This window comes from Acomys minous (genome assembly GCF_964271855.1).
Source record: "Acomys minous genome assembly, chromosome: 13".
NCBI classification, from domain to species: Eukaryota; Metazoa; Chordata; class Mammalia; order Rodentia; family Muridae; genus Acomys; species Acomys minous.
Genome location: NC_140495.1, coordinates 32,056,903 through 32,264,353, shown reverse-complemented (window position 1 = coordinate 32,264,353; position 207,451 = coordinate 32,056,903). Strand labels below are relative to the sequence as shown.

Genomic DNA, 207,451 nt, shown 5'->3' with positions numbered 1-207,451 from the left:
GGGAGGACCTTGCCCTAGCAAGGAATGCAAAATGTCTATGGGGCCCTGGCTCTTTCAGACCCCAATAAATAACAAATATAAGCATGGCATTTCAAAACTTCGTAATTTCTCGTGTTGGGGGTGGGGGCTCCTCAGGTAAGTGGTGAGAAGGCAGAGAGGGCCAGAGCCCATTGTAGATAAACGGTTCTGCTGCAGGTGTGGTCCCGTGTAGTTGTGCAGGGAGTAGGGCCAGGAGATCTGCCCGTCTACAGGCCTTGGAGCAAAGAGGAGGTGTGGACTTCTGCATGAGTGAGTTGCCAAGCCCAGTGACACATCAGGGCAGGGTGTGGGCCAGGGAGTGTCGGGGTCAGATCCCATCACCAGGAAATGAGAAAGCAAAACAGGGCAGTCGTGGCTGTCAGAAACTGCTCATTCAGCAGGAAAGCCAGCCCAGAAGCTGGGGCGAGAACACCAGGCAACTCTTTGGGAGCATCCTCACGACGTCTGAGTGGACATGCCAGTAGCTCCAGCAGTTGGGCATGACATTTCAGGAGGTGCCGTGTGTCCCCCATCAGTACCGTGAATGCCATATATGCCAGCTGCAAATCACAATAAAAGGCCTAGCGTAGTCAGTGGTTTCTGGGGGAGGAATAGACTTCATCGTCTCCAGGAATGTAGCATTGGTGAGGCGCATATTTCCCTGTAATAACACCCTTCTAGCTAGGTCCCTGTAAGCAACCCTAACAAAACTCCAAGGTTCATTTAAAAAAAAAAAAAAGACATAAAAGTGAAGCAATGGGGCCTATTTGGAGTAAGGGAAAGGATTAGCCTGAAAGAGAAGGAGACAAGAAAGGGTAATGGAGGTGAATGTGAATAAAATACATGATATATATATATATATATATATATATATATATATATATATATATACATATATATATATAGGTATGTATATATCATAATGAAACTCATTATCATGCCTAAATAATATGTGCTTTAAAAAAACTACATAGTGAAATTTAGAGGAAATTGTGCCACACACACATATATATACATACATATAAATGTACATATATACATACATACATGCATGCACAAATCCACACACATATGCAAATACATACATACACATACATATTCACATAAAAATACACTGAATACACAAATACATATATATATGCATACAGACATGCATACACACATGCACAAATACACATAGATATAGGCATACACATATTCAAATCTACACACATATGCACACACACACATATACTCACATGGACATACACAAAGACAGCCCAGCCATGCACACATGTTCAGATATGTGACAAGTCACTCTCTAGCTCCAGGCCTTAATTTCTACAAGTGCATGGTGATAACGGTCGTACTTCTCAGAGTAATCGTGTGAATGGAGTGAGCTAGCCCTGGTGAAATACTTAGCCTCCCTCTGTGACCTTACTCTCCTCCACATGCTTTGTAAAAAGGCCCAGAACCAGTCACCTATTGGGTGACAGTGTGAAGCTGACTGAAGGCTGAAACTATCTCATCATCCATTGCTGTGTCGTGTCTGCCAGTTGTCAGTGGCTATCTTTGCAGGTCTCAGGACAGGAAAACCAGAAACGCTCTCAGCAGGCTTTGCAGGTTTGCAGAGTTGAGCCCATGTGTCCCGCTTGTCAGCCCTGAACTAGGGCACCTGGCTTTTCATTTTTCTTTGGCTTTCTAAACATGTCTCAGCATCAGTGACCAAGAGGGTGCATTTGCCCAGTGTGAGCATTCTGAGTGTACCAGGGCTTCTAATGAGCTCAGAGTGTCAGGCCACCTCAAGAAAAGCAGACAGAACACCAGAACCTTATCTCCTACAAATGCTGATCTGTGCAACAGCTCCCTAAAGTTCAGGGGATTTTGCAGAGCTCTAGATACCAGGTTTAAGGCTGACGGTGCCCATCCCCCAGTAGCACAGTTATGTAAGCCTAACAGGCTTCCTGCAGGACCCTGAACAAAATCACACGGTAGTTAGCCAAGGGAACACTTCCCACCATGACTCTTTAGGATTCCTAGTGCTCCACCTGGTTTGAGAACATGAGGATCAAGAAAAGATGTCAGGCTTAATTAGAGACCTGCGTGGAAAAAAAAAAAGAAAGAAGGAAGGAAGGGAGGAAGGAAGGAAGAAAGAAAGAAAGAAAGAAAGACAGAAAGACAGACAGAAGAAAGAAAGAAAGACAGACAGACAGACAGACAGAAGAAAGAAAGAAAGAACGAAAGAAAGAAAGGAAGAAAGAAAGAAAGAAAGAAAGAAAGAAAGAAAGAAAGAAAGAAAGAAAGAAAGAAAGAAAAGACACCAACCTACAGAGACAACTCCTCAGACGTCCAGACCTTTTCTCACCACAAGGGGGCGCCCGTGTCATGCGTTAGTTTAGAACGAGATTGAGGGTGTTAAGACCTTGGATAGCTGTGATCTCAGATGCAGATAGGGAAACTGAGGCCAAGAGAAAGCAAAGGGTTCCTGATTCATCCTGGGTAATTTTCTTCTCTGTGCTCTCCTCTTCCATGTAAGGCATTGGATTAGAGTCATGGAGTTCAACAAGAGGCCCGTTGTGCTTATAATTCCTCCCAGAATAGGATAAAGAAATGGTGCTCGCAGACTGCCCCACAGGAGTGAGCATCTGTGAGCGTCTGGGGCCCTAATCCTGTGCTACAAGGTGCCTTTGACATACAGGGCCTCTGTACAAAAGTTCCCTTTTAAGGAGTCTGGCTAGGAAAGGGTTTGGAAACTGCTAGTCTAGGTGGTCTCGGAAGATGCCCGTAGCCCAGAACTTCCACAATTCTATTCCAGAAATGTATGCAGCTTCCAACACCTAGAAGGTACATAGCCCTGATAACCATGAGAAATTCTGCAGGCAACAAGGCAAAGCCAGGGTTAAAATCACGACACCACCACCGAACTTCAGACCTGTACTGTCACAAGGCCAACACCATCACCAGTGGAGCGACTCTGTGATTTAATCTACCTTTCGCAATGTCCTTCGCCCTTTACGGGTACGGAAGATGCGTGTAGCGATTAGTTCTGATTGTCAACTTGGCACAACCTAGAACGGCCTAGGAGGGAGGTCTATGAGGGGGGCTTCATAGCTGGCTTAATTGAACTGGGGAGACCATATAGAAGGCATTTGGCACCATTTATGGGCTGGGCCCAGGAGTGAGTGAGGAGAGCGAGCTAAGCACTGTCGTGCATGTAATTGTCATTTTTCAGTTTCTGTCTAAAGGCCGTAATGGGACAAGCCCTTTGAAGCTGCTGGTGTGTAACCTTCAACTATGAGTCACAATACGTCCTTTCTCTCCTACGTTGTTTTGGTCAGTTACCTTGTCCCAGCAACAAGAAGTAAAACTGACACAGTGAGGTTCACATTGTTTAAGAGAGAACAGCCAGATGTTCTCAGGGATACAGGATACAATTACTTTAGGTTCCCCAGTTTCTCTAGGGGAAAACTCTCAAATAAAAAGCAGGAAGCTGTGGGTACCTGCAGATCACCCGCCCCAGGGGCCCTTCCTGGGGCTCAGTGACTGCCCCTCCCTTTGGCACATGACCCCGTTCCCTCCACCTATGTCCAGTTCTTCCTCTTTACCACCAGGCACTCCCTAGCCATTCTCAGATCTGCTCCCTTGACTTAGACAAACCTCTCAGAGACTGCCCAGGCTAGCCTGGGGTCTGCTTTGGGCAGAAGGCTGCCCAGGACCTGTGTGCCCCCCCCTGCCCCTAATCCCTGAGAAGGTACACAGTTTCTTCTAAATTAGATATTTGGATCCCAGAGTGAACAGGTAGCCAATCTTTTCTAGACAGCAAGGAGAGAAGACGAAAGCGCCTGGAGGGCTATGTACCGTGCAGATGCTCTGGGCTCTAGAGGGCAGTGACCATTTATTCCTGGCTCCTGCACACTCAGACTTCCATTTTAAGTGTCTGAATACAGCCATGGAAACCAAAAACATGTAGTTCTTTCCTTCAAAGAAGTCAGAAAACCAATCACTGCACCATCATGTTATGGCACTACTGGCACTCCCAGAGCAGAGAGCACTGTCTCCTGCTGTAGATTGAGACGGCATCCCATAGAGGATGCATTATTCTGAAATCAAGAAAGATGTACTGAATCTGTTCCACTTTCGTGGGTATAGGGGTGTAGATATGTGTACATGCACATGCACACCTGTGTGTCTATGTGTATATGTATGTGTGTACGAATGTATGTGTGTATATATGAATGTCTCTGTGTGTATCTGTGTACAGGCTTTCTGTCAAGAAATGGTGGAAGTCTATTTTAACAAAAGGTTAGAAAACCAAAATCAAGCTCAAAATCTAAGACTGATTTTAAATGAGATAAGGAACCACAGAATATAATTTTTTAAAAGATAGGAAATATTAGGGACTTTACAAAAGTTAAAAAAAAAAAGGAACATTGTTCTCACCAGTGTGCCCGACTTGTTCATTTAATCACTGGTAATCTCTTCAGAAGACAAGAACTCTGTAATGTCATCTTTTCTTGTCAGAAAATTGTAGAAGTCAAACCTTCCCCCAGCCTAGTAAAAAAAAAATTCCCTGAGAGGAAAAAAATTATAGTTGGTAATTTCAGTTAAATAAATGGGTAAAAAATGAATATCCATTACTGTCCCATTGCTGTGACAGTGTAAAGGGAGAGAGGGTTACTTGGTCTCACAGCTTCAGAGGCACAGCCAAGGCATCACAACTGGACATCACAACTGGAACATCAACGGGTCAGGAAGCAGCAAGTTAGACCAAATCTAGAGGCAAACCACACCCCTCAAAGGCTCGCCTCTGTGACCCCTCCTCTGCAAGGTAGGCTACTGACATCCCAAAGCTTCTACAAACCTCAAAAAAATGGTACCACCAGCCCAGGATCAGGTTCCAATCCCATGGGCCTCTGGGAGGACACTTTATGTTCCAACCGTTTAGCTGTTGGCTGGAGAAAATGTCTACCGATGATCTTTTATGTACGAACTTATCCACGCAGTTCGGGATCTCTTTTGCAAAGATGTATCTTCAGTTCTTTTGAACTTGAGAGCACTTGTCAGCCAGTTTGTTGATAACAGCTCTGTGTTAACATCCTATTATAGCTTTCAAGTTACCTTTGTCAATGTCAGTGCTTATTCCAAATAGGAAAGAAAAAAAGTTAAATCCCTTTCAAAGATGTTCTTATGATTGACTTCTTGTCATTAAATTACCAGCCAAGCCATCCGTGAACAAATCCATTACCTGTATTCAAAATGTCTCTCCTCCTCTTAGTGAATTGCATATATTATAATTCACTCATCTTTAATTAGTGTGTGTGTGTGTGTGTGTGTGTGTGTGTGTGTGTGTGTGTGTGTGTTATGTGCATGAACACATAGCACATGCATGTGAATACATGTGTGGAGGCCAGAACTCAATGGGCTTCTCTCTTGCTCTCCACTGTATATTTTGAAACCAGGTCTCTCATTGAACCTGTATATGACATCAGCAAGCCCCGGGGATCCTCCTGTCTCTGCCTCCCCAGCACTACTAACGAGGTACCCCACTACAGCCAGCTGCTTATAAGGTGGGTGCTTGGGATTTGAACTCAGGTCCTCAGGCTTGCACAGTAAACATTTTTCCAGTTGAGCCATCTCTGTGGCCTCATCATTCACTTTTCAGCAGCAGAATGACTTCTGTTAATTTTGTTTGTTTCTATAGATTTTTACCATTGATTTTAATTGAATATTCTCTTGTATCTTTGATTAATGAATTGAAGGACATCAAAAGGATATAGCCAAGCTGGGAATCTGATTTAACTTGTCTTAGGAAAGCATTCCAAAATCTTAGCATTCCAAAAGCATTCCAAAATTTTAATAAGATTCTATTAAAGTGGTGTAATTGAGCTTTATTAACTTTTTGAAAAGAACTTTTTGTATCTTGCATTGGTATTTGAATTTTTCTTCTAAGTCTTAAAAATATGCTTAGATCCTTTCAAATGCCTTGGGCTTGCACTGCAAGGCTGAGGAGACTTAGATGGTGTGTTTTTAGTCTAGGCCAAGAAGAATCAAGAGGACTTTCAGTGGGTGTGGGTGAAGCTCACTGCCATTTTATAAGGGTTAATGACTGAGCTCTCTCCGAGTAGAATGTGCTTTCAGGAATATCCCCAAATTTCCCTGTGCTAGCTCACCTGGTGCCATGTTCCTGAATTGCAGGCCACTGATAACACCACACACTGTGGCTGTGTCATGTGACCTCTCCATCGTCACAGACACAAGAGCAAGTGTGACCAGAGGTGATGACAAAACTCAAGGCACAAAAGTGTCAGCCAACGACAAGTAAAATCTTTTTACTTTTGAGCAAGTTTTAAGCCTCGATATCAAATGAGCCTTGGGAGAGGTTGTGTGCTAAAGTTTCCTTCGTCTCCTATGACTGTCTGAAAATAAGGACTGGATTACAGAGAAAGAGAAATTAGGTGACAGAGACATGTAGGACAAAGAAACGGCAGTCACTTATTCAATATATATAACCAAAAATAAGCCTAGTGTAGCTAAAAAGGCAGGAGGCTGGAGAGACATGGAAGGCTGACGACAAGAGGCCGGCAGTTCCAGCGGAGGAGGGCAGAGCTGGATCCACAACCAGCCAACGTCCTTACAATTATCTACACCACGTTTCTACCCCCTCCATCTTCTGGGGGTCTCTCATGTGTTCTCTTTGCCAGTAAAGACCTTTTAAAAGCTCTCATCAACGGTCTGTAGAGAGACGTACAGAAGGATTTGAGGAACACTGGGTAGCAGCATTTTATAAGTATGCAGTTGAACTTCTCCCTCTTTTTTAGGCTTTGTGCGCATGCCCCAGGAGAAGGCTGACTCGGCAAATATGAAGCAGAAGCTGGTCTTGGCTGCCACATTGCAGGTCTCTCTGCAAGGGGTACCTCACAGTCCGTGGGACATGAACGCCGCCTTTGGTGTGATTTGATTTAGAACTTACCATCCTTATGAGTCGGCCTGGCAGTTACTAGTACTCCTGTTTTACAGTCGAGGGAACTGGGCCTGTGAGGACCCAGATGACTCACGTAGTAAACAGGTTAACAAGGGCCCGTGTGAGTCATTCTCGCTGCCAAGGACAGCCAGGCCTGTGTCGTCCTATCAGTTGTCATAGGACAACCTGCCTTGGGAGATGTGTCAGAGGTGATCTGCTCCTGCCCATCCACATGGAACGATGGGGCCACTGTCCTTCCCACCCACGTGCCTTTCTTCCTTCTGTTCCCTCCAGGGTTCTCAGACCTTCAGGCCACAGGACTAAACGTTGCATTATTGTCCGGTATGTGAAAAATACCCCTGCCTGTAACTATTGTCCAAACTGGAAGGACCTCCTCTATCGGAACCGCTATGGATACTAGGTACAAAACAGTCAAAAATTGTCTGCATTGAGACTGCCCAGCCCACACAGACAGAACATCCTGAAGCCTGGGGTCAGTGCAACCGTTTGTACCCAGAGCTGACTGCCTTAGGGCATCTCCAAGCTAGCTAGCTGCTTCTCTCCTGAGTGCTGGGCAGGAGAGGCCAGCAGGCCTTGTGAAAAGTCTGTTACTTATCCAATACCTATGTCTTGCACAGGCTCAGCTGTCTATGGACCTCAGCAGTCTGGAAGCTTCGAGCCCTCCCCCATGAGGAGGACTGAGAAAAGAGTAATTGACTATCCATCTCTTAATTGTCATTCAGAATCACTGTAGCCTTAAAGTCCATCTCCAACATTGGGGTCAGAGGTGGGGAACTGGCTGTGGCAGGTCCCAGGACTGGTGGGGCCCGGGATAGCCTTGAATAAGGCTGTCTGATAGAAGGTCCCACATGTGGAAATTCAGGACCATAGAGTTTGGGCTCCCCTGATCTCAGCTCATCTGATCAAGAAAGCACAGAATTTCCCCAAAGCTGAGGCCTTCTTAGGGTATTTGCCTCCCCTTTGTCCCTCTATGGTGTGTACACAGTCCACTAGGCATCTTCTCAAAACAAGGTCTGACTCAGGCAAAAGGAACCACAAGAGGTTCTGCTATCTAACAAGCTCGTTGGTGGCATTGAGGCTGTTCTGGGATGCTGGAGCCGACTGTACTCAGCTTTCTATGGTTCTGAATCCTCCAGCTTTCTTCCAAAGCTGCAAGAGTGGAAAAGATGTGCTAGGGCAGGACAGTCAGGTGACATGTGCAGCTCCAGTCTCAGGGACAGGAGGACATGAGCCACTTCTCTGTAAGGATAAATTAAAGGTAGCCTGTGGGATCCCTGAAATAGTTTGATCTTCATGGCATCCCAGGTGTCTATCCAGGTGACCAGGAGGAACATGGGCAACTCTCAAAAGCAGCCACAACACCCTGTGTGGATGTGTCCACCCAGTGACTGTGGCACCTCGGTTAGTGGGGATCTTGATGCCTGATTCCTGAAATGGTTAGGGAGATCTGTGAAAGGTAAAACAAAGCAACGACTAAAAAAAAAATCTGTGTCCAATTCTTCATCAGTGAAACAGGGATGATAGAAGAACGGAAAAAAAGTACAGAGTATAAAATCCTCACTGCAGATCTAGAGCTATAAAGTACCCAATAAGTGTTAATAATCATACAAGTATAGGCTGTTATTCTTTAGAGCCAGAGGCTATGTGATAATGCAACCAGTTTTGTGGCTACTGGAAGCTACTTTGGACCCACTGAGTCCACGGAAACCTCAAACCCCGCTTCCCTCTCAGGTGAGTCACCAGCTGGGAGAGGCTGAAAGGCAGACTTTAAGAGAGAGACACCCGAGGCCTCCTATTTCCAATCTTCCTTTTGTCACCCAAACAATAAACCTCAGGGAACTTGACAAGCAAGGCTGGGGTTCAATATTTGTGTCAGAGTGCATCCACTTGGCATTTAAACACAGGGGACTGCCCGTGTCCTTGGGCTGCCAGAACAAAACACCACGCACTGGGTGACTCAAAGCACCAGACTCTCATTGTCTCCCGTGGTTCTAAAGGACAAAAGTCTGAAACCAAGTTGTCAGGGGGTCATGATCCCTCTGTAAGAGCTGATGACAAATCCTCCTTCCCTCCCTCCTCCCCCTTTCCTTCCTTATCAGGCTCTTCCCTCCTCTCCCCGTTCTTTCCATTTTCTTTTTCTCTCCTTCCATCTCTCTACTTTCTTCTTCCCCCTTCTTCCTTCTTCCTCCCTCTTCCCCCTTCCTTTTCTTCTCTCCCTCTATCCCTTTTTCCTTCCTCTTTCCTCTCTCTTCCTTCCATCCTTCTTTCCTTCCTTCTTGCTTTGGGACACTCCGTGCTCCCCCTGGTCTGTTTCTGTCTGCGTGTAGATTTCATCTCCATCTGTCTTCTTCTGCCCTCTCCTCTTCTTGCACAGATACCGTTGCATCTGCACCTTAAATCTACAGTGGTACCTCAAGATCACCATTTCACTGGCAGAAAAGATTTGTCCCAGGCAGATCATGTTCTAAAGTTCCAGGTAGACATGACTTTTTGGAGGACACTATTTAACTAGGGATTTTTTTTTTTAAGCTGATAGCATCATTCTCCCACTTGATCACAAAACGTGTCCTAGTTGACCCAGGTGCTGGAATACAGTGCAGGGAACACCCTCTGAGCCTGTACTGGAGGGTGCAGGATAGAGGGGCGCCTGGGAGTAGAAAGCACGCCTTCCTCCTTGTCCTTCTTTGTGGGCATAAAGCCAGGACCAGAAGAAGATTGCCTAGAATATGATGACTCTGGAAAGAATTACTTCCAAACAACATGAGACATTGGGAACATCAGCCTGGAGGATGAAGCCATGGATATTGGACAGTAAATATGTACATATACTGTCTTTGATGCCTGCAGACATACAGTGGACAAGACATTACAGACACTATGGAAATAGAGGCTATAGGGAGACAGTGCTCCATTGTCCACGTGTCCCCTGGAGTGTGGCCATGCCCTGAGGATGCACCCCCATCCCCAGTTCTTACACAGCTCCCTCCACAGGAGTCTAAGATACCCACTGGCTGGCCTGGATTCAGGTGGGGTTCATGAGCAGGACAGGTGGCTAGTTCCTCGTCTCTGCCCACTTTTCTTTCCCCAGGCATGACATCCATCATTCCCCACGTGCTGTGCTCTCCACCAGTGCCTTGCAGGAGCACTAGCCTCCGCCCCTTTGGCTTTTGCTCATTGCCTTGCTGCTCTCCCCACATGGGCTCATGTGTCTTCTTCCCTTACTTCCCATATGCCCACAGGAAAGAATTCCCAATTCTAGCACTCTAACACTGTGCTTTAAGTCATTCTGTGTGGCGGGAGTCATCCCTGTGTACCGTGGGATCTTCGCCAGCATCTATTTCTCTTCGGCCTTTATCCATGGAGTACCAATGGCACCTCCCCACTTCCCTCTGTGATCATCTAAAAAGTCTCCAGGATTTGGAAGATAATATAGTTGGCATGTTTAAGTTGCATCATAGGTCAGGTCTGTTTTCTGGCGCTTTCTCTATGGAATGGATATCAACCCAGGAGATCTTATACCGCCCTCCAACCCGAGACATTTGGTCATATTCACTTTCTAATTTTTTTTTTCTCATTGAACCTGAGACTTGCCCATTTGGCTAGCTGGATAGTCAAAAAGCTCCAGGGAGCTTACCGTCTGTTTTCACCTCCCCAGGGCTAAGAGTGCATGTGTGTATAGCCTCACCAGGGTTTTCTGTGGATGTGGAAAAATAAGATTCAGTCCTCATGCTCACCCAGCAAACACTTTACACTGTGTCATCTCCCCAGCCCCAAACTGGGAAGTGTTTTAAAGTCCTCACACCAAGCCAGTCAAACCTCCAGAGGTGTCATCCCACAGCCACATTTTTAAGGGCCTCAGGTGATGACACTATGTGTTTAAAACTTACAAGTAGCATACTAAACCCTGACTGTCTCCTGCATAGCACTCACCTTTTGAAGTCCCCAGCACATGAAAACACACTACATGCCAACACCCCTTAATACACACACACACACACACACACACACACACACACACACACACACACATATACACACACATACACACACACTCACACGCAAAGAGAGAGAGAGAGAGAGAGAGAGAGAGAGAGAGAGAGAGAGAGAGAGAGAGGGGAGGGAGGTGGGAGGGAGGGAAAGGAGGGAGCAAGCAGCATCTGTTCAACCCCAAAGAACTCAGTCATAAAGTCATGTCCATCTTTGTCATTGCAACTCCATCACTCCCTCCATACGCTCATTCATACTCTGGTCCCCCCACCTCATCCAGAATGCTGTTCTCTACCCTATTTGGAATGACACCCAAATTTGGGGACTAGAGACTTGGGTGGTGGTACCATTAAGCAATTTAAAGTCTTGGGAAAGGGAGCACATTTGAACAGGGTACAGATATGCTGAGTCCTAGAGAAGGCCAAGTGGAGACTGAGCCTGGGCCTGCCCATCAGCACAGATAGCCACCACCACCTCTATCAGGATGTGCTGAAATGCCAGCGTGATGAATGACTGGGCTTAACTAGACCAGACTCCCTCTCCCACACTGGTTATTTCCACATGGTCACCAAGCTCTACTCTTTTAAAAGTCAACGCCAAGGCTCAGACATGTGGTCTGGGTCCCTGTCACTAGAATCTAAGCTGAGTCTCATCTTAGGTAAAATAGGGATGATGGTAACACGGTTCTTAGGATTAGGAGAAGGATTGGAGAAGCACACACAGGTGAATGGGCCTTGACACATCATGAGCTTTCAATGGACGCTATTGCTGTTGGAAACATCAGGTTCCGAGCCATGCATCTTAAACAGCTAATGGTGAGGTGCCTACAGGTTTCATGGCAAGAACTGCAACGACCCGGATGCTGCCGGTGATTTGCACTTTATTACGTAAGTCCTGGCAGTGGCGGTGGTGGTGATGATGATGATGATACGGATGCTATTATTGTCGTTCCTGTTTTCAGACAAATGGGTTACGGCCCAGAGTGGTTGATGATTGACCCCTCCAACCCAGATAGTGACAGTCTCAGAGGCCGAGTTGTCCCCTCTTCATACATAATAGAACATTAACTCTCAGGAAGATCCGTGAGTTGGATGCTAGCCTTTGTATTTCACGTATGGGGAAATGGGCTCAGAGAAATATGCAAAGCTGCACAGCCAAGAAGCAGGAGAGGAACAGCTTCAGAAGCAAGACTCACTCCCTGCTTTCTACCAAGATATGAACCAACTCCTGCAAGCTATTTACAAAGAGTTGGAGCCTTTTGGAGCTCAGCCTACAAACAGAAATGTTTTTGCCTTCCGCCTGTTGCCATGGTCTCTGTATGCATTTAGCAATTAATTACCACTATTAATTTCAACTATTAGCCAGCTCATTGTGGTTCTTTTCTCATGCCTATTGCTGGCCCTGGGACCAGGCTGTTGTTCTGAGAAGGAGCAGCTGACTACCACAAAGGTAGGTCCCAATACAGTTGGCCTGCCAGCAGCCAGCCCAGCCTTGCTTCAGAGGAAATAGCCCGTGGCGAAGGCAGGCCCTGGGACTGCTTGATTAGATTGAAGGTCTACCACAGCCCTTTCTGGAATGTACTGGATGAAGAAGTAACAGCTAGAGCCAACCATGGCGATTTAGGATGGTGGCTATTTAGGAACATTCCAGACTCGGATGTGGGAGAGTCCCAGGCACCTTGAACCAGCCTGACTGTTGCTCCTGTTGGGTTCTTCCCCTCCATGGCCACAGACAGCTGCTGCATCTTCGCCTAGCCCAGACTGCCCAACCTTGGCTGCAAGGGGTAAAGGAACCATTTGTACTTCTCACTGGGTTCAGCATACTCTCAAACGTGAGTTCTTTGTTCAAGTTTCAAAGCAGGATAGGCACGGCTTCCAGGCCTGCCGTTACTATCTGGCTCAACAGCGCCTCTAAGCTGTTTCAGACCCCTAGCGGAAGACATTCTCCAGTGTACTCATGACTCTTAAGGCGGCCAGGGTGACTGGATGCTACAGAGGCATTTAGGCAGAAGTACAACCCTGAGATTAGACCTGGGCCTGGCAAGTGTTTCCCAAATTCTGAGTAAGTGGCACGCCTGAGGGTCAGGAGTAACCCTGGTCCCAAGGACAGCTTCTAGGGAAAATGAGGAAGCTCCATGATCTTCTTCTTTATCCAGTGCAGGCCTGTGGGTGAGGAGTCAGGGTCTGCCTTATAGGAAAGGTACAGAAGGCACATGGCAATGCAGAGCCAGGACTCTGCATGGAATGTGGGAGCAGAGGGGAGTCACCCCACCCCATGGTCATCCTGAGAGAGGTAGGCCACCTACCAGCCCTACACAGTGTCAAGAGAATACAATCTCTCCCGCAAATCAGAATCCCTCGGTCATAGACCTAGGGGAGGGGAATAGGGTGAAAGCGGGAGGGAGGGAGGAATGGGAGGATACAACAATTGAGTTGTAATCTGAATAAATTAATAAAAGAAAAGAAAAGAAGAGATGCCTAGGTCAGTAGCCCAGGATGATGGCCAAAGGGGGTAGGGTACCCCACAGCTCAGAATAGATAGATAACATAAGAGGCAGTGTCTTCCTGGAAGACGCACCCAAAGGCAATGCAAAGCATGTCAGGCCTATGGCTGGGTACACATGTGGGATGGTCTGGGATCTAAGGCCAACGTGATGCTAGGAAAACCTGATGCCTGAGCAGCCAGGAAGTCCTACAGGGCCTGGAGACAAAAGCCAGAAATGCAGCCAGTGGGAACGCACAGGGCCTCTTCAACAAACTGGGAGAGGTAAGGCAGTTCGCAGCCTTTAGGCTTCTGGTGGTAAACCTGCACCTCGCAGCAAGAAGAGTATGGCAAAGAAAAGCTGCTCTCTTCACAGTAGCATAGAAGAGAATGACTGAGATGCTTAGAACTCCTTCAGGGTTCTGTTCCCAATGATCATAGATTTCCACTAAGTGCCACCTCTTAAAGGCTCCACCAGAAGCTGAAGGCCAAGCCTATGACACAGCGGCCTTAGAAGAATGTGTCTCTAAGCCAAAGTAGTGACTTACTTAAGCTCACACAGTTCGCTGGTGATGCAGACAGGATTCACACTCACTTGCCTTTGTCTAAAAGGACAAGCGCTGACTTAAATCCCTGGAAACCCAGATGGGAAGAGGTGAGTGAGGGGCCCCTACTCTCCAGCATCCCTGGGATGCATGGGTACTGGCTAGATCTCCCTCCGTGAGCATCACAGTGAACTACTCTTCCCAGGTGGGAAGCAGAGCCTCTCATGGTAATTACACGTTCTCTGGAGTAGTTTGGAGTTGACACGCCTGGGGTTCTTCACCACAGAGTATCTTTCCCCAAAGCCCATAGCCTATGGCATTGTTTTAGGCTTCATAGAGTCTATACTCAGCTTGCACAGATGGGTCAACACAGAGGCATATCACCAACCTATGTCCCTTTGTGTGCATGCAGGGACAACCAAGGGAAGTTACTTCATACACACTGAACATACATGAACAAGATCATTCATGGGAAGTGTCACGACAGGGCCTGCCTAGACCCATCTGCGATACGAGAAGAACACAGAGAAGCGATGGCCCTTGGGAGGAGGGTGAAAACACAGACTAATCACTAAGTACAAGTGTCCAGAGCAGAGCAGATCACTTTCATCACAAGCCAGGAGGGTAGAGTCTCCTCAAATGGAATTTAAGAGCCATCTTTACAAATTTGAAAACTTCATCTCCGACTGCAAAATAATTCATTCTGTTTACTTCATTATTGGTCTGTGTGTGTGTGTGTGTGTGTGTGTGTGTGTGTGTGTTATGTATGAGTGTGTGCTGTGGACATGCATGCCCTTACATAGAAATGGAGGCCAGAGGACACTGGGTGTCCCGATCTATCACTCTCTGCCTTACTCCCTTGAAACAGAGTCTATCACTACAGCAGACGACCAGCAAGCCCTGACGATCCCCCTGTCTCTGCCTCCCTATAACACTGGGGTTTCAAGCACATTCATATGGCCATAATGAGCTTTTTATATGCTAGTGGCTCAAATTCAGGTCTGAACTGAACCGGCCCCCATGTTTGTTTTTAAAAATATAATTGTATTGATTCTTTGGGAAGTTCATACAGTGTGTTACTATCATACATATTCTCTTTCCTCCCTTAACTCCTCTAAGATAACCCTGTACTATCGATATTTTCATGTGTATGGGGCTATCTGCCAGAAAGTGGTTGGCCTAGCCAGCAGCCACACTATTAAGGAAAACCGGCTCTCCCTTCCCCCGAAGCCATCAACTCTCAATAGCTCCTCAGTTATAGAAATAGCCTCAGTGTTGACTAGATTGATCTTGTACAGACAATCACAGCTGCTATGGATTTATGAGTGCACGGGTCCTGTTGTGTCCAGAAGACACTGTTTCCCTCCAGTCTTCTCTTCTTAGACATCTGCTTCTTAGCGTCTTTCCAACTCCACTTCTGAGTTCATTCTCGTTGGGGGCAGTGATGCAGTTGTCATATGTTTGGCTAAGTGCTCCAAAGACAATTATACACTATACTTTGACCAGCCCTGAGTTTCTCTGTTAACCATCACTAATTTGCACCAAGAAACTTCTCTGATGAGGTTGAGGAAGGACACTAATCTGTGAGTTATAAGGATGCAAATTTAGAGAGCAGTTTGCTAGTGTGCCCGTTTAGCAGAATAACAAGCTCAACATAAAATACACAAAACACCACTCACTCAAATCAAAATTAAGTGAGTTGGGCTAATTCTGACCACTTAGTTCATTCTGTAAAAAGGTATTTCTCCACCCATCTCCCTAACTTCTTCCTCAAGAAATAACAACTGTTAGTTTCTAGCTCCAAATAAACCCATGCTGGCATGTTCAATAGGTAACAACGGTCAAAGGCATTAGAACTATTTAGGTGTCTTCTTCATGTCAGAAAGAATAAACCTGTGACCTGTGCCTGTGACCTGAGAGGCTGAGGTAGGAGACTCTCAAGGACAAGCTGGGATAAAAAGGGGATCCTTTGTCACCAACAAGCAAAACTAAACAGATAGAGCAATATTCACCAAATAACACACACACACACACACACACACACACACCCAAAAAAAAAAAAAAGAGGGGGGGGAGGGGGGGAGAGGGAGAAAGAGAGAGAACATTCTAAAATACCAATGTAATGAGAGGATGCCATATTGACCAAGTGTTCTTCTGAACTGGCTGCCATCTCATGGCCCAGGCCAGGGGTAGCCAGGATTGTAAGGAGTCACTGTGACTCAGTGTGAGAGCTGACCTGGCACAAAGCAGGAAATGCCAAGAGCCCATCAGGGGATGGGTGCTCATCAGTGTGGCATTGGCACCTGCCCCTGGGAAGCTCCCAGACATGCTCTTGAATCAGCTGATACCTCTAACCACATCTGACCAGCCTGGCAGGCCAGCCATGGCCTGCTGGAAGCCACGCCCAGGTCAGCGGAACTCTGCACCTTCGCTGGCATTTGTGATTAATACAGATTGCCAATAACAACTCAACAGGGGCATATGCAAGTGGGCAGCATTCCATTGAATCCCCGGGGAGTTATTACTGGCCCCATTTCCAGGAGGCACAACTGAGGCTCAAGGAAGGGAAGTCACCTGCCCACTTTCTGTCACACTCCCTGGTAGTCAAAAGGTATCATGTGCTCTTTCAGAGCGTCCACGGAGAAGTAACTTTCTCTCTATTTTCCAGATAGAGAAACTGAAACCCAAAGAGGTGGGAATCTGCATCTGCTGGCCCTGAGCAGTCTTACTCCTCCTCCCTAGGGCTGAGCGTGTGGAGGGGGGAGGGGGGACGGGGGTGCTGCTGCTGCGGAAATTCAGAGAAGGGCAGGTTGCATAACATGGCTGTTCTCCTCCAAAAGCTGCAAACACCCACTTTCCTCATTCACGAATCTGGGCAATGAGGGGTGGGAGTCATGGAAAGATTAAAAAAAAAAAAAACTTGTCTTCAGTCAGGGAATTTCACAGGATAATTATATAGCGAGGACACCAAATTAGCAGAATGAGGGACTGCAGCCGTGGCACAGCACCACTGTCATCCCCAGATTCACAAGCACTCCTGGGTAGGCTGGGAAACTCTCCTCCTTCTAGATTCTAAATACACCCTCCCGATGCTAGGAAGGCTCTTCTGGATGAGTTAGTTCTCTGTAGCCATCGACAGCGCCTCCCCCTCTCCCAACCCCCACATTTCACACTTGGAAAATAAAGTCCCCAGAGGACTAGACAGCCAAGTGTAGCCCCACCGGGGCACTCTGGAGTCAAGTGGGAAATACAACCCCTTCCTTGGACTTCTAGAGTCCAAAATAAATGCATGCACAGCTCTTTGCTTCGTTACCATGGTTATAGATAACAAGGGCCGTGGCAAAGCACAGCAAATTAGTTAATGATGAGAGAGAAACTTCCAACAGTGACACATTCCACATGAGCGCACGGCTTTCCTTACTCGGTTGCAAGCCGTTCTGTGGTGCCAGGGAAAGCTCTGGGAGCGAGAAGAGATAATAATGCCTCCGGGAGCGGGCAGAGCACAGTAGCCACAGAGCCTGATTCTCTCCTCTCTCGTGGTTTCTGCCTCCAAAAGGCAGAGTGTGGGCCACGCAAAGGTCTCGCGATCCTTTGCGACCTTGTTTCCTGGGGCAGCAGAGGACGCCCACGGGGAGACAGTCCCTAGCCACTGGCCAGGTTGTGTGGTCCTGCCTGAGCAGTTAGAGGAAGAATTGGGTAAGACCAAACACTGCCGTGTCCCATGGGGGGGCCCTCGCCTGGTCGCTCAGCATCTTGCCTCTACGTCCTCAAGTCCCAAGGCACCTAGTTTCAGTCTGATTATGGTGATTATTTCAAAAAGGGAGCTGCGACTGCTCCTCTTTCTGTAAGCCATCCTCTTTTATACCGTGTCTACGGCTCCTCCATCAAGAAAGTCCGTTTGCCTCCATTTGAACCAGCATCCCTGGGCCTTCTGAGTTGTGTTGACCAATGGAATGTGGCGCTGACTAAGCCACAAGTACCAGAGTCCTAACCCACTCCGAGAAACATTCAGCAAGCTGACCATTAGCCTGTAAATCAAGTGAAACTGAATGTGGGGGGGGGGGGGCAGGAATCTCTTCAAAACCCCTCTGCAGCTGTACTACGAGGAGAGTGTGTTTGTAAAGAGCCCTGGGGATAAAGCAGTGGCTGGGGTTGCAGTGGGGGCAGTGATGCTGTGCTGACCCTAAAGAGTGACTGGGAGATGGAGATAACCCTGAGTGCTGTAAGGTCTAGGGTCCCTACAAACCCCTCAGGGAGTCCCTGAGCTACAGGGAGCTAACAAGGGATGTCAGCCTTTTGGAAGAAGCAGCCTGTAAGGGGAAGGGCTTCATGCAAAGGCAGCAGTGGGAGATAGTACACAGCTCCTGTGCTGGGAGAGAAGCTGCAAAATGCTTCGCTCAGTCAAGCCACAAATGTCCCCCTCAGTCTGACCCTCCTTGGTCAACAACCTGCCATAGGAGGGTGAGTCCCCTCCTACCCATCACTCTGCCACTCCTCTCTGCTCTGTGAATTTCTCATAGATTTTATTTATGTTTTTTTTTTTTACGTGTGCTAGTGCTTGCCTGCATCTATGTCTGTATATGTTTATTACATACATACAGTGCCCACAAAGGCCAGAAGATGTCATTGGATGATGTGGGATTAGAGTTACATGTAGTTAGTTGTGAGCTACCGTGTGAGAGCTGGGAATCGAACCAAGGGCCTCTGGAAGAACAGCACAAGAGTGCTCTTAACCTCTGAGATATCTCTCCAGCCGCTTCTGCTCTGTGCACTTCCATTGTGCTTTCACTCGCTGGTTTTATTTTTCTAAATTTCTTTATCTCTTACCACCACAAGGTAGGCTCCCTGGTAACAAAAATATATGTCTGTTTTGCTCATTACAATATCCCTAGCATATTAAATGGTAATCTGACACTCAAACACTACTGTGTAGTGGAGAGCATTACAAAAAACAAAACAAAACAAACAAACAAACAAACAAACCTATAGCCATCAAAGTGCAAAGAACGACTCATTGTTCCCAGCCCCGACTCATACATCTGCAACACAATTCCTGCACCTAAGGTTCAGGGATCATAAAGGAAGAGGAGTGGAAAGATTGTAAGAGTCAGAAAAACAGAAGTTTGCTGTGAGATTGTCTCTTAGAAATATCAGAGATGCTACACCCATGAAGTCTCATCAACGTAACTGTCTAAACAACACCTGAGCAAGGATGACATCAACAGACATTCCAACATGCAAGGGGAGAAATGTCACTGACCCTCCACCCTAGACAAAAGACAAAATACAAACAAACAAACAAACAAAAGCTGTGTGCAACTAAGGACTGCTGAGAACAGGAAAAATAATCTTTCTCGGTGAAGAGACCCCAGGTTAGCTGTCCAATACTAAGTGGTTAGCCCTGGAATTGGAAACATAAGGGTAATGTTATATAGACTGAGCAGGTTATATTTATATATTTGAGAACACACACATACAACACATACACACACACATCAACAGTCAAAGAAATAGAGGCTATGAATTTGAGAGACAACAAAGTGGGTGGTATAAAAAATTGTTGAAGGAAGAAAAGGGAAGGAGAAATTTACATAACTATATTTTAATTTCAAAAACTAAAAAAAAATAACCACCCAAATACTATGGAATGAGATTGTCAGACATTATGGCATTACACCTGCAATCTCAGCATTCAGGAGGCTAACACAGGAAGACCATGGGTTCAAGCTTGGTCTGGGCTACACAGTGAGATTGTTTCAAAAATAAATAAATAAAAATAAAAATGCCTAAGGAATGAGTGAGTGAGTGAGTGAGTGAATGAATGAATGAATGAAATAAGAAACATGTCTTTGTAGGTCCTGATGGACCACTTTCAAATTTCTTAAGCTCTGTGTTATAAATTAAATATCCATCAAGGACTCATATGTTGAAGCTTTACCATATGATAGTGTGGGAAATAACTAGGGTTAGTTAAGGTGACAAAGGTGGGTGGAGTCTTCAATGTTGAATTAAAGCCCACATAAAGAAGCTTGATATTGTCCCAAACGCATTTAGAAGAAAGCCCATCTGAGTGCAAGGAGAGGGGTAGCTATTGACAAGCCAGGAGAGTCCTAAGAAACTCTATGGATCAGCATCTTCCTTTGACTTTCCAGCCTCTAGAATAAGGAGAAAACACCTGGCTATTGTTTAAGCTGCTCACCTGTGGTATGCTTTCCATCATAGCAGTTGGAAAAATGGAAGGAATTCCAAGGCCACTGTTAGCTCACACAGAGAAACTCCACATGTTCTCAGAGTCCCCCTCCCCAGGAAATAATAACCTGTGATAGCAGCTGTCATTCCCCCACAACTCCAACAGCCACAAAATGTGCAGCCCCCTTTCTGATGACTGTTACTAACTGACAAGGAAACAGGAAACTGCGTATTTTGGCTGGTGGTACCAAGTATATATAAGAAAGGAAGGGGTTGATATAGTTTAGCAAACCTCTGATTTCCTGTCCATTTAAAGTTACTGTTTTGGAAGAACACAGACATTCTCAGGCAGTGGGGCCTGGAAGACATGATAGAAAAGTGGGCTGGCCCTGGGGGCTAATAAGACCAGAGCTTTGGGGCTGCTTTCCCTACTTTGTTGCTGTAGCAACAGACCCAGCTGCAGGTGCCCACCTGTCACCAGTACCAAGGCCAGACTCTGATTGCAACTGAACAGGCCTGTCAGTTTGGGAACAGAGGAAGCAAACGCAGAAAGGTCTTGTGTGGCTTGAGGAATCGTAGGTCACAGCCACTAAGCAAGTCCATGATGTGGGTCACTTGAGATTCCTACTGGATGCCTCTACCTCTGCGTATATGCACAAAGCCCCAAGGCCACCCTCTTTGAGCAACAGAACAGCCATTGATGGCAAAAGGGACCACAATACCACCCACTGTGCAAGGAAGCAATGGTGGGTATGGGATCAAGAGAAACCCTTCCTGTGCCCCTATCCCTACCAATTTCCACAATCCCCACTTCTGGCAGAAACACGGGACTTTAGACAGCCTATCTCCAGATCTGATACTTAATCTCATTGGTCACCCCTGTCTGCTGTCCCATATGACTCCCTATCCTACACCCATGACCTACGCTTTTTCTAGCAGTGGTGGCGTGCAGGCTGCAGGCCCTGTGGATATTGTTACCTCTATGGCTTTCACAAAGTTCGCCTCTGATCACTCCTCCAGCTGGGGAGAACTGTCTAGCCACCCTTCCCAATCCAGGGTCACTCTCCAGCGTCAGCCCACTTTTCTCCTCCATGTTTGGATTATTCCAGAAGTCACATTCACTACCCCCGCTGCCATCTTGTCTACATGCTAGGTAGGCGCTGAGTCATTTGCATTTGAGGGCCTATCATAGCTTAGATCTAGAATGTCCCCCCAAAAGGCTTATGTCTTGAAGGCTTGTCCCCTAAGCAGAGTGTTTGGATGCAGGGTTTTGGGGAAGTGATTGGGTCTTGAGGGTTCTGACTTGACCAGTGGGTTAGTAGATTCCCTGATGGGCTCCTTATTTGATGAACTACTGTGTTGTAGTGTAACGCGAAGCAGGCAGAACCTAGCTGGAATGAGATTGCCTATTGGGGGCTGTCTCAGTTAGGCTTTCTAGTGCTACAATGAAACACCATGACCAAAAAGCACTTTGGGGAGAAAAGGGTTTATTTGGCTTACATTTCCATATTGCTGCTCTTTATTGAAGGGAAGTCCGGACAGGAACTCAAACAGGGCAGGAACCTTGAGGCAAGAGCTGATGCAGAAGCTGTGAATGAAGTGTTGCTTACTGGCTTGCTTCCCATGACTTGCTCTGCCTGTTTTCTTATAGAACCCAGGACTACCAGACCAAGGATGGCACCACCCACAACGGGCTGGGCCTTGCCCCATTATTGATCATTAATTGAGAAAATGCCTTACAGCTGGAGCTGGTAGATGCATTACCTCAATTAAGAGAGGCTCCTTCCTCCCTAATGACTCAAGCTTGTGTCAACTTGACACAAAACCAACCAACACAGAAGATGTATCTTGCCTGTGGCCACTTCCCCTCTGCTCTCTCTGCTTTCTGTGTGCCTTGGGGCGAGCACTTGACTCCACCACATGCTCTTTTCGTGAAGCATTGTCTTCTCACAATCCCAGAAGCAAAAGGACCATAGACTTGAAGTTTTCTTCCTCTAAGTTGATTTCCTTGAGTATGTTGGCACAGTAATAGAAAGTTGACTAACATGGGCACTTGTCACATCTTTCATGACTTTGACTGTCTCCCAATCCAACTCAAAGCATTTTCCTTCCAGAAGACTCACATGGAGGTGGTAGGAGACAAGACAGCAACCTTATTTCACCATCTCTGCCAGATTCCCAAACCTTCCCTCCTCCCAAACATAATAGCCTCGAAAAATCTACCCTTGATAAACAAGATGGCCCAGGGGCTTGACAGAGCCATGCATCAGCTTCACCCCAGCCAGGGCACCCTGTGTTATAGCTATTTCCTTCAGATTGAAAAGTTTCTCCACTGGAGGGGAGGCAGAAGTCTCTGGATACACAAACGAAGGGTACAAGATTCTCCTGGCTCCTCTCTGGGTTTATAAAAGCAGTAACTACTTGTTGGGGAAGAAGAGACTCTCTAGTGGATCTGCCTGCAAGTTGTGAGGGGAGCTCCAACGATGTAGCTGTCCTGAGACATCATCCACACTGAGGCAGGCTTTTCCACAGTGTTGCTGCCTTTGAATCACCACCGTTCCTATAAGTAAATCAAATAAACTCATTGGTTCATCAAGCTAGACTTGGGAAGAGCTTCTTTGCTCTCTAATCACTGCTCTGTCTAGAAAGAATAGATGTTTGTTCATGTCTTCCCAGGGAAGAGCAGATAGCACCCATCGTGTCCAAAGATAGCCTATTTGTTAGCGGTGACACTGCTTATGTCTCCACATAGCAGAAACACAATGCATTTATGTACCACACATAAACGCAAAGGTGAGGCAACAGTTCAATGGGCAGTCGTTGAACATTAGATGACATTGCCCTGTTTCCTTCCTGCCGTTATCAGCTGAAGGAGCTCAAGTACCCATCACAGCCCCCAGTGTCATATGCAGATGAGCAAACATGCAGCAATAAAAAATCATTTCTTACCTGTCCCCTTTTCAGAGCAAGACACTGGTCCCCAGAATTCCACTGACTTCCTCTTGCATCTCATTGGCTGAAACTGTATGCCATGCCCATCCTTAAACCAAGAAACATAGAATTCTGTGAGTGGCTTAAGCCATAGAGTCACATCTGCTTGGCCTAGAAAAAAAAATCCTTATTCACCTGATTCCAAATAAACTAGTGTTCTAGCCCAGGATAAATGATAGTTCTGGGTTGTCAGGAAATCAGTCAGTTCCAAGCAGGTGTGGCCAGACCATCTCCTAAGTCCGGCCAGCAGCAGCTAGCTGCCGAGGACGTGATTGAAAGAGTCTGAACAGAAAGAGAGCAATGGCAGGATAGTAACATGAGAATAAGGAAAACAGACACAAGAAGCAGCCCAGCATGCTGGCCAGTGAGCCTGGGAGCTGCTTGTCTGTACAGGATGTGCGGAATGGTTGTGAGGAGGACTTGAGGCTTTCCAACTGGCGTGGATTCCATTGTTCTTAACTGAATGAGACACAGTCATGCTGGGCAACCCAGGGGAGCCATAGGCAAGCGTGCCGGACACGGAGGGTAGGATGGGAGGTCCCCAGGCATTTCTCTGTGTGGATGTGTCATTTGATCCTCAGAGAGACTCTGCAAAGCAGGCAAGGTGAGGTGCGTGGAGGTGCTCCCATTTTACAGGTGAGGAGACCGCGGATTGGTCCCATGGGCTTCATGCCCTCTGTGTGACAGGACAAAAAAACTGGGACACAATCTGGACAGTTGAGCTGGGGTCAGGCTGACCTGAGCTAGAAGAATCTTCTTGACCTTTTCTTAGTCTCCGCCCAGAAGAACGGCAGATTCATGTTCTGACTTCAAAGTTGAAATTTCTCCTTTCTCTGCGGCTCATAGGAAAGGCTCTTTTGTTAGTCGGTCTCAAAGGGACCAATTTCCTTGCACTATATTTAACTGATATTTTTGAAGTGTAATAATTGGACATTTTTATTATTTTTCTCAGAGTAGAGAAGGACTTTCTAAGTATGACTCAAATCCAGCAGAAGCAGCGGCAGAGAATGGAAAGAGAGGGAAGGAGAGGGAAGAGAAAAGTGGCAAGTTTGACTCTGAAGGATTAAACATTGCAAAGACTCTCATAAACAAAATCTAAATGCAATAGAGGAAAATACAGAATTTGCAATTCAAATCACAAACAAAAAGCTAATTATCCTAATAGATACAGCGCTCTACACATCAATCTGGCAAAATAAATTAAAAGACCCACAAGCAATTATGAAAATGGGCAAAGAATATGAGCCAAATTTAGTGAAAAAATATACATGTTCCTTAATCCATAGAAGTATTTTCAGCATCCAACTAAGGGCACCAATAAAACATTTTCCACCTGATAGTGTGTTGAGGGGCAAAAATACAGCGATTGTTTGGTCAGAATTAGAGAAACAGACTCTTATGCTGCTATAGGAGTGCTGTTATGAATTTATGGAGGAAAAACAGTAACAATATTTTATAAAGGTATCTGCCTTAGCAGTCCGAAATTCCATTTCTCCTTCTGAACAGGCATGCATCCTATCACAAAGGCTCACGTTCCAATATTGTTTGTAAAAACAAAAGATCAGGTACCACTTGACAATCCACCAGTTGGAGGCTGGCCACCAAATTACAATCCATCCATTATCTTAAAGAAAGAAAGAGAGAAAGAAAGAGAAGAAAAAGAAAGGAAAGGAAAGAAAAAAAAGACAGAAATGGCAAAGGGACTTCTAAGCCTGAATAACAAGGGCAGATCAGTCTACAGAGGAATGTTCTGGCAATGCCAGAGAGAGCTACATATGGAGTGGAATTTGCACACAGATGGGAGAACTTTCTGGGAAGATAAATAAGAAACTGGTGGCAAGTATTGCCCTAGGGAGAGAAACTGAGTAACTGGGAACAAGGCTCAAGGGAAGACATTGCCCTATGAATCCTTCATGAATTCTCAAATGCTGGCGCTGCATAAAGGTATTATATATGTTAATACGTTAGGTAGAATACAGAGGGAAATGAAACAGTGGAATGAAAGGATAAAAGCTACACTTAATGTTGGAAATGAATGTTATTAGTTTTCTGTGCTACATAGTAGATTATCACAATTTAGCAGTTTGAAAAGCAAACATTTACCATCTCACCCTTTCCGTGGGGCAAGAGTCCAGGCACAGCTGAGCTGGGTTCTGTGTTCTGGGTCTTGCCAGGATGTAATGTCGGTGCTGGCGGCAGGGCTGCATTCTTATCTGGAGCTTGCCTGGGGAAGAGTCCAACTCGAAGTTCACTCAGGTTATTAGCACAATTCATTTCCATGTGGCTATATGGCAGAGGACCCTAGCTTTTTGCTGGGTGTTGGCTGGAGGCCACTCAAATTCTGGAAGCTTTCTTTGCTTCCCTGGCATGTGGGAGTCTCCAACAATCTGGTACTTTCAGAAAGCCCAAAGGAGAGAGTCTGCTTAGCTCTGCTAAGACGCAATCTTACGTAACACTCGCTCATCAGAGCCCCAACAGGATGCCTTTCCCACATACATCTCAGGGTGGGAAGCAGACCCAGGCTTCTCACTCAAAGGATGAGAATGACAAAGTCATGAGCACCAGGAAGTGGGGATCACTGTGATCTCCCCTCTAGCCCTCAGTAGCTGGAGTTGTTCACAACGGATGTGGCAAACACCCAACGCCTACTGAGAGTAGGGAAAAATGGAATCCACACACACCTCGAGTTCTTTTTAAAGTTTTATTACATGTATTTTCATGTGTGTGTAAGGGACATGTGGATTTCAGGGACTAAACTTGGGCAGTAATGCCTGATAGCAAGCGCTTTTACTTATGAACAATCTCACCATTCTCCTACCAAGGTCTTTTTGTGTCCAAACTTCCTCCTTGTCATGAGGACCTCTTCACTTATGAAACTAGCCCTTGCACCCCCAGGAAATCATTGGAACCTCTTCAACAGACATCCTAAGGATCTTCCAGACCTAGACAACAGGGCTGACTCGGTCCCTTTCCGCATTTCTCTGGCCACATCCCTTACATGGATGCTCACCGTGGGGCCCTTCTAGAAGACTTTGCAATTCAAGCCCTGATGGAAGTTTCTTGAGTGGGTCAAAGGTAATGCATTTTTGTCCTAACTAATAAAAAACAATACGTACTTTCAAGTGTCCCCATCATCACCACCACCTCCTCCTCCTCCTCCTCCTCATCATCATCATCATCACAACTACTAGCTATCGATTTCTTCACATGCCTTCCTGTTTCTACACCCCACAGTAATCCTACTGGACCATCCTGCACTTGGAACCCATGTATCTCAGACCCAGAAGTTTCATAGTTGTCTGAAGTTACCTGCCCGGCAGTGGAGAAGCAGTATTCATGAGGGTTAAAACCCCTGTCTTTCCTCCATGTGGCCACCCTTTGCTCAGGAATGCCAGGTCAGGTGTCAGCTTGGCAGGGATCTGTAAAGTCTCTGCCTCCCTACATAGGACAGCTTGCCTCTATGGGAAGACAGCATTGCATTCTCCTCCTACTGGTGCTCTGGAGGGATGCTTGGGCTCAAACCATATAACTCCTCTCTCTAATCCAGACCTTTTCCTCAAGCTTCAATGTAGAAAGAAAAGAGATATTCCTAGGACATCTCTCAAAATGGCCCTCTCACCATGTATCTGTAACAAATGGGACTGGGAGGAGGGGTAGGAGAGAATACAGCTGGGATGTAAAGTGAATAAATAAATTAATTAAATTAAAAAATCCTTAGTCCTCCATCTCATTGATCGCTAGTGCTATATCAGTTTCTACTTGCTAATTTCAAGAGATGATGAGCTTACTACTAGACAAGGGCAGCTCAATCAAGCCCAAGCTTCTCCCTTATTGGGCTAAATCTAATGACTCAGCCAATTGAGGACTTCTCATTAGGTCAAGATAGAGAGATGAACCTCCAAATAGAGAATTTTTTACAGGTTAACCTTGGAGAAAAGCATCACATAAGTTAAGCCCAAGGAAATCTGATCAGATCCTTCCCCACTGGGCCCTTATTTACTCAGTTTATATTCCCTGCTCTATAGCACATAGCTAAGGATGCTTGGCTTAAAAACAACAGAAATATAACACGTCTAGTTCTAGAAGCAGGAAAGTCAGAAGTCAAGATATTGGCCTGAAGTCTGATGAGTACCTTCTCGCTCCATGTTCACATGATAGAAGACAGAATGCAAGTAAGCAAATGCTACCTGATGCCTCTTTATAGGAGCCTTAGTGCCCCCCCCCCACTTACCCCACCATTCATGAGAAAAGAACCATCATGATCTAATCATTTTTTAGATGCCCTGCCTCTCAATCAATCCCATTAACCAGTAAGTTCAATTCTGGAATTTTGGAAGGGACATTGGTGGGTAGCTATTTCCTCTAGTGACATAGTTTGAGTGGTAAATGTCCTCCATAGTCTGAGGTGTTTGAACACTTAATCCCCAGTTGGTGGCACTGTTTAGGGAGGCCTTTTACAGCCTTGCTGGAGGAAGTGAGAGCTCACAGCTTCATTCCACTTCCAGTTCCCTCTCTCTGATCTCTGCACGTGGATGAGAGCTCTCAGATTTCTGCTCCTGCCACCATCTCTCCCACTTACCACCACACATCTTATCTCTCTGGAAGTGTAAACTAAAATAAACTCTTACTTCTATGCATTGCTTTTTGTCACGCTATTTCATGACAGCAACAGAAAATAACTAATGCATCCTGGTTGGGTCAATACCATCTTTCATTGGATCATCACCCACATGAAACCCTCACAAGATTGGGACCTATTGATGCTCATCAGAGAAGGATGGAGAGACTCACAAGGCACCTCCTTCCACTCAATATATAATAGAATAAACAACTGTGGGGGGGGGCAGCAGAGACTCTTCTGTGATATAACTGCCCGTAAATTATATGGGGCGGGGCAGAGGGGGAATTCTAGTGACAATGCTTTTGTGAGTTGTCATCCACACTGAGATGGGACTGCATTTTAAGGGTGAGAGTCACTCATGCTTTTGTAAGTAACCCCAATAAACTCATTGATTCATGAGGATGGACTTGTATGGAATCTCTTCTTTAGTTAGTGTCCTTTTTGGAGTAAATAGACTTTCTGTGTGTCACCACCAGAAAATTAAGGCAACACACGTATTAACTCACAGACATGTTTGTGAGTGCAGGGTAACACTCAGTTCCCAAATCATCATCTTTCAACCTTCACCGTCAAAAGACCCCACCATCAGGAGCCATATCCATCTCCTGTCACATCCCTACCTCTACTTACTCCTCTGGGTACCAGCCCAATGCTGAAGCTCCCTTAAATGACCCCATGGTATGCCTCATCTTTCCTTCACATGTCTCTTTACACACTGTGGTTCTATTTAGCTACCAACTCTTCTGAAATTTTTCTTCTGGATCCCAAGCAAGCCTCATTCTCCTCTGCAGCTCTCTTGGTGCTCCTTGTGAGGTAGCTTCCAGGTTCTGAGCACCTATTACCCATGCTTAGCCCTGGGCAAGTACCAGCTTTAGCTTTTATTAACAGCCTGTAGAGAGAAAAAAAATACAGCCCATTTTAAAGGAGAGCTACCACATGGGCCAGGGCCACCCAGTAGCTGAGAGATCCAGGATTCAAAGCCAGGCTTTTCTTTGTGTGGGGTAGAGATGGAAGGTGCTCTTGTATATGTGCTCACACGTGTACATACATGCAAGTGGAGGCCAGGAGTCAATGTCCAATGTATTCTTCTATCATTCCCCACCTTATGTTTTGACACAGGGTCTCTCACTGAACCTGGAACTCACCGATTCAGCAAACCTTGCAGGTGACCAGCAACAATGAGCCATCCTCCTGCCTCCACCTCCCCACCATTAGGGTTGTAGGTATGTATGCCACACTCAGCTTTCTATACTGATCTTGAGGATCTGAACTCAGGTCCTCATGCTTGTAGGACAAGCACATAGTCTAAGGCATTCTACTATGATAAAGCCTCTCTGGGCCAGTGTTTGACATCCCTCTAGACTTTGGCCCTTAATGACAAAGGCATTGTATATCACCACCTAGTGCTCACCTCCACAAATGAGTTTTCAAAACTCAACCAGTTTTTTTCTTCCCTAGCACTCTTTTGGTTTTTTGTTTTGTTTTGTTTTGTTTTGTTTTAGTTTTTTGTTTGTTTTTTAAATTTTATTTCATTCCCTTAAATGCTGGTTGTGAACCATTAAATCTGTGGCATGAGCTGATTGATAGGATATTCCAGTTGCTTGGTTCGGCAGCTCCTACTCTCAGACACAGGTATACCCTGTGGGTCCCCATTCCTGACTTTCACTGAGCCAGTGCTCTGCCATGGTCTTGTGACATAATGGCTTCCCTGGGTCAGCAGATAAGAGCTCTGGGGTTCAGAAGTCCCCGTGATCAATCCGTTCCTCCTGGTGCTAAATTCAAAAGGCACAGAAGCTTCCAGATGGCATGCCCTAAACTGACCCCGACTTGAGAGGGCCTTGGTGGTCAGTAGGTCCGAGGCAGCTTGTTGCCATGGCAAAGTAAAAGAGTTGCCACGGTCACTGTGTAGCCCAGTCCTAGGTACAGACTGTGACCCATCAACTTCCTAGACGTGTGTGCCTCTCCTCGCCCCCTAATTGCATGAGCCGTAGCATCGGACAACCAGACAGTGATAAGCAGCTGTAAATTTCATCAGCCCTGGATTTCACCTTTGACTAAACAAAGGCTGAGCTCACTAAGAAGCTAGATTCTAAATTTAGCACCAAACCCTGGGAAACTGGTGCATTTGCCCCCCAGCGCCTGCGGCAAAGCTGGCTGTGAGGAGGTTGCTCTACTTCGACTCACGGTCTATCCTGATGCACAGGAGCCCTGCTGACTCACCCAGGGCTGCAGGCTGGCAGGCGGGTGCACGAAGGAACCCTCCTCTGCTGTGCTACTGGGAAAAGGGGGGTGGGGTGTTGAAAATATCTCAGGGAGCTTATTTCCCAAAGTCTGATAGCACCCCCCTACTCAGCTCTATAATCACCTGGCACTGCAACGGTGGATTCCATCCCACTTCATCTTGGCCTGAGGGGGGGGTACTCCCAGAATTGGGGTGCAAATGCCTTTCCATCATCCACTCATGAACGTGTCTCTGGTACACATGAATCCTGGACTTCTGCACACTCTTGAATCGCTCACTGGATTCTGGAGTCCTTGGATCAACTCCCTTAGCCTTCACAGACGCCTTGTGAAATGGACACACTCATGAGCCCATCTCACGCTGGAGCCAAACAATTTGCCATGTGCCTACAATACCGGCCCACTCCACATACCTAGGTACATGCTGAGGACTCTCGCCTGAGCCCTGGCTCCTATATCTGGAAATTGGAAGCACTCCCCACCCCACCCACCCACCCCCACACACACTGCCTCCCCATCTGTTAACAGCACTGGCCTCCTGTACCCTGTGAGACATAGCCTGGTTGGGACAGAGCCCCAGATCCAAAAGTTCTTACTAGCTGTGTGGACCAGGGTGAGCCACTTTGCTTGCTTCTCTGAGGTTCAGTTTTCCACAGAAAGGAAAGGGGTTTTTTTTGTTGTTGTTGTTTTGGTTTGGTTTGGTTTGGCTTTTCAAGACAGGGTCTCTCTGTGTAGCCTTAGCTGTCCTGGACTCGCTTTGTAGACCAGGCTGGCCTTGAACTTACAGCGATCCACCTGCCTCTGCCTCTCGAGTTCTGGGATTAAAGGCGTGTGCCGTCACTGCCCGGCTAGGAAAGGGAAGAGTCTTACAAACTTGCCTGAGCAGCCCTCCCTTTCCAAGCCCCACCTCTCACACTCCCCGCTCACCCATCCATGCCTTTCCTGTACAGGCAGAAGTGAAGCTGGCAGCTATGATGTGGCTGGTACAAACTGACATTTAACTCTTCAGGGTGGAGCCTGCAGTTATTCTCCCTCCGCCAGGTCCCTCTGTAGCTTCCTCATTTTCTGGGCCATGTCCATTACTCAGCTCCACTTCTAAGCCCTGTCTATTATTTAGTTCCACAACAGGGCATCAGCTTCTTCTGCTGGAAACCATACTGTCAAGGTTAGCAAGGATGGTGTTCAGCCATCTCTCTGACTTCCAGCTAGCGTCACCATAACATCCTGGAATCCCCCCAATTTTAAAACTGTAAGTCTTGGATCTCAGATACGCTCTCATCTCTGAGAAAACAGGCATGGAGTTAGTTGATCACTTTGTTCCATGTTGTGTTTACTGATTCTGGGTGATTTCTCCTCTCTATTTTCCATGTAATTTCCTTCTTAACTGCCTGCTCAGTGGAATTCCAAGACCCAAGATCAGATGCAAAGAAGTAACAGGGACGGCTCAGCCAACCCTGCATTGTGACGTCAATTCTCTGCAAGGAGCCTCAAGTAGGTAGGAAGTTAGTGCTAGGATAGATGTATGAATCAATGATTAATAGATGATAGATGGATGGATAGATAGATGATAGATAGACAGACAGATAGATAGATAGATAGATAGATAGATGATAATTATAATTGATAAACGGATGGATGGATGCTTTGTAGAGCTGTGGGCATCAAATGAGCACAGTGCCTGGCACAGAAGAAAGAGCCAACACATATTAGATGCTACTGCTATTATGACAAACGTTTCAAACTTCATGTGTATAAGACAGTGGTGGTAGCAGCTGATCCTTGAGCCTCGGGGCCATGTGTTACGGGCACTTAATCTGCCTATAGGTGACAGCAATAGCTACGGAGGTGTGTTTTTAGGGAGGTGGCCTGCTGAAGTGCCGGTAACATTTATGCCTTGTTGTCAGTTCTGGCTGCGTGGGTGTTCACATACGTGACACTCCATTGGACTGTACATGGAAGTGTGCACATTTTACTGCAGAACAGTTCAACAGAATATGACATTTCAAAGGATATTATAGTGAAAACCCTCAGAGGGAAAACTTACTATCTAAAAATATGCAATTCTTCTCTGCCACTTTCATGCCATATGACCTCATATCACTTCTTTAGACCGTAATGTCACATCCATAAAAAGAGCAGGCCTTGCTGGAGATCAGGCAACTGATCCCGCTGACTCCCTTGTCCCCACATTTTCACAGTGATGCGATGCTCAAAACCTCCCTTAGGGAGAAAGCAAGTGACAGATCCCCCACAATAATAGAAAATGGTGTTTTTTTAGTGCCAGGTGCCTTGTAGATGATAGACCTGTGTGCTGGGCCTGGTGCTGTGTGAGTCACTGACAATAGAATAGACCCACTAAGTGAGGAAGTTGGCCCTGAGTGCCTCAATGGCAGTAGACCTACTATGTGCTGGGCTCTGGGCCAGGTGCTTTACTGCGTCATCTCATTTCCCTTTTGTGGAGCAATGTGCAGTCATTAAAAGGGCCACTCAGGCCTGAGCTTCAGATTAGGAATTTCTACTCAATTTTATTTTTAATATTTTTTTACTGTATTTCTACAGAAAAATAAACTCCAGAAATTAAGATTTGAAAACACACAATTGTCAAAGAAGCTATTTTTTTCTCCCTGTGGGAAGGGAGGACTGTGTGGAATTTGGGAATCAATTGAGCATAATTCCAAATAGTTCTACATTAATGCAAAGTTAGGCAATTACTGCACCTGCCATATCATCCAGGGACTGTGATTGTCCCAATTGCCATGTGTCTGATTTCAGCTTTGATTAACCAAAAGCAGGCTTGGTTGGAGGCGGGGAGATAGTCAGGAGGCTATTGCAATGGGAAATGGTAAAAGCGCTCCTGGACTCTGTTGCTATAGCAACTACACAGCAAAGCTATTTAGTTGTTAACTCCTGGGAGAAAAGGCAGGACAAAAATTAGTGTAAAGTTATAGTACAATTTGGACTGTGGATATTTAACCTCTGTCTCCCCAGTACTCCCCTGTATGCACTCAGCAGGTTGCCAGTGAGCTGTGACTGTGCCCTGGCCAGAAACTGTACCTGACTGTGGGAGAGTGAGGTTATTCAAGGATGACCCCTAGAATCAAGCTTTCAAACCTCACCATGCAGGAACCCCCCGGGGATCTGTTGGGACTCCAGCTTGTCTGGGTGGAACCTGCGATAATGCTCTGGACCATCCTAAAGCTGCTGGTCCATAAACCACACTCAGGGAAGTAGCATGGCCCTGAAAGCATCTCAGAGCATCGTGATGAAGGCAATAGATGGTCATGTCTTGCTCCCTGTCATATCCTATGGAGCTGGGCAGCGTGGAGCTGTGGAAGGAAGAAGGACATCCACAAGCATACACAGGAAGGGAATTAATGAGTGCGAGAGCCAGTGAGATGACTTCCCCAGAAATGTTCATTAGTAACTGGCGCCTGGGCTAACACTGAGATAGCATGTTTCCTTTCTTCCTGGCCTTCTGGTCACATTGCACCAGGTTTTGCATTTGTTTTATTTTATACTTCCAGATATCATTAGTAAAATATATACATCTTTATTGGGATAAATGGTAGTATATCCAGCCCTGTGGTTTTGTTTCTCCTGATATTTATATATTGGAGGTTGTTAGGATTTGAATACTTGTGAGCCTCAAAATGTATATATGTAGTGCCCTAATTCCTAAGACAAATGAGGCCTGCAGGGATAGTTTAACATATGGAAATCCATCAGTGCAATCCACCACATAAACAAACTGAAAGAGAAAAACCACATGATCATCTCCTTAGATGCAGAAAAAGCATTTGACAAAGTCCAACACCCATTCATGTTTAAAGTTCTGGAGAGATTGGGGATACAAGGTGCATACCTAAACATAATAAAGGCTATATACAGCAAGCCAATAGCCAACATCAAATTAAATGGAGAGATACTCAAGGAAATTCCTCTAAAATCAGGAACCAGACAAGGCTGCCCACTTTCTCCATATCTCTTCAATATAGTTCTTGAAGTTCTAGCCCGAGCAATAAGACATCAAAAGGAGATCAAGGGGATCCAAATGGGAAAGGAGGAAATCAAATTATCCCTATTTGCAGATGATATGATAGTGTATATAAGTGACCCCCAAAATTCCACCAGAGAACTCCTACAGCTGATAAACACCTTCAGCAAATTGGTTGGATACAAAATTAACTCAAAAAAAAAAAACATCAGTAGCTTTCCTATATGCAAATGACAAACATGCAGAGAAAGAAATTCAGAAAACTACACCTTTCACGACAGCCACGAGCAATATAAAATATCTAGGCGTAACTCTAACCAAGCAGGTGAAGGACTTTTTTGAAAAAAAAATTGTTTTAAACCAATGGAGACTATCATATCATGAGTGATGTGCTCACATGTTTGGAATTGGAAATCTGGGAGAGTTACCAAAGGAAAAGTGCACACAAAAGGAGCCATCTCTGAAGAATGGGCTGGCGCCTCACCAAATTGTGTCGACTCTTCTGGTCCCTTGATCTTGGACTTCTCAGTCTCCAGAATTATGAACATTAAGTTCTGCCATTTAAAAAACAAAAAAAACAAAAACAAAACCAAGTCTCATGAAAGTATAAGGACTGAGTGGTGAGAAACAGTCTGGCAGAGAGGTGGAGGAGGAGAGACAAGGTGGTTGTGGGGGTGGGAGGCTTAAAATACAATATGCCTTCTCACCCATGTGGACCCACATATATGATACATAACTCTCTATATACATGACACAAGAGCATATGGAAGGCGTATATGGGTGGAGGAGTGCCAATGAGAAGGGCAAGGAAAAGAGAGGCGTGACTATGAGCAACGTGTGCAAAAATAATGGCGTGAGACCCACTATTTTGTACGCTAACTGTAAATAGTGAAGAATAGCTATAATAATAATAACAACAACAACAACAACATTTGCAAGGTAAAATAAAAGTAAAAATAAATCACCCAGCCTCAAGTGTGCTGCTAGAGCATAGTAGGAGCCGACTAAGGTATTTGTTTCTGTATCTGCACAAACGGTTTACCCCATCTGTTTAACCAGCCACACGGTGCTCTATTCTAAGCATACGTGATTGTTCTCCATTTCTTTCCTATTACTGTCAATTCACACATAAACATCACATACGTAGATCTTACCTACCCCACATCACCCTCTCCCATCCCGTAGACCCTCCCACCGGTCCTCTTCCTCCTCCCAAAATGTCAGCTTTGTCCTGAGTCTAGGTGCTACACATGAGGGAAGCCTGTGGTATTTGTCTTTCTGGGTTTGGTTTCTTTCGCCTAACACGTTGGACTCTGGTTCCATCTGTTTTCCTGCAAATGGAATGACTTTAGTCTTCAGGACCGAATAGCGCTCTGTTGTGTATGAGCGCTAAGTTCTCTTCATCCATTTTGTTTGTTGATGGAAACACCGGCTGGTTCGGTACAGTGGCTCTTAGGGAGAGCACAGCAGTAAGCACCGGTGTGCAGCTACCTCTGCTGCGTGCTGAGTGCTGTTCCTTCCGATTTACAGCTGGAAGAGGCACAGCCTGACACTTGGTAGCTGTGCTTTCAGCTTGGTGAAGACACAAGTCATTTACTGTTTCCAATCCTGCCGTATAAACGCCCTTTTATACTTGGCTCTGTGCATACGTAAATTACCTGTTGCGCAGATATGCAAAAGCCCATAAAAGGAGCATGTGGTTTTTTTTATCTTGCTAAATAATATTTAATTGGTTATCAAATAAGCTGCACCAATTCTATATCCTCACTAACACTTTATAAGAACATCCATTTCCTTGCACTTTAATTTTAGTTACTGTCAATTTTTAGCCTTACCAATCTGATAAGTGAGACCAAACTCTTGTGTTGCTTTGATTTCATTAGCTGTAAATGAGATTGAGCTTTTTTTTTCTCCCCCTCTCACATTCCAATACTGTTACATGAACTAGCCAAGTGTTCTTTCACTTAGAAAGTTATTGATTTTCGCCTATTGATTTGGGAACCAGCGGCTTCCATGAATGCTCTCACTATTGCTAACAGCTTTTTCAATTGATTCCTGGAGCCTCCCGGTTACAAAAGCACAGCACTTGAAATGATAATTTTGTCTTTTGTGATGGTTAGTGTTTTGTCAAAGAAACTCAAGCTAGGGTTTCCTAAGAAAAGGGAACCTCGGTTGAGAAACTGACTTCATCAGACTGGGCAGTAGGCATGTCTGTTGGGCATTTTCTTGATTAATGGCGGATGTGGAAGGACCCAGTCTACTGTGGGTAGTGCCTTTCATGGCAGGTGGTCCTGGGTTGTATAAGAAAGCAGGCTGAGCAAGTACTGAAGAATAAGCCAATAAACAGTATTCCTGTGATTCTTGATTAAGTTCCTGCCTTGACTTCCCTCTGTGACAGCTCGAGTAAACCCTTTCTGCCGCCCCACGCTGCCTTTTGATGACAGAATTTTATCACAGCAATAGAGAGCAAACTAAGACATCTTTACCACTTTTGTGCTCTTTCTTTTTGTGTGTGTGTGTGTTTGTTTGTTTGTAATAGATGTATTTTTATAATAGATGTATTTTTGGGAACCAGCAAAAATTGTTGAAAGCAAACACATTTACATTTCATTTCTGTCAAAGATCATTAACAAATATATTCATATTTTGTGCATGCCTAAATCACCTGGATAAATACTACACAGCACAATAATTATTCCTACTGGGGGAGGGGCTCAAAAGAGTCATGTTGAAACATCTGTCTCAGACGACAGAGGATCAGACAGTGTTGTATATTTTTTTCCCCTGAGAGTGGGTGCTTGAAACTGCAAGCTATAGAAGTCTTACAAATAGATACTCTTTCTTAAATTTATGACGGACAGAAAAAACAAAATCAGATTTCTCTTCCCAGACTGTGAATGTGCTACTTCACACTGTGAACTGGAGACAGGATGTTACCTGTTTAGAAAGTCAATCCTTGTGTGCAGTGGCTCTTCTAACAGGGCCTTGAATGACTGACATGTTGTGACCATTGAACAGCAACTCCTCATCTGCCCCTCCCCCAAGCCACTGGCAACTGCCTGTCTGCTTGACCGACCACGTTAGATGCCTCATCCAAGTGGAATTATGCAGTGTTTGTTTCTTTGACTGCCTTTCTTCCCTCAGCATGATGCTCTCTGGGTTGATATATTTTTGTCAAATATAACAGGATTTTCTTCTTTTTAAAGGCTGACTAGTATTCCTTTTGTATTGTGTACATCCTCACTTTAACCATCCATTAGTCTATGGACATTCAGAATGCTTCCACATCTTGACTAACAATTAATACACCTCCATCTATTTCTTTCATTGGTTAATACTCTAGAAAAACTCAAATAGTGGTGACGGTGGACACACATGCCTTCTCCCTTATTTTAACGATGTTAATGAGTTTTTAATCATAAAGAATAATTCAGGCTTTTTGATGGAGATGTGTTTTGTTTCATTGGTGTAAATGTTCTATTAGGATTTTCCTCAAACCTAATTTGATAAAACATTTGAAATTAGGATTGATGATGAATGGAACATAAGGAAGCCATTTGCTAATATTGAAGGCTCTCTAACTTCTGGAATGAGCCTACCAGACAATGGTCCTGCATATCTTGCAGAGCGCTACCCTTTCTTCCCTTTGCCATATCTCGGTTAGAATTCCATGTTGTTTTGATTCCCAGGAGTGAAGTTCATCTCTGTGACTGTCTCATATGCATCACCAGATCTATATCATGCTGCCTTATAACAAAATATGGTGTTTCCTCATGGTCTTCTAGAACAATTTGAGGAGCTGCACAATTCTTTCTCTCTTTTTTTTTTTTTCCAAATTGATAATGTTCTATTTGTGTGTGGAAAAAAATTTAATGACTTGTAAGATCCATCAGTGGCAAAAAAAAAAGAAAGAAAGAAAGAAAGAAAGAAAAGAAAATGATTAAATATAACTGAAAGTAGGGCCAACAAAAATAGTTTGGGGTAAAAGTTTTTGTTGTACATACCTGACAACCTGGATTAGATACCTAAACCCCACAGTAGGAGAGATTATCTTCTGACCTCCTATCAACCCACACTCAGACACACACATCACATGCATGTTAGAACAATACATAAAATAAAACTTAAAGTAATAGAAATTGGAATATAATATTATACATCTGATCAATTGTTTAGACTAGAAAGGGGCTCTTTGATTTTTTTTTCTCTTTTGCTTATTCCATGATAAATAGAATAGAAGGGAATTCTATGTACCCAAAATAGTTTTTCACCATAACACAAGTATAACACACATAACCTCCACAATAGAAGACAACCCCAAAGTAACAGCTAATTACTGTTTCTAGCTCTAAGCCCAGGATCTCCAAGTACTGTATATTTATGGCAGTCATTTCTGATGTGGTTTCTGCTGGTAATGTAGCTGATTAAATGATAATACAACCACTTCCAAACACATACTATAGAGTGGTAGAGGGATACACATACACACACACACACACACACACACACACACACGTACACATTAGTACTGTGAACCATATCTTGCTACATCAATGTAATAAAGATTCTGTTCTTTGACCCTGGGGTGATTTTCTTGGTAATTATGAATGCCCCCATGTTTGTACTCTGCTTGGTCTCTATGGGAGACCATATATTGCAAAGAGCTGAGGGAGGAATTCTCTATCTCGAAGAGTCACTGCCCTAGCAGCTTATTTAACCATCCCAGTGGCCACTTCAACTGGCCACCACAGAAACCACTATGACTAGACATCACAGTGAACACTACAACTGACCACGACAGTGACCACGACTGCTACTGGTGACCACATAAATGACCACCAGAGTGACTATTGTAGCTGACTATCAGTGGACACTACAACTGACCACCACAACGACTACAGCAATCACCACTACAGGTGACCACATCAGTAACCACCAGACGTTCCACTGTGGCTGACTATCCAGGTAGACACTACAACTGACCACCACAGTGACCATGCCAGTGGACACTATAACTGACCACTATAATGGTGATCACTACAACTAAGGGCATCAGTGACCACTGTGACTAACCATCACTAAGTGTTACTGTTGTTAGGAAGGTGAAGTGCTTCGGGCTTGAATTTTCTGGCTTCATAGACTCCTTTAGAATTATGGTCTTAGATCAAATATCTGCTTTCAGGTGTTTCCCTCTCAGCTGGACTTTATAAGATGTAAATTCTGCCAAGTTACATCTTTGAATTTTCTCCTAAAATCCTTAAAGAACAATCTGATTTAAGAACACTTGGAAATAACACAATAGAAATGTTTTCACTCAGGTACCCGACCTTAAATCCTCCATGATCTCATGTAGGCAGAAAAGGTCGCCCACTCCCCAGAAGTTCAATACAGAACAAGGACAAAACAAACAAACAAACAAACAAACACCTACATTTTGACATACACACATACACATGAGTAAAATATTTAAAAGTGGTGTTAGATTGTATCAAATGCTTCTGCTTATGTATCTCTGAAAGTAATTACTACTCTTTTTACTAAGTTAATATGTAATAATTTCCCACAATTTAAAATTTAGCTTTTGATATTCTTTCTTTGTTCTGTACACTTAGTGTTTTGATTATTATGTGGTGGGAGGATTTTCTTTTCTGGTACAATCTATTTGGAATTCTATATGTCTCTTGTATATTTGTGGGTATTTCTTTCTTTAGGTTGGGGAAGTTTTCTTCCATGATTTTGTTGAAAATATTTTCTACAAGGTTGCCAAATAAAAGTAGCCAAAATGCCATGAATGTAACATTCATATTTTTTTAAAAAACATACATTTTGAACAATATGAGATAACTGGTGCACAATCATAATTACACTGTCAAATGTTTCTGCCATTATAAGTCAGATTCACAGCTAGCTAGTTCCCCAAAAGAAATATGAAATTTCACTGAAACCCAACGTTGGCATGGAGTCATTCTGTCGAGTGCATGTTCCCAATGGGAAGAGTAGTCCAGCAATTCCTCTGGTCATCATCACACAACATGGTGATGTCAGGATTCCTAGCTGCAAGCAGTGGGGACTGAGTCTGAAGCAGCAAGGGAATTCATTAAAGGACTTCAGAGTGCATCCCTCTGAACTCCGGGGAAAGGTGAGGCGTTAGACTAAGAGTTCTAGGTGATCAAGTTCAAAGCCACACTGTGGGACTCCCCTCTTCATGGACCCTGATAGTCCCCTTGGTTCTATCCTGCCCCTGGCAGCCAGACCCTTCAGAAGCACCCATATCAGCAACAGACATCCCGCTCACAGACTTCTCTTCTTGTCACTCATTTCTAAAATCCCAAGTAGGTGCCTCTGATTGGCTGGGATGTGGTCATGTTCCTACATCCTCAAACCAAAAAAAAAAACCTAGAGAAAAATGTTTCCAAAGGCTTTACTTCTCGGGTTCTTGTGGGACTGAGTGTTCTTCAGAGATAGCAATGACTCAAAAAGCCTCTATAAACCCCCAGAAAGCACGGCCAGGATTCGCTTTGCATCTCCATCTTGACTTTTTGGCTCTGAAATTCACATTTAGGCATTTGAATGGACACCTGTCAAAATTCTATTTCTTCACCAATTATAGAGACCAACTCCCAGAAGCCCCCAGTCTATAACATGGAAAACACAATTGGGATAAAGAAACTCTATCCACCTTCTCCGGATTCTTTAGTTGATTTTGAAGATGCCATCATTAATGTGAAGCCCATGATGAGCAACTTTGACATCAACGGACTCTATGTTCTCTGCAATGTGATAGGCTCTAGCTCCTCCGGTTAAAGGCACGTGAGATCTTTGCTGCCCTGCCTCACTACAGGGTCTCCTGTGTCTAGCTGGTGTACCTGGTCAGTAATTCATCTGACTTAGAATCTGCCTCTTCTAGTTAAATAAAGTCTCATCAGGAGTGTGTGTGTGTGTGTGTGTGTGTGTGTGTGTGTGTGTGTGTGTGTTGCTCATGTATGTTCATGTATTCACACATGGGTGTGGGGTGTATGTGAAGGTCTGACATCAACTTTGGGGATTATCTTTAGGCATCATTCATCTTGTTTCTTTAGACACTCTCACTGGGACTTGGAGCTCTCAGGTAAACTGGCTGGCCAGTGAGCCCCAGAAAGCCACCTGTCTCTGCCTGTCCAGTGCTGCGATTACAGTTGCACACTGCCCCGTGAGGCATTTCCATGGATGCTGAGATCAGTTTCATCTCCCCAGCCTCTATACAGGTCTCTGCAGCTTCCTTCTTTCGTTCTTCCTCCGATTACCAAGAGCCTCGGTCTAGCATCATTCTTGCTTCTCAGGCTTGATTCAACGAATCATTTTTTTGTTCCCCCCTTTGGCATCTGAACTAATCTTATAGAACATTTACAGGATGATGACAGGCGAGTTAACAAGTCTTCCCAGAGTCCCTTCTTGAAAGCTGGGACCACCATCAAGGCTTCTTTAAGAGGGAACATTGTCTTCTGTCCCGTTCTACCCTGCCAACACCCTCCCCCTAAAAGTGCACTAAGTTGTGGTTGATAATAGAGAACATTTGTCAATCCTCCTACAGAAGTAAGATTCAATATAAGAGAAGGGTGTTATTTGAAAAAGAGTGGGTCCTCATTTGCATGCCATGATCCGTGGAGGTTCTTCCGGTGCCTTCTGAGCCGTATTCGACATGTAGGTTGCAAAAGAACAGAGCTGATTCTGACTGCCGGCTCCTCTGCCTCAGTGCCACAAACACAAGACCAGGATAAGTGAGGCAGATACAATCATATGCCCTGGTGGCCTGGGACACACAATGCAGTTTCTTAAGTATGCAGTTTACAGAACTCGTAGTTTCCTGTCTTCCCTGGTCCCACCCCCATATACTTGGCTAATAGGTCACCTGCCTGCCTACCACAAAATGTCAGGACACTGACACCGTTCCTCAACTCACTAATTTATTGCAAGGCTGACTTTCTGTTGCTGGATGAGACTGTCACTGGTCAACTTGTCCCCTTCTCTCCAACCCCTCCCCCCACCACAGACACACAAAGCCAATACAGTTATAGTGCTACCTTTGTATATACAAGCAACAAACTAACAAGGCATGTCTACTTCCCACTCCAAGAGGAGAGGCTCAGTGGCCCCTATTTCCCAGGCACAGTGGCTCCAGATCCCATCGGCTTCTCCTTCCTTCTCTGGCATTTCAACTTCTAATGGCCATGTATTTTCCTTTGCATTTTTTATCTTCTCTCTTTTGAGACAGAGTCTTACCATGGTAACCCAGGCTGACCTCAGACTTTTGGCAATCCTCCTGCTTCAGCTGAGATTAGAGGCATGTCTACCCTGGTTTCCTTTGCATTAAAAAAAAAAAGTCATTGGGGCTAGAGAAATGACTCAGCAGTTTAAAGCACTGTCTGTTCTTCCTGAGGTCCTGAGTTCCATTCCCAGCAACCACATGGTGGCTCACAACCATCTATACTGGGATCTGATGCCCTCTTCTGGCCTGCAGGTGTACATGCAGATAGAGCAGTCATATATATATATATATATATATATATATATTTTTAATCATTATATTTTTTAATGGAGAAGGAGTTTTCTGTGCTCTGGAGAGTGCGGTGAAGTGACAGCAGAATCCAGAAGAATACATCAGGTCCCCTGTAGCTGGAATTGCACAGTTACAGAGTATGGAACACCCAGTGCATATGGGTGCTGGGAACCAGCCGGGTTCTCGTGACAAGCAAAACATGCTCTTAACCGCTAAGCCATCTCTCTGGTCCCTACCTCTACAATCTTAACATGATGGAAGTCATATTCTGCTCTGCCACAAGCATTAAATTGTCTTTGCTTTGTCTATAGGGAGGAAGTAAATGTCAAGTGCAGTAAGTGGTATTTTCATTGCTATGACCCCTGGGAGGAGCTGAGCCAAGCAGGGTAGGGTTGGGACTCACCTTTTCTTACACAGTTATTTTCTTTCCTGAAGGTTATGGTTCTGTTCTGTTTCTATAACCAGTGTCTCAGTTTCCATCTCATATCCCAAAATATCACTGCTCAATAACGATCATCTTTCCCTACACCTATTTATCCAGCTCTCCCCTGGCACACAGATGTGCTGCCTTTCCCTGCACTGATTTGGCGTGGATTTCCGGGCTCTCTAGTCTGGGCCTCTTTTGTTGTTGGTTCGCGGTTTTGTTTTGTTGTAACATTCTGAAAGCAGCATTGCTAGGATGCTGATGCAGAAGCACAGTGTTTCACCCACTCGACTCCCACCCTCACCCCCCATCCCCCCACCCCCCTACCCCCGCGAGCATGCTTGAAACTATTCCTGTCCTTTACTTGCAGTTTGGCTGAGTATAGAATTATTTGGGTTTGTTTGTTTGTTTGTTTGCTTACTTGCTTGTTTTAAGAAGTATCTCATTAGATGTAGTCCTGGGTGGCCTGGCACTCTCCATGTAGACCAGGCTGGCCTCAAACTCATAAAGCTCTGTCCACCTCCAGAGTGCTGGGATAAATGTGTGCACCACCAGACCCTGGTGTGTGTTGCATTTCTTTAGGTTTCCTTTGTTTTCACAATTTATCTATTTTTAACTTTTTATGTTCTTAGATATATTTGAATCTCTTTTCTGTGATCGAGGATTTTCCAAAGTCTTTAGAGTGTGTGTTATGGGGGCACTGGGTCCGAGCTCAAGGCTTGGTGCGTGGTAGGCAAGTGCTTCACCACTGATCCACATTCCTAGCTCTTGGCTCCTTGAGACAGTGTCTTTGGAGGTACTGCTCACTGTACACAGGCTGACCCTTAAACTCCCAATCCTCCTGCCTCGGTCTCTTGAGTCCTGAGCTTACAGGTGTGCACCATAATGCCTAGCCGTGCACAGTGTTTCTCGGTTTCTCTTTTCATACAAAGGTGCAGCATGGAAGTTGAGACAGTTCTGCATACAGGTGGTTTCCTTAGCCCAGGGTGACACTCTGGAAACCAGTTGATGAACTAAAAGGGTAATTCGTAACTACCTGGCTTGAGGGGCCCTGCCATTCTGCCTCAGTATTTTTGCTCATCCCAGTCCACCTGCAGCTAAAGCCAGTGGATCCTGCAGGGAGGAAGTGGGAGGCAGGAGCGAGACTTCAGGCCAGAAGTGAGAGTGCAAAATGAATGTAACATTTATATAATTCCTGATTGTTTCATGGTTCTTCTTGCTATAGGTAGTTTATTGTATTTATATGTAATAATATAAATGTATATATAAAAAAATTAAAATTAAAAAGAAACAAGAAACGGACTTCTTGGGAGACAGCTTCAGTGAGACAGCTCATTTAGTTGGGGGGTAACAAATGCTGTGTGACCTTTGGAGAGTTGGTAGAGGCTTTGGGAGTGAGTGTACATCACTGGCTGGGGCCGAGGTCCTGGGAATGCCTTATTTGCATGAAGAGAAATCCCAGGTGCTTGCTGGATATGACTTTATAAGGAGAGAGGAAGTTTAACCTGTCACCTGGCTGCCAGGCTGTGACCACCTCAAGAATGGCAGAGGTGGGGACTGTAAGGCTGTGTGCACTGGGACATACAGGCCCAGGGCAGGGAGAGACTGGTCCTATTCCTGCCAGTCTCAAGACAAGATTTTCAGGGTTTAGACATGCTGAGATCTCACTCCTGTTCCAGGCTGGCTCCCCAGCCCCACGGTGCCCCAGGAGCAAGACCGTCCAATCCTCCAGCAAAAGCTGGCTAGTGTATTTCTTTCTCCCCTGAAGGCCAACTTCTCAGGCAGGCGTGTGGTTCCCATCTGGAAGCTGGAGCGCATACTCTATCACCAGAGATAGCTGCTCCCCTCTTGCAGCCCAGCCCCTGCCCCCACGACCTCTTTCCTTCCCCTGACCCCTCTGAGTGTGGCATTTGCACCCACCTCCGGTTCGTGCCAGGAAGTGGCATTCTGACATACAGCCATGCCCCCCCCCTGCAGACCATTTCCACCTTAAAAACCAGTAGGCTTCCAGCGGCTTCTGTTGACAGCATAATGGCTTTTATTAAAAGCGAAAGCAGGTTCCAGTCTACTCCCCCCCCCCCCCCCGCCACCCGGTGCACCCCCCCCCCCGTGCATTATTTTCTTCTCCTTCCCCAGCTACTCCTCCTCCGCACCCTCCTCTTCGTTCCTTCTTTCTTCTCCAAGCTGCATTCCGGCCAAAACCGCCCGATGGCATTTGCTTCATTCTTTCTGGAGCCTTCAAAGATTGTTAAAAATAATAAACTCCAGGCTGCTGCCGACTGTTGCTCCTGCCCATTTGCTGTCATTCAGGTGACATCACTTGCCACCACAGTGGCTTTGTCATAATCGCTGTGTTACACTTGGAGTGTGCTCGCTTTCGTGCCATAGGGTCTTAAAAGAGAAGTAATCTCACCCAAGAAAGGATTGTTTAGGGGATGCAAATATTCAAATACATTTTATTTTGTTTTGTTTTTGCTTCCCACTGTGAGCACTGACAAGTCACTTGTGCTAGCAGGTGATTTTGGACTGGGAGCCAACATGCTCCGAATGTGGCCACCCCGAACTCTACCTCAGCTTCTGAGTAGTCCCAGAACATGGGGTCCAGACAGCTTTGCCCTTAATCTGCATGGCCTGGAGTTCTGCCAACAGACCTTTGGTAATGAGTCTGTCTTAAAATGCCTGTGGTCCTGGCAAGAGCTGATTTCAAATTGCTTTCTCTCTCATTTAACGCCATTTCAATTCCATCAAGGAAGATTTGAACCCATACTTATGGAAGGAATCTCTCATACACCCCTCTATATCTTTTTGTTTTGTTTCTGGGCAGTTTTTATTTTGTTGTTGTTGATATTGACTTTGCTTTAAGATGGGTTTTCATGTATCCCAGGATGGCCTCTACCTTGCTATGTGGTTGAGACTGTCCTTAAACTCCTGATCCTCCTGCCTCCACGTCCCCAGTGCTGGGATTGCAAGCATGCTACACCACACAGATTCCTCTCTGCCTTTTGTCTGAGGTGAGAGAGGCAGCGCTGCTCCAAATGTATCCTTCCGACAAAGGCCTCCAGCTGCAGATACAGGCCCCATGTGAGACAGCTCCCTTGGGGAATTGGTCCAGTGTCACACAATGTCATGGCCTGCCGCCTAAACACAGAGAAAAGAGACCTCCATCAAGAGATGGGGAAAACTGAAATGTGATACCCTAGGAGATGAGTGGGGTCCGCCCCCCCCCAAAGAAAGAAAATCCTGGTGGAGGGAAAGCCGGTGTGAACAGGCTGCATCAGAACCCTCTGAGAACCAGGAGGAGGCAGGAAGCTGATTTGCAAGGGTACAATTCTCAGATATCCTTCAAAGCCTTGAGAGGTTGCTAAACACAACCTCTCAAAGGAGAGGAAAGGAAAGAAACAAGGAAGCAGATCAGCCTCCCTTGTTGAGGGACAACTGTGTGCAAGCACCTGTTCATGCTGAGGGATCAGAAGGAAAGCCAGGCATAGTTTCCCCTCATGTCTTCTACAGTATGGTTGGGGGATATTGACAGAGGACAGAGGGAGAGAGGTGGAAAGGAAAGGAGGGAGGGAGATGAGTAGAGAGGGAGGGAATAAATGAGCAAGGACGGGAGTGAAGGGAGAAGGAAATCAAGAAAGAGGGAAGAAAAGAAAGGGATAGAGAAAAATTAACTTGTGATAAACTCTACAAAATTAAGCAGCTGTCCGTACAGTAAGCATGAGTGGCCTGATTTATTTTTCCTGTTCAGGGAGGGTCACCCTGAGGAGGTAAAATTTGAGTGACAAAGAAGAAAAAGTCATACAATGTCTGTGTTGTCCAGCCATCTATAGCTTCCAGACACGAATCTGGGATCTCCTTTGAGTAACATCTGTTTGTCCTTTGATGTGTGGGCTGGCACCATCTTGCAGGATAAGGGGGATGGAGGCACAGAAAATAGAAAACACGTTCCCCTGTGTCACCCAGTGCTGTCGCTTAGATCTATAATCCACACCTTAAAGTTTCCTCCCCATCCCCCCCACCCCCCACCCCACCACCGTGTTAAAAGGCAGGGGCACCCTGTTGCACTTAATTTACCAGTATGGTCTAATAATGTTTATTATTAGGCCTATAATTATTATAACAGTATTTTCTAACCCTCTAGCAATCAATCAAGACACAGACACCCATTATATTTTAAAATAGCCTTAGTTAACCTGGGGCAGGGCAGATATTAATCCCCTAAACTACTTCTCATAGTGGGGCAGGTATGAGATACCTGTCCTAATTCCATGCCATCTGGTTCTAATAATTTCTGTCAAGCTACTTCCCATCCATAATCCCAAACACGTGCTAATTATCATCATCTGGGCCAAGTCTCCATCCACACAGGTCATGTGCTTCTCCTCCTCCTCCTAAGCCATGATGGTGCAGCCTCCTTCTCTCCTCTCCTCGGGTCTCTCTCCTTCCAAGATTCTCCCTCTCTCCCCAGCCCTGGAGCCTTAGCCACGCCTATCCCATTTGCCCTGCCCAGGTGTGATAGCCTTTTATTGGCCAAATAGGTTAGGCTCTTAGGCAAGGTACAGGTGGGGTAGAGACAGCAAGCAGTAATTAGCATCAAAATACATCAGACCAACCTCTAACAGCACCCGGTGGATATAAGCAACTTAACGTTCAGGGAGAGACAATTAGAGCCATGGCATACAGCTGCATAGGCACAACACAGGGGCTGAAACACAGACATCAGTGTCTTCCAGACTGAGACAGATCCCTGGGCACCCCTAACCTGTGTTGATATATGCAGCATTAGTCCCAGCTATGGGTTGTGTGTAAAACACGGGATTTTCTGTTCCTTGGAAAGGTGAAGAAAAAGATCCTGCAACACAAGCTAGTTCAGAATGCCAGGATCTCCTCCAAGCTGAGGGTGGAGCATCCCAGCCTGATTCTGAGTGAAGGCCCACCTCTTAAGTGCATGGGGGGGGGGGGGAGGAAGTGGATGTATATCCCTCACCCGCTGATTCCCCAACACTCCCCCCTCCAAAACTTTTCACAGACGCTCATTACGAGAGCATTTAGCAGTGCTGTTTTAAAATGTTTGGTTCTGGTGGGTGGTGGGTGAATACAATTAAGACAAAAATCTCCTAGTCCAGAAACCTCTCCCTAAAGGTAGAAGAAGAGAGAGAAAAGAATGTTTACTCCTGAGCAAGCTGGACTGTGGTACTGTCTAAGTCATGAGAAAGGCCAGAGGAAGTCTTACCATTTCCCGTAGGAAAGTAGGCTCAGTCCACTACACTCATGTCTTCAAGTTCAACAGAATCCAGTGGAGAGGGTCCAACAGCAGGGTTTGTCAATATTTATCTTACATCCACTTAACAGCGTTCAATAACTGGCTCTACCCAAGGAGACAATAAACCGTTGTATGTGTGTGTGTGTATGTGTGTGTGTGTGTGTGTGTGTGTGTGTGTGTGTGTTGTCTGTATGTTGTTTATATGGGTGTGCCTGCATGCCTCTGTGTACACACACACATGACTGTGAACACACCTGTTGTGCTCAGAAGCAACCTTGGATGCCTACTATCTTCCACCTTGTTTGAGACAGGGTCTCTTTTTCCCACTAGTACTCCAGACTAGCACACTGGCAATTTCCAGAGATGCTCCTGTCTCTATTTCCCATTGCATCTCTGTAGTGAGGGCACTGGGATTACAGACCTCAGTACACACTTTATGTGGGTTCTGCAAACTTGAACTTGGGCCTTCAAGCTTATAAGGCAAGGTGGGAGTTTGGGGAGTTGGCGGCTCCCCTAGGACACTGTTTTCTTTGATAATTACATTTCAAAGTGATTTATCCCCAATCCTTCATGGGAAAGCTTCCTGGGTCTTTGGGTTACAGATGACTAAAGGATATTTTAATTTTTGAAAGATGTGTGTGCATTTCAACAAAACAGATGAGAACCTAAAAGTCTGTGTTTTCTCAAACAACTGCTCTGAAAGAGGACACCAGGAGCCCCTTATTTTAACTGAAAGAATTAAGTTTCTCATTTTTAATTTATATTTGCTCCTGCATGAACATAAGGAAACTATTTTTGTGAACTTTATTTTTAAATAATCTCTTGAAAATAGAAATTATGAAACGTTTCTCAGGGAGAAAAGAGGTAAATTTTCTTGAGGAGAAGTCTTGAGGGGGAAATGGAAACCAGTGCGCTCGGTGATGTAAAGCCACTTTATGCAAAACGGTTTGCACATTTTTAAGTAGCTTCAAAAGTCAGCAGTTGCGCAACCAACAGCAGTTGCCATGGTAGCAAAAGTTGGTGTTATTCTAATCCACTTGGTGATAATTTGGCTGGGACTGCAATTGGATGTGGGAAGGCATGCTCTTCATGTGGAGTGTGTGTGTGTGTGTGTGTGTGTGTGTGTGTGTGTATGTGTGCGTGTGCATGTGTGTGTATATTCATGTTGGGCTGCACATGCACATGTGTGTATATATACTTGTGTGTAAACTACATGATAGCTTTAAGTGTTGTTCTTCAGGTGCAATCATTGTTTTTTACTATAGGGTCTCTCACTGGCCTGGAATTCCTCTAACAGGCTAAGCTGGCTGGCCAGATGGACAGTGAACCCCAAGATTCTGCCAGCCTCAGCCTCCCCACTATTGGGATTACAAATGTGTGCCGCCACACATGGCTTTCTTTGCGTGGGTTGTAGGGGTCAAATTCGGATTCCTACATGGTAACCGAGCACTTTACCAACTGAGGTGTCATTTTTTCATAGTTCTTGGGTTTTTTGTTTTGTTTTGTTTTGTTTTGTTTTTTGTTTGTTTTGCTTTGTTTTGTTTGGTTTGGTTTGGTTTTTTGTTTGTTTGGTTTTCTATCATGGTATAGGCAAAAAACTACACAGCATACTGTGCAGAAATCGGGGTGCAACACATGGCGTGTGCACATGAGGCCCCAGCAGTCATGAATAAGAATGCAGAGGGACCTGGAAATGTAGCCTGGCCTATTTCTTCACAACTGCCCTCACTAAGGACTAGGGGAGGGGAGGGAGAGATGATGGCAAAGGGCAGGCACTGTGAGAAGCAGGAAAACTCGAGGACTACACTCCTCACCATCATCTTGAGCAGCCCCCTGCCAGTCACTCACACCACCCCCAGTTTGCAGGTGAGGAAGCAAAGGCAACAGCTCTAAGATCATGGAGTTGGTGGCAGAGTTGGGACCAGGACCCACGGTCCCTACCTCAATGCTTGGGAACTGGCAGTGTTGGCTAGAAGTGGAAAAAAACAGAGGAGAAATCACCTTCAAACATAAGGCAAGTTAAGTGTTATTGGAGAATTGAGGGTTGGGTTATCCAGACTGACTCAGAGTCAGTATAAACACCAAGGCACTGTAGCATCTTCCCTCTGTCACTCTCACTTCAAGGGGGCCAAATATTAGTGACCATGGGCCCAGGAACACAGATTCAGGTTACCCAAAAGCGAATGTTTCAACATGGCAGCCATTCCATGAAGATTTTAGATGATTTTTATTACATTTATGTATTGTGCATACATGTAGGGGCTCCCTGCTATGCTATGACACCCATATGGAGGGCAGAGCATTATCTCTTTTCATCATGTGTGTCCCAGTGATGGAACTCAGATCACCAGTCTCAGCAGCGAGTGTCTTTACTCTCTGAGCCATCTCAATGCCTTGTGATATGTTTAGAACAAAAAAAAAATTGTCATAAATCAATCCACTTTTCAAATACATGGGTGAGGACACCAGACAGGTGGGTTAAAGTACAGCAGGGAAATCTCCACATGCTGTAGTCTGAAAGGTTTCACCTGTTAGTCACAAAAATATTAGGTCGGACATGGAGGTAAGCAAGGAATAGCTATTAAGGATGCTAAAGATAGCCCAAGGTAAGTCCTAACTAGCCTGGGTGCTGTAACACTCCAACCTCTTCACACGATTATGTTCTGACTAGTTAGTCAGCCTTACTGACCATCCCATATTAGGTGTTGGGTTTTTTCCCCAGAACTTCCATCCACAGTTTGCCCTATTGACCAAGCACCACACTGTGTGCACGGGGGAGCCCAATATGAATTTTATTTTCATTGCTGGGAATTTCATTCATAGTCTAATGCACATGAGGCTGAGAACTAGGCAGAAAAGCAGTCCAGGAGATGGAAAGCTAGGAACACCATTAAGGAGCAAACTCTTATGACATGGGCCGAAAGGCTGATGGAGTGCAGGCGGTGGTGCTGCTGTGTTTGTACTGCAGACCATCACCGTGACAGCCACTTTGCCTGGACCTTCCTCCAGCCTCCAGGGAATATGTAGCTCACATTAAGTACAGGAGGGGTCCACACAGATGAACCCCTTCGGAAATCCATGTCCCAGCTTTCCGCCTTCCACCAGGCAGCTCTAAAGCTCAACCCAACTCTCCCTGTGGGCTCCAATAAGACAGTACCCTAGTTTCCCATCATAGCCATCTGTCGGTTACTACCTTTCCTTGCACACGCTGAGGACCACCTTCTAAATATCTCCTTCCCTCCCTCTCCCGCTTCATCTCTCTCAGACCCCAAGAGAATCCCTCTCCTATGCTAGTGCAGTGACTGTGACCATCGGGTGTGAGGAGTCAGTGGAACACTGAATCCGGGGGTGCCTGCCCTTGCATCCCCTGGAGGACGATGCATGCAGGACTCCAAGTCAAACAGAATCCAAGCATCCAGGACAAACAAGCTGCCTTTCTCTTTCTTAAATGTCACCAGGAGCCAAGTGAGAGAAGTAAAGCACTTGTCCTGTGCCCTGCTGCTGAACGACAATTAGTGTCTAGAGGGCTTCTCTCCACCCCCCCCACCCCCCACCTCAGTTCCCAAATAATAGAGAGAGACACCTCTTGGATTCATAAAAGATTTAAAGCACAGTAACTGGGCAGGTACCAACCCTCTAAGCTATTTTGCTATCGCCCAGCTACACACCCCGTGTTATTCGCCATATTTCCTGTCTGGGCTGCTTCTGTTCCATCAGGCCAGCCCTAATGGCCACGTGCTCATGGACCATGCTGCCCCATGGCTACTTCCTTCTCTCTACCTTCCTCTCCTCCTCCCGTGTCTTCTGCTTCCTCTCTTGCTTCCTTCTGTCTCTTGGTCCCTCTGAGATCCCAAGCCCAGGGACCTAAGCCCCGCCTACTTCGCTTCTGCCCAGTCACAGGCTTCAGCAACCTTATTAACCAATCAACTTTAAACTACAACAAAGAGCAGTGTACGTGGAGGCGGACCGTACTCATCTAGGCAGCAACGGAGAGATTTTTGCAGGCCAGTAATTAGCATTAAAATGCATAGCACCAAGCCAGGCATAATCCCAGCACACAAGCAGGCAGAGGCTGGTGGATCTCTCTGAGCTAGAGGCCAGCCTGTTCTACAAAGCGAGTCCAGGACAGCCAAGGCTACTCATAGACTCATAGAAAACCTGTCTTGAAAAACCAGAAAAACAAAAACATAGCACCAGACCAACCCCCAACAGAGCCCTGCTTCTCAGACCTAAGCAAGCTGTAGCTACCGGCCACGCCAGTTACTCATTGCTTCAAGCCCGTGTGACCCTCCCTGCCCGTATTAGTCAGGGCTTTTTAGAGAAACAGAGCCGATAAAATGACTCTATACAAAAATGGGATTTATTTGAATGTTTCACACGTTATAGTCTGACTACTTCAACAATGGCTGTCTTCAGATAGAAAAATCCAAGAGTCCAGTAGAAGTTCAGTCCATCAGGCTGGATGGCTCAGCTAGCTTTCAGTATTTTCCAGAATCCCAAAGAAGTAGGCTCCAATACCAGCGAGGGATGACCTTGCCTGTGAGGGTGAGGGCAAGCAGGTAAAGAACAAGCACTTCTTGCTTCTGTGCCCTTTATAGAGGCTGCCGCCAGAAGGTGTGACCCGGATTTAAGGTAGATCTTACCACCTCAAAAGATCCAGATTTAAGGTGGGTCTTCTCATTTCAAATAAATCAATAAAGAAAGAAAGGTCCCTCACAGGTATAGCCAGCAACTTGGCTTGGGTTGTAGTTAATTCTAGATGTGGTCAAGTTGATAACCAAGGATAGCCATCACACTGTCCGTGGTGGATGGGATAGGGATGGCCCATATAGACTCACGCATTTGACTCAAGACTTGGACCATAGAGGGTGGCACCATTAGGAGGTGTGGCCTTGCTGGAGGAAGTGTGTCACTGTGGAGGTGAGCTTTAAAGTCTCAGATGCTCAGGCTAGGCCTAGGGGAGCACTCAATGCTACAGCTTTCGGGTCATGACGTAAAACTCTCAGCTCTTTCTCCAGCACCGTCTGCCTGCACGCTGCCCTGCTTCCCACCATGACTATAACGGACTAAACCTCTGAACTGTAAGCCACCACCCACCCACCCACCCCCAATTAAATGTTTTCCTTTGTAAGAGTTGCCATGATCACGGTGGCTCTTCACAGAAGCAAGACACAAACTAAGACACTGTGCCAGGGCATAGGTCCCTCCTGGTGAGGTCATGTCATTCACAGCACGACACCAGCCTGTGAATCCACAGGTAGGAACGTCAGCAAAGTATCTGTACCTGAAGTGCTTATAGATCTAACACAGCAAAGAGGTGACGCTGTAGGAGTTGGAGTCAAGCCAGCAACAGGTGGCTGGCACCCTTCTCCTGAGAACAATGCCTCTTCTAGCATTGTTAGCCTCACCTTTGGGGGAGGGGTGTTTATGTATGCTCAGGTGCCTGTGAGTGTTTGCAGACATGCATGTGGAGGCCAGAGGCCACACCTAAGGAGCGGGCCACCTTGTGTTTCTGAGATAGGGTCTCTCACTGGGACCCAGGCTTGGTTAATTAGGTTGAATTAGCTGGCCAATGAGATCCAGAGACCTCCCCTTCCCCAGTGCATAGCATCATGCCAGGCTTTTGTACATGGGGGCTGAAGTTCAAAGTCAGGTCCCCCATGCTTGCATAACAAGCACTTTACCCACTACCCTGAGCCATCTCCCTGGCCCAGTCTCACTTTTACCACCATTGATCTGTGGAAAAGTCTTAAGAACCAACACTTTTAATAACTTGCCATATCTACTATAAATATTTTCCCAGTTTTATTTTACCTTTAAGTTTTTTGTATGATGAGTTTATAGATACAAAGTGCCTGATTCTCAATTTAATTTGTTTTTTAATTGACAATAATTATGCATATTTATGGACTACAATATAATGTTTTTTATCAATTGTAAAAAGATTCAAACAAGATAATTAGCACATCAACTAGCTTACCAACTCATCCTTTTCTGTGGTGAGAATGTTAAAAAAAAAAGAAAAGAAAGAAAGAAACTAGTCATCTTTCAGCAATTTTGAAATACACAACACATCGCGTTAATTGCATTCACCAGGCACTTACTCCTCTCTTCATATTGAAAATTTGTTCCCTTTGATCATCTTTTTCTTCTTACCCATCCTTCCTCCTCCCACACACCCTTGATACTTTCTACTATATTGTTTCAATTAAGCTCCTTTTTAAAGATTGCCCCATATATAACATCACACAGTGTTTGCATCGTGCCTCCCTGTATGTTTAAGCCTTTTTTTTTTTTATCCATCTGACCACTGTTAGCTACTTACGCCGTTTTCTTACCTTAGCTGTGATGAATAATGCTCAGGAATGCAGCTATCTCTTCAGCAAAGCCAGTTCAGTTCCTGGTAGCACAGTCAGAAGCTGGACGTCTGAGTCCTGTGTCAATTCTACCTTTAGTCTTTTAAGAACCTTTCACTCTACTTCCCAAAATGGCTGTCCTAATTTACCTTCTTACCATCCCCGGTGAGGATCTGTGCCTCCTCCCAAACCTAGCCAACACTCGCTACCACTCCTTTTCTAGAGGATAGCTTTTCTAACTGGTGTTGTATGATTTCTCAGGATGCCTTTCCCTGCTATTCCCTGCCAATCAGAGATGTAGAGCAGTTTTCTCGTGTACCTGTTGCCCATTCCTATCTTTTCTGAAAGCATCTATTTGGATCCTTTGCCTGATTTCCAGTCAGGTTGTCCATCAGGCATGAGCTTTCCTTATTTTCTAAGATACGCTGGGTACTGGTCCTTTATAGAAACTTACGATGTAAATATTTATTAACCATATACTTTGTAAATGTTTCCTCCCAACGCCTGGGCGCATCTTCTCATTAGTAATTGCTTCCTTTGTTATTCAGAAACATAATCCAGCCCATTTGTTCGCTTTTGCTTTTGCCTTTGTCTGTGAGTTTTAGAATCCAAGCAAAGAAAGGGTCACATAGACCATTATTGTAGGCCTTTCTTATATTTTATTCCAGCTGCTTTATAGTTCCGGGTTACATTAAACCTTTCATCTATTTTGCGTCTATTTTTGTACACAGCGTGAAATACGAAGTCCAATTTCATATCAAATTAATAAGCCCCAGGGTTGGAGGGCGTTTGTTACTTTTCCAAATGACCTAGGTTCAATTTCCAGCACCCACATGGCAACTCACAACCATTTGTAGCTACAGTTGCAGGGGATGCAGCACACCCTCTTCTGACCTACAGGAGCACCAGCATTCATGTGCCATCCATCCATCCATCCATACATACATACATACATACATACATGCAAGCAAAACACTATACACATAAAATGAATCAACTATAAATACACGTGACCCTCAGGCTTTCTATCCTGGTCCACCGGTCACTAACTCTCCTATTATGCCTGGTCTAAGTTGTTTTCATTACACATTTTGAGATCAGGAAAGGTGATGTATTTAAACATGTTCTTTCTGCTCAAAATTGCTTCAACTTCTCAGAGACTTCCTGGTTCCATATGAATTTTAGAGTTGTCTTTTATATTTCTGTGGAGAGTTTCACAGGTATTTTGATAGGAACCATGCCAGTACAATAGATGCCCTGTGTAGTATGTATATTCTGACAGTGGTAACTCTTGTAACCTGTGAGCACAAGCTACATGCCCCTTCATCCTGTCTTCCTCAGGGTCTCCCATCAGGTTTTAGAGATCTCAGAGGACTGATCATTCACTTCTTTGGTTAAGTTTACTCCTAAGTATGTTCTTTCTTTTTTTTATGTTATTGATAGAATCGTTTCCCTAATTCCTTTATCAGGCAGGCTATTGTTGATTAGAAATGCTATTGAAGGTGTGTACTCAAGGGTGCACCCATGCATGCATGTGTACAAGTGTGATTACCAGTGGGGGAGGTGTGAAAGCCAGAGGTTGACACTGGAGTCACTCCCTCAGTCGCTTCTCTGCCTTAGTTATTGGATTTGACAGGCTCACATGTATATACGGTGAATCTGGACATTTTTGTCCTCTGTTACTCTTTCTTTCTCTTGTCCTTCTTTCTCTCACACTAAACCCAGAGATCCTTGTTTCGGGATGAGCACATGGGCTGGATGCCCAGGAAGTACCAAGAAGCTGCCACCTGATCCCTGACCCCAGCTTTCACATAGGTCCTTATGCTTACACATCAAAGCACCCGGCCAACTGAGCCATCAGCCCAGCCCCCAATCTTGATGATTTCTTTTCTGCTATCGTAGCCTGCAACTTAACTGAATTTATTTATCAGTCCTAAGAGGGTTTTGCTGGAGTCTTGAAAGTTTTCTGTATACAAAAATCACCCGTGAGTAATCAGACAACATCACACCTTCTTCTCCCATGCAGATGCCTTTTCTTTCCTTTTTCTTGCCTAGTTGCTCTGGCTATGATGTCTAGGACACTGTTCACTTGAAGCAGCAGCAGTGGACATCTTTGTCTTGTTCCTGATCCTAAAGAAAACATTTTCAATTTTTTTTTTAAATCGCTGACTAAAGTTAGCTTAGAAACTGGCCCACTGCCACACTGTGTGGACAGTCAAACAGCATTCAGAGGCCCAACACCGTGCAGCTTGGGCTGGCATCGCTACGGTGAGCAAGTATGTAGTGGAGAGCTGGGAAAGAAGGAAAAGTGGAATGGTTTGTGCACTCTGCAGAGGGGCAGAACTGGAGATGCGAAGGTGGTGAGGACCAGCCTGATGTGAGTAGCCTGCCCTGCTACCTGAGGACATGGTGACATTCCAGCCCGTGCTGCCACTGAGGGCATGTCTGGGTCTGTGGCCCTGCAGCAGCAGGGGTCTGTGTCAATGTCTGTGGCCCATGTTACCATCAAACACCATGTGGACATCTCTGGGCTCAGCTGGAGGTGGAGTCGGGGAGGGACATATTGATGTCCAAGAGCTTCGTAGAGCTGGCCCTGCCCTGCCCCCTCACTGGTTGTGGTACTCTAGAGAGCCTGGACAGCTCACTAGAACTGGGCTTGGTGGCCTGGACACAGAAGAGCCAGCCCCAAAGGCATGAGTGAGGGACAGCTGACCCCAGGCATCATGGAGGTAGTGCTGGAAATCCAGTCCTGCCCCTTCCTGGCTGCCACAGGCAAGAGCGCTGTCCCTGCCCCTCACCTAGGCAAAGCAGGACAGCTGGTAGCGTGAGTTCAGCAGAGCTGATGGGCTGGGGAACCACTCAGCTATCTCCCAAGCCCAGATCTAGCACTTTGAGTTGGCCTACCCCATCTATGAACTGCTGCAGCCTGTAAAAGGGACCAGTACTGCAGACTCTCCATGACACGGGGCAACAGCAGAATGTCTGAGAGAAGTCCCAGTAAGAATTCAGTATTGATAGCGCAGCAGAAGCCAGAGTCCTCAAACCAGACCAATGAACATTTGCAACTAAAGCTATTCAGGCGAAAGAGTATACTGTGTGACACACCACAGCTTCCACAGCAAGATGTTTGTTTTGTTTGTTTGATTAAATTTTGTTTTCTTTGGGAAGGGGGGGGGTTGCAAGGGCAGAGAGGGCAGATATGAAGAGATAGGGCGATGAATGGGATTGGGGTGCATGATATGTGAAATTCACAAAGAGCCAATAAAGAGTATTTAAAGTTAGCTTATGGCTTTATCACATATGGCTTTCTAGACATTTGATGCTGATGCTGATGCTGATAGGATTTAAAGACACTCAGAAACTTGACCTCATTATGTTGGCATACTTGGTATCACAGGCATATGATACCATGCCTGGTCCAGGCACTGCTAGGGGTGGAACTCCAGACTCTGTACATGCTAAGCAAGCACTCTCCCAATCGAGCCACCTCCTTTGCCTATGTGTATGATCTGTTTTGTTGAGATATTTTATCACAAACCAATATCGATTTTTGTCAAAATCCTTTTGTGCAGCTATTGACATAACAATATGAATTTTGTTCCTTCTCTCTCCCCCCCCCCTTTTTTTTTCTATTATCATGTGCCACATTTATGTACTCGTGTGTGCTGCATACTCTTCCTACCCCGGAGATAAATCCCACTTGATCATGATGAATGAATGTTTTTTAAACAGGGAGTTGAGTTCACTTTGCTAGTGTTTTGTGGAGAGTGTGGTGTTCTTCCTTGTCCTTACTTGTTATTGGTCTGTTCAACTTTTCTATTTTCTCCTGACTTGGTCTTGGTCATGACTCTAAGGACTCATCCATTTCTCGGAGATGGTCTATAATTGTTCACAGTGGTCTCATGATTCTTTACATCTCTGTAACATCCGTTGCGATGTCTCTACTTCTGGCTATTATTTGAGTACGTTCTATTTCTATCTCTGCTAAAGATTTGCTTTGTTTTGTTTTGTGTCAGCCAGGATGGTTTCAAACTCACAATCCTCCTGTCTGTTTCTGGCATGCTAGGATTGCAAGTGTGTGCCACCACATCTGGACTCAGACATTTTCAAGGTTTATTTTTTTCAATTTCCTCTTTGGCTTATCAGTTGTTCAGAAACATGATGGTTAATTTTATCAGTTTTCAATTTTTTTTTCTGTTATTGACATCTATTTCATGTCATGTGATTTGAAAAGATACTTGATATGATTTCAGCTTTCCTGCACTTATTAAGACTTGCTTTGTGGTCTAATATATGATCCACAGTGGACAATATTCTATACACAGTTGAGGAGAATGTGTACTGTGCTGCTATTGGATGACGTGTTCTACAAATACCTGCTCGATCCATTGAGTTTAAAATGCAGTTCATCTTATTCCTTATTAGTTTTCTACCTAAATGATATCTACAGTGTTGAAAGTGAGTAGTAAATAAACTAGCTGTGCAAACCATGGGAAGGTTTACCATGTGAGTGCAAGTCATTTTGAATGAATACAATGGATTTGATTGTGCTTAATTAATTGGGGAACAATTGATTTCTACAATGACTCCATTTGTTTTCAAAGCTATCATTTTAGCAGTTTGATCTTCGTAGCCATTTCCATTATGGAAATGGAGAGAGGTGATAGAAAAATCTAAATTCAGCTTTATAGACCCATGCACATACTGAATTTTTCTCCCAATAAAGGCACATGATTCTACACATGGCTGTGAATAAAAGGTATGGACATTTGTTGAATTGGGTCTGTAAGGGACCAGGAAGATGGACGTTCAATACAATGCTGCTGAATGCTGACAGGGTTCTCAGGCCAACTGCTTGGACTAAGCAAGGGAACGTGTGCATGCAAGGCCTCCTGCCAAGGGGTAGTGACCAGATTTCATGTCAGAGGCAGTACCCTCTTTCCCATCTCCCCACACACATGGAGAATGAGCTTTCCATGGGGGGGGCTAGGTACTCTGCATGCATTGTCCTTGGTTGGTGCATCCGTTTGTGCAGGCCCCCGTGGGTCCAGATCCACTGGCCTTGGTGGTCTCCCTGTGGAGCGCCTGACCCCTCCAGATCCATCCAACCCATCCCTCACTCTTCCATATAACTCTCAGTGCTCTGCCCAGGGTCCAGCTGCAAGTCCCAGTATCTGTTAAGAACCCCAAGTGGGTGGAGTCTTTCAGAGGACCTCTATATTGGGCTAATATCCACTTATAAGTGAGTATATACTGTGCGTGTCTTTCTGGGTCTGGGTTACCTCACTCAGGATGATGTTTTATAGTTCCATCCATTTGCCTGCACATTTCCTTGTTTTTGATAGCTGAATAGTATTCCACTGTATAAATGTACCACAGTTTCTTTATCCATTCATCAGTTGAGGGACATCTAGGTTGCTTCCAGATTCTGGCTTTTACGAATAAAGCTGCTGTGAACATAGTTGAGGCAATGCCCTTGTTGTATGGTGGAGCATCTTTCGGTAATATCTAAGGAGTGATATAGCTGGGTCCTGAGATAGAGCTATTCCCAATTTTCTGAGAAAGCACCAGATTGATTTCCACAGTGGCTGTACAAGTTTGCATTCCCACCAGCAGTGGAGGAATGTTCCCCTTTCTCCACATCCTTGCCTGCATGTGCTGTCACTTGAGTTTTTTTATCTTAGCCATTCTGAGGAAGGGGATGCAGGCTACCCTGATGAGACCTGATAGACTGTGATCAGAAAGTGGGGGAGAAGCCCCTCCCCCTCCAGAGGTCTAGGAGAGGGAAATAGGGCTGAAGAAGGGGGGGGCGGGGAGGGTGGGAACTGGAAGATAGGAGCAAAGGGATAACAGTCACGATGCAATGTGAATAAATTATAATAAATAAATATATTTTTAAAAAAACAAAGAAAGGGAATGTGGTGGGCAGGCTCTGTGGAATGCACTGCGACAGTTAGGATCGATACAGCAGACATTTGATAAAGGGATGTAGACAGAGCTTAGGAGCACAACGCTGCAGGGAGAGAAGCGAGAGGCAATAGGATTACAGTGTAGCACTGTAAGGCTTCCGTACACCCACAGACCAACAGCACAAAAACGACAAACAAACAAAGCAGCACTTATTACACTCACCAGGGTGGTGTCCTCTGGGGTCAGGGGGATGAAAGGAAGGAGAGGTCTAAAAGGGAATTAGTAAGACAAGGTACCATAATACTTTTCAATTCCTTTTTCTGTTATGTGTACTTCGTAATGAAATTTTAATTTTTTAACCTTCTAAATCAAGAGAAATTCTCCTACTCACAATAGTTTTTTTGGGGGGGGGGCAGGAGGTGGATATTTTGAAATTGACATTTATGATTCAAACGGAAAAGGTGTGGAAACAAATAGTGTAACTAGAAAAATTAATCCGTAAAATTGGAAGACAAATTGAACTTTATTAATGAAATTCAAATCAGGAACATTCACTAGCTTGGGGTGTTTATCTACCTAGCAATCTTGATTTAAGTAGGGAGAATTTTTTAGTGACTTCACTTCTTTTATGGAGATTAAGTTCTGTTTTCTGTGTAGTTTTATTACATACAGAGCGTCTGGCACAAAACCCAAGGCCTAGGGGTGACACTGCCATTCACTAATGACTTTTGCCCACACACAATAAAAGAACTTATGGTGGGACCTCCCAAATGGTTTCTCTCTAAGACTGTCCTCCTCCTCACCTCCCTCTACTCTTCCTCCCCCTCCTCCCCTTCCTCCTCCCCCTCCTCCTCTTCTCCCTACTCTTCCTTCCCTCCTTCTCTTCCTCCTACACCTCCCCCTACTCTTCTTCTTTTCCTCCTCCCCTCCTCCTCTTCTTCCTCCCCCCTTCCCCCTCTCCATTCTGCTGCTGTTGCTGCATGGCATCCCTGTCTTTCAAAACTTATTCTAGGCAAGATCATTAGCAGCATGCCCGGATGAGGTAGATCCAGCTCACGCTACTTACAGAGAGCCCTCGAGCTGTCCTGCTCCTGGGGGATTCTTGTAAACTTTCCATATACATATATATGGAAATATATATGGAAATATATGGAAATATATATATATAATTTTTTATCACATTGGGATGGCCTTGACTTTCTGATAATGTGGTATTTGGAGGGGGGCAGGGGGCTACAAGAGAAAGAAGACACTTGCAAGCACTCATTGAGCCTCTGCCTGCCCAGGTTTGCTAGCGGCTCCTGTACATGAGCTATTGTGGAGCCATTCTCTAGTCAGTACTTGAGAAACTTATACATAGACTGAAGACTAGGCCATATGGTTTTGGGTTTTTTGTTTTTTGTTTTTTTTCTTGCAACTACCAAAGTAATGCTCTACCACAAATGGGGGTGGAAGGATGTGTGCATGTATATACACATGCGAAGGGTGAATGTTGTTTTTTTGAGACCAGCTCTTGCTCCGTAGCCCAGGCTAGAATGGAACTTGTGGTCCTCTTGCCTTCATCTCCCAAGTACTGGGATGACTATCACAAGTTTTAACCATAGCACTGTGCAGCCAGAAACACTATTGGGTGGGAAAGTGAGGGACAGCCAACGGTCCAAGTAATGAGAAGAATTACCTCGCCAGTAAGCTGCATGTACTCAGGCTAGTCTCAGGCTTCTCGGGAGACCCATGGTAAGATTTAGAAGGCTTCATAACACTCTGATCTTAAAGGAAGAACCCAAATTGAAAATGTGGACTCGGCATTACATGGGCTGTGTCCTGTACCCCAACTCTGCAGCTTCCCAGTTCTGTGGAGCCTTTGTTTCCAAATATAGTCACCACCAACTGTAGTAGTTACTTTCTGTTGCTGAGATAAAACTATGACCAAAAGTACCTTACAGAAAAAAGAGATTATTTGGGGTTATGGTTCCAGTAGGGGAGTCTATAATGGCAGGGCAGGCGTGGCAGCCAGCAGCCAGAGCAGGAAGCTGGGAGTGGAACGAGGTTATAAACTCTCAAAGCCCACCCTCAGTGATGCACTTCCTCCAGCAAGACCCCACACCCTAAATGTCTCAAAGCTCCCCGAACAATGCCACCTACTGGGGACCTAGTGGCAGGTGCCTCCTTTCCTTTATTCTGAACCGGCCTTGAACTTACCCGATCATGAGTTTTGCCTGGACCTTAAAAACCCAAGTACTCTTCTAGGTTTTCAGAGGCCAGGCTTTTAAAGCTGATGGTTTCCACCCTTGGAATCCAGCCCAGTGCCCCCTCGAGAGAAACTGAATACTGGAGGGCCACCCAAAGCAGCCAATCAGGATCCAGCTGTCCTGGCCACCTGGGAGAGCAGTGGGTACAGAGAGCTTTGAAGAGGTCTGGGTAGAGATGGCAAGAGGCAGGTGAGCCTCAGATAATCCCCTGCACCTCCAGGAATAAGACCAGGGCCTTGCCTTACTGCTTGTGCACAGGCTACGCAGTGCCACCGTCTGAGGAGTACACACCGCAAGTGGCAAGGCTGAGTGAGCGTGTACAAGTGTGTGTGCCTGGTGCTGGGTGCTGTGTGGGCTGAGTGTTAGAAACAGGCTGTGCAGGCTCCAGAATCCTCACAGCCTCCCTCCCACAGAGCAGACCTCACTGCCACCTGCCCCTCTGGGGCTTGGGCCAGACTGTGCAGCCGTCAAGCCCATCTTTTTTGCCTAAGGCCAGAGGCAGCTCCTGGTGGGATGGTTGGTGCATGCTGAGAAGCCTCTCTCACAGACCTCTACCACCATCCCTCGTGTACGGTCCTCCCCTCTACTCCTATCCCGTCAGTCTCCCCAGCCTGAACCATCTTACACCTTCACAGCTTCCCTCACTGGCCTGCAATAGCAAGCCGCTCAGTTCCCAGCCCCTGCAAACAGGCTCCTTCCCTCCCCTTCCTTTCCCTTCCTTTCCCTTCCTTTCCCTTCCCTTCCTTTCCCTTCCTTTCCCTTCCTTTCCCTTCCCTTCCCTTCCCTTCCCTTCCCTTCCCTTCCCTCCCCTTCTCTCCCCTCCCCTCCCCTTCCCTTCCCTTCCCTTCCCTCCCCTCCCCTCCCCTCCCCTTCCCTGCCCTTCCCTTCCCTTCTCTCCCCTCCCCTCCCCTTCCCTGCCCTTCCCTTCCCTCCCCTCCCCTCCCCTCCCCTTCCCTCCCCTCCCCTCCCCTCCCCTTCCCTCCCCTCCCCTCCCCTCCCCTCCCCTCCCCTTCCCTCCCCTCCCCTCCCCTCCCCTTCCCTTCCCTTCCCTTCCCTTCCCTTCCCTTCCCTTCTCCTTAGGCTGACAGTCCTGTACCCTGGGGGTCTCTGCTTATCCTCACACATGCCCTCCCACACACACACACACACCGTCCATAGGTCTCGAAGTAGAACCATGGAACTCTATATATCCCAAGATCCTCTCCTCTGCCCTACATCCTAAATGAGGCCAAAAGGACTAAGTCACACTCTAGGTGTCTGACCTGCTAGCTGGCACACCAGTCACCTGATGGGTGTAGCTCCTTATCCCCTGCAGCCTAGGTCCACAGAGGGTCCCGCTGGCATCGCCGTGGCTGAGAGCAGTGCTGATGAGCTATAGGAAGGCCTCCTATGGAGAGAAGGTTTGTCCTAGTTTGGTTTCTATTGCTGTGATAAAACAATGGTGACCAAAAGCAACTTAGGTGGGGGGAAGGCTTACTTGGCGCGCACTTGCAGGGCACAGCCTGCCTGCCACCAAGGGAAGGGCCTCAAGCAGCACCCGAGGCAGGAACATGAGTAAGGCCGTGGAGAAATGCTGTTTACTGGCTTGTGCCCCCACGACTTCCTTATATATAAGCCAGATCCACCCACCCAGAGGTGGTACTGCTCATGGTAAGGTGGACCCTCCCATGCCAATCACTAACAAGAAAATTCCTTCCCAGGCCAAACTGATAAAGGCCTTTCCTCAACAGATTCCATCATCCCAGACAACCGAAGCTTGAATCAAGTCAACAAAAACTAAGCGGCACAGGGTACAGTTAGCAAAACAGGGGGAAAGGTCCACTCAGGGCCGCCACGTACCGTGGTCAGGGTTGTTTACCACACGGACATTCAGCCAGAAGGACAGGAAGGAACTGAAACCCAGGCGGTTCTCCACTTGCCAAGCTGTTTGTCCATGCACAGTCCTGCACATACCAAAGGCACTTTTTTTTTTTTTTTTGCAAGTCACACAGAAGTCCCTTATAGGTCGCCTGCAGCCCCTGCCCACTCAGGGCGGAATCCCACCTTCCATGACACTTTCCCAGCAGGCCCAAGCCCCATGGCAACCGGGACCTAAATCCCAGCCCTGATAAGAAGCAAATGCTGCTCGTCACAGCCAAGTTGACTGGCTTAGATTGTTCTGTCTCACAGGAAATATAGAGATTGTATGTCTGACCTGCAGAGTGTGTCCCACGCGTGTAACACGAGGGAGAACCTGTGTGTGTGGGCTCACGTGGCCCCCACATACACATGTGTGCACGGGCTCACATGTGTGCACATATCACACACATCCACAGCATGTAGGTGTGATAGCTAATTTTGGTTGCCACTTCACTGCATCAGGAGTCAACTAAAACACAATCTGCTGGGCACTCTTGTGAGGGATTTCTATGCTCAGATTCTCTGAAGCACGAAGATCCATCCTAAACATGGTAGCACCTTCCAGTGGCAGCCCAGGCAAAAGGACATGGAAGAAAGAAACCTTGCTTTTTGCCTGCTTGGCCTCACTCTCACTGCCAAACCCATCTATGCCATGGCTGCAGCGTTCCTTCACCGAGGTTAGAGCCTACTTCTTCAGGATTCCAACAGACTGAAGACCAGCAGACCTCCAGGCCTTCAGCACCACATTGTGCTGTTGAGACATCTCGCCTCGCGGACTGAAGAACTGTGGCTTCTCGGCCTCTCTAGTGTAAGGCAGCCATTGTTGGACTACTCCGATAGCATCCTGGAAGCCAATATAATAGATTCCATACATGTATGTGTTCTATCAGTTCTGTTCCCTCAGAAACCCTGACTAACATAAGAAAGTAATAAAATTAATTCAAATTCTAATATGTGTTTTTTTTAAAAAGCAATAAATATGGCAAAGAATAAGGGAGGTAGGCAGATAGGTCTATTAAAAGAGTGATAGAAGACAACCCCACATAGGCCAAAGCCTACAGGACACAAAGAAATTAGTTATGTGAGGAGACGAAGGAATCGATGACATGGATCAAGCAAAGGCTCTTGGCCAAGGTCCTGTGGCAAGGGATGAGTAAGGCTAAAGCAGCTATTTGCTCTAAAACACCCCTTGCTGTCTGTAGAGTCTGCTTCTCACACTCTAAAGTATCTTGCCTTCAGAAGATATTCAACGAAAGCCGTATTAGACTACTTAACGCAGCCCTCGGCAGATGCAGCCAAGTTATAGCGCAGCATCCAGACCAATTCAGGTCTGTGACAGCGGCGTATCTGCCAGCCTCCATTTCTCGAGCCATCGTTCCAAGTCAATGTCCAGTCTTTGACCTCCGGGATCCTAAGCATATCCCATCACCACAGGCCCAGAGCCCCAAAGTTCTCATCACTAAGATCATAGAATACACAATACGTAGTACAGCCTGCCGTTCCCCTGCGTTCTTGGGCCAGTAGCCCCCGCACCAGGCATGCAGAAACGCTAGTAGGAACGGAGAACTCGGAACAGAGCCACCTGTACTTTCCCTCAGTCCTTGCTGACACCAACCGAGAACACCGCAGGATTTTCTCCCCCACGCGGTCATCTTCGTGAGAGAAATGCAAGGAAGTGACTTTCTGAGAAGGTTAGCAAGGGGGCTGAGCTCATCAAGGGTGGGCAGAGTCTCCGACGGCCTTTAGATCTCCACACGACAAATGAAAATTATAACAAGTGAAAACCGAAGAAGATGGGGGAAGGCCGGGCCAGGTTAAGTGTGCTACATAGTCCCCGTGGTAGGCTCGGACTCAGGAGGTTCTCTAGTGCATGGCCTGGCTTATGAGGCCCAAGCCTGGGCCTTCATCAGCACCACCTGGTAACTGTGCTGGTGCCTTGTCTGAGACTAGGCTTCTCTCCCTGTGGAGCAGAGGCAGCATTTCCCCATGGTCTTAGAAAAACACAGCGGGATGCTCCCTAAAGACTACAGTGCATGCATCCCTAGCTTATCCCTCCCACCCACCCCTGTCATCCTGACAGCTCAGATTCCTTGCTTGTCATCATCAGCCTTTCTGAGACTTGCCGTGCTACAGTACCAATGGCTACTCCATGGCTACGCAGATTCGCCCTGCAGGATTTTTAAAATTAATTTTATTGAGGTGGTGTGTGTGTGTGTGTGTGTGTGTGTGTGTGTGTGTGTGTGTGTGTGTGCACGCACCCCTCAAAAAGGTAAGAGAATCCTGCCTAAGCTCAGAGTCCTGTCCTTTTTGTCCAATTTGACAGCATGTTGCAAGCATCTGTTTGACATTGTCGGTAACTGAAATAGCAATCCAGCTCCAGCAGCCTGGACTGGGCTCGTCACTGTCTTGGTAAGACAGCTTGGTGACGAGTGCCCTGCGGAGTCTTCCTAGTCAAGCAAGGAGCCTCAGAAGCTGAATGTCAGGGGCCTTCGTCCAGATGTGTGGCAGAAGGTGGCATTTTAAGCCCCCTGAGGAGTAGGTAGGGTGTACCCATCACCACGCTGTGAAGCATCTCTCTGTGTGTGGTACTGCGCCCAGCCTCTTTCGCTCAGCACACTAGAAGCTCCTGTTTTATTCCATTCTTATTTTATTTTGTTTGAGATGTTATCTTTACTATCTAGCCCAGCCCGGCTTCCAATTGGGAATCCTCCTGCCTCTGCCTCTGGAGTGCTTACATTATAGTCTGTCTCACCATGCTCAGCTGCTATTGTTCACTAAAGTCTAAAACCCAAAACCATTATTGCTCAGAGCTGTTCTGCAAAGCAGAGCGTTCTCTCTCTCTCTCTCTCTCTCTCTCTCTCTCTCTCTCTCTCTCTCTCTCTCTCTCTCTCTCGTGTGTGTGTGTGTGTGTGTGTGTGTGTGTGTGTGTGTGTGTGTCATCTGGGAATGAGAACTCATGTGGGTTTGTGCATGTACGTGGAGCCAGAGGCGATCCCAGGTGTGTGTCCGCAGAGACATCGCTGTTTCGTTTGTTGTATTGTTGTTTCAGTCAGCCTGTAGTTCACTGAGTAGGTACAGCACTGACTAGTGAGCCCCAGGACTCCACTTGACTATGTCTCCTGGCTCTTGTGCCTGAGTCCTAGGCACTGAACTCAGGTCCTCCTGCTTGCAAAGCGAGCACTTTACTGAATAAGCCAGTAAAGTCCCCGGTCGCAAAGCAAAGGCTTCTGTGTATACCTCAGGGATGAGAGCACAGAGATTTCAGGGAGGGGGCTCACAATCAGGTTAGCCACCTGTGGTCAGTGTCTGGGAGAACTTGCAGAAAATAATACTAGAAAAATGTTGCCTTCTGGGCTTGTGCCCACACAAGTTTTCCCTGCTAGAAAACTTGCCCCTCCCTCACTAGGACCCAGCACCGTGCCAGGAACAATGTGATCAGTTTCAGACCCACTTGCCTCTTAAGCTCAGCACTCTTATGCAATAAAATAGCTGAGCAACTGTACATAGTGGCCCGGCATGTGTAACACTCTAATTGCTTAAGGGTCTGTTGCTTCTAGAAAATGTAGAACTTTTTGAAAGTAATGACCCTGCTCCCTTAACATTAATATCTGCCCCATCCCTAGCAAAGAGTATAGCAGAAGGGCTTATGGGTTCCCAGTAGAGTAAAAATGTGTAATGATTTTCTCTGCAAGTTCACTGCTGCCCTTTGTATAGCTTCACTCAGGCCACTGTTAACCTGGCTTCCACCTACTTTCCTTGACCTTGGCAGGGTGTGGGTATTCCCGTGATAGAAATGAGGGCACAGTGTGAATCTGGACCCTCAGTGTAGCCTGTGTGACAGAATACCAGCCTGGTTGCTTTCCTCCCCGCAAGGGCTCTGAGCAAGGGGTTGGGAGCCTCCCTGTGTGCTCAGCTCCTCAGTGCGAGGTACACACTGTTATGGGGGGGGGATGTCTCTGGACGAGCTCCCCACCACTCTCCATAAATGCACGCTTCTGAGCCGCTGTCTCCCCAGCTCTGCTTGGCTGACTGGCTGGAGCTATTCTGGGCATTTCTTCAAGTGTCATGGGGAACTTAAAACTCACCAGTGACAAGCTGGCAGATTCACTTACAGCGCACAGCTCCTGAAAGCTACTAATGATGCCGTGAGGAGACGAGAGACAAAAAAAAAAAAAAAAAAAAAACAGCAGTATTTGGTTTTCAGTTTCAGGCATAAATATCTGAAAATGAGAAATCCCTCGGAGCCAGCTGCCCCACAGAGCATCTAGCGCTCTGTTACATAAAGAGCTGCAGCAGCCAAGAGGTCAGGGCATCACTGCAGCAAGGCTGCCTATGGGGCCTATGCCCGAGCCTGGGTAGCTCCTGAAGAGTATATTCCTTCTTTATGTGCAAGGCCACTGCTAATTTGGCCTGGCTCACCAGGAATGGTAAAGGCCAGGAGTCTGCCTGTCCCTCTGAACAACAGTGTGCAGTGCAGGCACTGCAGGGACAAATTTGAATGTGGCTTTATTATACCTCAGGCCTCTGAAAGGAACTGCTGAAGAAAGCCAAAAGATCCTTACCTTTCCTCCCTGAGGAGATCCAGGAGGGCACTACACCCAGTGTTGTTATTGTTATTGTTTTGAGGTAGGGGTCTCTTATAGCCTAGGCTGACTTCAAACTCACTGGGTAGCTAAGACTAGCCTCTAACTTCTGACCCTCCTGCCTCCAAGTACTAACTAGGAATACAGGCTACAGGTATATGGCACCACACCCAGCACCAGGCTGTTACTGGCTAAAGTGAAGGAACTGGGCACTGGGCTGGCTTGCCCTAGATGCCCAGGAGCTTTGCAATAGGCTGGAGGAAGCTTAAACTCAAAGGAAACACAGCATTCTATAATGGAATCATGCCAAATTTAGCCTTTGGAGACTGGTTTCTATCGCACAGTGTAGCATCTCCAAGGTTTCACATGGTTGGCTGTGTGGTTTTGGTTTTTTGTTGTTGTTTGTTTGTTTGTTTTGTTTTGTTTTTTGTTTTGTTTTGTTTTTAAGGTGTGCAGATATACCACACAGAGTCTGGCCACTCACCTACTGAAAGATATTTCAAATTCTTTGCAACTTTTGACTACTGTGAAAAGCTGTTATTGGAATTTCTGTACAAGTTTGTATGGACATAAATTTTCATTTCTCTGGGAAAGTGCCCAGAAGTGTGATTTAGGGGGTCTCAGAGTAAGTACACGCTCAGCTGTGGGAAAAAAAAATGCCAAAGTCTCCCAGAGCAGCTGTGCGATTTTACATGCCTACCAGGGATGGGTAAGAGCTTCAGCTGCCCGCATCCTCACCAGAATTAGCACTGTCTCTCTGTTTCCCCTCTCTCCTGTAGGTACGAAGTGATGGCTTCTCATGGCCTTCGTTTTCGTTTTTTTTTTTAACAGCTAGTGACTTTGAACAACCTTTTCTTATGCTCATTTGCCATCCATACATCCTGGGTTTCTCTAGTTTCTAACTGGGTAGTTTTCCTGCTGGGTCTGTATTGAGTAACATACACACATACATAGAAATATATATATATATATATGTGTATATATATATATATTTCAAAATACAGATCCAAGAAATGTGGCTTACAAATATTTTTTCCCAATATGTAACTATCCTTTGTCTTCTTGACAAGGTCATTTTTAATCTCACCTAGGTCTAATGCACTGATACTTTTCTTTAGCAGATGATCTTATCTTTCTATTATCACACACGCTTGCTCTTCGGGCCCATGTCCCAACGATTGGATTCTCTGTTTTATAGTTTTCCGCACTGCATTTGTATCTGGGATCCCATTCTGTGTTGATTTCTGCATGCAGGAGGTTTAACCAGAGATTTATATAATTGCTCGTGGAGATCTGATCGCGCCAGTTCCTTCACTGAAAGAACTGCCATCCTATTAAATTGTTCTTTCATCTGTTTGGATCTGTTCCCAGGGCATTTCTTGGGCCACTGTATGGATCCCTCTGCCAAGGCTACACCTAAGTAACACCTGGAAAGACTCCTGATCCCTTTATCCCTTCGGTTATTTTAATTCCCCCAGCTATTCTAGGTATAGATCTTATTCTCTTATCTATGCTACAAAAAAAAAAAAATGCCGCTGCAACTTTAATGAGAATTTCTTTGAAACTGTACGAAGAACTGATAACTTAAGTCAGCTGAAATTTTAAAGCCAAGAAAGAAAATAAGTCTTCATTTATTTAGCTATTTTATTTCCTCGGTCAGGTTCTATACTTAGAGGCGTTTGGACCTTTCATGTATTTTGTTGTAGTTATACCTAAGAATTTCTTTTTTTTTTTGAGCAATTATAAATAATGTAGAACTGGTAAATGTGTGCACTTGTGTGTGTGTGTGTGTGTGCTCAAGTGCACACACTCAAGTGTGTTTGGAGGCCAGGCATTGATGGGGAGTGTCAAATCTTTATTTTTTGAGACAGGGTCTCTCACTAAACCTAGGGCTCACCAATTTGGCTAGACTGGCTGGCAAGCAAGCCCCAGGGATCTGTCTGTCTCTATTTCATCAACACTGGAATTACAAGAGTGCACTGTCACACTGGCTTTTACATGGGTGCTGGGAATAGAAGCCAGGCTCTTTTTTTTTTTAATTAATTTATTCAGATTACATCTCAATTGTTATCCCCTCACTTGTATCCTCCTGTTCCTCCCTTCCTCCCACTCTCTTTCACCCTTTTCCCCTCCCCTAGGACTGTGACAGAAGGGGACCTCCTTCCCTACCATATGGTCACAGGCTATCAAGTCTCATCTTGGTAGCCTGCTTGTCCTTTCTCTGAGGGCCACCAGGCCTCCCCACCAAGGGGAAGTGGTCAAATATGGGACACCGGAGTTCATGTCGGTCAGTCCCCGCTCTCCACACAGCTGTGGAGAATGTCCTGTCCATTAAGAAGCCAGGCTCTTACACTTGCATGGCAAGCACTTTAACAAATGGGCTGCCTCCCCAAATTCTTGTATTTTTAATTTTGGTTTCTGTATTGATACTATAATTGATACTGTGCGCACGCTTTGGCTTGCCTCCTTGAAGACTTTATTGTCTTGGTATTTTTTATGTTCCTTTGTAGACTCCTTGCAATGTTTCTACATAGATTGTCATGTGACCTGAAGTAGGTACAACTTATTTTCTCCTTCCTGGTTTGTATCTCCTTTATTTTTCCTTCCTTCCTTATGAGCTAGTAGGGCTCCCAATGTCATGTTAATTGTTTAAATAAAATTTAACATTTGTTTTACAAAATTTATTCTAGAAAACAGATTAAGAAACACTCCCCCATCCATTTCCTGATACCAACATTAGCTGGACAGAAAATTCAGACAAATGGTGTTCAAAAGAATAAAAGCTATAAAAAAAATATGGTTAATGAGAACAGATTTTAAAATCCTCAGTAAAATATCAATTTCAAATATCAAATTCAGCAATATATACATACCAGTACTAAATGAAGTTTCTTGGGCTTTTTCTTTTTAGTATGTGCCCCCATTCTTTTATTTCTGTCCTCCATAATACTTTTCTTCATTATAATATTATCAGTAAATAATTTATACAATTATTCAAAACAGGAAAGTCCTTTCAGTAACACAAAGCTTCACCCTAACACAGCCACATCTCCAAAGGGAGTATAACCAGATTGGAAAAAGCATTCAGTAGACAAAGAAGCCTAGATCTCCAAACTGCTATGGGTACAACTATTTTGCTTTTGTTTTTGCTTTCTTGGGATATAGGATTTATTCAATATCATGTCTTTATCCCATCCACATTTATTGGTAAAATTGTTCACAATAAGAATCTACCAATTAATGAAACTTAACTGCTTCCTTCATTCATTTACTAAATGGAGTTTCTTAAGATTTTTTTCTTTGCAAATGTTTGATGTTGCCTCAGTATCGAAAGTTTACCAGCCATATTAATGATGTGGCATATTTATAATCTACCATATTAGTAAGGTAGAAAATTAAAACATTAATTTTAATAACAACATATAGAAAAGGCATTTGATAAAATTCACCACTTGTCATTTTGAAAAAAAAGGGTCTTCCTGGAAACTAAAAATTCAGAGGTATATCCTCAGCTTGATAAACAGCATCGAGTTTAAATCATACCTAAAAAGACACAGGTCTAGTGCTAGAGAGATAGCTTAGTGCTTGAGAGCACATACTGCTCTAACAAAGGACCCAAGTTGGCCTTCCAGGACCCATATGGCAGCTCAAACATGCCCGCCCCGCAACTCAAGGTCCTGGAAATCTGATGTCTAAAGCCTCCGCAGACATCCTCATATATGTGTGAGAGCGCGCGCGCGCGCGCGCGCGCGCACACACACACACACACACAAACACAAAAGAATTGGTTGTTCACTAAGATCTCTTTTTTTTTAAAGATTTATTTATTTTATGTATATGAGTACTCTGTCAGCATGTACACTGGCAGGCCAGAAGAGGGCATCAGATGGCATTATAGATGGTTGTGAGCCACCATGTGGTTGCTGGGAATTGAACTCAGGACCTCTGGAAGAGCAGTCAGTGCTCTTAACCGGTGAGCCATCTCTCCAGCCACAAGATATCTTAATAAGACTAGAAGAGTTATCCAAAAGATATGCAAAACAGGAACACAACATAGCAAAACAAATCACCAGAATCCCTCCAAAAGACCATAACTCCTTGACTACTGAGAGACTGAAATAGGTCAAATGGTAGATAAGAACTAAAATGTTTACTTATAAAACTAATCAATGATTCCAGATGAATCAACAAACACAAAGAAGCCAATTCAGGACCTAGATAAGAAAGCCAACAACATAGATGAGAAAGTCAGTGATTTGCATTTTTGTTTTTGTTTTTTAAGTGGGTAAAAATAAGTCAACAACGTGAATAAGAAAACAAGAGAGGAAACATGTTTTTTAAAAATTAGGGCTGGAGACAGGGTTCCACAGTTAAAAGCACTGACTGCTCTTCCAGAGGTCCTGGGTTCAATTTCCAGCACCTCCTTTCCCTGCTCACAACTGTCTGTAACTCCAATATCTGACACCCTTGCACAAACATACATGCAGGCAAAACACCAGGGCACATAAAATAAATAAGATTTTTTTTTAAGTTGCAATATTGGAAATAATGAATCAAATTAAAAGTACGGTAGAAACTAGAGAAGATGACCACGTGGAAACAGAAGTATCCGGGAGGGAGAAAATGAAACTTTAAAAGGGAAAAAGAGACCGACAATCCAAGGTTAGAAACTGCTGAGATGAAGAGTAGCATAGAAAACTCTAGTCAATACAACAATAACAAATTTCCCCAAATCTTGAGAAACAAAAGAGCATCCAAATACAAGAGGTCCTGAGAGCACCACCAGCCTCCAGAGAGAAGGGCTCCTCCTGAGGCGGTACAGCGGAGATGCCGCAGTACAAACCACCGAAACCACTGAGCCACTGTTGTCCGAAAGCAAAGTGGCAACACACAGACGAGAAACGCCATCCAAAGAGAGATGAAATGGGCTGCAGGTGAATGAAGGTAGCTGCCCGGTGAGAGGGAGCACTCACCACGCACAAACACTCAGAGGCCTGACTCTGCCTGGGCCTGAGCGAGCTCACAGGGCTCAGCACCGAATCCAACCGAAGGGGCAGAACCGGAAGTGGATGAGCTCAGAATAGTGTCCAGGTGACTTTTCGTTTCACTCCAAGAGTAGCTTCAGGGCCTATAATCAGAAGCTATTGTTCTTACCTCTGGAGAAAGGCCAGACCCACATCATTGGGGAAGGAGGCATGGGCGAAGACAGTTTGGACTTAAGAGCTATGTGTAAGTGGGGAGGAGGAAGGGGGACGCGTGTGTGGAGGTCAGAGGGCAACGAAGGGAGTCAGTTCTCTCCTTCCGCCATGCAAGCTCCTGGCATCAAATGCGGGTTGTCTGCTCAGCAGCAAGCCCCAGCTGAGCCATCTCACCAGCCCTCTGAGAGTTTTTGACTGAAATTTTTCCTCAAAGATCTTTGCATGTCCCTGTTTTATTATTTCCTTTTTTTACTAGTCACTTTTTAATTTTAAAAAAAAGTAAAAAATACAGATAAGAAAGAAGGGCTGTTGAGCCTAAATGAGAAACAGTGCACATATGCCTACCTCCCTCCCACTCTCCTAAAATGATTCAAAAGATCAGATTAGTTAGCTGGGCCTGATTCCAATGAAGGGGGTGGCAAATCTTGGAATTATTTTTCATATTATTCGGTGCTTATAAATCAGCCCTAGTGCTGTGTATGGAACAGAATTTCATCCAAAAGTGTGAACAACGGAGAGACAAGAATGGCAGATTGAAACCCCAAGGTCTTAGGTGAAGTTACAGCTAGCCACAACTTTCTAAGGCCTTGAGTGTCTCGATCAAATGGTAAAAAGTTAATCTGAATTATCCATGAATTTCCTACCAGCTCTGTAGAGTTAACATCCAGCAAGAAACAAAGGACCGGAACTGGGTAGTTTAAGAGAGTATATACAGTCAAGAGATGGTGGTGAATGCCTTTAATCCCAGCACTTGGGAGGCAGAGGCAGGGGGATCTCTGAGTTCAAGGCCAGTCTGGTCTACAGAGTGAGTTCCAGGGCAGCCAGAACTACAGAGAGAACCCTGTCTGAAGAAACAACAAACAATCGAACGACAAACAAAATCAAAGCAGAAGGAGCGGAAGAGAAGATTTTTTTAAAGGTTTGAGCTAGAAGGAGGAAGCCAGGAAAACCATCTCACTGGCCTGGGGTAAGTACAGGCCTCCTCCAGAGCCAGAGGGCGGAGTACAAGGCTTGGAGCCTAGGGACAGTGCAGGGAGACAGCACTAAGCAAGAAGGTGGAACGCCAAGCTATGTCCTACTTCGTCCGGGACAACGCTTCATTTTAGCCAAAGCCAACATGGAGCCCTTGGTCTAGGGAAGACCAGAGACTGAGACCAGACACCAGGGCCACAGAGCTGGGTGGCGAAGAGCTCAGGCCAAGCCTGGAGCAGCAAGCAGGAGCACCTGGCACGAGCTTGCTGCAGCCGGTGAATGCACCACCACCTGCCCTCTGTGGGATGTTTTCGCTTACTGTGAGCTACAGAGTCGGCTCAGTCAGCCATAATTATTTTGCTCTGGGTTTTAGTTGGACTGGGCGGTCTTATCACCCAGTCACTGGAAGGCACTGGGCAGTGTGGATATAAAGGGAATAAATTAGTCCACTCTTGGACTATGCTATGCCAGAATGTCTCAGAGTGGATAGCTTAGAAGCAGAATTTTGACTCCTAGTTCTAGAGACTAAGAAAGGCAAACCATGGTGTCAGAGTCTAGCAAAGGCCGTTTGTGTTGGTCATATCGAGGTGAGAAACAAGAAAATGCGTATGAGGCAGATAAACATAGAGCAAACCCATCTGTTTTCCCCAGAGCCCGTGCCTGTGATAATTAACCCATTAACCCCCTGATAACAGCATTAACCTGCTTATAGGAGCAGAGCCTCCAGTGGCACTACACCTCTTAAAGGGCCCGCATCTTAATCCCACTGCAACTATGATTAAATTGAGAGAGGACATGTAAACTACAGATGGTACGGAGCCAAAACTTTGGCAGCTTGGTGGGATCAGAGCTTGGGAACATGTGAGCGAGGCCGTGCTTTTTTTTTTTTGTCACTCTCCACGTTTGCTTCTTGCCCTGTGCCTGAGCTCAGGATCCTAGCACTGTCAGGCAAAAGCAAGCTTCCCTCAGAGTTCCCATGCGCATCTGTAGCTTCCTCTCACAGCTGCCAGCTAGCTGCACTGACCACAGGTCGCAGTTAGAGCTCTGTCCTCGAGCGTTGTAACTTGCTGAACTGTGCTACTAGATTTGTGTCACACATCACACCCCATTGCGTGTCTTTCCCAGAATCCCCGGAATGGTCACAAACTGACCAGCTAGCTGCAGAACATAACAAAAACAGCCATCAGTTTCAATATGTGTAAAATAATGCAGTGCATATTCCCTGAGCTGGATGCAAAGAGCCAGAGATAAGCAAAGCAAGCAAAAAACAAACAAACAAACAAACAAACAAACAGCTTGGAAATTCAAAAGGCATTTGATTACAACTTGACAGCTAGGCCTGATGGCTTAAGCCCAGCACTAGGGATTAAGGCAGAGGCTGGCAGAGCTCTGTAAGTACAAGGCTAGCCTAGTCTATGAAGCAAAGTCTAGGCTAGTCAGGCCCATGCAGTGAGGCCCTGTCTCAAAAAAAAAAAAAAAAAAAAGAGGTGAGGAGGGGAGGCATTTACATAGTAACTACTCACCTAAAGGAAAAAAAATTCATTCCTGACTCATTTATTATAGTGAAAACTGAAGATTTATATAGCGATCCCATTAGATCTCTTTTATGTAGCAATTCTATAGGAGCTGGTTTATCTAGCAATCCTAAGGGAAGAAGAGGAATCAGTTCTCACAAGGGAAAAAAAAGAACAGTCTTTAACACTATTGCCTCTTAAACAAGAAAGCATGAAATAAAATGAACCATACATTCAAGAGGTAGAAGGGGAAAAAAAGCAATAAAAATTTTTAAAGGAAAAATAGTATAATAAATACAGGTGTTGATGAGTTAGGAAAGAGTAAAATCAATAAATAGTTGGATGTCTTAATAATATAAATCAAATGTTTGTAAGAAAAGACCAATTCTTATGAAGACAAAGTAAGCTCGTTAAAAGAGGAAAAGGCACATATGGAAAAAATTAGAATGCTATGGTATTTAATAATAAATGTAATAAATTCAAAAGTATGGATAAATGATCTTGAAAACTACATCATCAAAACTGATTCAAGAAAGACAAGCTAAATAAATTAATAATAATATAAAAAGTCTTCCACCTTTAAGTGGGGTTTATCTGAAAGATACTATCATTCCTAGGTGTTAGAATATTCACTGATATATTCCACTCATTTTACTAGGAAACTCAGAGGAAATAAAGTTTTTAAAAATCAGAAAAATGCAATTCATAGTAGTGGCTCAAAATTAATGCATAAATAATAATAGCTTTTTTTCTTTACCAACAGTGTTCACTTTTAGGAAAACAAGTGTGATGGGATGTGCCTGTTATCTCAACTACTGAGAAAGCAGAGGCAGAAGAACCCTCAAGGTTTGGCCCAGCCTGCGCAATGCAGCAAGCTGGCTGCACACTCACAACTTACTCACAAAAGGTAAGTTCAAAACATAAAAGTAACATGTTTCCAATAGTGCCCACTAAGTACAAAACATCTGGAAATAAAATGTGTAAGGCATATATGAAGGGAAGTATAGCATTCTATATACTATACAATAGTATAATATGATATGTTATGTACTATACAATAGTAGTATAATATTCTACCAAGACATTAAGGATAAAGAACTTGAGGGATGAACTTTTGCATAAGAAGACAAAACACATTATAAGAGAATTAATCTTAAGATATTTTCAATATAGTTCCATCCAAAATTCTCCTGGAGCTTGATAAAATGAAAATATTTAAGAACATTGTAAAAGCCAGGTATAGTGGTGCTCACCCTTAATCCCAGCACTTGGGAAGCAGAGGCCATTGGATCCTTGTAGCAGGACAGCCAGAACTTTGCAAAGAGATCCTCTCTAAGAGGAGAAGGGGAGTGTTTTAAAAGTATATGTTGTGTTATTTGCAGCATGCATGGAAGTCACTGGCTATACACTTATGAAATACTGATAAATCTACAAGAAAATCCTCAAATTTTAAAAATTTCAATACAAGCAAAAAAATTCAAAGGAGAAGAAATATCATGAGTGTATGTAATTAAAACTCAACAAAATAATTAAATAAATGAAAATACAATGTGAGATGCTACTTTTGGCCCTCTTAATGGGCAGATATTTAAGAAATTGGACAACATCTATATCTTGACAACAGGATAAAGAAACAGGCGTTCTCATCCTCTGTCGGTGGCTTAATGCAAAAATCAAGAACTGGAAATGAAGCAATACATACCAGTGTTCAAATGTATATCCTCAGCCAGGCATGGTGGTGCACGCCTATAATCCCCGCACTTGGAAGGCAGAGGCAGGCGGATTGCTGTGAGTTCAAGGCCAGCCTAGTCTACAAAGCTAGTCCAGAACAGCCAAGGCTACACAGAGAAACCCTGGCTTTAAAAAATAAATAAATAAAAATAAAATAAAATAAAAGTATGTCCTGTCACTCAGAAGGCTCACCTTGAGGAACTTAGCCAAGACTGAAGGTGCGCGCAACAGTAACCACTGCACATCAATGTCAAAAATCTATGAACTACATCCAACTTAAGTGTCCATAAGAAGAAGAAAGTTAAATTTGTTAATGGTAGGAAGAAATATTTTCACATACCGGGAAGGAAATAGAGAAAGAGGCTGAGCCTATCAAATATCAGATATTATATCTGGGGAAAAAAAAACAAAAGGATTTTATAGGAAGAAAAGTTAAGAAGAATCTTTGATGGTGTTATCTCTTTATTCCCTGTGTGATCTTATTGTTTATATTTATTTTAAAGAACTTTCATCAACCTTAAAACAGACAGAGCAACATCACTAATACAAACTAAAAGTGTGGGTCTCTTGTTCCTTACTAGCTGTCTGTCTGATCAAAGTGATCAATGGAGCCTAAAATGAGAGTTGGAATTCCCACGGACAAAGCATGCATGTCCAAAAATTCTCTGACTCCATAAACTTAATACCTCTTTTTCAAGGCTGTATGGAAACCACCCTTTCCTTTTTAATATGTTTCCAAAAGAGCATGTGAGTGTACACACGCAGTGGACCCTCGGTTTCTCCACCTGGGAAATGGGGTTGTTAACTGCTATTCAAAATTCTTACTGGGAAGATGGAGTGAATCAAGTTGAGGCCCAAGTGCATTGTGGTCACTCGGCCTCCTACCCTTCCCTGAAGGAGAGGTTAAGCTCTTGCATCTGTAGGTAGACAGTATGTTTAACAGGTGTGCCCATTTCCACCAGCTATGTCAAGGTGCTGTGTTGTGTGATTTTGGTGGGACAGGTGGGCGGGTAGGGATATAAATTAACATTTATTTACTACAGCTAGGGCAGCAATGATAAACCAAAGAATTTCACCAAACTCAAGCTTGATGAACCAATGAGATTATTGGGGTTACTTACAGGGCATGGGTAACTCAAAGGCCCCAGCATCATTAACCCAACCCCCACCTTCAAGGATGGGTGCATCCCTGGAACTTGCTGGCAGCTCTCCTGAAGGTTTTCTCCTCCAGTACCACCATCTGCTCCAGCAACTGGAACTGCACATGTAAGCCTGGGGAGGAGTCCTGTGAGTCTAATAAGGTCCAAGCTTCCGGAGCTGTGATGGTTTGAGTGAGAACTGCCCCCTGTAGGATTGATACTTAGTCGTCAGTTGGTAGACTGGGAAAGCTTAGAAACTATGACCCTGTTGGCGTAGCATAGGCTTTCAAAAAAAAAAAAAAGCACATACTAGACCCAGTCTCAGTCTCTCTCTCTCTCTCTCTCTCTCTCTCTCTCTCTCTCTCTCTCTCTCTCTCTCTCCCTCTCTCTCTGTCTCTCTCTCTCTCTCATTCTCTCCCCCCCCCCCCCCCCCGCAACCCCCAGCATCAATAAATCATTAGGTGGCTTCTAAGAGCATTGAGACTGCCAAAGTTTAGACTCAGGTTTCTTCCTGTGGTCACTGAAGAAAAAAACAAAATACTTACACAGCTTACATAAGAATAATCAAAATGGCAGTCAGGACTGCAGCCATGTTCTTCTCTCTAGCACAGCAGCTTAGAGTCACAGCCAGCCTTCCAGCATGGTCTGGTTTACCTAGAAATCCCAGAACTCCAGGATTAGAAAAAAAAAGTGTGGCCCAGCTGACTGGGCAGGAGTGGGCGGTGCAGGCATCTTCTTGGCCCAGGCTTTAGTGGCTCTTAGTCCTGACTCCACACTGGGATCTCTGAGGACCTTCTAAGTAGGGTAGGGCATTTTCAGCCTCAGTGATTCTGATGTCAGTGGCCTGGAGTAAAGTCTGAATACAGACTTTAAACCTCTAAAGTACACCAGAGTTCAGAGCCTCGGAAGTGAGCTCATTTCTTCTTCCAACTGACTCCTTCGGTTAGCATGTCTTCCTCAGGCCCCAAGAGGAAGTGGGTTTTCCTCTGGCTATACTAGGAGTCACACAGCAAAGGAGTTCCTAGGCTAGCCCAAGCTCCAGAAATCAGGGACTAAGTTTTTCTTATCATTGTGTCTCAGGGCCTGGCCAACAGAATAACATGTGTGAGTGAAGGAACAAATGGGTGAGTCCCATATTTTCCCACCCCGAGGGCCCAGAATCTAATGGGGGAACTGCAAAGCAGAGAAGCTGCATTGCCGGCAGATCTGTCAGAAATACAGCTTCTGGAACCTGCCTAGCTCCACTAAGTGAGATTGTACACTCTGACAGAAAACGTAGGCGATTCATGTGCCCGCAGCGGTATCATTGGTTCTGCCATATAGTGAGGAGTCTCCAAGCTCTTGTGGTAAAAGCTGCTTGTGAACATGCATTACCCACCCTTAAATCTGCAGCCCAGGTTCTGTCTGTCTGCCCTACAAGCCTCAATGCAGGCCAAACCTTGACACTAGTCCATATAGAAATACCCTTTCTCCCTGGCTATCCTGCTCCTTAGTGGGATAGACCCCAGCCTTGATGTAACTCTAAATCCTGCTCTGCCTCAGCCTTAATCTGGTTCAAATCCCACCTCTGTCACTCTCCATTAGAGCAGCCCTAAGCTTGTGAACACAAGCCCTAAACTGCACGGAAGACTATAAGGGAGATGTAATGGCTGAACTGAGGCAAAGTGCCCCTCACCAGGGATTTCCTTGGCCTTTTCTGTAACAGGCTTCCTAATGGGAATTTACATTTAACAACAACAACATTCTGGAAAGTCTGCTTCCACAGTAAAGTTTAGGAAGGTGATGAGGTGAGAGTGTCAGCAATTCAAGCCAACCTGGGCTACAAAGCAAGATCACGTCTGAAAAGGGGAGAGGGGCTAGCTGGGCAAAAAGAAGAGTGGGGCAGGAGAAAGAAGTTAGCAAACAAGTAGAAAATGATCGCGATCATTTTCATGGGCTCTCTCTCGAGCAAATCAAGGCTCCCGAAGGGGCTTAGCCATCTGCTCTTTTTCTTTTGATTACCTGAGGAAGGAAAATTAACATCACAGAAGACTAGGCCAGTAAGTCCTGAACTGGGAGAGCTTCTTTCCGTGTGTGTGCGCGCGCGCACGAGCGCGAGCGCGTGCGTGTGTGTGTGTGTGTCTGTGTGTGTGTGTCTGTGCGCGCGATCGCGCCTGTGTTCTAAAGGGGGAAGGCTTTCACGGTACTGTGAGGAAAAATGGTGTTCTTTCTCCAGAGGCTTGCGCGGACACCCGTCCGGCTGCAAACTGTCAGCGCCCAGCGCTGCTCCCGGTCTCTGCGAGGCCGCTGCCCTCTGCGGCAGACGGCGGTGCGCGCTCCCTGCTCCAGCTCTCGGCTGGCCCGGCAGCCCGCGCGCTCTGCCGGTGCAGCATGCGGGCGCTGTGACGTTCTCGGATAAATGCCGTGTAACTGTGTAGGCGAATGAGAGCTAAAAATAAGAACGGAAAATCTATCATTAAGGTATCATTGCGCCAGCGCAGCTATTTGAAGGCTCCCATGGTCCCCGGCGCCTGCGTTTGAAGCCCGCCTTCGGGCTTCAGGGGTATTTGCTAAAAACTCCCAGCAGCAGCTTGCCAGCCAGACCTTAAGGTTCACGGGGTGACGCCGGTAATTATGGCAACGCTCAAAATGAAATAAAAATAAACGGTCACCTCTTCCCTCCCAACCTGTATTCTCAGGTCACCAGCGTTGCCGCGGGGAAATAGAGCTGAAAACTGAAAGGAATTAGACCCGAACGGTTATGCAAAAACTAGTACATACCCCATCCCTTACGCTATCCACTTTGCTCATCTACATTGGATTAGAAAAATAAAGTATGAGAAGAAGGCGAGGGACGGCTTTAGGAGAAAAAAAAATGACAAATTGGGCTTACCCTAGGTCTACAGTGCGCCGCGGTGGGGCGCAAAGAGCGCAAACTCCGGGGATGGTGAGTCTCCGGGTTTCCGTTCGGCTGAACGAAAATTGATCTAATTTGGTTTAGAACACCCAAAGTGGGGGAGGACAAGGAGGGAGGACGAGGAGTGTGTGTGTGTGTGTGTGTGTGTGTGTGTGTGTGTGTGTGTGTGTGTGTGTGTGTGTGTGTGTGTGTGTGTGTGTGTGTCTCCAGGGAGAGGGAGGAGGTGCCAAGGTGCAGCCTGCGTGCGGCTCTGCGCCTCGGCGGGGCTGCGTGCGTGTGTCCCTGTCCGCGCTGCTGAAACGGGCTCTTCGAGGGATCGGCGTCACATGACTCCGCCTGCCCCTAGCCAGCGCACAGACCGCCCTTCCCTCAGTTTGCCGGGGGAGGGTCGGGCGACATCCCCCGGGGCCCCGGGGCTCTGCGGAGAGAAGAGGCTCCAACAAGGAATGGTCCATCTAGGTTCAAGAAACCCCAGCTCCGCGCCAGATCCCAGAGTGTAGATCTTGAGGCGGGTGGGGTGGGAGAGCAAGAGGGAGTGATCCAGCGAGCGCCAGAGAGAGGCAGCGCAGCGCGCACCGACGAGGGGCTGCCGGGTGCCGCGCGGGGAAGATGTAAGCGCGTGGGGTCTCGCTGGCCTCCGAGCACCATGCAGAAAGGGATCCGGCTGAACGATGGCCACGTCGCGTCCCTGGGACTGCTGGCACGCAAGGACGGCACGCGCAAAGGCTACCTGAGCAAGCGGAGTTCGGACAACACAAAATGGCAAACCAAGTGGTTCGCGCTACTGCAGAATCTGCTCTTCTACTTCGAAAGCGACTCAAGCTCTCGGCCCTCGGGGCTCTATCTGCTGGAGGGCTGTGTCTGCGACCGCGCGCCCTCCCCCAAGCCGGCGGTCTCCGCCAAGGAGCCAGCGGAGAAACAGGTGAGGGAGCGCCGCGTCCTGACCTCCCGCGCCCCTGCTGAGGCCCTTGCGGCTTCAGGGCCTTCCATCCTGCTTCGGTGGCCGAACTTTGACCCTTCTACTCTAAAAATTCAGGGCGTCTCAGCATCTTCCGCTGAACCAAACCTGGAGGGTGACCCTAGGGCGGGCAGACGAGGCAGGGACTGCGGTCAGGGCGCCTCTAAGAGCTGCGGCGGCCCTTGGCTGGGTAAGCCCCGTAGGGGGCGGGGACAGGGCGTCTGAAACTTAGAGATACCGATGGAGACGGGGTCCAAAGGACCGACAGAGGCAAGGAATCTGATCAGCGTCCGACCCAAAATGGTGCCCCTACCCCCATCCCCACCCCCATTCCAGCCCTGATAGTCGCGCTCTTCTGCCTGAAACGTGGAATTCCTTACACTTAGGCTTGAAAGGGGTGATACAGGCGTCGGAGCGTCGCGGTCCCCTGTCTCCCGCAGCTAGGGGCGAAGTATAACCTGCGCTAGCCTGGCCGAGTTGGGGATTGCGGAGCCTGAGGAGTCGTTTTTTGTGCGATTGAGTGATGGTGTGCTCTCAGCTGGGTCTGGCCTGACTAACAAACCCCAGGGTTCCAAAGATCGCTCTGATGCGCCGGGGTCAAGGCCAGGGCTGCAGCGGAGTAGTGGAACAAGTGGGCTCTTCTTTCCTTCCCCCCTCCCCCCCCAACCCCCTCCGCCTGCGCCGCCGCGACAGCCGCGACCGCCGCAGTAGCCACTGTAGCCCTGCGCTCCTTCACTCGCTTGCTGGCGTTGCCCAAACGGCAGGGCTAAAGGGCCAGGCCGCGATCTGCCGCGGGCCTGGACCTGATGATTTGGCATTGAAAGAGGATGGGGCACCGCAGCGCAGCGGCCCGATGGGAACACTCAAGCAGAGAGAGCTACCTTTAAGCTTGATATCTGTCCCAAGGTATCTGGTCTCCCGGCCTCTGGGAGGGAAGAAAAAAGTGCAGGAATAGTGTATCCTAAAATGTCATCACTAAGAAAGCCTGACAGCCACCTGGCTATTTGCCTAGATGGGGACCAACCGTGAGGTGGGGGCGGGGTGGCGGGGGTGGGGGGGAGTGTCTTTTGCCCGATGTCATAGCAGCAGTCAAAGCCACCTGAAGACAACCAACTGAGATCTCAAAAGCATGCATGCTGGTGGCAATTGAACTGATGGGGATGGGTGACAGCCTCCCTTGAAGTCCCCTCCATAATCAGGACAGAGATCTACACTCTGTCCCTTGGCAGTCCCTTTATACCTTGCCTCCAACTCCTTTAGTGTTAGGTGACGATTTCTGGGGGCTGGGAAGTGTGGCCAGGAATTTGGGGGAAGACTCTGAGAATGACCAATCAGGAGACAAGGCAGAGGCTCCCAGATAGCAAGGAACAGCAGTTTCTCTTGCTTGTAGCCAAATGCAGCCTTCCTGGCCTCAGCTGGAACAGCCAGGCCCAGGCTGTCAGCCCTCTTGCTTGCCTGTTGTCTGCAGCCACAGCACACCTGTAACTACCAGTACCTTGCACCCCAAGCCTCAGCCAGAGCCCCCTTGCCCTCCCCCACAGCTCCCGACATCACAGTAGGAGCTGAGCTCCTAGGTAGGAAGGAAGGCGGGGAGCAGGGAAGCTAAGTTGGTAGGAGGCTCAAAGCATCTGTTCTCGGGTCCCTGAATGAGAAGACTGCCAAGCTGCAGACTCAATCTCAGCTGAATGGCTTCTTGGCTGTGTGGCTTCAGTCCTCTGAGCCTGTTTTGTGTCCAGAGGGGGAAATGACAGTGACCTTCCCTGGGGCCTTGAGAACACAAAGCCAAACTCTGTGTATGAAAAGATGCTCGCAGTACAATTTAGTGGAATCCTCACTGGGTTAGAATTCTATCCGTCTGTGCATATTAGGTTGTTCCATCCTTCCCATCCTTCAGGCTGAGAAACTGAGGGCCATAGAAAAGACGGGAATTGCCCAACATCAAAAGAAGTCACTCAGAATACAACCTAGAATTGACCCGGTGTCTAAAAAAAACTCCTGAAAATAGGATCCCACGTTGACTCCAAGTCAGCCAGTCCCCGTCTTGGGTACTGATGATGGGACAGATGGGAAAGTAGGCCAGTCAGTGGCATGCACATGTGTTCTGAGCCATTTCCCCCAGACGCTCAGTCACTAAGAGAAGAGGGCAAGTGGGGAGCAAGCAGGTGATGGCCCTGCTGTGGCCCAGCTTGGCAGGTCCTTGTTGAAGACACCTGCTTCATCTCACACACTTATTTCAGTTCTAGAGTAAGTTTAGCCCCTGTCGCGCCATAGGTCTCACCTCCCCTCATCCATTCCTGTGTACAAAAAAATTTCACGATCACCGCCAGGTCTTTGAGGAAAATCTGTGGCCCTTGCAGCTGCTTCTGTGTTTCTCTTGGGCACGGACACCCCCCATGAAATAAACCTGAGAGACGGGGGTGTGAGAAGCCCCCAGGACAGTCTTTCCACCAAGTTTAGACCTAAAACAAGTCTTGACTTCATACTCCCTAGGCATGTGGCCAAGTGTCCAAATTAATGAGCCTAGAAAAATGCAATCAGTTTGACAAGATTAACCGGTATCTGGTGGCACTCAGTGTTAAGAGGGCTTCATTTTTCCTCTAGTCTAAACCCATGGGAATAGAGAGAACGTGTGAGCTGGGAGCCTCCACCCAAGGGGCGGGGGCAAAGTTGAGGACCTAGGATATAGCAGATGCACAGGAACTGCTTCTTGACCTAGACATGTTTGGGGTATCATGTGCTGCTTCCATATTTCATGTCCTGAGGACTGACTGGGTGCTGGACACTAAGCCTAAGAAGCTGGTGATCACAAATGTTGGGACTCTGGGAAGGTGAGCAGGGAGATCCACCACACCCTGTGAAGACCTTGGACTATTGGATTGCAGGGCATTTCAAAGAGCGCCGGCTGATCTGACACTATCTCACCTAGCTGTACAGGATTCATGTATGTTTAAAGCAAAAGCAATACCCAGGATTTTGTCCCACACTGGCTCCAGCCTGGGACCCCAGGGTCTCCTGAAATGAAACACCGGCATCTTGTCCCCGACTCTCATTAGCTGCTGTATACCTCCATGGCCTTGGACTCTGCTTACTCAGACCTGACATCCCTAGCACTGAACCATGATATGAACTCAGAGCCTGGGTCCAACATGCCTAGAGATGGCCTTGGGGACCCCACACTCTGCTTCTGAATAGAATCATCTATGGTGGCTTTTCCAAACTACCTGAAATAAAACTTCTAGTGCCGGCTTCTCAGGAAGAGGTCTTGCCCAACCAACCTCAGTACAGCCTGCATTCCATCCAACCAGGAGGGGCCAAATGTGGAAGGAGGGTGCTTTGTGATTCCCTTGAGAGAGAGAGAAAGGATCCAGGCAGATGACAATGCCACTAGCTCGGAGCCTGCTATAGGCTTAGGCTCGGTGAACTGCAAACCTCTCAGGACCTTTCCTCCACCAGGCCAATGTTATTTCCTAAAGGAAGCATTACTTGGGGTTCTTATTTATGGGGAGCATTCCCATTTGGCCTGGTGGATTGATTCTCCACCACAGCCTGGAGACTTGGAGTGCTCTGGTTTTATAGGCGAGGAAACAGATTTCTCAGTGGCCACCCAGGATAGCAGCAAAGGTGAGACTCTGCCCTCTGGCCTCCCCTCTCTGCAGCTATGCCAGTCTCACCACCCTCCAGAGTTGGATCATATTCAATTCCTCTACCAGCTGGGAAAATGCAAGCCAGAATATGGGAAAATCTGGCTGCTCTCATGACAATACCCTTCATACACAGCTTGTGATCCAAGCAAATCAGGGATGAAGCGCAGCTCCAACTTGAGGATTTGTACCTGCAGGAAGTTGGTGGGGCTGAGCATGACCCACCTTACCTCTCATGAAAATAAAAACTTAGGTTGAGGATGCCTCTCATGGGAATCGGACAAAGAAGGCTTTGATCCCTGTCACATGCCTGTTGGCAGTAGGGTGAGGGTCAGGAACACGTTGTGTATCTGAAACCCCAAGCTTGAAATCTCACTGTTGTTGTTTGCCCAGGGTACAGCTTGGCTCTCCACACTGAGCCAGGGTCTGAGAGGAGAGAACTTTACACTCCCCACACTCACAGTACCTGCCAAAGGCAAGAAACCTTCTTGCCCTCCCAGAGAGCCCTAGAGGACTCTCTCACCAGCCCCTCCTTGGTTAGGAACCCTCCCTCATCTCGTCCCTACCTTCTTCTATTCCAGTTCCCACTGCAGTGAACAAGCAGTCTCAGTGTTCTCTTGTTTTTGTATTTATGTAACTTTTAACCTTTTTGATTGACACACAGCACATGCCGTCCGTACATATTTATAAGGTACAGTTTTAATGTTCTGCTCTCATCTACCTTAAGTGTTGATCAACATAGAATAACTGCTGTATACATTACCTGAACTTTTCCATTTCTTACCCAGAGTGCATTCAAATTCCTCCTTCTATCAGCCATTGTCTAAATGATCCCTTGAGATCAAGCCTGCTGATCGCTTTAATCCAGCTCCCCCACCTCTTCTTCTTCTTCTTCTTCTTCTTCTTCTTCTTCTTCTTCTTCTTCTTCTTCTTCTTCTGCTTCTCCTTCTTCTTCTTCTTCTTCTTCTTCTTCTTCTTCTTCTGCTTCTTCTTCTTCTTCTTCTCCTTCTTCTTCTTCTTCTTCTTCTTCTCCTTCTTCTTCTTCTTCTTCTTCTTCTTCTTCTTCTTCTTCTGCTTCTTCTTCTTCTGCTGCTTCTTCTTCTGCTTCTTCTTCTTCTTCTTCTTCTTCTTCTTCTTCTTCTTCTTCTTCTTCTTCTTGCCCTTATCACAACTCCCCATCCTAAACATCCCTTCTTCCCACTCTCAAGGCCCTGAAAATATCTCTTCTTTCAGATGTGGTGAGCTTCATCCCTGGGCATACCTGTGGGATACGGCCTCTGGTCCTCTCGAAGGTCTTAGCCTAAAAAATGACCTCTCAGAAGTCTCCTCTCCCTCCCCGAGCACCAGGATCCAGTGCAAGCCGCCCTCACCCTGACACTCCAGCCATGGTGGTGTTCCTAGCCTCTTCTTGGCTCACATCTGCTGCCACAGTCCACAGTTACTTTCCGTACTCAGCTGGTAGTTTAGAGATGGTCATTTCCCCCACTAAAGCCAGATACCAGGACAGTGCCAGGCAACTGGGACAGGAATTACACAACAAAGTGCCCACATCACAGATATGGAAAGAAAGAATGAGTGTCTCTGATAGGCTTTATCAAGAGACCCTAATTGGGGACTGGCCGGAACTGCCATTCCACTGGATGAGACGGAGAGGTGGAGATGAAATCTGAAGTCCACATTCTGTTTGAGGACACTGGGCACGAGCACACAGCCAACTGAGACGGGGGTTCAGAAGCATGACAGTGAGAAATGGTGTTGTCTTAGGAGGTCAAGTGGGAGATGCTGGAGGCAGAGAAGGGTTTTGGTCACAGTTGCAAAGAGGAGACAGTGACCCTCGCCCCCAGTGGACAAAAGCAGGCATATGTCCAGAAAGGGACTCAACCAATAAAGGGCCATGGTTGAAGGCTTGGCAGGTGGCTTCCCTGTTACCTGGAGCCCAGGTAATGAGCTGATGTACTGTACAGGCCACAGCAAGAGAAGACAGAGGGCAGTGCCCGCTGGGTAGACCCTGTATGGTCCCTTTGAATCAGCCTGCCACTAGATTCTTTCACAACCTGGCATGGCTTGTTAGCCTATCCTTTGTGTGCCCTGAGAGCAGCCAGCTGTGGTCCGCTGAGATCAGAGAGTTCACACTGCCAGCCAGGTGCTGGCTCCACAGATAAGGATGGGAAGGCCGGTGGACTTGCCAACGCTGCATGACAAAGCAGAGCCTAATTTTCTCCTCCACCCCCCACCCCCCCACCCCCGTTGATCGATCACTTAGCTCCTTGACTGTGGTTCTCCTCCTCCTGAGGAGCCCTGGGGGCCGTACCCCCACATCAGTCAGATCAGTCTGCTTTTAACTGTTTTATATATTAATTGGGCTTCCACATGAAAACTCATTTATATTAATGCTTTAAAACATTTGACCTTCACTACGAGTTAACACCAAATGCCCTTCAGCTCAACTCCGGCACATTCTAAATGCAGATTAAAATGTCTATAGTTTTTCTTTCTCTTTATTTTCTGTAGTGGGAATTGAACTGAGGTCTTTGTGCATGCTAGGCAAGTGCTCTAACACTGAACCACACATCTAACCTGTTTCGTTGTTTTTTTTAAAAATCTCAGTTGTGTTTAGTTACCCAGGCTGGTCTCAAACTTTGAATGTCCTGCCTCAGGCTACCAAGTAACAATGATTACAGACATGGCCCACTATACCCAGTTTACAATGTATGTAATTTTGTAGCATGGCGTTTTAAAATATACATTGAATACGAACAATGAATACCAATCACTGAGGCCCAGAGTATAACTATATACTTCTCTTAATGATCTCAGAAGCTCTATAAGGTCGGTCACTGCTAACGCATTTTCAAGATGGAAAAACGGAGGCTCTAGGACAGAAATCAACTTCTCGTGTACAAAGTGACAGAGCAAGTAGATGCTGGCACCCAGATCTGCCTAACTCTCAAACTGAAGCTCTCCAGACACAAACAGAATACAAAGATTCTGCCTGGGTACCTTCTTACTATCTTCTCCATGTCAGGAAAGAGAGTAAGGATAAGAAATAATTAACAGGAGTGCTGGGGGTGTGGCTTAGTCAACCTAGCAAGTACTAAGACTTGGGCTGATCTTTATGGCAGGCATAAAGTACATAGCTGTCATCCCAACAGTCAGGATGCAGAGTCTGGGGCCAGGATATCTGCAAGTCTGGTACCAGCCAACGATATTGGAGAGAGAGAGAGAGAGAGAAAGAGAGAGAGAGAGAGAGAGAGAGAGAGAGAGAGAGAGAGAGAGAGAGACCTTGTCTGAAGAGGGAAAAAAATTAACAGCAAGTAAAATACGTCATGGCCGCTTCAGTGACTTTTGTGAAGGAGGCTTTGCTTTCCGCTTGGGTGGGAACCTTGCAACTCTGCCATGATCGAGGGAAAACACAAGGCAGGCATCCACACCCCACAGTCCTGACTCACTGGAATCTGTAGGAGCCTGGAGCTGCTGTAGTGTACACACAGCTAAGAACACAACTCAGCCCCCTGATGGATGTGCAGAAACCCCAGTGACTTGTGAACGTGACAGAGGCCCAGAATACTGCCAATGCTCAAATGCTCCCATGAGGGCTACTGTCGTGCAGAGAACATCAGGGCAGCCCTGACACCCCCACCCCCACCCCCACTTCTTGTCCCCAGAGGGGAATGCACAGACGCTCAAACACGAAGCCTTAATTTCCCGCCTCCAGCCTTGAACATGGAGGAGGAGTTCCCAGCCTCTCAGGAGAGGCAGCATTAGGGACTCTCAGCCTAGCTGTGGATGCAACTTCTGTCACCCCTCAGCTTAGGGTGGGTTTCAAGCTTCCTGAGCCTCATTGTGTCACCATCACTGTGTTAAGCTGGCTAGAGTGTAGAAAGCGAAGGCACGACCTGGCAGGTGTAGCCAGTGCATTGCAGCAGCCACAGCTTCCACTTACGCTAAAAAACAAAAACAACAACAACTTTTCTTCCTTTTCCTCAGAAGCAGTAAAACCCAGATCACCAGGGGCACAGTGAGGTAAAGCAAGTCAACATGGGGCTGTAACCCCTGGGAGCTCCTGGAAACTCTTAATAAGCTGCCCTCTGAAAAGGGGGAGCCGTTTGCTGCAGGCTGCTACTTGGTCCCTGCCGCTACGCTATCAGAAGTGAACATTGGTAAAGGCTAGAATTTGGGGAGCACTAAGTCTCCCCATCATTTGACACACTGCTGAAAGCTATATCTCAGTGCGGTGCCAACAAACACCTGTGGAATCTGTGCTGTGCTGGCTCAGTTCTCAACGCCAAATGCCAAGGTCAGAACTTGAACAAGACCGCTTAGATTGATAGGGCCAATGGGCATCTGGTCCCGTTGCTAAATTTGGCGATTTCTGCTTTAGAGAACAGGTTCTGCTAACCTCTTGGGCTACAGCCACTTCTTTTCCTCCACAAAACGAGATAATCATTTTCTAGAAGACATCTCCCAGTTGATCTTTGACTTTCTTCACATTGGGAAAATCCAACTCATATCGTAAAATAAAAACCTTTTCAAACCTACTTTTAGGAAAGTGAATGGATGGATTTGTACCACCAGTCTTCACTGGGATTCCAAAATCCCTTGTAGAAATGCAGAGAAACCTACTCAGAGATTTTTAACTGCAGGCGTAACATGTAATCAACTTGTCTAAATGCCACCTGGGCTCTTAGGCCAACTCCAGACAGTGATGAAAAGGTTTGGAAGAAGCTGGTCACAGGTAGTGTCCCTCTTGTCCCAAAGCTGCCCTCCCAAGATCTTCATTGCCCTCTGGCCATTCTGTTCTCCACCCAACTCTCTTTTCCTCTGGCCATATCTGTGGAAGACTAGAAGTGGAAAGGGGGTAAAGTTCCTTCTGAGCCTTACTGTGTGGCCATGGGTGAGGAGGGTGAATAACTGTAGTACAGAGCTTCCCTGTAGCCTGGGCAAAGAGGGAAGCAGACTGAGTTTGAGACCCTCAACTGCCTCATGAGCTGAAAGGAGCAAAAGTATGAGTGGCTTGCACGTAACATCAGCAGGGCTGTAAAGCCGACCTTGCCGTCTAAGTCACTGTCCCAGGCAGAAGCTTCCCCTGGCCCTCAGTGAAGACCACACTCAGGAGACAGGTGACGGAGGCTGATCGCCAGGATCTTGATTGTGGGCAATGCTGCATGAGTCGGATCCATCAGTCAGAGATGCTGACAATCAGCCACTGCCTTGTTTGTTCTAAATTAGTCAGTTGGTAGTATAATCCCACAGCTGAACATCTGAGAGGGAAACTGGTCTGACCCTCGAGACTTGTTTCTATGCATTCTCTCAGATAGCATACGTATAAGATATACGCCTGTGCACATAACTGCTAGCCAGTTGTAATATGCCAGCCAATGTTCACACCTTGTTTTTCTCACTACATAGTGATTGTTCTTTATGCAAATTTTTGAACAGCTGAGGACTATACCATTGTATGGATATGCTAAAGGCTTTTTAAGACAGCTCCCCCCCCCTTTTTTTTTTGAATAGTTGGGTCACTTTAAAGCCCTTGGTGTTATTATAATCATAGCTGCAACTAATAAATACCCACGGCAAAGATCATTTCCCATCAGGCCTTTGACAGACACTGAGGAGCAGATGCTTTCACATGGAAAGCACTGGATGGGGCCCATTCAGTGAACATCTAGAAAAAAGATCAGTGGGAAGGTGAAGGGGAGGCTGGTTAACGGGCAGTGATAGACTGAAAGATGTTGGTGTGATAGTTACCGTCCACTCTGCGTCCCTGGATCCCAGGGCCTAGAGTATATAAACAGACCGTTCAACAGGCAGAAGCTTGGCTCCTGGCTGATGCTGACAGGGACAGGCTGCCACAGGGCTCTAGAGATCTGACACACCCAACTGACAGAGCAGGGAGGGTCAGTGATCAAGGGGGAAGTTATGTAGGAGGTCAGACCTATCGGCAAGGGCATGGCCAGACAGACACATAGCTTAGGCCCTGTAAGAGACCAGCAATCTAAAGACTTTGTGGGGGAGGGGGCATGGGATTAGCTTGGGAGCTATATTGGTTACTTGTTTCTTTCCTATGACAAAAGCAACTTTAGGAAGGACAGATGTGTTACCGCTCATGGTTGAGGGTACTCGACCATCGTGGAGAAGGCACGGCGGCAGAAGCCTGAGGTGGCTGGTCACATTGTGATGGCAGTCAGGAAGCAGCAAGAGGTGTATGTGGGTGTCCAGCTTGCTTTCTTCTTTTTATCCAGTACAAGGCCCGAGCACATAACATGGTGCTTCCCCTCATTTATGATGAATCTTCCCACCTGAATTAACACAACCTAGAAGCAGACATGCCTAGAGATTTATCTCCTAGACAATCACAGATCCCCTCAAGTTGTCAATCAGTATTAACCATCGCAGGGCAAAGCAGCGGTCCTGGTCTAATAAGCAAGGCCCCAAAGACTCTGATTTGAGAATTCATGGAGGGAAGTTGGGCAGAAAGAAGTCACTAGGCTCTAATAAAAAGTGTCTATATGGAGCACATGCTTTTAATGCCAGCATTTGGGAGGCAGACGCAGGCAGATCTCTAAGTTCAAGGCCAGCCTGGTCTAGAAAGTGAATCCAGGACAGACAGGGCTACACGGAGAAACCCTGTCTTGAAAAACAAAATAGAGTGTCTATATGAAGCCACATGGGATGAGATAGGGCAGAAGTGGGCAGGACAGGCAGTCTGTCCTTCCTGGCGTGAGATCATCAGGAAACCCAAGGGGGCCTGTGCCTGTACCCAGCAGTCTTTTATAAAATGTCAGTAGCTGGTGAGGTTCCCACTGTGCTTCTGGGTGAGGGTGGTGTAGCCACAGCTAAGAGAAAGTGCAGTCAATGAGCATGCTTTATAGAAACTGGGGCAAAATGTCAGGAGACAGTCTTAAACTGGCCTGCTATAGCCAGAAGGAGCTTAGTTTTGGGGACTTTGGGTGGGACACAAAAAGGGAGCCAGAGGATATAAGCAGAAGGTTCCTGGATAGTTACCCCAACAACTGGGGAGGGAAGATGTACTTTCTGATGACTTGCTTCTTGCAGATCAATCCAATCAGGTGGCCCTGTGAGCAGTTCCAGTGATTTAAAGAACATCACTGAGCCCATGATGAGCCGGCTCGACCACAGCATTAATTACCCCCATGGTGTAGGCATTATGAAAGACAGAACTGCTCACAGAAGCCGCAAGCTATTTTGAAGACCCCATAAGGAAATAATGCATTTGAACTCCAAATCCTGGGACCTGCCACAACCCCAGATTGACGCCCTAAAATTCTCGATTTCCAGGACATTAATAGACCTCTCCCCTAAAATGAAATGATGATCATGTTCCACATATCCCAACACCCTGGGGGTTGTAGGAAGAAGATCTCGTGTTTGAGGCTATCCTGGGCTACATAGCGAGATGCTAGCTCAAAAAAATGAATAAATAAGTAAGTCAACAAGTCAAAAAGGTTCTATGTTGAATATGTTTCAGAAATAAGTCTTTTTGGCTGCAGAACTTCCCAGTGCTATCCTGCTGTCCCTGCAGTGTCAAAGTCTTTTTTCACAAACCTCTTGTCCCCACTCATCAGTCTTGACAGCTCCCTTGCCCACTCCTGGGGGGGGAAAATTCAGCACCACCTGCTTTGAGGCTTTTGCTATTAACCAATTAACTAATGAAGTGGTCTAATGAGTTTGGTCACCCACTCAGCAAACAGAGACAGCCCCATGCCTAGCACAAGGCACAGTGCCAGGCTGCGGGGCTGTTTCTTAGTCAGAAATGACTTCTCTGAAAGGACAGGAGCCCACTCAATACAGCGTAGGCAAAGGAGAAGACACGGACAATCATGACGGTGGTAATTAGTAGAACTCCACAGAAAATCAATGTCTCCAAGGCTGGGTGAGGAAGCACTTCTGCATCTGCCTTGTGTATCCCTTTCCTATTGGCTGGGAAGGACTGGAAGCCAGGAAAGGGCTGAGCAGGTGGGACCCCCAAGCCCCACCTCGTCCCCAGCTTCCCAGGGCTCAAGATCTCCTTACCTGACTTCAGATAAGGAGGAATCCTGACCAGCTGAGAATGAAAAGATCTAGATGAGGGTGGGAGAGGCAGGGGTGGGGCGGGATGGGCATGGGAAGAACAGAAAGAAGATGTGGCTCTTTGCAGAGCGTAGGCTCATCTGAGCCAGGAGCTTTGCTCACTGTACGGGACACAGTGGCAGGAGAGACAGCCTTACCCTGAGTCGTGAGAGCCACTACTGAAGGCAGAGCTGCTATGGCAATCACCTCCTCTCTACCTTCCTCTTGTCTCCTTGTAAATACAGTGTGAGCCAACCTGAGGTTGCGGGCCCCCCTCCAGGGGGTGGGGACCAGCAAAAGATATGATGGTTTGTGTCCCGTGGGGAAGGCTCAGAATGAGTTTTCAATATGCTCCTGTGCTGTCAGTGGTCACCCATGAGATGGGCACGTCAGACCCTCAGTAGCTCTGTACATTCAATGCTGTCCCAAACTTTGCCCCAAATTTCTAGCCTGGATCAAGGCCTTAAAGATAGCAATATTTTTATCCCACACCTGCAGCAGAGCGTACCACCCAAGCAATGCCGTCCCTGATTTAGGCTCAGCTGTTTTGTCCAACAAGACTGCTGGGGGTGGTGGGGTGTTAAAAAAATCGGAAGAAGAGCAAAAGAGCAGCAAACAGGCACTGGGGACATATTTGTGGCACCAGCATTCTCTCAATTGGACCCTTATGAGAGCTGAGAAAAGGGAAAGAGAGCCCCGTTGTGCCCACTGCATAGATGAAGAAACAGGGATAAAATCCTCTGAGTAGTGCTCAAGGTTATGTATCTAGCAAGACATGCCGGGCATAGCATTTATCAAAACAAACAAACAAACAAAACAAAAAACAAAAACAAACAAAAAAAAGCCCCCCCCCCCCCCGCCCGGACTTTTCATTGCTGTCCTCCAATTACAGCCATTTCTTCATCTCAAAATAAAATAAAGAGGCTAGGAAGATGGGTCAGTGAGTGACGTGTTTGCCGCGCAGGCATGAGAAGCTGAGTTTGGATTCCCCAGGGCCCATGAAAAAGCTGGGTTTGGTGGCCCGGGAGTAACCTCAGTGCCGGAGACAGGAAGATGGGAAGAAGGTTCAGTAAGAGACCCTGTCTCAGAAATTAAGGTGGAAAGCAGACAGTCAGCCTCCAGTCTCCACACAAATTGCACACAAGTATACACACTCACACTCACACACACACACACACACACACACACACACACACACACACACACACATAAACACGTATACACGAAATACAAAAGGGAAGAAGTCAGCCTTCCAAATGCAGGCTTCCGCTTCCTTTTGACCTCACACACACACACAAAAAAAAAACGGAGGCTGGAAGAAATATTCCCTTCCTTTTGTCATGCTTTGTCCCAGGTAGGGCTGCTCCTTATGCAGGGCACAGGAGGACACCCTCTTTGACCCAAACTGGACTGCAGAGCCACATCATTGCAACCCTGACTCTTACTTGTTCTCATTTTCCCAAGCCCCAGATCAAGGGGACACCTGAGCCTGTCACAGACTAGCCCTCACACCTGTATGAGGTAGGAAATGGTTAAACCAGAACCACATGCCTTCTGCACTTAGCACCAGATGTTTCCCAAGTCCAAACAACGTGCCTATAACATTCTTACCAGTTGAGGACTTTGAAGAGCCATTCTGTGGTGTGGGAAGGTGTTTCCACCACCCTTGGGCATCTGTGCCAAACTGTGGGGAGGAATCTTCCATCTGGATTAACGACTCACCAGGAGCCACTCATGAAGGCCAAGGGTGTCCTCTGGGGCTGCAGAGTACAACAGGAGCCCAGATGGTAGCTTATGTCGGCTTTACTATAAAACTCCACCAATGTTTGCAAACGCCTGAGCTTCACAATATGACACTGGAAGGAGAAAGGGGAGCAGCAGCGGCCAAGGCTTTCTTAGCTCACTGACCTCAAGGTCCCAGTAAGCTGTCCTCTAAATCCTTCCCTTCCCTCATTTTCAGACCCAGGGGCATCCATAATCTTGGCTGTTCTCACACCCCCACAAAACAAAACAAAACAAAACAAAACAACCTCTCCTTCCTCTTACTTTAACAACAGAACCTGCTTCCTCAGAAATTTCCCTAATCTCCATCCTGGAACACAGAGAAAATTCTATCATCCTCAGTGCCCATCCCTGAGCTCTGCATTATTTGGGGGAGCCCGTCTTGGTGATAATAAAAAGAAAACATCAGATCCAGACTCCGGCTAACCAACAGCAATACACTTACGTTCTTGCCCTCTTCATGGGGGCTTTGCTAGATTCAACATTGTGGCAGGCACGGGGCATGCGCAGAGGAAGAATTGTGTCGGGTCGTTATTAATGTGAGCCAAGAAAGAGCCACAGCATGTCTCGTGCCTTACAGAGACCTCAGAGACAGGGTAGGGTGGAGCGCTCATCATCTTCCCGTGCCCTCCTTCATCCATTTATTGTTCACCCAGAACCAGCACAGGGTAGGGCTGAGAATCCTCCAGACCACTGGGGCCCAGGCCCTGGCCTTGAGAAATCTAAGGTCCACGCATGACTCAATGCATCTCTGAGGCTCCAACATTGGAGAGGAAAAAATAAGGAAAACGAAATGTGTACCCACAGATCTGCATCCCAGCGGCAAAGGCCAGGCCCCGAGGAGTAGGAGGTGAGGCAACTGGCTCCTTTGCTCTCCACTTACATGGCTTCTCTAAGTGTCTGGGGTGTCAGCTGGAAAGTAGCTCATGCCTGTAGCACTTTGTGGATATGGGACAAAAATAACATCATACAAGATGTACATTTATAGGCTCCTTTCCTGAGATGAGGAAGGAGCTAAGTGGCCACCTGCAGCTCCTCTCTCAACCTGCTTCCTTCCCACAGGGCCGTTGCCCACTGGAGCTTTCCTTCAGTTGTTCGAGGCTGGAGCTGACATTTCATGTTACAGACCCAGTAATCTGTTTCCTAGGAAACAAGGAATAGAACTAACTCTGCAACAAGTCTTCCCCCTACCCCCTAACACACACACACACACACACACACACACACACACACAGACACACACACACACACACACACACACACACACGAGACTAGAATGGCATTTAAAAATACAGTACCAGTCGGACACTAAAATTAGTTTACACATCTCACCTTGTGCTGCTGCCTCCTGCCACCTGGACACCAAGGGACCAAAGCACAGGCTTCCTGTATGGCACACCCCCCAGAGGTCAGGCCCAAGGCCCCCCCTCTTTATATCCTACTCTGCTTCTTTCCAAGAGACAAAATAGGTAGCCCCCAACTTGGAATTCTCCCTCCTTCTGAATGACTTCAGCTTTTCTCCTGACCTCAAGGCTATCTCTGAAAACTCACACTGTCTACGCCCATCCCCCCCCCACTCATCCTGGTCCCCAATCCACCCATAGACCCCTGTCTGTGGCACTTTGGGTACTCAAACCAGAAACTAGGACATTACCCTGGTTCCCCTCACCTTGTGTTATGTATCCCTGAGTTCCTATCTATGAGGAGCCCCCTCTGCCTTTGATCCATCCACACTGTGCATATTTTCTCCTCTCATGGGCCATGGGCTCCAGGTACCCGTGTTGTCACCCACGGTCTTCCAGGCAACTTGAAAAAGAACCAGGACCCAGGGCACATCCTCTGAGAAGCTCCTCTTTGTCTCCCAGGGTGGAATCTGTGGCAGGCTTCCTCTGTGCTCCACAGTCCCTTTCACCTCTGGCATGCCTTGATCATATGGCATCAATTACTGCACACGCCAGGTGTTGTTTAGAGATCTTTATGGGCATGTGACTCCTATAACAACCCTAGCTGTGTGTCTCTTATCTGGCTCCTCAGATGCCCGGAGACATCAGGGAGCCTGGCCCCACCGTTGACTCAGCTTTAAGTCAGACACCTGTGCCCGGCGTAGAAGTGGCTTACAATGAGATTTCCTGCGAACTGTACCATTGATTCACTTCTGTCGCCCCAGCATCTAGATGAGTGCTTAGTCAGTTTCCATGGAGTAATTAAAGGCATGCTGCACTGAATTGGTACCCAGTACCCCATGGAGATGTTCTCTTGGTGTGTTTCCCCTGCTGTCCTTCCAGAGTGCCTGATGGTTTCAAACTGACTTTTTTTTTCTTTTCTTTCCCCCCCCTCCTTTGGAATTGATTGGCAAAGAGGCTTTGTGGGGTTTGCCTCCTTATCATAGCATAGGTTTTTGTTACATCACACAAAAGCCTTTTTGATTGAGCACTTGACACTACTGAATAGAATGATCCAGTGATCACAAAGAATACATCTGGGCCCAGCTGCTGCTGCAGCAGGAACTCCGCTTGGCAGCTGGGAATGCTATGGGGCTTGTAGACATCCTGGTAACTAGAGGTGTCTGTGTCTCCTCCTTGGTGCAGCATTACTTCACAGTGAACTTCACCCATGAGAACCAGAAGGCCTTGGAACTGCGGACTGAAGATGCAAAGGACTGTGACGAGTGGGTGGCAGCAATTGCTCATGCCAGGTATGTCTCACCTTGCCAAACTGTCTAGGCAGACGGGACCAAAGCAAGCAAACTTCTACAAGTCCAAGCCTCAGGACAAGGATGTAGGAAAGGAGGAGAGGAGTGTGTAGATGCTGGAAAAGCATCTTTTGATGAGATCCTGTCTTGGCCACCCTAGAGAATGAGAACGCTGAGGGCTCACACCCTGTTCCAACCCTAAGCCCCATCTCTAATGTGTGCAGCCACGAACTTGATATGTGACCATGAACCAGACCACTCTTCTTTCTGAACCAAAACTAACCACACCCTGGCAGAGCCAAAACACTATCAAGGGTAGCACCACACAGCTGACCGTCTAGACAGATGATTGGTCTTGTTGACCTAGCAAATAATAAGAGCATTATTGTGTCTACCGTTCCAAACAAAAAAACTACTTGGGACTCTGCATTCTTTTTTTTTTTTTTTTTTTTTTTTTTGGTTTTTTTTTTTTGGTTTTTTGAGACAGGGTTTCTCTATGTAGCTTTGGCTGTCCTGGACTCGCTTTGTAGACCAGGCTGGCCTCGAACTCACAGTGATCCGCCTGCCTCTGCCTCCCGAGTGCTGGGATTAAAGGCATGCGCCACCGCGCCCGGCAAGGGACTCTGCATTCTTAATGGCTGATAAAAGTGGAGAAAAGGTGTCCATCAACTGTGAGTTGGAAGAATGCAGAGAATGGAAGGATGGAGGGTTGGACATAAGGCTGGAGGCTGAAAGTTGGTGATTAATGTAAAATTAGTGATGGGTGAGTGAAGGAAGATAGAAGTGTATGTGGAGGATAGAAGAATGGGTGGATAGATGGATGCTTGACAACTATATGGTGACTCTAGCAATGGCTTAGCCCTAAGGTCACGCCATCTCCACTTCTGTCCACAAAGAGCAGCCAACCTTAGCTAAAGAAGCCAAATTCTACTAGAAAAACCAATAGACACAGGTCCAGTGCAAAGTGCTAAGTAGCTGGAGCTGGCTCTCTCACAAGTATTCCCCCAGAAGTGAGAGACATCCATCTGCAGGGAAAAACAGGTAGAGGTAGAGTTCCATGGGGCTTGAGTAAAGGGTGAGAAAGAAGATTTAGTGGGTTTAAATATGAGCAGCTCAACAATAACACCTCACTCAAAAAAAAATTTTTTTTAATTTAAAATTCTGATACAAGCTGGGTGGTGGTGGCATACGCCTTTAATCCCAGCACTCAGGAAGCAGAGGCAAGTGGATCTTGGTGAGTTCAGGGCCATCCCGGTCTACAAAGTGAGTCCAAAACAGCCAAGGCTACACAGAGGGACCCTGTCTCAAAAAAAAAAACCAAAAAAATAAAAAATAAAACACTAATACATGGAAGATAATTTCAAGACTAATAAGGAGATAACGCTTGGATGTTAAAATGCAGATGAGGGCCTGTGAGATGGATCAGCAGATGACAGTGCATCACACCAGGCCTGAGGACTTGAGTTCAGTCACTGGGACCCACTTGGTGAAAGGAGAGAGAGAATGTTGGCTTTTATGGGTGGTCATATTCTGTCTCTGTCTCTCTGTCTCTGTCTGTCTGTCTGTCTGTCTGTCTGTCTGTCTGTCTGTCTCTCTCTCTCTCTCTCTCTCTCTCTCTCTCTCTCTCTCTCTCTCTCATACACACACACACACACACACACACACACACACACACAATAACATGTAATATAAAAAATTTTCAAAGCATATAAGGTCTACAACTGGCTGTCATAAGATCATAAATGACCTCAAATCCCCTGACCTTTCCTCTGTAAACCATGGGAGCCACTGGAGGGCTTACAGCAGGAGGGTAGCATGACCAGAGCCATGACTTAGAGTAGGAATCACCGGGGTTGTTCAAGACAAAATAAATGAAGAAGAACCGAGATTCGGGGAGAGCAATCAGACCTACACAAACAAACAGGGTTTGCTTCTCAGGTCAAACATTCCATATGAAGAACAAATGAAATCATTTACATGGAAGGACTTTGTAAGCACTTTAGCATTAGAGGGGCTTTCTTTTGCATTTGTTTGTTTATCTTGTGGGGGCCATACATGTGGAGGTCGGAGGACAGCTTGCAGGGAGTTGGCTTTCTCTTCCACCGTGTGGCATCCAGAGATCAAACTCGAGTGATGGGGCATGAGGTGAACAGCTGCTGAGCTCTCCTATGGACACTGCATTAGAATTTCAATTCATTATTTATCAATGCAGAATCAATACAAACAATTTTTAGCGACAGTGCAATAATAGTTGGTGGCTAAAGTGATGAAAGCTGGCAACACTAAATGCTAGAACACTAAATGTGTAAGTACCACAGCCCTCAGGTAGTACCAGAGTATGTAAACAGTACAACCAACCTGGGGCATGGATAGGCAGCTGCTTACCATATGCTCTGTTATCTAGTCGTCCACTCCTAAGTACCTATCTAAGAGGAATTAGAAATGACCTCAAGAGTCTCCTATGTAAATGTTCGTAATGGCTTTATGCACAGCCATCAGCCATGCTGTCTATAACCAAGCTAATATATAAACAAACCTCTGGTGAATCCACAAAATGGAATATTGCTGGGAAATAAACATGAATCAACTACAGTTATACGCAACAAGATGGATGGATTTCAAAATCAATATGCTGAGTAGATGTAGCAAAAAAAAAAAAATATGTGCTATATGATTCCAGTTATATGAAATTCTAGATTAGACAGAACTAACCAGCGTGACAGAAGCCAGAATAGCAGTCACTTCTAGGGTGGAAGGAGCTTCCTGGGGGGCTAGAAAGTATCTTTGTCTTGATTAAAGTTTATGATTTTTATCACAATTTGCTCAAACTGTTAATGGTGTTTGGGACCTGGGCCAGGTTTGTCCAAGTTCTTGGTCTCTTATTCAAAGAAGTAAGATAAATACACAAAGTGGGAAAAGGGTCAAAGCAATGGGCTCCGTCAGACACTCTGTCGAGAGTGACAACAGGCCCCAAGAGTAAAACCAAGACCCAGTTACTGTTTGGCACTTCTTTTTATGGGTTAAAATAAAGGATGCATGTTTGTTGATTAAGGGTATGAGTCAGGGGTTTTTTTGTCTTGGTTGATATATTAAGTTACAGAACCTCTTTTCTACTACATGTGTCCTTTCCCAGAATTTATCTGATCTTAATTATATGTGTGCCCAATTATGTATAGTCATAAGGTGGCAAATATGGGATTATCCCTTTTAAAAATCACTTTAAGAGCACAATTCGCAGAGCCAGACATGGTGGTGCATGCCTGTAATCCCAGCACTCAGGGAAGCAGAAGCAGGTGGATCTCTGTGAGTTCGAGACCAGTCTGGTCTACAAAGTGAGTCCAGGACAACCAAGGCTACACAGAGAAGCCCTGTCTCAGGAGAAAAAAAAAAAACAGTTTGCCTTATTGCAAATGCACCCAAAACTAGTTCAGGCCAGATTGACCTTCCTACTCCATAGAACATAATTAGAGTATGAGTGAATAGAATCTTAGTTTGGTGGTGGTTAAGGAAAGGAGGAACAGCACTGCATTTTTTAAAAGAGGGATGTACATACAAACCAGTGAAGATAGGGGTCCTAGGTTGCTAACACGTTGCCAGGTGAGTTCCCTAGAAAGGTGTGTGTGTGTGTGTGTGTGTGTGTGTGTGTGTGTGTGTGTGTGTGTGTGTTACATTGTGCCTGTTGCTGCATAACAAATCACCACAGACTTGTCAGCATGCAATATCCTTTCATTAGTTTGCATCTCTGTGGATCAGAAGTCCAGGCTCATCTGAGATTTCTGCCTGAAGCCTTGTGAGGCTGAAATCAGGGTTAGGTCATTGAACTATGAGAGAGAGAGAGAGAGAGAGAGAGAGAGAGAGAGAGAGAGAGAGAGAGACAGAGACAGAGACAGAGACAGAGACAGAGACAGAGACAGAGACAGAGACAGACAGACAGAGACAGACAGACAGACAGGCAGAGACAGACAGACAGAGAGAGGCAGAGAGAGACAGAGAGAGGCAGAGAGAGAATGTACAAGCATGTATATGTGTGGATGTGCATGTGTTGCAAGGATTCCTTCCCTGGGACGAAGTAAATAACGTCCACCCTGTCTTTGTAAAATCCCAAACAAAAAACCAAGGAACAGTTCTACATGGCTCACCCTGAGAAGCTAGTGAATTTATTGGGCTCAGTTACAGAGTGGTGAGGGATTGCTGGCAGCACTGTCAAGCACCCACACTGGAAAGTCTTCATTCAGCATAGATCATGACAGCCCCATCTCCACACAGAAGCCCCCTTCTCTTAACTTTCCCCAGATGATATCTATACTCTAACACCAAGGACACATGCAAAAATGACTAGGAGGACGCGCTGCAATCTCAGGTGAGGATCCAGTGCCCCTTCCCACCCCTTTCTTTTATGAGAGACTATCAACTTGGAAGACCACATTCTACAAGTATATGTGTGTGAGTGTGTGTGTGTGTGTGTGTGTGTGTGTGTGTGTGTGTGTGTAGGTGTATATGCAGCAGCAGCAGCAACTGGCTTTCTGCCACAGCCATATTGACTGTGAAGTATTTTTACATATTCCCAATATAGTGTTTATTTACATATACTTAATAGAAACATTCCGTGTACAAAAATAAGCACTGCGGTGTATTAATACCATGCGGAGACACAATGTTCTCTCACGTCGTACGTATCATAGTCTAGTATTATGGGATGCCTCTGTAGTGTGTGAATATAGTTGTTTATAAGATAAAGCAGCTGGTGTGTTTCATATCCAACATTTTAGTGAGTGCTAGATGCCAGGCCAGGGGTCTGAGGGGATGAAATGCACTCTCAGGCCCTATGGCCGATTCCACCTCCAGCTTTGACACTGACCAACTGTTGTTCTGAGCAAATTGCTTCTCCCCCTAGACCTCAGTGTCAGCATTGAGTAAGTCATACGTCAACCTTTCATGAGCCCTGAATTTCTGTCTACCTCTCAAAGTCTATGAGTTCATAAAAACAGTGTACACACCAGCTGTGGCTCAGTCAGTTTCCTCTTGAAGGATTCTCAAAGAGGAAGGAGCAGGGAAAGAGAAAGAAAGGAATAGGGCAGGTAGAAAAGGAAGGGAGGGAGGAAAGGGGGTGTTGGGTTTTTTCTTTTTTTCAACGTTGTTACCAAATAGCTGAAATAATCAGCTTAAAGCAACAAAAGACTTACTCATGGTTTGAGGCTGCAATTGGCTGGCTCCGTGAAGTTTAGGCCCATATTAGGATAGAAACATCTTTTTTGTTTTTCTTTTTCTTTTTGTTTCTGTTTCGTTCTGGGGTTTTTTTGTTTGTGTTGTTTTGGTTTGGTTTGGTTTGGTTTTTTGGTTTTTTGAGACAGGGTTTCTCTGTGTAGCCTTGGCTGTCCTAGACTAACTTTGTAGACCAAGCTGGCCTCGAACTCACAGCAATCTGCCTGCCTCTGCTTCCCGAGTGCTGGGATTAAAGGCGCGTGTCACCACCGCCGGGCTAGGATAGAAACACCTTATCAAAAGGGTTACAGTGGAGGGGAACTGCTCCTCTCATGGCACCAAGAAGCAGAGAAAAAGAAGCAAGAGCTGAGGGCAAGCTGTATGCCCTTCATAGACACAGTCTCCAGCTGCCCACTTCCTCCGATTAGAGCTAACCATCCACAGCTTCTCCTGCCTCCCCATGGTCCAGTCAATGATACATTCGCCAAGGCTCAGTCCACTGATTGGGTCAGAGCCCTCGTGATTGCTCCCAGAGGCCCATCTGCTGGCCACCAAGCCTTGAAACATCAGCTCCTGAGGAACATTCCGACTAAAGTATAATATTCTTCCCTGGCCCCCAAAGGCCCATGACCGTCTCACAGTGTGAAGTGTATTTCCTCTGTCCCCCAAAGATCCCTTGTCTTAATAGTCCCAGAATTTCTCAGAGGTCTAAGTCCAAACTCTTGAATGACTCAAGGCACCTATAACACAAAAAAGGAAGTCATGCACTTCTAACACGGGGTGATGGGACCTCCTCCTTTCCAACTAGGACAGGAGCCATAGAAAGGAAGACCAAGGCCAACACCCAGCCAGACAATATTAGGCCATGTAGCTCCACGTCTGGGTGGCCAGGGCCTGTTATGAGTATGTCCAGGATCCAGGCCACGGGATGAGCTCCAGAGGGCTTGGAAAGTCCCGCCCCCATAGTTTTTTCTGTCTTATGGTAGCTCTTATTGATACCATCTAGGGGACTTGATTGGGTTCATTTCCTTTGTCAGGTAAAGAATTAAAAGGTGGCGTGGGTGGGGGTGGGGGGGGATTCTACAGCACACCTGGTACCAGCGGGGAGTTTCCCAAATAGGTTCTGACCTAATGAGTGGACTGAGCCTTGGTGAAGTCATCACTGAATAGACTGTTGGAAGGTAGGAGATGCTGTGGTTTGGTCCAATCGGAGGAAGTGTGCAGTCAGGGAGTGAAAGGTGTATATATTTCAAGCAGTCGAGAAGGGCTTTTGTGAGAGGGGAGGAAATGCGCACACAGGGCAAGCACACAGAGAAAGGACCCTCTGCCAAGCAGAATGAGGACCAGGGAAGCTGCAGCAGAGGCTCTGCTTGAGGTGTGGGGCATTTTTGAAGTCAGTGAAGGGTCTCCCTTCCCTAGCATCGGGCTGCTCAGTTTGAAGAAAGAACGGATGACTGTTGGGCCCACAGTTGTTATGTAGGCATGCCCTTTGTACAGCCTTGGGTTCCTTGAGTCAGTCCATCAGCAGGGAGGCCCTACTGACAGGAGAAAAAAAATACACAAAGCCTTTGTTTTAAGCTGTCAGGTGTTTGTCTCAGGTCAAGGGAGTGAAGAAGAAGCCTGCCATCTTGGAAGTTCAGCATCTTTTTACCTAGCCCTGCTCCCTCTTCCTCTCTGCATGCCTAAGGCTGTCTGTCAACTGCTAGTTCCTCAGTGCAGCCTCTCAGAAGCCCCTGTTGACTTCCACACACTCTCATCAGATGTCCCACATTCTTGGCATCTCCGAGTTTCTGAGGGCTCCAAAACTTCATCTTTAACTCTTACAACTCCACCCTCTCCAGTGCTATCCAACAGGGAGGGACTCTGACCTTCCCGTGTTTCCTAGCTTCCCAGGACTTCTTTTGACATCTGGGTGGAAACCTCTGTGGCCCACACTCTTACATTCTAAGTAGCTCCAGAACCAGTATCCTGTGGCTAACACCAAACACTACCACGGGCTTCCCACAAGCGTGAGGGACTTAGTTCAATCTCTAAGCCAAATTGATTGCGTGTGCTTGGAATCCCAGCACTGGGGAGGCAGAGATAGGCAGAGATAGGCAGATCTAGCCTAGCCTACTCAGTGACCTCCCATCCTGTGAGAGACCTGGACAGACAGACAGACACAGACAGACAGACAGACATGCGCCATGTCACCAGCCCAGTGGCCTCTTTTTAATGCTAATGATCTCTGCAGCAACCTTGCTGCTCTTGGCCCCAACTTTATCTGTGCTTGTTTCCTGACACATTCAAAGCGTAATGGGGGAGGAGGAGAAAGGGAAAAGGACAGAGGAGAGGTGGAGGGGAGGAGAAAAGAGAGGTAGAAGGATGCGGAGAATAGGGAAGGGAAGAGGAAAGAGGGAATCAAAGGAAGAGATGGAAAAGGGGGAAGGTGAGAAAGGGGGATGGGAGAGAAAAAGAGAAAAGAAAGAAGATGGTGGTGGGGAAAGGCAAGGAATGGGGGAGAAGCAAGGCAGGCAGATCACCTGCCAATGAGACTCCTGCGCGAAGCACTGGGGTGTCTGCCATTAGTAAGACTAGACTAATGAAGAAGCTGTGTTTTGCACCCCTGAGCAGAGAGGCAGGATGGTGTGAAAACAGACTCCTTGCTCTCAATTGAATTTTGCTTGCAAGTGAAGACAATTAAGTGTCGTAGGAAGTTGGAAAGACCTTCCTGTCTGCGTTCATTTTCACAAGAGAAGCACCCAGACCGCCATTTTAATCTAATAGTGTTATAATAGAACCGCTTCTCTCAAGGCATGTTACTTAAGAAAGGGCGGCGCTAAGGACAGGGGTCAGTTCCCTGGATCGGGGGTTCTTCCCCAGACCCCTGGACCCCTTCCTTGCCACAGCTGTCCTGAGCCTCACGGAGCAAGCCTTTCCTGCTGCTGTCAGCCTCTTCCCAAGAATGCGTCTTACAGCACCGTCAGAGAACAAGGCCCTCTGTAGCTGCCCCGTCCACGTCAGCACCTTGGCACAGCCCTTCATTGCTGCAGGATGGAGAGTCTCACCTAAAGCCTTGAGAGTCACGGAGACATTGTGAGCCTGTTAGCGGGCTCCTGGGGCTGAGGCAAAGACCCTCCCTCCACAGCTTGACCCCCACTGACCAGCTATGTGCGGGACTTCACAGTTATGCAAAGAAGCTTCCAGAATAAAAAAGTGTCCATTGATGTCACGAGCAGGAGATAGCGGGTGAACCCAGAGCAGGGAGCAGTTGCTATGGGTGCTAAGAGCTGATGCTGTACTGCTGGGATGTAGAGAGCACTAGGAGACCCTGGGTGAGCTATCCTTTCAGTTAAAGCATGCCGAGCAAGCCGGGCGTGGTGGCGCACGCCTTTAATCCCAGCACTCGGGAGGCAGATCGCTGTGAGTTCGAGGCCAGCCTGGTCTACAAAGTGAGTCCAGGATAGCCAAGGCTAACACAGAGATACCCTGTCTCAAAAAACAAAAAAAAAAAAAAAGCATGCCAAGCAAGTGGGAAAGAAGGCGACACACGCCTAAGAGGACAACCCCAGGTAGGAAAGTTTTATTTTGGTCATGGTTTCTACAGCTTCGGTCCTCCATCTCTTGGCTCTGTTGTTTCTGGGGCTGCAGTAGGATAGACCATCAGAGCGTGAGCTTGTGGCCGAATGGAGCTGCTCGTTCGTTCCATGGCAACCAGAAGACAGACAGAGAGAATGTCCTAGCTGATAAGATCCCTCCTTTTTCCCCTTTGGTTCCTGCTGGACCTCCTCCCAACTGTGAATGGGATGGCACCATCCACAGCTAAAGCAAGTCCCCACCCCACCTCCCAGCCCTTCACTAATCATCTCTAGAAATACCTTCACAGACACACTGAGATGTGTGTTCTCTACCTAATATCAAGCCCCCTACCCAGGGCTGCCCTGCAGTGGGTAGGTACCCAAGGAAGCCTCAGCTCCAATTTGGCATTGTATTCTCTGGAAGTCTCCCCTGATCACAAGTCCCTGCTATTGGCTCCCTCCTTGGTGTCATACACTAAGAGCCTGTGACTCAACGTTTGACACTACTGTGTCCCATGCAATGTTTTCAGGCATCACCCAAACAATGAGATGCGCGGGCCTACTTGTCCTCTGAATATCCCACAAAGCCTGACGCATGCATCTGTAGTCACCCTTACATGCAGCAAGTGTCCACTACGTACTTTTTAGGTGCACGGTATATACACCCTCCATCACCATGGTACTAGAAGCTCGGGTGCTGAAAGGGATCCCCGGAGTTCACCAAGGTTTCCTGGAGGTGATGTTTCAGCTGACTCCCAGTAGCCTAAGAAGGAGGGTAGAGTTAGGGAAGGGTGTTGGGGAAACATTTCAAAATGCAAATCTATCTAGACAAAGTCCCAGGAGTGTGTGTGTGTGTGTGTGTGAGAGAGAGAGAGAGAGAGAGAGAGAGAGAGAGAGAGAGAGAGAGAGAGAGACAGAGACAGAGAGACAGAGACAGAGACAGAGAGACAGAGAGACAGAGACAGATAAAGTGTGTAACAAAGAGAAAGGCTAATAGAGCAACCAAAAGTTGCTATGCAATGGGGTGTATAGAGCCCAGAGACAGAGGGCAGCATCTCACCCGCCATGCACCTCTGTCCCCAGCTACAGGACACTGGCCACGGAGCACGAGGCGCTCATGCAGAAGTACCTACACCTGCTGCAGATAGTAGAGACAGAGAAGACGGTGGCCAAGCAGCTGCGACAGCAGATTGAGGATGGCGAGATCGAGATCGAGCGACTGAAGGCGGAGGTGACTGCAAGCTGGGGTCCCCAGACCACATCCATCCCGATTTCTAGAGGACACAGGGGGCACAGGGTGGACAAGCTCAGTCTCTGACCTCAAGCTTAGGATGTGGGGGTGGGAGCAGAGAGGGGTGGTGATCCAGCACTCGGACCTGGTTTGGATGCCACCTCTGGGTTTACCAAGTGCCACCTGGAGCGTGTCCCCACTTCTATGCTCCTGAGTTGTTTCACACAATGCAGGGTCTTAGCTATGACCTGGCTAAGTGACAAGGCAGAGTGTGACAGCTTATAGACAAGTCATTAGATGGTTCAAGAACACATGAACTGTCACCAACTGTCAGCCTTCATCTTGGGAGGTGCCATATCACCTGTGGTAATTATTGTGGGTTCTCTCTGTGCCTACACCGATACACAAGTGCCAAATGGCAAATCGCAGGCTCCCATCCTTCGGTTAGTCTTTCTACTCTATACAGAGCCTCTGACAGTCTTCCAGAGGCTAGCCCAAAATTGTCCTCTTTCTAACTTTCCTGGCTCTTTCTGGGCTCCATCCTACTCTAGAGAGAAGCTCTGAAGACTCTGTTAGACCAACACAGAACACGCACACACAGAGAGAGAGAGAGAGAGAGAGAGAGAGAGAGAGAGAGAGAGAGAGAGAAAAGGAGGGACTGAGGGAAGGAGGGAGAGAGAGAGAAAGGGAGAGAGAGAGAGAGAGCAGGGAAGGACTGTGGCCCATCACCCAATTACTAACTCCCTGGCCAAGAGCTGCGTGTGGGGTGACAGTCAGTCATTCACTCATGAAACATCTATGCTCACTCAGCGCAGACCTCACCCTCTTGCCCACCACCCAGCATCCCAGAGCACTGAACTGCCCTACCCACCTGGCATTTGCATGGTATCCCCCTTCTTTAGCATACCTTTCTCATGGCCACGTTTTCCACCTGGCCAAATCCTACCAAGGACAGCCACCTCACCGTGGGGCTTCTGACCAGCGTGTGAGCAGCCTCTGTGCTTGCTCACAAGGATTTCTCAAGCACAACACAGTTTGCAACAGACACACCAGCTCCCTTGTCTGTGTGACTTCAGCAGCCTGGTCAGAACCGCGTAAGTGGTAGAGCTGCGTCTTCTACCACTGAGTCTCTCTTGCTGGCACGGAAGCTTGTGAGCACTCAGTGGGTGAGTGATCACAGACTCTGAAGGGTAATTGGAGTGAGGAGATGTCTTCCTTGCTAGTCTGCTGTGTAAAAGTGTGAACAGGGGCATGACGGGGCTCTGTGAGCTCCACTCCTGACAAGGTGCTTGAACGCCAGAAAGTATAATAAATTCTGGCCATACTTGGCCTTAAAATCTTTCATTGGTTTGTGTGTCAGGTGCAGAGGGCAGAGCCCCAACAAATCCCATCACTACCACCCTCTGTGCAAATAGCAAAACTGGCAAAGAAAGTAGGCTGGAGTGATGGTAAAGACCATTAGGCCAGGAGGAAGGTGTTGACCAAGCCGTAGAAGCCTCTGAGCTTACCCAGGGTTCGGGAGCGTGTGCGCACATGCGCATGTGTGTGCGTACACCACAGCCTTTTTGAGTGCTGGCCAAAAGAATCATCCTTTTATTTCAACATGTAAATATGTAAATGTTCTAAGATTTAGGGTTGAGGAGAAAATAAAAGGAAGTGGTAGAGCGAGAAAGGGGGGAGGGGCAGAAAGAGAGCGGGCAAGCAGGTCCTCTGCCACTGAACATTCCAGTTAGATGCTTTCAGACACTCTCCAGGCGAAGGCCAGCCAGGGTAATTTTAGCCGCCTAAGAGTGGAGAGCCGACAACTGCTCACTCCACTTTCAAAGGCTTCGATGGTTCATTTTTGAGAGCCATTCATCCTGAGGTTCAGCAAGTGGCCTTGAGGGCACACAGCTTCGTGTTCTGAGAAGGGAGCAGCCTGCCGGCAGCAGCCGTGGCCACAGAATCCCCTGAGTGTCTGCCTTCAGATGTGCTGGGCTCAGGGACTGCTGTAGCTTTCTGTGATTTGAGGCTTTTGCAGCCACTGTGACTCTCACCGGCTTTTAATTCACTTAATTTTGTAGTTTGCAAGGGCAGTGTTGCATGCTGGGTCCTGTGCTAGCCACCAGGCGCTGTAATGAATGAGACCACTCTCCAGGGAACTCTGGCCAAAGCAGGGGGAGGGACCGGGTAGCTTTTCTTCATGAGAAAGTTCTTTCTTCTCACTATGTGAGTGTGAGCCCTGGTGAGATGTTCACCGACTTGTGCACTGAGACAGTCTCAGATAGACTTACAGTGTACTGCTCCTGGGTGCCAGCCCTTGGTCTTGATTCTCTATGATCCCCAAAAAAGACAAATGGAGGCTGTTTTCTGGGTCATGTCAGGGGCTACATTAGCTTTCTGGACAAGTAGCTAAGCTCCAAAGAGAACTTTGATCCCAAGAAGTGCTCCAGGGTAACCCGGAGAGGAGAGAGAGCAGCCAGCAGAGCCGCACTCTAAGCCGCTAGCTCTGATCTGATCTCTTCCCCCATGTGCTTTGTCAGAAAGATAAAGGACAGCCCAACAGGTGAGTGTCGCCTACCACAGAGACGCTTGTTCATACACGTCCACTGCTGCTATACTCACAATAGCTGGGGCGTGGAGGCAGCACATAGATGCACAAAGAAAGCGTAGCACGTAATACAATGTGGAACTTTATGCAGCCATAAAGCATAATGAAATAATGATGTTTGCAAGAAAATGAATAGGTCTGGGGAATCTCCGCATTAAGTCAAACAAGACAGAAATGGGCAAATACTGCACGTTTTCCCACATGTTGGAAATTAGATTTAAGATTACACATGTGTGTGTGTTCTATATGTGTGTTGTGTCTGTCATGAAACTCAAAGGGGGATCATTAGAGGGAACGATAAGATCTTAAGGAGTGGAAGGGAAAGAAGGGGATGGATACATATAGTTAAAAAGCAGAGAGGGGGCCTATCTGGGAAAAGGAAGAAAACCAGCCTGACAGGGCCAGGGGTAGCACAGAAGGACAGCAGGGAGTACATGGGAACAAAGGATAACGAAAGTGCGTGTAAAGGAAATTCTGACACAGGCTGCGAAACAGACAAACACCAAGAGTGCAATGCTAAGCAAATACCAAGTGACTGCCCATGAGTTTCCTAGTGTAAAAATTGACAGATGTGGAAATTCACAGAGTCTGTCGGCCACTGGAGGAGGCGGGACTTACTGGATAGTGGGCACAGAGTTTCCATCTGAAGAGGAGCACAGAGAAGGGTGGTGATGCTGGCTGCACGTTACAAATAGGCAGGACGCCTCTGAACAGTGGTTCACTGGGGGAGGGCAGCGAGATGGCTCAGCAGGTAAAGGCACTTCTTGCCTCCAAGCCTGACAATGTGTGTTCAATCCTGGACCCCCAAATAGTGGAAGGAGAGAACTGACTCCAGAAAGTTCTCTTCTGGCCCCCACAAACACACACAGACAGGCACACACACGCAAACAAATATATAAACAACCCTTTGTTTTTTGTTTTTTGTTTTTTTTAAATGGTTGATGGGTCCTAAGGAGTTGGGTCCATCAGGAAAGTCCCTGACGTGCAAGCACAAGGACCTGAGTTCAGATCCCCAGAAGCCAAGTTAGGCATGGTGGTACATGTCTGAACTGATGAGCTTCAGGGCTAATGTGACCTGGTCTCAAAAAATACAGGTAAAGAGCGAGTAAGGAAAGACCTCAGGCCTCCATATGCAGGAACACACCAGTGCACATTCTCCTGAGCACACACGTGCATACACCACACATGCACACGACACTACCCACGGCTGGGGAAGATTCACATGGTATGCTATATCTTACCACAGTAAAATAAAAAGGGACTTGTAGTTTGCAGGACCTGGAAGAGAATTGTAGATGGGGTTATAGCCAGTCCTCATACATAGAAGGGCCTGTCCACACTCTGATGGCCCCAAGGTACCCAAGGTACGCCTGTTCCAATGCAGCATGCACTACCGTATAGTCATCTGGGACCTGTGCGGTTCACTGACGTGATACTAGGCTCAGGAGATTCCGCTCATAGTGCTGTTGGCTCTCGTGGCAGAGGAGGCAAGCCTTCCAGGGTGCTTCTGCCTCCTGCTGGCCAGTGTCTCCTGCCCGCTACTGACCTATGATTCTGTTGCAGATTGCATCCCTGCTCAAGGACAACGAACGCATCCAGTCCACCCAGACTGTCACCCCCAATGACGAGGACAGTGACATCAAGAAGATTAAGAAGGTCTGTATCACCCCTGGCTGGCAGTGTCCACCTACCCTCACACATGTCCTCGTGGTGTGCCACTCACCCAGTCACCTCAGTTCTAGAAATGGAACCAGTAGCAGTGTGTCTCTTTTGACACCTGTCGCACCACCCTTTCTGGTTGTCTCTGATAGTGAGGGTGATCTAGCCCCATTTTATAGAGACAAGGGAGAGGAAGGAGGGGGTGGGGTCAGGACCAAGGTCTAGGATGTCTCCTTTAAGAGTTTTTCTCCAAGTGCTATGCAGTTCATCTGACCCCTCAGGCACCTTTCCGACATCACTTACTTGCTTGTTACACACACACACACACACACACACACACACACACACACACACACACCCCTGCCCACTCTTCACCAGGATTCAGCAGGGAGCTGGCTTTCATAAGACCCCAAAGTCAGCCACTGCTTGGGCCCTGTCAGAGTTCCCAAGGGAAAAGCTGTCTCCCAAAGTTTCAGGGACCTGCCCAATAGCCAGGGTAATAACAATACTGTGGGAAGGAGCCTGGCTATGTTTTCACCTTGCTACACTTGAGACGAGGGAGATGGCTCGCCCTAAGATCAGCCGATGACCCAAGTGGCTCTTTTTTGTCTAGTTTGCAGTAAGGACCCCATGCCACACAGACCAGAAACTTCCAACGGGGGAGGGGGGGTGGGGGGAGCCAAGCCCGGCCCCTCCCCCTGTATATATGGCTTTCAGCCCATGTATATTTCTTCATTTATATTTGTTGTTAGTGCTTTAAGAGCTAAACACTTCACCCAGAAATCTGGATATCTCGTTTCTCAAAAATAGAAATTTGCAGCATTCATTAGCCACTTTCTATGTGCCAGATGCTATTCTGGGAGCTTGGTGCAGATTAAGTGGATCCTCTTGTAAAAAGCCTCTGAGATTAGATCATCAAATCTGAGGACTCAGAGACACAGAGAGGCCAGGTGACTTGTCGAAGCTGACACAGCTAAATCTCTGCAGGGAGATATTCAAACCCAGGCACCGGTACCTGAGCCCCTGCCCTTAGCTGCACAAACATGTGACCCCCTGGGGGAGCAGATCCAACAGCCTGGGCCACCTCTTATACACGGGCAGCAGTGTCAGCCCCAGGCAGGAGACGCTGCTATCTCCCATTCCCAAGCCTGCCACCTGCCACGTGCATATGTAGAAGCTTTCAGGTTCACACAGGCAAACATGGGGAGTTGGCACCAGGTCCCACCAAGGAAAGGACAGCTGGCTCCGCTGAACTTCTCAGCCCACCCCTCCACGTAGGGCAGCTCTTTCTGCTTGCAGCATTTGACAAAGGCTGCCTGACATGCAACCCCATATCTGTTTCTTGGGGATTTAAAGCCCTCCCTTTTCCACAAAGGCCTCCCTGTGCTTAGAGACAAAGATCTATTGCTGGCTGGCTTGCTGTCCATGGCCAGTGCCCTTCAGTAAAGAGTCTTGTATGCTGGTGTCCAGTTTCTTTGTCCCTCCCTGTGTAGATCACGAGCTTGTGAATAGCTGAGTAGCCCCAACAGTGCAGGAGGTAGGTGACCCTGGATTAAAACCCTGTGCAGCTGATAACAACTCTGTGTGTGTGTGTGTACTTGTGTCTTTATGTTTGTGTGTGTGTACCTGTGTCTTTGTATCTTTGTCCATTGTCTTAATTAGCGTTTCTATTGCTATGATGAAACACCACGACCAAAACAACTCAGGGAGGAAAAAGTTTATTTGCCTTGCATATCATAATCCATTAAGGGACACCAAGCCAAGAACTTAAACAGGGAAGGAACCTAGAGGCAGGAGCTGATGCAAAGGCCATGAAAGGATGCTGCCTACTAGCCTGCTCCTCCCGGTTGCTCAGCCTGCTTTCTTATAGCAGCCAGGACCACTTACAGTGAGCTGGCCCCTTCCCCATCAATCACTAACTAAGAAAGTGTCCTACGGGCTTGTGTTCAACCTGATCTTATGGAAACATTTTCTCATTTGAGACCTTCCTATCTTATCACTCATAGCTTGTGTCAAGATCATATAAAACTAGCCAGCACAGGTATGTATGTCAATTTGTATCTATGTCTTTATGTGTGTGTTTGTATGAGTATGTCTGTATATGTCTGTGTGTCCTTATATTTTATGTGTTTATGTCACGTGTATATATATGTTTCTCTGTGTGTGGTGTGGCTGCATGTATGTGTCTATGTATGTGTGTATGTATGTATATATCTGCATGTGTCTTTATGCATTTTTCTGTTCCTGTGCGTATGTGTGTTGTATGTGTAGTGTGTATTTTTTTTGTGTCTGTATGTCTCCGTATGTGTTTCTGTGTGTGTAGCTATGTGTGTCCGTGCACATTCATGAGTGAAGACCCTTTTCCAAGTTCCTGTCACTTATTAGAAACCACTTCTCCCAGCCAACTCCAAAGCCACTGAGCAAGTGCCCAGCTAGTTTCCTCACTGAGCTGGGAGAGGGTCCGACCTGGTGCTGGGCCTCAGAGGCCCTGAAGAGCTGGGGACAAGCAGATTTGCCATGTTCTGTTCAATTTAATAATTACCCTCTCCAGACAAGCTTTAATTGAAACCTCTGGCCCCTCAAAAGTGTCATTAGACAGGATGCAACCATGCTAGGCACAGCCTAGCAACCTTTTCCTCAGGTGTGCCCTGTGTGGAGACTTGCAGCCCACTTTTTTTTTTTTAATGCATTTCCAAAGCAATCAGGGAACTTGTTAAATGCAGCAGGCCGGAGCAGGCCCTGGACCTCACACTCTAACAAGCTGTCAGTCTATACTGTGATGCTCCCCTGTCCTTATTTCACAGACAATTGTCTCAGGGGTTCCAAAGAACATGCTCAGCATCACACAGGCAGCAGGGCCACACCTGCTCTGCATCTCAGCCCTTCTCCCCATACTCCCAGCAGCAGCGATGGCCAGGTCCCGGTTCCCGTCCCTGAGATGCTCACAGATTACAAGATTGAGAGTAACTGATACTCTAGCATAGACCTCACTCACTCCTCTTAACCAGGTACAGAGCTTCCTTCGGGGCTGGCTGTGCCGGCGGAAGTGGAAGACCATCATCCAGGACTACATCCGGTCTCCCCACGCCGACAGCATGCGCAAAAGGAACCAGGTGGTGTTCAGCATGCTGGAGGCCGAGGCTGAGTACGTACAGCAGCTGCACATCCTTGTCAACAATTTTCTGCGCCCACTGCGCATGGCAGCCAGCTCCAAGAAGCCTCCCATAACACACGATGATGTCAGCAGCATCTTCCTGAACAGGTAAGCAGGACGGACAGCAAAGGTGGGACAGAGGCCAGGAAGTATTGGTCACCAGATGTTGAGCGGAATCCAGACACAAGCCCATGTCTGTTTCCCACCAAATGTAGTTGAGGATACTGAAGTCCAGAGAGGAAGGAAATAGTTCAAGGTCATATGGCTAAACAGTTTCAGGGCCTGAGATGGGAGTTTGAACTTAAAGCATTTTGACCAAGGTAAGACAGTTAACAATGACGGCTTTGACTGCACAATTTAGAGGAGGTTGTTACTGACATGTGATGGGCAAAGACTGTGGATGCATCCAAACATTCTAAAATGCACCAGAGCTATTCCACCCGAAGTCCCAATACCACCACTGTCGAGACATTACATTTTCAATATTTAACAGTTATAAATTGTCTTCATCTATTTCATTGCTATAACAAAATACCTGAAGCTGAGTGCTTCACTTTTTAAAGTGGTTGGAAATACAGCTCAGATGGAGAACGTTTGCCTGGCTTACGGGAGACCCTCAGTTATATTCACAGAGCCAAAAATAAAAAGAAGAAAAAAGAAAAGAAAGGAAAAAGAAAGAAAGAAAAAGAAGGAAAGAAAGAAAGGAAGAAAGGAAAGGAAAGGAAAGACAACTCATTTGCACTTGTGTTTTGGAAATTGAAGAGCTTAACAGCAGCCTTAACTTCTGGAAGACTCTTGTGGTAAGAGCCTCAGTAGACAGAGCATAAAAAAAGAGACATCACATGATGAACAAGGAAGCAAAAGTGTGGAATGATTATTAATGTGGTATAAATCATAATTTAGTATGGTGTCACTATCTTTAGCCAGCTATTTACTCAAGTAACGACACACGGGGACTAGGACTTATTTAATTAGCCTAGAGCGCAATACTGAGCAATAATTACTCTATCCTGAACCTCCAAGCTAATCTGGCTTCCTCCCAACTAAATTCCCCATCATACTTGCGTTTCAATCATCTCCTAGCACTGGTGCATTGTCCTGATGCATTCTGGTCCTCTCCTCATGGCTCAAGCCCACTTCCTCTTTCTCTTCCCCTCGATGGACCCAGACATCCCACCCTATTGTCTCTATCAATCAGCATTGGCTGATCAGCATCTTATTAGCAGAACAGACAACAAATGGTGGGCGTGGTTACACAAACTTGACTTAGAGCAAACGTGACAAATCCATGTCCGGATCGAAACCAGATAGTGGGGTAGAGAAATTAGCACTTGAATAAACAAGGGTAAATTTACACAGTGCACAATAACATTATGCCAACACAAGAGAGCAAGGAGGGACCAGTTTCACTTTTACAACAATCCATTCTTTCTAGAACCAACCCACTCCCTGAGGCCAAGCCCACAGTGTGAATCTACCACCCATGCCTTTCTGAGAATGCTCCTAGCCCAGTTAGCTCCCACTAGGCTACACCACTCCCAGGTCCCACCACTTGCCAGGATCACCAGATCGGAGACCAGGGTTCCACGGGAATCTTGCCAAGAAAAACCTGTAGCTCAAAAAAGGCCACCAGAGTTAGATGAAGCTTGCTCTTTATCTTGTGGCCAGTAACCTGGTGGCCAGGTTCAGATGTCAGCTCTCAGCTTGCCAGCCACCCCTCGCCTAATGGAAACAGTCTGCAGCCTTTCAGTTGCTGCTCTTCTTCATCGTCAGCCTCTTTCTAGAAAGACTTTCCTTAGGAGACAACAATTCGAGTACACTTTCTGGTGGGTGACAAAATTACATAAACTAGAAAAAAACACAACAGAAAAGAAGGTAGAGAAATAGAATGCTGTTCCCAGATAGTCCTCACAAGGAGTAAGTTGGCTCACTTGTGCCCCTGCCTGTTCATGTAACTGTGTTTCTCTTTAAAATCTTCACTCTGTTATTTTAGTAACAAATTTGCCCCTTATCTGGGTCCTCTACTTGGATACTTGGGACATGGGCCATTTTCTCTGTACCTGACTCTTCTGCCAAGAGACTGTGGCAAGTTTTAAAGGCCTGTGGGACGCCATGCAGTGATGGGAGAGGCAGCAGAAGTCAGCGTGTGGAGCAGGGCTGGCACCATGGATGTGGATGGGGGCATTAGAATGGCAGCAGTCAGGGCAGAAACACAGAGACACAGGGGACAGAAAGAGCTTCTGGCCTCCTGACCATTGAGAAGCTGAGTCACTGAGACCTTGTTGGGAACAAGCAGGCAACAGTCACAGTTCTGTGACGTTTGTATTTTCCTGACAGGTTAGGCTGTGATTGCAAGCTTTGGGACTGTTTAACACTATCACTAAGACATAATTTTGCCTTTTCGCTTTTTTATTTATTTATTTATTTATTTTTGAGTCAGGACCTCACTATGTAGCCATTTGAATTCACAGAAATCAGGCTGCTGGCTGCCTCTGCCTCAAGTGCTTGGATTAAAGGTGTCAGTCAATTTTTGAGCTTCATTTGGACTCCTTTAACCTGATATTTTTTGCTTGGATGTTTATGCTATAGGCTAGATGTGGTGGCACACACCCTCAGCCCAAACATTCTAAATTCGTAGGGCTACATCATACATAGTGAGACCATGTCCGAGAAAGACAAGGACAATGTTTACAAATGTGTTAAACATTTAGCCAAGCATGTCTCAAGTGTGCATTATAATATAGTCTGAAAAAAATCAGCTTCAAATTTGCGTTGGAAACACTCCCATTATAAAGCCAGCTTTACTTTTATATGAAACTCAAGGAATGACATCGTGAGAAAAGAAAACCATAGACCAGCACCTCTCATGAGTGTGGATACAAAATATCACATTGAGCCCAGGATGTAGAAGAGGAATAATACAAAAAACAGGATTTATTTCAAGGCTGCAAGGTTGGTTTGATATTGAAAATTAACCGGCATAACTGACTGTATTGTCTTGCTGTAACTGTCCCTCAGTAATCGTGAGAGACTGGTTCCCGGACCCCTGCAGATGGCAAAACCTGCAGATATTCACCTCCTTGTGCAAAACAGCCTAGAATTTGAATATAACCCTCACCTCATCCCATAGACTTTAAGTCATCTCTAGATGACTAATAATAACAAATACGATGTGAGCATTATTCAAGTAGTTAGGACAAGAAAGTCCGTCAATATTCTCTATAGACACAATTTTTATATATTTATTTACTTTTATGTGTGTGATGGGTTCTCCTACCTGCCTGCATGTATATCACGTATGTGCGGTACCAAGGAGGTCAGAAGAGACTGTCAGATCCTCCAGAACTGGAGTCACAGATGGTTATGAGCCACTGTATAGTTGCTGAAAACTGAATCCGGATTCTCTGCAAGAGCAGCATGTGCTTTGAAGCATCTTTCCAGCCCCCACAGACACAGTTTCTTCAAGCAATTTTTGACTCGCATGTGGTTGAATCTGTGGGTTTGGAACCAAGGGGGCTCAGAGAGCCAAGTGTGTATTAAGGAGAAAAAGCCACAGCCATGTTGGTGTGCACAAATCTGATGCGCTTGGCTTCTTACACCCCCACACACACCGACTTCTTTCTCAAACATGTCCACCCTCCTAGGTCCATGGCTTATGAGGACAGCACTGTCCTCTCTGCCCTCAGCTTGAAGCTTGTTGGTTCTTGTGAGCATGAGGCTAGTTGGATTGGCTGGGCAGTGGTGGCACACGCCTTTAATCCCAGCACTCGGGACGCAGAGGGAGGTAGATGGATCTCTGCAAGTTAGGACCAGCCTGGTCTACATAATGAGTTCCAGGACAGCCTGAGCTACCTAGTAATACCATGTCTTGAAAATAACAACAAACAAAAATAACAGCTGGAATTCTTTTTTAGTCCCCTAGCATAACCCAACCTAGTGCTCTGCACAGTGCTGGGCACATGGCCATCCTAAGGTAGTGCTCTTTGGGGCCTGCCTGAGTTAGGCTCCTTGTACCAGAGATAGCCCAGGAGGTCAGAATTAGGATTCAAAGCAGTGTTAGAAAGTGTTCAGAGGCACACAGCCAGGGACATGGGCTGGAATTTTAACTTAGGTCTGTTTTATGTTAAGGCTTGTGCTTTCCCAGGCCACCTCACATTTGCTCTCTTCTCCCTGGGGAGTATAGATCCCAGCATAGGCATCTGTCTGAAGTGTGTCCCACTCTATGTAAGCCACACCCTCCCCTCCTACTGTAAGTGCCTTGGAGACAGGTTCCGGAACCTGATCCTTCCTGCCTTCCACCTCAACCATGAGGCAGAGGTCTGGGTACCACACATAAAGAGTGGGGGCTTCCTGCTTGTTTACTGAAGGGCATTTCTGTACACAGCTCTGCCCCCACTACCTAGCTTGTGAGAGGAAGTAGACAACCCCATTAGAAATCTTATGTCAGTTTGGTGATCTGATTTAATTTAACGGTGTTCGTTAAAAGGGTTCTGAAGAAAGAAGAGACCTCTCTGTGGGAAGACAGTGTCACAGAGGGTGTTAATTGCATGCTTGTCATACCTCTGAAAGACCCTTCCCACAAGCAGTGGCAGCAGGCACTGAGTGGCCAGCACGGCCTGCTGACAGACTTGAGCAATTTCCTTCTAATACAATCCATGCCCGGCACTGAGTTCTGGAAACCACAAACTGTGCTAAGGGGTTCCTCTGTCCGGTGGGCAGGGGTATCTTTATTCCGAGGCTCATTCTGACGGTTGACAGTGAGTGACTGCCTGAAGCCGTGGGTTTGGGCCAGTGAGGAACTCCATGGAAGAGAAGGCCACAATCCATTTCTCATACCTGAGTGATCTGGGTGTGGAGAAGGGCAGGCCCCCAAATCACCATAACTTGCAGAGTGGACAGGCAGGTGTGCTTCTGCCCGGCTCTGGCCCCACTCTTTCCACTTTAAACTGGCCTTGGTCATGCCTCCTTCCTGATCACTGAAGGAGGAGGCAGGTAAGCAGGCCTCACTGCTGCCCTCTCTTCATTGGTTTCTTTGAATGGCTGGGTGCCCTCACTGGCGCCCAGATCTCTTGTTACCTTTTGGACAATATTCCCCTTCCTTGCATACACTCCTAGCACGCCTCTGCTGCAGCAGCCCTCACTACATTTAACCAGGGGTTTTCTTTTGTGCATGTATGAGTGTCTGCATGTGTGTGCATGTAGAGGCCAAAAGTCAACACTGGGTGTCTCCTTCAATTTCTCTCCATGTTATTTTTTTCCCTTGTCTTTGGAAACGAGATGTCTCTCCCTGCACCTGGATCTCACCAATCTGGCCATACTCATTGGCCGGCAAGCGCCAAGGGTCCTCTCGCCTGCTTTCCCTGATCTGGGGCTGCAGTCTTACGCCACCATGCTCACTTTTCCACATTGGCGCTGGAGATCCAAATGCAGCTCCTCGTACCTGTAAAGCAAGCGCTTGACCCACCGAGCCACCTCGCAAACGCAAACAATGATTTCTTCACGGTCTAGATCCCCACAGAGGGTGAAGGACGGCAGGACCACAGCTACGCAGTGCACAATTCCTCAGATACTGTTCATAAAAGGGGCCAGCAAAACTCCTCTGCAAAAGGGCCAGATATGAGTATTTTTATTTCCTAGTGGGAGATGGGAGAAGGAACAGAAGGGTACTGGAGAGGCAAATCTGAACAAAGTACGATAACACATAAAATGTCATTGCCTTATTCACTAAAAACTTAATTAATAAAAAAAAATAAGTATTTTAGAGTCTGTGGGTCCTATGTTCTCCATGGCAACTAAGAAATAATAGAGACACAAACACATGGATGGGGTGGCTCTGTTCCAATTAGTTTTATTTATACATACTACAATGTGAACTTCTTATAATTTTCACTTATCACAAAATATCTTTTTGAGGGTTCTTCCCCAACCATTTAAAATATATATTTTTAAAAATCCGGATGTGGTGGCACATACCTATAATATTACGACTGAGGAGAAAAAAGCAGGAGAATTCAGAGTTCAAGGCCAGTCTGAGGTACACAGCAGGCTCCTAGTCATTCTTAAATATATAGTAAGATTCTTCCTTTAAAAACACAATTACCTCAAAAGAGTGAAAATCATCCATCCAAGATGGGGTGTGCCATGTGTGGCCCACAGGCCACAGCTGCTAACCTCAGACACAGAATGGGGTGAGACGGGTCCCCACCGGAACTGGGTACCTGGCAGCTTAGTCTGTCTTTATCATTGCTAGGGTTGGATGTGGAGTGACCAGCATCAGATCTGCTGCCTGGCCTTGTGTTGGCAGAGCTCTGCACACAGCTCAAAGCTTTCCACCTTCAACAGAGTGCACACACTTAGAAAAATCTATGCTGTGCTCTCTCTTTACAGAGTAACTGCAAACAGCATTTTAAAAGAATCAATCATTGTTACTTAAACTGACAGAACTGAATAAAATCAATCATTTTTATCTAAACTGACAGGACTGAATAAAATGGAAAGCTTTCCAATTATTCTTATCAAACTTTGATTTTTTTTTTTTTTTAAGCATACTTAGGGCTGAAGAGATGGCTCGGTTGTTAAGGGCACTCTCTTGCTCTCGCAGAATTGCTCTTGCCACATTGAATTCCAGCACCCACATGTTGGCTCACAACCGTAGCTCCAGTCCCAGGGATCCAGTGCCCTCTGTGACCTCTGTAGGCACCAGGCATGCCTGTAGTGCACAGACATACATGCAAGCAAAACATTCATATACCTAAAGTAAAATAAATACATCTAAAAGATTTTTTTTTTTTTTTTGGTTTTTAGAAACAAGGTTTCTCTATGTAGCCTGGGCTGTCCTAGACTCACTTTGTAGACCAGGCTGGCCTCGAACTCACAGAGATCCACCAGCCTCTGCCTCCTGCAGTGTTAAGATTGCAGGCGTGCACCACCATGTCTAGCTCTAAAGGAATTTTCAAGTATACTTGCATGTATATAATACTGCAATTCTCTCACTTCCCATTCTCTCTTCTCTCCTCCTCTCCTTCTCCCAACAACAAAAACCAAAAAACCAAAAAATAACAATAACACCACCAACAACAACAACAAAAAAACCTCAGTACATACCAAGAGAACAGCCTAGGCAAAAATTTTGAGGCAAGAAAAACTTGAGTACAGTAGACAGAAATAAAGGCAAGAGGCAGCAGCAAAGTGAGAAAGAGGGAACTATCCATAAGACAGACTTGGGACGGATGCAGGCCAAGCTAAGGCCACTCCAGATAATCAGCTCAGATATTCAAGATATGATTGCTGTGTCAAGAGAGCAGGGTGAGCTGGGGCCGGGAATGGAAGCAGGGGGACCTGTGAGAAAGCCACCAACAATACTCTGGCCAGAGGTGATGGAGAAGCAGCTGCTGCTGAGAGCAGAGCACAGAATCCACAATGTGGAGTGGAGTGGCTGAGAAGCTGGCCAGCCAGAGCCGTCATTCAGTGAGAAGAGAAGCAGATGGTGGAGGAGTAGCTGTGCTGGCGAGGTCACAGGTCACAGTCCACAGGAACATGGAAGTGAGTCCAAAATCAAGGTAGTTTTTTATCCAGACAGGGATAGCTTTTCCCATTGTCTACAGAGTAGCTTAAAAATACAAGGGAAAAAAATGATCCTGCTCATGATAGAACCAACAACACGATTATATATAAATGAACTGAGGACCCAAATGATGATGGTATAAAGAAAGGACTCAGAAAACACACAAGCAGGGCTTTGGGAGATGGCTCAGTGGGTACTAGGATCCCAGTTCCATCCCCACAACCCATGTGGAAAAAAAATGAGGGTGGCAGAGACAGGTGGAGCCCTGGGCCTCAATGACCAGCCGACCGAGCTTCCTTGATGAACTTCAGGCCAGTGAGACCCTGTCTCAACATAAGGTTAATAGTGTTCCTGAGGAATGCACCAAAGGTTGCCCTGTTCTCACATGGATACGCACCTGCAAACACATGTGCTTACACACACACACACACACACACACACACACACACACACACATACATAGGGGGGGCAGGTTGGGGGGGGTGCCAGTGTCCAGATTAGAAATATTCCATGTCAAAAATGTCCTTTCATCAAAAATATTCCCCAAATTTAATACAAGTCTACTCAACGTGCAGCCTAGCAAAATGATTTTAGAGTTCACTTGAGCAATGAAGGACACATCCCCCACCTGCATTAAAATGTTATTAAAGAGCATGAGAAGATGGCCAGAAGGGGAGATCAGGTGCTTCACAAATACGAGAGCTGGGGTTCAAAGCCCCAGCACCACACACATGCCGGGTGGGTGCAGTGGTCTGCCTGTAGTCCCCCCAAACAAGCTGGCTAGCTAGACAAAGGAACCAACAAGCTCTGGGTTCAGTGAGAGACTCTGCCACAAACCATGCTGTGGAGAGCAACTAAGGAAGACATCTGACATCAACTTCTTGTCGTCACACCCATGGAAGCACACATGCACACTTGCACATGCCACATACACACAAAAGTGGGTGAAGTGGTGTGGGGTAGGGTAGATGGATGCATAGACAGACAGACAGACAGACAGACAGACAGACAGATTATAGGTAGATGGATAGATAGATGAAGAGAGAGAAAGGGAGAGAGGGAGGGAGGGAGGAGAAAGGTGCATCATAACTTGATGGAAACACCCAGGACCAGAACCAGCCAGCAGGTCACCAGATCAAAAAACAAATCCAGACTCAGGTTAAAAAATGTGTGGGAATTTAGTAAAATCCACTGACATTCTGACTTTAACTGGACAACCCGCATGCCAAACAAAGCGAAAGGTCACCTTCATAGCCTTCTCACATTGCACCAAAGCAAGCTTTGCTTGACTATTTTCACATAAAACAAAATACAGGTGAATACGGATGCCGCAGAGGAGCTGGGAAAGGCCTAGTGTCCAAGGTTGAAGCCGAAAGAAAACAGAGAACCTCCCAGAGCAAAACGGACAATCCCATCACCACCCTTGATAAATCGGAAGTGAATGATGGGACTCACACGTGCCAGACCTGTGTTTGAGAAAACTGTCTCAAGTTCCTGAGAGAAAAGAGTAACTGGGCATCAGTAGGCAGTTCCCAAAATAGAGACCAATGGCCAATATGCATGGAAAATGTTCCACCATCTCACTAAGTGTGTGTGTCTGTGTGTGTGTGTGTGTGTGTGTGTGTGTGTGTGTGTGTGTGTGTGTATGGGCACATGTATGTGCAGGTCAGAGGGAAAGCTTGTGGGTCTGTGTGTCCTCGCCTTCCACCTTGCTTGACACAGGGACTCTATACCTGTCTCTACTCCCCATCTCCCCACAAGAGCGCTGCATTACAGGCGTGTGCTCCTACATCCAGCTTCTTTGTGTTCTAAAAATCCAAACTCAGCTCACCATACTTATTCAGAGGGTACTTTATCCACGGAGCCATCTCCTGAGACTTTTTTTTTTTTAACAACTCAAGTCAAGATGGAACCATTGGTTTTTTGTTTGTTTGGCTTTTCTTACAGGGTGGAAAACAGTGGTGATTTCTGGCTTTCAGGCTATGGTGAAGTTCTTTCTCAGAGTCCACACTTTTAGGAGGCATGCTTTGCTTTCTGTAGCACATTCCTTTCACCATGCTGGACAGATGTGACCACCCTCCACAGAGCATACCGTTTATGTCCCTGCCACAGTTTGGTAATTCCTATGGAATTTCAAATTTTACTGTTATGATGGTCTGTGACCAGTGACTTTGATGTTATGACTTAATTGTTTGGATGTCATGTATCTTAAGATGATCCATTTGAGGTCAATCGTGGTGGCGCACACCTTTAATCCCAGTGCTCGGGAGGCAGAGGCTGGTGGATCTCTGTGGGTTCGAGGCCAGCCTGGTCTAAAGATCAAGATGGTCAGCCTGGGGTGTTACACAGAGAAACCCTGTATAAAACAAACAAAACAAAACAAAAAGAGGATCCGTTTGATGTGATAAATGCCACACACGTTCTGGCTGCTCTACCAGCTGGCCGCTGCTGTATCTCACTTGCTGTCCTCTGGCCTCCCTGTCCCCAGAGATGATGCTGAAATTGGAGCAGTAACTCTACAGTGGCCCCTGGGTGTGTGAGTAAAGCTCAGTCTCAATACTCTTTTTCAAATCAAAAGCAAAAACATCGAGCAGTGAAAACAGCATGCTGAGAACTGAATGGCCTGAGAGCCAAGCTTCTTGCAACAAACAGCCAAGTTTCCAAGACAAAGAAAAGGACCTTGAAGGGAATAAAACATATATTAATAAAAAAAAAAAAAGAGCCACTCCAAGGCTGGAGAGGGGGCTTTGTGGCTAAGTACTCCTTCCGCTTTTGCAAAGGACCCGAGTTATCTTCCCAGCACCTATGTTAGGTGGCTCACAACTGCCTGTAACTCTTCTAGCTCCATGGACCCCCCATGCCTCTGGCATCCTCACATGCCTGCACTGATGGGCACATACCTACACTCAGACACATAATTAAAAATAATAAATGTAACTCTTTGTATTAAGAAAAGAAGGTGCTGGTCCAGGAAACATACCAGTGCTAAGGAAGCTGGCAGTCATGTTACTGTTAGAGAGAGGTTCTCAATGGTCCAGGTGGGAAGCTTAAATAAACAGTGGCATTGCCTGAGGGAGGGACGTAATCCATAGTGATGCACTAACTCTCTTGAGGTGAGGAAGCCTAGAAGCTGGCAGACGTTCATGGAGAGAAACCATTCCTCCAACGTGCAGTGCAAGGTGACGCATTACGCGCTGGTGAGGAAAGTGGAGTAAGTTGTCCAGAAGATGCATTAGAGAAACTCACGAAGGCGGCTGCACTCCACACCCGGTTTTCCATGTGGACCAGAGAGCCTCCCGTGGAAGACTGTCACAGCTACAAAGACGTCGGTCTCTGGCTTCAGAGCTTCAAAGAATCAACTGTCTTGTTAAGGACCTAGACGTAGCGTCGAAGCCAGTGGTCATTTAAAATTCTGAATGAGCAAGATCCAGAATCTCCCTCACCTGTGCTCTATCTAGAGGGACCAGGCACAGCTATAAATACATAGACTGTTGAGACCTAATGCTAAGGAAAAACAAAGGTCCCTTCCAAAACAGTACCAGTCATTGACAGTGCACCTGGCCACCCCAGAGCTACGATGGAGACGTACAAAGCAAATGTTTATTTCATGCCCGCTAACATGACATCTGCCCTGCAGCTGGTGCCACCATCTGATTATATAAGTAACATATTTTTGTAATTAGGGATTCTTCTGAATGATCCAGTCCAAGTTAAGTCAAGAGTTTCTGGAAAACACTCCCCACTCCCCATTATAAATGCCAGAAAGAGCATCCGTGGCTCATGGAAAAGGACAAGATACTAACGTTAACAGGAGTTTGGAAGAAGATGATTACGAGTCTCACAAGTGACATGCAGGCATCCAAGACTTCCACAGAGAGGGGGGTCATCTCAGGTGTGATGGGAATAGGATCAGAAGCGCAATCCGAAGATGAGACTTGCTAAGGTCTCAGGCAGCCATTAGCATCTTTCAGCAAGGAAATGTCTCTGGGTTAGGCTATGTGGATTTTTAAGGCACCAGGCTCGGGCTGGGGAGGTGGATTAAGTGGGCAAGAGCAACTTGCTACATAAGCATGAGGACCTGAGTTCAAATCCCCAGAACCCATGTAAAAAAAACTGACACGGCTGCATATGCCTTTAACCCCGATGCTGTGGGGTGCAGAGTCATAAGGATGGCTGAGGCTTGCTGGCTGCCAGCCCAGCTCCAGGTTCAGTGAGAGACCTTGCCTCAAAAGATAGAGCAGGACACTTGACACTATCCTTTGGCCTCCACACTCATGCAATGGGCTCTTGCTCTGATACACACAGGTGTGCATATACCAAATATAAACCAGAGAGAGAGGGAGGGGGGAGGAAGGGAGGGAAAGAGAGCGCGCACTACTGTATATGTAGACTAAAGTACAGTGGAAGATGGGCATGGTGGCACACATCTGTAATCCCAGCACTCAGGGAGGCAGAGGCAAGTGGACCTCTGTGAGTTCAAGGCCAGCCTGGTCTACAAAGCAAGTCCAGGACAGGCAAAGTTACACAGGGAAACCCTGTTTCAAAAACAAACAAACAAAACTAGTGAAAATATAACCTTTAACAAACATTGGGGGGGTGGAATCCTGTGACTTCCGTTAACTAGCTTGTTCGCTTTCTGTTTGGTCTGGAGCCACCTCTTGCAATGCCTTCAAGCAGATGTTCCTTGGTGTGTTGCTACACTGGCCTGTGCAGTGTTGGGATCTAAAGAGCTACCTTTCCTGGCTGGTTCATGGCCCAGTGTCTGTTGCATACCTTCTGGCTGCCTGGAGAGGCTTCCTGTGCATAGGCTCTGCTCTCTGCTCAGATGTTCTCCCTCCCAACAACTTGTGATCTGGGTGGGGGGAGGGAGGGGAGTCTTACTATATCAGCACTCACTGAGCAGGGGGAAGCGGAGAGGGACCAGTGAATAGCAGAGAAGGTAGAGCAGGGTCCATGGACAAAAGCACTGAGAAGGTCTGAAATGTCCTGTGCAGGGCAGAGGAGGGAGGGTGAGAAGAAAGAAGGAGAAAGAGAGACAGGGCAAGGCGTGAGAGAAAGAGAACAAACTAGGCATTAAAAGGACAGTGGGGATATAGGCTCTGCTAGGCACCTACTGTATACGAGGCATCCAAGCAGCCCTATCATTGCGGGAGATCCTTCATTTCAGCTTATTTCACATAAAAGGATCTGAACTTTAGAGATGTTAGGTGTCTTACCGGAGGACACACAGCTAGGCAAGCGCCTAAGTCAGATAAGAGCTTCACTCTGTGTGGCTCCAAGCCTCACCCTTTCCCACCCACAGTGGCTGGAGTTCTGTATTCTCCAGATTGTCTCAATACCTTAAGGCAGGGGAAGGAAAGGGAGAGACAGTGAGGAAGGCTCCTCGTGAGCAGTGGCAGTTCTTCTCTGCCATCTTTGTGGGCTGGCATCCTTGTCCCTTCCCCCCTACCTCCAGCACAGAGGGTCTTGTGTGGAGGTCCTATCACTTAATCCTGAGGTGATCAGAGTATCCAGGGAGGGCCCCGCGTTTGGGGTGGCACTGGTGTGTTCAGCAGGGTCCTCCCCAGGGAGGTAGGAAGCCCAAGGCTGGAGCTCACCAGTGCTTTTTTTTTTTTTTCTTTCAGTGAGACCATTATGTTCCTGCATCAGATCTTCTACCAAGGCTTGAAGGCCCGCATCTCCAGCTGGCCCACCCTGGTGCTGGGTAAGTAGCCAGCCCCATGGCACCCCCACATAGTCCTTTTCCCCCCCAGGGCAGGAGACAGCTCTGTCCCTGAGAGGAGAAAGACAACCACCTCAGTCGCTGTTGTGTGTCCCCTTCCACATTTCCCTACATGGAAGCTCTGAGAGTCTAAGACTTTTCTTTTCCCATTTCACATGACTGAAAACATAGTGAAGCTTGGGCCTTTAATCCCAGCACTTAGGAGGCAGAGGCAAGGCGGATCGCTGTGAGTTCGAGGCCAGCCTGGTCTACAAAGCGAGTCTAGGACAGCCAAGGCTACACAGAGAAACCCTGTCTCAAAAAAAAGAAAAAAAAGAGTCTGAAGCTTGTTTTTAAAAGATATTTCATGCATTTGCTTACATAAGATTATTAATTATGCTGCTTATTGTTGTTATTGTTGTTGTTGTTGTTGTTGTTGTTATTATTATTATTATTATTATTATTATTATTAATTATTAATTATTATTTTGAGACAGGGTCTCTATTGTAGCCCTAGCTGTCCTACAGCTTACTTTGTAGAGCAGACTGGCCTTGAACTGGTAGTGAGTGATCTGCCTGCCTTTGCCTTTTTCTCATGACCAGTTTTCCCATACTGAGGTTTTCTGATGACCTATGATGCACCAGTGTCCCTACCTATACATACCATGACCTAAGCTGCCAGCTCGCTCTTCTTATTGGTTCCAAGCTGTCGGCAAATCTTTAGGGAACATTTCCGTGGGATAGGTTTCCAGACGTTGAAAGAATTACCAGAAACAAAAGGCTCTGGGTTCGTCTCCGCTGCCGAGAGGCCTGTGCTGTAGGGTCCCAGAAACAAGGCACAGCTGCACCCTTCCCTTGTACCAGCTGTACCCTTACCCTGCACCACACCTGTGCCAGGCCTGAGCCTTTGCTGTAGTTGTTGCTTTCTCACGGTCTCGCTTCGGTAGGTAAGGTGGACACCAGTGTTCCCTTCACTGCCCAGGGGAAGGGCCCGCTGAGGCTGCGAAGTCACAGAGCTAGGCCAGAGGTAACCCGCCAAGGCCCGTCCACTCTTTGGATGTTTCTCTTGTCAAAGACCCTGCTTTATGGGGCTAGAGAGAGAGAGAGCTTAGTCAGTAAAGTGCTTGCCTCAAAGGAATGATGCCCTGGGAATAACCGTCCCCCGCCCCACACACCGCCCCACCCACCCAAGCCACAGAGAAAGCTAAAGCCAGGGCCTCATGGGATCATGCTTACTGCTCTTGCAGAGGGCTTTGATATGATATGTTAATGATATGTTAATAGGCGCCTCCGTTAGCCCTCTGTTCTGGGCTCATGTGAGACCTAACAAAACAAACAAACAAACAAACAAAACACATGAACTAAAAATAAACAAACTTTTTAAAAAATGGGCTCAACGGCCTGCACTTATATTCCCAGTCAGTGGTGAGGAGGCAGAGACACGTGTATCCCTGGGGCTTTCTGGCCACTCTAGCCTAATCAGCAAGCCCCAGGGACCAGTAAAAGGCCTTATCTCAGAAAGCAAGGCCGATGGCTCCTGAGGAAGGACACCAAAGGCTGAACTCTGGCTTCCACATACAAACACACAGAGGTGCACCACATATGCCCACACACATACCCACACACATGATCACACACATACACACACACACACACACACATCCTCCCTCTTACAAAGACACTTTGGGTGGAGGCAGGGGCTGGCCACACTCCACATGGATTGATCATGAGATAAGCTATAACCTACACCAAAGCTGCTTTCTGGAGATGGTTCCCAGGGCAGGACCCCTGGGAGCCACAAGCATCAAGCCTCCAAGGGACTGTGCTCCATCCCTCCCAGCCTCTCCAGTCAGTCAGTCACAGCTGCCACAAGACAGCCCACACCTCTACACCTTAGTCCTGACCCCCACCTCTGGATAAGGCTGGTATCTATCACGGTAACCATGAAGACAGGTTCTCTCCGGAATTGGGATTTGAACCTGGCACACAGCCTCTCTGGGTGGGACCGATGGGCCAAAGGCCTGGGGACATCTAGCCCCAGGCTCCCTCTGGTCCGCTGACCCCACCTGCCCTGCAGCCGACCTGTTCGACATCCTGCTGCCCATGCTCAACATCTACCAGGAGTTCGTCCGCAACCACCAGTACAGCCTCCAGATCCTAGCTCACTGCAAGCAGAACCGGGACTTTGACAAGCTTCTCAAGCAGTACGAAGCCAAGCCCGATTGCGAGGAGCGCACACTGGAGACCTTCCTCACCTACCCCATGTTCCAGGTGGCTGCCGTGACCTTCAAGGGAGCAGGCCGGGGGGGGGGGGGGCAGGCGGGGGGGGCAGGGCAGAGAGCACTGAGGGCACAGCTGGTGGGACACAATCCCCAACAACCCTGGCAGGTGGAGAGCAAGCTGAGCACCCATGCACCTGTCCAGCAATGAGGAAGGTGAGGGGCCGTTTCTGGAGGCAGTCACATGGGGGGGGGGGTCGGGGGTCTCCATTGTCCTGGCTCTCCAGGCAGATCAGAAATGCAGCCTGCTTTCCTCCTCAGCCTGCTGAGTTCAAAGAACTGTTCCTTGCCTCCCCATCTTGCCTTCTGCTCCTTTCCCTCATTGCCCTGCGTCTCTTGTCTGTCGTCACTGTTCCCCCTCCCCCCTCGGCTCTCTGTGCCTTTCTTTCTTTCCACCCATCCCTCATCTCTCTGGCTCTGTCCCTCCATGTCCCCTGCCACTGACAGATCCCGAGGTACATCCTGACACTCCATGAGCTGCTGGCCCACACACCTCATGAGCACGTGGAACGCAACAGCCTGGACTATGCCAAATCCAAACTAGAGGAACTGTCCAGGTGAGTGCCCGGCCACGGTGCAGAGGGTTGGCAGGGAAGGGCTGAGAATCTCCTCAGAAAAATCGTAGCCCACCTCGCTTCAAAGCTGGGTCCCCCACCCACCCAACCCCCGACTGACCTGTGCAGCTTGCACACAGGCCTAGGTGAAGCCGCACAGGCTGGGTGCTGTTCCTGGCACAGATGGAGCCTGCAGAATCCTGGCGTTCAAGTGGACCCATCACCCAGGAGAGGGAACCTCCAGTAACTTTCAACACCTGTTTCCCCTTCTTTTTCGATTTCAAATTGTCAGACCCTATAGTGAGCCAGGTGTAGAATCCTAAGGGGAGGCAGGAAGGTCAAAAGTTCAAAGCCAGCCTCTACTTACTACATGCAAGTTGGAAGCCAACCTAAGCTACATAAGACTGTTGCGGGGTGGGGTGGAAAAGGAGGGAGGAAGAAGGAGAGGATGTGTGTGTGTGTGTGTGTGTGTGTGTGTGTGTGTGTGTGTGTGTGTGTGATTAAACAAAACAAGGTGGGAACATCGCTTATTTGATAGAGTGCTTGCCCAGCATGCATGAAGCTTTGCAATCGGTGTCCAGTACTACATGAAACCAGGTAGGGTGGTACCTAAAAAATAAGAAAAAAATTGTAGTAATAAGAGCCCGCCCCCCAAGGATGAGTATCCCAGGCGACCAACTGAGGTTCCCTTCAACAGCAGAGAGTGACACTGGTCCTCTGGTCCAGAATCACTGGCCTGGCCCTCTCTCTGTCCTACAGTCCAGAGAGGGCCTTCCTCTCTCCGGGAGCAGAATCAGGATGCAGGACAGGGAGCCCTGTCACACTGCACCCAGGTGCTGGGCAGCGGCGGGAAGTGCTCTAGGTTGGGAATGGAGCTCAGAGGCAGATCTAGTGGGGACTGCCGGATGGACTGGGTGGGAGAAGGAGAAGAGGCCGGAGATTCCAGACGAGATGCCTGTAGACACCCAAGAGGAGGAGACCAGAAAGGAGGGTTCTAGGGTCTGGAATGGAGAGTAGTCATCAGTTCAGCGACAACCACAGTGCTATGAGGCTGCCGCAGGAGTGACTTCAAACAGGAAGACACCAGAGCCCAGGCCTGAGCGGAGGTGACAGCATGAGGGTGGGCCCTGCGGTCAGACATGGGAGTGAGGACCAGGGAGGCTTTAGCTTCCGGAAGCCGGAAAAGGGTAACTAAGAGACAGGTGTCAGCTCCAAGCTAGGCAGAGGAACAGGCAGGGACAAGCAGGTGACAGGCAGGGGACAAACTGCTCAGCTTGATCCTTTTGAGACCCAGATGAGTTACTGAGCTATAGGGGAACCAGAGTGAGCGTGGTATCAGGTGTGACAGCAGAGGGACAGAGCCAACGGCAGGGATGAAGGACCCTCTGTCTATCTTGTTCAGGAACAAACTATACAAGCTCCTCCCTCCCCAGGGAAAAGGCCTAGGGTGCCTCGCAGGGATTCCTCATTACTGAGGGATGCATGCCCTGGAGCAAATGGCACACAGGTGGCCTGAGAGGCCTTAGGTACGCAACCTACTCCTTCTTCCTTGTACCCAACACCTGCATCTTCACCTGGCCCAGACCTAATGGCGCCTTGGAGTGTCCTTTCATCCTCCATATTGTGTTGAGAAAGGGTCCGGGCAAGATAAAACTATCAGAGAGCTAAGCGCTGCCCAGGCTAGCCTAGGAACCACACCTCCTTCTCCAATGCTCACCCTCGCTGTTTCCTCCAGTACCTCCTGCTGCATTCTCTCTAAGGACCAGGCATTTGCTTTGTCGTTTTATCCTCAACCACTGTAGCACCACCGATAACACAGACCATCACTTCCAGGGCCCCCAGGGCCCTCGAAGAGCTCACTACGTGTGCACATGGGTCCCCAACACCAATCTCAGAAGCCGACCTTGTCCTGACCAGCCTTCCAGCTGGCCTTGTCAAGTCAGCCTGCCACAGGGGAGTCCCCTCTCTCTACGCCTTTCAGAGTCCAACATTCCCCAGCAAGACTTCACCCTCACCACAAGAAATGTTCTCTCTGCTGCCACCAGCCACTTTTCAAACAGGGCCCCATCTCCAGGAACTGGGTGTCTAAGAAAAGATTTTTCTGAGAAGGAAAAGGGGAAGTTGAGGCTACTAGAGAAGTGAGCCAGTGTAGTTTACAATAAAATGAGAGTCCTTAACCAGAAAAAAAAAAAAAAAGTAAACTGAAATGCTGAGCCCCACCTCCTTTTGCCTACATAGGAGCTGAGGATCCCCAGGATAGGCCTTCAATGGTCTGTTTATTTTATGGCCCACCCAAGCACCTCTCCCTGAAATTAAACCACATGTGGTCACCAGCCCTCTTGGTAAAATTGAGTGTAGGACTCCAGAAATCAGCAGAAAAGCATAAGATATTCTCTTCTTGAAGTGCGTAGGGATTTCTCCAGAACTCCCTACTCCCAAACGTATTCATTTGCTTTCCTAAGAAGCCTGGGAACCCACCAGGGCAAAATTGCCAGAGAATGTCTTTTTTCTAGTGCTATTTTTTTTTCAAAATAATTAAATGGCGCCATCTGCTGGCGAGAATGGGAATTGCAAGGATTCTTCTCCTCCCAGAAGACAGATAGAGGGCCAGTTTTTCTCCAAGCCAAAAGAATGGGCAGGTGCTCCCAAATCTTAGGCCATTCCAGAACCCAAGCAATATTAAAAGATACATTCATACACTCAGGAGGCATGCAGACCGCTGTGAGTTCGAGGCTGGCCTGGTCTACAAAGCGAGTCCAGGACAGCCAAGGCTACACAGAGAGACTATCTCGAAAAAACAAAAATACAAAAAACAAAAACAAAAAACAAAAAAAGCCGGGCGTGGTGGCGCACGCCTTTAATCCCAGCACTTGGGAGGCAGAGGCAGGTGGATCGCTGTGAGTTCGAGGCCAGCCTGGTCTACAAAGGGAGTCTAGGACAGCCAAGGCTATACAGAGAAACCTTGTCTCGAAAAACCAAAAAAAAAAAAAAAAAAAAAAAACAGAAAAAACAAAAATAAATAAATAAATATAAATAAAAGCATAGACATGTAAAGATATTGGATAAAGATCTGAGACATAAAGCTCTTGACTAGAGTTCAATTCCCAACAAGAAGGAAAGAACAGCCTGAGGAAAAAGAATACAGGGGTAATGAACTTTTCTTGCAGTTGAGAACAGTGTGTAGTAAGCTGTGGGTAACAAACAAGGGTATCCTGGGCTCACTTGTCTCTCCTGAGCTGGACTTGCTATCTATCCTACAATGTTCAACACTGAACTATGACCTGCCTGCTTCCAAGCTGCCAATTTCCATTTTGGTTTTTCTAAAACAAGCACCTAGTGAGTTGGGCTGCCAGGGGACTAAACCAGGTGGAGCCTAGGCAGTGTCCAGCGTACAACTGGCACTCAGTGGGTACACATCCCCCTCCCCTTCTTAACTATGGGCCTAACGTCCAAACTTCTCTTCTTAGGTTTGCTCAGAGAGCCAGCACTGCCCTCCCTGAGAGTGGGACAGCCTGTCTCTTACTTCCTGTCTCCCCAGGATCATGCACGACGAAGTCAGTGAGACGGAGAACATCCGGAAAAACCTGGCCATTGAGCGCATGATCACTGAGGGCTGTGAGATCCTCCTTGACACTAGCCAGACCTTCGTGAGACAAGGTAGGGCAAGCTGCTCTGCACCCTACTGAGGGCTCCTCAAGAGCAGGGCGGCACTCGGGGGACAGCACTCGGGAGACAGCACTCAGGGGACATCACCCGTGGACTGGCCTGCAACTGTCACTATGGAATGTTCTGGACTGCTAGGGCTGCAAACGCTCTTCTCGGAAGCAGAACCTAGACACGCACGTGCAGATGCTCTTAGTTTTCAGTTTTCCTCGTGCCAAATATGAGTCCCATGTTAGCGGGGGGGGGGGGGGGGCAGGGGGGGCGGGGGGCTTGTTGTTGTAAGCTCTGACCTGTGTCCTTAGGTAGAGAAACATGGGGACAGGATGAGGACAGATAGCAAGTGGCCCTGGGAATAACAGGTGTTTGCTGGAGGTAATGGGAGGGTGTCCGTGTTCGATGGTTCTTCCTGAAGTGGCTCTTCCCACCTCTGGCTCCTGAGAACGAGTGTCTTGAGAAGAGTTCTGGATGGCATGGTCCTGCTGAGCTCCTGGTAGCTCAGAGACATCCAAGCCGTGATGCATTTGAAGGTCCCCTGGTGCAGCTGCCATGTTCTATGAGAAACTTAGCACTTGCTTGTGTGTCCCACATGGATCTCTGTGCCCCCCCCCCCAAATATTCCTCCGGCATCCCCTCTCCCCAGCTTTGGAATCCTCTAGTAAATAGCTTTGGTGAGAGGCTTACACGGATCTGTACATCAGAATCTGGCCTCCAGGGAGGATCCAATAGCCATTATGTTCCATGGGTGGTGCCTGGCTGTGGCCCCCAAGTGCCTTCCTGGGGCCCACCTGTGACACATAATGCCAAGAGGCAGCTCTCTGTCCCTGTGTCTCCCTGAGTTGCGCAAGGCATGTTCCGCGACAGAAGCAAACCCCGTGACACCTCTTTCTGCCTCTCTGAAGAATACCCTAGAAAGAAGCCCCTCCTGGAGTAGGAATTTTCCCCTCCCCAGACCAGAGAGCTGCCCCATCACCCAGAAAAAGGCACTGGAGCCTCTCCCAGCCCTTCCCACTTTTCAGCCACACAGCCAACCCTGACCCTTGCCCTGTGTGCACCAGGTCCCCAGAGGACAGAGCCAGCCCCACCCTGCAGAAGAAGACATATCACAGATGGACATGCCGGACACAGCAGCTATGGAGAAGGGCGAGGGAGTCAGGGAAGCGGGCATCCCCAGAGAGGCTAGACAGTGTGGTCTAGAGTGGCATTTACTATGGGAGAGAGAGAGAGATGATAATGAAGAGGAGAGGAGCTGGAAGGCGAGCTCAGTGCAAAGCATGCTGTCAGATCCCTACCGACAGTGAGGGCCATGGGGAAGGAGCCTGTAGCACTTGTGCTGAGTGGGACAGCCAGCACAGAGGCAGCCACCTACTCTACCCAGCAATGGCTTTCGACTGTATTACGCTGGGGATTACATACTCAGTCTGGGCTCTGCGGTTAAGTGCCTAGATTAATTGGTGATGCCTGCTGTGGCCACAGCTGTGCAATATATATATCATGCAGATACACCAGAACCCACCTCCAGCTCCCTATTTCTTCAGCTTCATTTCCAACCCTCAGTGAAGCTCTCCATTTCTTTCAGGGCCCCTTTGATTGCCAACCCCCTGATCCTTGGCTGGGAAGTTGCGAGGCTCTGTACAGAGCTCTCGTCATCCCCATCACCTGGGCCTGAGGCTGGGCTAGAAGGACTGAGCAGGGGATTTGGACTACCTTGTTCCACGACCACTTATGGGCTGCATCTCAGTCCCCAAGGCTGGGCCAGAGGGTAGCGTCATCTGAGGCTAGGCTCAGAGCCTCCTCACCACCACTTCCTGCTCCAACAGGTTCCCTCATCCAGGTGCCCATGTCAGAAAAGGGCAAGATCACCAGGGGGCGCCTGGGATCTCTGTCCCTTAAGAAAGAGGGTGAGAGGCAATGCTTCCTGTTCTCCAAACACCTCATCATCTGCACCAGAGGCTCGGGAGGGAAACTGCACCTGACAAAGGTAAGGCTGTGTGAGAGGAGCCGCAGGGCCTAGGGCTCAGGCCCACAGGCTCCTCCTTCTCTTCCAGGCTGGAGGCTGAAGCTACAGTAGGATGCTGAAGCACTTCGGTGGGAGTTTGTGAGTGTGTGAGCACCTAGGGAGAGTGGAGAATCCCCTCCAGGCAAGGATTAGAGCAACACATAGCATCTTTCTCTGTTATCTCCAGGCAAAAATTGTCAGACAAAACCCTCTTGAACTTCTCAGACACTCGCTCACTCTATCATAGGAAGCCTTCCTCAGGCCAGGTGACCCTGGGAGGCTGCTGAACTGTTGTCACCAGGTCTTCCTTCTTGTAGCACAAGCTCAGTGGCCTGCATCATGCCAGTAGGCAGAAAGAAAGAGGCATCTAGACCCCAGGACCAGTGCTCTTGCTGGGTACTCAACTGCACAGCCTTACCTTTTCTTCAGCAAACCCTTCAAGCATTCCTTGGAGCAAGACAAGCAAGCAAGGCCCTGTGAGCATGGCCTTCAAGACCTGCTCAAATTCAGCTCTGCTGTAAAGCCTGGGGCTCAAACCAAAACTACTGCTCCCCAACACAACTCATTGCCAGCCTCATTGCTCTGAACCCCAGCTGGTCCCAACTCTGTCACCCGTGTGACTGTGGAAATGTCCTTGCCTTGTATACATGTCATTGGTCAAACAAAGGTAACAGCCCCCACTGAAACACTGCTTGAGGTAGCTGGCAATGAGATGACAGTGCCTATGAATTTGCCGTGGTGATTACGAGCTCTTGTCTCTCTGTGCTGCCATCTCTCCCCACACTAAGTCCATCCCGTGGAAGCAGATGGGATTTCCAATGTGAACATTGCAGCAGCCTGGAAAGGCCAGAAGGCGCCCTTAATTAAGTGAGGCCATCAACGAAACCATCCTTCAGGGACCTGGATGCCTGGTCTGCAGCCTCCTGTTGAGCTGTTAGATCAAGCGCTGGCTTCAGGGAATACCCTGCTTATGTTAACATGTCAACAAATTAGCTGGTTCGCTGCACACGGAGAAATTAATTTACAAATATTAAACACTCGAGTTCCAACCAAACGGTGTCAAGGGAGGCTTTTGCTCACTGTTAGGTCCAAGTTCTACTCCAGACATGCCTGTCCAGGTCGGGAGGGTCACGTCTCCTGTCCTTCAGCGGTGGAGCAAGCACAGGCAGGTTGCACCAGAGACACGAAAGCAGCTTCCTGATCAGAGACTGAAAGTTCTTAGGTTTACATTGGTTTTTTGAGTTCTGAAAGGTTAGCCTGGGAGCTGGAAGCAGGGGGGGTGGAGGCAGGGTGGGGGTGGGGGTGGTGGCTCAGCAGTGAAGAGCACGTGCTGCTTGTCCAGACGACTCAGATTTGGTTCTCAGCACTCACGTCAGGTGGCTCACTGCCGCCTGTAACTCCAGCTCCAAAGGATCTGATGTCCTCCTCTGGCCTCTGTGGACGCCTGTGCACATGTCACACATACACAAACACACACCCAAGCACACGCACACATGCATACACACGCGCATACACACACATTAAAATTTAAATATATTTTTAAAGAAAATGTTGCAAATAACGAACACACGGCCAGGGTGTGACCAAATTCTAGCACTGCTGAGCACCGTACGGACCTCAGACATGTCACATGACCTCACTAAAGCTCAATTTCCTTATCTACATAATGGATATAAAAATGCTTCCCCAAGAATACTGGGGGAGTCCTAGTGCCCAGTACAATAAATTCTCAATAAGTTTAACAGTTGCTATTCTATGTCACTATGCTATGATAATGAGCTTGTCATATTACTGACAGCAAGGCCTCCAATACAACAATAACTGTGGCCAGCCCCTATCACAAGTGTTTTATGAATATTTAATTTCTAAAACACCATCGAGGCAGACAGTTACTTTCTTGGTTCACAGGTAAGATAAAGGAAGTAAGAGATTTTTGTTATTGTTGTTTTTTGTTTTTTGTTTTTTTGAGACAGGGTTTCTCTGTGTAGCCTTGGCTGTCCTGGACTCACTTTGTAAACAAGGCTGGCCTCAAACTCACAGTGATCCACCTGCCTCTGCCTCCCGAGTGCTGGGGTTAAAGGTATGCACCACCACGCCCGGCTGAAGTAAGAGATTAGATTATCATGGGTTCTTAAACTATTACAAGCCAGAAAGCTGGGATGTAGCTTGGTGGTTGAGCACTTGCCTAGCACACAGAAGGTCCCAGGTTCTAACCTCAGCACTGCATGTAAATAAGAGACTGTCAGACCTTAGGAGCCTTCCAGGATCGTCAAGGCCAGTGAAGTCACAGGTCAAGATTACTGTTCAAAGGTCCTGGGAACTCTAGGCCACTAAAGAAGGAAGCGAGAAACAGACCCCAGGGCCTGGGAATCCCCTCAGATGCTCTCCTCACAAGTGGCAGCCTATATAACACAAGACCATAATGATCCAGGCAAGCAGTTAAAAATAGATTCTGAGTTTTGTAACAACAACAACAAAAAAAATGGGCAGCCTTCCCAGTATTTTCATATAGAAATCAGTCATGGGGCTGGGTCTATATTAACATTAGATCTTGTAAAATAAACACTCACTGCCTCGCGGTTGCTGTGGGTCAGGTCAGAGCGGCTTTGAAGTGGTCTTGGCTCAGGGCGCCAGTTTGCAATAGCAACGTTTGCCAGACCGCAGTGCTCAAAACGCTTGCCCAACCAAGATGGTCATTCACTGGAGGCCTCAACATGGTACCTGCTTCTCCTGGGACAGGTGTTCCAGAGAGGGGGGGGGGGGAAAACAACAAACAGGAGGCTGCAGTTCCCAGAGCTGCTTGCCTTTGCTGTCATGTGGTTCTTCTTGTTCAACACTGGTCACAGCCCAACCTATATACCTAAGAGGAAGCACATTATTCCCCCACTGTCAAAAAGGGGGTGTCAAAGCGTCTGTGGCTACGAGGACTGCCACCAGATTCTCCTCTCACCAAAACAGTGTCCAAGAAATGACAGGGAGGAAAAGAGTTGCTGACCTAGTGCTGAGATGAGGCCCCTGAGGCTTTCTCGGGACCCCACCGAGAGCTGACTAGGTGATGAGGGCAACATCTCACTGACCCCTCTGACTTCATTTCTAAATCTGTAAAACAGAGTTAGCGATGCATATAAAGGCTCCATGAAGCTGGCCTATTTCACCATTGGCAGCATGAGGGATTGGCCAAGAACAGACGATTTCACATTTTTATAGATTTAGGTCTATGAGGTAATTCTCAGAGATGCTGATGCAGCAAGAGGAAGCTAAACAGGACAGATTCCGGCCCATCTGCCCACAGCTTGACCTAAGCCTTCATCAGGAGTGGTCTCCATGAGGAAAACCTCATTTCACCCACCTTGGTGGGCTTTGTACAGCAAGCTAACGTCCTTTGCCTGCAAAGCAGAATGTCCACTCGGCCTGTGCCACATATATGTGTGTGTGAACGTGTGGCTGTTTGGGATAGAGGCCCTTCCCAGCACTGGTGTTCTGGGACTTCTATTCTAGAACATGGACGCCTGGTCCAAAGTGGTGCCTGCTGCTCTTTTTCAGAATGGAGTCATATCCCTCATCGACTGCACCTTATTGGAGGAACCAGAAAACACGGATGAGGAAGGTCAGTGTCCAAGTTGCTAATTTGTAAGCACGGTCACACAGATTCACAAATGTGCGTGCGCGCACACATGCACACACATACGCACACACATTTGCACACATCCACAAACACACATATGCATGCAATCCGGCATGCTCATTCAGCAGGGTTGGGGCTTTTCAGGATACACTGTATCAGCTGATACCTTGTAGCCCCTGACCCGGATGCAAAAAGGCAAGAGAACAACCCAGGCTGAGGCAGATAGCTGACCATTGTGTTCCATCTCCCCGCCCCCAGAAAGATCCTAAAACTGTGAACTTAGTCTTTCCAGTAAACAACTCCCAAGAGTCCCAGGGTCTAACATGTGTTTTGCCCTGGATTTGATCCCTGGCACTGAAAAGAGAAAAGCAAAAGAGAGTTGAAGATCAGCAATAAAATACCTAGGATTTACTTTCACATCAGGGAGCTGTAAACCAAGCTGAATGTTCAGCCCAGTCCACAACAGTTTCAGATGTCAATGTTTCTTGTCCCAGGTGTTAGTAGAAAGGGCTGGGTTTTGAGGCCCCCGTCTAACCCAGGCCCAGCTGCCTCCCTGCTAGTAGAGTTAGCTGTGTCCTGGGTCAGAACCCATTGGTGCAGGGAGGGCAGAAGATGTACCCTCAGTGACTCAAGCTCTGAGCCAAGAATCTGTGTGCCTATAAATTACTAATGTGTGCTAGATCTTCAGTCTTCTCCTTTTTGAAAGGGTGACTCTCACTCAGCCAAAATCCTAAAACACTATTCTAAAAGGAGCAGTCAGAATACTCCCAGATCCTCTACTGGTGCCTAAGTCAGGGACCAGAGAACCTTATCCAGCCCACAAGCACCCACACTCACTCTGCTAACTAAATATTTTGTCACTGGAAAAGCCAAAGGAACTGGCCAGGACATAGACCACTTGGACTTTAAGATCGGGGTGGAGCCAAAGGATTCCCCACCCTTCACAGTCATCCTGGTGGCCTCATCCAGACAGGAGAAGGCAGCGTGGACCAGTGACATCAGCCAGGTGAGCAGCATTGCCTGTTCCTCAGAGCACTGTTGTCCCTTCATGTTTGGCCTGGGGAGGGACCTAGATGGAGAGGGCAGAGCTGTATTGTTGCATGGGAAAGCCCAGAGCCCTCCAGGTCCAGAGGCCCAGGCCGGGCTGACTCAACCTATGGGTACCATTTGCAGCATGGGTTTAAAGCTTTAAGACTTTCAGGCTCTGCTTTCCAGTGCCCAGACCTGTGAATAACAAAGGTGTCTGTACATCATTCTGCTTTCCAGGTCCTTATATGCACACGCGCGCACACGCTCGCGCGCGCGCGCACACACACACACACACACACACACACACACACACACACACACACACAGTCTCGGCACTACCATCTAAGGAGGTCAGATGCAGCACAGCTTGAAGCTCCACAGTCCTGAGATTCATGGGCACCTACTCCAGCAAACCAGGGCAGGCTCCTGAGGTCCAGGCCAGCATCCATATGCCAGAGAAAGATGGAATTTTGCCCCTTTGCCTGTTGCAAGCAGTAGAATTGTTCTCCCTACCCTATTTAACCATTAAGCAGGAAGGATTGACTTCTCCAGGAAAGTCAGCAGCAGCCCAAGGCATTGGGGCACCTGAAAGTGCAAGAGGTGGGAAGTTGAATCAACTAATGGGGCTGTCAGCAGATCCTGGCTTGGGCTCCAAGAGACAAAGGGCAGTCCCATCCCTTCCCCTCCCCCCTCAAAAGCAGGAGCCAGGTCCCAGAGTGTCTGACTGTGGCCATTCGCTCTGCAGAACTGGTTGGGTGTGTTAGACCAGTTGGCAGCAGAAAGGACAGCTATGGTTGGCTTCCTTCCCTGTGTCCTGGGGGCTTGGACTGTACCTGAAGGGCCTCCTTCGCTAGCTCCCTGCCCTCTTACCTCTGTGCCTTGCTTCAAAGCAGGGTTTGGTTGAGGGGGGAAAAAAAAGACTGAAAGAACCTTCCAGATAAAGAGCAATAGTAAAACACCGCAGATTTACCTTCATGTTGTGGAACTCTAAATTAAACTGAATGCCTGCACAGTCTATAAACGTTGCAGACATCATCATTGCCTGGTCCGAGGGATACGAGGTGGCTAGGCCTTCTGGCAACCCACCCATCTTGAGGACCGAGGCACAGTGGGATTATGCATAGTGTATTCTTTTGAGTTTTACCCTCTCCCTACCCCACCTCACCCCACCCCCAAAAAACAGCATGTTCTGGAGAAAAATGGAAAGATCAAACCAGATCCTTTCCTGTCCCATCAAAGGCTGGCTGCCCTGCTAAAGGGATCCATAGGGACCTTTACCCACTAGCAACACGGCTGATATTCATGAATATGGGTCTCCCAGCCATCTTCCCTTCAAGAGCCATCCTGGCAGCTTCCCGGGGTTCCTCTGCGGTCTCCACAGCACTCTGACTAGAGTTACCTGCAGAATGAGCTTGAAAAAGAGTCTCAGATTTCTATATTCCCCCTTCTGGTGGGTGGAGAAATTTGACTAGGGGGAAAAAAAAAACCAGAAATCTTCCCCTTTGTGCTACTTCCTCTGTTGTCCTGGCTTTGGCACAGGGACTGGGCCTGAGGGCACCTGCCACCCACTGTGCCAGCTTTCACTTTCCAGTGACCTCCTGTGGCCTCCACTAACACACAACCTGAAGGCCACTAAGATTCTGTGATGTACATGGAGACCCCGCAGCCTTCATCTAGGAGGGACCTTCTCCTCAGCAGAAATGTTAAGCCCCAGGGTAGAGGGCTAGGGAGCCCCCTGCCCCCACCCCTCAGATTAATTCTCCATATTTGGTTGCTTTTGGTTTTTTGTTTGAAGACAATCTGACTAACGTAACCCAGGCTTGTGTGAGACTTGTGATCCTCCTGCCTCAACCTCCTAAGTGCCAAGCATAGAGCACTTCACTAGGCTCAAAAGATGTATCTTTAAGTGTTGTTTGGGAGGGCTCTTCTTATTGAATGCGGAATTTCATTTTTGAATTTTTTTTCAGGGACTGAGTAAATATCCTTTCATCATCCCTGCTGCCAGCCTGTGTTGCGCTCCCCACCCCCACCCCCACCCCACTGCTCCCCATGCATCAGGGCATTGACACAGGGCATGGGCAGAGGACAAGCTCCCTAGGCAGCTTCCCAAGAGCCCAGATCATTGTGGGGATCCCCCATCCTTCACTCTGGCCTCAAAGGACACAGCAGAGTGGCCAGAGTCTGATGCATCTGCTTGGAAAGCACCCTGGTAAAACAGGGGCCATTAAACCCATCTGGGCAGATAAAGAAACAGACTCAAGAAGGCCAAGTCAGTCCCCCGAGGTCACTAGACTTCCAAAAGTCTCTGTTGGCCTTGGAAGTGCACTTGAAGCGTGAGGACCCTGTGTTCAGGCTGGGAGAGCTCCAGGTGGGTCTGGGTCCCAGTATGAAGACTGGGTTCTGAGCCTAGGGTCCCCTCTGTTTCCAGTGCGTGGATAACATTCGGTGCAATGGGCTCATGATGAATGCATTTGAAGAAAATTCCAAGGTCACCGTGCCACAGATGATCAAGTAAGTGCCCTCAACTTGTCTCCAAAAACCAAGCACCACTCAGATACACTAGGACCTGGACAGGGCGAGCCCTGGGGCTGGAAAGATGCTGTGTTTTATGACGGGGGATGGTTTTGTGTTCTGAGTTAATGTCCATTCGGATGGCTGCTTTGGTGCAGCTTTTGTCGTGGTTCGTTGGCTTTGCACATGTTGGCTTTTTTTTTTTAAATAAATTTTATTTACATTTTGGTTATTCTTCATATTGGGCCATTTAAAATATAATATTCAGAATGAAAATTCTACATACTGTTTCCTAGGGATTTTTCTTCTAATTACAAAATAAATACATAGAACATTTCAAAAATACATAAAAAACCTAATTGCAGGGTGCAGCTGCAGGGCCAGTGCATCTGTTTGAATAGTCCTTCGAGACAAGAGGAATAACGTCCTGTTGTACGCAGTTTTTCCAGCCCCTGCACAGCATCCATAAACTGCCTGAAACATCTTTTGGCCAGGGATTCCCACCTCATATGCCACCTCCCTCTCCTCCCTTCCCTCACCCTGTAGTGCCTTGGCTGTTTGGCTCCCACCTCAACCTCTGAATCCCAAGCCTGATGATGTCAGTGGGTACCTCCCAGGACCGCACCGCCCCCTGGCCTGTGATGACTATGGCTGGCCTCTCCACTATTTCCCATGAGTGCTCTGGGATAAGTAGATACCACAGGACTTAGTATCTGAAGGATGTCAGAGTCCTGTACTCACACTTGCCACCAAGATAAAGACAAGCATGTGGTGAGCCTATTGGGTATTTCTGTTACATACCTTCCTGGTGAGAAGTCACTCTGCACGTTTAGAGATGAAGGAAAAACTCTTTCATGACAGCACGGGACTGGTTCTGGCTAATGCACAACAGGGAACAATCCTTCAACAGACTCTCCCAGCCTATATACACCTTTGGTTTATCCATTCCCCAAATGTTCTTCTTTCTTACGTGTCTTAAGGTCCCAATCACTGGTTACATTTTCAACAATTTAAACAGAGACCAGCGACTACAAGTCTTGACATTTGGGCAAATAGATTTATACAGTGATGATATTGCCAGTTGCTTCTCAAGGACACCAGTGTTGTTCTTTTTGAATAGTTGCTGCCTCGGGCCATTTTGCCCATCAACAGAATTATGTTTTATGGTATTCCAGGTCTTAACAACAGATGTCACCCCGTGTTGCCCCTTTGAGTTGCCTCTTAGAGGCATGGTATTGATCTGGGAGTGGGCCTAATGGCTGGTTGTTAAGTTAGGGGTGCCTTCTTTGTCATTGGAATGGAACCCAGTTGGAGATGAATCCCTAGTAAACAAACTTTGACATAAGTCCTTTCTCATCAGTGCTAAGCTTGAGTTGTCTCTAGCAAGCTAGTTAGGGTACCACTTAGCTCCCTTGGTTACCTAAACTCTACTTTGTGTGACTTAATGTCTCCTAAGCAAGTTGACTAGAAAATCCTTTGTAACATCAATTTTATTACTTCGAGTTTCTCCTACATCGCTGAGGACCGGCAGAGATAGCTTTGGGTGCCCCCAGTCCCCTTAAAACTCTTTGACACTGGTCAGGTATTAGTCCTCTCACCTCTACTGCAGAAACACCCAGCTGTGTTGGCAGTGGGACCAATAGGAAGAGCTGTTCTGTGAGCCAAAGAGACACAGTGAAATGCCACCCTGCTGGGAGGAGGGTGAATGCCACAAGACAGTTTGTTTGGCACCAGAAGGTTTCAGGGGATGAGGGACTGATTCACTTGACACAGTTGAGCAAGACTTCCTGGAAAAGGGAACCCAGAGCTGGCGTCTAAGGCCAGTTGCAGTTTGTTAAATAGAAAGGCATTCTGGGAAGCAGGGATGGTGTGAGAGTTTGCTCAGATTCAGGACAGTGCGGTGTGTTTGAGAAACAATGAGTAATCCCATGGGGATTGCAGAATGCCATGCAGGCAGTGACCTGGGTGAACAGTGGTCTCTGGGGACCTGATTAGACCAATTATCCCGTGGGCCTTGGAGCAAACAGGCTCAAGGACCAAACTAAGATGTTTCACCATAAGGTTTGGTGAGTCCATTTGAAACAGAGCTTAGAAAGCAGGTTTGGGAGTGGAGAAATGGAATAGTAGGTGAGAATGGCTTATAGTCAAGTGCCTGCCCCACGTTACCTGAGTCTCAGTTACACAGTGCTCTCCTGCCCTGCCTTTCCCCCATGTTGTGTCAAACCTTCCCTGATGCGGAGACTAGAGTGAAAGTTAGGTGAATAGGCCCAAACTATAGAAGGTACTTGGTTCTGTGGTACACATTTGCCCTCTCCAAGACGTAGAAAGGCACATATGCCTGACATAGCTGAGCAGATCAGTTAGCCTAACCAACAGGTGTGACGTTATCTGCATGTGGGTATCATCACATGGGATGTCTAGCTTAAGACTTGGTGAATATTGAACATCCTTTGGGCCATATTTATAATAAGTAAACACTTGGTGCCCATACAATCCGTTGATCCTTTACACATTCAGCATACAGATGCTGTAGTTTGTATGCGTGCGTGCTATGTCTCACGAGCTATTTCTATACTTAATTTCACTTCTTGTTTCTCTGAGCTTTTTATAGCACACTCAGACTTTATTAACCAACACAGCAATCTACACCATGTGGTGAAAGATGGGGCTGGTGAGGTATGTGGGATTCAGTTAACAATGTTGTGTCTGGCAAGCTATTGGGTTTTATTCTGTAAGTGGTAGGGCTATACCCCAAGGGTATCAGCTCCATCCCCTTGGTGGCCACTCTGATAGAGGCCTTGGGAGCAATGGTATCAGCTGGAAAAAAGCAAAGGGCTGAGCAGCTGACTTGATGCTCAGGTTTGTAAAATGTTCTGTGTCCTGCAGCAAAGTTGAGTTAGATAAGGCCTTCCCTATGTTTCTTTGAGATGGTTGCATTTGATATGTCATTCTTAATGTAGGCTTTGTGGTTTATTCTGCATACTATGGGTTGGGACCACTTATCCAACTTCCCCTCTGGTCAGTGCATCTGGGAGAGACGAGGCAGAAGGACACTGTATAGCCAGGACTGGGATAATGGGGAACCACTACTTGTCCACACACTACCCTAATTTGCTGTTCCACCTCCTAGATTCTCCCTCCTGATCACTGGGAGCGCTTGGGGAAATATCAATATTTATTGAAATTTCAAACCCCATTATTTCCAGAGAAAGTGCTCACCAGTTGAACCTGAGGCCTCACATATGCTCAGCAAGTACTCTACCACCCAGCTGTACCACCAGCTCCCAAAGAAGGCACCTTAGACATGGTGCAAATAGAAAACAAATCTGTTGCTCAGTTCCTCGGACCTCTGTCTGTACCCTTGAGTGGAACATGCCCTCTGCAGAACCAGGAAATTCAGAGCTGTCAATCACTTACAGCTTCCTGTATTCCACGCACTGTGCTAGGCCTCTTAAACTGGTTCATTCAGTCTACTCTCGAGAAAGCTTTGTGGAAGGCTTTATTTCCAGGTCACAGATGAGAAGACTAAGAACTGAGGAATAGGTGTTGTCTAGGAAACAAGGATAGAGCTAGGATCAAGCAGTGTCCATCACACTGGACCCAAGGATGCTGTTATGATTTGAATGTGAAGGACCCCACACAGGTTCATATGTTTCAGTACTTAAGTACCCCGATGATGACACTATTCTGGGACGTTGTTGAGCCTGTAGACGGCTGAGACCAGTTTGAGGAAGTGACTATCTAGAGGGCAAAAGGGCTTGAGAGTTATAAACGTGTCTTGCTTCCAGATTCATCAAGACGTAAGCTAGCCATGTGCCATTACTCAGCCCTGACCCTGTGCCACCACCCTGCCTTGAGCTGGGCTACCTAACTAAGCTGTCTTCCCTTAAGTTACTCCAGTCACAGTGGTGAGAAAGGTAACAACTACCTATGCAAGCCTGCTCTCGCCTCAGCAGTCAGTATACGCTGAATTCTGTTTCTTTAAGTACTCTTTGCTCTGGCAGCTCATTATGATAAGATTTTTCAAGCTTATCCTTTCAATAAGAACATCTGTTTATTTGTTTATTTATACACTCCTCTATTAACATCCTACCCAAAACACAAAAGATCTAATTGAGCTACTATCTGAAAGTAGAAACAACTACCAAGATACGGTCTTCAATGTACAGTGAATAGAGGGCAATAGAAGGAAGAAAGAAGGACAAAAAAAAATCAAGTGAACACTGCATTTCACTCTGAGATTTTTCAGTAGTCAAATTTAAAAAGGGGGGGGGAACATGATTGCACCCAGAAAACAAAACAACAACAAAACACAGCTTCAGAGTCCTTGCTTAAGCTCAAATATACTTCACCCTCTTGTTATTAAAGGGAGTCTGCTATGGGTCAGCCTTCATCTAGCACTGCCTCACACAGTGGCCCAGAAGAAGCCATTGATCTTAAGTTCGCACACAGTTTAAACCCATCGCTCCATCTTCAGTTCCCCCTTGTGACCTGAGTGACTAACTCTCATATCCTGGCAGCCCACAGAGGAATGGGACCTAAGGACAGAGCCAGTTTTAGAAAGTCCTAGAAAAAGCCTTGGGAAGGTCTTGCCTGGGACAGATTCCTACCCATGCAGTGATCACCACGGCCAGAGGGAAAGACTTCAGTAAGTCCATCTCAGGCTACCTGACAGGCCCCGAGGGCTCCTTCTTCTATTAGAGAGTTAAGAGTCCGTCTACCAAATAAATGCTCAAGGAGTAGCCAAAGTGAGGTCAAGAGCAGAGTGGCCTGTGCTACAAAAGCTGAGGAGATGGAAGAGATATAAACTCCTGTGCTGCCCACCCACGCTGGCACGTAAGTTAGAAGTTCATGGTGAGAGGCCTTACAAAGCCAGCTTCATCAGTAATAGCTTCTGGGAGCTATGAGAAGAAAAAGGTCTTGATAGGCCTGTGGCCAACTGCACTGATGACTTTGTAGGCCAAGATTTTTTTTATTTTTATTTTTATTTTGTTTTTTATTTTTTATTTTTATTTTTTGGTTTTTTCAAGACAGGGTTTCTCTGTGTAGCCTTGGCTGTCCTAGACTCGCTAGAAATTTTATAATGGCTGCTGGTACACAGTTGTCATCCCAGCACTTGCAGCAGAAGGATTTTAGACTCTGTACAAGCCTGGGCTACACATGACAACACTGTCCCAAACTAGAAAGGAAAGAGAAAGAGAAGTGAAGAGGAAAAAGCATATGGAGATCAGGGGGGTTCAGTCTAAATCAGCTATTGTTATGTCAAGGGGCTTAGTTCCTTGTGTGCGTCTCAATTTAGGACTGTCACTAAGGATTTACCTGTTGATAGGCTGTGGAGCCTGGTTGAGAAGTATCTCTCTAGAAAGATTTCGTGGTTCTTCTATTGAGCATCCCAGGGGGCATTACGTCTGTGAGACCGCTTTGCCCACTTAGTCTCAGGAGCACAGATTACCACTTTAGCATATTGTACTACAAGACCACAAGAAGTGCCCGAGCCTTAGCCACATCCAAGAGACCATTCCACTCTGCTGGAGGACAGGTTTTTTTTTCCCTCGTGGTCTTTCTCTGAAAGTTGTACCCTTTGTGGACCCCAAGTTGACATGGTGTTGCCAGCCAGCTTCCTGCACAGCAGGCCAGGCACCCGCCAAAACCTAGAGACACCTCAAGGCAGAAAAACAGCAGCTGGTTTCTTATTTTCTCTTCTCTTAGAACACTGGAATTTCCCTTAAGTCCTGTCAAAAACTCCCCACCCCGTATTACATTTTGTTTTGTTTGTTTTGTTTTAACAGTGTCTTGCTGTGTTGCCCTGGCTGGTCTAGAACTCACAAAGTAGACCAAGATGGCCTTCTGCCCCCCAAGTGCTGAGATTAAAGATGTGTACCACCACACCTGGCCCTATTTTTTTTAATTGAGATATATTCACACAGCATAAATTCCTCCACTTTAAAAGCACAATTCAGTAGATTTCAGTATATCCATTATGTTGTACAACTCACACCAGCATCTACTTCTAAAATACTTCCATCACCCACCGCTGCCGAAAAGAAGAGATGACTTACATATGAACAGTCAGTCCCACTGTGCCCACCCAGCACCTGTCATCCACCAGATTACTTCCTGCTACTGTGGTTTGCCGTTCTGTGCTTTCTTATAAATGGAGCCATAGTGTGCATGGCCTGTTTTACTTAGCATAATGCCTTCAAGGCTTGTCCACGTTGTAGCATAGATCCATTGCTTTATTCCTTTCCACGGCTGAGTAACATCCCACTGTACTTTTTTGTCCATTCATCTGCTGATGCTCATTTGTGAGTTTTTTCCATTCTGCTCTATTATGAACAATGCCACTGGAGACATAAATATGCACATTTTTATGTGAATAAAATTCTTGTGTGTGTTGGGAATCTGGAAGCACTTTTTTTGAAGTTTGTATTTTTCTGATACTGTTGTGGGGGACAAGTGCTGCATAGTGAAGGATTTTTAGAATTTGAGGGAAAGGACTTACAGTTCTTTCTTGGGGTTTTTCTTCTGAAGTTTCCAGGAAGACTGTTCTTGATTGGGAAGTTGACAAGATGGCCTAGTGGTAGCTTCAGCCCAGGCCTGGTGAAGAGACGCCACTGGCCCCAACAACCTTAGACATTCGTCTCCTCTTTCTCCTCCCTCAGTCCTCCCTCGGGTCCAGTGCCTCCTTATATTGTGATGATGTTGACATCTGCACACATGTCGCCTCTTCCCGCCTTCACCCTCTGCAGGTCTGATGCCTCCTTATATTGTGATGACGTTGACATTCGCTTCAGCAAAACCATGAACTCCTGCAAAGTGCTGCAGATCCGGTACGCCAGCGTGGAGCGGCTGCTGGAGCGCCTGACGGACCTTCGCTTCCTGAGTATTGACTTCCTCAACACCTTCCTGCACTCCTATCGGGTCTTCACCACCGCTGTGGTGGTCCTAGACAAGCTGATCACCATCTACAAGAAGCCCATCAGCGCCATTCCGGCCAGGTGCATGCACACTCCTTGCCATCAGCGTCTGCAAGAAGCCCTGGACTCTGACACGATGGTTTAGTGGGCAGAGTCACCTGCTACGAAGCCTGCAACCCACATGGTGGAAGGAGACAGCCCACTCCTGCAAGTTGTCCTCTGGCTTCCACATTCGCTCTATGACCCTAACATCCCCAAAAACACACACACACGCACACGCACACGCACACACACGCGCGCACACACACACACACACACACACACACACACTTAAATTTATTTAGACATTATATATAGAATCCCATCCAGGTACGTACACCCCTCCTGAGCCCGCACACTTCCATGACATTGAGGTCACTGAAAAAGAGGCTGTCCCAGAAGTGAGGATGTGATGGCACACATCATTCCCAGACCACAGAGGTAATGCATTTGGAGGCCATCTCCCCCCCCCAAAAGGAGAGTGGGCATGATAGTACAAGCCTGGTGGTCCCAAAGCTCTGGAGCTGTGAGTGGAAGGAGCAGAAACACAAGGGCATCCTTGGCTATGGAACCTTCTAGAGCTCTGCTGGGAAGACTACATCCTCTAGGGAAGGGTCACTCCGCTGTCCCTCCCTTCCTCACAGCCCAGAGACCCTCAAGGCCTGGCCACCCATGCTGCTGCTCATTAAGCCCCCTTTAGCCCCCACCCCATGCACCTCGGTCAGGAAAGCCAAGAGATATCTACCTTTCTCCCCTCCCTACATCCCTTTCGGAAACATAAGGCCCACCTTTAACAGAAAGAACGAAAAATGAGAGGAAGAGAAAATGGCAGGAAGGTGCCCCTGCTCTGTTTACCCATCATGCTTTAAAGGGAGGTTCCTTTATGGTGTGCTCAAGGTACATCCTCCAGTGGACAGACCCATTTGGCCACCTTGGCTCTGAGGCTATCCTCAATCTCCCTCCCCCTCCCTCCCTCTCCCCCTCTCCCCCTCTCTCCCTCTCCCCCTCTCCCTCCCTCCCTCCCCCTCTCCCTCCCTTCCCCCCCAATCTCTCTAGGGTTTCTCTGGTTAGCCTTGGCTGTCCTGAACTCTCTTTGTAGACCAGGCTGGCCTCAAACTCACAGCAATCCTCCTGCCTCTGCCTCCCTGAGGGCTGGGATTGCAAGCATGTGCCACCACTCCAAGCTATCTTTCACACCTACATCACTGAAGGTCTCCAAGTGGCAAGCTAGGGCCCAGAAAGGCCAAGAGACTTCCCACAAAGCCCCTAGAAGACTGCAGCTGAGGTGGCCTTAAAAGCAGGCCTGGCCTCAGGATTGCTAAGGTGCTGCATTTCCACCCCTCCAAACCCAGTGGACATGTAATGACATCAGATGAGTCACTAGGCCATCCCTGAGCTTCTCCACTCACAAGGCATCCCTTAGGACCACTGTAAGGACAAGGGCAGAGCGTGGAGGTGAGAGTAACCTCATGGGTGGATAGAGGCTCTGCAGAGGCCTGCAGTCAGGAGCCATAATACCTCAGGAAGAAGGCTGAGGTAGGAGCATCACATAGAATCACCCTCACCACCAGAAACTCAGGCCCTGCAAACCCTCTAATCACAACCCTGTGCAGGGACCCCCCCCCCCAGGCTTCAAGGATAATGCCCATAAGGGACACACTGTCACGCCATCAGGTACTCTGAGCCCTATAGGAAACAGGCCAGGTGGGCAAGTCTACACCAATGGCTCTTTCTCCCTCTTCCCTCCCCTCCCCACAGGTCACTGGAGCTCCTGTTTGCCAGCGGCCAGAACAACAAGCTTCTGTACGGAGAGCCCCCCAAGTCCCCCCGTGCCACGCGCAAGTTCTCCTCACCACCACCCTTGTCCATCAGCACATCGTCCCCAAGCCGCCGGCGGAAGCTGTCCCTCAACATCCCCATCATCACAGGAGGCAAGGCGCTGGACCTGGCAGCACTCGGCTGCAGCTCCAATGGCTTCGCCAGCATGCACTCACCCATGTCTCCCTTCAGCAAGGCCACGCTGGACACCAGCAAGCTCTGTGTGACCAGCAGCTTCACCAGCAAGACTCCAGACGAGACCGATACGACCACAACCATGACTACAATGACAACCACAACCATTAGCACAACCACAACCCCTACCCCTACCCCAACCCAGACCCCGACCCCGACCCCGACACCAACCGCAACTCCTACCCCAACACAGACCCCGACCCCGAACCCAACCCCAACCCAAACCCCAATCCGGACCCCAACACAAACTCCAACCCCAGCTCCAACTCCAACTCCAGAGAATCCTGAGGAGCCCTCAGCCCTTAGCAAGCAAAGTGAGTGGACGCATGAACAGAACCATCCTGTTAGCACTTATCACTGTAAAGCTTGGCTGTGCTGGCCTTGGAAGGCCAGGGTACAGGCAGTGCAAACTGGTAGCCATGTGGAAGGGATAGGTTGCCAAGGTGAGGCCAGCAGAAACTCCCAGGATATGGCCAAACTCTAGATGAGTGTCAGCTGAAGTTCTCGGATTTGTGCATTCCCTCTCCATCCCACAGTAGCATCCTGCATCCCTTTACTCAGATCATCTCGTTGGCCCCTGCCCTCAGGATTCACAGTCTAGCTTGGGGACCAGACCAAACACTGATGCATGTTACGTTTGAAAGGTGCTAAAAGGGTGCAGAGGATAGGCTGGGGCCACTATCAGGAGGGCCAGAGAAGGCTTCATAATGGATCTTGTCAGATTTAATGCTCACTAATAGAAAGGGAGAACATTCTAGACAAAAATAGTGCAACACAAAATGCTGAAGAATAAGGAAGGTGGCCGGGTGTGGTGGCGCACCCCTTTAATCCCAGCACTCGGGAGGCAGAGGCAGGTGGATCGCTGTGAGTCCAAGGCCAGCCAGCCTGGTCTACAAAGCGAGTCCAGGACAGCCCAGGCTACACAGAGAAACTCTGTCTATAAAAAACAAAACAAAACAAAAACAAAAAAAAGAAGAAGAAGAAGGAAGGCATTGCATGCTCTAGGAACAGCTCAGCACACTGAAACACCAAAGGTGGTGGCAGAGACCAAGATCCTGCTGGGGCAACCAGTGCCTTCCTGTCTACAGCCTCTCCTGATCATTCTAGAAGGATCCCAGTTGGTTGAGTTAGCTCATATCAGCCCATATGCCAGGAACTACCAGCATAGTCTTGCTATGTGTGTGTCTGTGTGTCTGTGTGTATTTGTCTATATGTGTGTATCTGCATGTGTTTATCTCTCTGTGTATATGTCTCTATGTGTGTATGGGTGTGTGTGCCTGTCTGTGCGCATTTGTGTAGGTGTGTGTGTGTGTGTGTGTGTGTGTGTGTGTGTGTGTATACATTCTTGAGCTGATCACAAGCCCCAGCCTTTGAAAAGGGCACAGCTGGGGAGAAGAGGAGCCATCGAGGCTCCACCACTAAGGACATTCCCATGGTGCAAATAGATGATGTGCACAGCTCACACAGCTGTAAGTTGGTAGCTAAGGTAACAGCTTGCCAGAGAAGCCAAGAACCATCCCATGTGTGTGATGTTTGGGATCATTAGGCAACAGTGTGAAGCTCAGAATTTTTTCCAGCACAAATCTGCAGTGAGATCCCATTGTTACCTTGTGGAATGTGGCCCTAGTCAGTTCTACAAAGCCACCTGGTACCAGAGTTCTTAATGAGTGACCCAGGGACCCTCAATCTGTCTAACCCTGTGCTTCTGTGAGCTGGTTGGGTAGACTTTTCTAAAGAGACCTGTAGCTTCCAATGGGCTTTATAAACAGGCTCAAGTGTTTTCTCCTTATAGTTAGGGAAACTGAGGCCTGGAGAGGTTACATTCCTTCCTCCCACCCCACCACCACCTCAAGGCTCTGGGAAGATGGCTCCATTGGGAAAGTGCTTGCCACAGGAGCATGAGGAACTAAGTTCAATATTACCCACATTAAAATGCCAGGCTCAGAGGCATACCCCTATAATCCCAAGTGCTAAAAAGACAGAGACATGAGGCTCAATCTAACTGAATTGTGAGCTCCAGGTTCAGGGAAAGACCCTATCTCAAAAAAATTAAGTGGAGCACAATTAAGGAAGCCACTTGTCAACTTCTGGCATACACATGCGCTCGTGTGTGTACACACACACACACACACACACACACACACACACACACACACACACACAATTTTTTAGCCAAAACACTGTACAAAGAATATGTAGGTCCTGACTTTCCCATGATTAGAAGACTAATACTGACTTCAGATCAGAAGCAATAGATGGGCTCTAAAACAGGACTACTCTTGGCAAGTCAGACAGGCAGCTACCCAAGATATCTCATGAGAAACAAAAACAACTTGCTAGTCATTGTGGTCCATTGCTCAGCCGCATAAGCATCACCAGAAGCTTGTTAGAAATGCAAGCATTGAGGCTGGAAATGTAGCTCAGTTGGTAAGAGTGTTTGCCTAGGCCCCATCTCTAACCCAGAAGCCGTCTCCGATTGATAACTGTTGTTTTTTTTTAGCCAATTTTCTCCAACAGAGTCTCACTGAGTATACAAACCACACTTAAGGACAGGCCTCACGCCCAACAGCTGATGGCAACACAAAATTAATTCAATGGCATTTTTTGGAGTTTTCTCTTGTCTCATAATGCTTTGTCTGATCTTATATATTATATTTTCCATTTTTTGTGTCTTTATGGGAGTTCTGTGTGTTCAAATGTATATGCCTCTGAGTCTGTGTATATTTCTTGTGGGTTTTTTTTTTTAATTTGGCTCTTTTTTCTGGGTTTTTTTTTTGTGTGCTTTCTGTTACTGTTGTTGTTTATATGTCTGCTTTCTAATGATATAGAGCAAGAAGGAGTGTGATTTGGGTGGGTGAGGAGGGTAGAAAGGTTGTAGAAGGAGATGGGGAAACCATAATCAGAATATATTGTATGAAAATGTATTTTCAATGAAAAAAAATAGAGAGTGCTCACCTAGCACAAAGCCCTAGATTCAACCTGAACACTATATAAAATCTAGTATGACTGGTGCATGCCTGTAAATTATGTAATCCCAGAATTTAGAGGGCAGGTGCAAGAGAAGTCATCCTTAGCTACATAGACAGTTCAAGGCTAGCCTAGGCTACATGAGATCCTATCTCAAAAAGAAAGAAAGAAAGAAAGAAAGAAAGTTTGTGTTCCACATAGACAGGAACTGTATGACAACCTGTCTTCACCCGTTCCACTGAGGACTGACCCTAAAACCTTACGTAGGGTAGACTAGGCAAGTACTCTGCCACTGGGCTATATCCCCAGGCCCCACAATCTGCATTCTAACAAAAACCTAGGTGTCCCATTAAGTTTTGGGAAGTCCTGGTAAAAGAACAAGCTATCTTGGAGACCCACACCGTCCATGAGCACGTGAAAGGTTCTGATAGTGCCTGTGGCACCTAAACTGTTGAACGGTCATCACCTGGGTACCAGACTCCTGTTACTCATTTTGTTTTGATAAATTCCAGATGTGAGTTTTCCCACCAATGGATAATTGAGGAGAGTGTGAGTCTTTCTCTTCCCCCCAGGCTCTGAAGTCTCCGTGAAAGAAGAGTCTGATGTTGATCAGAACCAGAGCGACGATGGTGACACCGAGGCATCGCCAACCAAATCCCCATCAACACCAAAATCAGTCAAAACCAAAAACTCTTCAGGTACCATTCCCCAGTGTGGAGCTGCAGGTGGGGCCCAGGAGGGAAGAGAGCTGCAGGTCGGATCAAGGGGAGGCACGCTGGTGTTGCCACTGTGTTTGATGGGGGATTCCTGGGGGCAGTGCCTATTCTATTTCGTAAACCCCAGGGATGGGGGATGATGTTGTGGGATGTTAGCTGTAAGGTAAGCCGTGGTCTTCATCTTGTGAAGTCATTCCAACTTCAGGCAGGACTGTGTTGTCTAACCAGTGACCCAGCACCTCGGGCTCTCACATGGAAGATCTCAAGTCAGAAATGTTCCCTGGAATCTCATGTTTCTGTCTGTGTGGTGGGCTCTTTCATCCTTTCAACATGCATGAAGGGAACCTAGTTTGTTCTTATCTTTAAATAAAAGCAAGGCTGGGGTGGAGTTCGGTGGTAGAGTACTTTCCTGACATACTTAAGGGTCTGTGTTCTACCCTACCATCACAGACTGGGGGGAAGTTCTAGAAGATAGGGGCTTTTTCCACTCACATTTCAGACCGACAATCCTGCAGGGGTTTTGAGCATCCCCCTACTTTCTGGTCCCCATAAACACTACTGTACCCACAAGAGGGCTCTGGGACACCTAATTGTGGGAGAGGACTCAGGGACCCTCAGCCACCAGGACAGTCTTCCTGCCTCCCAAAGAAGGAAACTTGCCATTCCCAACTTCTTCCTCCACATGCATGGGGCAGCCCATATCCCAGAATCCCCTGCTACCAGTGCCTGAGAAGAAACCCAGTAAGGAGCCAAGCTTCCCAGCTTTAGAGCAAAGGTGCCCGAGAACTCTGCAGCCCTTGCCTAGTTTCTCAGACACAGCAGTAGATCTCAAAAGAAACCATTTTCAGAAACAAGCATTGAAACCCAGCTCTGAGTGATGCCCATAATCCCATCACTTGAGACCTTTGAGAGTACCTGGTGGTGGTGGCGCACGCCTTTAATACCAGCACTTGGGAGGCAGAGACAGGAGGATCTCTGTGAGTTCGAGGCCAGCCCGGTTTACACAGAGAAACTCTGTCTCAAAACACCAAAGGGGGGGAGGAGAGGGAGGGAGGGAGGGGGAGAGAGAGAGAGAGAGAGAGAGAGAGAGAGAGAGAGAGAGAGAGAGAGAGAGAGGAGATATTTGAGAGTCTGCACCAGGGGAATGAGGCATGCCAAGCCAGCCTGGGCTACAGAGAGAGTTCAAGACAGCCTGGCAACTTACTGAGAGCTGTCTTCAACAAACAGGAAGTTAAGGGAAAAAGGGATGCGATGCTCCCTCAGAGAGGGAGAGATGAAGAGTGAGAGTTGGTCCCGGAAAGAAGGGAAAGACACATCTCAGAAAAAGAAGAGAAGGGGATGGAAGGGAAGAGGAAGGGGAAACAGAGAAGGAAAGGACTGGCTCAGAGTCTTTAAAGTGAGCCCATCTGTCTATCACGGCTCAAAGACTGCTCCTTCACTGTGATGGTATACATTGCTTTCCAGACTCCTACAAAATGAGGCTAATGGGTTCTGGGGTTGCACCTGTGGCTATTTGTCCACATTATTACCAACCAGTAGGTCCCGTGTTTATTTTGTGCTTTCTTCTGTGATCTTTTTCTATGTGCCTTTGGATGTACCCTTACTGTCCAAAGGAGATTCCAGAGGCTCGAAAATTGAAGGAAAATTTCAAACCAGGCAGAGTGACCTCAAGTCCCACCTTGTCCATAACCCTGTTGACATGAATTGTGCACGTCAGGTTTTGAGTGGGTCGTGCATCAGTTGCCGGTACACTGAAAGCACAGGTGCCTCGTGGTGCTTTTCTCAAGTAGGGCTAAGCCTAACAAGGCCAAGAAGATAGTGTTGAGAGCCTCAGAGATAGAGAAAGAGAAAGGTGGCTCCCAGACTTCTAAGCAGCAAGAGACTAGCTGAGCTTCCCTGAGTGGGCCTGGTGCAATGGTGCAGGCTCTCAAGTGTCTCACGTGCTGGGATTACAGGCATCACTCACAGGAATATTGTGGCACCACTCTTACAGGGAAGAAAGCTCCTCCCCCCACACATGCACAAACTACCCCTGGAACCTCTTTTCAGCCCTGGGCTTTTGAGGGTTAGGATGTCGTCCAACTACTGAATGTCTGCCAGCCTAAAGGACTGACTCTCTCTCTCTGTCTCTCTCTCTGTCTCTCTCTCTGTCTCTCTCTCTCTCTCTCTCTCTCTCTCTCTCTCTCTCTCTCTCTCTCTCCCTCCCTCCCACCCTCCCTCCCTCTTTCCCTCCTCACAGAGTTCCCACTCTTTAACTACAACAATGGAGTCGTGATGACCTCATGTCGGGACCTGGACAGTAACCGCAGCGCCCTCTCAGCGGCCTCTGCCTTTGCCATAGCAACTGCGGGAGCCAATGAGGGCACCCCAAACAAGGAGAAGTATCGCAGGATGTCTTTGGCCAGCACAGGTGTGTGTGTGCATCTCTGCTTATGTGTACTCCTCTTCTCCATGGTCCTGAGGCAGGGGTGACAGCCACAGGCATGAGGTCTACCCTTCCTCAGGTGTTTGGTGCACATTGCAGATGCCACAGTGGGTCCTCCTACGGTGCCCCCGGAGAGCTCCCTGCTCCAGCAAGCTATCCTCACTGACTGGATGTGAAGCCTTGCTTTCCTTTGTTTGCCCTGTTGGCTCTTCCTGTCATGGAGGCTGGGATGGAGCCCCTCTTTCTGCACACCCACACCTGCAGTCAGGGCAACTCTGTTTAGGACACACCCTGTTCTGCACCCTTCCTTCCTGCTTTTCACTAGCAAAGGGGTAAAGTCTTAGCTGTTTTGCTTGTCAACTCCTAGAAGGGCAGCCTTAGCTTATCTAACACACACACACACACAAACACACACACACACACACACACACACACAAACAAACACACACACACACATACACACACACACACACACACACACACACACACACACAAACAAACACACACACACACATACACACACACACACACACACACACACACACACACACACACACACACCTCGATTTACCCTCCCCTCCATCCAGTTTGAACTGCGACTATCCACTTCATCCCTTTCTTCCTGCAGGCCCCACCAGTGCTGTTCTGCCATCCTGGAGCCCCCTCCTCCCTAGCCAGTCCCCTTTGGTCCTTGGTCAAATTCTACTCACGGCAAAGAACGTCAATCGAGATAGCCCTCGGCATCCTTCCTCTCACCACCCGCTCCCACAGCAACGGTTCCACACCAAAGGTTAGACGTGGGATCCCGGAGAGTTCTGGTCTTGGGTACCCTGTATAATCTTAGGGGAAGCTTCCAGCACCTTCTAGGTGGAGCAAGTGTGGCAGAGGCTGGGTATTGAAGTACTGTATCCCCTGAGGCTTCATGACGTCTCACTTGGTCTGAATCCGGTTAAGGGGTTTTCCTCCAAGGCCCTCAAATGAACCATATCATTCTAAGCAAGCTCTACTTCCTGTCCTTGGGGCTGGAGAGATGGCTCAAAGGTTAAGAGCACTGATTGCTCTTCCAGGGTCCTGAGTTCAATTCCCAGCAATCACGGGGGTGGCGCTCACAACCATCTATAATGAGATCTGTTGCCTCTTCTGGCAGGCAGGCACATATACAGGCAGAACATTGTATACATAGTAAATAAATGTTTTAGAAAGAAAGAAAGAAAGAAAAGCACTTCCTGTCCTTCTCTCCCTCCACCACTAGCACTGCCAGGGTTCCCGGCTGACCAGAGAAATGGCGACAAGGAGTTTGTGATCCGCAGAGCTGCCACCAACCGTGTGCTGAATGTGCTCCGCCACTGGGTCTCCAAGCACTCTCAGGTGGGTGGGCTCTGCTCCAGAGCAATTGCCTCCCAGGGGTAACAGACAGTGGGTCGCCAGGAGGATGGGAACTCCGTTTTCCCAGAAGGACCTGCTCAAATTACCCAGGGAAGATAAGCAAGGACAGTCCAAGAAGGCAAAGGGGCTCTGTTTGGCCACTTGTCTCCGGGTAGAGGGCAGGTAGGCTTTGGGCCTCCCTGATTGATGGATACAAGAGCTGAGGGGTGGTCTTGGTCTTGTCTCAGGGCCCTGTGCCTAGGAGGCTTGAGGCCCCACTTGTGGCCTTCCAGGAGGTTGTGACAAGATCAGGAAAGCAGGGGAGCCACCGTGGGCAGAGACAAAAAAAACTCCCTCCTTCAGGCTAACCCCAGCATACGGCGGGCAAGTTTGGTAATTATAGCCAGAGCCACTCACCCATCCTCCCACAGGACTTTGAAAGTAACAGTAAGCTCAAAAGCAAGGTGATCAGCTTCCTGGAGGAGGTCATGCATGACCCAGAGCTTCTGACACAGGAGCGGAAGGCAGCGGCCAACGTCATCCGGTAAGAACAGCTTAGGATGACAGGGCAGAGCCCTGTCCCTCCATAGTAGCCAGCCTGGGCAGAAAGTGTATCGGGGTAGATGTAAGCCCCCAGACAACTCAGGGCCCAGGTCCCTAACTCTACACCCAAGCTTGGGGTGGGAGCTCTATGTACTTAACTCTCTCTTCTCCTCACCCCTCAAGACTCACTCTAGTTAGCTTGACCACATCCCCCCCCACACACACTTACTTCTCTCTCATCACAGTCTCACCTGGGGCTCTTAGGCTTCCATTCTACTGTGTCACCTTATCTCTGATCAAGCCACACCTGAGGAGCATCCCAGCTAGAAACGTCTCCTGTCCACTCTGGTCCTCCCAGTCTGACAATACTTCACCGTGTGTACCCCATCATTCCATGTGCACACAGAAGTGGCTGCCACAGGCCCAGCCTGACCTCAGAGGTCCCTGACTATGCCTCTCTGGGTCTAGGCATATGCGTACACAATGTAGGAACCTCAGGCTAACGGAGGGGCCCTTTCCCAGACAGAGGGATCAGGAATAAGTCGGTAAAAGCAGAGGGGGATGAGGGGCGGGAGCAGAGAGAGGCAGTGCCTCTCGGTAAGGGCAGTAAGCAAGGATCAGGAGGTGTGGAAGACGGGCTACATAGGGGAGCTCTACCAGAGAGGTGTGCTGGGACTCACGTGCTTTCGTCTCCCTAGGACTCTGACCCAGGAGGACCCAGGTGACAATCAGATCACACTAGAAGAGATCACACAGATGGTGAGCAGGATGCCCATCTCACTTGATCACCAAGGCAACAGCCTCCACAACTCTCATTGCTCCATGACCCCCTGACCGATCAGGGTCGTCACCTGAATCCGTTTCCCGTGGCTTTGTGACTAAGTGCCACAAACTAAGCAGTGTGTTCCTCACCCATGTCCTGTGTGTGCCGGGCTGTACACCCACCCCACCCCACCCCCACCACTGGGACCCTTCTTTGTGTCTGCCAGCTGCTGGTAGCCCAGTATGCCTTTAGCTCCTGGCCATATCACTCCAGTTCCTGGGTCCATGGTCCCGGAGCCATTTGCTCTTGTGTCCTTGTGTTGTCTTCCTTCCCAGTGTGTGTCTGTGAACCCTGTATCCATATTTCCTGTCTTCCAGGATAATCAGTCATGTTGACCCACCCTACTGGCCTCATTGTAAATTCACTACATTGGGAAAGATCCTAGACAAGCACCAGGGTACTAGGAAATTGCTCCTTTATTGAAGAGCAAAATCAAACTAGTAACCCTGCCACTTTTCTTCATCCACTGTGCATCCTCGTCTCCCTTATCCCCACCCCTACCCCCCATTGCTCTGTCACACTTCTCAACGAGGATCCTCTGATGGATGCCTATGCGCTGGACCACGTTCAGATTCTGAAGGACCCCAGATCCTCTTGTCAGGGATGCTGCACGTTTGCATCATTACCTCCATTTTACAAATGAGGCAACTGAGGCACGGAGATCTAAAATCACTCACTCAGAGGTGTGAGTGGGAAGCGGTAGGCGTGCAAAGTTGCTCACACTCGGGTGCAGCTGACCCCAGAGAAAAAAACTCAACCCCTATGCCACACCACCTCATCCTGAGGAGTCACGGTGTGCTCACTGAACCTGCCCTGAAATGACAAGAGCTGTGCAAGAGCTGTGCTCTCCAGGAAACAGCATGAGCTAGCCCCCCCGCCCCTCTGTGTTCCATGTGCCCTAAGGGAACAATGACCTCGCCTACTGCCACCGCTTGACTAGAACACTCAGAATGCCTTTGTGAATCATTCCAAAGCTCCTGACCACTGAATTATGACAGTTGGAGAGGCTCAAGACAGACTCACTGTAACCTTCCCCAGAAGTGGACTCAGTGTCACCACAGCTCAGCTCCAGGCTAGTCAGTGACCGCTAGTGTGTTAGCAGCATCCAGTGTAATGACCTGGGGCTCTGGACTCTGTCTCCTCTCCCTTCTCTTCACTCACCATCCATGAAGCACAGTACCCTGCCCACATTCTGTCCCTGAATGGCTGGTGCTCCCTGGAGCCCACACAGCCCCCACCCACCCACCCACCCCCACCTCCACCAAGGCAGGGAAGCTGGTAGCATCCAGACACTACTCGTTGCAGACTGATTCTCTAGGTCCAGGATGCTGAAATAGCCTTCCCCACCACGTCCACAGTACAGAATGCCAGGTGCTCCTGTTTGCCAACAGGGCCGGGCTGGAATGTGTATACTTCATGAGTACAAGGACCCATTCCTTTTGTAAGTGTCCTGGGCTCTTCTAGAACAAAAGGTCATTGAACCCATTTCTGCCCACCTCAATCCCTAACAGGTAGCTCAAAGCCTTTGAATGACAGGTCCAGCTTAACAGAGGCCAGTGGCCTCAATGGGCAGGAGAAAGCGGGCTTGCTACATTATTTCTCACAAGCCTTCTGGAAGGTGACAGATTTTCTTACTCTGACTTCTCCTTCCAAAGCCACTTCATCCCTGGGCAAAAATCAAAAGCAAGGAGATAGCTACCTGCACCTATAAAGTGCGTAGAGCCACTGGGCCACTGGGCCACTGGGCCACTGGGCCACTGAGCCACTGGGCCACACCCCAGCCTGGCCTCCTGGATTCCTCTGTGAGCCCCACCCTCCAAGACTCAGCCCTGAAACATCCGCAAAGGCCCCTCAGGAGTGACTATAGCTGAGCTGTCTGCCTTCAAAGGGTCCATCCCCAAGAACACACAGGAGAAATGTCACTACAGGGGGCTTGCCCTACAACCCAGCCACTCAGAGCCCTTCATGCCCCTGTGCCCACATCTCCTTTGCCTACCTAAGAACTTGTCCTCCCCAAAGGCATTGTGCCCCCCACACCCACACTCCTGCACCTGGCCTTCTGTTCTCTGCCTTGGTGACTCTGCCAGGAAACATCCATGACTGATCTGCTACCGCACAGAACCAGTTGTCCCATGGGGTCCCCGCTGTGTGAACCCCCTGAGCCTGGACTGTGTCTGCACATCTGCCTGTCGCCCATGTCTGCCACGAGCCTGGCAATACAGGCCTCACCGATTGCAGAAGAAATGGTGGGGGGGGGGGAGGGAGGGCAGCAGCAGAACACTCAGCCTCAAGCAATGCCATGTTCCTAAGAGGGGGTGGACCCCACTTCCCTTTGGTTCTGTGCAGATGGGCCACTTGGGCACTCAGCCAGCTGTCTGGGTGAGGTGGACAGATCCTGCGTGGTTGGCAGGCCCGTCTAACTTATAGGCCTTCCCTCTACTCTTGTATGACCCAGCTGGCCTCAAGGTGCAAGAAACCTTCAATATGGCTCACCCCTCATTGAACACAGGCTCCTCCCACCACCAGCACAGCGGTTCTCTCCTCTCCCCGCCACCCCTAGCTCCCACATCCAGCAGACCTAAGGCTTTCCTGCACTCCTGAGCACATCCGCCTTCCTGCATCCACCGTCAGCTAACTCCTGCGATGAGGACCCCTGTCCCTGGCTAATGTTTCCCTAACGGTGCTTCCTGGTCAAGGAGACCCAAGAGACAGATAATCTTAAAGGTAGTATCCACCAGTGAGCCTCATAAGTCAGGGACGTGGTAGCTGAGGACTGAACCAGGCAGCTGTCTTCTGCTCACGAGACAGGAACCCTGCCATAGGCAGGAATCACACCCAGGAACCCACACCCGCTAATGAGTCTCAAAGAAAAAATGTGTTGAACCCACCCAGGACCAAAGCCCAGAGGAACGTGGTCCATCACAGCCTGGGTCAGATACCTGAGCTTGCATGCCAGCCAGCCTATTGCCTTCTGAGAAGCTTGGGGAGTCTTTAGCCTCCTTCTGACATATGTAATGGTAGGTGGCCACCTCCAGGGAGAGTCCTCTGGAAAGAGAACACACACACACACACACATACACACACACACACACACACACACACACACACACACACACACACACACGGTGCAATGAGCTTCCTCATTGTTATTCCATTCACCCACCAAAACCAAGAGAAGAAGCCCCTCAGGGAAGTACCAAAAGCCCAGACCCATCACCTCCTAGGCCTGACTCTGACCTTGCCTTCTCAGGCAGAGGGCATGAAGGCTGAGCCGTTCGAGAACCACTCAGCCCTGGAGATAGCAGAGCAGCTGACCCTGCTGGATCACCTTGTCTTCAAGAAGATTCCTTATGAGTAAGTGGATACGGCTGCCATCTTGTCTCCCTTCTCAGCACGTCTCTGACTCTAGCTATGTGAACTCTCCAAAACTTGGAAAGAACTCTCCTCTCCTGCTGTTTTTTACCTATCACCTGCAAGTGTAGCCCCACCCCCACCCCATGCACACACTTTTCTAGAAGTGTCTCTCTCATTCAGAATCTTCTTTCTATGGGTACAGAAAAAAATCTATGTTTATTTGAACACAGGCATAAGTGTGTGTGTGTGTGTGTGTGTGTGTGTGTGTGTGTGTGTGTGTGTGTGTGTGTTTGTGTGCTTATGAACCCTAGGAACACATTTTGGAAATGGCTCCAGACTTTGATGAAACCTCAGGCCCACTGCTGTCTGCCCTGCCCTGTCGTTAGACACCCTGGTATTCCCTGTAATTACACAGTTTTATGTCTCTCTCTTCATCTACTAACCGACAGGCATCTGTGAACACTGTTCGTGTCCTTAGCAATGTATTCTAAGTTAAAAATGGTTTTCTGTTTTCAATCTGTTTTTAAAGCTGAACTAAGCATCCTCCCAACTAAGGCATTTCTCTGAATTTCCAATAATTATTGCATAACAGCTTCCCAACATTGGAGGTCACCATGTGTGAGGCCACACATCATCGGGGCATTTCATGCTTTTAGTTTGCCTTCTTCCAGAGGCATGTTCGCCACCCCCACAGACATGAGCACAGCCTCACCTGATGATAGGGTTGGCCTGAAGACCTATGAACCCCCAGGATGCAGAACAGTTCCACTCCTGCCTCCATCCCGTAGCAAGAGTAGGATGTATGTTCACAGGCATCACCTCCCCACAGCTGCACCAGCCCGTGGGAACCTCACCTAAGCACCTCAACTGATCACTTAGTAGCATGGGCAGTCTATGGCTTCCCCACTAGGTCCCCTGGGCCAAAACACACTGCTTGGGGCTGGTTTGTGGTTCTTTCCTCCTCTTATGCCCCACCAGTTTTGTTTAGCATTGGGGAATTGAACCCAGGGCCTTGTGCATGCTAGGCACATGCTCTACCCACCCACCCCCCAAGCCCCTTTTGTAGCCATCTTTCTCCTCTATTCTGATGACCAGCTACCACAAAGTGGCTACAATGTAGAAACAAAATCCATAGCAAAGTCTGGTATGCCTCTACGCTTTCACAGCAGGGCTCAGCCATCTCCTACCCCGTTTCCCTTCAGTCTCATGATGGCCTCCCATCTCACAGATGAGGAAAGGACCCCAAGACACAAAGCACCTGTCTGGAAGCACCCCCCCCCAATGAAACAGTGCAGCACAGAGCTGGGCTTGGGGTCAAGGTTCCCTCCTCTCTGCACTTCTGCGGAGGGCGGCACCCCTACAAACGATTACCTCGAAAATCAAAGAAGTGACCCAACACTGAGTGAGCAAGGCAGAACTAATTACACCTGCTCAGGGTTGCCCTTTCCTCCCTGCAGGGAGTTCTTTGGACAGGGCTGGATGAAGGTGGAGAAGAATGAAAGGACGCCTTACATCATAAAAACCACCAAGCATTTCAACGACGTAAGTATGCGTGTGTGCGCACAGCCTTTCTGCCAGGCTTTCCATCCGCAGGACCACCAGAGGGCTGAGTGGAGGGCAGGCTGGCGCCATCCCACCTCCTACACTCCCCGCCCCCAGCTATGTAGCCAGGGCCAACTTGCTTCCCTTCAGTCTCAGTTTCTTCACCTGTTAACCAGATACCTGGGAGAGAGAGGGCCATGTGACAATCAGCCGGGACATTCATGCAGAGCCATCTGCCAGCAATGGCTGCTCAGGAGCCTCCTCAGGCCTGTGGCCACCACAAAGAGCTCCTCCTCAGATTAGGGTCACAGCAGACCAGTAGCAGGAAGAATGGGAAGGAGGAAAAGCTGGGCAGAAGAGTCCCAAAGCATTCTTGATGTGTTTCTGATTTTCTTACCTCATCTCGGCCTTAGGAACAAGCAAAATTAGTCTGGAAAAGGCAGACAACTTCCCTTGGATAAGAGCATTATCCAAACCCTTCTGATTTCCCAAAATGTTGTCTAGCAGTGTCATCTACCGTAGACATGATGGTGTGATGTCCTAGCCACACATTGCCTTCCGTGGTTGGTAAAATGGCTCCACATGTTAGCACTGCAGAGTCTAGAAGCCTCAGAGCCTCTGTTAACAAGGCTGGCTTGAGACAAGGGCTTGAGGCCGCCCTGGACAGGATTGGGATAGTCTTGCACATCCCTACCTCCCAGTACTCCCTTCACCTTAGCTCTCCTGGAAAATGGTGAAGAGGGGCCCAAACACAAAAGCAGAAAATTGAGCCTGTGTGTGTGACAAAAAAAGGGCTTGAGCTGACTCTGATTAGGGCACTAGGATCAGACTGGTGCATCACACACACATACACACACACACACACACACACACACACACACACATGCATACTCACACATGGACACATGCACTCACACAAATGCACTTGTGCAGTCACATATGCACCTACATGCGCACACATGCACGTGCACACGCGCACACACACACACACACACACACACACACACACACACACACACACACAGGCACGTAGGCATCAATGTTCCCAGGATGTCTCCCTAGATAATTGGGAGCAGAACAAGCTTCAGAGTCTTCTGGGGAAGACATGTGGCTACCAGAGGTGCTTGCAAAGTTCTTTACTAAAAGTGGCCTCTAATGTTTCCCGTAACTGCCTAGCACTCGGCTCTGTGTGTATGGAAATCTTATTTACAGCTTACATCACCCCTAGGAGGTGGAGGCTCCTCTCATATTCAAGATCCTGAGATGCAGAGGTTCTCGGAGGGTCTTCTGATTGGCATGCAGCAGCACATGTGTCTTCCTTTGCTGCACAATGGAAGATGACTATGTGAAAATGAAAAAAAAAAAATACCCCTGTGCAGACAACTAATAATTTCAGGAGGCTGAGACAGGAGGGTTACAAGTTCAAGACCAACCAAGGCTATATAGCAATATCTCATCTCAAAAACCAAAAGGGTGGGGATGTAGCTCAGTGCTGGAGTGGCTAATTAGTATATGCAAGGCGCTGAGTCTCTCCCAGCAGTTTCCTCACATGGTTCTCCCATCTGTAGCCACAGGACTTGTCTCCTCCTAGCTTTGTGCCAGCCCTGAGAGCATTTGCACACAGTGTCTTCATCCTCTCAGTTTAACTAATATAAGCAAAAAGTCTTCTGTGATCGGAGGTGGGAACACATTATGTCAGTTACCCTGACTGCCTGGCCACAGAGAGCACCACATATCAACCCTAGCAAAAATGGGCCCCTGATAAACATCATCCAGGATGCCCTGTCATCCAAGAAGAAATGAGGAAGGCACAGTCTTGTACTGCCAGGGAGGGAGGCGCCTCCTGGCCCTGGCACTATGCACACCCAGGATGGAGTAAGCACAAGCAAGGAACAGGATGTGTATTCATTGCTGCTGTGTGGTAGGCACTGTGGGACGAACTTCCTGTCTCATATAACCCATGGCACTGACTCTATAGAGGAAGAAACTGAAACTGAAAGAGATTAAATGGCACTGTTCCTATGACACAGTAGAAGAGTCCCCCCATTTGAACCCACGCACTCCTCTGGAGGTTGCCCTTGTGACTGTTTGGCACTTGGCATCTCTGTTCACACCCATTATGCTGTTCAGACACAGAATGTGTGCCTCTGTGGAATATCTTAATCTCTTACATGGCTCAGCCTTCTATTATCTAGCCGTTGGCCTCTAATGTCTTTGTCCTATTGGTTGGCACTTGCTGGGGTCTCCAGCACTCAGACCAGACTTGAGTGGGACAGGCATGTAGCCAGGGTGCAAAACAGCAGGAGCCATCCAGCCTCAGCACTTGCACCCCGGTGCCTCAGTCACCCCAGCACTCTCCAGAACAACGTTCAATGGAGAAGGAGACAGCGTGTCTTTTCTGGTGCAGTCTATGGCCAGACAGTCAGGATAACTGACATAATGTTATCCTGAATTAGTTAAATGCAGAAAAAAACTTTTAATCTTCTCCTATGTAAGAGGGGATAAAATTAGAAAAAAAATCCCTTTCTATTCCTTGAATGCCAATAATTTTTATCATGAATGGATGACTTTTACTTTTTTTCTTATTTATTTTTAATGTGTATGTGTGTGTGCCTGGGTATATTTATGTGTGCCACCTGCATGAAGATGCCCACAGAGGCCAGAGAGGGCATCAGATCCTCTAGATTTCTGTCAGCAACATGACATGGGTGCTGGGAACTGAACCCAAATTCTCTGCAAGAGCTTCAGGAGCTTTTAACCATTGACTCATCTCTGCAAAGCATAAACTGACTTTTATTCAGTGTTCTACAGCTGCTAAGATGGTCATATGGTTCTTCCTTCCTTTAATCTATCGATATGACAAATTTAAGAATTCATAGTTTTTTTAATCTTGAAAGATCCTGTGTCTTGGGTACAAACTCTCCTCAGCCATGGAAAGTGAAGAGCTGGGTGCCTGATTTTAGGTTTTTATTCCAGTGTTCTTTTTTTTTAAGATTATTTATTTATTTATTTATTTATTTATTTATTTAATGTATATGAGTGCTCTGTGTGCATGTAGGTTTGCACACCAGAAGAGGGCATCAGATCCTAATGTAGACAGTTGTGAGCCACCATGTGATTGCTGGGAATTGAACTAAGGACCTCTGGAAGGGCAGACCGTGCTCTTAACCACTGAGCCATCTCTGTAGCCCTATTTCATTGTTTTCTATATGGAAAGATATTTTAACTACTTCAATTTAATTAGTAGAAAGAACACACACACACAGTTTTGTTTGCTATCATCCCCACCCCCAACTGCAATCGTTTTCCTTAAGTACACACTAAAGTTCAGCATCCCAGGTGGCAAGATGTATCAGTGAGAAAACCTGCTGCCAAGGCTGATAACCCGAGTTCCATATCTGAAACCCACCTGGTGGGAGGAGAAAACCAAACCCCTCAAGTTGTCCTCACATGCACTGCAGAAGACACAACCCACCCTCCTGCATGCACACATGCACACGAAAATAAACAAGTGAGAAAAAAAATTCAAGTTCAACATCCCTTGTTGGCATCCATGCCATAGCAACTGCTTTAGAGAAGGTTTCTTGTGCTTCTTTTTTTGTTTGTTTTATTTTGCTTTTCAAGACAGGGTTTCTCTGTGTGGCTTTGGCTGTCCTGAACTTGCTTTGTAGACCAGGCTGACCTTGAACTCACAGAGATCCACCTGCCTCTGCCTCCCCAGTGCTGGAATTAAAGGCATGGACCATGTAGTTGCCTCTTAACACCTTCATTTTTTTGTTCAAAAATAAGTCCTTTTTTTTAACCTTTTAAATTAATTTTTACTAGCATACAGAGAAGTGTATTTCATTGTGATGCTTTCATACATATATATTTATGTATTATTATACTTTCAATTTTAAAATATTATAGATTTAAGGGCACCGTGCAGGGAAGTGGCTGTTCCCTGACTCCCCAGCTCCATGCAACTGTAGTTCCCTGATGTTCGGGTCCAGCTTCCACTTAACCACTCCAGTTCTAACTCACATGTGATTTGTTTGGGTGAATATGGTTGTCGGTGGGGTGTGGGATTCCACGGAGGTCTGGTTTCCTGCATATATGAGACCAAGTCTGTGTCCTGCTCCAGAAGGGAGCTTGATAGGAAGTTCCCTCAGAACCAGGCTTGCCATGCTGTTTGTTCTTCCAGTGAGCTCTAGGACCACTCCATCAAGTGTCAAAGCAATGTCCACCGGATGCTCAGCTGGTTTACACTGACCTCCTGGGTTAGTTATGAAAGCATGGTACTTACAGGACCATTTGGCGATATGATCTCTTCCCACATTATTCAAACCTTTTACATCCTTTGCTAACCTTTTTCTCCCATGCCACATCCTACGCTGTTCTTATTAACTTAGATTCCAAGGCAATTCGCAGGCCTCTTGTTATTTGGGTGGTAAAACCTTTGTCATTACTTTGCTTGTTTGTTTTCATTTTATTTTACTGAGGTAAGACCTTAGTATGTCTCAAGCTGGACTCAAACTTGGGGTCCTCCTGCCTTTAGCTCCCAAGTGCTGGGGGTAACAGGTGCATGCCACCACATTCAGCTGCACTGTAATTTTAAATAGATCATCACTAATTCCTAGGAAAAATATCTCCTTTTTATATTATGCTTATTTATATTAAGCATTTGTTCTGATAGTTTTCCAGTTCACTGTTTGAAATAAGAAATTGTATCTGCAATAATAATTTATTATCATTCACGATATTTATTCCTTTTACTTTTCCCCTATCTTATTGCATTGGCTTAAAGATCAGTAACTTGATTGCTTCAGAAATTATCCGAAATGAGGACATCAATGCAAGGGTGAGCGCCATTGAGAAGTGGGTGGCTGTGGCCGACATTTGCCGCTGCCTACACAACTACAATGCCGTGCTAGAGATCACCTCCTCCATGAACCGCAGCGCAATCTTCCGACTCAAGAAGACATGGCTCAAAGTTTCTAAGCAGGTGCGGGCAGGAAGCTGGCACTGCTGCCAGATGGACCTGGGCTGGGATTGGGAGCGGGGAGACCAGGATCCGTGGGTGTGAACAAAGGACCAAGCTGACGATCCACATTTCCAGGAAGATGCTGTCAGTTAGGACCAGACGTCAGGCCCACAGATGTGGAAGTGGAGCTGTGGAACTTCCATTCCTACTAGGGCAAATAAGAGCCCACAGTGGGAGCTGTGATGCAGTGGTTATTGGTACCAATACTCTCTCTTCTTCTTGGTTTGGAACAAGAGTAGTAACTTCGTAAGGCTCCCAACCAAGACTTGGAAGGTAGCTACGTTCTCTCCCAAGACTTCAGTTATCCAGTGGCTGCATCTGGCCACTGGATAACTGTAACCTACTGAATAACTGGTAACTCTAAATCTAAATTTAATCTCTATTAATGTGGACCATGATTTCTGACAAAGCATAAGATGAATCTTATGGGGCGCTAGGGTCATGAGGGGGTAGCCCATAAGGAGAGCTCCCCTCATCAGAGCACACTAAAAGGTACTTCAGCACTTCCTTGGTGAACTCAGTGAGTGCCCCAAACCTGGTTCACATGTCTGCAGAAAATAGACAAGCATCACCAGGGATAAGTAAGCCTCTAAAGGCACTTGTAATGTGACAGTGATATCTGTGGTCTTTCAGCCAAGAAGGCCCTGCAGGACCCAGCATCGCCAAGGAGCCTGTCCCATCTGCAGCCCTCTAGACTTGCACTCTAGATCCCCTTCATTTTTCTCTTTGTCACCTGTTTCTCATTATCTTCCTTGAGCCAGTAGCAGGTTGTGATCTTACCCACTATCGGGCATCAGCTCCATAAATCTTCCTACTTAGATAAGCATCCAAACCAGAAAAGCTTTGGGATGTGCCCATCTTCTGTCCTTCCCTGTGCTCCAGGCACTCTAGTCCCTGATTAGAGCTGAGCTTCAGAGTCTATAGGACCACACGCCCTCACATCTCAGTGACACTGGGCCTCTTCCTTATTGGCACATTGGTCAGGGTTAGGGCCATGGGAGATGTCTTTATTCTTAGCTACTCCAGGAAAGAATAGAAGTTGAGGGTTTCAGGACAAGTGGCCACACAGGCACATGCTGTCATAAACTGAAGTCAGGCCTTGAGGAAGACCCCTAAGTCCCAAGTCATCTGAGTCAGTATGGCTTATGAGGTTTGGACTAGGTTTATAGGGAGCCCACTGCAGTTCAATATCTTACTCCTCCCTCCATGTACCGGTGGATGATGGTACCCTTTCTAGGGACCCTCCAGACTAGGCTTCCCATCCTGTCCTGCTAGACTCTTCCTAGACTGCACGTGCTATATTTCTTCAGCATCACCATCCTCATGGAGTCAAAGTTTATGGGGACAGATCATGGCCATTCTGAAATCTTCTGTTCTCTTCCATGAGAGGGTAAAACAAGAGCAGCTAGTGGACAGTGTATGCAGCCTGTCCTGCATTCTAGAAACGTCGTTCAGAACCAGGAGGCAGCAGGTTTGGTCTAATAACAATAAAGAGGCATCTGGGAACACATCCTGGCCTCAGTTTTAGATGGCAGATTGAGCTGGCTGGCTTCTCCGGCCATTCTGCATGTCAGTAGTTAGGCATCTACACTGTGCTTGGCTCTGATGGCTCTGGAAGGCCGTGTCCATGGCCTCACCAACAAAAATCCACGTTCATTGTCTCTCTGCAGGTAGGGTAGCCTATGGACTCTTGTGACCCATCAAGATGGCTACATCTCCTAAAGACCCTAAAGCACAGTCTTGTTATCACGTTCTTCAGTATGTCAGCCCCAATTCAATAAAGCATGATGTCAAATCCAGACCGGCCAAACAGGAGAGTCAAGTGTGCTTTGAAATTTGTTTTGTTTCTCCTTTCTGCTTTCAGTTCCCTTCCCATCATCTTTCAAACAATCTCTGTCCCTTCGGGAAGTGTCTGGCATGGCTCTGCGGTACAGCAGAAATGAATAATGTGCCTGTAGTTCCTCACCCCAGGGAGGTCATATCTGGCGGGACAAAAAGCTGCCTTCAGCTCCCAAAATGTCTTGGCCTCTTTGGGAGGAAACATTCTTTGTCACTTGGTGTCTTCTCTTTGATAAGCAGGAAGGGAGGATATTTCGAAGGCCATAGAATCATCTTTCTTCTTGACAATGCTGCTTTGTTTGTTCCTTAACTCAGTGACATATGTAAAGCTTCCCCCCTTTTCTGCCTGCTGATGTCCACACTTAACCAGAATGCTTCCAGATCCCGGGCCTAGCACCCCAGGGAGAGTTAGAAAAATGGAGCTCCTGGCCCAGCCTAAGCGCATGTGACATGGCTATCAAAGAAGAACACAACAGGGAAAGCTTCATGGCATCCCAAACGCTATCCTGGATAGGGTGGCAGCCCAAAGACAATCTGTGTACACAGTGGACACGAGGCCATGGAAAGAATCAAATTGTGTGCCTTCCAGAGTCACCACTGACTCCCACACATCAGAAATAGCTTACATAGGGCCAGTGAGATGGCTTGGTGGGAAAGGTGGGTAAAGTACGAGTCTGGTGACCTGAAGTCAGTTCTCAGAGCCCATAGCAGAAGGCAGACTCCTGAGACATGCCCTCTGACCTCCACATACATCCACAAATCACACACACACACGCACACACACACACAGCCTGAATGCATGCTAATGGCCTCAAAATATGGGCATCTTTCTTCAAAAATCTACCATATCTGAACTAGTACTGCCCTTGATAAATATCTGAAGCATGCTCTTGGGCATGCTGAGGGTGGGTGTCAGAGGCTGAGGAGGTCCCAGATCTAGTGCAAAATTGCCACATCTTACGTGAATCCATTCTGGATCATTCCCTGAGCAAGGAGGGTACCATTGTGGGAAGGGCTGGGGCAGGTAGTCACCATGACCCTATCAGAGGAATGTGGGCTTTGCCAGGGTGCTGAAAGCCAATTTTAAGGGAACGTCAGAGTCACGTGCCTTAACTTGGTGTAGATTCTGTTCTGGTGCCACGTGTCTCTGTCATCATCAGATCAGAATGCGTTTGTGCTATGAGGCTCAGGCTAAACACCAATGCTCCCACTCCTTATAGCTAAGGTCAATCAACGCCTCCATCCTCTCTTCCCCATCAAAGGATGCAGAGCGAGCGTCTATCAGCATGGACACTCACATTGTCATGTCCTGTGACTACACACACCAGGGCCTGTGACTATGTCCCTCTGGGGCTAGTTAGTACAGTCCTGGTCCTTGTGATACTTGACCATTCATAGCATTGTTTCCCAGACACGTTCTGGATTTTCAGGCCAAAGCTGGAGATGAAAAGTTAATCCCTCCCATCCATTTATAAATGAGGGAACGGAGGACCTCAGAGAGACATCCCCCAGCCTAGACAGGGAAAGGTGCACAAAGACTGACCCAGTGCAGTGGACTCTCCTAGGAATATAGCTGTTCTTGCCAGTTAAATCCAGCTGCCCATCCCCTGCCTTGCTCACATGTAGCTCAGGCCCGGATGGGATGGTCATTTCACATGCCCTTCACCAAGGGTTTCATCCTCTCTGCCTAGGCCTTTCCTTCTTGGATGCTCAGTTCCTCTGCTGTCCTGTTCCTCCATTCTTGACCTTGGATGGCATTTCACTCAGCTTCATCAAAGTGAGGGTGTGCAAAAAAAATTGGTCAGATCCATTGGTCCAGCTTGTGGAAAGATCATAAAGGTCAGGGCAGAGCTCAGTGGAAGGGGACTTGCTTCATATGTCAGAAGCCCCAGGCTCACAGTCTCCAGGACTGAAAAAAAAAATTATGGCCATGAAAAGTCTACAGCAGGAATTAGCTATTTCCTGCTCTAAATGCAGACTCTCTCAAGTCACTCACCAAGTCCTTCTAAATAACTTGTCCTCTGGGTCGCACCGGTTTCCAGGGTCATTCCTCACTTTGGTATTCGGGGAGGCATATATGAAGAGAGGCACTTATGACAGAGTTCAAGCCTGACTCCAAAAGAGATCAGGGGTGAGGTTGCCATGCACAGAAAGTCCCCAGATCCAAATGTGGCCTGGAGCCCTGAGGTCAGCTTGTCAGATCATGGACCAGAGCCTGGGGCTTGGGGCCTGGATGTGTGTCGAATGTTAGTAAATGCTTCTGATTCCTTCTAGACGAAAGCTTTGATTGACAAGCTCCAAAAGCTTGTGTCATCAGAGGGCAGATTTAAGAACCTCAGAGAAGCTCTGAAAAAGTAAGTGGTGCTTCGTTGCTGTGTTTAAAAATAGTAGCCCTCATTACCGAGGCATCTTCACACTACATCCGGTCAGAGCAGGAAGTCTGCCTGTCCCTCTGCCTACCCATAAGACCCACAGACTCTCCAGACCCAGCAGTGGCTCAGTTTTGCCCTCCATTATCTACCAGAGAAATGCCAGAAGCGACTTCTCTGTGGTTGACCAGAGGTGATGCCAGATTTCTTGATTCTTAAATGCAATTTTCCACTTTAATAACTTCAATAACCAGTATGTCGAGTCAGCTTATTTAATACAGTTGTGTTTCTTGCTCACATGAAGGAATTCATCAAAGCGAGTGCGTACATTACTAACAGTTGCATCTTAGAATCAAAGAAATAATAGTTTTACCAATAGTTGGTAACTTCACTTTTACAGTTTGCAGGTCACCTCCCTGACCGTTGCTATTGATATTGCCTGGGAAGTGGGTTTCTCAAACTCAGCACTGTTCTCACTTGGGCCAGTATGATTCTGTGTCCAAAAGCTTGCCTATGCATTGTGGGATTTGTAGGCACACTGTGGCTTCACTCTATGGGATGTTAATGACACTGCTCCACTTAGGACTACCAGAAGCATCTCCAGACATTGTGAACCCCAACCCTAAGGCACCTCTTTCCATCCTGTTTTTCTAAACAAAAGATAGGGAGCACATGCCAAGGTCATGCAGCAATGGCATTAGAGCCTGGATTTGGCCTGAGCTGGCCTCCAAGCCCAGAATTCTGCACTCTGCCTTGGGCACTGTCCCATGAGATTCTGGGTACCTCTGACAAGAAAGCCATGACTCAGCTGACTTTGGCTGCACGCTCATGAGATGTGGACTCTGAAAAAAAAAAAAACTCTGCTTTTATTACTTCTGAGAGATGGTTTCTTCAGGCATCCATACTAGGCTCCGCCCTCATTTGTCCCTGTCTTGCTCCTGGCTGGCTGGCTCCTCACTGGATCTTGGAGATGCTGGGTCCCTCTAACTTTCAGGAGTACTCTCCTCCATTCCATAAGAGACCTCTTGACCACAGCCAATAAGAGCCCCAATAGAGGTCCCTGCACATTAGTGTGGGACAGCCAACACCTCCCAGCCCCTGACATGGGCTGGAATGCCCTCCTCACTCCCTCTTCCCAGCCAGCCTCACCTGCCTCCTCTTCTTGTCTCCTTCCTGCCCTACTTCTTGTCCATCCTTCACTAGCTCAGTGTGCCATTGCCTTGACCATTTCCACTTTGTTTATGTCCTCAGACAGATGTTGAACCCATCTGTGCTGTCCGGCCGTCTCTCCTCCGCCCGGGCTCCCAGGAGCCCCTGTGGACTGTGCTTGTACGGAGCTGCCCCACTGTGCATTCACCAACTGTCCGTCTGCCTCTGGGCGTTGCTCCATCTGCCTCCTTCCCACGGCTTCCTCATCCACCGCAGCCACTACTGCTACCTAACTGTCTCCGTGGCTCCCATTCTGTCTGAGTCCCTCTCCTGACTGTCTTCCCTTTCAGGTGACCTGTATGCCTGTGTAAGTGCCTCCCCGAGAACCCTCTGCTGCCTGTGGCACAGGGCAGAGGGCTTAAGGGGCATCTGGGAACCAAGATCTCTATGTAAGGCAGATCTGCCCTGTGGAGATGGAAAGCGTATCATACCCAGTGATACTAGGGAGTCTGTTTCACCAGAAAAGGGACAAAAAGCAGAAGATAACTGACAATAGTCTTCAGGCAGAAATGGTGACCACCCCCAAGGAATCCTGTAGTGGCTCTCCTGGTGCAACCCCAGCCCCATTCATGCATCCCTGAAATATTTTTTTCAGCCTGTTATCACTGGGCTCTTACTCTAGACTCTCCTCAGCTTTCTGGTCCTAGTGATGTCCATCAAAAGAATGTAGACATGACTCACAGTATAGTGTAGAAAATAAATATATAGTTTATTATACAGTTAAAGATACATACTCAAGGGATGAAAGCGAACAGGAAAGGGACCACAGTGGTGACCTACATGATTGGGTAGGCCTCACATTCTTTCTAAAAGATCTCTGGGAAAGCTCTCTGAAGAGCATTCTATTGTCCAGGTGACTGACCAGGCCCATTTGGATTAACACTTAAGAGTGGGACAATGCTATATCTTTGTTCTAGAGCAATCTTGGTAGATAGTTATGTATTTATGACCTTCTAGGCAGTTAAAGTGGCCTATCGTGGCCTGGGAGTGTAGCTGAGGTGCTAGAGTGCTTACTTAGCTTTCAAGAGGCACTGGGCTCAATCCCTAGCACCAATAAAATCAGGTGTGATAGCCAGGGTGGCCAGAACCATGTAGAGAGACCCAGTCTCAAAAAATCAAAACAAAACAAAAAATCAGATGTTCATAATAATGTTCACCTTTAATACCAATATAGGGGAGATGGAGTTGGGACTAGTTCAAAGTCCAGGGTGGCAAGAGTGTCAGGTGGCCAAAGGAACAATTCCTCTGGCATGTCTGTGCCAAGCTGAGAGACGGTTGCCTAGCAAAGCACTATCTCAGGGGCCCCCTGGAACTTCTGAAGGGAGGGTCAGGGCTGCTCACTTTATCGCCAACCCCATTAATCCTTCCCTGCACCATCACCCCCCAAAAGGACCAGAAAATCTGCCATGGTTCAGGAACATGAGCACCTATTCAGAGTCACACGTCAGAGGCCTTGTCCATCACACCAGGGTCTCGTCTCTTATAACAATAGACCCTGAGAATCGTCCGCCCTTTCCAGAAGACACTTCTAAGAAAGTGGTCAGGCCAGGGCTTCCTGCTTTGGCCCTAAAACTTAAGTGACAAGAAGACAGGTCTTGGGGATGCTGCACTGGGTGACTGCTGGAACTTGGGTGTAGGTGGCACAGCCTTCCCAGAGGGGAATGAACACAGAGTAACAGTGGGGGAAAAAACAGTGAACCTGTAGGGGACTGGGGACAGAGGACAGCTGAGGAACTCCACTTCGTAGATGCCAGAGAAGTAAAGAAAGGCATTTCGGGTCACATAAGGAGGAGATACAAGTAAGACCTTCCCCCCCCCCAGGTGTAGGTTGAGGGTCCAGGCAGTCTAGACCTGTGTGTGCCCTATGATTCTTTAGAACTAGAAACCCCTTTACTGCCAGCCAAGAAAAATCTGCATGCATGTTCTGTTCTTAGCAGAAATGCCTTTCCTTAAGTGAAAACAAAAAAATTTTTGTGGATGCCATTTGTTTCCAAGTTGTGACCCACCATGTGTCCCTTACCTGGGGATGTACCTCACTGACTTGGCCTTCATCGAGGAGGGGACACCCAATTACACAGAGGACGGCCTGGTCAACTTCTCCAAGATGAGGATGGTACGTTTCCCTGTGTGACCGGGGACCACAACTCCAAACTGAGCCACCCAGCCTCTGCCCCAGCACAGCTTGTTCTGCCCGTCCCTGCTTGGAGGCCTCCAGTAAAAACCACGGCTGATGCTAACGCCATTAGTCCTATGTTCCCTGATTTCTCACTTCAGCCCAGCACCCCTCCCTACAAGGGAGGATGAGCAAGGTCAAGAGACCAGCTCAAGCACCCACATATGTAAAAAGAAGATCTGGTTTCTGGGTCCTGGGTCTGACCCCAAAACCCACACCTTTCTTTGCATCTCACCCTTTAATATCCACAGAAAGGCTTTTGTGGTGTGTGTGTGTGTGTGTGTGTGTGTGTAAGTGTAACTAAAGAAAAATCACTCTACAACAACAACAGCCAAAAAGGCAGGTTTCAAATCCATCCGAAAAGTTAAAGGACATGAGAGTGAGAAGATCCAGGGAGACCCTCTGGGCAGGAACAGGACTTCTAGCCACCATGTCTCTCACTCACTCCAACCAGAGAGCCTCTGTTTGCATCCACTTTGTAAACTGGGCTTACACATTAATAAAAAAGGGTGTCTTTCACGCATAAACAAGGAGGGCTTTCTTAGAAATGGAGGGAAGGTCATATGCTTCACATCCTGACATGCATGCACTAGACACCCAAACGCCGTTCACTTTCACTGGCAGCCTGGGGTTTGGATGTAGTGGTGTTGGGAAGTCTTCGGCCCTGACTAAGGGAGTTCTCTTTCACACACACACACACACACACACACACACACACACACACACACACACACACACACATTAGCACAGTTATCCCACACAGACAGGTTTCACCTTGGAAGCAGGTGGGCTGTGTAAAGAAAGCCAGAGGAGTTTTCCAGAAGGTAGCGTGACTTCAGACACAGCTCCCGATAACCCTTTCCATCTGCAAGGCAGCACAGGAGAGCAGACTGTTCTAACCCTCCCCTGCCTTCCCGCAGATCTCCCATATTATTCGAGAGATTCGCCAGTTTCAACAGACCGCCTACAAAATTGAGCACCAAGCAAAGGTAAAGGAGGTTTCCTTCACAGCGGTGTTGTCTGCACTGGTTCCATCCTCTTCCGGAAGTGCCTTCCCTCATTCCTTCCAGGACCCTCAGGGTCCAGATTCAAGGGCCATTACCCTAAGGACTGCTTCCCTATTCCTGATTCCTGGCCAGAAGTAAGCTGGTCCTCACTTGTGATTCTTCCCTAATTTGACATCCCACGGGATGCCTTAAAACAAAGAACTAGAGAGGTGGCTCCAAACATCCCCTTTGCTTGCTTAGTTGGTGGTTTTGCTTGGTTTTGGTTTATAAAGGGTGTGTGTATGTATGTATGTATGTATGTATGTATGGTGTGTGTGTGTTCATATATATGTACCATGGTGCCTTTGGAAATATGAGGACAACTTGTAGGAGTTGGTTTTCTACTTTCACCGCATAAATTCCACTGTATTAAATTTAGAACACCAAGGGGCTGGAGAGATGGCTCAGTGATTAAGAGCACTGACTGTTCTTCCAGAGATCCTGAGTTCAATTCCCAGCACCCATATAAAAAAAATTTTTTAATGAATAAAAAAATTTTTTTTAAATTTAAAACACCAGGCTTGGTAGCCAAGTAAGTGCCTTGACAAGGTGAACCATCTTTCTGGCCCTTGATTAGGATTTTTCAAAGTCTCATGTAGCTCACACTGACTTCAGATTCCATACATAGCCAAAGACAACCTGGCGTCACTCCTTCCTGAGACAGAGTGGCCTTATGCTTGCTTAAAGCTGCAGAGAAATCCCTTCCTCTCACACATCCTTTATGTGGATGGAGATCTAGCTTATTTTAGTGTTTCTCAGCTACAAACCAAGCTCAAAGAAATATCTTGTGCTGGAGTTAGGGTCATTGGTAGACTATTTGCCGAGCGTCATTGAAGCCCTGCATCAGATCCTCAGCATAAATGCAGGCATGATGGCCTGGGCCTGTAATCCCAGCACTTGAAAGGTGGCTACATAGCAAATTTGAGTCCAATCTGGACTACCTGAAACCCTGTCTCAAAAAAAAAAAATGTTCGGTATGGCTGTGCACATCTTTAATCCCAGCACTCAGGAGGCAGAGGCAGGTGGATCTCTGTGAGTTTGAGGCCAACCTGGTCTACATGGTGAGTTCCAGGACAGCCAGACTACATAAAAGAGAGACCCTGTCTCAGAAAACAACAACGAAACGTTAGTTCTGTACCATGTTCTGTTCTGGCATGTAGGTAAGATCTTTGCATAACTAACTGGGCCACTAATATGTTGTTCTTAGTTCATTCAACATATACATATTTATAAGGTGAGAACTATCTCAAGCCACAAGGCACAGTATACAAGATAGACAAACTTGTCCTCATGAATTTGCACTCTGGAAGGAAATAGACAAAGAAACAAAAACCATAGTACGGCAGTAGGAATCAGTGGTAGAGTGCTTGCTTAGCGTGACTGAGGCCCTGGTGCTCAATCCAATCTAGGAAAGCAAAAGCAGTCAATCAATCAAACAGAGAGAGGGAGAGAGAGAGAGAGAGAGGCAGAGGAGGGGGAAAAGAGGACAGAGGATGAACCCTAGGTTAAAGGACACTAAGACACATGATATTTAAATGAAATGTATGAATGTCGATTAGACCCTGGCTTTAATAATACTATGAGGGCTGCCATGGTAGCTAAGCAAGCCTATAAACCCAATTTGATCCCCAGAACCTACAAAGAGAGAACAGACTCCCAAAAGTTATCCTCTGATCTCCACATGCACATGATGGCACATGAATGAACATACATACACACACACACACACACACACACACACACACACACCACATATGCACACATAATAACAATACGGAAACACTCTGAAGGCTGTTTGAAGAGCACTTGAAATTTGAATATGAATTGTGTATCGGATAATACTATTACATGGCAGTTAAGTGTCAAGGCTGCCATAAGGACACGTTATAGGAAGACGGGCTTACACTAGGAAACACATGGCTGAGGAAGCGTGACGCTACTCCTCATCATTCTATCCATAGACGCTGAGAGTGTAGGCCCCGAGTTCAGTCTCCAGTGTACCTGCACGCGCTCACACACACTCATGCACACTCTTGTGCCTGCACACACAAGATCTAGGCCAAAGTCGTACATGTGCTCTCTCTCTGTTACTTTGTTTTGTTTTGTTTTTTAAGACAAGGTCTCTCTACAAAGCCCAGCCTAGCCTGAGCTCAATGTGTAGCCCAGCCTGGCCTTGAACTCAAAGATTGCCCTTCCTCTGTCTCCCACCACATCCAGCACTTTAAAAAAAAAAAGAAAAAGAAGTACCTCTGGAGGGCCAGGTTTACCTTCATACATGCAAGGCAAGCACTGTACCAAGTGAGTTATATCCCCAGCCACTCAGCACTTAGTGTATAATAAAAAACAAAAACAAAACAACAGCAAAACAGAATATTGCTGGGCATGGTGACAGATGCCTTTAGTCCCAGCTGTCGGGAGGCAGAGGCAAGCAGATCTCTGTGAGTTTGAGGCCAGCCTGCTCTACAAAGTGAGTCCAGCACAGCCAAGGCTACACAGAGAAACCTTGTCTCAGAAAAGAAAAGAAAAGAAAAGAAAACAAAAAGAATATTAAAGGCTGAAGAGATGGTCTAATGCAGTGGTTCTTAACCTGCAGGTCACAGACCTTTTAAGAGTCACTGAGACCATCAGAAAACACAGATATTTATATTACATTTCATAACAGTAGCAAAATTACAGTTAATGAAAATAGCAAGGAAACTAATTTTATGGTTGAGGTCACCACAACATGAGAAACTATGTTAAAGGGTCACAGCATTTAGGAAGGTTGAGAACCTCAGGCCTAGTGGGTAAAGCATTTGCATGGGGACCTTAGTTCAAATCCCCAAAGCCCATAAAATCCAGTCATGGCTCATGTTCACATTATGTGTTCATAAGCACCGTGCTCCAATGGCAAGTGGAAGTCTCTGACTCCTATGACCAGGAGGCAGAGACCAGAAGATTTCCAGATACTCAGGCTGCCTCAGTTAGGCTTTTATTGCTGTGAAGAGACACCATGACCATAGCATCTCTTATAGAAGAAAACATTTCATCTGGTCTGGCTTAGTTTTGAGGTTTGGTCCATGATCGTGGCAGGAAGTGTAGTGGCACGCAGGCAGACACAGTCCTGGAGAGGGAGCTGAGAGTTCTACATCTGATCCATAGGCAGCTGGAAGTGACAGTGACACAATGGCCAGGCTGGAGCTTCTGAGGCCCCAAAGCTCACCTCCCAGTAACACACCTCCTCCCAAAAAGCCACATCTACTCCAACAAGACCACACCTCCTAATACTGCCACTCCTATGGGCCTATGGGTCTCTCTCTCTCTCTCTCTCTCTCTCTCTCTCTCTCTCTCTCTCTCTCTCTCTCTCTCTCCCCTCTCTTTCCTTTTTTTGTTTTGTTTGGTTGAGACAGGGCTTCTCTGTGTAGCCTTGGTTGTTCAGGACTTGCTTGGTAGATCAGGCTGACCTCAAACTCACAGAGATCTGCCTGCCTCTGCCTCCCCGTGTGCTGGGATTACAGCATATGCCACCATGCCCAGCGTATGGGGGGGGCATTTTTATTTGAACCATCACACAGGCCAACTAGCCTCACTACACAGCAGTGCACAGCTAAGAAGAGGCCCAAAGAGGGTACAGGTGGACACCAAAGGTTATTATCTCACCTCTACATGCTCAAACCTAGAGAGAGAGAGAGAGAGAGAGAGAGAGAGAGAGACAGAGAGAGAGAGAACTATTTACTTAAATTTTGCAGCATTTGGAGGAGCTATGCAAGTGTGTCGCATACTGTCTCTGAAAAGCACTGTGGTAAAAACATGGTGCCCTTGAAAGTCTCAAAAGTTTACCAGCAAAATTTCAGAGTGTTCTCTTGTCTCCTGCCACCACTTTCCCCTTCTGCCAAGCTCTGAGGCTCAATATACACAAACACCACTGCCCCTCAAGTCTCCTGACGTCTCCTGCAGAGATGGATGGGCCACTTGTCACCAGTTCAAGGAAAACATTTCAAGGAAATTGAACACTGTGCTCACATGGAATGGACTGGGTCCATCAGCTTTGGGAGCAGAGTGCATTTATATATTCTAGAAAGAACCCCTTACCTGGAGCTACGGGCTAGGGCTAAGAGACAGCTTTGTTTCCTACAGTCCTAAGTCACTCTGCCTTTACCTAGAGGGTTGGGTGATGCCAGACGCAAGGTCATCTTCCTGGAGGTACAGGGTGTGAGCTGTCAAGCAGACAGTAATAATGTCAATCAGCATCCGACCATCAGGGTGGCAGAGACGGTTTCCCAAGACAAAAGCAACAGTCTTGAGTTCCCCGAAGCCGCCATTGTTAGGCTTTCAGGCACAGAACAGGGAGATCATTTCGCCTTCCTTCTTGTTCTTTGTTTCTGTAGAGGGAATAAGGCAAATTGTCAAACACATGAATGAATCTTGGATCCAGGGGCACCTGCAAGCGTGGAGCTCTGATCTCTCCTTGAGTGCACAGGAACTCAGCGAAAGGCTTACTTACAGTCAAGAGTAGAGTGGGCAGGCAGGAGGAAAGACAACTCAGTTTCCCAGGGCGACCATTCTCAAGGTTTCCTGCTAGCATTTTGCCTCAGACTCAGCTATGGGAGCCCCCACAAGCCCTCCCTGAGAGACAGCGCTGCTTGAGAGGAGTCTCACAGCACTGTGTAACCCGAGTGTGTGGATATTTCCACATGACATTGCTAGGGAACTGGTGACATTGCAACACTGAAAGGCCTGTGAGCACCCACCCACCACTAAGATTCAGCTCCTGACCTTTTCAGGGTGTTGTTTGTTTTCCTCAAGCAAAACATTTCCTCATGATCAACTAAAGAAAAAAATGAAAGAAAGAGAAAAGAAATGCTGTCAAGGGTAATTTTTACCACATGTGGGGTTTTTGTTTTGTTTTGTTTTGTTTTTTGGGGGTGTGTGTGTGTGTGTGTGTGTGTGTGTGTGTGTGTGTGTGTGTGTGTGTGTGTGTGTTTTGTTTTGTTTTGTTTTTGGGTTTTTGGAGGGTTGTTTTTTGTTTGGTTTGGATTTTTGAGACAAGGTTTCTCTTTGTAGCCTTGGCTGTCCTGGACTTGCTCTGTAGAGCAGACTGGCCTTGAACTCACAGTGGTCTGCCTACCTCTGCCTCCTGAGTGCTGGGATTGCAGGCATGCATCACTGCACCCAGCTTACAAGATAAACTTGGAGGTTTTTGTTGTTGTTGTTGTTTGGTTTGTTGTTGTTGTTGTTTGATTTTTCGAGACAGGGTCTCTCTGTGTAGCCTAGGCTGTCTTGGCTATACTGGACTCACTTTGTAGACCACACTGGCCTCAAACTCACAGCAATCTGCCTGTCTCTGCCTCTGAGTGCTGGCACAAAATAAATCTTAAACCATAATTTTTTAAAAAGTTATGCAGGGTATGATGGCTCACACCTTTAATCCAAGCACTGGGGAGACAGAGGCAGGTGGATTTGTGTGAGTTTGAGGCCAGCCTTGTCTACAAAGTGAATTTCAGGACAGCCAAAGCTAGTACACGAAGAAATTCTGCCTTGAAAAAAAACTTTAAAAACTAATGATTAAAATTTTAAAAAGAAAGAAGAAAGAAAAAGTTATATTAAGACAAAACATAGCCATGTATGCTGGTGCCAGCACTTGCGAAGCTGAGAAGAGAGATCCTGAGTTCAAGGCTAGAGTTAGACTTGTCACATCTCAAGACCCTTTCCGGGGTGGAGGAGGCCAAAACGCTGTGTCTCACACACGTGAGAACGTATGGAAGTACTTGGCTCCACCAGGCATGCTGAGGTCCGTCACTAATTCCCACATTTGGCAGACCAAAACAGAAGAGTGGTCTCAAGTTCAAGGTTAACCTGGGCTACAGAGTGAGTTCCAGACCAGCCTTGGGCTATAAAGTAAGCCCCTGTCTAAAAAGAAAAAAGAAAAAAAAAGAAAAGAAAATTTTTTCACAGGACATTGGTGTCCATAGCAATTCTATGGCTCCTTCCTCTCATTTCAGGTAACTCAATACTTGCTGGATCAATCTTTTGTAATGGACGAAGAAAGTCTCTACGAGTCTTCTCTCCGGATAGAACCAAAACTCCCCACCTGAAGCTGTACCCTCCCATGCCCCCGCCGCTCCCGTGGACCGCTGCTGTATGATATTGTACATAATCGTTTGGTTCCTCTGGACTTCTTCTTCAGTACGTGCTCCTCCAAGAATACAAATCTGTTCTTGTTCTTAGATTCCTGTAGAACCGGAATATGAATCTCTGCACTGTCTCAAACTCTGCCCCACCCCCCCCACCCCCACTGCGGAGCCTGTTCCTTCGAACAGCTGTACTCCCTGTCAGCTCTCCCAGGCCCTCATCCAATCAGAAGGGGAGACAGAACCCACGTGACACAAGTCTCAAACTCCAGTCCTGCTTCGTCCCTCCCAGCCCAGGCCCCTGGGTTGGCTCAGGCCACCCAGGCATCCTCCCCAGCATGTTCCATGTAGTTGTTATAACTGGGGGATGGGGGGGGAGGGGGAGGAGGGAGGGGGAAGCCACACCTGCAAGTCCAATCTTTGACGCCCCTTCCTGCTGACGGTGATGCCAAGTTCTAAAGCAGCTTCTTCAAGCCAAAATCGCAGGTCTCAACAGTCCCCATTTGTCTCCCCTCCTTCCCCACACTAAATCTGGCTGGGAAGGGAGTCCTCTCAGCTGACAACCACGCGCCCCTCGCACCAAGTGCCACCACTTCTGGCACCATGCAGCTCTCTGCTCTAGGATTAACACCAGGCAGCATGAACAGCAGGCTCAGCAGAAGTGGACACGGCCCTAGAACTGCTCTAGGAAAATGGAATTCCAACACCAAGTCGTGGTGACCTTGGCCAACCTCTGCCCAGCCTCCACTGGAGAGCAGGAACACACACACACACACACACACACACACACACACACACACACACACACAATGTCACTTCTCCTCTTTCAGCTGCCTGGCAGTCACTACCAGCTTATGTTGAGATGCCCTGAGTCTGTATACCTTGTGGTAATTAGTCCCATGACGTAGAATTAGAAAATCAATAACCGAGTGTTTTTATTGCATATACTGTAGTCCTGTCTAAATGCCTTCTAGCAGGAATATAGTAAGGTAGTGCTTATTCTGTGAATATTACCATGATTTTTTTTTACACTGTACAGTAGAAAGAACACAGGCTCACTCAGAAGTGGCAGGCATGCTCCACTACAGCAGACAGACAACTTTTGCTGTAAGCAATACCTAGTGGTATGAGAATTCTATTTCAAGCCCTAAAATATTTCAACTTACAGCTTGTTTGGAAAAAAATTTTCCATTTTTTGTAAAAATATATGTTTCCTGATTACCTCTTGCTAATAAATCTATTCTATCTCAGGGTGAACAGTGAGTTTTGATGGATTTCATTTGTTCTCTCTCTTTCTCTCTCTCTTTCTCTCTCTCTCTCTCTCTCTCTCTCTCTCTCTCTCTCTCTCTCTCTTTCTATATATATATATATTTCCTCCCCTGGGCTAGCATCAACACTCCCAAGTGGCAGTGATGTCATTGCCTGCTTTGGTCTGATGAAGTTGGCTGCTCCCATCACCTATTGTACCCAAAACAAATCGCTCAGAAACTGGGTGCCTTAAAACTGGTTGCATTACTTTCCCCAGTTCTGGGGGCTTACTGGGCCCCACTAGCAGCTCTAATGGGGGGGACTCCCATTAGACTACAGTCTTGCACAGGAGCCAGGGCTGGAGTCATATGAAGGTGCACTAGCCTAGACACCCAAGGTGACCCTTCTTTGCAGCTGGAAGTTGACGTTTGCCAGGTGCTGCTCTGGGGGTGTCAATAGGATCATTTGCAGTGGCATCTTTATGTGACGAGGGTGTCTTGCCATATGGCAGCTGCATCCCAAGAGTGACTGCTGCTCCCAGTCTCAGGAAGAACTTTGCAAGGCTTCTAAAGACCAGCCTCAGAATGAGACACAACGTTCTATATCAAGGACAAGCACATTGCTCTCAATAGGAAGAAGAAGAAGAGGGGAAATGTATAGCTATCTTTCCAGTGACTTAGAGAAACAGACTATGAGAGCCACCCTTCCAGCCATGGGTGCAGAAAGAATCCTGGGGGATGCCAAGGAAGAATGACCTGTGTGATGTCTTCTTTATTTAGTCCGGGACCCCAACGCGTATTTTCCCACTTAGATTAACTTAGCCTAGAGATTCCTTCACAGACGTCACACTCAGAGATTTGCTTCCATGTGGAAACGGAGTCCTATCAATTGGACAGTCAAGATGAACCACCAGGAAGCCAAGAGCTCCTAGAGCTACTTTCGATTTAAAGCAGCCATGAGCTATTACACCAACTTGCCCACCATGCTGCCCAGGTCCTCCCAGCAAGACAGATCTGGGTGAGTCTTGTGCCCATGGTCTCAGGTGGGGGGGGGGGGAAGAGCACCGAGCTGATGACAGAAGTCTGGCACTTTCAAATGGCCTAGAACAAGTGCCTTGTCACCAAGTATGCCAAGGATATACATGAAATAAACAGTAAGGCAGCACTGCTTGCCCCAGGATGTGGCCCAGGAGGCCCTAGCTGTGGCTGTCATTGGTACACATGACAGTTTCTCCCTGACTTCACCGGAGCTCTATGAGGTGAAGGCCAATGAGAACAAGACAGTGGCTGTGGTCACACTGGATGAGACCTCTAGAGGGAAGGCTTCTTGTAGGATCTTGAGGCTGGTATCCCTGGCCAAGAGCTGTGTGGAGATAACCAGCATAGAAGCCTGGAATGCTTCCCGGAAGCTACCTGCACTAAGTGGCTGGGCCTGGGGGGAAAGGTGGGAGTGATTGGTGAGGCAGACAAGTGCCGATGCTTGTGCCAGCTCGCCTACTTGACCAAGTCTTCTGTGCAGATTGGTGTGCTGCACCACGAAGAGGAGTGAATGTCGGATGCTGGGAAAGCCCCAGGAGGTCTCCTCTTCCAGGAAGCTCTTCACCCCCTCAGCAGGTTCTGCAAGTACAGCTATGCCAAAGGAGGTGGCACAGAACCTGGCAGCTTCTTTCCAGCTGCTGTCCCCAGGGTGGACTCTCAGAGAATAGTCCCGGGGGAGGAGCTGGGGCTGCTGAACCTAATAGTGCCCTGGGACAAGCTCATCTATCTGTCTATCACATCATCTCTACTGGCCCTTTTTTGGGTGCTGCAGCCAGCCCATGCCTGCTGTTTAGGACTATGTTCCCCTGGAAGTGGGAACACAGCCACACACTGTTATGACCTTGGTGTTGTTGGCTTCTTCGATTGGTGGCCTTCACAGCTAAGTTTCTGTTCTCCCTGGGGAATTCCTGGAGCCGTTCTCTTCAGTAAGGCTCTATCCCTTTCCACTGAGGATGGTCTAGACACGTTCACCAACCATCCTGTGTGCGGAGAGCTCCTCCTACATTTCAGCAATGATCTCTAAAACCATTTCTTTCATGTGGCTGGCACTGGCCTTACTGGGGCTCAGATGCCTGGGGCTTGGCCCTTAATGAGGAAGAGGAGTGGAGGAGCCCTGCTTCCTTTGCTGTTGTGCATGAAATTAGTAGTTAGTTTGCTACTTATTAAAACAACAAAAAAAACCCCACAAAAACAAAACAGAAAGTTAACCATCACAGTGTCCTTCCATGTACGCAGGCTCCATGGTGGCAAACGGTGCCACTGGCATCTGGCTGCCCCTCCCCAAGCTGCTAATGCTCATTCTGTTTAATGGTAAGTGTCTTTACCCAATGGCAGTCCTGCTGAGGAGGACAGAGGTGCCTCCCACCTGCCCACATCATGGAGTGAGTCCCTGCATGTGCATGCCTAGATACCAAGCATCTGCCAGCCCCCAGAGTTCCTGCGCTAATGACACGGGGAGGAAAAGGAGCCCACACTTCCAGTTCCAGCCGCCACCACCCTCTTCCTAGGCTCCTCACCATTACAGCCAACTGTTAAGCCACTGTCCCAGTTTAGGTTCCCTACACCCACCTCCAACACATCTGTACCAGGCTGACCTGCCACTTCTGCCATCTTCGCCACCATTCCTGCCCCCTCTGCTAATGCTCCCAAACCACTTAGCCAAGTCAGCAATGTCATCTCTCACTTCCCACTTCCCGAGGATCATGAGGCCCAGGCTGTGTCATATTTTAGTTATCTCTCCATCCAGGAAGTATCATTTGTACTGTCATTGTGGGCCATCTGGTCTCCAACATTTTGGCTTCTAAGAGACCTATATACTCCTAAAACTTACTGGAAACCCCTAAAATCTTTTGCATATATGGATAATATCTACCAATATAATTGTATTGCTAATTTTTTATTCAAAACCAAAACTTTGGGATGATTGATTTATTATTAATATGTTTAAAAATAACACATGAACTGATGCTATACATAACTCAGGGGTAGAGAGACTGCCTAGTCTGCCTGAGGCCCTAAGTTCAATTTCTAGAACAACTAAATAAATAAATAAAATAAGTGTAGATGTGATGACACTTCGAAGGTTGAGGCAGGAAGGTTAGGAGTTCAAGGCCACCCTTGGCTACATAAAGAGTTTGAGGCTGCCGTAGCCTAGTGGAATGTGTTTATATATATACTGATACTGGAGAGCTATTTGTGCCAGCAGCATTCCTAGCAGCATTCCGGACAAAGGCCAACAGATGGAAGTAACCTAAATGTGAGCAGATGAGAAATAACAGGCTGAAACCATACAGTGGCATATGTTCAGCCTCCAAAAGGAATAAAACATTGATATAGACTACACTTTGGATGCTAATGAAAGAGGCCAGACACAGAGAAGTCAAATGTATGATTCTTCTTATACATCCACATCGTAAACATCCGCAGATGGAAAGCAGTTCAGTGGCTGTCAGAGAATGGAAGGGCTGGGGTAGGGAGTGGCTTCATGACGAGGGTGGAAGTTGGAGGGTGTTCTTTTGGAGTGATTAAATGTTTTGAAACTAGAGAGAGAGCTGGGCGTTGTGGTGCATACCTTTAATCCCAGCACTCAGGAGGCAGAGGCAGACAGATCTCTCTGAGTTCCAGGCCAGCCTGGTCTACAAAGCAAGTCCAGTGCTAGGATCACAGGCACGCACCGACAGGCCTACCCTAAAATGATTAATTTTATTATGTGTGAATTTAGCCTCAGTGTCAGATCAAAGTCATGCACAGTGCAGCACACCTGAAGTCCCCACTACCAGAGCTGAGACAGAAGGATCACTTGCGGCCAGGATTTCACAGCTGGATGTACTGTGTCCGTAAAGCAGTGGTACTAAGGTTGAAACAACGGCCCTGGCCTCTCAGCTACAGGGACTCACCAGTTTGCCTAAGGAGGGTTGTGAACTGCACAGGTGGGAAACCTTGGAGGTCAGAATCCCTGTGACAATGATGCTGGGACCACATTGATGAAGCAGCCTGCACTCCAGTCTTTGGGGCTGGGGCTGTAGCTCAGTAGGGAGCCCTTGCCTAGGAAGAGCAAAGCCCAGGGTTCCATGGCCACCACAAAACCAAATAAAAACAGACTCTTGAAAGCATAGACACCTAGGGTTCCTGGTAGAAAAGATTATCAGGGTGTCCCAGGTAAGTCAGCCCCTGACTAGGAATGTGCCGGGGAGTGCACAGAGAACAGAAAGGTCAGATGCTATGAAGGGGCCATGGCAGGTGGTAGGGCCAGCATGAGAGGTAAGTAAGTGGCTGGCTCAGGAAGTCACCTAGAAATACCACATCATGGAATGGTGGTGAAATCCTGTGAGTCCCCGTCAGCCAACCTGATTTCAGCGATGGTGCTGTCAGTCCTTTCCTCAGACCTTACCGTAGCATCTGTGATGGTGGGTGTTTACCAAGCAATTAGCCCCACACTCAGATCAGGTGACTCATGACCAGTCCAGCACACTCCAGAGTAGCAGGAAGGGGAGTCAGAAAACTGTGTTGACCCAGGGAAAGTGCTCTCCAGGCTCCAGGACAGTCTGAAAGCTGTCCTTTGGCTTGCACAAGGGTCTGGGGCCCACAATCCCCGCCTCCAGCTCCATACCAAGACTGAATGTGAAGCCTCTCTGTCTGACTCTGTTCCCTGTCAGCCTCCAACATGTTCACAACCCCATACATGACACTGGCTCTCAAAGAATGCCTTCCCATGACCCCAGGGCCTCTTCTGCAGGTATCTGCACAGTATCTCCAAACCTCAGTCATCCCGGAACCCAAAACCAAACCACCAAGCATAGTCAATGCCACCAGCCTCTTGCTCTGTGACTCAGAACAAGCAGGGGCTGCTGGCTATGCAAGTCTACAGGGCTGCCAGGATTTCAGGTTCTGCCCTTGAGTTTGGAAGGATGTCAGCCTACATCTCCCCAATGAAGGCAGGGTACAGGATTGCCACAGATCTCCAGAACTGCCAGCCCACAGAAAGGTATGGGTGCTCCCTCTCCAACTAGCAGCCGAAGGATGCAAGCGTGTTCACAGTCAGTCCACTCAGGAAACCATACAAGTCAGACAGGATTAAACAAGACCGACGGTGTGAAATATGGGTAATTAGCATAGGAATTCAGGAAGAGGAGATTTCCAGTATGGGTAAGAAAGGTGTGGTTGTAGAGGAGTGCAGAGGAGGGTTAAGCGTGAGGCTGTGCCCAAGACAGACAGCTGGCCAGTGGATGGATGGACGGATGGATGGATGGATGGATGGATGAATGCCGTAGTGTTCGTCAGTATAATCTGAATAGGGATATGTCACAGAGGGTCTAAAATTTTCAACAAAAAGTAAGAGTATAGTGAGACTTTGTCAATGATGGGAGAATTATTACAGGGAGCCCATCAGAGATGACCACTCAGACCCAGTGTGTAGCCAATTGAAAGTCTTTCCCAGCTGGCTGGGACCACAGCCAAGTGTTTGGGCACCCAGGCATGGTCACGAGTGTCCAGAATAGGAAGTTTTTATGAGCACAGACCTCATGGAGGCATCTAGCTGCTGAGGGGCCTTCACAGAGTAAGCAGTTTGAAGCAATCACTCGACTGAAGCTAAGATAAGTGGCTAGCCAGCTGTAGAGAGGTTCCGAACAAACAGGCAGCTAAGATAAAACGCTAGCTGTTGGGGGTTCTGCACAAACGAGCAGTTTTAACAAAGGCTGAGATAAGTTCACTGGGATATCCTGACCTTTGGTTCCTAGAATAGAGCCCAGTAATTTTCCATGGGATTCTCCACCAAGGAGATCAGATTCTAGTTAAACCTGGAAACAGGCCTCAGCAAAACTACAAGCCGGAGGAACCTCTGCACTGTCCTGCCCCATCACAGAATAAAGGAGGCCCTGGGAAGGACTGGAGGCAAATGTGTTCTGAAGTCCCTCTCTTCCTCAGACGTAGAAGTGAAGCCAGCCCAGCCTGCGTAGTTTCCCTACAGGACAAGGCAGAAGGAATTTACAGGGAAGTCCAAGGGTTGGTGTTGAAAAAATAGAAAAGTTGTTTCTCAACCCTGGCCACTCGGTACCTTCCGAGAGATGACCTCAGGGCTGTTCTAAAACCACACCCTCATACCTGTCCTGAGCACCTGACAGCACGTGATGTCCCAAGCTGAGCTCTTGCCCCCTCAAAGGTAAAATAACTAGTAACCAATCATTTTAAAGGTCAACTAACCAATCATGTTTGTACTAAGTTCTGCTTCTGTAAGAGTATGAAAGACCCAAGCTTTGCTTATTCGAGGTCTCTAGCTCAGTGGAGTTTGGTAGACCCCATCATGATGGATCAATAAAGCATCCCTTGCTGATTGCATCAGACTGGACTCTTGTGTCTCATTGGGCTACGGGAAGTAGGACCTAGCCCCCCAGGTCTTACAGTGTATCTGGACAGGGGTCAAGATTAGCGGGAAAGAAGTGAGGCACACTAGCTACAAAATTCAAGAGAGTTCCCACTCAGGATCTAAAACTCACCATATTTAATGCAGTGGGCTGCTTACCACACAGACTCACAAATCCCAAGTTGCCTCTAAACTCCTGATGCAATGCTTTCACCTCCCAAGTGCTTGAGTTGGAGGTGTGCACCACTATACCTGCCTTATGCAATACGGTGTGGGTTGTGGTGGAGTGCTGTGTAGGCTCTGTTTCTTAACAACTAAACTTTATTATACAACCCAACTAGCTTATACAAGAGGGAAAAAAGGTTAAAGGGAAAAAAGAGTGAACCTTCCGGTATCCATTCCACGGGACGGGTCCTTAGGTGTCTCTGGCCTGTGTTGGTCCAGCCTGTTCGCTGATCCACGTGCACTCAAGCCCGGTCTCAACCTGTTGTTCTCTCCTCCCTGCCTGCCTGTGTCATGTGCAAAGGGTGTAGACTAAAACCCTGCACTAGTGCCCACTAGCTAAGACCACGAATCAAAATGGAATCACTCACGGTAAAGCTCAAGAAGCTGAAACTCCATGGCCCAGATGATGGGCAAAATCAGCAATCGAGAGATAATGACCCTACTACCCAACAGGTCCGTTTCATTTGCTGTGCTACTAAAGTTCCCTCTATCTTAATCCCTACAGAAAAATAATTTTGGGGCATGGTGGTGAGCACATGTAATCTCAGCTAAGGCAGGAAGATTTCAGTATCTACTCCAGCCTGGGACTTCATAGGGAGAGGTGTATCAAAACAAAACAACCAAGACATCTAATGTTAATTAGTGACTTGTCTATTGTTCCCCGCCTCTGCTTCTTACCTATCTTTCAAGAAAAGAAATGGACAGAGGTAATCATCTCTTATCTGGTTTTTTGATTTTTCAAGACAGGGCTTTCTCTGTGTAGCCTTAGCTGTCGTGGAACTCACTCTGCAAACCAGGCTGGCTTCAAACTCACAGATATCCTGCTGCCTCTGCCCTCTGTGTGCTGGAAATAAAGTCATGTCCCACCACCATCTTGCAGATACGGGTGTGGTTGTTTTCCAAATCTTCCCTATCTTTGTTTAGCCAATCAGAACCCTCATTCTATTTAATGGTAGAGGGGGTTGCCCAATTGTAGAATTGACAATCAAACCAGCTGCATGATAAACACATACTAGATTCCAGTAGTTGTGATGCTGAGGCAGGAGGATCACTAGTTTAAGACAAGCCTGGGCTATATAGCAAGACTAGAAGATACAATCTCACTTTCTGTCCCTCTGGTACTTAGAATCTTCCCCTCTCCCCCACCCCTTCTTCCTCTGTGATCCTTGAGCCTTAGGTGCAGGAATTGTGTTGCAGATGCATAAGTTAGGACCATCTATTGCAAAGAGATGTTTCTTTGATGGAGGGGTGGAACTTGAGATCTTTGCTTATCTTTGGGTATAAGAATAAATATTTAGAATATAGCTAGAGATTATGCTGGCTTAATAAACTGGTGGTTGTAGGTTCTCCTCCAAGATTCATAGCTTCACTGGGCTCAGGAAGTTGGCTACATTTCCAGTACCAGGAATGATTTTTTTTTCTCTTCTTGAGTAGGCCTTAAGTCCAATTAGAGAGCTTTTGGTAACCACCAAGGAAGGTATGTGTGCCACTACTGCACCCTTTGAGATGTTGACAGGCTGGCCAATGCTGTAATTCACAGGCATGCTAAGTAGGTGGGACTATTGGTTGCTGCCCTCCCTTAAAAGAGTGTATGGCACCTTCTGGTATCATGAAGGTTAATCTTCAGGACAGAGGCTTGCAAGTCATATTCACCTCAGATCCTCTGAGTCTTGTGTATGAAGCACGTGCTGTCTTCAGCAGTAGGGACTTGCCTTCAACCTCTGGGAGGCAAGCGAGGGTAACAGCAATGGCGTATAGTGTTTTGAGAGTCTTTTGGTGGGACAACCTTGCCTAACAACTCACAAAGGGACTTCTCATGCCCCGTGTTAGGGTATCTGTTATACAATCTCTGGCCTTTGTAGGGAGCATTGTCAGCCCAAATGGGAACATTTTTATTTAAACTATACATATATATGAATACACAGACTTTTATGTAATTTTAGGCAAATAAATAAAATATTATTTTATATGGCTTTTCCAGACATCCTTATTGTTATTTTTAACCTTCCTTCCTTCCTTCTTTATTCATCTCCCTCCCCATCCCTAACCAAAGCACCCCTGTTTTCCCCGTTTCCCTCATCAGATCACTTGTACCCTGCTATTCTATTCCCCTTTTTGGTTGCTCCCTGATGTGTTCTTTCCTGGTTTCTGCAGTTAGAGCATGTGCTTACATCTGATGGTTTGGAGTAGGAACCTCAGATGAAGGAGAAATTTCAAGCTTTGTATTTCTGGCTCTGAGTTACCTCACTCAGTATAAACTTTTCTAGTCCCATCCATAAATTTGCCTACAAATTTTTTTGTTTTGTTTTGTTTTGTTTGTTTGTTTGAGACACGGTTTCTCTGTGTAGCCTTGACTGTCCTGGACTCACTTTGTAGACCAGGCTGGCCTCGAACTCACAGCAATCCGCCTGCCTCTGCCTTCCAAGTGCTGGGATTAAAGGCGTGCACCACCACGCCCAGCCCACCTACAAATTTTATAATCTCATTGTTCCCTATAGCCAAAGAGTATTCCATAGTACATGTGTGCCACATTTTCATCATCCCTCTGTCAGTTGAAGGACATTTAAGATGTTTCCCTTTCCTGCCTATTGGGGATAATCAACCATTTAATGACTGGAGCTGAGGCCTGCTCCAAGAGAGGCTATTCACATCTGGTACTGGGAACTCCATCAAAAACCCAACCTTGGGGAGGTCATAGGCCTTAGTGGGGAAAGTTACTACTGTCAGTTTGCTAACCGGATACAATGTACCCAGCAGCTAATCCTCTGAATGTTTTGCTTTAGGCCCATAGGTCAGAGCTGCTGTCAGACCCGTCAGAGAGGCCTCCTTTTGCAGTGGGTAGAGGTTCCTGAAGAGACTTGTAGCCAGTCTGTGTTCTAAGAATAACTGATCACTGAAAACTGAACCTTAAATGGGACATCCTCCGAGTCTCCGGGAGCAGCAAGAATGTAAGAGTTTTGTAAGAGAGTGCAGAGGAGGCCTTGGAAGTGCTATGGAAGATTGTTCTGAGCCAAATGCCTCCATTGTGCTCTGGAACTCAGCAGCTGTAGTTATGAGCACAAGATGGATGGCCCCAGGACTGGGCCTGTCAGCCTTCTTTTCTTTTTACTTTATTTGTTATTATTTGAGGAGGTCAGGGACAACTTTATGTAAGGTCCAGGGATCACCAGGCTAGTGCACAGCAAGCCCTTTACCCTCTGAGCCATCTCACAGGTCCCAGACCTGTCAACATCCTGTCAGAGTGGAGAGGGAGGTCCTGAGGACTGACCCTCCTCTCTAGTGCTCTAAAGACAGTTAATGGTTCCTGAGGTAGAGAAAGACATTTTTTTTTTTCAGTACTATAACCACTGCTAAGTGCCCAGGCTCTAGTCAATAACCTATTTATAGTTCCTATATAAGGAAGCCCAGTTAAAGTCAGTGGGTCATTAAAAGAAAGAAAGAAAGAAAGAAAGAAAGAAAGAAAAAAAGAAAAGGAAGGCCATAGAAAGAAAGGGCAAGGCCGTAGACCGCAACTATAATCTCTGCAAGGGGACTGTGGGGGTGGAACTATAAAGACGCGGCAGCCAGCCTTGGCCTGATGGCACTATTGTTTTGCCTGCCCAGAAGTGAGCTTTTCTATCCCAATCACTAGAGCGCTCAGACCTGAGTAATATTACACAAGTTCCCTGTGATGACTAAAGAAACCTAATTCAGAGCCAGGCATCCCTTAAGGGCCGTTGACCTTTACCTCCGAATGCCTGGGAGGCTAGCGGCTGCAGGTGAGATAAGCTAGGGTAACTGTCTGTGAGGAATGAACAGCTGCCTCCACTTCTGGAAAACCTGCTGATCTTAGGGGAAAGGGATGGAACGGCCTTTTTATCACTATATAGCGGGAAGGAAAAGACAACCGAGGGAAGTCAAACGAGTCTCTTGTCCAGCTGTGAATTACATGGACATCTGTAATTACATTGTGTATCTTTCTGCTGTCTGCCCTTAAAGGCCCCTTAACCTCCACTTCGCACAGCATGCTGTATTGGCTCTAAGTCCTTCTGCTAGCTGTAAGAATAAATTCATTTAACCTAAATTTGAATTGAGTCTAAATCTCTGATCTCCCCCAGTGGATTTGAATGCCACAACAGGGACAAGAAAGAATCATGGGGATAAATATAACCAAAATACAGTATATACAAGTGTGAAATTTTCATAATGAAACCTATTATCATATATAATTAATATATTCTAATAAAAAACTAAAAGGGGAGGGCAGCGAGATGGCTCAGCTAGTGACGGCATTTGCCACTAAGCTAGATAGCCTGAGAGAACCAACTCGTACAAATTGTCCTCTGGTTTCTACACATTGTGGCACCTACACACACACACACACACACACACACACACGCACGCACGCACGCACGCATGCAGGCATGCACACACACACAACAAATATGCATATTTTTTAACTTAAAATATAAAATTGTTGAAAGAAACCTGGCGGGATTTTTATAAGCGTTTAAAAACAAATTCCATGTGAACGGTGGCCACTTGTTGCCACAGTCATTGTCGTAATGAGATGCTGTGGGTGGAGCCCAGGGCCGAATCTGCTCACAACCCAGTCTGTGTGCTAGATGTTGGCTCTGGAAGACTGTATGTAGGTAACAGGCTGAGATGAGAAAAAGTTGGGAAGACAGGGAAGCAGCAAATTTGTCCTAAGAACAATAATAGTGGATGTAGAGTGCAGCCAGTGGCAGCGGCCAGATCGTCAGCAGGAGGCATTCTGCATGTTGGTTGACTGGAGAGCCCAGAAGCTGGCGTTGACTGGATTCCAAAGACCTCCTGAGGCCATTTGGGATTCTGGGCTTAGGAAGTTAGGAAAGTAGACAAGCGTCAGTTTCCTTTTTTTTGTTGTTGTTTTTTGTTTTTTGTTTTTTGTTTTTTGAGACAGGGTCTCTCTGTGTAGCCTTGGCTGTCCTAGACTCACTTTGTAGACCAGGCTGGCTTTGAACTCACAGCGATCAGCCTGCCTCTGCCTCCCAAGCGCTGGGATTAAAGGCGTGCGCCACCACCACCCGGCAAGCGTCAGTTTCCCTCATCCACTTTCACAGGGCAGAGGTTACTCAAAAAACGTGTGTATGTGTGTGTGTGTGTGTGTGTGTGTGTGTGTGTATGTGTATGTGTGTGTCTGTGTGTGTGCATACATGTGTCTGTATGTGTGTGTGTCTCTGTGTATGTATGCATGTGTGTGTGTGTGTGTGTGTGTGTATGTGTATGTGTGTGTCTGTGTGTGTGCATACATGTGTCTGTATGTGTGTGTGTCTCTGTGTATGTATGCATGTGTGTGTGTGTGTGTGTGCCATCTACCCTGTTCTCTGAGGTAGGGACCCTTACTGGAACCTGGAGTTTGATGATTCACCTAGACTGGTCGTCCATCAGTCACTAAGAATATACCTGTTTCTTCCTGGCCAGTAATAGGATTATAAGCCTGAGCCACAGGGGCCAGTTTCTATGTAGCTGCGGGGAATTGAACTCAGATCCCCACGCTTGCATAGCAAGTACTTTCCTAATTAAGCCCAGAGCTGTGTGTTCAGTTATCCAGGCATTCAAATTTCCACTCCCAGATCAGTTGCAGTCTTAGCCAAGGCACTTAAAGGCTCAGTCATGTTATCCGTGTGAGAATAAAGAGTACAGACTCCCAAAGTTCATCCCTGTGAAGCCTGTGGCTCTAGGGACAGTGACTAAACCATGAAGCCTGTCGTTTGTTCTCTTAGCCTCTCTGTGCTAGACCTCTTTATGCTTTGCTTATCCCTCTGTCACCAGAGGAAGACACTTGACTGTGGGTATTACTTCCCTGTTGCTACGGAATCATTGCTACAGAGCTGGAGGCTGAGAACCACATTCACGTATTCCTGAGCACCCTGTGGTTCAGAAATCACATGGTCTTGATGGGTGTCCCTGCTTGAGGTCTCTACAGTCTAAATCAAAATGTCAGGCCCAGTTCTCTTTCTCAAGGCGCTAGAGGCAAATAAGCTTCTAAAATCACTTCACTTAGATTGTTGGCGGAACTCCATGCCATGTTGTTATAGGACTCAGGTCCCCTAGCTGGAGTCAAGCGAGGCCATCTGAACCCATAGAGGCTACCTGTTTTCCTTGGCTTTGAAAGACCCCCGAAGGGAGACCCTCACTCAAGCCTCGGGATGGCGCGCACCCAAAGACACACAAACGACCGTCTTGCTGTAAACACATGAGGCAGTTTATTGGCAGAGCTCCGGGTCGACACATATCTCATGCAGGAGACAGAGGGGTCGACCCAGAAGCCCAGGGGTTAGGGGTTTATATGGGCAAGGGTCGGGGGGAGTGGGAAGTTTTGGCGCGGCCACACATGATTGGTTGTTTCAAACATTTGAACATCAGCAAATTGCGTAGGCAGATCTGGGGTAAGCTCAGACTTAATCACATGGGAACAGTCCTTGGTTCCTGTTTTTCTTGGAACCCGAGGGTAGATGTTTACCTGAGCTAACGACACATCTGGTTAAACTCAAACCTGGAACATTGTGTGCAGGCCTCAAGGGGGGATTAAGTAGACACCATAAGATTGGATGAGGGGCCGGGCGTAGTGGCGCGCACCTTTAATCCCAGCACTCGGGAGACAGAGGCAGGCGGATCGCTGTGAGTTCGAGGCCAGCCTGGTCTACAAAGTGAGTCCAGGATGGCAAAGGCTACATAGAGAAACCCTGTCTCGAAAAACCAAAAAAAAAAAAAAAAAAAAAAAGGAAAAGAAGATTGGATGAGGGGTCTTGGCTCATTACTCACTCGACCATGTCCGGTACCTGTTTCTCTCAGGAATCCGTCCTTGTGTATTCTCCCTATCTTTTATGGCCAGCCAGTCCCTGGAACACTCAGTAGGCCTTTGTCTCCTATCTCCGCATTCTTTGTGACTTATCATCTGGGACCTTGGGCTAGCATACCTGTCGACCTGCACTTATGAGTTAGAGAGCTCTGCTGTTCTGGTTGCTTTAATGCTAATTAAAAATTTTCCCTTTCAGCTTATACCCTCCGAAAAGCCGTCCATAGAAGGTAATTTGCTTCATGAGTTCTATGCTCTGTGGCTCACTTCCTATCTTATGCCTTCCTGAATGGTGTTGTTGGTTGTTTGTTTGTTTGTTTTAAGATAAGGTCTATTGTAACCTAGGCTGGCCTCCCAAGCTCTCTATGGAACTGAGGGACAGAAGATGACTGTGTCCTTTGACAGGCCCCCTGCTCCCTCCTCCTCTTCCCTGCCCCCCCACCTCTGTCCCTAGAGTGCTGAGTACAGGTATGTGCTATCGTGCTCCATTTCATGTGGAGCTAGGGATTTGTTGTTGTTTCTTTTCTTTTCTTTTTTTCCTTTCTCTCACTTTTTCCCCCCCTGAGACAGGGTTTCTCTGTGTAGCCCTGCCTTCTTGGAACTCCATCTGTAAACCAGGCTGGCCTCAAGCTGGGAGAGCTGCCTTCCTCTGCCTCCTGAGTGTTGGGACTAAAGATGTGGGTTATCCCCAATTTGATCACCTCCCCTTGGGGAGACCATGTGGGCACACAAAGATAAGGGATGTAGGCTATCTGGATGAGACTTGATAGGCTCTGGTCAGATGGTCGGGGAGAAGGGCACCCTTGTCAGACATTTAAGGGAGGGGAATAGGGTAGAAGAGGGAGGGAGGGTGGGAATGGGAAGATACAAGTGAGGGGATAACAATCCAAATGTAATATGAATAAATTATAATATTTTTTAAAAAGACACAAGTCTCCACCACCCAGTTCATGGTAGGGAGCACACCCAGGGTTCCTGCAAGGTAAACAAATCCTCTACTGACCTCAGTCTTTCCTCTCTGAGCAATTCTCCCTCCTCTTCTGACTTCCTCTGACCTCATTTTCTACTTCACCTCTGTTGCTCTTCTTTTAGCAGGGGTGCAGACCTTAGTAGGCCCCAGACCTTAGCACAACTGACTCCATGATGGAAGTACCACCCCCAGGCCATAAAACTTAGCAGCTAAACAGCACCACCTGACAAAATGAAAACAAAGACCTAATCCACCAAAGTCCATAGTTCTGGGAAAGTCTCTAATTGTGCCAACCTTGCTTTTTGGCTTCTGTGGTTCTGCTTCTGGATAACTATTCCTGTTAGCTGAAATATGTCAGCCAGAATGTGCTTTTTGTGCTTAAAAGCTCACCCTGAAAAAGGCTCGGAGAGCACCTAGTCACCGGCCAGCTAATACAGATTTCTGTTGTCTTAGCCCCATGTTTGAGCAGTCTTCTCTGGTGGATACCGTACAGCCTGTTATTACAAGGCTCTCAAGATGATCCTGTTTTGAAGTCAATTGACTTGGGTTTGCTTTCGGGGAAAAGCCCCTTCTCAGCAATACTGAGAAGACGTTTGACCAGATGACCTGAAGAAAGGGACTCTACGGGGAGCCTGGCCCCCACAAGGCTCTGCCACCAACACCAGCCTTCACTGTGGAAAGGATTGTAAGTTTTGTCACAGGTGAAATCACTCTTGGCAGGCTTTGCTCTTGGACACACCACGGATACTCGCTGAGATTAACCTTGAGATAGACTAGCTGGAGCCATCCTGGGTCTGGAATTCAGGAAGCGGACCTGGGGGACTCCACCTGGACTATTGTGCTTCTAATCAACCCTCAATGGGAGAAGGACACTGCCCCTTGCACATGACAGACAGGCAGGCAGAGAGGAGAGAGGGGCAGCAGGTTCAAACCCGGCTTGAGCGTGCGCACGTGGATCGGGAAGAGGATCAGTGAACAAGCCAGACCAGCGCTCAGGCCAGAGTCACCTAGGGACCTGTCCCATGGAACGACACCAGAAGGTTCACTCTTGTTTTCCTTTAACCTTTTTTCCCTTTTGTGTAAGCTAGTTGGGTTGTATAATAAAGTTTAATTGTTAAGAAACAGAGCCAACACGTCACCATCTCCACTCCAGTAGGGTAGACACATTCACCATCAAAGCGCGGGTGGGAGTGGCCAACCAATGACTGCTTCAGTTTGAGACCCATGCCATGAAAGGGAGCCCACACCTGACACTGCCTGGAAAGCCAAACACTACAGAGTGGATAGCCCAGAGACCTAGGATAGAACCAAACATGACTGACAAAATAAATAAATAAAATTACAAGTCAATGAAATCACTCTTTTTTTTTTTTTTTTTTTTTTTTGGTTTTTTGAGACAGGGTTTCTCTGTGTAGCCTTGGCTGTCCTGAACTCACTTGTAGACCAGGCTGGCCTCGAACTCACAGTGATCCACCTGCCTCTGCCTCCCAAGTGCTGGGATTAAAGGCATGCGCCACCACGCCCGGATAACGAAATCATTCTTAATAACACTCTGCTACACTCGCTGACCTGAGCTTAGCATGGTGATCATCAGATAGGCTTCATCCAGCAACTTTTGGGAGCAGATGCTGAGACCTATAACCAAATACTCAGGAAATCCTGCAGAAAAGGGACAAGAAAACAAAAAGCAGGTGCCACAAGCTCAGGACACAGAGTGCTGCTGGACTTTGATGAAGCCCACATGTGGTCAGTTACTATTACAGTGCCATGCTCAGGGCTGTGCTACAACACTTTTCTTGTGACTATATTTAACCCTTCTGGGAGACAAGGACACTGAAGTCATTTTTTTTTTCAGATGAGGGAGTTGAGACCCTCTGAGAGCAAACCATTTGTTCAGGTGGCAGAAGGAATTCGTAGCAAGACTAGAACTACACAGCGGTCCCCAGGTGACCAGGTAGATGCCCTCCCCCTCTCACTACCCCAAGGGGCCTCTGCCTTCTGGGTGATCAAAGGAGCAACCCTGGGCTAATTCAATATGCTAGGGCCTGAAATCCTGCTGCTCTCCAGGAGGCCAGAGTGACAGAAGGATGAGGCAGCCCCAGCACACCTGCTGGGTAGGACATCTGCATCAGAGGGCATCTTTATCAGATGAGGGACTTACACTCCAAGCAGTAACCATGCAGGTTACGGTGCCTTATGTTTCATCACAGCATTCAAGAGGCAGAGGCAGGAACTCACCCATAGCAAGCAGACTGGCTAGAATTCACTCAATAAATAAAGCCGATGGTCAAAAAAGACACCTAGAGTCAACTTGGGTCCACCACATGCATGTGCACACTCACTTGCATGGAACACCTGTATGCACACACGTGACAAAACTTGAAAGTGCAGAAAATATATAAAAAGCAAACTGCGAGTGTTCTTCAACTTCCTTAGTTGAAAACACTATAAACCAAGAGTGCATTTTACTGTACATCCAATTTGCCAAACATTGCAGCTTAGCCCAGCCTACCAACAATGTGTTCAGAAGACTCACATTAGCTCACAGTTGGGCAAGACCGTTTGACATAAAGCCATAACATAATAAAGACGAGAATAGCTTATGCCATTTGCCTCTTACAGTTTGCCTCAGAACGTCAGCTGATTCCCCTCACTAGCTGTCTGCTGCCTGGAGCTGCAGGCCACTGCAGCTGCTGGCCTGGAAAGAGCTCAAAATTCAAACCTGAATCACAGTTTCAACTAACTGCATATTGCCCTCATAGCATCTGCAGGTCGGAAATCCTAAAACGGGAGCCCTTTGCACAGCATTTGTCCCTGGAGTCATATTCCAGGGCCTGTCAGAGCTGATCAGTGGTTCCTGTGTAGAGTCGGTGTCCATGTGTTTGTTGTTGTCCACACCACCTGAGAGACATGCCTTTGTCTGGTGGCTATTTGTGTGTGTGTGTGTGTGTGTGTGTGTGTGTGTGTGTGTTTCTGGCGGTACTAGGCATTGAACCTAGAACCGTGTGCCTGCTGAGCCATGCTCACTGAGTTATCTCTGTAGCCCTCAGGCTCCTTAAATAGAGTTCTGGGAACTGGTCAAACCCACTAGACCAGTGGGTTCTCCACCTTCCTAACGCTGCTACTTTTCAGTACAGTTCCTCATGTTGTGGTGATC

General features: G+C 47.3%; 1 protein-coding gene and 2 long non-coding RNA genes across 6 annotated transcripts; 1 reads left to right on the top strand and 2 right to left on the bottom strand.

The window, feature by feature from the left end:
* Positions 1-21,659: 21,659 nt before the first annotated feature.
* LOC311580599 lies at positions 21,660-25,563 on the bottom strand. The gene is made up of 3 exons (XR_014773525.1): positions 25,276-25,563; positions 23,131-23,221; positions 21,660-22,741 (listed from the first exon to the last, which is right to left on the bottom strand). It is a non-coding gene; the product is annotated as an uncharacterized lncRNA (long non-coding RNA).
* Positions 25,564-45,105: 19,542 nt separating this feature from the next.
* LOC311580598 lies at positions 45,106-83,046 on the bottom strand. 2 transcript variants are annotated; one of them, XR_014773523.1, is made up of 4 exons: positions 82,675-83,046; positions 80,348-80,456; positions 79,785-80,008; positions 45,106-46,126 (listed from the first exon to the last, which is right to left on the bottom strand). It is a non-coding gene; the product is annotated as an uncharacterized lncRNA (long non-coding RNA). The 2 variants fall into 2 exon arrangements; XR_014773524.1 differs by lacking the exon at positions 45,106-46,126 and adding an exon at positions 46,797-46,889.
* A 39-nt stretch (positions 83,047-83,085) lies between these two features.
* Positions 83,086-189,889, top strand: RASGRF1 (Ras protein specific guanine nucleotide releasing factor 1). Of its 3 annotated transcripts, XM_084752248.1 has the most exons (28): positions 83,086-83,620; positions 99,741-99,847; positions 109,687-109,834; positions 113,988-114,080; positions 117,092-117,345; positions 130,426-130,505; positions 132,580-132,773; positions 133,229-133,338; positions 136,874-136,992; positions 138,816-138,976; positions 142,538-142,601; positions 143,489-143,625; positions 146,077-146,159; positions 152,909-153,157; positions 154,874-155,442; positions 158,668-158,793; positions 161,051-161,221; positions 161,865-162,026; positions 162,489-162,604; positions 163,033-163,145; positions 163,843-163,903; positions 167,218-167,321; positions 168,779-168,863; positions 173,650-173,847; positions 178,000-178,079; positions 181,299-181,416; positions 182,397-182,465; positions 188,504-189,889. In XM_084752248.1, the coding sequence occupies exons 1-28, from the start codon at positions 83,345-83,347 to the stop codon at positions 188,594-188,596; spliced, it is 4,140 nt and encodes a 1,379-aa protein (XP_084608374.1). In that variant the 5' UTR covers positions 83,086-83,344; the 3' UTR covers positions 188,597-189,889. The 3 variants fall into 3 exon arrangements, with proteins under 3 accessions (XP_084608374.1, XP_084608373.1, XP_084608375.1); XM_084752247.1 differs by lacking the exon at positions 181,299-181,416 and having other exon boundaries at positions 83,202-83,620; XM_084752249.1 differs by lacking the exons at positions 178,000-178,079; positions 181,299-181,416; positions 182,397-182,465; positions 188,504-189,889 and adding an exon at positions 175,557-175,693 and having other exon boundaries at positions 83,202-83,620.
* Positions 189,890-207,451: the final 17,562 nt, after the last annotated feature.

Coding starts and splice junctions, on each gene's coding strand:
- RASGRF1 (XM_084752248.1), top strand. CDS start 83,345: ATGCAGAAAGGGATCCGGCTGAACGATGGCCACGTCGCGTCCCTGGGA. Junction 142,602..143,488: donor AGAAAACACGGATGAGGAAG/GTCAGTGTCCAA, acceptor TCACTGGAAAAG/CCAAAGGAACTGGCCAGGAC. Junction 162,027..162,488: donor GCAACGGTTCCACACCAAAG/GTTAGACGTGGG, acceptor CTCCACCACTAG/CACTGCCAGGGTTCCCGGCT.